This window comes from Crotalus tigris, unplaced genomic scaffold, assembly GCF_016545835.1.
Source record: "Crotalus tigris isolate CLP2741 ecotype Arizona unplaced genomic scaffold, ASM1654583v1 scf7180000017666.379230911805:20528666, whole genome shotgun sequence".
Lineage (NCBI taxonomy): Eukaryota > Metazoa > Chordata > Lepidosauria > Squamata > Viperidae > Crotalus > Crotalus tigris.
Window position 1 is genome coordinate 18947608 of NW_024096552.1, and position 288358 is coordinate 19235965.

At 35.9% G+C, this 288358-nt stretch overlaps 1 protein-coding gene across 7 annotated transcripts; it reads right to left on the reverse strand.

Annotated features, from left to right (window-relative positions):
- Positions 1-11316: 11316 nt before the first annotated feature.
- Positions 11317-240850, reverse strand: ARPP21 (cAMP regulated phosphoprotein 21). Of its 7 annotated transcripts, none has more exons than XM_039336911.1 (21): positions 240731-240777; positions 177089-177128; positions 104143-104309; positions 102473-102639; positions 102050-102091; positions 101320-101403; positions 97966-98116; positions 94886-94964; positions 91987-92046; positions 90722-90862; positions 77525-77633; positions 66628-66665; positions 65433-65486; positions 64259-64491; positions 59898-60110; positions 57019-57179; positions 56421-56513; positions 55218-55472; positions 43840-43966; positions 13974-14125; positions 11317-12096 (listed from the first exon to the last, which is right to left on the reverse strand). In XM_039336911.1, exons 4-21 carry the CDS (start codon positions 102605-102607, stop codon positions 11839-11841), a joined length of 2385 nt encoding a protein of 794 aa, XP_039192845.1. In that variant the 5' UTR covers positions 102608-102639; positions 104143-104309; positions 177089-177128; positions 240731-240777; the 3' UTR covers positions 11317-11838. The 7 variants fall into 7 exon arrangements, with proteins under 7 accessions (XP_039192845.1, XP_039192843.1, XP_039192844.1 ...); XM_039336909.1 differs by lacking the exons at positions 177089-177128; positions 240731-240777 and adding exons at positions 162815-163057; positions 163486-163826; XM_039336910.1 differs by lacking the exon at positions 177089-177128 and having other exon boundaries at positions 240731-240850.
- Positions 240851-288358: the final 47508 nt, after the last annotated feature.

Genomic DNA, 288358 nt, shown 5'->3' on the forward strand with positions numbered 1-288358 from the left:
TTAACCTCTTCCTAGTCATCTCTTTCCTTGTAACCTTTATCTAAGTTTAGGAAAAGAAGAGTAATGGAGTACTGAGATAGCAAAAAGTATTGTATTGAAACATCTGTGCTACTCTTCAAATGTTTTAGCAACAATTGATGCAATTATCATTTTTTTTAAAGGTTAAGCAGAACAGAGCAAGCACTCAGAAATGAAATGAGTATGGAGATTAAACTGTGCTGCTTTTTGTTTGAGTATCAAAATGACCACCAAAGCTTTATAAGTATTTACTTTATGATTCTACCAGCATGTTTGTTGTTTTATTTGATAGCTGTACACTGCTCAGTCATTTTTTGCAAGATGGGTGCAACCCATCTAACAGGATTGTTATTATGGCAAAAATAGGACGAAGGAGTGTTAGATATGTTCGCAGCCTTAATTTATTTATAAAACTAATAAAAGGGAATCAAAAATATAACAAAGTTATATAAATAAGTGAGTAAGTAAATAAATAAGTAGAGTGTTTGTCATCATCAAGCCTTATTCTGACTTGGAAAGAGAAAAAGAGGCCTGGATAAAAAAACAAGAAAAATATAGAACAGTGCAGTTACTTTTTTAATATATATTTTTTTAAAAAATAAGTGTTATTGTATAATTTAAAATGAATTGTAAACAAATTTCCTTAAAACTTATAGTTTTGATGATTAAATTGTAAGTTGTTCTTTAAATATATGTGTGTTGTGTGTATGATTGTTTAACTGAGGTTTAGAACTAGAATTAAGCTTCCTGTTTCAGATCTTAACTCATTTCAGTTTTTGATAATAATACTATTTTAATCTGAATTCATGGTTTCCAAATTTTCCATCTCAGAGAGGAACAACTTTTATTATGAGGAAGTAAAAAAAAAACAGACTCCGAGAAGCCCGCAGCCTACCTTCACTGTTGGGGATGGGACACTTTTCTGTCCTTTTACAACAATACTAATTCACAAAGCAAAGAACAACAGACAAGCCCAGGGCACATGGGCTTTCTAAAAAGAGCATTTCTATTTTAGCTAATCACTGACTAAAGGGAACCATTAAACATGCTGGATTCCTCTATCCCCTCCTTGTTCTTTTCATTTTGCATTTGCCTTTTAGCTTGTCTACCAAAAAGCAGACTCTATTTTTAAAATATTTATTCTATTTATTTATTAAGAAATGTATGTGTTCTCTCTCTCTCTCTCTCTCTCTCACACACACACACACACACACACACAAACACACATATGTGTATACATGTATATGTATACATAGTCTTCTAAATGCTGGTGAGGTTGTCAATAATAGTAATAACTGAGAACACAGCAATGAACAGCAAATGCCATCTCTGCAAAGAAGCTGAAGTTAACAATGTTTAGCTAATGCAAGAAGATTGCACAGACTGACCACAAACAATAGCATGATGAGTTAGCAACAATGCTGCATTGGAATATCTGCAAGAAATACCATTTGCCTGCAAGCAAACAAGAAGCATAAAATAAAGAGAGTCATAGAAAACAAAGAAGCTAAAGTGCTCTGGGACTTTAGAATTCAAACAGGCACCTACCAAATAGCACCTCAGACTTAACAATTGTGAATAAGAAAAACAAATAAGATAATGAGATGACTTGGGATCACCCACAGTTTTCACACAGATCCTTGCAGTGATCAGACTGTAAATCAGTGGTTTATGGCAAGTTTCAGAGCTCAGGGAGCCAGGAGAATTAGCTTTGCTCAAGTATGGTTTGGAGCCTTCAAAAGAGACCCTGGCTTAGCCATTACCCGGAAAAGTCTTGTAAATTGCTATTTGGATATTAAAATTTCTCAGAAGAACAAATTTAATTGCACTGGGTGATTTTCCTTCAATGCTTAGCAAAAGAAGTTTCATGTAAATTTAAGATGTTTTGAAAGAATTGCTAGTACAATATGCCATAACAAAAGTTAAGAACTACTGTACTAGATCATCTTTCTGCTTACAAATGACATAATTTTCAGGTCAAATAGTCTCTAATACTAAGTCAATAAGATGTGTGCCTAAACTCTTAATTACATTCAATGTAATTCAGTAATGTTCAAGTATATTTTGGTTTCTTATATTACTAAAAGTTGGTACTCAATTACCAATAGTAAATCAGCTTTATATTATACTCTCTTATAAAACTGTACACTCTAATACCTTAAGCACTAGAATTCCTATTATTGTTGAACAGTTCGATGCCACAGCAGAAATGAAAGTAGCATTACAGATGACAAATCTGTGTGGAAATTATACTGAATATCCTTCAGCCAAAAAGCATACATAAGAGTCATATGGGACTGGATCTTTAGACATAGATTTTGTGAACAGCAGCTTATTGTGTAGTGATAGATGTGCCTAGAACTTCTCTAGCATCAGAGCTGGCATATGTGCCACTGGAAGTGTGACAAGTGAGCAGGAAAGAGCTGGTGGGGGTGTTTATTAATAACATATTGAGCTGAATGTTTCTCTGTGTAAAAAAACAAAAACAAAACAATTTTCTACCACCTTAATAAGTTTAGTAGTCTGATCAGGCAACTCTTTAGCAGCATTTACCTGCAAAAGATCCTGTGCTGAAACAGTTGTGACAATCCTAGAAAATAAAATAAATATCATTGTTGTCTTTGGGCAGTCATAAAAACACTGATTTCCCAAAAGGCAAATTGCAAGGGTATAAGTAATGTCCTGGCTCATCTACATAATTATACTGCAGTAGTTCAACTTTGTGATCCAAATCAATCTTTTGAACCTTGTTTCTAGGATTCATTTCATTGAAGACAGATTCCTGAAGTTTAGAGACAGGGAACATGGCTAAGAAACTGAGTACACACCCAGAAACGCCCACTTCTAAATTTACCCTTTAAAAGAACAATAAAATTCTCATATCACAGAAACCACATTAATGATGCTGGACATTTAAACAGCAACTGATACTTCACTCCTATACTCAAAACTGAAAGAAAGTTGGCTATTGTATAGATGAATCAATTCTCCTGACTCCACTAGCCTTTCAAGGGAAAATAGGGAAACAATAATTTTGGATGTAGTTTAATTTTAATATCTGGTCCCGTACTGTTCTCTTGTATGTTTCAGAATTTTTATAGCTAATATTTAAAAGAAATATTTATTATTTGTAGCTCTTTATATGATTACTAATATTGTTAACAAATTTTGTTAATTTTTAAAATGAAAGATACCCTATAATTGCTTTTAATAACAAAATGAGTGAGAAATGCAATCAGTAAATAAATAAATGAAGCAATACATGAAAATGTTTGCATCATCATTTTAAATTTCTTCTTCTTCTTCTTCTTCTTCTTCTTCTTCTTCTTCTTCTTCTTCTTCTTCTTCTTCTTCTTCTTCTTCTTCTTCTTCTTCTTCTTCTTCTTCTTCTTCTTCTTCTTCTTCTTCTTCTTCTCCTCCTCCTCCTCCTCCTCCCTCCTAATTTGTTACTCCCATCCCCCTAAACAGCTTAGTGAGGTGGTTTAGACTGAAGTAGCATTTAACTCGGGGTTATCTCATATATCCAGGCTTATGTAAATTTAGATTTTAATTTAGTTTTTCAAGCTTTGGTCAATATACCTTGTATAATGATTAGGTAAAAATGCTGGTTACCAAAAGAAATTAGGGGAGTGAGTAAATACTGTGTTTTCTTTGCCCTTGCGAAGTGGATCAACTAATAAGAATGCAATACAATTCACTCATCCCCTTATTTAAAATCTCTTGGGATTTGGATTGTGGAAAGAGGATGGCCAAACTTTTGCAGGTTCTGTCTGTTTTATGGTGTACATGCATTAAAACAAAAATAATAATGTACATTTTGGTGACCTTAGGGCTTTTCTGATATCCTGAGAGAAAGAACCAGAACTGACAAAGTTTCTAAGTAGCCCTCAAGAGACTTATTTAATGCATTTCAGTTTGGATTATATATACACTATAGAGCAGTTAAGTTTGCTATTACACTGCATTCAGCTTTTATTACACTTTTATTGCTCTGGCATGGAGGGTATTGCACTAGTTTACAGATATAAAGGGGCCATTTCTACCTTTTATTTTTAGATTTTCTAAATTGTTTTTTAGTGTAGGTAAGTATAATTCAGTGCCAAGTTCTATATAAAATGAAGTTTGGGTATTAGAGGTCAAAAACCATTGACTTCATGGAAGAAAGAAAGAAAGAAAGAAAGAGAAAGAAAGAAAGAAAGAAAGAAAGAAAGAAAGAAAGAAAGAAAGAAAGAAAGAAAGAAAGAAAGAAAGAAAAAAGTTAGCTGGAACCAACCAAACAAGCAAATAAACAAACCACACATATACATACACTTCTGACAAAGGTCTGAGTAAGAAAACAGAGCATCTAATAATAATTTCCTTACTCGGGCATGTGAAGATAATAACAGTTATTACTGTTACTTCTTGCTAAACTGACTAAATTTTAGCAGGAATTGTGGCACCTTTTGTCCCACAAACAACTAAGGTTTGAAAATGAGGCATGAGGAAAACCTTACTTTTCAATTCAGGAAAAAATGACCAATTGATATGAAATGTATAATCAGTTTAGCTTATGAAGCTAGGGAGTTGTATACAATTTCTTCTCCAAAAGACATATTGACGTGGGACCCAACTCTTCTAATTATTGCAGAGTATCATATATACCGGCCCATGGGCCAGATGTGTCATGCCAAAACCGTACTGGTAATGGGGAAAAAGTCACGACATGTCGCGCGACATCATGTGACGTTGCGAGTTTGACATGCCTGATCTATACATTCCCAACTCACTGATATTATTACTACTATTCCATCTGAGGCACAAGAAATAGGATAACCTTTCTCTGAACACATTCCAGTGTCTGCTGACTTGGTCATAGTGGTACATATAGTCTGTTTTTCTATCAGTTTGGTGGCTTCTTACTTCAAAGGAGATGGAGAATTCATAGCACAGGGTTCACTAGTAGGTCCTGTCAGTGGCCACACTTTCTAATTCCCTTGGCTGGCTATCACAAGGTTTCTTGTGCTATAAGTTTTCTTTCACAACATCTTTGCAGTGCTTGAATGTCTTGAGTGCCTTGAGGTGCCTTGAGGTCTTCTCCAAGGCTCCATTATATTATAGAGCAACTGAAAAGGCATAGAGCAGTCATCCACTCTAATGTGTCCCACCCAATTCACTTGAGCTCTGATAATCAGGGACTCCACACAATCTAAAATCTCCAAGTTGGAGACATAGTCCTGCCAATAGTAATAGCTCTTATATTTATATTTCACTCCATAGCATTTTACAGCACTCTCTGAGCAGTTGCCAATGCTGGCATATTACCCTAGCAATCGGGGTCCTCATTTTACCGACCTCGGAAGGCTGAATCAATCCCGAGCCATCAGGATCAAACACAGACTGTGGGCAGAGTTAAACTGCAATACTGCATTCTAATCACTGTGTCAACAGAACTCAGTCTTGCCAATCAATGCCAAGGATGGAGCAGATATGTATTCAGTTGCGATGTCTTCATATAAATCCATATCTATATAGTAGAGAAGAGACAACTACAGCTCTGCAGATTTTGTGGAAATATGGATGTTGTGTTGATTGAGCATTCTAGTATGCAGTAACACTAGCATTTAGCTGGCCTTGTTAATCTTGGAGTCAATATTTTTGTCTGAAGAGTCATGCCTTGAAATGATGCTTCCCAAGTATTGAAGCTATTTACATTTGTCAACTGGCTGCTGTCAACAGCCTATTTATTTATTTATTTAAATTTCTATAGTCATCCATCTCAATCAATGACACTGGACAGCTTACTATTCCACAATGTGTTATTTTTGATTTCATGGGCTTGATATATGGCATGGCTAGTACAGTGGCAAACTCAAAAAACAGCCAAGAGGCTAGTTCCAAGAATAGTCATGGCCTGAGAAACAATGAGGCCATGGATCATGAACCAAGGAACAACCAATGAATTAAGTTTGGACTGAGATGATTTGTTGAAAAGCTGTAGATGAAGAGTTGCATATGGCAGAGTTTTAAGTGGACAACCATTGGATAGGGGCAGTCCCAGTCACTCACCAGAAGAAACATTAATCCAGTGGTATGGAGAACCATTATGCCTGAAAATATCTCCTGATGCAGTGGATGGCCAGGATGTCTAAATGTGTGATGCCTCCCCTGGAAACGTCCTCAGATACCTCTCCAGATTCAGTTCAGAGGAGGATGAACCAGTCCCAGGCATGTCAGAAGGGGAGTTGGTCAAAGGCTCTAACCAGCTGTCTGAGAGTGATTTGGCCAAAACACAGCTGCAGCAGGATAGCCCTGAGGCTTCAGGGGAAAGCATGCAGGTGCAGCTGGTTAATGATGATGATGAGGAATTGCCTTCTGCACTTGATCCGATAACATGCAGGGCAGAAAAAGACAGGAGCAGCAAAGGTCAGCCTGACTACTCATGAGGAGACAGACAGAAGCTGGATATTTAGCACAGCAGACAGTCAGAGATGATGCTGAGAACAATGTGTTCATTTCCTAACTGCCTGTTTCCTGGTCATAGTGATTCCTGCTTTGCTTTGGATTGACACCATACTTTGTCTTTGGACCATGCCTTGTTTCATGTGTGTGTGTGCACGCGCACACCTGTCTGTGTGTGAGAGTGGGACCGGGACCGCACAAAATATCTTGTCATGTCCTTAGCATTCCACAATGTCTGCTGGGTCTTCCTTCTTTACTGTTGGACTGCTGATCAGTTTCTTCTATTCTATCTGCCAGGCCCAGCCTTTACACACTGGGATAAAAACATCCCCTATCTCACCAAGAACTGAAAATTAATCAATTACCATCGATGGTTTGACCGTTTTGCTGAGATGATTTACTAAGGTGTGACCACTGCATGTGTTACAACTACATGGAGCTACAGGTGAGAACTAAGCACTAGGAGGGACCAAAGGAAAAAGTGTAGTCCTAAACAGGGCATGGCCGCCCTTTTCATCAGAGGTGCTATCTTTCCTGAACACTCTATATATCACTTCTTTTTTGTAAAAAAATATTTATTATCCTACCTTTGCTTTTATTATTTCAGCACTATTTCGGGAGACTTGTTTTTTTTCCTGCAATGTATAATCCTACAATTATAGCATCAAATGAAATAAGTAAAAGCACATATTGAATCTGTAGATTAGTATGCATGGATGTGTACTTGATGTCTGAAAAAGCAATATACTTCTATTGCTACCTGTTAAAATTGCTATAGCTCTGTGAGGTTAGTTTGGATTTCTTAGCAATGGGAAACTTCCTACAAATATGCTCTTTCAAGGGAAATTGCTTCCAATATCCATTATACAAAAATTAATTTATTATCATTTCTGATCAGCTTTACACTTACACTTGTAAAGGTGGGGTATTTAATATAAAATGTGCACTTACAATGTTAAATTAATTAAAAATCTTATTTCTCTAACTTAATTTCATTTAATCTTGTAACACAGTAAAGCTGCTTCAGCTGGGCTGTAATAGCAGCCAACCTTAGAATATTGTGGCCGAATACAGCATATTATTATCAATAGTCAATCTACCATTACTGAAATTTAAAGTTTGAATTGAGTACCAATTCAATTCAGCAAAGCAATCTCATTAAATTCAGATATTTGAAGTGAATTGCTGGATTCATTTGTATTTGTAAATCAATTCAGTATAGGTTCAGTATTTGCAATGTGCAGAAGTATCCATTTTGTCCAAATCAAGCTGGAGGCATCCAATTCAGTTGCATGAATAGATTTTCTAATTTAATTCAGAAATTGATTTCATTTCATTAAATAAATTTTGAATCAAATCTATATAAGGTTCCCCCCCAGTGTATTCACATTTCCGAAAAACTCATTTCCTCAAACTGTATTCACTTCCTGTTTTGAAATTATCTCACTAAGTTCCATTGTCTTACTTATGAGTTCCAGCCAAGTGTGATTATGTGAAAAGAACATAGGTTGAGAATTACAAACACATTCTTTCATCATTGCTCATTGTTAAGAGTTGAATATTCAGATTCAAAACCTGTTCATAAATTATAACTACATCTTGGATTTAACATAGCACATTTCCCATGAGAATGATTGACTTAATTATAGTAACAGAACAAGCCAAAAGAGATTTAGAAGAAGTGAATACAGTAGCAACTTTTCTATCATACATCTAATTGATAAATGACACTATGGTTCAAATAAAAATATTCTCAATAAGTATTAATGGATTTATATTCCATTTAAAAGGAAAAATATATTTTTGAAATAAAAAAAATATTTGAAATTGCCATCTATATCTGTTTATCTATATTATCTATCTAGCATCTATCCAGCATCTTTAAAAGACACATTTTTAAAGAGTCTTAATATGCTAGAATGTAAAGGTTTAGCTGAAAAATTTGTGGCCTCTGGTGAAAAGAAAAAAAATGAAGTAGTTATACTCTCACCCCTTCATAATAACTAACTCAAGGAACAGTAGAATCCTAAGAGTGCCCATGAATATAGCCTCTCCCTTCATTGCTCTCTGGGTTATCTCTTCAACCAGAATGCTATCATAATCTTCTCTATGTACTGGGGGCCTGCATGTGACACCAGTTCTGGTGATAGATGGTCTTTTCAGTTTGTAAACAAGCTCAGATGGTACCAAGTAGATCATGTCTTTTTTGAATTTGTATTGCTTTCATGCCTGACATAAATGACAACTCTACCTCCCCTATTTTCTACTACTGCTCTGTATAGTATGTAGCACAGTAAATCTCAATCACTGGAATCCCTGAACCATGTCTCTGTAATTGCAAGAAGATCCAAGTTATCCTTGTACATAACAGATGTTAGTTCATAAAGTTTGTTGCCTAAACTAATGTGCTTGGTATAGCACACTGTATATTATCAAAGGTAATATAATATAATCAGTGTATATACAAACATACAAGCAACATGTGCATATAAACAACAAAGTAATATCATAACAAAAGAAATTTATTTAAAATATTGTTTTAAAATTTAATTATAGTTATTTTAAAATATCATTTATTGAAATTACAGAAGGAGGCTCTTTGAGGCTCTTCATTCCTATATACATGAATATTTTCAATCTTTTTTTCTTATAATTGTAATGAAAATAAAATAATAAAATTTTATAAAATAAAATAAAATAATAAAAATTAAAAAAAAATATTTTCAATCTTGATAAATCTGGTTCATGCAAAAAAGCATAAAATCCAAAATGTTTTGGATTTTATGCTTTTACTTTCTACTTAGATTTCTAGATATAAATATCCTTTGGAGGAAAGTTAAATCTATTACTTTTCTATTCAAAAAACTTATTGAAGTCCAATTGGAGTCCAATTCTTTATTAACTAACCTAGTAGTTGTCAAAGTTGCAGCACTTATCTATGGAAATCATAGTCCAGTAATTGTAAGATTGCATAGAGAAGCTTCTGGCTCAAAAATGTAGAGAATTAATGGTTTGTTTTATTGCCAGAAGTTATTAAATTGAAATGTCAGTGTGAGTTAAAAAGCTTTTTCCAAAGTAATTTAACTTCTGATGCTTCATATTCACAGCATGGGATTTCAATGAAGCATTTATGACAAAAACTTTTATTTCTCTGCTTTCAAATAGAAAGATACAGTACTAACACTGAAACCAAAGGATTTTTTAAAAAAATAAATTAAAACAATTAGAACCAAGACAAAAGTTGAATCCAGTACTGGATCTAGAAAAAAAATATAGGGATTTGTAATTGACTAGATTTAATGTAAGTAAGTGAAACTTTTAAGAACAGGAATTTCATTAAAGAAAATATTTTGAGAAAAATAATGAAGCAGACAGATTTTGGAGCTATCAACCGATAAAAGAATTCAAGAAAAAAATATTTCAATTTGAGATGGAAAGAAGTATGTTTAAGCTCCAGAATAAATGAGCTATATTTTTATTATTATGCTCAACTATAATGAAAGCACATAAATTTGGAAATAAATTAAATATAATAAAGAAATAGCAGAGAAGTAAAATTAAGTTCCTAATCACAGATGAAAAATAACCAGCAATATTGAAATTAAAATTGAATAAATTTCTAGGTGATTTTTCTGCGCTATAAATAAGGCTTAAAAATAAGAATCCTGAAATCATTTACCCAATAAAACGTAACAAAGTCAAGTTCTTATTTATGGCAAGAGGCTTTTATTTCTTTGATTTGTAAAGAGAAAAATTCTTCAGTTCATCCAAAGTCATGTATATTTCTCTCTTTATAGACTATAGAAGATAAGAATTTCATCAGTATATTTGCAAAGAGGTTAAATGGTTCTCTAGGTAATCTAATTTATCCTGATCAAAGTTGATCTATATAGATTTGTTTCAATGATTACGTGAAAAGTAATACCAGAAATATCTCGAATTCCATTGATAATATTAATTGGAAAAATAAAAGGGGTATGGTTTTTCTTGATATAGCAAAAGCTATTGATGATTTGGCATGATCTTCTATAATTTTAATTATAAAGTAATATCCTATAGATTATAAGATTTAATTTCTAATTAAAAATGAAGTCTGTTAAGATTCTTTTCTTGAAATGGTTGGAAGCATCGTATTGGTTTTAATATCTTCAGATAAATAAAATAGTTCAAAAAGATTTAGAAAAACAAGATGGAGCATTCAGAGGACCTAACCATATGAAAAATATTTACAACAAATTTGGGTTTACTTCTGGTTGCCAGAAACTAAACAAATCAAAGATTGCAGTATTAAATGACTGCATTTTTAACAGGACAACTGATCATCATAGGCTCTCTTAAACAACACTGAATTTGGTGGGCTCAAGATACAAAACAGCAGAGTCCCCATACTCATATGGTTGCTCATCACTCTTCTCACTCCTCCTTCTGCTATTTCTCCTCCTCTTGAATACTCCTAGAAAAATACATCCCTTTCTGCTGCTTTACCAGCATCAGCACCAGCATCTCAATCTTCTCCTTTTTCTCTCTTTTATAGGCAACTTCGCTGAGCTGATGCTGGGGAGAGGGCTTAAAGAAAGCAAGGAAGAAAGCAGTGCAACAATTTCCTGGGTAGTTTGCTCTCTCACACCAATGTGTGGCAATGGGAGTACCAAAGAAAGATAAACAGCAGTTTTTTGGCAAATATCATACTCAGAGAAAAGTGGCAATAGATATTTTTGGAAGTGATGGTCACATGAAGTCCACACTTAAAAACATGCATAGATTCACTTAACAATGGTAACTGGTAAGCAAATGAAAAAAGTCTGGAGTGTTAAAAAAGAAAGAATGAAACAGATAGTAGAAAGTTGACCTTTTTTCATGAGGTCAAATAGCTTTATTGTGATATAACACCAGAATACAGTAGATATCCATTAAAAAAACCCTCTATAGTGTATATAAAGTATTCCTTCTATTCAGCGTTTTTTTTAAAAAATATCCCTTACAACTTTGGTACATCATAATTTTATTATATTTCTTTTAAATACTTTTTGCTTCACAAACTCAACACAAAATACAAAACTAATCTGAATTAGGGATATTATAATCTACACAGTGGTATTCAGTGGTAGGAAAAAACCTGCCCCAAGGAGTTCATGTCACTAGCTAAGCTGTAAAAGCAAATCCAGCAGACATGACCAAGATATGCACCATAAGAGCAAACAACTGATCTTTCGTTTGTTTTGTTTTACAAATATTTGTAGCAGCATAGCTTTTATACCACTCAACTGATTATTCTTGTTGCATTCCTCTTTTCATTTTTGAAGGCCATGAATTAGTTCCCTTTTTTAAAGAAAAAAATGCACAGTTACCCTTATGTATTTAAACTAAGGATTCACAGTTTCAATACTTGACCTGCCATCCAGTATGATTCATATTTGCACAGTTTGTCCTGCAGCTGGCAGAGATAACAGGAACATTATTAGAGAGACAATGTGGTGCAATCAATCGGAGATTGTTCTGTGGGGAAGGAGGTATGACGTTACAGTAAACGGGCATTCCAGTGGCTGTAAGTGTTCCTTGTCCTGATTGATTAGGGAGCACGATTGGCTGTTGATATGACTGTTGTGGCAGTCCTTGAGATCCCTGCGTCATTGGCACCTAAAAGACAGGGGAAAGGAATACATTAAGCTGCAAACTGAAATAGAAAAGCCTATATTCTCTCTTGTTTTATTTCATGAACAGGTCAGAGTATTGAAAATCATCTTGTATTTATCTTTGGTCCATTTTTCCCAACTTCAATTCTTAAATCATGCATTTAGAAAAGAAATACCAATACAATGAAAAGTGTGGCTGTGATATCACCTTCAATCTTCTACTCTTTCATCCTTAGAGTCAAGTACATATTATTTCAGCCATAACAGAAACCAGCAACAGTAACATTAAGGAATTAATTGGCTTCCATTAAATATTTTAATCTGAGATTCAAACAAATGAATAGAAGAATAAAAAGAAAACTTGAAGGATATTAATATACAATCCTCAATAAGGGTGTCTAAAATCTTGTGAAAACTTCTCTTTGTACATGCATAGAGTTCAGAAAAAGAATGTGGATTAATCTATTTTTTTATTTTGAAACCACAGTGGAGATGGAAAAGGAAAAATGACAAATTATAACAATAGTGTGGAATTAGAATATTTAGTTTGAATTAGCATCCAAGTGCAATTTTTTTATTTGTGTGCATCAAATTACTAAAAAAGTGAAATAAGCTATCCTGAGGGCAGTTTAAAAAAAAGACACATAAGGAATTATTCCACTGTAGATGAGTTCAAATCACCAGAACCATATAGATTACACTCCAAGATTCTCAAAGAACTGGCAGATGTGATCCCAGAACCACTGAACTATATATTTAAAAGATCCTGGAGCACTGGGGAACTACCAGAGTACTGGAAAAGAGTTGAGGTAGTTCCCATCTTCAAAAAAGGAAAAAAAATGGATCTAGGAAACTACAGACCTATCAGCCTGACCTCAGTACCTGGGAAGATTCTGGAAAAGATAATCAAGCAATGAATCAGTGAACACCTAGAGGCAAATAAAGTCATTACCAAAATCCAACATGGGTTTATCAAAAACAGATCATGCCAGACAAATCTTATTGTGTTCTTTGACCAGGTGACAAAATTAGTGGACCAGAGGAATGCTGTGGATATAATTTACTTGGACTTCAATAAGGCATTTGTTGGTTAGACAGCATCACCACCAGATGCGATTTGTAGGTGGTTGACCAGCTGCACTTAGCATGTGGTCCTTAATGGAATGGCATCTACATGGAGGGAATCTATTCTGGGCCCAATGCTCTTCAACATTTTCATCAGTGATTTGGATGAGGGGATAGATGTGGATCAAATCTGCAGACGACACCAAACTGGCAGGAATAGCCAACACTCCAGAAGAAAGGCTTAAGATACAGAAGGATCTTGACAGACTTGAACATTGGGTGCTATCTAACAAAATGAAATTTAATGGTGAAAAAAGTAAGGCGCTAAAGATGAACTAAAAGCTATAGCAGTCAAGACACCTGGCTAGAAATCTGGAGGTAATGAGTTCTAATCCTACCCTAAGCACAATGCCAACTGCATAACCTTGGGCCAGCTACTCTCTCTTAGCCTTAGGAAGGAGATAGTAACAAACTACTTTCAAAATCTTGCCAAAAAAACCTACAAGAACTTATCTAGGCAGTCTCCAGAAGTCAAGATTGATTGGAAGCCCCTCCCCCTCTTAAAAAATAAGAGGGACTGTAGTTTAAAAGCATCAATGTACTTCTCTGAAATGTATATGGGGTTCTCTGTAAGGAAGCATTTAAACTACAATTTCTTATCATCTTATTAAACTTCCACAATCCTTTTGGGATGCTACAGCTGTCTAATTTCAATTTGAAATCCTACCATGTATTACAGTCCTACTTCTTGTTGTTATTATTAGCAAAAGGAATATCTCATATCAAAATAAGACATTCTATAATACTGTTTGTTACCTGATAAGATGACATGGCAGGGTACTGGACCATCATGCCTTGCACCTGATTTCCCTGTTGATTATTTATTAGATTTTGGTTTGGGGGAGACTGTTGCATTCCTATGAGTCCATGGAATCCTTGCTGTTGATTGGTCAAGACAGATTGGTAACCTGAAACAAATAAGGTAATTTTTCAGCCAAATAAACTTTAGAAATGCTTTCATCTCTCTATCCCAAGTCCTACCATTGCTGTAGGATTAAAAAATAATATCATCTGCCAAAGAACGCCGATTATACTTCGCTGTTTACGTTATTATATATATATGTGTGTATATATATAATTGAAAATTAAAATGAATTTATTACAAATATAAAGAATGAACAAATTATAAATCGATAGAACCTAAGTACTGCTAAATGAAGACAAGCAGATGTAGTGACATTTCTGTTCTGCATGCAGATCTTTTGATTGATATGACTGTCAATCAGACTGTCTATCTGTGTGGAGAGACAATGATGGTACAATGATGGTACAATGTCAGAGATACATTTTTAATATAAATCATACAGTTAATGAGGCCAGATAGGCTGTGTTACATAAATCCCAATCTTCAGAAGAAAGTTATTAGCTCTCAGTGGAATGACATTTGTGATGATGGTGTTTGCTTTCTATTTCTTTGCACAATTGAGAGGATGTCTAGCTAATAATTGCTGAATCATGAAGGATGTTAAACAATGAACTACTCATGAATAGAAATTAAGGAGCCATGATACTTATATTTTCGCATTGAAATAAATCATTTTGTAGTTTTTACACAAAGAATCTCTGCTTTCCTGAATTTTTTTAAAAAATATGACATTAAATAGAAAGGATGCATGTTCCAAGAAAGGCATGTCCAATGTGAATACCTTAAGCATTTTTTGTTTTAGCTTACAGAATAAGATAACTGGAACATTAGGAGATTATCATGCCTAGAAAGTATTCTGACATTAAACAATATCATGGCACTGCATACTTTTTGGCATCAAAATGTATTGGGGTTACAATTTCTAAAATTACCAGTCAACACAGCTATAAGTTATTATACTCCAAAACATTTGGAGAGAATTGGATTGAGGAAAATTGCTAGACATGGGTCTGAAGAATCTTAATTTACAGAGTTTAACCAGTTGTGATTTTCAAACCCAGAGTACCAACATTCATATGGTCAGAAAAAAATATTCTAAAACTGATCCAATATCTTTTGCTCTTTCATTCTCTTCCTCCTATTCTTTATACTTCTGTCCAAACATTCATGAATATTGTACTGTCTTACCATCAGCCTCATATTCTTTAATCATGCCAAAAATTTCAGAAGTGTACTTGCCATTTCTATTCAGAAGAGATTTTATTCTTGTATCCATTATTTTATATTTATAATATTTCCATAAGAATTGCAAAGTTATTCACAATTTGTTTCTAAGATTGTGAGTTTTTTTAAATCCTATTTTTAAGACAATCCTCAATTGTTTTCAAGGAAATATTTTTAGTTTTATTCTACTAGAATAAAAATCATAGGAAATTTTCTGCAAATTCATAGTATTCATTAATACATTATCTCCTTCCTGAATTTTCAGTATAATTTTTCCCATTTTCCTTTCATTTCCTAGCTTTTCTTGCAAACTCAAAATTCTTTTGTTTCTGATAAATCAATTTAGTCTCAGTTTCGCAATTAATATATAAATTGTTGCTGTAAAAATTTGATTTGGCATACAATAGTTGAATTTGTTGGGTTTTTTGTTTTTGTTTTGTAAATCATCTTCTTTTAATTTTTTTTTTAATCTAAAATAGCCTGCACTTTTTCTTGGATTTCTTTTTCAATTCATGATTATATTGAATGAAATAATCTCTAATAAAGATTTGTGTCCCAAACAGTCCTTAAATCAATGTTTTTATCTCAATTATTATTTAAAAATTCAATTAATTTATCTTTGCAGTTCACCACCAAGTTTCTATTCATATTCTGTACTTTTCCACATTGGGCTAATGTTTCATAGCTTGACATACACAATCATTAGTTAATTCTAAAATTGTTACCAAGTTTTCCATAATAAAAAATGGGTTCCTTCCTAAAATGTATTCAAGAAGAATAAGGATCACAATGGAGGAAAATTGGGGGGGGGGAATGCATAATACTGTCAGATTTTCTTTTGTTTTTCCTATATGGCACCTGTGATTTTTCTCTTTTAAACCCTACACTTTTCATACAGATCTTAGAATAGTGAAATGGTACTAGGACAATTATACCATCATGAAAATTATAAAATAATTAAGAATAGCCAGGTTGCCTCACACTCTTCATGGATACAGGAAAAAGCAGTTTTATAATTGATTAGAACACTACCAATATCCTTCATAGGTCAGTAAATATTGTTGCTGTAAATGGTAAAACTCAGATCATTTTGAAGTTTATTTATGTATTTATTTAAGAAATTATATGGTTTCCTAACTCCAATAAATGTGACTCTGGGTGGTATACATCAATGTAAAACAAATATTCAAGTATAATTAAAAGAACATTATTGCTTCTGAATGTTCAGCCTTCAATGCCTTTGGGACTTACTTTTTCTAGGCAACCTGAATTTACTCTATTGCTACTCTCCTGAAAGAATGAAAAATTTAACTGAATTCTACACATGTACCAAATATTGGTAAAGGGGAAAGGAATTAAAAATGGCTTTCTCTTCATGCCTGTTCTCTTGCTTATTAGTTTCCAGACTACAGACCATATAATTCTCTGAAAGCCCCCTTTACTGTCCCAGAGAACATACATACATGGCTTATTTTCTAATAGCAGGATACATCACCTGTACCACCTTATTACTACAAATGCCAGAACTTTTTTTTATTGCACTTACATCACCTTCGATATTATATCTGCTATAAAACCACTTTTTTCAAGTCAGAGTAAATATCAGACACATTATTAAATGTCCAGAGGAAAAAGCTGTGCACCAAATTTCAGTATGCACCTCCAAGGGGAAAAAACAGAAGCATTAGATATCCAGTATAAATGGATGAGGCTGTCATCTTACTGCGGTAATTCTCTGAACTTTTATGATCCATATCACCATTCAGACAAGTCAGGCAATTTAAGCTTCCCAGAAGGAGAGTCATTCTATGAATTTGCCACTAGTGATTTGATTTTTTTTAATGGGCCTATGGCGCTTAAAAAACAAAGTGCAGTAGTTGTACACCTGCAACCCAGGAGTGTAATTAAAGTGGGCTTGGTACTGTAGCAATCTCAACTTGTTTAAAATGACAAATCTATTTTGAAGGTTTTATATTTCAGAATTAGAAAGGGCAAATATGAGTCTGCACCTTGCTCTGTTTTAAGATTAAGAAGATTCAACAGCCAAATTCCAAAATCCTTGTTCAGGTAGGTAAAAAGGAAAGAAAAAAAAATTCAATGCGGATGTTCAGAACATAAAATAGTAAACATAATTGAGCTTAAGGCAAAAATGCAGTCTGCTATGATTTATCTGAGTCTCATCCCACCATGAATTTCAGAAATGCTCTATGTACCAAAGTATTGTTTTGTCCCAGACTTCACTCATTTCTGTGAGGCTTTCTGCTTGTAAAAAAAATCTGGTAATCCCTGCATGCCAATTCATTTTGATGGGTTCAGTAACTTTTAAATATATTAATTCCAGTTTCTTTAATAGCAGGACTGTGATCCTGAGCATATTCCTAGTTCTCATTCCCTGGAAGAAGTCTTGAGGACCAGTTCGTTATACCTCAGGATTGACATAACATCTAATTAGTCAAATAGAGCCATCCAGTCTCTATGGTATATTCCCAGGTGTGCATTCATATGACAGTTCTTTTCCCATATTAGTTACACAGTAGATTCTATTACCTGCATCTAAAATTTCACCAAGGTGAAATACTGCATCAGTTACATTAAGTTGAATTTTGTTTTATATGTGTGATTTACAAATATATTGAAAGGCAAAATTCATGTCACAGACAAGTCTGGATTTTAAAACAAAATGTCTTTTCATTACTAGTAATTAATTTTTTGATAATTTAAATGCTCTGTATTAAAGTTACTAGAACCAGTTTGGAAATGTGGTTAAAAGCTCCAGGCAAGAAGCCAGGAAACTGTGAGTTAAAGATAGGTAAGTAATGTTAGGTCACTCATTCTTTCTCAACCCCAGGAACAAGGCAATGGAAAATTACTTCCTAAAATGCTTCTAAGAAAATTGCAGGGACTCAAAGAAGGCACACACAAAAATATTATAGCATAAGTAACAAATTAAAATAATATTCCACAAGCAAAATGATAACAACAACATAAGGAATGTACCGTAGTTACTGCTATTTCTACTCTGTATATTAAGACTGAGATTACCATGAAATGTATTTGTATGATTATTATCTTGACAGATATATTTCTTAATATTAACTGCAGCCCACAATGCGCATCATTCATCAATACAAAAGTAACACTAGAATAACTATTTGTTTTAAAAGTTATGTTCATACTCTAAAAAAGTGACAGGCATTACTTATCACTGTTATCAATGATAACATATATTGATGTTTCTCCATAACTATTATCAAAGAATAATAGTGTAATAAATAATAAAAGAAGTGTATTCATTGGCAGTATTCAACTTAAACATAATATGCTGAACTGGAGGACAGTCTGCTTTGCAGACTTACTTATAGAACCTCCTAATCTAAATTTCAGAAAAATGGTCTTCCGTTTTTTTGTGCCCACAGTGCATAGCTGTGCGAGACTGCACCTATGCTTTCCACGGCTAATTTCTTCTTGCTTGGGGGACCCTAGATGGGTCTGAGGTTGCCCTGGAAAGGTGACTGTGAAAGAGGGATGCCCCATCAATGACGAAGCGACAGCCTTCACTTTGATCTGGAGAAAGCCCTCCGAACCCGACAGGAGAAAGGCTAGCGTGAGATCAGCATTTAGCCCAAGCTGTTTGCAGCCGAAGTCCCAGAGTATGAACCTAAATATTGGTGAACAGCATTCTTGGAATTGGTGAGAGTACTAATCTTTCTTTTATCTACAATTTAAATCCCTGAAAAGATCCCCAAAGCAAAAAAACCTCCAGAAGTGAAGAGAGGGGACTATATCCCCATTCCCTTACTGATGGAAGCGGCAAATTAACATAAAAGATGGAAAGAGATATACTAAAATTTGATTTAAAATATTTCAGTCTGGAAAAATCTAGGAACTAAAAAACAATCAAGATTATATCCTAAAAAACTTCTAATGGAATGGAGGAAAGAATGGACAAAGAAGAGCAGAGAATAGATGAAATGAATGAAAGGTTAGTTCAGGCTAGCAAAGAATAGAAGTTACAGTTATTTCCCTGGAACATGAGAAGGCCGCTCATTATTTATGATTCCAAAATGTAGGTGAGATGAAAGGTGAAGATCTGCCCGTAATAATGTCAGATATACTAGCGGGGGCTCTGGGGTCCAGCAGAGAGGAGATGGCCAGTAAGATAAATGAGACTTACAGAATCCACACAAACTATGCAAGATGGCACAGTCTTCCCAGAGAAGTACATGTTAGATTTATTAAAAAATCAATTAGAGACGAAATTCTCTTCAGGTTCAGAGATGACTCATTGGAATACCGAGGCAAACAGCTCGGTAGAGTGAGAGACTTGAGAAGGCCCTACCAACAAATAACTTTTAAACTGACGAGGAAAAATATTAACTTTAGATGGTTGACCCCAGAAGGGGTTCTGGTTACATGGCAGGAGAAAAACTTTTGCTTAGACTCAATAGATAAAGCAGAGGAATTCTATAGGAAAAACTTTGGCAGTCAGGAAGATTTAGTTGAAAGAGAGGTAAGAGAGGAAGGAGAGATACTAGCTCAGGCCACTGAATCTAAAGGCAAATGAGTCCAGTTTAGAGAGGATATTGATAATGGGAAAAATGAAGGGAAACATGAGGAGAGTAGACCTAAAGAAATTAAAGAGGCTAGACCGACAAGATTGTTAGTGGAAAGAGGAAAGGATTTACAAATTCAAGAGTCTAGACCGACAATAGTAACCAGATCTAAACATAGATAAGGAGGGGAAAAAAGGTTTTGAATCCATATCCATCAATGTTAATGGCCTCAACTCTCCAACAAAAAGGAAAAAGTTTTTAAATAAGCTTAATAAGATGAACTGAGATATAATTATGCTACAAGAAGTTCATATAAAAAAACAACATCAATATTTATTAAACTGCCCTAAATTGGGAAACATGTTTGTGGCACTTTTGCAACACAAGAAAGGAGGAGTGTAGTATATATTAAATAGGAAATTTTGGCAAAGCAAATTTATAAATTTGAAGAGAGTAGAATTTTAATAATGGAAGTAATTTTGAATAAAATTAAAATTCTCCTGGTGGGAATTTATGCCCCGAATGAGGGGCAAAAACAATTCTATAAAAAACTTCATAACATTATTAATCAATTGGAATATGATAACATTTGTATAATAGGAGATTACAATGCAATTGTGGATAGAAACCTAGATTATAAATGTGGAAAGAGTAGAAAAAAACCAGAGGAACAATACCTGATACATTCCTAAAAATGGCAGATAAGCTCAATATTCAGGATACTTGGAGAGAGAGGAATTTAGGGAAAAAACAGTTTACATTCTACTCTGGTCCAGAATTGATATGGTGTGGATGTCAGCAGACTTAAATTTAGAGGTAAAGGAGATTGTAGTTGATACAAACTCCTGGGCTGACCATAATCCGATTAGAATTAGATGGAAAGGGCAAAAAAATATGAGGAGATGGACTCTGAAAAGAGCAATCCTAAAACATAAAAGAATTTAAGTTGAAATTGGAAGAAAAAATGGACCTGTTTTTTTAAGACAAATAAAAAGGAAGATACGAATTGCCAAAACCTATGGGATACAGCCAAAGCCTATATGAGAGGTGTTGCAATTTCTTACATGGCCAGGGAACACAAAATCAAAACACAATGACAAAGACACTTAGAAGAAGAACTAAGTAGAGTTGATGAAAACTTACAAAAGGAACCACAAAGACACAATTTGAAATAACAGCTAGACCTAATTAAACATAAGATGAATATTATTGGGAAGTAGAATTAGGACAGCAGATAAAATGACTAAACAAAATTTCTTCGAAAATGCCAATAAACCAGGGAGATGGCTGGCTTATAAAATTAAAAAACATAATAACAAGCAAAGGATTACTAAACTTTATAATGCAGAAGGTGATATGGTGTACCAGAATGAAGGAAAGAAATTAGTGGCATATAAGTTCTATAAGAACTTATACAAAGATGATGAATGGAGAAATAATTATGACATTGTACAGTATTTACAATCAGCTGACCTACCAAAAGTGCCAGAAGAATTTAAAACTCTGTTGAACAAAGAGATAACACCTTTAGAACGCTTGGAGGCAATCAAGAAACAAAAAAATAATAAAGCACCTGGGCCAGATGGTATACCTTTAGAAATGTATAAAATCGCACAAGAATCTTTAAGCCCAATGTTGTTGGAACTATTCAATGAGGTTCTAACAAAAGCTAAAATACCAGCCTCATGGGAAGAAGCTCTCCTCACTTTAATTCCTAAGGAAAATTCAGGCCTGGCGCATATTAAGAACTATAGACCCATTTCTTTATTAAATTCGGATTATAAGATTCTCATGGCTATAATGGCACAAAGACTTGAAAGATTTCTAGCAGATTTATACATTCTGATCAAAATGGCTTTTTATCCAAAAGATACATAAGAAATAATGTCAGGATTGTTTTGGACATATTGGAGTATTATGAAGTACATAATGAAAAGCAAATGGGTTTAATTTTTCTTGACACACAAAAAGCATTCGACAATGTAAAATGGGATTTTATGTTCAATCAATTATTGTATATGGATTTGGGGGAAAAATTTTTAAATATGTTCAGATCAGTTTATTCTAAACAGGCAGCAAAAGTAGTAATTAATGGAGAAATGACAGATAGCTTTCAAATCCCAAAAGGCAAGAGGCAAGGTTGTCTGTTATCACCACTGTTGTTTATATTATCTCTTGAGGTATTAATCAGAATAATTCAACAAGATGAACAGATTAAAGTTTAGAGATCAAGAAAAAAATGTTTAAAACACAAGCTTGTGCAGACAATTTAGTTTTTATAATCGAAGAACCATTACAATCAGGGACAAGATTGATGGAAATATTGAGTAAATATGGAGAAATAGCAGGTCTGAAGATAAATAAAGAAAAAAACTAAAATGCTCGTCAAAAACATGACTAAAATACAGAAAAATGAATTGGTTGAGAAAATAGGTATTCAAATTACAAACAAAATAAGGTATCTAGGGATACAATTAACTGCTAGATGCTTTACACTCAAAAGAGAAACTATGATAAGTTAATTGAACAGATTAAAAAGGATTTAGATACTTGGACCAACTTACAGCTCTCCTTTATGGGCAGAATTGCTGTAATCAAAATGAATGTGCTACCAAAATTTTTATTTTTGTTCCAATGTGTACCCATAAAATTGGGTAAGAAATTTTTTCAAAACTTTAACAAAATTATACTCAAATTCATCTGGTGAAGAAAAAGAGCAAGGATTAAATTAAAATTACTGCAGGTTTCAAAGGAAAGGGGGGGACTTGGCCTCCCTGACCTGGAAAAATATTATCAGGCCATAGTATTATTATGGGTAAGGGATTGAATATTATTAAAGAACAGGAGATTATTATGTCTGGAAGGTCATGACTTACAAATAGGATGGCATACTATGTAATGGGATCATAAATATAAGACACACAAATATTTCTGAAGGCATTATATCAGACAAGCTCTAATTGATGTATGGGTTAAAATCTGGCAACCAAATTATACTCAAATCCCTAGTTGGATCTCATCGTTAAAAATGTATGTATCCAAGTTGGATAAACCCAAAGTTTATCCAACTTGGAAAGATTATAACATATAAAAATGTTCTAGACGAGAGAGGGGAATTGAAACCCAGGAGAATTCTTCAAGACGAAGGGATAGAATTAGAATGGTGGGCATACCTTCAATTACAGGCAACTTATTGGAAAGATAAAAAAGAGGCATAAAATTAGAACCGATAGGGCTGGATAAAATATTATTTGGTACGGAGGATAACATGATTAAAAAACTATATCATTATTTGTTAGATCAGGCAATGTATGAGAAACAGGTAAAAGAGACCATGTTAACGTGGAGCAGGGATTTTGATCTCAACTTTGATCTGCACATCTGGCAAGAATTATAGGTAAGAAATAGGAAGCTCAATCTGGCCACCTCCTACAAAGAAAATATCTACAAAATGTTCCACAGATGGCATCTCCACCCACAAGATTAGCTAAAATGGGTCCAAATGTTTCTTCCAAATGCTGGAAATGTAAATTGGCAATAGGGACATACTACCATATGTGGTGGGAGTGCCCACAAGCCCGTGATTTTTGGAATAAGGTTAAAAAATGGCTGGAAGAAATATTAATGTTAGTGGTAGAATTAAAACCAGAACCAGTGGTAGAAATAAAACCATAATAAGGTTATGCCTCTTTTTACTAGGCATAACCACGAAGAAATATGACAAAGGGGTATTTTATTTGATGTTATACATTCTCACGGCTGCTTCATTGGTGTATGCTCAAAACTGGAGGAATAAAGGAATCCCAACAGAAGAAGAGATTCTATATAAAATGTTATCGTGTGCTGAAATGGATAGGCTCACAATGGAAATGAAGGATAAGACAGAATCAGACTACTTTGAAATCTGGGACAAATTTTATTACTGGTGTGACTTAAGGAGAACTGCTCGGGTTTCAAGTAAGTGTTAAGACAGAAATATATATAATTGTATATATAACTGTACTGTATAGAAGAATATGTTTGTATAGGGATCAAGAATTATGTATTAATTTTACGTATTAAGAGGAACAAATTGTTAGGAATATTTATTCTGGAACGTCATGTTATGTCCATCTTTGTTTTAACTGTATTAAAAAAACTTCTGATGGAATTATAACAATATATGACAAAAATAACTTTTTGGTTGAAAGAAAAATGGAAAAAAGAAATAACTGCTGATATCTAGTGGAGAATCAGAGTCGGAACACTAACAATAAGGACTCAGAAATTGGCAGAATGCCCAGAAACAAAGAAAAAATTGTTCCTTAGAATTGCAAAAAACCTTGAAGACAGCTGGGAACAAAGGAAGAGCCAGCTATAAGATTAAAAAATGTTTGAAAGAAAAAAAAGCACCTGGACTGTTGCTTAAACCTAAGAACTGTTTATGGAAAAGAAAAACTTTGGCTTTTTGGCTAATCTTTTAGAGCAGAATTTGCAGGAAGGATTTAAAGTGGCTTAGTATACTGAATCAGTAATTTTGACTGACTGATAAATTGACTTTTGAATTAAAACATTGATGAAAGATTATTTGAAGGGGGGAGACAACATAGATATCACATACATAATTAAAAAAGCCCCTTTATGGATTACTGCCTTGTCGTGGCGAAGGGGCTTGCATAACTCAACGAAGCTATGAGCTATACCATACAGGGCCACCCAAGATGGATAGGTAATAGCAAAGAGTTCTGACAAAATGTGATCCACTGGAGAAGGAAATGGCAAACCACCCCAGTATCTTTGCCATGAAAACCCCATGGACAGTACTAAAAGGCAAAAAGATATGACACTGGAAGATGAGCCCCTCAGGTTGGAAGGTGTCCAATATGTTACCGGGGAAGAGCAGAGGGCTAGTACTAGTAGCGCCAGAAAAAATGAAGCGACTGGGCTAAAGCCGAAAGGACGCTCAGCTGTGGATATATCTGGTGGTGAAAGGAAAGTCCGATGCTATAAAGATTTTTTCTCCATAGGAACCTGGAATGTAAGATCCATGAATCAAGGCAAGCTAGACGTAGTCAAAAAAGAGATGACAAGACTGAACATCGACATCTTAGGAATCCGCGAACTAAAATGGACAGGAATGGGTGAATTTAACTCAGATGACCATCAGATACACTACTGTGGGCAAGAATCCCTCAGAAGAAATGGAGTAGCCTTCATAGTCAATAAAAGAATAGGAAAAGCAATACTGGGATACAATCCCCAAAATGACAGAATGATCTCAATTCGAATCCAAGGCAAACCATTCAATATCACAATAGTCCAAATCTATGCCCCAACCACTAGTGCTGAAGAGGATGAAATTGACCGGTTCTATGAAGCCCAACAGCACCTTATAGAATTAACACCAAAAAATGATGTTCTTGTCATCATGGGGGATTGGAATGCTAAGGTAGGAAGCCAAAAGATAACCGGAATAACAGGCAAGTTTGGCCTTGGAGTACAAAATGAAGCAGGGCACAGGCTGATAGAATTTTGTCAAGAGAATACAATGGTCATAACAAACACTCTTTTCCAACAACCCAAGAGACAGCTCTACACATGGACATCACCAGACGGTCAACATAGAAATCAGATTGACTATGTGCTCTGCAGCCAAAGATGGAGAAGCTGTATACAGTCATTAAAAACAAGACCAGGAGCTGACTGTGGCTCAGATCATGAGCTTCTCGTTGCAAAATTTAGGCTTAAATTGAAAAAAGTAGGGAAAAGCACTAGGCCACTCAGGTATGAACTAAATCATATTCCTGATGAATATACAGTAGAGGTGACAAATAAATTTAAGGAATTAGATCTGATAGACAGAGTGCCTGAAGAACTATGGATGGAAGTTCACAACATTGTGCAAGAAGTAGCAACTAAAACCATCCCAAAGAAAAAGAAATGCAAAAAAGCAAAATGGCTGTCTGAGGAAGCTTTGAAAATAGCTGAGGAAAGAAGGGAAACGAAAGGCAAAGGAAAAAGAAAGATACACCCCATTGAATGCAGAATTCCAGAGAATAGCTAGAAGAGATAAGAATGCCTTCTTAAATGAACAGTGCAAAGAAATAGAAGAAAACAACAGAATAGGGAGGACCAGAGATCTCTTCAAGAAAATTGGAGATATATATATACACACACATACATATGTGTATTTATTTTATTTTGTCAAATGTGAACTTTTTTCTTTTTTCTTTATGTAATTGATAAATGAAAAATAAAAACTTTTTTTATAAAAAAAAAAAGAAAATTGGAGATATGAAGGGAATGTTTCATGCAAAGATGGGCATGATAAAGGACCAAAATGGCAGGGACCTAACAGAGGCAGAAGAGATTAAGAAGAGATGGCAAAACTACACAGAAGAACTATACAAGAATGAGCTTAACATCCCAGATAACCACAATTAGATGGTCATTGACCTCGAACCAGACATCCTAGAATGTGAAGTGAAATGGGCCTTAGAAAATCTGAGCAACAACAAAGCTAGTGGAGGTGACAGTATTCCAGCTGAGTTATTCAAAATCTTAAAAAAAGATGCAGTAAAAGTGCTACACTCAATTTGCCAGCAAATTTGGAAAACTCAACAGTGGCCACAGGATTGGAAAAGGTCAGTTTACATTCCAATTCCAAAGAAAGGCAATGCCAAAGAATGTTCAAACTACCGCACCATTGCACTCATTTCACATGCTAGTAAAGTTATGCTTAAAATCCTACAAGCTAGACTCCAGCAGTATGTAGATCGAGAACTACCAGAAGTACAGGCAGGATTTCGAAGAGGCAGAGGAACTAGAGATCAAATTGCCAACATACGCTGGATCATGGAGAAAGCTAGGGAGTTCCAGAAAAAACATCTACTTCTGCTTCATTGACTATGCAAAAGCCTTTGATCGTGTGGATCACAACAAATTGTGGCAAGTTCTTAAAGAGATGGGAGTACCAGACCATCTCATTTGTCTCTTGAGAAACCTATATGCGGGTCAAGAAGCAACAGTGAGAACTGGACACGGAACCACTGATTGATTCAAAATTGGAAAAGGAGTCCGGCAAGGCTGTATACTGTCGCCCTGCCTATTTAACTTATATGCAGAGCACATCATGAGAAAGGCAGGGCTAGATGAATCAAAAGTTGGAATTAAGATTGCCGGGAGAAATATCAACAACCTAAGATATGCAGATGCTACTACTCTAATGGCAGAAAGTGAAGAGGAACTAAAGAGCCTCTTGATGCGAGTGAAGAAGGAGAGTGCAAAAGTTGGCTTGAAACTCAACATTAAGAAAACCAAAATCATGTCATCCGGCCCTCTCAATTCCTGGCAAATAGATGGGGAAGAAATGGAGGTAGTGACAGATTTTATTTTTCTGGGCTCCAAGATCACCTCAGATGGGGACTGCAGCCAAGAAATTAAAAGACTCTTGCTCCTGGGGAGGAAAGCTATAGCAAATCTAGACAGCATACTAAAAAGCAGAGACATCACCCTGCCAACAAAAGTGCGTATAGTCCAGGCCATGGTTTTCCCAGTTGCAATGTATGGCTGTGAAAGTTGGACCATAAGAAAGGCTGAGCGCCAAAGAATTGAGGCCTTTGAACTATGGTGCTGGAGAAGACTCCTGCGAGTCCCTTGGACTGCAAGGGGTTCAAACCGGTCAGTCCTAGAAGAGATCAACCCCGACTGCTCTTTAGAAGGCCAGATCCTGAAGTTGAAACTCAAATACTTTGGCCACCTAATGAGAAGGAAGGACTCACTGGAGAAGGGCCAATGCTGGGAAAGACTGAGGGCAATAGAAGAAAGGGACGTCAGAGAATGAGATGGCTGGGTGGAGTCACTGAAGCAGTAGGTGTGAACTTAAATGGACTCCAGAAGATGGTAGAGGACAGGAAGACCTGGAGGAATGTTGTCCATGGGGTAGCGATGGGTCAGACATGACTTCGCAATTAACAACAACAAATAAAAAAAGAACAGGATGCCACAATCAACATTTTCTCCTGAAGGACTTAGCCTGGAAAATCAAGGGCCTCCAAAAACAATACTTCAAGGCAAGATAAATACTTTCCCAGACGAAATATATGTAATGTTAGTACAAATACAAATGACAATAGACTCAAACCACAACGTAATTCAAAACAACTTTGAGGATTTAAATAAGCATATTTCCAATCTAAATCTACAATTAAAAAATACCCAGTAAATAACAACAAAGGAACAAACAAATCAGACAGCAGATTACAAACTAGAAAAGTATGATCAAATTGATGAAATAACAAAGGAAAAGAATTACAATTTGACACAAACAGGAAAAAATCTACAAAGTTCGGATGCAACAAGAAAAATGGAATTATTAGGAGAATTTATCTTACTTACTTCATCTTTTGTATTCGCAACAACATTTGTAAAAATACAGAAACTGTTGGGTAAGCGGATTACATCAACTTGTAAAATTACTTGGCAAAAGAAGATCAGAGACAGATACAAGAGATTTGACTCGCCCTACCAGATGGACTATTACATGAATAAACATTTGTTTGAATATGGCTAAAAGAACAGAAAATCTTGAACATAAAGGGGCCTTACAACAAGAAGGATAATGAGATTTAAGTAATATAATATGTTTTATACTATATTAAATGTTAAAATTGTAGGTTGATGTAACTTTTATTAATATATAAGTAAAATATAAACTGATTAAAAAGGATGTTATATCTAGATACTATAAGACAGATAAAAAATATAGTATTTTTATAATGCATGACATAAAATATTGGGATGATGTACCTAAATGGGAAAATTTAGACAGTTAGATGACTAATATGAAGAAATTCTGACTGATAAGAATTGGATTGAATATAAGGGAATCTAAGCGAACAAAAATTATAAAAACAGGATGTATGCTGAATTAATGAGATGATGATGATGAGAATAATATAAACTGAACAAAATTTTATGTAGAGAGGTTATTATTATGTATATAAATATAAAAAATGCCTATACCTAATCATTTATATATTGAATATATTAAGAATTATATTTTGGCTAAGGTTGAAGAAGGAAAATACAGGCTTCCGGTTCCGGATCGTGGTGCTAGCAGATGTGCAGAGAGCGCCTCCTCTCCGCCATCCGGTTTTCCTTTGTTGAAAGACCCTGGAAAGGGTTGAAAGTCGCCCTGGAGGGGTGACCACTGCTGAGGAGGGCCCTCGCTTGAGCATGGAAGGGCGAGGAGGGCCCTCGCTTGAGCATGGAAGGGCAATAGCCCTTCCGCTTGAGCTGAGGCAGCTCCTTTGGATCGATGAAGAAAAGACCGGCCATTAACATGGCCGATCACTACTAAAAAGTGCCAAAAGCCAAAAGCACTACTAAGCACAATGAAGCACCATGGAAGATCTGGGTGAGACCCTTCCTTTCCTTTTTTCTACCCTAACTACCTTCCTGCAAAAGCCTCTGAAATTTCTTCCCCATTCTCAATGTAGCGGCGTTTATATACCTTGGGAATCTGAGCTTTGGAAAGTAAAGAAAAGAATAAGTAATTTTTATAACCATATAACTGGATCTTTATTCTTTGGATACTTTGGGGTCCTAAAAGTTCCTATTATAGAGATTTAGCATTTTATCTATCTATTAATTTTGAAAAGTACCCTTCTGCTTTTTTTTCTTAAGTGAATAAAAGCATAATTGTTGTTTGGGAAAAATTTTTATAATCTACTGGGGACATCTTGTGGTGAAACCTAGCACAGCAACTGAATTTTTCTGACTTTGAAACTTGTAGGCTCTATTGATTTGTCCTTCACATTATCAAAAAAGATAAGAATTGGAAACAGCTGGGTGGTGAAAACAACTTCTAGAAACTGTGGAGGCGGACATTGGCTGACTCTTTTTAAACATAGCCTCCACTAAAAGATTATCTTTAACTACTACTACAGAAATGGAGGAATTCTATCCACAACTTAACTATACTTGAAAAATTCTTGAAGCCACTGAGCTAATGAATTCCAGAGTGAAAACCAAAGATGCTATCCCCAAGCTACAAAGCAAACTTCAGACTCCAACTGATCAACTTCTAAATCAAAAAACAACAGAAGAGGAACAATCCATTATTAAAGAGGATTTTGTGCGACAATATGTACAACCTATTGAGAACTCTGATAATCAAATACTGACCTTAACCAAAATACCTGCAATTTTCAAAACAACAGGAATTGAACAACTACAATATAGTGAGAATTTTGACAATCTAGATAAGCAAACAACAATGACAACACTGGATATGACTGTTTATTTTACTCAGAACAAATTGGGAGAAGGAGGAGGAGGAGGAGGAGGAGGAGGAGGAGGAGGAGGAGGAGGAGGAGAAGAAGAAGAAGAGGAGGAGGAAGAAGAAGAAGAAGAGGAGGAGGAGGAGGAGGAGGAGGAGGAAGAAGAAGACCAGACTGAATGGATAACAAACATTTTAAACCAAACATGGAGACGTGATTTATTAGGGCAGCAACCTAATAACTACAAAAGGGCCAGTTCCTTTGAAAAATTGATAACTGGATGTTCTCCCTTGATTCAAACAACATGTGTGGGAATGAAGGGAGACAAATTGGAGGATTTAAAGGCACTGGTATGGAAGCCTGCTTGGCACAAAAAGAAAGCCAGAGTTAGATTTAAAAGTGGGTTTTAAAATCTCACCTAATGGGTTAAGGAGGTTTTTAGAGACACTGATTGATTTAATATTCAGTATTTAGATTTATAATGGAAATGAAAATTAACTCAGGAAGTTGCTTTTTCAAGAGTGGGCCAAGTACTGATTCTTTTAAGGCCAATTGAGCCACTCTATCACAAAAATATGTGTTCCCTCTTTGGAGTCGATATTTCTATTCTTCAGAATCAAACTGATAGTAAATACTGAATTGCAATAATTCAATGGTTTATAATTTTAACATTCCTTCTCCAAAGCCCAGCAACTGAAGAGACCAAATAAACATAATTCACTCTGGATCCAAGTAAAAATAATTCAGCCTGGATTATAAAACTGGAACATTTCCCCTTTTTCCTCATGCTGAAATTCCCCTGAGGTGGGAGGCAATAAACCCATTCTTTGCTGACAATTTTTCTTTAAATAACAAACATTTGAAGCATTAGCTAAGCTTCAGAAATCATTGAATTTTGATTAATTAATCTGACTTTGATTTGGACATTTGTCATGTCAGAATTAGCTCAACTTGATTTGAGATTCAGTCACATCTGAATCACGTCTATTACTATATAGTTCTATTCTGGAATTCTAAGAGAGTAAGAATAGGAGGAGATAAAGTGGAGTTTATCATACAACAAGTGTTATCTCAGCCACCCCCATTCCAGATGATAAACTATATCAGAAGTGACTTTAAAACACAGCTTGTTATAGAATCTAGAGACCTGTTTCTTTTTTTTTTAATTACATTTTATTATACACTTAGTGTAGCTTTTTGGGAATAGATGGCATGGAGCATTGATGTAATCATGTGTATTCATCACAGAACAATACAGTAAATTTAATAAAGTCAGTTTGGGAACTGAAGTGATTTTAAGTTGGCTAAATGAGTTCTCTCACAAGGAAATGAATTTATATTAACATTTTCTAGATGCATATTTAAAGGCTAGTTTTTCCATTTGTTCTTTCAACAGTCCACTGCTATAATACAGGAATTTATTAAAGAAAAGGAATCTCAAGCGGTTCCCCTGGAAAACTCTAGAGAAATAGAGATGAAGCAAATTTGGCAATACAAATAATCTTTAACTTACAATTATTCATTTAGTGCCCGTTTGAAGCTACAGCAGTACTGAAAAAAAGTGACTTATGACCATTTTTCACCTTCCAACTGTTGCAACATCTCCATGATAATATGATCAGAGTTCGGACACTTGGCAATTGGTTCATATTTATCATGGGTGCAGTATCCCTGAGTCATGTACAGTAAATTTAATAAAGTTAAATTTTGCGACCTTCTGACAAGCAAAGTTAATGGGGAAGCCAGATTCACTTTACAAATGTGTTACTAATTTAACAATTTCAGTAACTCACTTAACAACTGTGGCAAGAAAGGTTGTAAAATAGGAGAAACTCATTGAACAACTGTCTTGCTTAGCAACAGAAATTTTGGGGTCAATTGTGGTTGAGCCCTTTATCATATTCAAGGAAGAGAAAGAGAAGGAAGAAGGCATAGCATTTTCTAGAAACTTCCTATTGAAATTAACTCAGATGCTTACTATGACTGCTTTAAATTTTATTTACTTTTAAAAATTGTCTTCTGTTTTTCTACTCTGAAAGGATAGTCAAGGCAGTTTAACTTCAAACTCAAATAATTTCGCCATGGCAAAACTGCGCCCACCCTATTGCCGGCAATGGAAAAAAAAGTCATGATACATCGCAATATGTCACATGATGTTGCGAGTTTGACACCCCTACTTTAGAAGTTCAGTGTGACTGCTTTGAGATCCTTCTGAGATCTTCTCAACATGTGTGTGTCTTTGTATCACTTGTCAAGCAAAAAGTAATATATATGGGTTTTAAATACAAAATAAAAATATATTCTGCTACATAACATTTTATGATGCAAATTAACACATTAAAATAGGCTTCCACCCATTTTTACAGTCAAGTAATAAAAATAAAAATAACTAATTACTGCAATAAAACAAACTTAAGTATAGTAAACAATCTTAAAACAAAATGATAAAACAAGCCTTCTTCGCTTAATTTCATTTTATGATGTGTGAGAGTTTAATACTTAAATATCCCAAAAGACTTTCCACCATGAACGTGAGAAGATAGTATCTTGTCCTGGTAAGTGATCAAAATACTAACAGTGACAGCTGTGATTTACTGAGGCAATTCCAAGACATTCTAAAAGCATATTAGCTGTGCCTCTGCCTCCAAAGAGCACATTTCAGCAGTATAGGCCACTTCAATGACAAATTACCTACCAGAACCTAGTGAAAGCAATTGGACAGAAGATGCCCAAGGCCCCAAACTACTGTGATAATGTGGTTTTCATGATAATGCCTCACATATGGTGGTTTCCAGAAGACAGGCATAAAAATTTCTGCTGTGCTTTGAAGGCAGAAAAAGAAGGTAACATAATGATAGTGACAGTGTTAGCAGAGTCATATTTTCATATTTATAGTGGTTACATATGGCCTCTGGAATTAAGCCTGACCTCACAAAGAAGATCCTGTTCTTGGAGGGTTGGAAGAAGAGGAATAATGTTTTCACAAGGATTTAAATGCCAAGAATATCCTATTACATGTAAACCATTGTTCTAAGATAATATTTTCATGTTTGTTTATTTATCTCTACATAATTGTATAGTGACATGAATAAAGCAAATGTTAACTTTGTTTATGGTGTATTTGAACAAAATGAAATCAGAACTCAGCTAAATTCTATGCCTACAATTTTTGTCTATGGCATTTACTTATTTCTCTATGTGATCTCATTATCTCTGATTATACATTTTAAATAATAGAGTAATTACAATACTCCTAATTTATCAAAGGTAATTGGGACTGGCAACTCCATTGCTAAGCGATGCAAATGTCATGACTATGCCACCTACAATAATAATTCTGGCAGTCCACATTGCTTTTGTTACATTAATCTCACATGTTTATAGCATCCTGTGGTCATGTGATCACCATTTGTGACCTCTTGCTGGCTTTCCTACTGACCTTTTGTCAAAAGCTGGAGGTGCAGTTATAAATGTTAGTTATGTAACCACTGAATGCTGCAATATTATAATTGAGTATCATTATGTAACTGCAGTGACACTGCTGCAGCCACAACTATGAGGACCTCTTGATTTTTTTAAAAAATAAATTTAGTTCTTAATGCATTATTTTTGTCCCATTAAACTGGCAATTTTTAAAGCATTCTTATTTGCATTTGTTCACTAGTTTTAATCTCCTGTTTCTCTCACATTGTGAAATGTATTACTTGTCAAGTAAAGTTATAAAAAGTCTGAAGAAGTGCTTCACAATTATTAGGAGTCCAAGTGTAGTCCTTTTAAAAACATTTTTTTCAAGGCTTTTGTAAGAGCTTATGAAAACACATTCAATGAGTTAGTTGTGACTTTTAGGAATCTGTTTGGATTATAGTAGAAACAGCATAACAAATCTAAATTACACTATGCTGCGTAATTGTTGAAAATAGATGATCCAAACATTATAGTTTGGATTTTTACTGAATACCCAAGCAAAATCCAATACATGGTGCTAATACCTAAAGCTTTGGTTAAAATGGGTTCTTATGAAACATCCGTTCATTCAAAACAAACTAATGTTAATAGTTAATATGAAATGTTTTACACTTTGATTGTATAATACTGATTTTCCTTGCTACTAAAAGATCCTTGCTCAACTGAGAAAACAGAGAAATCTGTGGGATTATAAAGAACAAAATATATTGAAATAACAGATAAAACTAAAATACAGTATCTACACATTTTTAGGCATGACCCATGCAGGCCAATGTAATTAATTTTTACTGCCCAATTGTTGTGTAAGTGATCTATTTCCCCCTTCATTATATAATTCTTCTTCAATTTATATCACACTGTGTGTGTGTGTGTATCATCTATCTGCAGTACATATACAATATATATACTGTATACATGCATGCATCCCAGGATTGATACGTTTACAAAAAGTTAATTTCTTTCATATAAAAATATAACAGCTAGTGTAAACCTACAGCTTTGTGTTAAAAAAAGCCTATCATTAGCTAATGATTAGACTGGATTTGGCATTTTTGTCTATCTATCAAGTCCTTCTGAAAGACATGATATAAGCAGATGTTATTTAATAATACTAAAGTATTATCAAGGGATGTAAGCTACCCCAAGTAAAGCTGCTTGATTGATGGTAATTTAGTCAATGCTGATAGTGTTCAAGTAGCACTCCAGATATTTTGAGATTACATCAAGGTTCCTATTACTATTGGTACTATCTTTTCTTTATTTTGCCACAATCGTTTTATTTATATTTGCAAGTTTCTGTTGTGTGATTTTCTCTAGTTCTTTCTTTTTAATTCTGATTTCTCCAGGTAATGTCACATCAACTGCAGACTTTTTTGACTTTCATATAGACAGTTATTAAGTCTGAGGTATTAAGTGGCAGGTTCTTATCTGTTTGAATTCAAAAGTCTCAGAACACTTTAGCTTCTTCATTTTCTATTATTTTATCTATTTTGTGTTACCACCAGTTCTTACTTGGTATTTCTTACATATATTCAAATGTGCCACTGTTGCTATTTTGTTATACTATTGTTTGTAGTCAATATGGGTCACCTTCTTGCAGCATCTAAGGTGCTCCACTGCTTGTTCTGCTTCCTTTCAGAAGTGGCATTTGCTATCTGTTGCTGTCTTCTCAATGCTGGCATTTTACTGTTTGCATTTCTTAAGGCTTGATCTTGTGTAGACAGAATTATCCCCGCTATCTCTTTCTTCAATCTTTTTGCTCTTATCCATTGCCAGTTGCTGTTATTTACTTTGCCTGCTATTTGTTTGTATGTACTGGCCATGTAATACTTTATCTTGCCATGCCTATTTTCTTCCTTTGTTCTTGTAGTCAGTGATATTCAGTAAACCTTCCTGGTGGTACTAGCTTCAGTGCATCTTCACTATCCTTTAGATGTTCTTCCAATGTCCTTTTTTCTTCTTCAACTACTTGATATTCTTGTAACATTCCATGCCCACTTATTTTTCTTAGTAAGTAGAGCCTATCAACACACTGTGTGTATGAAGGGCATGATTCATTGTCATTATTTTCTGGTCTTTCTTATCCAGGTGTTTCATTGTTTGACTCCAGTCTGTTACTAGTTGTATATCTAATGACTGGAATTGCCCAGATGTTAGCTGTCTTGATATTTCCTTCACTGAGTTTCAGTGCTAAGATTTTTTTCAGTCTCATGATAAATTTACTTCTAATTTTCTTCTTCACTTCAGTGTATTTGATGTTCTCAGTTTGAAGGATGCCTAAGTATTAATGATGCTTGCTTTCATCCAGAGTGTGGATATTTCCATAGGGCAACTGGATCCCTTCAGTTTTCACTATTTTTCCCCAGTAACAATGGTATATTTGTTTAGCTCAAACTCCATTGCAACATGCTGGCTGCATATACAACAATTATTATTATTATTAAGGTTGGTTTCAGGATCAGCTACAGTAGATGTTTAGAATGAATTTTACATTTTTATCTACTTGTTGTAATTAAAATAATAGCCACTTATTTATGAATCTTTATACGATTTAGGATCTGAACATTTTAAAAATACTTTCAGCTAAGAGGCTTACTCTATAGCATCCCTTCAATCCTGAGTTAACAGCATTTTGTTATGGAGTCTTTTCATACTCAGAGCACTTACGAATGTGTATGAAACATTTAACTGCAAGTCCTGAAATTAATATTTATCTCTGATCATGTGGTAAATGAGATATCCTGGAAAGACAAAGTACATTTAAGGAGTTGCAAGCATACTTTCCTAAATTACTTTTGCATCTAAACATTGTACAGCTTAACATTTTATTTCCTTGGGTCTTCTAAAGTGCATAAATGGCTATTTATACTTAACACAATAGAAATACTAAAAATAATTTTAAAATCATCATAATTAGTGACAGCTTTTTACCATGATCACCATTATATGCATGCACATTTCATGTATAATGAAATTTCAAGGTCAAGTAGATCAGTGTTAGCTGATATAGGATTTAGCCAACTCTTTCTGGATAGAAAGTAAAGTGATTCCTGGTACAGCTGTTTCAGTTGTTGAATATCATAACCTACCACTAATTTGTATCGTGTGTATGTGTGTGTGTGGGCGAGGTAAACATAAATATATTCATACACATCTATGTACATCTGTGTATACACACACACACACACACACACACATGCATGCCTATTCTTCTCTTGTCTGCATTTCACAGAAAAATAAATTATAAATAAAAGTTGATGGAAACTTGGAACATTGCTTCCAATTCTGTTACCCTGATACAAAAAAGATGTTGAGACCTTGTAAAGACTGAAGAGAAGAACAACTGATGAGGGTTCTGGAGGCTAAACCATATTATGAATGATTGAGAGAATTAAGTATGTCTAATCTAACAAAGAGAAGGACTAGGGTGATATGATAGCAGTCTTCCAGTACTTGGGGGCTGTCACAAAGAAGAGGGGGTTAGATTCCTATAGGTAAAAATCCAACATTTAAAATATTATTCTATTGTTTTGCTTTTATTCTATTTTAGCCACTAAAAAAAAAATCAAATGTCATTTGCAATTTTTCCTAACATGTGATATTTGGTAAAATGTTGTAAACATAACATAAACCAATATAGATATATAACAAATATATCCAAACAAATATAAACTCTAACCTTAATATCTTATTATGCTGATTAATCTCTTGTATAATTATTATTTGTATTTGTTTAAATTTCATACAAGTTTGCTGCATGTAATTTAATATATATTACATAATTATAACATTATAGTATATCCCTAGTAAAAAGCCTGTAATTGTAATATATTTTATTTAGTTCAACCTTTCAAAATATTGTCTTGGTTGGACAAATTTTAAAGAATAGAATGAAGTATGCAAACAGATACTCTTCACGGCTGCCATCTGTTCTGTGATAAAGTCTATTTTGATTGCGCCATTTTGTTTCTGATAGAATCTCTGATTAATTTATGTTATATTTTTATAACTGTTCCTCCTGTCAGAGCTCCTTTTTCATCTATCTGGATTAGTGTGAACACTTTTGGGGACATATTTGGTATTTTTTTTCTTTGTCACTAAAGCAGTGACAAACCAAACCCAACCCCTAGTCCATGGACCAGTACTGGGCTGTAGCATGCCAGCAACCGGTCTGCACAAACAAGCAAAGCCCCATCCATGAGATGCAGGCAGCATACAAAACCACATATCCTCTGGTCTGTGGGAAAAACTGTCTCCATGGACCGGTCCCTAGTGCCCAAAAGGTTGGGGACTTCTGCACAAAAGAATCAAAGCAAATCTCTGCAGCTGGAATTTAATAGCACAGTTTTAGAAGGTAAAAATGAAAATTGTACTTCATTTTTACAATGATAAGTAAACATTTAAAATAAAGATTATTTGCTTAAATCACCATAATTAATCACATTTTCCAATTTTATTAAGGAACATTTGAAAGCTAGTCACTGTACAACAGTATAGAGTCAAATGTCTTTTCCATGGATGTTTTCAATCCTGACTTTGCATGATCAAACAGATACAGTGTTCTTAATCTGAAAAAAAGTGTTTGGTATTTGGGGGATATCTGCAAATATGTTTAAGATATGTGTTTGTTTTAGGTAATTGCAGTCTAGTCACATAGGAGCTATTGGATGTAATCAATTGTTCTCTGCTCTGAGGGAAAAAGCAGAGATGATTTTAAAAGAAGACAGATAAAAGTGTTTGATAACACAAGTATATTTGAATATGAATAACCTACATTAAATTTTAGGAACAGTGAATGTTAAGACTGATGTTATTTGTTCATAAATTCAAAAAATTCAAGTCACTTATTCCAATAAGGTAGAAATGCTGCACAGAAAATTATAGAATGATATCCCCAGTTTTGGACGCAATCCAAGCACTATGTGTGAGAACAAAGAGAGCTCAGTTGCTGCATTAGCATACTTCATTGTGGGATGAGACATCCCAGTACAGATATTGGAGATGACTTTTTCCCAAAGCCTTATCTAGTAATTAGATGAATTCTATAGTCAACATGTGGCTACAATTCACAGATGTGAATCTTAGTCATTTCTACTGATGTACTGATTCTAAATGGTGAGAAGTTTTAAGAGTCATCCCAGCATATGAAAAGATCTAGACTGGAGAAAGTGAGGCTAAATAATGGTCTTAACTTCCACTCTCAGAACTGGAAACTGAAGTACAACTGCAGAATTTAGTCTTTTATATCATGCATTATTATTTTTCTGTATTTTGTTCTGTACAAAAAATGTAATTCATTTCTTAAGTAAGTTGGCCCATAGCCCTTATTTCTAATAATATCAGTTAGGTTTAGCCTGATAATAGGTTTGTGGAAAAACTGATTTTAGATTTTGGCAAGGGTCTGTTCTATGAGTTTGTTTAGCTCCGGACATTTCATTACCAAACTATGTTAACATCTTCAGTGGGGTTTTTGGGTGAACTGCCTTGTGTCAATCATTCTTTAAGCATATGTCTATTTATGCATGCACATAGCCAAAGTTGAGACGAAGTTCTGCTCATGAGACACACTTTTTGATAGAATTGAAGGGAAATCTTGGAAAAAATTGGACATGGAAGAAAAATAAAGAATGGGGAAAACAAAATTGAAGTTTCGAACTGTTGGAAGAGAATGTATAACTCCTTCATGAAAATGTGTGAGATAACAGGTTAATCTCCAATAGAATGAATTAAAAAAATGATATATGTGCTGTTGTCCTATCTATTTTGCACATATGTGCAATGTCAAAAAACATGTACAAAAGAAGACAGAGAGGCTTGCATCATTCGGCCCTTCTTCCTCTCTCTGCAGAAACCACTTCATTGAAATAAAGGGAATTCTGGAATTGAAATACATGCAATACATGATACAATTCAAGGGGGAAAATAATAGAATCATAAATTTGGAAGGGACATAACAGATCATGAAATCCAACTCTTTGCACACTGCAGGATTCACTCTACCATCCCCGAAAGATAACTATCCAGTCTCCGTCTGAAAACCTCTGGTATAGAGGAAGAACTGACTCCTTATGACCACCTATTCTTTCCAAAGTCTAATATGCATCTATCTCCCTGAAGTTTCATCCCATTTGTTCTGGTCAAGCCCTCTGGAATAACTGGAATAAGTGGAAACCTTCTATAGTGAGGCAGTCCTTATGATATTTGAAGATAGCTATTATATTCCCTCTCAATTTTTTTCCCCTGAAAACTAAAAGTAACTGTCTTTTATCAGTTTCTCACAGGCCACGAGTTTCAATCCTTACAGCATCTTGATAGCCTTTCTCAGTATTTGCTCTAATTTATCAATGTATTTTTTTAAACTGGAGTGATTTAAAATAATTTCAAAAATCATAAATGTAGTGAAAATGTTAGAAACTAGCAAAGTTGCAGTTACAGATGGTATAACTGGAGCATCTTAAAATATGAATATGATTTGCTTATGTAATCACTGTGTGACTTGTTTAATGTATGAGTAAAGATAGCATCTGTCTCTGACAAATGGAATTTGTTTTTGTTATTGTTTCTGTCCAAAGGGAAAAGTAGCAAGACTGAATGCAAAAACTATATTTGTTGGTTAAGGGAATGAGGTTAGTACCATATATTCCGGCGTATAAGGCAACCCGGCATATAAGACGACTGTCTTTGGCACTGAGTCGCATACCTAGAAAGTCGTCTTATATGCCGGAAATTACTGTTATTTCTGGCGTATAAGACAACTCGGCGTATAAGATGACCCTCGACTTTGGCGCCAATTTTAAAGCTTGCGAAAGTCATCTTATACGCCAGAAAGTACGGTAGAATTTTGAAAGATTATGAAATGTACAATAACCAACTTAATGTAGTGCAGTTCAGTTTTATGTTGGGCAGGGACCAATAGTTGTTTCAGGAAGTTATTGATAAATGAATGAATGCCAAGAGAAAAAGTTGGTTGTATAATGTAAACAGAGAAAGTATGCGTGATAAGGTGCATATTGCAGAATGTCTTGTACAATTTAATTATTTCAATTATAGAAGTAAAAGCATGCATGCAAGAGAATAAATAGCATTCCTAGTGAATTGTTCAACAATGAGCAGAAAGGAAAGAAAAGATATATGACAATCCCTTGGTTGTTTTAGGCATTTATAATTAAATGTATAAAAATACCTGTGATGCCTTTAGAAACTAATTGATTAGGGACCTGATAGTTGTGCTTTTCAATGCAGATGTTATTGGCTGATTACATGATGCAATCAGAAGACTGGATCTGAAAATCAGTAAGGATTTTCCCCACTCCTTTTTAAAATGAACATCAGACCACTGGGTGAGATCATTCGACCCCATAGGATGAGATATCATCAGCGGGCTGATGATGCACACATCTCCATCCTTGGTGATCCCAAGCAATCCTCCTCTCTCAGTGCCTGGAGGCTGTATGGGGTCTGTATGGGAACCCAGGCAAGATGAAGTAGCTGTGCATGAAGGGACCTCTGGATCCTGTTGGTTATCAATCTTAACTCTGGATAGGTGCAGATCCAGTGCACAACTTGGGGTCCTCCTGGACTCATGACTCAAACATACATACATAAATGAAAAGCTTCCTATTCCTCTTGCAAAATGATTTATTGCTGTCAGACTGCAATCTAATTTCAGATGAGCTCATCTCTCTGCCTTGCAGCTATCTGAACACATTTTCAAACACATTAGAAACGCTATACAGAAATTTTTGTTTCTTCAACCAATTGCTGTAGAAGTCATTAAGAAGAATCCTGTCAAAAGCACGTTTCTTGTGCAAAAGAATCACAACAAAAATTACTTGTACCAGAACTTGCTTTGGTCTGGGTAAACAATATTCTTACAAGCTTTTAAACTAAACTAAAGCTTTGGAGGCATCTATGGCTAGACAAACTATTTATTTTTCTGTAATATATATTCAGCTGCCAACAATCAATACTTTTTTAGTTTGCTCATTTGCTATTTTACTGATTACTTCTTCTATACTTATGATTTTTGCTACAGTTTTCCAGTTATCACATACACCCCAATATATTTCTTTCTGGCATTTTTGTGATCCCACTCATCACAATATATTTTTAAAAAGGGGGGGGGACAGGTAACTGAGTGACAAAATAATAAATAAAATTCTGCAGGTGGAAGCAGAGGCTGATTTCTCTGGGCTCAGAAATAAAACATGATCAAGATCAGTTAAAGGAACTGAAGGTGATAAGTTAGATTTTTATTTTTTTAGGTAATGAGAAATTCCTTCTATATAGTACAAATGTTTCTCAATAGCCTCAAGATATGTGGATTTTAACTTCAAGAATTCTGCAGCCAGGTTGCTTCTGGTAGCTGAAGTCCATATATCTTAAAATTGCCAAGACTGAGAAACAACACTATTGCTAATGAAACTGAATAGATGTGTCTAGCTCAATTCAGACATTATCTTTATCTTAGAATAAGCAGACAATACTATTTTCTGTAATAGAAGAATTAAGCAATATAGCAGAGAATATTGATAGTAGACATTTTCCAAAGTTCAGGAATTTTATATACTAATCTGAAAATTGTCTTAGAAATTGGGAGAAAATTGATATAAGATGATCCTCAAATATATAAGCGACAGATGTACCATACTTCATCTCTGTTACAATATATCATAGTAAATGAAATGCCAAATATAGAAACAGGCAGGATTTTTACTCATAATTACTGCATAACCTTTTGAAATTATAATGATAAAGAATGAACTATATGTACCTTCTCAATAAAAATTCCATGACTGATGCACAATTTAACTAAGATTAGATATAGATTAAAAATAACATAGTAAAATATACTCTTAACAGTATTTGTATTTCCTGCTGAGGTTGAAAGATCTAATGTGAGGCAGAAATCAGAAGAATGTTCTTGAAAAAAGGAAAGAAAAGTGAGATTTTGTTTTGAGCAAATGAATATTTGCAGTTTTTGAGCATTCTGGAACATAAAAAGTGAGGGAAAATGGTATGTTACATGCTATTAATAATGGTCACTCAAAGCAATATAGTATACGGAAATAAGAGAAATGTGTGGATCATGATAAATTATTATCTTACAAATCAATTATAAACATTTGTTTGACCAGTTTAACATAGTATTTATACAACACGTACATGAACTCAGATAGGATGTTTTTAGTTCTTGTAGGCTTATAGCATATATTTCTACTTATCAAAGCTTCTTATTGATACAATATTAATTCACTTAAAATTAGAAGTTTAGAATTATACTATAATAGCTACTTAGCTATTGAAACTGTTGTTTGTTCTAGTGAGTGAAATATTTAAGAATTATGGAAACTGGAAAACTATATAACTAATTATTACTGCTGTGTTCCCAAGCTCAGTAATAATAAAATGCAACGGACATCTAACAATACAGTTAACATACATTCGTAGTTTGCTCCCTATGTCAATCATAGTTATTGGGAGAGATGTGACACAGTAAGAAAAGAGACCGGTTCACTGTGAGACCTGCTACTCACTCTCTTACAGTGTAACGGCCCCCCTTCCAGCTGAACATCACTGCAGGGACATACACTGAGAAACTAACTTAATTCAGAAACAGAGGTAGAAAGACAAGAGTAGTTATCCTCAAGGCATCTGCCACATTTCTAGTTTTCTTGGTACATGATTGAAATCTATGGGTGTTTTTTTAAATTAATGAGGTTTACAGAACCAAGTGCTTCTTAGTGAAATATTAACAAGTCGTCATAAACGCTTACAGTTTGTAGTGACATAAAAAGATGTAAATATCATTTTGATGTCATTTTGATATTGACTTAGATACTTATAAATAAAGCAATTTTGATTTAATACTAGTATAAATTGAAGAAATTATAAATGGAAAAAAATATTTTTGAAATTGAAAGATAAATAAAAAGCATTACTCCATGCATGGAAGGAGAAGAATACACTCAGAGCTATCATAATTAGATGAAGGATTTTTTTTACAGTATCTCACTTGTCTAAGATTTTTTACTACCATTTCCATTCTTCCTAACCACGCACACACAAATTTAAATATATATAAATAAAGATTCTGTAGTGGTATTTTAGGATCAACTTATGTCAGAGATTTGGTCAGCTAAGAAATGTAATTATGGAGTGATATTTTTATGCAGTATAAAGTAGAATTGCATGAGCGTATGTAAAATTCATCCAGATCCCTAACTGAAGAATCAAATTGTGTAGGTATATACCTGCTTGCTGTGTAGTCTGTGATGTCTGGGGACTTGGTTGTGCACCACACTGAACTGAGGCCATAGGTCGGTGCTGCTGGGTTGCTGAGGTAGGGTATTGACCAGAAGGATAATAATATACAGGCATCTGTGAAATAAGGACCATGTTTTTATAAGCTGTACAAAAAACCCCACTCATTAAGTATTCAAAATTATTTGTGAAATTGAGATCTTTTGCTTAGTAAATCTAATAAGGCAGTGGTACAGATAGAAGCAATAATAAATGGTAAGCAACAAATGCAAAAAAAAAAAAACCTTGAATTTTTTATGAACTGTAGAAAACATTCTATTAAGTAAAATACCATCAGTTTACAGACAGATAAAATCCTCAAACAGACAAAAATGTAGCTATACAGAACTGAAAAAGGACCTGCATAAAATATACCATTTGCTTTCTTAAAGCTTTCAATGGACTTTGGAACAATATCTTATTGAACCAACATTAGGATGCATAAATATCACAGGTAAAATTACAAGGGTAAAATGTTGTTGGGATGATCACCAATGGGAGAACTCAAATAACAAATGGTAAGCAGGAGAAATGCATTTCTGAAATAATGCTTAAAAAAAAGAACAAAAACATTATTTGGAAAGAATGATTTCAGATCAAGCAAAAGTCCTATAAGACTGCTAAGCAATGGAAGGAGAGATGGGAATCACAATAAAAGTTTTCGATAAAATGTTATTCAGTTTTTAAGCAATTTTTATTACTTCCCCATAGGAGTTTTCTTTACCAATTGTAATTTATGCGCTAGTTATTTATTAAATTCTTGTGCCACTTACCTCAGGTCTCTATGTAATATCAACCACATACTCAGTATGTGTTATAAGTTATAATTAAAGTTAGAAAGGTGCCTGAAACTCAAATTAACCTGTATTTAGAATGTAAGGGCACAAAGTCAGTGTTGTGTATTGAGTTCGTTGAGGCATACACCAGACCGATGTAATACAACTATTTTTTATTGCTGAAAACACAGAAGTGGCTCCGACAACCACTTGACATATATTTATACAGTGCTGCCACTAGGCGGCGACCAATTATTTTAAAGAACAATTTCCTGCTTAAATTGCAGTTTGCTCCGCGACAGTTGGAGACTCTTTTCAAACATACACAACAACGGATCATAACAACTATTAATGACTAACACAATACATTACACCCCTTCCCCCTGGATAAGTCAACACATTGCAACTTATGAACATAATCACTCAAATATGCAGGCAGGTTTTGTGTCTGTCCAGAGCGCTGCACTGTTGTTTGAGGTCCCCGATCTACCAGCCTCCTTGTTGGGCTGGGTAGACCAGGGTCTCTTGGCCTGATCGCTTCGGGAAGACTGGTACCTCGTTGATCGTTCTGGCTGGGTAAACCGGTACTGTCCTATCTATTACTGCCGGGTAGACTAGTGCCACTGTCTTCATTTGCGACTGCCTGATGGACTCAGGACAGAGTTCGTTGGTGACCCCAGTTCTGCAGGCATAGTCTCAAAAGTTTGGGGTGGCTCAGGCATGGCCCAGTCACCAGGCAACCCACTAATCTCTTCCCTGTCAGCAGCCAGGCTCTGTGGTTGAACCACATGACCATCATCCAAGCCCACTTTATAAGACAGTGGCCCTGGCACTTTGAAACCACAGCTGCCACCCAAAGTGCTCCCAGCCCTTAGTTTCTCACCCATACTTTCTCACCAAGCTGCAGACTTCTAGGGGGCTTGGGTTGCAATGTTTCCGCAGCAGCCCTATGAGGGTGGAGACGGTCCAGCTTGGTGGTCAGTCAATATTCCCATCTCAGTTCTGCTGGACTGTGGCCCATAGTGGTGCAAGTAGTAGTATGTTGGAAGAGTAGAAAATCTGCTAAGCAATGATGCCAGTCACCTGTCATTAATTTCTTCAGTGCTTCTTCGTTCTGCTTGACCATTTGAAGCAGGATGAAAGGGGGCTGAGGTAGTGTGTCGGGTCAAATTGGTCCTCAGGAAGGACTGGAACTCAGCTGCTGTGAATTGTTTCCCATTATTGGACACAATCACATCTGGGAGGCCGTGCATGACAAAGATTCTGTGTAGTTCCTGGATAGTCCTGGCAGTAGTCATAGATGGGACAGGTGCTACTTTTAGCTATTTAGAATAGCTGTCCACAACAATGAAGAACACCTGTCCTTGGAAGGATCCTGCAAAGTCTATGTGCGTGCGAGACCAAAGAGTTTGCATGGTCTCCCAGTGATGAACTGGTGCTTGAGGCATTTCAGGTCGGGTCTCCTGACAGACCTGGTAGCTCCTTACTTGAGCCTCTATGTCCTTATCCAGGCCAGGCCACCACAAGTAACTCTTAGCAAGTGCCTTCATCCTAACTATGCCTGGATGACCAGAGATTCTAAAACTCTGACTCTTAATGTGGATAGGACTATCACCCTGCTTCCCCATAGCATGGAGCCTTTATGAGCTGACAGCTCATCTTTTCTGCTAGTGAAACTATGAAATTCTGGACCTGGTCTGCTATCAGGGCACACCCTCAACACCCAGTTCAGAACACGACTGAGTGTTCTGTCAGTGGCAGTTTCAGCAGCCACATCTCCAGCATGAAGGGGAGTCTCAGGGAGATCCTGGATTGCCAGGATGCGAGCTGCAGATGCTGGGTCAGGATCTGTGTGAGGCAAAGGCAGTTGGCTGAGTGCATCATTGTGGCCCATATCCTTGCCTGGCTCATGGACTAGCCTGTAAGAATAGGCAGCCATGAATATTGACCATTGCAGCATCCTAGGAGAAAGAATCTGTGGGGCCTGCTTGTCTGCTGTGAAGAGTCCTAAAAGAGGCTTATGATCCATGAAAACGGTGAAGGAGCACCCATATAGGAAGTCATGGAATTTTTAATTCCAGCTACAATGGCTAAAGCCTTCTTGTCTACTGCGCTTAGTTCCTCTCTGCAGGTGATAACGTTCTGGAGTAAGCGATGGGTGCTTGGAGCCCATCTGCCATTAGATGGCTTAAAACAGCTCTTATGCCATATGGTGAAGCATCACATGTTACACTGACAGGCAATTTCTCATTGAAGTGATCTAGTACAGAGCTTGATGACAACAGTGATTTGACTGCTTTAAAAGCTTTTTCATTGGTGTTTGTCCATTCCCACGATGCCTTTTTATCCAGAAGCTGATGAAGCGGCTCTGCCTTGTGTGGCAGGAATGAATGGTAGAAATTAAATAGCCCTAAAAATGCCTTCAGCTCCCCTTTTGACTTAGGTCTGGGAGCATGTTGTATAGCTTTAAGCTTAGAGTCAGAGAAGTGGATTCCAGCAGCATCTATCCTGAATCCCAGGAACTCAGTAGAGTTCACAGCAATTTGGCATTTGTCTCTTTTTAACTTCAGCCCCGCTTCGCGGAACCATTGAAGAACTGCTCTGAGACATTCTGCTAAAACTGCTGCAGATTCCCCAGCAATCAAAACGTCATCAAAATAAGGGCACACACCTGGAATATTCTTAAGTGTGCATTCCATTACACTCTGGAGCAACCCTGGGGCAACACTTACCCAAACTGCAGGCAACGAACCTGAATGCCCCTCTGTGTGTGACTATTATCTGAGCCTCTGCAGTGGCATCATCCACAGGCAATTGCTGATATGCCTGTGCAAGTTCCAGTTTAGCAAATATACGACCTCCCTGCAGTGATACCAGGATGTGGCTTACCACTGGAACTGGGTAAGCATGTTGCTGCAAAGCTTTGTTAATTGTGCGTTTGTAATCAGCACAAATATGAATGTCCTCATTGGGCTTTACTGGGATTACTATGGGGGTTTCCCATACGCTGCTATCTACAGGTTGAAGCACTCCCTGCTGTACTAACTTGTCTAGCTTTGCATCTATTTTAGGCTTTAGTGCAAAAAGCAGTCTGCGAGGCTTGATCCTGATAGGAGTTACTGTTGGAACGAGGTTAAGGGAAGTGCTCCCTTGTATTGAGCTAAATTAGGGCTGAACACATCCGCAAATTCCTGGCACACAGCTGCTAGGTTAGTTGTTTGTGTGTGGTTGATGCTGGTTACACCGATGCCTAGGGCATCAAACCAGTCCAGCCCAATCAAACTAGTGCACTGGCCTTCAATGACCACGATGTTGAGGGGACTCTCGAACTCTTTGAAGCTGACTCTTATTGTGGCTTCGCCTTTCGCCACTACACGGCAATTTTGAAAGTCTGTCAGAACAAGGCTTGACGGTTTGAGTTGCGTTGTCTGCAGATGTAGCTAAATGTTTTGTGAGAGATTATGGACAGGGCTGACCCGGTGTCTAGTTCCATAGAGCAAGGGACCCCTTGCAGCCTGACTTTAAGTCTCAGCTTCTCTTTGGGAGGGCATTGGGCTCCTGTCCTTAATATGTTTCTCCTTCCGGAGCAGTAACCGACCTTGTTCTGTCCCGGGGCCCATTTACCTCTCCATGGGATGTCTTTGGGCAGTACTTCTCTCTGGTGACTTTTACAGAGTCTGATGATGTGCCCTTGCTTGCCACAAGCATGACACACTGCAGTGCAGAATTTGCACTCAGACCTCTTGTGCTGTTCACCGCAACTGGCACAGCTGGGGAATAGAACTGCCTTGTCAATGGGACGTTGCCATCTGATGGGTTGCTTCTGTAACTGGTCAATCTCATCACCCTTGTCTGGATCTTCCAGTATTTCTGCAGTTTCATGGTGCACACTGTCTGGCTGAGGGGAGTCTTCATTGCTCCACCAGCTGCCTCGTCTGCCATGACCTCCTTTAACGCATCCTGGAACGTCAGTGTTTCTTTTGTGAAAAGACTCTGCTGCAAATCTTGGTTCCTCAGGCCACACACGAGTCTGTCTTTGAGTCGATCCTCTAAGTCAGGAAACTCGCAGAGTCTTGATGCTTGTCTTAGTGTGGCCACGAATTCAGCTACTGACTCCCCTGACTGTTGCTGTCTTTGCTCAAATGCATGCTGCCAAGCAATAATGGACAGCCTGGGTTCAAAATGTTCCTTTAGTCTCCTCTTTAGATCAGTGTATGAGACTGATTCTAAGCTTGCTGGGGCAGGGTTGCTACCTTCAGCCCATCGTCTCTCACCTAGTTGGCCCGCAGGTAGTTCTCCACCCTGGAGACGTAGGAGCTCCATTATTCAGGGTGAGAAACATCAAATTCGTTCAGCTTGCCCACTTTGGCCATAGCTGATACAATGCCTTCTGCTGCTAGGAGCTGCTAGCTAAATCCTGGGGACAGATCCCTCAGGAAGACTGTGCCTCCAAGTGTGACTTTACTGGCAGGCAGGGTGGGGATGTGGTCCCTACCAGGGCTCTGGTGCCTGGTCTCACACCCTAATGACTTCTGGGTAAGTACTTCAGTCTCTTTCTCCTTAGCAGCATCCTACCTTCGTCGCCACTATTGTGTATTGAGTTTGTTGAGGCATAGACCAGACCTATGTAATACTATTCTTTATTGCTGAAAACATAGTAATGGCTCCGACAACCTCTTGATATCTATGTATACAGTGCCGCTGCTAGGCGGCAACCAATCGTTTTAAAGAACAATTTCCTGCTTAAATTGCAGGCAAGCAGTTTGCTCTGTGACAGTTGGAGACTCTTTTCAAACATACACAACGGTTCGTAACAACTATTACTGACTAACCCAATACATTACAGTCAGTTTTATATTATCAGGGACCATCATAATAATTAATGCCTTAATTACGTAATTTCATAGTTCAGGTGAACTGAAGTTTTCTATATTTTTTATATTTTAAAAGTAGATTCAAATTCAGAGACAAAAAAAGAATTTTACATGTTTCTATGTTCATCATTCTCTATAAACAAATTATCTGAAAAGAAAAAAAATTGTCAGGTTATATTTCATTATTACAATGTGTATTCTTAAAAAATCATAAATTGGTAGCCTACACAACCAATTTATATATCATAAAGAACAATATAAACTGAAATCAATTTATCTCGTAGAATTAAGATACTATTATCCACAGGGAAATTATTTTTTAAATTGACTGGAAAATAATGCATTTGTTGTATATTTATTTAATGGTTTATTAGTCTAGCCCAGGGGTAGGCAACCTCGGCTCTTTTATGACTCGTGGACTTCAACTCCCAGAATCCCTGAGTCAGCATAGCTGACTCAGGAATTCTGGGAGTTGAAGTCCACGAGTCATAAAAGAGCCGAGGTTGCCTACCCCTGGTCTAGCCATTGATCATTTTTAAGGATTCTGTTGCTGGATGAGAAATCCTATAATCTCAAATGATTAATGGTTAACTTTTGTAGTGACCAAACATTCATAATTTTCCCAAGAAATAACATTTAAAATAATCAAATGGTTTAAAGCAAAGTGATCAACAATGGAATTGAATCTTAGCAATAGAAATTCTATTAAGTTTTACAGATTCAATATTTAACTACTATTGAAGATTGTTTTGTAAATCCTGCCAAATGGACATTTTTGATGGATCTATCAGAAACCGAACATGTATTTAATATGGATAGTCAACATGAGATTCTATCTTCAATTGTTGCAGATGCTTTGAGTCCTAGTTCTTCAGAAGGCTATAGTTTTGGGCACCATGATGGATGCAGTTTATTAAATTATGTGCTCAAATGTGCTCAAATCTTAAATGTGCTTCTGTGTATACATTATATTGTACATATACTGTATATACAATATAGGAGCAGTCCGAATATAAACCGCATAAATTCATTTCAATTTTATTTTTAGTCAAAAGGCCCCAAAGCATAAATGAACAAATTAACAAACAAATGAGGTATTACCCATTTTGCAATTTGCTATATATGAATGAAATCAAAGGAAAAAATTTCACATTGTTATTATATTTTAATAATCATGATTACACTTACATTTCGCTCGGACTCTGACATGTTGGAATTATATTATTTAGAAGCATCTAGGACCCTGATCAAATTTTTTTGTATCTGCACTTTATATGCATAAAACCTGAGGGAATAAACAAGATGATTGGTAAAATTCAGCCAATCATCTGTTAGCTCAAGATCATGTTTCTTATGGTTTATTATATTTAGTAGGAAGAGATAATTAAGCTGTCTCCATGGGGTAAAAAATAGTTAGAAGCTGCCCTGATCACTAATAAGATTAGGAATGGGCAGCATGATCTCCCCTGGGCCTCCACCAAGGATATAATAACTTCTGTATCTTTCTGAAAAGAATACATTAGGCATAGTTAGAACAACTGTGTAATGGTTCACCTCATACCTGCAGAACCATTTCCATAAGATGGATCTGGAAGATTTAAGCTCAACCTCTTCGATATTCTGCAAGCTACAATTTTCTCCTTGTTTCAAGTTGCTGAGTGAGATTATTTAGACCTTTACTAAAGTATCCATTTTACCACTTCATCAGGTCTAAGTGAAAATGAAAATGCTGAATCATTGTGTCAGGCAATAAACTGGCCAATTTCCAACAACTGATGCTCATTCTTGACAATCTGCTGCATTAAGAGTACATGTCCCATAATCATTGTAAATGTCTGGAAATTAATAAATTCTATTAAAAAGAGCAGCATAATGCTGCTTTTATCCAAATTGATCCTGAATTTAAGATATTTCCCCAACAATAAGCAAACTAAATAAATAGTCTATGCTGATGGAGGTGCTGATTGTTTTTTTTTCTGCCTTGTGTAAAGTTTTACACACAGACAACATGCCAGCAAACAAAGGACAGAAGTTACACTCCAGAAAAGAGAACAAATACTCAATATTAATAATTCAATTAATAACTATTGACTATGAATTCTCTATAATATACGGAACTCAATTTATAATATTATTGATTTCTCCTTGGTATTTAAACATAAAACCATTTTGTTTCATGAACTTCCATTTTATACTTGTATATTCACATAAATTTCACACTGATACAGGAGGATTCTGAAATAAGTTCTGCAGGAGTCAATTGTCTTACTCCCAGGTGGTATGGTCAACCAATTGTTATACTAAGGATGGATCAATTTAGAAGATGTAGTAAAAATACAAGGAAACAATACAAGTCCCTCCAGTGGCTCTTATTTCCTAGTGAAAATGCTTAGAACTTCTAATCCTCTTCATTCAGTATGCTTGTCCCACTTCTCAAAATATTGCCCTCATATGTATGGAGTACTTGTTATGGGAACCTCTCAATACATGGAAGTGTTGCAATTAAGGAGCCTGATTTTCTATAATCCTCATTAGCATAGAGAGATTCCATGGAAGGAGAATCTTTCTGTTGAAAATATTCATCACCTGCTTATGCAAACAAGGAGTGTGAGTTAGTAGGTTCTAATTCTCTCTGAAACACAGGGAGCAATTTCTCTCCCTCTCAGGCCTGTTAGTAGCTATTTGCTTTCTACATATTCATTTTTTTTTTTTTTTTTGGCTAATGTAGCTTTAAGTTAATCTCAGTTGATGCAAGAGCATTTCACCTAATTGATGGATATTTATTTGAGGAAAAAATCTTTCTTTTCTATTTAATTATTTGGCATGATAAGTGTTTATTACTAAGTGAATCCTCTGATTATTTTCATTTCATTTCCATTTCTTCTCTTTCCTGGAGTCTTGGAAATTGTTACCTTCATTTTGTCAATTGTTTGGTTGTTCTAGAAATGATTTTCCTTATTAATCTTTATATCAAATTTATTTGGCTGTTAATTTCAATAATTAAGAATGAATGTATATTAATATTAATGAATATTAATATTAATATTAATTAATATTAATATTAATTAATATTAATATTAATATTCATTAATATTAATAAGAATAAACATATATTCTACATAAGTATATTCGCCTTTATTCATAATAAGAATAAACTTTGAAATTGATTTGTATATATGTTGTGTTCTCACTGGATTTTGATACAACATCCCATTTGGAATTTGCTTCTTAGCTATGTCTCATGTCCTGAGGATGAAAATTGCATTCTCAATATCTCTCTTCTTTTGGAGTGGAAGGAGATGTTGGTTATTATTATTAGAATCAACACGAATCAGAAGCTTTTGCTTCTTGGTTTCCTCAACAAATAAGTTCATCTTGGCTTGTTTTAAGCGAATCACAGTTAAATTTAACCATATTTCATTCATTTGGTGGTAATGATCAGCTGTGATTAAGCAACAGCAGAAACAAATATTTTTTATGGATATATATATATATATATATATATATATATATATATATATATATATAACAAATAAAATACGAACACCAGGAGAGTATAAATATAAAAATATACTTTACTAAAAGCTGCCAAGCTTTCGTTTGGAAACTCCAAACATCATCAGGGCTAAGGAGCCAGTAAACAATGATGACTTAAATGGGTTTTGCCGGCATCTGCACCCGGCTCATGGACCGCGTCACCGGTTCCAGCCGGTTAATTAGTGTTCCAGATGTTTATTTATTACTCTCCTTGCGCTTCCTTCTATGGTTCTTCCGGATCATTCCTTCCACTATCTCATTACTGACATTCATCTCCTCCACCACCCCTTTATCCTTATTTCCTTCCATAGTACTGACCCTCATCCCTTTTGTTTTCATTTTCCACCCTGGGGGTATCCGTTTCTCCTCTATCAGTGTTACAAGCTTCCCTGGGCTCACAGACGCTCCCCCCCACGCTTTTCTCAATTCCTGCTCCACACCCTTTCTTCTCACTCCTCCACTGTCATGAATAACTTTCATATAGGTGTTGCATATTTGGGGGTCTATGCCCTCCTCCTCCGTCCTGGCAATCTTCGTGTCGACAGTTCTCCACTGATCCATTTGTTTGCTGCGTGATCGGGTGCTTAGTCTGCTTCTCAGTTCATACTGATACACTGATAGAGGAGAAACAGATACCCCCAGGGTGGAAAATGAAAACAAAAAGGGGATGAGGGTCAGTACTATGGAAGGAAATAAGGATAAAGGGGTGGTGGAGGAGATGAATGTCAGTAATGAGATAGTGGAAGGAATGATCTGGAAGAACCATAGAAGGAAGCGCAAGGAGAGTAATAAAGAAACATCTGGAACACTAATTAACCGGCCGGAACTGGTGACGCGGTCCATGAGCCGGGTGCAGATGCCGGCAAAACCCATTTAAGTCATCATTGTTTACTGGCTCCTTAGCCCTGATGATGTTTGGAGTTTCCAAACGAAAGCTTGGCAGCTTTTAGTAAAGTATATTTTTATATTTATACTCTCCTGGTGTTCGTATTTTATTTGTACCATAGACATGCCCAGGAGTCGTATTTTTATGCAAATTTTCCTATATATATATATAGCATATAGCATTGAGAAAGAAACACTAACTTCCATAATGGATCCTTTCAGCCAATTTGTTTTTATTCATCTAATTTATTGATTACCTCAATACCAAAAATCTATAGATAATATACATGTATCACTTCATATTCAATCATACATTTATATGCATGGCAATATTGACCGCAAACCTTTTACTCAGTTTAAATATTCTGGTTGTTCCATTTTCGAAACCCATTCACATAGACCATCTATCAGCCACATATATGTTTTTGATAAAATTTATCTAGAAGCTTTTGCTTGTGGTCTACAATCAAAGTTCTTATTCTGTTCCAATGTTCAAGAGGCAGTCTCAGATATTTGCTGGCAGGCAATAGAGTCTAATCAGTTTTCAGGAAGATATAACACATTAGAGATTTGCCATGCCATATGTATTTCAAGTCAATTAAATATGATTCATGATGGTTACTAACACCAGAGGCAATGTGGCAAATTGGTCTCCACACATTAGAAAAAAGGAACCCCAGATGAATTATTCATTTTCCTCTGAAATAATAATAAACATTTGCAGATGTATCCTGAAGCACAGTGATATATTTTATGAACTAATTTTAATTGATGAATTATGCATGTACATCATTTGATCTCTCATCACTATATTTAGCAGTTGACTATGTGGATTCTGCATTAAGGTAGAAGATGGTTAATCAATTATCAGTGGATGCACACACACAAATCTATATGTGATGATAAAAGAATAGTTTTCGGTATATTCAAAGTAATGAAAATAATTGCTGGAATAAAAGAGAAATTGTAAGAGCCACCTGACACCAAACTAATACATCTGTTAGTAAAATGACAAACATACAAACCAAAAAAGGCAGAAGTCAGTCATAGCACAATGTTTACTGATAATTGCAGTTTTTCACATAGAAATCTCTACTGTCCCATTAGTTGAGCTCATGAAAATTTCATTGTTGATATGTTCATGCATTAGTGCTGTTGCATTTCTAAAATTGTTGCTTCCCTCTTTTATTCAAGCTTATATTGCTAAAATGTTATCAAATTGATGCCAAAAGAGAGAGCGAGACAACAGATGCTCACCTGAGCAGATGGTGGTGGTTGTACATAACCCTGTGGAGGTGCTGGGTGTACTTGAGGAGATACTGGTGGACCTGAACCTGTAAAACCTCCAGCGGGAAGTTGCTGGCTTGGGGCTGCAATGACATAACCCGTCTGTGGGGAAGTCTGTTGTATAAGAGGTGAAGGAAAGACAGGACCAGAAGGTGAATCAGAGCTGTCTCCTGATGACTGACGACTTAAACTCATCTGGTTAAACTGTGTTGTGATATCATCTCGCTGTAAGGATAAAGTCAGATGGGAATGATCAAAAGAGATCATTGCAGAGAATATTTGGAAAACAAATCAAATCAAATCAAAACCATTTTTAAAAAACCACAAGAAGCAGAAATTTAAACATACATACTCACAGAAACATTTCAATGAACAAATATAAAATAAACCAATTTTTAAATTAAGAAATCTAAACTTCAAGAAACTTAAATATTGAATTCTACATTAGCTTTGGTAACATGATTTTTTTTTTGTTATAAATGGAGCCCTAAAAATAATGTTTATACTATGATGCCTCATTGTTAAGGAAATCTTACTCAAACCAGTGAAAACAAGTTCTCAATCACCATGTATTCAAGAGACACAAAGAATTGTAACAGAGGTCCAAAATAAAAACAATTATACTTGACAAAGAGATTTGACATAAAATTATTTCCTTCAAATGATTTTTTATTTCTGCCAACTGCGGTTTTCTGGGCAGTATTTTTTGAAAATTGAAACTCCCCTACTTCTTTTCTAGAGGTGAGAGAAATGACTAGTCCAAAGTTATTCAGATCACTTTGTGCCTAAGAGAGAACTAGGACTCACAATCTCATATTTTCTAGCTTGATTACAACAAACCAACCCTTTTTAAACCTTTATGTATATTGACACACAGAAGTCAAGCAAATTGAATTCTTGAGATTAATTGGCAAAAATAAGAGCATTTACCCTGTTAGTGATTAAGCAGGGATGGAATATAAACACATATTGTTTGAAATTATTTGCCACTTTCAAAAATACATTTTGGGCAGACTCTATTGGTTTAACTGAGGAACTTTTCAAAGGTTGATGTGTAAGGCAAGAAATGTATGGCAATTATATTCTATTCTCTGGATAACAATGAAATCCAAAAAGAAGGTAGGCAGATAATGCAACACAACTATGAAAAAACCCCATAGAAATCTATAATACCATAGAAAATTGGTGTGTTAGAAGATGTTGTGGAGGATAGGAAATTGCTGGATACGGTACTGATTGAGAAGATGTCTGGAGAGATGAAATAGGCTAAGGAAATGGAACAGAAAATGAGGAGAGATTCAGTTGTTGCAATTAAAATAAGATACTTTTTTAATCTGTATCATACTCAGAACAATAATCTAAGGGGATCTAAATGGGATTTCTCTGGATTCAAGTTAAAACAATTAAATAGAGTTGCTGAAATCACTGTAAGCTAACATCCAATTAATACAATGTTGGCTATGTTATAACCAAAATAAATAATAATAATCTTTGTTCAGAGGAAATAACGAGGTAGATTTTAATGTTTTATGATCTTCTAAGTATCTACTATAACTAGATGTCAACTTAATTTTTCAATTGACAGCTCTTTCACGTGTAGTTTACAAGTTGTAACTTTACATTATTGGCAAACAACTAGTCATGTACATTTTCTATCATGTGTAATTTCAATATTATTCTAAAAAAATCTTCCAACTAAGGCACTGTTCAGGTTTTCTGTTTGGCCCTAGTGAATCATAAGACAGAAGCTTGTTCCATTTATCATTCATACTTGTGTGATAAGACTTGTCATTTGTTGCTGTGGTTGCTGGGCAAGTTGTTGGGATGAAGGTGGTTGTTGAGACTGCCCAACTATCTGGCTTCTAACATCCTGCTGACCAGTTGGAGGGTGATATATTGCAGGTGTCCCATCAGGATTTACAAATGGCTGACCTGGAAAAAAAATGTCTGTTTAATATACTTTTAAATACAACTTCATAAAATACAATAATTCCTAAATGACTTCACTGAACAGCATACTCAGTTCCCTTATGCATTCATAGACAGAAGAATATGAAGGGTCCTGGTGCTCTCTGAGCTTGCTTGTTTTCTTGCAGATGTTCTCTTATTAGGTAACATCATCAGGGCTAGTAAAGAGTGCTGTTTACTGTCAGTTTGTATTATAGTGGCTTACCCCTTCAATGTTGTTGGGGGTGGTCTTGGAGATTCTTTGATTGGGCTGTTTGCTGTTGGCTTCTTTGGAAGTTTTTTTATTCGGGTATTGTTTCCTTGATTGTTGGTCTGATGTTAACCTTGGAGTTAATCTATGCTGATCTGGGTGCTGATTGCTGGTAGACTGCTAATTAGCTGCTTGGGTCTTTTTGTTCCTTTTTGAGCTGGGTAATAGTCTCTTTTGCATAGTCTATAGATGTTGTTAATGTCTATATGTCTATTGATGGCTGATTAGTCAGAATGCCAGGCTTTTAGAAATTCCCTGGTATTTTTGGACTTTGTTGGTCTAAGATGGTCACATTTTCCCAATTGAAACTATGATTAAATCTGTCTATATGTTGTGAAATTAAAGAATTTTCATCATGTTTTCTGACTGCTAGTTGGTGTTCATGGATGTGTTCTGCCAGTCTTCTGCCTATTTGTCCTACATAATGGTTGTTGCAGTCCTTTCACTGTATGTTGTAGATGACTCCTGTTTTTTCATCTGATGTTGTTAGGTCTTTTTGGTCTGTGTAGGATGTTTTGAAAGGCTTTAGTTGGCTTATGTGCTATGCTGAATTCATGTGGTTGTAGTAGTCTGTTGGAACCACATGGAATAAGCATAGCACACAAACCAACTAAAGCCCTTCAAAACATCCTAAGCAGACCAAAAGATCCAACAAGACAGATTTAACTATAGTTTCAATTGGGAAAATGTGACCACCTTATGGGATATAAATTATCTATATCACCATTCTATACTCCTATGCCCTATTAAAAAGCCAAGTCTCTATGATCTTGTAAAATGATGAGAATGTAGAGGTGCTATTAATTACAGGGAGCAGCTTACTCCAAAGAGAGGGAGCTGCTATATAGAGGACTAATTGTGCTTATTCCTACTCTATAATATGTTAGGGGAGCAGGTGCAGAATATCCCCTCCTGGACAGATCAAATGAGACAGTTAGAATTCCTTTACCTATCCTATACCTAAGCTATAAGGAATTACTGAACTTTGAGTTATACTCAGATATTTGCAGGTATTTATCATAGTACCAACAATATTCTTACTACACTACCTCTTACATGTCTATATATGCTGTGTTACAAAAATGTCTCCTATGATGCTACATATGGATGAATTCATCAGTTCAGTTAGATGATTACTAATGAAATCCACAATATGTTTTCTCAGAAGCAATTTTTCTGCTGCAGTGCCAACAATTTCAGTTTTCCCATACTTTTTTGCTTCCATTTTGCTATTTAAGGTCATATTGTATAATTTCCAAAATAAATATTACTTTGGCAAATGTTTACTAATGTGATGGTAATTAGAGCTATGTTCTTTAATTAGATTAGATGAAATCTGGACCAACAGAATTCTGGGAGTTGTACTCCAAAGAATACAAAGTAATGGAAGGCTAAATTATAACATTCAATTTGAAAAATAATTAATTTTTAATCGTTCCTTCCAAGAATTACAATTATTATTACATATGGCCAATCTCGGTCCTTTGACATTTACTAGTTGTGGGAAAAAGTTGCTGTGTCAGTTCATCTCATTATTTTTATCATTTCAGAATTATGAAAAAAGCTACCTATATTCAGCCTACTCTTCTTCCTTCTAACACATAAATGGATAGTGGTAGTGGTTAGAAGGTAAGACAGTTACACATATGAAAATGTGGATGCAAGTTAACAGAAGACTGCCACTACAAGTAAGTATCAAAACACACAAATTATTTAAATAGTCTTGATGAATGTTTTTGCAATGTTTTATGTAACTGACACAACCAAATTATATTAGTTTTCTCTGATGGGACATCTTTCACTTTCCAGAGTGAAACTATGGCTCCCAGCATCCCTTACATGCAGATTAGGGTTACTTAATTATTGCTAATCAATGAACTGTTATTCACCTTTCTCTAAAAGATTTGGATGTTCAAATGGTTCAGTAGTGTTTTTGTAATGCATTTTTGGACATTTATACATAGACACCTACTATTGAAGTCTACAGCCATTTCTTTCCATAAGAAGTCTTTATTGTCTTCAAAATATTAAATAGTATATATTTCAGCAAGATTCGTTTAAAAAACCTCTATAAAAATGATTCTTCTTCTATATTAGTGACCAATCAACCACTATTATATTCAGTTATATTTTGTCAGACCTTTGACTGATATATACTTGCTATATTATCAGCCTAGTTAAACTATTTTTACTTGCTATTTCTTTTTAGTTTCTTTTTTTAAAAAATAAGTAATAATTAAAGATATATTTATTTTATAGGTTCATAGCATTGATAACTTTGATGTGTGCCATACAGAAATATCTGTAAGTATTTAAACAATGTGTTCATCACTTAAATACTGTATTAATTGTTAGCAGCAGGAATTGTTTTAAAGGGTCTATGACTTATTATAGCAACAGAAAAAAAAAGAGAGAAAGATAATCAGGTTGACCTGTATGTGGATTGAGTAGAATACTTCCTGGTGGAATCCCTGCAGCTTCAAGTGGAAGGATGATATAGCTGGTGTTGCTTGGTAATCCCTGGCCACCTATTCCATTCTCTGTGTAGGATATACTGTTTGAAGATGTAGCGGTAACCCCAGGGACAGGCTGATGTGTTCGGGACAGAGATCCTGAGGACCCAGCACTGCTGGAAGATTCCGAACCTATGAAACAAAATGTTCAATAAATGTTACAAGGATTCATTTTCAGGGCACTTTTGGAAAAAAACATCCCTACGACTTCCATATGATAGATACAATACACAAACTGTTATCCATTGTTCCCTTATCCTCAAATTTTATGAATGCTAAGAATAGGTTTATATAGGTACAAGCATTTTAGGATTTAATATTTATTAAAATAATCTGGAGAAGTTGCAGTTGTGTCAGTGGTGTCTATACTTTTTCCAAAAAGAGTAAAAAACAAAGAAGTAGAACAATGAGTAGATCACAGTCCACCTACAGAAGGTGAACAACTCAATAAATAGATATAAATCACAGCCAACTTTAAATCAGTCTCTTGGCTGAATAATGTTACATTTTATTTAATCAGTATATGCTTGAATACATTCCAATTTAACTTGTCTAATGATTTCCTTTGGGAGTGGAAATATATCCTGGATTGAAATCTATTTCAATCTGATATTGGAAGTTAATCAACTAAACTTTTAATGAACAATACATTGAAATAAAGATTTACTAGTTTGTTTGATGATTATGAAAACAAAACTCTTTTTATGACTAATTTGTTAATGCTTTTTAAATACATAACGCAAAAAAGAAATATGTGATAGTTTTCTTTCTAAGAACAAGTTTTAGTTTTTATTTTTCAGTTTATAAGATTTCAAATTTCTTTTAATATCAGCATTCATTTTCTAATTACCTTATTTAACGACCTTTCAAAGTTAAATAGTGTAAATAGCTTTGTGATCAATCCTTGCATTTATGACTGTCTTAGCATTGTATGGTCATCTGATCACCATGGATGTGCTTTGCTTGCAACAATCAGAGTTAATAGAGATGATAGAAGTAAAATTGCAACTTGCAGTCACACAATATTTCACTTAATGACCAATGGGGAAGTGAAGCTGTAAGCCTATCATGGTCATGTGATTTTATGCTCAGTGACTGTGGTGCTTACTGATGGAGGTTCTAATCCCAATAGTTTTGCTAAATAAGGACATCTGCAAGCACTTAATAACTTTTAGTAATAAGGAAATAGACTAAATATTTTATCTATTAATATAACAATTAATAACAACTAATTAAAAGCAAGATAGTAACTCAACCAAATTATTGATTATTTAATTAAATAATATATTTATTATTTGTTGTCGTTAATTGCAAAGTCGTGTCTGACCCATCGCGACCCCATGGACAACGTTCCTCTAAACATTTTAACTGTTTGTTGCTTTCCCAGATTACAAACTCCACATGTTCATATACCTATGTACATTAAATTGCTGGTGTGCTTTTTTACATTCACATTCCTTTCAGTTCAAAGGCTATACTTAAGGCTGTACTTAAAATGAACAAACATAAAGATTTAGCACTGAAATACTCATTATATTTCACTCTTTTTCTATTATATCTTGCAAATTCCATTGCATGCAAAGTAAAATTTATTTTATTACTTCTGTGCTGGGTTTGCTTGCTGATTTGATACTCATATCAGATTTTCTTTTCAGTTCATCAGGAACTATCCTGAGTGCTCATATTTGACTTCTGAATGCCATCCATTAAAAAAAATCAACTACACAAATATCTAGGACTGTGCAATAGTTTGTTTAGTTTGGAAGAGATACTTCAGAAATTGAGTGCCAATGCAGCATTTGTCTGTAATATATTAAAAGGAGCTCCCTTGTTTTCCAGAATCTATTTTATGTTTCAGAGTTTAAAAAAATAAAATCTCTAATATCAGCAGTATTAATAGAGGGGATACTCAAAGAAGTGAAAAATCTGCATGTTTTTTCACAATGCCAGCATTGTAATTTTAGTTGTGCTTTATGTTACATAGTTTTAACTGAACGCTTTGATGTTATAAATTACAAAATTGTAGCTTTAGTGATTTGTTAAATGAGTAATCTCCTTCTAGCCTTAGTATAGATTTACAGTTCTAATAAACCAGCTTGGTGTATCTGTGATAGTCCATAATGAATAAGCAGCAGATAGTATGTAACTGGCCAGAGATAAGCTATTTTTTTTCTTTGTCAGAATCATATTATGTGACCAACAGTTAAGAACAATAACAGAGGAAGCATTTATGTTTAGAACTGTTCCTCTGGGGCTTCTGGGGAGGAAAGATGAATCGAAGATGTCTTTGCAAAAACGAATCCAGCAATGGTGGCAAAGAGCAGGAAACGGGTCAATGTCTGGATGGGAAATTACATGGGCTCCGAATGGCTGTTCCCCACAGGGAGACAGCAAGGTCTTCTAGGGGTGGGAATGCTATATATATTTCTTTTCTTTTATTAAAGTCCTACTGTTTTCTTTTTTTCTTTCTTTCTTCCCATGCACTTTTTACATTTTATTTCTCTTTTCTTATTTTAAAATTTTAATTTGTAGTAGATTTTAGTATTACAATACAGATTCTTAATAAAAATTATAGAACAATTGTTCAGTTAATCCAATGAATAACTGCAGATCAAACATTTTGGAGTTCTGTTTTTTGTTGATTGCTTCATACAGACAAAAAAATAAAAATGAATATGTAGATTCTTTCAGAATAATGGTGGAGATCTTTTCAATTTCTTTTTCATTTAAGAACCAGAATGGGCAGACCATGGCATCATAACATCATGAACTGATAAAGGCCTCATTGTCACCAAGTTATATGTTACTTAAAAAAAAAAAAACTTTATTATGCTTTGATAAAACAATTAAAAGGTTTCTATACAACCTTTAAACAAGGTTTTTCTTCTTGTTTGAAATGTAGGGAAGATTTTTATCACTGCTTTGGCAACCTGTTGCAAAACATTAGTGATGTGCTCTTTAGAAGGTTGAGAATCCACAAAACTGTATAGTGATTAGGGGGCTACTGAGAGAGCACAAAGTACAGATACACAGTCAATTTAGTCTGATGAATGTTTGTATGATATTTGTACTACAAAATTATTTGTAGTATAAATTTGCAAAATAATTTGACTGATACCAAGCCCATCAATATTTAACAGGTTTCAGTATCTATATATGTTTTGTTATCATAACGATGATGTGGATATTTCTTTGCTAATCTCTTTCCTAAGCTTTTCCTTTTCTTTTGCTTATGGTCTCCTGTTCACTGTGGCTAAAGGTCTCCTTTATTCTTTTTTTCTACCATTAGTTATAGCACCTAAGACTTCTATACTGTTCCACAGTGCTTTACAGCACTCTCTGTTTTACAAATATCAGCAATAATCTGTCCCCAACAATCTGGGTTCTTACTTTACCGACCTCGGAAGGATGGAAAGCTAAGTCAATCTTGAGCCCATCAGGATCAAACTCCAGGCTGTGAGCAGTTTGCCTGAAATATTGCATTATAATTTCGCCACCAGGGCTCTGCTAACAGAAGCAGAAAACTTTCAGTTGTTTAAAGTGAATCACTAGAATTAATTCAGAAAAACCTGAGTAGTATAAGTCCTCAGCAGAGATTTTATACAGAGTCATAAAATTTGCTCACCAAGTTAAGCTGTAAAGCAGAATGAGCAATATTTTATTTCACCTCAGCAAGTTTTTTTTCTTTCTCCAAAGACATTTGTCTGAACAAAATGATTCAGACAGTTTGCCTATAAATATATAACATGGTTGCTATTCTGAATTATATGCTTTCTAATACTTTAAATCAAGCTTACTTTATTCATGTAATTTAAATTGGAAAAAAATGCTAGGAAAAATAAAGAAAAAGATTATTATATATAATCCAAAGGGCTGGTTTTTTTCAGCAGTAAAAATAGATGAATGTGGCAGATTTTATTAACACCCTATCTATTTATAGGAAAAATATTGAAAAATATCAAATTTGCTATCTTCATAACGCATGCAGAAGACACATAGTCATTGGATTCCCAACTTTCATTTAAACATTTGTGTTCTACTTAACTATTAATCCTATTAATCCTCATGTGGAGGAAGATACATGACATATGATCCATGACTAAAAAAACAATATACATTCCTCCTCTTATATTCCACTTCTCTGGATTTAAAATGTGAATTGAAATGGAAGATCTTCAGAAGCTTTTTTTTTCGGGACTGAATATTCATTATAGAAAGATTTGCATGCTAAATACTTATGCTCAGTAGAGAAATATACGCCAAACCTGATAAATACTAGCTACCTGTTTTAGACAGCTTGCCGGTACTCCTGTTACTTGATGAGCTATCTCCTCTTGTCAGAACAGTTATTCCGCCAAAACTTGCTGTCTTTGTTACAGCTGGCTTCAAATTGCGAGTGGAACTGTCTGAGTCTGTACTGCTCCATGGCCTTTGGTAATCAGTCCATTTCAATTCATTATCTGTGCTACTTTGCCGACTGCCAGATGTCTTCCCTGTACTATCTCTGTTACCCCTATAGCATCAAAGAACACAAAGACAATTCAAAACCAAACTTTCATTCTTCCTTACTTTAGGCTAAGGAAAATTTCAACAAGATCAACTGAAGCTGGTATGTAAATGCTTGAGGACGTACGTTACTTAGTTCAGACAGTGCAACAATAAAATCAGGATATTTAGCAAGTCATTTGTCTGTCAGAGGGACAGACACATCTATAGCTTTTATTTGTGCTACATTCAGTTTCTTAGTGTCAATCTCAGTGGTACAATTGCATTGTGTTTTTTTTAAGAATCATGAAAAATACAGCTACATTTAACATACTTGCTAGTTTGGCTGAGACAATTTGTAAAGAATAAGCAAAAAGGATCGGACTATGAAAAGTATGCTCAAGAGTATAATATTATATTAGAGAAAAATATATGTAAAGATGTATTTTACGTCTGAAAAATTGCTTGCCAAAATTATACATATAAGAAATAGAACACTTCTGATGGTACTATTTCAGTGTAGGCATTTTTCAAATGTGTGACCATCAACTTACAAAATACTTCACAATGGTTAGGAAATTCCAGGAATTAAAGTCAACAGATTTAGAAAATGCTCAGGTTGCTTTAGAAACACTGCTTTAGAGAGTTATAAATAAAAATATGCAAATATGTTATTGTGCATTTTTAATTAAATTCAAATAGAGTTAAAAAGGACTTGGAATAAAAGAAGTTTGAATCTTGGCAATAATAAAACATATCCACACCTACTCGTAGCCCACTCTATAAAAGTTTAAAATAGTTAAAAAATTAAATAGTTTTGTATTTCATCTTAAAATTTCATATATTCATATGTTTGCTTTGTTCTGCATTTTCTATTTTCAGAATGAATTTGATCTGTTTAAATGAAAACAAAATACAAGGTTTCACAACATAAAACTATAAATATGTATTTAAATTCAAACTGCATACCGGAAGAGCTGTCTTCTTTTGATAGTTTCATTGCATGTCCTATCATCCAAGATCCTGATAAAAATAAATAACAGAATAACAGAGTTGGAAGGGATCTTAGAGATCTTCTAGTCCAATCCCCTGCTCAAGCAGGAGACCCTACATTATTCTAGAGAAGTGGCTGTCCAGGCTCTTCTTAAAAGCCTCCACAATTTCTGAAGGTATATTGTTCTACTGGTTAATTGTTCTCACCGTTAGGACATTTCTCCTTAGTTCTAGGTTGCTTTCTTCCTTGATACGTTTCCATTGATTCTTTCTTGTCTTGCCTTCTGGTGCTTTGGAAAATAGGTTGACCCTCTCTTCTTTGTGCCAACCCTCAAATATTTGAACATTTCAACCATGTCAGACCTAGTCCTTCTTTTCACTAGACTTAGAGAAAACCCAATTCCTGCAACCGTTCTTCATATGTTTTAGTCTCCAGCTCCCCCTCAAATAATCTTTGTCACTCTTCTCTCCACCTTTTCCTAAATCTCTACATCTTTTTTATAATATGATGATCAAAACTGCATAAACTGTTCCAAATGTGTTCTTACCAAGGCATTATAAAGAGGTACTAATGTTTTAGTTGATCTTGATTCTATCCCTCTTTTAATGGAACCTACGATTGTGTTGGCTTTTCTGGTTGCTGCTGTAAACTGTTAGCTTATATTTAAGTGATTATCCACTAGGACTCCAAGATCTCTCTCACAGTTACTGCTATTGAGCCAGGTTTCACCTAATCTGTACCAAGAAAATTTGGTTCTTCTTGTCTAAGTGTAAAATCTTACTTTTCTCTACATTGAATTTCATTTTGTTGAATGAAAATGAAAACAAAATATTTTTTAAAATATTAACAATGGATACATACATTGATACTTCTGATACCATAGCCATCTTTTATTATTTTCTTACTTTTAAATAAGCTATTTTTTTTAATTAGAAACACTTGTTGATTAGAATTATGGAAATTTGTGAACTCCTATCCATTTTAATGGTATTTCTCTGCATTCACATTAATAGTCAGCCATTGTAATTAAAAAATCATAAGATATCATTTAGATTTCCCAGTAAAATGCTTGAGTGTTGCTTATATACTCTGTAAAATATATTTTTCTACTGTTAAAAATTAGAGATAAATATAGCTGCCAAATTTAATATAAAATATGTATATATTTACCTGTTATCCATAAAAAGATTTTCTTGAGAGCAAACTGACTGAAAAACAGAAAGAAAATGAATTGGTTTTAATTCTTGAGTTACTACTAACAGTTCCATCCCCCCCCCATCTCTGGAATGCATATTTACTTTCCATATTTAAGCACTAAGAACTTGCAGCCCATGCATGAGAGACAAGCAATACCGGAAATTTGTTTTAAAAAGAGCTGATCAGAACAAAGTTTGTGAATTAGCCTATATTGGAATTCTTTTATTTCAGAAGAGATCATATGAATATAAGCTACTTGTATATTATTTAGAAGCAAGGACACAGAGCTACTTATGCATTTTATCCAGTTCAAAATCAATACCATAAGTAAGTTGCAACTAACATGAGGTTTTTTTTAATTAAAGCCAAGCAGTGGATGGAAAAAGAAACAGAATAACTGCTGTATGTAGAATAGTAAAACTGTGAGAGAAATTGAATTGGGGAAAACATATAATTATACAACAATTATATTTACATATCTACATTACTATGTAAAACAAAAAAGGTATTTTTGTTCTATATAAAAATCATTTGATTAAAAAAAATTCCACTGGCAAGAATATTTCATTGTAGCAATGTCTATATAGGAAAATAAGTTTATGCTCATTGCTATATCACCAATTCTCATTCCCTTTGACTTTTAGTTTCATATTCATGAAGCCTGCAATAGATAATTTTTGGAATTGCAGTGAATCTGAACAAAAGAAGAGAGAGTGAGTGTAAGAGTGTTAGCAGAATGACATTAGCAGGGCATATCAAATTATAGTGCTATAAAAACTCATTTATGAAATGTTTTTGAATATTAGTAGCTTGTGTTGATAGTTGGGCTATTGCTCTGATCTCTGAGCTTGGTGATTTGGCTGCAAACATTTTGTCTCCATTTGGGGGGACATCTTCAGTGTGCTTTGAATTGTGCTCATCTGGCAGAGCACTGGGCTTTAAATATCTTTTTGTGTGATGTAAATTGTTGTGGGCGTTATTTGTCCGGATGTTTCTGAGTATAATCTTAAACACCAAAGACTATGGCCCAGCAACAACAACCACCAAATCAAACAGCCTGAAATCAGACCATAGCTCAGAAACATCTGGACAAATAACACCCACACCGATTTACATCACACAAAAAGATATTTAAAGGCCAGTGCTCTGACAGATAAGCATGATTCAAAGCACATTGAAGATGTCCTCCCCCTCCCGAATGGAGATGAAATGTTTCCAGCCAAATCGCCAAGTTCGGAGATCAAACCAACCGCTCAAATCCATTTAATTTGTACATTTCCATTTTTTGACAGGATGAAGAGAAAAGTATTCATGAAAGAGTGGTGATGAATCACATAACACATCCATTTTTATTTCTAGTGCTCTCTTGTGAAAAACATATGGTTTAGACATTCAAATAAACTCAAATAACATTGGGGAAGACACCTATGACACTTCATTCTAGCAGACCATTCATTTGTAACAAATTATCACAATGATTTCAACTCACAATGTAATAATACGTATGATGTTCCACAGAGAGAATATAACTTGCCTGTTCAAACATTCTGTTGTTATTTCTACTAATGGTACAAATTCTGCATCAGATTTCCCATGCAAGATGAACTACAGTAGCAGAACTAATAATATTTTTAGTTCAGAAGACTAAAATCAGTGTCTTACACCTAAGTACTTTAGAGCATGAGCAGAAAAATAAATATATTCAATCCTTGCTCTTATGAATAGTTATTTTAGTGTTAACTTGTTTAGAATAGCTAATTCTGTTGAATTATTTTTTATTTCTCTTCTAAAACAAAACACAACTTTTCTAATTATTCATCTTTTCAGTAAAAACTAATTCTATACCCTGATGGCAGTGTTTTTCAAGAAAACCTTTGCTTTTTCATTGTCAGTTGCGCTAATTTTTGTCTTATGAGCTAAATGCTAAATATAGAAATTAAATGATTTTATGAAATCTTCTAACATACTTCAGAAGGTGACCTGTGCATACAAAGGATGTTTCTAGGAGAAATAGCAGAGGAATATGGTTATTTATGTTGAAAGGACAGGTATAAAAAAACTAAGGATGATATCTTATTAATATATGTCTGTTTACCTCTTCAGTATCTTGAAGAATATCAATGTAACCATAATTACAGCCTTAAGGATACGTTAAATAACAGCTACATTCATCTTCCATTAATTAATTAATTTATTAAATTTGTTTGCCACCCATCTCACTGCAAGGCAATATTAATTTAGTGCTGATATGGATCTAAATGGCGCAGAAGACAGACATTTTTTAATATATTAAAGGAAAGAGAAAGGAAAAGAAAGGGCCAAAAAAGTTTTAGAGGAAGCAAATTAGTTACTATCATATTTAAATTCACTTTGCTTTTTTATATGCAGAGCTCCATTTGCTTAATTCTAATGCTATTGTAGTATAGTATTATTGTTATATTTTTTGCTTGCCATTCACAAATAGAAGGGGAATATCACATAGAAAGTTGAATATATTTATAAATGTATTTTTAAATACCCCACTAAAGAATTTCCACCTATTGAAAATGTTTTCTTCAAACATGATTTTTCCTTCCCACATTTTTTACATCCATAAATATTGGCATTTATGTATGTAATTTCATTTGATATTTTTTAAAACCAAAACAGAACTTATATAAAACAGGTAAGTAGTGTAAATGGAACATGGAACTTAAAAAGAAAGAGAATACACAAAACAATTATTTCAGGAGAACACAAGGAAATGGAATTATTTAAAAATAATATGTTCGCTTTGTATCTAAAATTCAGGCATGAACTTGACAGTTGGTCTTTATTAAAATCAGAAGAGACAATGATCAAGAAATAGGATAAAAGATGTATCTTATATTAAGACAGAGTTGTTTTACGACCTATACATATCAGCGGAATTAATTATACATGAAACTCACTAGTTTCAGTGGATACTAAGTGGAACTTTCTTAAGTTGTATATGATGAATTATATGTACATATGTATATGTATATAATTCTCTATTTCTGTTACCTTTGCCTTGAAACATCATTATTCCAGACTTATTCCACTTAAATGAACTTTCCTAGTGCTTTGATGGTATCATTCCACCATGAAGTAGAAGAATTAAAATTTATTTTTATATTAACTTGAGGATTGCCAGAATATCTATTTCCTACTTTAACTCAGACAGATTATAAAGCAGCTTGGAAATGAAGTCTAATTATTTTGAATAAATCTCATTACATTAAAGTTCACCCACCCACTCCAGTAGCAGACAAATGCTGATTATAAAATTGTTTTTGTATTGCAAGTAGATAAAAGTTTTAGGTCAGCTTGGGTTGACCAATTTACCCCCCCCCCAGCAAATAGCTTTGATTTTTTTTGTACAACCTTCTTTTTCACTATTGGACAAAAGCAAGTCTTCTCTTCAGAGTTGATTGTTGGCCAAAGTGTGTAATCAGTTCAGTGGCAATACCAAAGTATTGTCTTAAAAATTACTATGGGTAGAGTTGGTGCAGACAAATAAGCAATATATAAAGTGACCTGTCTGATTAGTCCATTTGCTCAACTAATTCTATATTGTCTGCGCCGACTGGCAATGGATCACTGGAGAGTGCTAGTTATCTCTCAATCTGACAATATTTGGACCTGGAATATTGTATATAGAGCATACATTTTACCAAGAATTGTCTATTTGCTAAACATGTACTTATTATTATGCTGTCCCAAAGTATGACTAATTATGAAACAAAATGCTTTATTTAAAATAGACTTGAAGCACATACAGACTAAACATAGACTTGAAGCTTATATATTGGGATGCTTACAAGATAAAAAAGTAGATATTGTGAATTTACTATGACAGTGCTCCAATAATTAACCATGAATGATTGTTGAACTAAGCATGACTTCTGCTGATTCCATGAACACATTATACACATTTTTGCCAGTACTACTAAAGTCTGGAGATTTTTGATGTTCCATTGTAGCCTGCAGTCATGGCAGTTCCTGCCATGATATCCATTTGCCAATTCATTCTTAGTTATTAGTAAAACAGTACATCAGTAAAATAATCCCTTTTTTCTGTACATAATTTGAGAACTGTATTGATTAAATAAAGTTAGATATTTCAAAAACTACACATTAATGTAAAGAACAGGTAGTTAATGACTATAAATAAATCCTTCAGGCATTCAAATTGTTTCATATGCATATAAACAGACAAGGTAGCAATAATAATACCATTAACCTTATCTAATACCTTTAATTACATATTATCCAGTATGTGCATATACACAATGAACATGCACTCTGTCTTTTTACTTGCCTTAATATAAACATGATTTAGTTGCCAATTAGCAGGACACAAAACTAAGGACAATATTATGAAACTTAGCATTTGTTATAATTGAGTTAATGTCATTTATTTATTGTCCAAGTTGAATCTGTGGATTGTTAAGTCTTTTATATGTGAACATGTATGTATGTTGAATCCAGTAGTACCTTTCTTGCAATAATTAATAAATCAGACTATTATTTAGTTATCACACAACTCCAGAATGACTTTGGACAGCTCAGTAAATAACAAAATAAGATAAAAATACAGTATAAGCAAACAAGATGGGGAATCTGGTTAAACCACGCAGAAAGATGTACAAAACATTTCCAGTGAGGATTTGGCTTTGGCTAGTCCAGAGAAAAAAAGGACTACGGGTGACATGATTGTTGTATTCCAATATTTGAGAGCTTGCCACAAAGAGGAGGGGGTCAACTTATTTACCCAAGCACCTGTAGTCAGGATAAGAAACAATGGATGAAAACTAATCAAGGAAAGAAGCAACCTGGAACTAAGGAGAAACTTCCGGAGGTTTTTAAGAAGAGTCTGGATAGTCACTTGTCTGAAATGGCATAAGTTCTCCTGCTTGAGCAGAGGGCTGGAATGTGGTAGTAGACCTCCAAAGTCCCTTCCAGCTCTATTCTGATTGGTTGATTCTGATTTATAATATACTAGACTTGCTAGCTTATGCCAGCTGGGCAGAAACCATAAAAATTTTTGAGAAGTATTTCAGTACAGTTCAAAAATAATTTAAAAGGAGCTTTTCATACCTCATATGAGGACAGCATTATCTGCTAATTATTAAAGTAGTCTGCCCTTTTTCAAGTTTAAGGTAAGGCTGCTTTAAGAGTCAGCCTGTTAACTTTAATGCAGTGGTTCTCAACCTTTTTAATGCCGCGACCCCCAACCGGTCGTAAGTCGAGGACTACTCAACCGGTTGTAAGTCAAGGACTACTCAACTGGTGCAGCACCGTTTGCAGAATGGGACTTTTGGCGGGCTCAGCAGGGCAGAGACAGCTGGGCAATTCCTATTGGCTTTTGAAAGAGAGTCTATTCAAGAGACTCTATTCTATTGGTTTTCAAAAGCCAATAGAATAAAAGGGAGTAGCACAGCTAAGGAAAAGGGGAAAAAATGGCGGACTGCATTGTTTGGTGACCCCCGTGAAATGGTCATTCGACCCCAGATGGGGTCCCGACCCACAGGTTGAGAACTACTGCTTTAATGAATCAAGTCAGTTATGTATTTTTTCTCTTTTCAATCCAATACAATATTGGAAGGAAATTATGAGAAAAAAAGGCTCAGGACTATATCTATCTATCCAGTCACCTATCAGCAGAATAAACTTTCAAAAAGCCAACAATAAAAGGGTGGATTTAAAAAAAATGGATCTAATTAAGGGCTGCAGAAAACACATGAACACACATAGGTTTCCTAATTTATCCCTGTAAGGGATCCATAATGTTTCTCATTGGTCTGTCATAAGACACTTTCCCTCTCCCTCTCCAGTCATGTAATCTAAAGCAAAATTGTTTCTCAGAAGTTAAAAATAATTCCAAAAACTGTGCTTTGCGTGCTTATCTCAAGTTGTTTAGGATTTGCACAAAAAGACTAAAAAGAGGGTCTGCTTGAATAAAGAGCAGAGAAGCTGCAAGCTTGCTCATGCAAGGTCCAAAGGGTTTCCCTGAAATCATAAGCTTAAAAAAACTGTTCTGAATCCAATAATAAAATTCTTTTTTATGCAAAGCTAAATAGAACCAGCTGTTTTTATGATTTCATGATTAAAAATGAGGAATGTATACTATTATTTTTCTGCATTTAGACAATCTTTTTCTTCTTAAAAATGAAAACTAAATAAAAAACTCAGCTGTTTTCTCCTTACTCAACAGTAAGCATTAGGTAGAATATATGTTTTTAAATAGATATGTAATGGTTTGCATCAACAATATTGAAATTCAGCTGGAATGAATAAATAGTTCAGAAGTATCTTAGAAGAAACTTGTGCCAGCAATTTTATCTAACAAAACTCAGAACTGAACACCACTGACATGATCAAGTATTGCTTTTTTATTTTCCTCCAACTTCTTTACTGTATATATTCTCTTATTTTAGCAATATGACAAGGCTCTTTAGCTACCTTGTTAATTGCTACAATTGCAAACACTCTTTAACTATAGAAAGTAAAACAGGTTACTGAACAATAACATCAGAAAGTCTTAAGAAATGATATCCAGGGCTATGTTTTTGCTACTAACATTAGAATGTGAAGAAGAGATACAAGACAAAAAGGGAAATTATTAATCAGCAATGTCTGTGATAAGCATTTTTATAGCTACTTTTCATTAAAATCAAACTTTTGAAAATTTTTAGAATTCTCATAACAAATTGCTGAATTGAGAATGGAATCACTATTCTTTTAAACTTTAGCAAATTATTCAGTATGAAAGATATTAATTTAGGCATTTATTAAAGGCTTATACTAAAAATAATCAAATGATTGCTCCATAGAATTTCTTCTGTATCTATTAAAATGAAATTTGATCTGGGACACTTGTATTAATGTTTCCTATATTTGGATGTACATCACTGAAAAGAATAGATCATCTGAGAAGCAGTTTAGAGTTTTAACTAAATTTTAATATGCAAAGTTATACAAAAATGACGGTGATAGGAGTCAGCTTTTTTGAAATATGTATTGTAACAGAAAATCTATTTGAATTAAATGGCCCTTTTTATCTGCTAAGATGAGGAAGGGTTGCAGGTTTAATTTACATCTCATGCCACAGACCAAACCTGAGGCTCCATTCTAGGGGCTGCTCCAGTATTGTTTCTCTGTCTTCTCCTTTGTTCCACTATTAAAATTGTGAGCAGAGAATATATGGCTTAGGGAAAAATATATGCATTATTTTATGAAAGGATTGGATAATAATTCCTCCCAATATCAGTTTTTTCTTACTTGCTATCCTACAATGTATTAGACTACCAATCCTATATTTCATAGCCTACATGGCCATTTGCTGTGATTTATGGAAGTGAACAGTTCTTCGGATGCCTGTGACACTGTAAATGCTGCTATTTATCATATGCAATGCATACAGATAAAGCTAAGCAGTGCAACTTAAAATCTAGGATTTTTTCCTACAATGGCAAGCCTTCTTCCATAGTATGAATGATTTTTCATATTTATTATGGGTAAAATGAGTTGAAGATATTTCCTAATTTTTTAAAAAAACAAAAACTATGTACCACTGTTGAATATTCTAGTTTTGCTGGAAAGGTTTTGTTTTTATTAACATCCTATTAGTGAATTACTATGTTTAAGAAATCTGCAAAATTTTGCCACTTTTTTCTCTGTATTGTTGGAAAAATGAGAATAAGTTTAGTTTTTTTTAAAAAAACAACAATCCACATCCTTTTTATACTTGCATAGGTTAATATACCTACTGTTGAGTCTGATAAACTCCACTTATGATGAAGATATTGCAGTATGTACTCAATACTTAAGCATTTTGAAAGCTGTAATTTTATATGTAGCCATAACTTACAAAAACCATTTGGCACCTTCAATGGAATGTTAATTTCATAGGCTTCTTACTTATTCATGTATTAATAGTGTGCTGTATTTTTAAATTTAAATTTTAAATTGAGTCAGTATTGGACCATTAAACAAATAAATCTAAATAAAAAAATAAACAAGCTTTTTTTTAAATCAGAGGTGTCAATTTGAAGATTATAGTTTTCAACTCCGTTTTGGTGATCCCTAATATCATTTTATGGCAGAATCAGCCTCAGCTGTGAAAGTCCACTGGGTGACCTTGGACCGGTCAATCTCTCTCAGCCCAACCCATCTTACAGGGTTGTTATTGTGTGGCAAATAGGAGAAGGAAGGAGTATTGTAAAAACAATAAAGTTGGGAATAAAATAAAATAGACTTCTATTTTGTCCTCTAAATCTTAGCATATTTAAAACAGGATGGATTCTCCTGTTTTTGGATCAAATCTAAGAAAAAAAATGGATCTTAAGCATCTTTGTGATATCATATCACCAGCCATGTTCACTGCATGATGGTTTTTAGACACACACCATGCATCAAAAATGACTTACTAAATCAACCAAAAAATTACAATTACAGGAAACATGAGGTAAAATTGTTTAATAAGGACTTATTAAACACAAATTTACATCATATTTCCTGTAATCATTTTTATTTCTAACATGCCTTTATTATTTTTACAGATAACTCAAGGCAGCAAATATACCCAAACTTCCTCCTCCTGTTTTCCCCACAAGAACTCTGTGAGGTGTTTGGGCTCAGAGTGACTATCCCAGGTCACCCAGCTGGTTTTCATGGCTAAGGTGGGACTAGAGTTACAATGTCCTTATGTATACATATGAGTTGAGCTGCTAAATACTGCACTTAAGTAACTGTCAGCTGTGAAAAATAAATGTTCACCTATACAAGCAATGCATAAGAATGAGCGTTGCCTCATTCCTAATTACTAAGTTAGGCAATGTAACATATCAGATGTCACACAAAATTATCATTATCTTTCTATTTATTTGGGAAGGGAGGGAGACATCTCTTTGCGAATCAATGAAGTTGCCTTATCCCCCAATATGTCTTTGGCTCCTCTAATTCAGTAGTGTCTATTTTAATTGGCAGCAGCTCCAAAAGACTAATAATTGCTTCCATTTTAACCTCCTAGAACTGCTTGCATTAGTTTGTATAATTTTAATATAATAATGAACTCTGTTCTTAAGTTGCTATATTATATGGAACTTCTATAAATTGAATCCTGTGTTTTAGTCTATCAATTGCCATTTCCAAGCGGTGAACTAAATAATAATAAGCATTGGCAACTATTTTTTTTTCAACTGACCTTTGAGAATTGATGATCTGGGAAGCAGAACTTTTGTTTTTACATTCAAAGTCCTCTTGACCAAGCAGGAGAAGAACTGATGATGATAATGACAATTTATTAAATTTATAGGCTGCCCAGATGCTAGTGATTTTAGGATTTGCTCAGTATTAGTGTATATGGAAATGACTTTACCTGAGTATATTAAGTTTGAATCTGTCAAATAATTGGCATTAACTTTTAGTGAAAAATATATATTTTGTTATGATAGGTGAAAAGCTCATGTATTGATTTGATCTAATTTCTATACTGCTTATCTCATCTGCATGAATCTAAATAAATAAAATAGTTAAAATTTTCCCCCTGCACTATTGAAAGAGTCGATATTGGACATATAGCCATCAATCAAATGAAGGAAAAGAAAATTAGAATCAAATAACAAAAAAGGCTGAAGCAGATTTATTGATGAGGAATATGCTTTTAACAATATTGTGCACAAGAGATTTCATCATGCTAAGACAACAATCCTTAAACTTTTACTATAAGCAAGAGAAAAAAAATCATAATGTTCAGAAAGCATTAAGAACTAAATGGGAAAGAAACAATCCAAAGAAAGTTTCATATTACCAACTAACCTTCATGTGCTGTGCTCCAGATTCTTCACCACTATTTCTCCCTCATAATGTTTCCCCCATATTGCTTCCATAGTGGATTGTGTTTCTCACAATCTCTGCTTCCTATATAATATTTTTGCTTTTCAGAAAAAGCAAACAACTTGGTCCAGGAAAACAATTATGTATTTAAAAACAAAATAATAGTAAAAAAAAAAAGGATCTGATGTTGAGTGATTCCAAAGTGCTAAAGATTGAATGAGAATATGCTCTTTAGCTTACCTTCCTGAGTAAGTTTATGAAAGCTTATACTAAAATCAAATCCTCTTGGAATTCTTTGTTTTTAATTGTGTTTTTATTATATTTAAAGTACTTTTTAGAGTAAAATAATCACTTTTTAGTTTATTTTCTGTTAATTAAAAAAACTCTTAAAAATACCCAATTCTAGAAACATTTATGTAAAGATATTTACAATACTAATATCTTTAATGCAGAATTATACAATAAGCAGCACAAGGGGGGGGTAGTTTCTGCCACATACATGCAAAAGCAAGCAAATAAGCTTCATTTGCAATAAAACATGGTGCTGGGGGAATCTCAAATATTTTTATCCAATGAAAAATCTTGTTTAAATGACTGCAAGATCAGTTTAATCTCACTGAATTACTAACCCATTTTTCTTATACTATTATTTATTCATATTGCTTTCAATCAAGTTGCATTACTGTAGAATTTGGCCAGTGTGCCTAAGCTCATAGAAGCAGATACCAAAATGTAGCTGACTAGTTATTCCATTCATCTGGAATAACTTTTGAATATTCCAAATCACCCCTCCACATGCAGCATTTCTTATGTCAAGCAAAATTGCCCATGCAAACTGCCATTGCTAAAACAAACATATTTATGGGTTGAAACTATTCCACTGGATGCCAAAAAAAAAAAAAAACTGTAGAAGGAGAGGAAAATACACAAGAACAGAAATGCAGTAGCAATAACAAAAAATGTCAAAAACATCAGTCAGCCCATTTCCAAAGTAACATAAAAAAAAACAACTCTTGAACTGAGAACCAACCTGATTGTCTTCTTTATCAATACTAGAATTATCTCGCCTCAAGATAAATCGCTTCTGGGATTCTTCACCTTTTTCATCTTTTAAATGTTCAGAAAACCTTTGCTCTGGTCTGCCAGCAAAGTAAAACATATCAATAAAAACCCATTTTGTTTTTCTTTGAATTTTTCAGAACTATTTTTTTAAAACTAGAAGCATTTAGAACACAGTTGTATTTGCTGATGTTCAGTACCAATGCAAGACACCTGCTCTATTATAGTAATATTTTTTGTTGTTATGTCGGTGGCAAATTGACTTTTACTGAAGTGTTTAGTCTTGGATGGCAATGATTGAAGTACAAAAAACCCTCAATTGATGTCGATTTGTATTTCCAGTCATCATGTCCTTCAAATGCAGCAGTTCAGTGAAGTTTATTTAGACTGATAAGCAACAGTAAAATTGATGGCAGTATTTTATATAATGCATCACGTATTACATTTAGTTGCTAATTAAAGGAGATGGGTTGACTGTTATTTTCTTTAAATAAATAATTATTCAACTGTTGAAGTATTGTGAAAAAACCCCAAAATTGACACATTGTATTAACAATTGATTTATATTCCCTCCAGATGGTAATTAAACAATCAGATATTATAGTTGATAGTTTCTATTTCAGAGGCTGAGATGAATTGTTCTGTTTTTTGACAACCTTTTTCACAAACAATGTGGAGAGAGAAATGTTTTTTACATAAGTGCAGGTTTAGACATTTTTTTTCTCCAAGACACTCTGCACAGTTTATTAATATCCCAGATTTTGCTTTTAACCAAAACTTCATTAAGCAGCAGGTTCTTTTACAAAGTATAAAATATGTCCTTAACATAATATGTGCTTTATTAATTCAGAAATGTTTATAAAATGCAAGGAAAAGTGTGCACGTAAGGCCCTTTCTCTACTTTGTATATGTGTCACTTCCACAAGCTTTCACAAGAAACAGGAAGAAATGAATATCTGAAGATCACATGGAACACTGTAATGCATTCCAAGCTGTGTGGAAATCAACATGAGCAATATGAAAAAAATAAAACAAAAAACAAGAACGTCCAAACCTTGGAAAAAGCTTTTTTAAAAGATCAAAATTTGAAAACTAAAATATTTACAGATTTTAACAAAAACTCTTCTTTTACATACATACAAATCAATCTTAATTTCAAATCATCACTTAACATAATATTTCTGTTATTTTTTATCTCAATTCTATTATTTGCTACTATTTTAGAATATAAACTTGTTGGTGAAGTTTAATAAGATATGTTGAATACTCTATTAACAATACTGTACCATTTAAAATATTTTTAACATTGCATTTATAAATAGAACAAAATAAGAATAAATTATTGTTTGCAAATCAGCTGGTGATTGTTTTAATACTTGTAGTTAATTAAACAATTTGATAATGCCACAACCAAATCTGATCAGTCTACCCAATTATTGCTATTAACAATTACATCATACTTGGTGTAATAAAAAGTGACAGAATTTTTGGCATTTGTTTTTCATCTTTGTTCATGTATTTAATTTATATTTCTTTGGTTTTGGTTTTGTTCAAAGTATAATTAACTGCATTTTTATTCCAATACAGATAACTAACTTCAAATACATTGTCTCTAGCACTTTAATGATAGGTGTGAATACACAGGTGTCATTCTCTAAAAAAAATCAAGGAAACATTTATTCATATGCCTATAGTACTTAGATCTGATTTCTAATCCCAAAAACAATTCAGTTCAGTATATTTATTTACACATTTCTTGTTGCTCTTATCATTACCCTTATATTACTTCTCTGAATAGAATTGCAGTGATTATGAAACAGGAACTTATGAAGATAAACTTAAACTTAAAATCAGTTCACTGATGACACTGTTAGGAGTTCACCATTACTATTATTTTCCCACACTCTTTACTAATAATAAATCAGGGCAGACGAGTTTCACCATTACAATTCTTTTTCATCACTTCTGGTAGCATTGAATTATGCAACCATAGTGCTGTATACTAGTCATCTGACTCTTTAGATAATTCTATAATTGAGCTTTTATTGTGCAAACTTTTGAAAAGGCACTTCTGAAAATGAGGGATGTACCCCTCCTTGAAGTATTAAAGCAGCTACATTCTTGGAAGACTTGCATAGCATTTCTCAGGCAGTTTGCATCAGAGCTTTCATGCACACATCCATTTTGATTTACCAAAAGTAACAGTGAAAAGTATTGTTTGTACATACAGAAAACTGAGAAAGTTTATCAACAAATCAGTGAACACCTACAGGCAAACAAAGTCACTACTAAAAGCCAACACGGGTTTGTCAAACACAGATCATGCCAGACAAATCTTATTGCATTCTTTGACCAAGTGACAAAATTAGTGGACCAGAAGAATGCTGTGGATATAATTTACTTGGACTTCAGTAAGGCATTTGACAAAGTACATCACAGCCTACTACTTATAAGATAGAAAAATGCATCACCACCAAATGGATCCGTAGCTGGCTGACCGGCCGTACTCAGCGTGTGGTCCTCAATGGAACCACATCTACATGGAGGGGAGTGTGTAGTAGGGTACCTGAGGGCTCTGTTCTGGGCCCAGTGCTCTTCAAATCTTCATCAATGATTTGGATGAGGAGATAGATGGGGAACTCATCAAATTTGTAGACGACACCAAGCTGGCAGGAATAGCCAACACTCCAGAAGACAGGCTTAAGATACAGGAGAACCTGGACAGACTTGAACACTGGGCGCTATCTAACAAAATGAAATTCAATGGTGGAAAAAATAAAGTTCTACATTTACGAAAGAAAAACCAAATGCACAGGTACAGTATAGAGGGTACCTTGCTCAATAGTAGTAACTGTGAGAGGGATCTCGGAGTCCTAGTGGACAATCACTTATATATGAGCCAGCAGTGTGCTGCAGCTGCCAAAAAGGCCAACACAGTGCTGGGCTGCATTAACAGAGAGATAGAGTCAAGATCACGCGAAGTATTAATACCACTCTACAATGCCTTGGTAAGGCCACACTTGGAATACTGCATCCAGTTTTGGTCACCACGATGTAAAAAAGATGTTGAGACACTAGAAAGAGTACAGAGAAGAGCAACAAAGATGATTAGGGGACTGGAGGCTAAAACATATAAGGAAAGGTTGTTGGAATTGGGTATCATGTCTAGTTTAATGAAGAGAAGAACGAGGGGGGACATGATAGCTGTGTTCCAATATCTCAGGGGCTGCCACAAAGAAGAGGGAGTCAAGCTCCCTGAAGGCAGGACAAGAAGCAATGGATGGAAACTAACCAAAGAGAGAAGCAACCTAGAACTAAGGAGAAACTTCCTGACAGTTAGAACAATTAACCAGTGGAACAAACCAGAAGTGGTGAATGCTCCAACACTGGAAGTTTTTAAGAAGAAACTAGACAGCCATTTGGTATACCAAAATGGTATAGGGTTACCTGCCTGAGCAGGGGGTTAGACTTGATGACCTCCAAGGTCCCTTCCAACTTTATTATTATTATTATTTAGCAGGCAAATGGGCCTTCCAAAAGATGTGATTACTCTAATGATTTGAAGAATAGTGTTTTGCCAATGGTAACCCTTTGCAAATATTTTTTTTTCATATATCATGACCTTTGAAAAAAAAAATCATTAGGAATGTGTTAAGATTCAAAGTTAAAAGGATTTTTAAAAATCCTCAAAACTCTTGGAAACATATGTCTCAGCCCAGGTTACTCAGAATCAAACCAGGAGTCCACCAATCAATATTAGTGAGTTTAATGGAGAGGCTGTATAATGAGTACGGGGGGGGGACCCAAATGAACCATAAGTTTTATTTCATAGGCATTTGAAACAACAAGACAGATTTCATATGACATGAATCATTAGTTGACCAAGCAACATTTAATTAAAATATGTTACCTGGTATAGGCAAGTCTCTGGATAAATTGTACTCAATTTGGAATTCTATTGCTAATATGCACAGAGAAAATTATCATTCTATTCCAAAACCATTGATCTATAGAAGCAGAAAATCACACCAAAGAATCAGCAGAGTTTAAAATCAGTATTGCAACACTCCACTTATAATTATATGAAAACACTCAACACTGTTGTGTAGATAATTTACGTTTGGATTGTTAAAACCAGTTTTTAATATTAAATGAAATATATATAAAAATCTGCAATAACCAATACCATAAATGCAAATTGTACTATATTGCATCAATTTTAAAATATCAGGTTTTAATACGAATTCTGCTTAGATGTAAATTATGTAATAAACACAATTTTAAAAATGCCACAATTTTCCAAAATTGAAGCAAAAGAGATATATGAGTTCCTGAGTGTAACAATGTATCCATATCTTTCACCTGGTAGAATAGGTTACCATTATAATCATACTATTAGACACACTGAAGGTAAAAAGGAAGGAAACAAAAATTTCATCATAGAGGGAAGCATTGTATAACACCATATACATATAGCATATTTCCCAGTGATTTTCTGCAGTAAAGTTCTGCAGTTTCAGATGTGCAAGTTGTCAACTTATTTTATTCGTCTTAAGACATCCCCACTTGCCTTTCTATGATGATGTTTAATACAGTTTACATATTAAGCTACAATAATAAAAATCATATAATGAATTTCTAACCCTCAAAGAATACTGTAGGTTTATTTACATGAACTACTTTAAAACAAAGTTACAGCAGTCTATGTTTTGCTAAAGTCTGAATAAAAGGAATTCATAAAAAGTGCATAAGAAAACAAAACAAAGAAGTGTCCTAACTCCCATAGGTTAATTCAATCATTCATGAAATGAGGAAAATTACATTAGTAGCCAAGTAATTAACTTCACTTTTTTAAAAAATAGAGTATTAAATTTAGAATTTTGGAGGACTGAAAAATTGTAAATTAGCTGTGTCAATCTCAAATTATATTATCAAAGTAATTTAACATGAATTATAGATTGTATCATCATACAACTGAGTTATTTCTATTTAAGGACAGGACCCTCAGAAAGCTTGAATTTTGTATCTTTGTTTGGAAAGAAAAAAAACCTCTATTAATAGGTTAGTTTATTTTAAGAGGAGTAAATATAGATGGGGTAAATATAGAAGTCCAGGTATATCACCGTTTGCTCCAACACTAAGTATTTATGAAGAAGAATGATCTGTAGCTTGCAAGATTTAATACACCAAAGATGAAATCTTCTGAAATTTTCTTCTTGGAAAGCTTAAATATGTCTTATTTTATTACATAAAATTCAGAACATTTGTTGGATATTATTTATACATTTAGAATAAAATGGGAAGAAAAAGTCCAAGAATGCATGTTTAAATATATGTAGAATTTAAACAGGTCAAATTTATTGTGAATATTACAGAGAAAACAGGCATAGGATGTTTCTTCCTTGGTAAATCACTCCACTTTAATTGCTACTGGAAATGTAATACTGAGTTACATTCAAATGCATCCCTTTTTTTTTAACACTTGGTGTCAGTTTCATAAAGCCCAATAGTTCTCGAGATGATTCACTATAGAATAAAACTAATTTTAAATACTGACTTCCCCATCAGTCTTTCTGATAAATGTTACTGAGCCCTATATTCCTACAAATTGAGTTTGCTATAAATACCTGCCGTGATACCTCATGCTTCTGAAAATAACATATAATTTCTTTTTTGGGAACAATGTTGGAGTGAGACAAATATAAAAAATAAGTCATTTTTTTAAACCATCCTAGTATGATGAAGAATTTAATTGAACCTGAAAATCATTTATGGATTATAATTTTCCACATGATTTTGTACTATGTCTGAAGTTTAGATTTCTCTTATCACAAGGCTTCAACATATTAGACTTTGCTTAACTCTTTATAATAAATTATAATATTATTATAACAACAGACTTTCTTAAATTAGATAAAAACTGCTATTGTTTTGTCCTGATTATCTTTATTATACTGGTTGCATTTGTTAATTATTACTGAGCTGCTTTTAATAATACTTGCAACTGATATAAGGTCATCTTTTATATAGTACTATTTTCAGGTTTCTTTGAAAATGGCTTACTTTTGCTTTCTTCTTTCTTTCTTTCTTCTCTTTTTTAGATTATGCTTTTAAATGTACTAAAATAAATTAAAAACAAAGCTTCCTATGCAATAAAGAAACTTGTATATTCCTAAACAATCCTAGTTATTGCTTCTCAACAATTATTGAATCTATTAAGCACACATAAGAAGAGAATGTGGTACATCATATTCTGAAGGAAGGCCATGCCATAAATAATATTTATCATTATATCCTTTTTCAGGGATTTTGACATTGATATGGGAAGTGATACATATACAACATATAACTCCAAAGAATAGATAGAGTTTTTCTTTGTTCCTAAATATACAAACACCAGATTCATGTTTTCAGGTATTATCCTGTAGGCTAAGTATACTTTTTCCAGCTTTCTGGTTCAAGCAAAACTTTGGGATGGAATAATTATTATTACTTCATACTGCAGAATTAGTGACATGCAATAAAATGCACATTCATTCGTTGGAAAAGAAATGGGACAATTCTGTTTGTTGACTTTCTTGCAGGAATTATAGGATTAAAGGAATAGCATGTTTATCCTTTAATAAAGCAAATTTATTAAACGACTAAAGTCCTCTGACTAAATGGATTTATTTCAATCTTGGTAGAGCTTGAGTAATAGTTCCTTCACATTGATAGTGGGATTTAATTAATGGAAACATATCTCCAACATTTGTCCTTAACCTTTACTATTTCAATCTTCTCATCCTTTTTTAAGAAGAAAAACAAGACTAATTGTTTTGTTTAAGGCATAATGTAGTTCTCAACTTATGATCACAATTGGAACAGGAACTAAACAATATGGTTAAATGAGTTAAATGAATTTTGATCACCTGCGGGGACATTGCAATGGTCATAAGTGCAAGGATTGGTTATCTACTACCAAGTCATGTTTTCAATGCCATCATTAACTTTGAACAATTTTTAAATACATGGTCATAAGCTGAGGACTACCTATTAACTACCATAGGAGAACAAGTCTGATGAACTAATTGAGGCATCAGTCTAGAAACCTAAATATCATGAGTTCTAGTCCCATCTTAGGCATGAAGCCAATTGGATGACCTTAGGCCAGTCACTCTCTTTCAGTCCTATCTATCTTCAGCCCAATCTATCATTGTGTACAATCTTTTAAATGTACAATCAATCAACTTGGTACATACAGTAAAAACAAAATGGGCTTAACTGCTAAATTCCTGGCAATACACTTAAAATGGTGATGTAGAAGTTATATTAGAAACTGAGGAAAATCTAATGTAACACAGAAATATTTTCTATGATATTGTTATTAGCTACCCATCACCACTCCATTAGTATTCTAAGAAGGTTTTCTGTAGTTATAGTAGCTTATATACCATTAATTCTAAAAGCTATGCTCTAAGTATATTGTATATTCCTTGGGGAAAGAATGAAAGAGCCATTAAAGGGGGAAGGAAGCCATTAAAGAAGAACTCGGAAAAGATATTACTCAGCCCAGAGACTGAGGTAAGCATGAGAAATCAGGTCAAAATTATCTTAGATTGATTTTGTTTATGGATGGAGAGAAACTTGGATAGGCTTTCAAGATTGTATCCAATAACAATAAAATACCATTCCCAGACTCTCTATGATGTCTGTTTCTTTATTAAGGTATTTTATGAGACATGCTGTAAAATTTTTAACTACATGAAAGTGTAATCTATAACAAAAAGGCAACATATTCAAAAACAGAATGAAGTAAAAAAACACCACCCAGATATTATAAGATAGCAGACTATTTAAAGGCAGATTAACAAAATTCAAGAAAAATGTTTATCGTGCAACCTGAAGTTCTGAATTGAAAAAATGGGTAATAAACATCATATACATTCTACATACTTTCTACAAATGTCAGTTGTACAAATATTTTTGATTTTCTATATTTGTATCCTAATTTGATGTAATTGATGCAGGATTTTCCATACACAGATTGTTAATACAATAAGGAAATATGCATTAAAAATACAAATATTTACATAGATGATATAAGGGCTTTAAGAAGTTAAATAAGATTAAAAAAATTAATATGCAAATGAAAGAAATTGTCCAATTTTACAATTCATTTTAGAAACTTTTCTACTTAAAATTAAAAGAAAGAAAATATTATGTAGAAAAAGAAATATGGAAAATCATCTCATCTTTTGTCTCTTAAAGGGCATTCAGATAATTAGACATCCATTTAATATACAATACCCATTCTCTTTTAAAATAAATTACAGAAAACACACAAAACATGCTTTTGGAATGCTTTCAAATTCCCTAAAATAAAATGGTAGGAAAATAAATGAAAAATAGTAGTTAAATAATACGTTGCAGCTGATACAACTGGGAAAAGGAAGAATTAGAATGGAACAATCTGCAACTTTCTGATTCATTTTCTGCCCATGATCTCCCATGGAGATTAATTGTGGATAATTTTTGGAATGCTTTTCTACACTGTGCCCAGTTGATTCTGGCACATTTTAAAACTTGATAAAAGTTTCAGTGAAATTTCTGTCTACACCAAATGTCATTCCATTCCATGTTGGTTTTAGGGGAGTAATTATAGAAGAGCAGATAAAGCTAGGGGGATGCAGTTAAGTGAGTCACCAACTTAGAATTGTTATATTCCCACAAATGTCCAACCCATCTGGAATTCTGTTAACCCTTATCTACTACCAATTTAGCATTGCAAGTTGATTAGATTCTTGTGTATTGGTTTGAGCAATAAATGTTCTTGACTGCAAATTAAGTTATGGTCCTGGTTCTTTAGGAACTGACAGTAATCCATTGATGGATTGAGAACATTGAACTCTTTATGTAATTCAACACTAACTTCTATTGGTATGTAATGACTAAATATGTCTCCCCATCAATTTAGAATTTCCGGTAATTTGCAAAATTTACTAATCATGTATGGAAACCTATAGGAGCAAAACATTTGGATTCTGTACTAGCAACATGAATATAAGCATTAGGAAGCTTTTGATTTGGGGAAAAGGGTAAGGAAAATACTTCAAAATATTTTTATGAGGCAAAAACATTTGCAATTAAAGAGAAAGAGCAAATTATTTCAGATTCTGTTGAAGTAATAATTACATATTTCTCATATTAGATTTAAGAAATATATATATACTTCCAGCCAGAATTCACTTTGCTAAAATAATACAAAGACTTTACATTCATTTCTTACCTTAAATAAATAAATAAAGTTGCATAACTTTAATTTTGTATATGTAGAAATTTTATCAGATAAGGAAATGAATGTAAAACAAATGTAAAAATATGTATTCATTTCCTTCCTATGAAGTAACAAAAATAGGTGTCATTGGCATGTTAATGGTAACCAGTTCAAAACCTCTAGGTGATCCTGAGGTGCATTCATTAGATGCTGCAAGTATAAGGGACTAGATGAAGCTAGTCATCTAGGGATATCACAAAATATCAGGCAAGAAGATAAAATAAAAGGAACATATACATTTAATGATGATAATAACACACACACACACACACACACACACACCACGACCAATACAGAACTGTTTGTTCAAAAGTATTGTAGAAATCAATATGTCCCAGTATTGCACGCGCATGCGCACGCGCGCTCACACACACACACACACATAATTTAAATTGTACCTTAACCCACAAATAGGATAGTATTATCAGAGTTAAAGAGCATAATGTCTGATTCTCATTAAGAAAATAAGTATTCCAATTCAGATTGCTTATGTAGATTTCTTCAATGAATTATTCTTTATATAAAATAAACAACTGTACATAGCAAATTAAAAAAGGTTACTGGAAGGCCCTGCAGTAGAAGAGTTTCTCCTTCAGCCTTAGGGTATTTAAACTTGAATCCATAGAACCATAGAGCTTTATAACAAAATGAATAAGATTTTGAAAGAAAGCAGAGAAATAAATACTGATTTTGTGAGAATTAAATGGAAAAGACATTGGTCTGGAAATCCAAACATGTGTTATGTTTGGGATAGTTAATTAAGTTAAATCATTTTCAGTACCAATATTTCCTTTTGTAGTGTTCCACTTACAAAGACAGAAATGGAGATTAATTGTTTTAATTTTATTTATACCAAAATCATAATTTGAATTTTGAGGCTAAAGTGATTAACAAAGACAGTAATGATTTTAATTAACACTTTATAATAGTCCATTACAATACTTCAGTTCTAGAATCCATGACCAGTTCAATTTCAAACTGATTAGTTTAGAGATTATATTACAGTAAAAAATTAATTATGTATAAATCATTATACATAATTCACTTTGCCTACATTTTGTGCTTGGCTGTATATGTAGGACTTAGGGCAGTGATGGCGAACCTTTTAGACACTGAGTGACCAAAAACTGCCCCACCCCTGCTCCACTCCTGCCCCACCCCCACCCACCCACAGGGCCACTCACCACCTCCACGACCCGCCGCAGTTCGCCCAAGCTGCCTAGTAGCACCATGGTGGCCATGCCCTCCACCCGTGCTTTACAGCATCATCCATTTCAACAGGGTGCAACGGCGGAATCTTGTCCCCGCTGCCATGTCCTTGGCTGCGCTGCTCCAGGTGAGCTGTACCTGGGGGCGACTCTCCTCCTGGGGGGCTGGTGTGGAGGGGGCCGTGGGGGAGGCAGGGTTGGGATGACGGTATGTGTGTCCACAGAGAGGGCTCCGAGTGCCACTTCTGGCACTCATGCCATAGGTTCGCCACCACTGACTTAGGGGAATGAGAAAGCATTATACAAACATTTCATAGAAAATCTTAGCTTATTGGACTTTATGTAATATTTTTATAAAAACAAGATATGAACTAATGAAGAACAGAAAACCATTTATGTAATCAGGAAATATAGAAGAGGGACCACAAAAGTTGTTATTGTTGCATTCATAAATAATAAAATAGAGTCCTTTTTTTCTTTTTGCCAAAATACCCATCAACAACTGTTGTTTTTTAATTCTCCTTAGAGTACATGTAATAAAATTTTGGAAAAGAAGATAATCTTTACAAACCTCTTTACCATTATTTAAGCTGTTGGATCAATATACTTGTTTCACAATCTATCCACAAGATATGAATTTTCCACTATGAACTAATTTTGTGTATTTGTGTTATAACAGAAATCCACACGGCACAAACTACTGGGAGTTCAGTTTGCTAGGTTGCTTATTACCATACATTGTCAGCAGTGAACCCCCACAGACATACAATTGAAATCTTTATGAAGCTAATTAAGAAATTGATTACACTGTGGATTTTAACACTGATAATGGCAAAAAGAAATTCTGGGTTATAATACATTTAAAAATATATTCACTCTTAGCTAGTAAGTCTAATATTTATGAATTTAAACATAGCATGCTAGATTGTAGGCATTGAACCAATTAGCAACTATTTAAATCAAGTGTGTCTTTTCTTGGAATCATGGACAAAGTGACATGTATTTTATGGCATGTACCACTAAAGTATCCTTACATGCAAAACTGCTTTGTTGATTTCACAGGATATTTTTATATTTTAAGAGGAGAAAAATGTACTTGATTGCTTGAGCAAAAAGAACTATTTTTAGATTAGAGTGACAGAAAGAAGAAAAAGTAACAAGTAGTAAGAGGAAAAAAGACTAATAAGAGAGGTAGAAGAAAGGGATTACTTGTCTTAACTTATACGACTTATGTAGCTAATTATTTAGCTTCAAAATTAATATATATAAGTAGTGTTTCCATTATTTGCTTTCATCCAGAATTTTTTTTAAGAAGCCAGGTACACTGAAATCACTCACAGAGAAGCTCTATGGACTGGTTTACATTTTTATCATTCAATAATTAATTGAACAACAAATTAATCTGCATAGATATGTTACCTTCAATAAACAGAACAGGACAATCTGTATCTACGAAAGTTTCCTATGCCCAAAAAAGTAACTGAAAAAACATCAAACTTGTAGACTGGCACGTAATCTGAAACTTCATAATTAGAAATCAAGCATTATTGTAAAGATGCGCAAATTATTTCTCCCTAAGGGATAAATTAGCTTGAGCCAAGTAGATCAAAAGCCGCATGGTAGAAATAGGTAGCTCAGTTTCCTATGGGCATGCTTAAAGGATCTACTCTTTTGCATGCATCTCTTTCCTATACTGTAGCTATCTCTGTTCACATACCTTATTTGCATCCACTCGAACATATTCCCCCCATACTAAGAAACATCACTCCACACTGCAATTAGGATTTATAAACATTCTGCTTCCTCCAATAGGAACCTTATTAAAAGCCTCATTGGCACAATTACATTATTTGAGATTAAAAAAAATAAATGCTGCTCCTGAGAAAGGGGGCCAATCTTCGATTTAAAACTGAGCAAAGAACCTTCCCAATGTTCTCTACAAGTGAAAAATTTTTGTTTTTTTTTTTAATTTTTTTTACATCATTTAATATTTGTCTAGTATCATCGGTATTTTAAGATATAAAAAGCAAGGAATACATTATTATTCAGGCTTGGCTTTTTTATGACACCAAACTCTTATATTACAATATATATGTTTTTGAAATAATCAGATGCCTTAAATTTATTTGCTATGCAAAATGAATTAATTCAGACATAGTTAAAAGCTTTTTTCCATATGGAAAAAAAAGAGTTTATATTGATAAAGCTTCTAGTCTTGAAAATGTCTATATGAAAAGAGAGGCGAGTTGGTTGGAAATGCCATATTGTTTTAAAGCATATTCATTAAATGTACCATTACCCATCATCGGCTGGACTATTATGGGTATAAATCATATCTATTCTTCCAAAAACACTGGAGTGCATTATATTTATTATCAAGTGATAATAAGAAAGCAGGAAAATAACTTTTCATTACAGAATAATTTTTTTATCCACTGAGTGATTTGCTTCGGGACATTGCTTGATTTTGGTGCTCTTCAGAATGAGATTGGGATTATCCAAGTGAGAATGAATGTGGAAAAAAATCACTCAATATATAAAAAAATAGAATAAAAGAACAAAGAAACACTTGGATATAATGAATGAAATGCAATCAAGATTTTTAGGAAAGAGGAATCAGAAAGCAAAGAGACGTAGCACTTACATTCGCATGTTGCTGGTCTTGTTGATAATTACAGATTTCCCAGTCTGATCCACATTGTGATCCATGCCAAAGTAGGCTGCCACTCTGTGCACCAGCATTCGCTGATACGATGACATCTGGGGGAACTTTTTATAATGATTACTGGAACAAAACGTCAAAGGGCTCAATATGATGCCGCCTCTGACATGATGGAATAATAGCAGTCCACTTTTTAAACATATGTAAAATCACACAGACTTTATGCTGAATTCTCTAATGCCAAGAATGGACATCTTAATGATTTTGCTACTTCTGTTCATTTATTTCAACTCATTTTCCAGTCATTCCAACAGTCTGTTAGTTTATGCCAACTTGGGATAATTTGGGCAAATAGGGATATTGTAAATTTAGTAACAAGAAGGGACCCAAATGAGTAACAGAAGTTTTGATTATAATTTGAACATATCTCAAAATTTGACCTTTGGAATTAATGGTAATGGCATACAAATGAAAAATTTGTTTTTGATATAATTTATTATGTCATACCTCAAAAGCACTTAAGGAAGTATAAAAGTTGTTGTCCTAATACCTCAACAGCTACTCTTGGCAGGTAGGTAGCCAGTTAGATAGGCAGGGGCATTGAGTCTGGATGCTTTAGTAATTACAGTGTAATTTCAAAGCCAAATAAAATTGCTTTCTCTATCTATTAGCAAAAGTACAGAGATCTGAAGGATCCTTTTGGCTTATGACATTTGAACTTACGCCAGAGAACCTAAAAGGTGCTTACATCCTGGTTCCAAAGTTCCAACAGTCATCACCCCAACATAGTCACATTTTTGGGCACTTACCAGCTGGTTGGCATTTACAATATTTTGTGGTCATTTGACTATGATTTATGATGTTTTTTGCCAAAAACTGTAATTTATTCCTGCTTTTCAGCAAAAATGCCCCATATTAAACAATGAGTTCACTTAACTACTGCAGCAATTGATTGTTGACTGTATGATAACAACTGCTGCATAAAAGACAAGTCACACAATAACCTTCTTTACAACTGTCACAATTTACGACAATAATGGGAAGGCTCAATTATTATTATAAAGATGAGGACCAGCTATAATTAAGCCAGTATATACCAATTAAGGAATATATAGCATTCCATTTACTGTACACTAATAAACAAATATTAATAATGGTATTCTCAGGAAAACAATAGAATTGCTTTAAGAATATATTTCTGACATGTTTCAAGCAAAACAAGAAACAAGTACTGAAAACAAACTTACCTCTCATCACTAATAAAATCAATGATTTCCTGCTCCATTTTTAATAATATCATTCTATCCCTGTTAATAAAAGGAAAATAAATATTTCAGAATTGAAACTGAGAACAGAAAAACGGGCAGCAATATTTGAAATATTTCTGACATTAGACGAAAAAAATTCAAAGTGATTTCTACTTATGAACAGTGCAAATATGTTTAAGTTTCTCTCCTAATGAAAGGATTCATTACATTTCCTATTCAAAGAAAGGAATTCAGGTATAGTATTCTTAGGATAGGTTGTAAATAAGAATGAAGATTTTTGTTGGTAACTAAATGAGGTATTTTACACAAATAGTAGTGCGCATTCTATTATTATCTTTGTATTTCAAAAAAATAAGAGTGTCTAACAAGGCACTAATTTTAATAATTATAATTTCTATCAATCTCTGATTTCAGTATAGCTATATCCTTTAGGTCAGGGCTTTTCAACAGTGGTACGGGTACCACCTGTGGTACATTGGCACCTAGCAGGTGGTACGCAACCATCTTAGAAAAGTGGTAGCAGGGGAGGAGAATGAGCTGAACCAGGGACAGCACTGTACAAGCCTGAGCAAGAGATGGCTGGAGCTGCAGGGGTGTCCGGGCTCAGCGGAAGCGCCAGGATCAGCATCAGGCTCCAGCTGGAGCTCAGTGCTGATCCTGGTGCTTCTGCTAAGCCCTGAAGAAGTACCAATCAGCTGGAAAGTAGCACTGATCCTGGTGCTTCTACTGAGCCCAGAAGAAGCGCTGATCAGCTGGAATGTTGTAGCATCTCCAGGGTCTTGTGATTTACATTCAAATGCTTGGCAACTGATTCATATTTATGATAGTCACAGTGTCCCAGGGTCATGTGAAGTGACCAAAATCTGCTGCAACCACCCAGCAGATGGGGGAAATAAAAAACAAACATCCCCACCCCACCCCTCTGCCAATCCTCAACAGAAATGCTCACAACAATGAAAACCTTGGACAGAAGGAAGAATGCGGCCGGGCAGGCAGGCAGGTGTCGTGCTCGGCTGTGGCTTGAGGGGCACTTTTTTTCAATGCCATTGTAACTTTGAACAGTCACTAAGCGAACTGTTGTAAGTCTTACAACAGTTCTTTATCTGTACTTTATCACTTTTTTCTTTTCTTTTCTTTTTTTTTGGTCATCAAGTTTTTGACACCTTGCTAGGTAATTGGTGGTACTCGGATGTTGCCATATCCTAAAAGTGGTACAATGGGTGAAAAGGTTGAAAAGCCCTGCTTTAGGTTATACTATTCAGAGGAGAGGATAATTATTGTTCTAAGACTGTTCTCTACAATTAAGTCTACCATCATTATGTTTAAACGTCAACAATCACAACACCCAAAATCTGCTTTTGGGAGATTAACAATAAAGACTGTTTCCAATTCACTTAATCATTCCATCCAAACTGACATTGTTCACTGAAAAACCAAAAATATTTTCTTTCAAGACAACTGTAGTATTCATGAACATTCTATATCAGGACAGACAATAAATGTCAGAATCTTCACTGTCATGAAAAGATAAAAATAAAAATGGAGAACTTTGTTCTGTGAAATGCTTTGAGGTTAGAGATCTGAAGTAAAAGTTCCTACTCAACTAGTCACTCTTTACCTGCTTAATGACATTATTATTCTCCTTATGAAGATTTACTTTCTCTGAGCATGCTTTTCTCCAAACTAGCTTTTCAAACAGACAAATGTCAGGGTGATCTGTAACCCTACCTGGTGGATGATAGGTAGTGGAACTTATCTGTAATCTTTTCCCTTATGTGATATATCTCTATTTCATTCTGTATTTATTTTTTAAATAATACTTTAAATATGAATGCCATTATGAGTCTTTAGATTTGGCACTGAATGAAAAATAGTATATGATTCCACGAGAGCTCTTCCACTAACAAAAAAACTAGACCATTTAAAAACATGATTCTCATATAGTGAAAAAAGTCTTGCAATGGAGAAATGACCCCCAAATCTGGAGATATTATTTCTATTTATCCTGAATTTTTCCAAAGCTTTATTGCCCACCAGAAGTTATAGGTTAAACCTAGATATTTCCTCTATGTTACTATTCATATTGTAACATAATTCCTGAATTAATGTTCAATTACATTACTATAAATTTTACTCTAACTTTCCCATGGAAAGTGATTTATTTATTTTGCACTTATTTCCACTGTACCCTTCATAATTACTTTGATTTTTAAGATATTCATATAACATGCAAAAACATGAGAGTTTCTCATGAAAAAAAAACTGGAAACCATCAAAATATTCTGTATTGCAAGATTTCAGATCTTCCTCGAAGCACTGGGCTGCAAAAATATAATCCAAAGAACAAAAGAGCCCTGATGAGAAGGAAGGTAAATGTTAAAACACATAAATTCTAGTACACAGCCTTATTTGACATGAAACACATATTTGACACTTACGCTGTAAAACTTGTGTTCTCCTGCTCTTTCTGTGTAAGATATAGGATGGCATCTCTTTTATGTCCGGCAGACAATTTTCAATATTTACATTTTCATAAGAGCTATTTTTTTCTGAGAATAACTCGCACAACTAGCTATATTTGACAAGTATTGCATATTTTTGAGCTATAAAAGTTTAGAAGTCTTTGTTTGTGTGTTCTCTTTTGTGCATGCATGCATGTAAATGGCCAAATTTTGATCAAGAATGGCTAAATTTTGATAAAAGTAGGTTACAAGCCTTACAGTATATACTAATGATGTAGGTTTTTTAACAATTTTTTTAACACAGGCATTATTTCCCATATCACGAATATCACATTTTCTAGAAAGCTATGTTCTATACCTCCAAATTTCTAAGAGACGAGCTATGGAAAAGAGGGAGAGAGAAACTTGGGACTTACCGGGGATTATTCTTTAATGTGTTAACCAGAAATTCATGCAAATCTATGCCTGTTGAATCTGTATATTCTTGGCTGCAGTCTGAAAAAACATATATTACTAATAGTTTCATTTTTAAAAAGTGAAAATTTACTTATGAGACTTATATACCGCTTTAAGTGCAAGCACTCTCTAAGCGGTGTACACCAGTAAGCAATGTATATATATATTTACATTGCCCCCAACAATCTGGGTCCTCAGTTTATCTACCTCGGAAGGATGGAAGGCTGAGTCAACCTTGAGCCGGTGAGATTTGAACCGCTGACCTGTTGAACACAGTCAGCTAAAGTGGCCTGCAGTACTGCACTCTAACTGCTGCGCCACCTCGGCTCATATCACATGGAATAAAGTTTCTTTCTCTCCAGTTGTCTTCTGAGGTGCCTAATTTATGAAACTTCTATCTTACATTAATAACATTCTAATAGAACAGGAGCTTAATTATAAGCACCAAGCACAACTAAATATTCATATACAGTATTATGCTTTTAAAAAACTGAAAATAAATAAGTAATGGGCATATACGGAATTTTGGAGATCTGCATTTGCTTGAGCAAATGTAAAAGGAATGGATGAGTCAAACAAAAAAGAAGACAGGATAACAAACAAAAACTAGCTTTGGATTTGTTTGCATATTACACTATTCCAAAACTGCTGGTATACACTATTGGATTACTAATGGCTGAAGGAAACCATGGAAGCTCTCTCCATGATTTGTTCATTGGACAGTCATTTCCCAAATCGCCTTTCCCCAGAACAACTGTGAAAGCAGGAATTAAGAAGCTAGCTATGTGGTATGATTCTGTCTCCATATTGTTAGAAAAAGAAAATAAACCTTTAGTTTGGCTACTTCAACAAACAAATCATGAAAAAGAATTCTGTGCTGTAAGTGGAACCAAACAGCTATGCAATAGTGAATGACTCACTTACCATTAAATTCTACTATCCTAGGTTTTTGTCAGGACCAATACTCTGTGTGTGTGTATATGTGTACACACTTGGCTATGTTTACCTGACTGGATCCAGGAAATAGTAGAATAGCTAAAAAATTTCTACAAAAATAGAATATCTAGAGAAATTAGTAGTTTTTACTTAGAGAAACACAGTGAATCCTGAATATACAGTATATTAAAATAAAATAGCAATGGCACTTAGACTTCACAGTAAACTGCTTCACAGTAAACTGCTTTACAGCCCTCTCTAAGCAGTTTACATAGTCAGCATATTGCCCATCAGAAGGGTGGAAAACTGAGTCAACCTTGAGTGGGTGAGAACTGAACTGCCGAATTGCTGGCAGCCGGCAGTCACCAGAAATAGCCTTCAGTACTGCATTATAACCACTGCCACCACAGTTTATATATGAAAGATAGGGTGTTTTGATTCTGCCAATCAACTAAATTGATTTTATTTTCCTGGAATTACCTATGAAATGTGTATTCTTTGAGTAAATCCATAAACAACTCAGAATTTAGAATGTAAGCATTATGTTTAAAAGTTACGTAGCTTGTATGTAGTTATGTATTCCATATCTAGTTAGATTGTCATGAAAAAAAAAGTTAGCATATCATAATAATATCCTAGAAGGCAATAAGGTGAACAAATGTGCAGTAAATGACAAAAATGCATATAGATTCTAATTAGTTATGTTATAAATTACTACTGTAGAGATTCAATGTATTTATTTAAATTGAACGGTCATCACGAGTGCTAGATTGAAATGAAAATTTCATTCAGAAGGCCTATGAATGACACATCATTTGTTAGGACCGAATATCTCAGATAATCTTATGTATTATTTATTTCTATGGAATTTTTCTATTGAAAGTTATTGAAGTAGAGCATGACTTTATGCCATCAATAACATGCAAATTGAAAATCATAATCTTTTAAAAAATGAAAGTGAAATAAAATATTAAGGACAATTTATAAAGACAACTAAAAGATCTGGGTCTTAACACATTTCTTTTTAACTGCAGCTATCACAACCCAACACATTTTAGCCGAAAGCATAGGAAGGTCTGAATGAAGGACACTCCAAAAATCTGGGATTTAAGTTTTTTTTCTTGGACATATAAAAAATCAGAGGATAAATTCACTGCAATTAGAAAATATTTTGGATAGTCACCTCTACATTATTTTTTATATTTTACATATGTGACATTTATAATAATTAATTACAATTATAAGTGTATTATATATGAAAAAAATCTAAAATCAAGAAATTAATTGTCAAGAAAGAATTGGCAATGCTTTTGTTAAATAAGTGACAATCCATGCACAACAAACTATTATTGCAACAGTATGTTCCTATGCTGGAACACATTCAACAATGGGTGAAAAAGTTTACAAGCACAGGGTATAGCTTTGTCTAAGCAGCAACTCAGTGTGTACTCTTCCTTCATTCTACACTATCCCTACCCTATTTCCATTTCTCCCTTTAATATAAACACTATTTATGGATTTCAGTATCAGGTTGAAAATATGTATATAGGATATAAAATACATTGATCTACAAATAATTCTTTCTCTTATACTATTGCTAATGCAGCTAAGCCATATGCATATTATTTTTATGAAAAAAATTACATATGTTTTCAGTTTTGATGCTGCAATACAGCAGCATCTCTATAGGGTGGGAAAGAGAAGGAAGATAATGCAAAAACTGTGGTCCACTATGGCTGATCTCAAAAAATGTTTGGGGGAGATGAATGTATTCCTTAGACCAGAACAAGTTCTTCCTCTTTATGTAAACTCTCTTTATATGGCTGTATATATTGTCAGAATTATTATGACTTTAAAAGTTTAAGGTATCCTTTCAGCACGTATTTCAGCCCAGTCCAGTTTTAAGAGTTGTAAAGACAGTTTGTTTTGTATATCACATTTTTTCTATAATAAATATATAAACTATACATATACCCACAAACAAGTACAGAATATAAAAAATAAAAACTAATTGAAACACAGACAAAAGCAAATACAAACATTCAAAATGTCTCCATGTGACTATAATAAATGACTGAATAATGACTTAAATACTTTTGTTCACCTTTTGATAATATTCTTATCTTGGTTTTTTCACTGTTTCTATCTTTTTCTTTGTTTTTATCCTTCTCTTTTTCTTTCTCAGAGTCATCTTTACTAGATTTATCCTCTTCTCGTAGGCTGGGGAAACTTGAAAGCTGTAGTTGTATTGATTCCTGTTGAAAAAAATACAATAATTTAGGGCCAGATTCAGGAAAACTGGTATGGCTTCCCAAATGCATAGGAAATTGCAAGCTTAGAAAAGCTGGAGCCAAACAGTATTTGATATACTTAATCTTAAGAAAAGATAATGTATTCTTAGGAATAATTTTTAGTTGGTTGGATAGTATCACTGAGTATCATAATTTAGTTCATATTATTGAGTATCAGAATTTAGTTCAAAAAAATTAACATATAATTCTTAATTTGCTTGCAGTATATGGATTCAATAAGAATCATTTTAAATTAAATGCCAAATAAAAGCATAAAGGTACTATTCTTAGGATGCTAATTATGATTTTTTTTAATATTACTATTACACTGAAATCAGCAGAATTCATCTCGGTGCAAATTGGTTGAAAAATTTAATGGAAACATAGACAGTATTAAGTTTCTCTAAAATACAGTGGGACATTTTAAATAAAGTGTATTTGTACTTAAATTAGGAATGTAACAATCAGAGCTTGACAATATTCAAATGTATGGTTAATTTCATTTTATATCAGGAGTTATTAATGTGAGTTTCTTGAAAAAAGCCTATTTTATATTAAAACTGATGCTACATAAATGAAAAAAAAATCCAAATTATGCCTACTTATTGATTAAAATATAACACGAATGTCTGCAGTGATCCTAAAGGTTTCTCAAGTATTTAGCCTGCTTTCAGTTACATGTGCTTTGGAGCAGTGTCACAGAAGCTCTGTGCTAATTTTATTTGTATTAGAAATGCTTGACGATTTACTTGAAGTTGTATTAATTTGAACCAAATGTGTTTTTTGTTAAGTAAATTAACTTATAAGATGGCATAAGTATTTTACAAATACTTACAAATTTAATCTATGCTCAGTTTTTTTCTTTTGAAAGTATTTTTATATTATGCATGTTTGCTACCTATGAAGACAATCTAATACGTGACTGTGGGCTAAAACTCACTGAAATGGGATTAATGGAACTTAATGGGAAAATTTTTAATTGACTTTGACATCTTCGGTTGTTTATGCTGAAGTCAAAATGATTCCTAAGTGCACTTGCTGTTTTACAAAAAAATGGGAGAAAAGACAGACTTTACAAACAGTTTAATACAAACATATAAGCATACTGCACTGTATATTTTCTATGTCATACATGTAACATAACATCGCTATATATTCATTGCATTGGAAATAAACACACAGGAAAGCTGCAGAGTCGTGGAAAAATCTGGTATTTGTTTCTTATATTTGTTTTTTATTGACTTTTTTCAATCGCAAAATTACAACGTTGATAAGTACATTCATACAAGTTAGATGTAGCGAACACAAAATTTTGAATTGCAGTAGTACACTAATAAATCAATATAACAACATTAGAGGCAACATTCCTTTTAAAATAAGGACAGTGTGAGATCAGGTAAACGTTTATGATCAAGTAATACAGGAAAACAAGGTTTTTCCTACACAGGAAAATCAAGGCAAATTTTCAAATATAATACAAACATCAGGTTTGTAGTACAATCCATACTCTATAGTTCTGGCAATGTACCATACATTCTCTGATAACTTAGATTCTGTGCTTTGTAAACAGTTAGGTAAACTAATGAGGAAAATTTCAACTTAACTTTAAAAATAATCCATTTTCATTGATGTAACTCTTCCAAGTTCCTTCAATTAATAATAAAATACTGGCCTAGCTTTTCTATGCAAAGTTCATCAGTCTTTAAACCAAGCAGTTAACTAATTAGTTAACTAATTAATATATGAAGTCAATTATCCTCAGTATGCAGGCTTTGGTAGTAGAATAAATTTAATCCTTGCATCCTTAATTATAGGGTGACATGTCATGGTGAGTCAAACAGTCATAGGGACCATAAGAAATGGCACTGGGGCAATATAAAAAAGATGCCTGCTTCCAAACTTGCTAATCCCTACAGAATTCTTTTTTTTTTTTTTTCATTTGTAGAGAGTACATCAGAAACTCATGCAACATTTAGTACAATCTGATATATTTATATATTTCTCCTTTCAGATTCCATTTGAAATGATAGAAAATACAAATAAAATGCAGAACAAAAGCCATACATTTATAATAATGCAAGTTGAGCCAAATATTAGAATTGTTTTTAAAGTAACTACCCACAATTTGATAAAAGAATCTATTGATTATTATACTGCATAAATGTCATCTTAGAGCAGCAAGAGAATGTATAAAATCCCCACAGCTTATTAAGATATGGGACAGTGAATTCTGGTCATTCAAAAAACAAACAGACAAAGAAAAAAAGACCTCTCCAGAGAAAAGTCCAGAGAAGAAGTGAATTTAAGTCATTTCAAGTTAATAGAGGAAACTTTTAAAAAGTACACTTAACTATGATTTGATTTTTGTGCTAAAAGTTTAGCATTCATTTCCTCTTTCCTCTCCCTCTCTAGGGCTGATCTCATTCTTCAATTAATATCTGAATCTTCAAGTAAGATTGTTGAGAAAAATAACTTTCTTTCAAGTAAGAAATAATTTATTTTGGTTTCTGTGTTTGTTAAATTTATTTTTTAAGCAAATAGAAATGTAAGCTTTTTGTAATAAGTACTAAAAATGGACAAATTCTGAAATATATTGTTTTTACTTAATTCATACAATACTACTACAGACTCATAAAATACATATTTTGCAATATTGGAAGATTGGCTCCAGAAATCAGAAAAATAAACCATCTGGAATACAATGCAGTTTTTTTTATAGATAACTTATTTATAGGGTCAAAAACTGAGCTGTAACTATAAACTAAAACATGGGAACCAATATGAAGATTTTGTATGACTTAGAAGCCAGAGTGATTCAATCCTATATCTGGTATATCCTTAAAAGAGATAGCCTTAGAGAAAATAACAATTGTAACTTTTTGAGGTTTTTTTTTAAAAAAATAATTAATCTGAATTCTTTTGAATTCCTTTCCATTTGTTGAAATTTTCAGGGGCTCTGGAAAAAAAGAGCAAATAACACCCTGTGATATACTGTTGATCTAATCATGTATATCAAAGAAATACACTAAAATCATTAAAAATAAAATATGTTCATGTGAAAAGCCAGTTTGATTCCCCCAAATTAAAATTTTCTTTTACAATTATACACTGTTATCATGCACAGGAAAAGGAAAGTTATTCATGCAGCTTAGAAAAGTTTTAGATACCTGATTGTCAGTGTCTGATTCAAAACGAGGAGACGATTCTTCACAAACAGCAAGGCTTCGTACCAGTTTCCCCTTTCCTCCTGACTGAAATAGAGAAGTAAAGTAATGTCTAAACAAATAATATAATAGCATGTACATACCTCTTTGTATTCGTACATGCATGCATAGCTGATAAATGAAAATTTTAGCAGTAAAAACTAAAAAAGAGATAAGCTGGTATGCAAAGAATAAACTGTTCAGTTGCCCTAAGAATAATGGATCAATAATTGAAATTAGGATATCTGAAAACTTTATCAGTACTTTTGAAAAAGTTGATTAAAATGCAATGCAAACTTTCATCAAAAAATTGGATCTTCAAAACCATGATACTTATCTGCAACAAATTGATATATTTAGGTGGCTTAAATGAAATATACCAGTCCTTAAAATAAGAAAGTATAGTTTAATTGTCTCCTTCCATCTTTAAAAACTAGACATCTGTAAACATGAAGACATGAAATTTGGCAAGAGAGGAAAAATAAATGTATTTTTTTCTTTAAATAGAAGAAACACACAAACCAATTCATTAAAAGACCAGCAAACTGAATTGAGGCAAAATTTTTAAAAAAATTAAATTAAAACAAAAGTTAAATTAAACAAAAATTATAAACTTTCATCACCAGCCGTGAGATGTAAATTTTCATCCCAAGTCAACTTATCACAGTTCTGAGCACCCAGATAAAAACTCTACCTTGGATCTCTTTTTCTGCTGGTTCTGGTTAACACTTCGTAACTGTGAAAAGCAAGTGACAACATATTCACATGTATTAGTAGAAAATATGCATAATAGAAATAATAGCACTTCATATGGTAGCTATTAAATAATTTGCCCTTATCTCAGTCATTGATGCTATTAATGCATAAAGGTTTCCATTTCTATGTGTTTGCAATTTTTTTTATAAGGGTCCAGATTAAAGAAAAGTTTCTGTGTGTAATTTTCATCCTACTTCTTTCTTGTTATGTATGTTAGTGAATATTAGCAAATCACCACATACTAATATTTGAAAATGAACAAAAAGAGTAACTAAAATTTTAATAGAATATAACATCTAATAAAATTAAAATGGGAAAAGGAAGACAGCTCTATTAGAAAATACATGCCAATTCTTATTACCTGGTCTGATTTGCCATATTCCTCTTTTTCATCTGCTTCTGAGCTTTCCGTTTTATTAAGAACACAGTTCTCTGACTGAGAGAGAGCCGAGTCTAACTCATTTCCAGCTTCTTCTAGTTTATCTTGCTCAGACATTCTCAGAAATTTAAAGAAAAATTTTTGATGACCTAAAATGTCAAGTCATAAACAGACAACAAACAGGTAGAAATGTATATCACTTTATTCCCATTTTATTGTATACTACAGCCCAACAGAATTCAGTACAATTCACACAGTAATGGACCGAAGAATTCTAGGTGAAGGCTAAAGAATTTAAAAATTAACAAGTAGCTTAGATTAACTGAAGTAATCATAATAAAGAATAGAAAAGTGAATAGAAAAGAGAAAAGCTATTTCTCTTCCCTCATCGTTCAATCAAGATATAAATTCTGCAACTTGCAAAATTTACACAAGTAGAAGAACAGTTTTACCAGGAAGATGTTGCTACAAAGTAAGGTAGCCTATACGGTATTCTGTTAAATAATTAATCTCTTTTGAAAAAGAAAAGGAACTGGCACACACCTACCATTCAATCATCCCTATGTGCACACATATGAAAGAGAGAGAGAGAGAGAGAGAGAGAGAGAGAGAGAGAGAGAGAGAGAGAGAGAGAGAGAGAGAGAGAGAGAGAAAGAGAGAACTCTGAAGAAATAATGACTCAATAAAAACATTAATTCTCCACTTGGCATTAAAAATCTCATAGTCTTCACTGATAGGCATTAAATTGACAGCTTCAAGATAGAATTCGAAAGCTCTTTCCAAACCCCATCTCATTCTCTCATACTGTTAAAATCTTCCCAGAAACTCTTGGCAGATGGCTCTCATGAAGATCTTAAAAGCAAGACTTTGCTCTCATTTCACAACAATCATTTGCACAGAATCTTAGCACAGCTTTTAAAATTAAAAATATTCATAAAATACCACTCTGGTACCTCCCTACTGATTGGTTGTCAAATATATCTCATGAATAATTTAGTACTTTTTGTTCTTCCCACCATGGTTTAAAGAAAAAAAATGATAAGAAGAAAAATATACTGGAGAAAGACAATATGTTCTTAACAAATTTTACTGTTTGCCCTACTCCCAATATAATGATAGTTATTTGATAGATATAAATTTAACTGTGTTTCTTTTATAGACATTAATTCATACTGAAGAGATGCCTCCAATCTTTGTTTTGGTTTATTTTAAAAGAAAATATATAGCATAGAGTGGTCAGAGATTCAGAAAATTGATCATGATTTTGTAAAACTGAGGGCTAAGAGGACTACCGGGTGTAAGAGCACTTTTCCTTTCAAGTTTTGCAATTCTCTTTATATGAACAGTAGGGCAAAATAGGAATGGTTGAAAATGTAAATTTCTAACAATCAACAAGTTGTCATTTTGTTAGCATATTTTTGGGGGGTGGGATAATAACCTCTCTCCACAATTAATAAGCATTTATATCTGGAAATTGATACACAGTTTCTTTCTTACAATTTTAAATATAACTAACATGAATTCTACTAATTGTAGAATCTGGTATGTGCTCTAGCAATTATATTCATGCAAAATCCAGCATAGATATTAACACAAGTACACATATAGACAAAATCTACTCCCATTAGGTAGATAACAAAGATATGATTTACCTTCAGTAATAACTCTTGATACTTTCCTCTCAGTTTCTGTTGCTCCTCACTGCTTAAATCCACACAAGTGATCAAAGACAATGCGAATCCCATGACCCCATTAACAGTTCAGGATGCCAATTTCCATGCTGTTCCTTTATAGAATTTGACAGATTACTGTCATCAACCTGGCAAGAAAGAAAAAAAAGGACAAAGAGTAAATACCAATAATAAGAGTTATAATCATAGTTAAAACTAAAAGATAAAATAAAGAGACCAGATTTCTAACCCTAATGACCGCTTCAAGCAAATCACTTTCACAGCTTGATCCAGCTCCACCTGTCTCAAAAACTGTGTGTTTCTTCTCTAATGAAGGCTAGAGCCGGCTGTTCAACTCATAACAGCTCCTACGCACGGAGCTAAAATTAACAATTGCAGATTATGTGCCAAAGATTACTCACTTCAATTTTAACCTTTTTAGTGAATTATAACACTTTGTACTAAAAAAAGTATTTTATGTTTGCTTCAATGGAAATCAATATTGTCCTTAAAGAAAAGAAGGAATGCTATCTGCTCTGCAAATGAAGCTACAAACTCAAATTGTTCTCAAAGAACAACAAACACTGATTCCAATAATACAAATTGCTGATTTAATAAGCTCAAAACACTGGAACAGTTTAAAGGAATTAATAGTTCTAAAAATGGAAATGAGAAAAAAAATATAAGGATGTAAAAGAAAAAAAAAGATTACTGCAGGAGAGACAGAAACATCTTAGATATTTGGCTAAAATATGTGAGGGATTTAGAAATAAATCAAAACATTATTAAAGTGCCAAAATACCATGATTATATTTTAGAGAACTTGATTTGGCAGTTGACTATTAACCCAGAGGTGGACAAGTCTTCTGACAAATATGAGAGCCTAAATTTAGCACCTGTAGCTCCTTAAACCAAACGTCTCTTTTCCCGGTATCATTTGGCATCTGCAGCAGCATAATCTCAGAAAAAGAAGCAGCTGCTTTAAGGAGTGGCAGACAAGTTCACTTCTGCTTGTACTCCAAACAGTGTCCCAAGAGTGCGTCTCCAAAAGTCTCTTCAGTTCTTGGATGAAAAGTGAAACATTTTCAAAGAAAAAAACAAGGAAGTCCAGTTGCCTTTGGGAAAAGCACTTTTGGGACAACCATGACCTGGATAATTAGGAATCTCCATTGATATTTATACCGTTTGTTATACTGAATCAGAATACTTGTATTAGCAACTCAAATTGCCATTCTAGCTTTGAAAAAATACATGGCAAGTATCTATATAAAGCAGTGTTTCTCAACCTTGACAATTTTAAGGCATGTGGACTTCAACTCCCAGAATTCTGTGGAATTCTGGGAGTTGAAGTCCACATGCCTTAAAATTGTCAAGGTTGAGAAACACTGATATAAAGCTACCATGCTACTTGTTGAGTCCTTGGCGAAAAACAGACACGAGAAGCAGTTGTAGTTCTCAGTTTTCTTTATTCTGTGTTCAGCTCACAAGTAGATGGCTTCAGCAGCTCCCAAAACCTCCCAGCTTCTTATATAGACATTTCCCGGGTCAATGCAATACTTTTCCCGCGCCAGCACCCGCGCATGCGCACGGCGCTGGCGACAGCCTGTCTGGTCCTGGGCAGCTTTGCACCTGCCCGGGACCGCCTGCAAACGCCCCGAGCCGTTTGCAAGGCTCGGGACATAACACCCCTTTCCCCCAGGCTAAAACTACTACCAACATATAATCATTATTTTATGCAGTGTTCTGCTTCTCAGTGCTCCTATCGTTACCTGGCTTTTGTTTAGCCAGCAATGTTATGTAATCCTCTAAGTATTTAGGAGACTTCCTTGCTCTCTGTGACCTTCTCAGCTCTGGGTTTCTGACAGGTGTTCCCTGACTGAGGGTGACAAGAGCCTGTTCCCCTTATCATGCCTTGGTGCCTTCCAAGGACTTTGCCCCAATGCCTGGCCTGCTTGCTCGCCCACCGGGCTCGTCAGGCCAGGACTTCTGTCACTTTGTGACCTGGTTGACCTGCCTAGCTGTAGGCCCTCGGGCCCCTTGAAGTGATAGCCACTGCTGGGCGTCTCTGTAGAACCTCCTAGGTCCGTCCAAGACCTGTCAGGAGGCTGTCCAATCCCTAAGCCCCGTTCTGTGTCCGGGCTCGTGTGGGTCTCTGTACCTTCCCAAAACTCAGTTACTCCCTGATTTGGGCTAGAGGTGTTGCGGTCGGGACTTGGTTCCTCGACCACCTCCCTGTAAGTTTGACCCACTGTAGGATTAGGGGTAAGGTCAGGCCAACTCTGGGGATTGTGTGCCAGCTCTCTTGCGGGGAATGATTTGTTGGGATGCTCCCAGGTATCCTCCGTGACTGGAGTGCTGTGTGATGTGCGTGGACAGTGAGTATGCCCCCGGGGTGATTCCCTGGCTGGAGTAGGCGTGAGTGCCTGTTGTGTGAGTAAGCTCCATGAATTCCTTTTCGGAGCACTTGCGGAAGCTTGAAATGGGCCATCAGTGGCTCCATCAGTGGAGATGGGCAGCAACTCGTGCCCTTCCCTTTGCTCCAAAGGGTCCCCCTCCCCCCTGGAAAAGACCCAGGAGTCTCATCTGAAAGGTCCCGCCTAGGGCGGAGTTGGTCGATGTGCCGACGCAGGACACGACTGTTGTCCAGGGCTACCTCGTAGGACAGAGGACCTGTGACCCTGGAATAGAAGCGGGGACCCATGTATGACCAGGCCCGTAATTGCGAGCCCAAACCGGGGCACCCACAAGTAGTTGTCGAGGTGCCCTAGGATGTGAGGTAGATGAAGGCAGTCTGTCCGGATGCAACCGGTCAAGTCTAGTAGTAAGTTGGCGCCCCCAACGAAGTTCAGCTGGACTTCTCCCTGTAGAAGTGGACGGTGTGGTGCGATAAGAAAGGAGAAAGTCAGCCAACCTGTGATGCCAGGCCCCGTAGGTGAGTCTTTTCAAGGCGTCCTTTGTGATGCGCACCATACGTTCAGCCATACCGTTGGTGGACGGGTGGAAGGGTGCAGACGTGGCATGACGAATCATGTTAGCCTGTAAGAAAGCTTGGAATTCGGAGGAAGTGAATTGAGGGCCGTTGTCAGACATAATGACATCTGGAAGCCCGTGTGCAGCAAAAATCCCCCTCAGTACCTGAATAGTCTTTGCAGTGGTGGTGGATGAGACAGGTACAACCTCAAGCCATTTTGAATGGCTGTCAACAAGGACCAAGAAGATCTGCCCCTGAAAGGGCCCAGCGTAGTCAATGTGTACCCTAGACCATGGGGACTGTGTTTCCTCCCATCTATGCACGGGAGCTTGGGGCATCTCTGGGCGAGATCGTTGGCACAGGTGGCATGCATGTGCCACAAGTGGCTGCACGCAAGAGCCTTCATACGAACAATGCCAGGATGACCCTCGTGGAGGGATTCTAAGACCCTAGTCCTCATTGAGGTGGGAATGACAACTCTGTTTCCCAAAGCAGACAACCCTGAGAAAGGGACAGTTCGTTCCTTTTGGACCAGAAACTCTGAAACTCAGGACTAGGGCAGTGCTCAGGCCACCCGGACAGGACCCAGGAGCGGACACGTGAAAGTGTGTGATCTGTACCTGTTTCAGCGGTAACATCCCTGGCACTAAGAGGGAGCTCGGGCAAGGCTTGGATCGATAGAATGTTGACAGCTGGCGCGGGGTCAGCTTCTACTACTGGCAGAGGCAATCTACTGAGGCCATCAGCATGGCCCATTTCTTTCCCAGGCTTGTGGAGTAAGGAAAAATCATATGCAGACAAAAAAATAGACCACCTAAGCATTCTGGGGGAAATGATCTGGGGAGTCTGCTTACGTGTGGTAAACAGTCCCAGCAGAGGCTTTTTGTCAGTGAAGACCGTGAAATGCCTGCCATATAGAAAATCATGGAATTTTTTAATTCCAGCAACAACAGCCAGAGCCTCCCTGTCTATCTGAGCGTAGTTGCGCTCAGCAGAAGACTAATGTTCTGGAGTAATATGCAACAGGAACCTGAGTTCCATCAGACCTGAGGTGACTCAGGACAGCTCCTACCCCATAAGGGGACGCATCACAAGCGATGCACACAGGAAGGGACTCGTTGAAATGTGCAAGTACACTGTTAGCAAGGCCTTGACTTTGTTAAAACAAGCCTCATGTGTTTGTGACCAGTGCCACACTGCTTGCTTGTCTAGTAGCCTGTGAAGAGGCTCAGCCACACTGGCTTTATGTGGAAGGAAGGAATTGTAGAAAGTCAGGAGGCCCAGGAAGGCCTGAAGTTCAGCCTTAGACTTTGGCCTAGGTGCTTCTAAAATAGCAGTTAGTTTGGATTCAGCAGGGTGAATCCCAGCAGCATCAATTTTGAACCCCAGAAATTCAGTAGAAGGCACCCCAATCTTGCATTGGTCTTTTTTGAGCTTGAGGCCTGACTTCCTGAATCTTAACAGAACAGCCCTTAGCCTTTCAGCTAGAATGTGTGTGGAGTCTCCTGCAATTAAGACATCATCAAAGTAGGGGCAAACCCCGGGTATGCCCCGTAGTGTGTTTTCCATTACGCTTTGGAAAATCCCAGGAGCGACATTCACTCCAAACTGTAGCCTTTTTACCTTAAAGGCTCCCCTGTGGGTCACAATAGTCTGAGCTATAGCAGCATCATCATCAACAGGCAGCTGTTGATACGCTTGAGCTAGGTCAAGCTTTGCAAAAACGCGCCCCCCCTTGAGGGACGCCAGAATATGATTGACCACAGGAACAGGATAGGCATGTTGCTGCAATGCCCTAATTAAGAGTGCATTTGTAATCAGCACAAATGCGAATGTCCCCATTTGCCTTTAGAGGCGTGACAATGGGGGTCTCCCAAGGACTGGAATCAACAGGTTCTAGGATTCCCTGTTGGATCAGTTTGTCTAACTCAGTGTCAATTTTACTCTTTAAAGCAAAAGGAGCCCTTCTTGCTTTAATTCTAATGGGAGTGACAGTGGGGTCTAGCTTTAAGGACACAGGGGGTCCTTTGAATGTGCCCAGCTGGGGGCTGAAAACATCTGCAAATTCTTTGCAGACTTCCTGTAGGTCGAGTGTTTGTAAGCTGTTGAGTCCTGGGACGTGTATCCCCAGGGCCTCAAACCAATCGAGTCCTATGAGACTCGTTCGTTCACCCCCTACTACTAATAAGTCTAGTGGACCTTCAAAATTCTTGTATTGCACATTAAGGGTGGCCTCCCCCTTAACACATACTCTTGAATTTTGAAAATCTGTTAACACAATGTCAGAAGGCCTTAACTTGGCCTGAGTTCCACTACCGGAACAAATCTTCCTAAATGTATGCAAGGAGATGATTGAAAGGGCAGACCCTGTGTCTAGTTCCATAGTTAATGGAACCCCTTGTAGCTTCACCTTGAGTGACAGCTTGTTCTTGATGGGCTTGTGTGTGCCTGTCCTGAAGATGCTTCTTCGCGAAGCGCAAAAACCTACCCTATTCTGGCTGGGGACCCTGGTACTTTTCAGGCGCAGTTCTTCCTGAGTTGTACCTTTCGTCGGCCCAGACACACAGCTGCAATATGTCCTTGTTTCCCGCATGCCCGGCAGATAGCGGAGCGGAACTTGCAGTCGGTTCTCCTGTGGCGACCTCCACAACCGATGCACTTGAGTGGAGCTGAAGAGCTTCCCTTCTGCTTTCCTTCCTTCGTGGGGTGGAGACGGTCGACTTCCTCGTCCGGATCCTCCTCGGAGTTTCCTTGGACGTCTTCCTGGTGCACAGATGCAACTTCTGGACTGTTTCTGATCGGCCGCATGTTCTTGACAGCGCCGCCTGCTGCTTCTTTTGCGGTGACCTCTCTTAAGGCATCTTGGAAGGACAGTTCTTCTTTGGCGAAAAGCCTCTGTTATAGATCTCGATGCTTTAAGCCGCATACGAATCGGTCCCTCAGTCGTTCTTCGAGGTCCTTGAACTCGCAGTGCTTGGCGGCCTTCCTCAATGCGGCGATGTATTCTTTGGCCGACTCTCCGCTTCGTTGATCCCTCTGCTCGAAGGTGTGGCGCCATGCGATGACGGACATCTTAGGCTGGAAATGCTCCTTCAGTAGCTTCTTTAGATCTGCGTAGCTAACAGACTCTACTGGAACAGGTGCTGCAAGGTTTTCTGCGATTTCGAAGGCGTCTTGACCGCAAACACAAAGCAGGGTGGCAGCCTTCAAGCTCTCTTCCCTCACTTGGTTTGCCTTGAAGTAGTTCTCCACCCTGGCTACGTAGGACTCCCACCACTCTGGATGTGAGACGTCGAACTCCGAAAGCCTTCCAACCTTTGCCATCTTCAGGAGACGGGTCTATCAGCCAGCCTACCCCCGAATGCGCACTGGATTGGCGAGTAGCTGCCGAGTCAACGCCGTTCCGCCGCTCAGAACTCACTTGGGTAAGCTTACACTTCTTCCTTTCCAGGTGATGTAAGGCGATCCCACCTTCGTCGCCAGTGTTGAGTCCTTGGCGAAAAACAGACACGAGAAGCAGTTGTAGTTCTCAGTTTTCTTTATTCTGTGTTCAGCTCACAAGTAGATGGCTTCAGCAGCTCCCAAAACCTCCCAGCTTCTTATATAGACATTTCCCGGGTCAATGCGATACTTTTCCCGCGCCAGCACCCGCGCATGCGCATGGCGCTGGCGACAGCCGGTCTGGTCCCGGGCAGCTTTGCACCTGCCCGGGACCGCCTGCAAACGCCCCGAGCCGTTTGCAAGGCTCGGGACATAACACTACTAATTGTAGCATGGTAGCTTTATAATTTTTTTCTCTTCCATTTAATCATTTCTAACCCTCAGAAACTACCATGGTAAAATTCTTTTCCAGAAGTGGTCTGCCACATTCTGACTAGGCCAACTCACAATCTCCCAGTTTCTATCCTGATACCTTAACTACTATAGCTAACTGACTCTTAGTTGCAACTTATATTGTGAATTGCAGCATCCACTGTAAGATGCCTCAGGCATATTCAATATATAATACATTCTATTTCTCCTTTTTTTTTAGATCTGGTGAGGTATAGCATATATCACAAGTCAGTCACTAGGGGATAATAGTGCTTCTCTCATTTCTACTTCTATTCTATTCTCAGTATTTCTTATGTAATAGCATTATTTCTTCATTAGTAAAAACTTATTAATAAAAACACAGTTATCCAAAAATATTCTTAAACAAATCGAATATAAACAATGGTAATAGTCAAAACACCTTAAGAAACCAATTATTACCAGACTAATTGAACGAGTTATGTATTCACCTAAAAACAATGCTAACTTTAAAAAAATGTAATAGTCATTATTTTATATCTTCTAATAGACAACATAATGGATAGAGAACAATCATTATAAAACATATATTAATGGTTTCTAAATTAATCCAATGACATTTGCTTACCATCAACTAATAATTCATGAATATCTGAATGTGTTGCTTGAAAACAGTGCAAAGATTATGATTTTTAAAAATCCTGGTTAAGCTGAAATAAATCTAATAGAATGAAGGTTGAATGCACATTGAACCATCTAATAAACATAAAATATAATTAAATTTATGTAGTAAACTTTTTACTTTCTTACACTAATTTGTTCAAAAGCAATAAAAATTAGGCATATTAAAATGAATAGAATCCAAATATATTTCTTTATGATCCAATTTTTGCTTCAGTTTCAATTTCCCACTAACCCTATTGCTAGAGCAGGAAAATGCTGCTAACAATTCTCTTCTGATTATACAGCAACAACTACCATTAAAAATGCATTGCAGTCATAACTATCCTATTTTATTGTAGGAAAGGAGTCCTATCAAGGTAATTCCATCAAGACAAGATTCGGGGATTCATTTTCTGAACTATTTCACAGAATAAATTCAAGAGTCATTCCAAGATGCTGAATTTACCACACTTCAAATTAATTCAGTTATATAAAACATGTTACCATTTAAAACTCCCTTTCATAAGATACAAACTTAAAGTACTTGAGCCTAAATGCCATTCTCCTAAAATCAACACATTTTCTTCTAGGAACTGTACTTAGCACCAGGATATTAAATTGATGTCAGTTTGCATTTGTATACACACACACACACAAATGTAAACCCAATCAAAATATGGCATTTCTGAATTAATGTAATTAATTTTATATTTATGAACTACCTATATCTAGTGTTTCATGTAATTTTTCTCTTGTGAACTGTTTTTCTGACTCTCAGTTATAGCTTCATTTTATACAAGTAACAATAACCCTTTCCTTTTTGTAAACATGCAATACTATTTCAATATGACTTTGAATCTATTACAAAGGTCAACATCCAAACTCAACTTTGTATATATGATTATAAATTATTTTATTGTTTTTGATAATACTAATATTATACCTAATTATTTATAGATACTATAGTTAAATATTGCTAGGCATTATCTTCAATTTCATTGCAGAACCTTCTTAAAATAAAGCCCATACTATGTAATGCAATAATAACAAACACTTAAAGTATATATAAATTATATGTAAATCGTAGGTTTTATAGCATTCCTGGCAGTGTGGATTTGATTTGAAATCAAGTTGATTTAAAACACAATTTACATCACTAGTAAAAAGGCTCAGTTTAAATCAACTCAATTTAAATCATAATTTTTAAAGCGCAACTGTCATTTCTGTCCGGCAGTGGCTCCTCCTCTGACCCGCTGTTGACTCACGGACAGTCCATTCACTTTAATGAGATGGTTGGTGATACAAGAGTGAGGGACATGGCAGGCAGCAAGTGAGTGGATGCCCACTAACAGGCACTGCCATAATGGATCTGAAATGACAGGTGCTTTTTAAATGTAAGGACTCAATCTTGCTGGTAATTAGAATCTTTAATATTATTATTTACAAACAAAATGAAGGTTTCCTATTTAGAATAATAATGTCAGGTTAATAAAACAGCGATATCAGAACTGATTTTAGTTAATAGGTTAATCACACATAGTTGGAGAACTACTCAAATTCTTTTATTTAATTAAAACAATAACATTATATATTACATATTCTTGTATTTGCTTAAACATCAATGTTTAGTAACTGAAGTGCATAAACAAAATATCCTTGAAAAAACAAACAAAAGAACTTAAACTGAATATATCAGTTGGGTTCACATAAAAAAACACGGCCTTCTGCAGCTCACTCATTTTCATCTTTGTTCTCTTGTTTGTTCATGATCTGGAAAAGAAAAACAACCTTTCTGCTTTATCAGGCCCCAGATGATTTCTCAATTTAGAGTGAGCAAGAGAATATTCTTTCAACGCCAGCACAAGAGGCCATTGCGGTTAAATGTGAAATCATTACTTCAACACTTTCTGAATCCAAGTGCTTAAGTGACTTTCACCAGTTCATTGTGCAACTTTCTTTAAAACCTCATCAGCAAACATATATTTCTTGAATGGTTCCCTCTCAGCTCTGAAGTTCATTGTAGTTGGCACTAGAGATGGATGGTTGCTAGATACCCATGTCATGGCTAACACCTCTTCTTCAACACTTAAGGTTTGACCCTGGTACCAGATATTGACAATGTTTGAGAGAAAATGAGATAGAGACAGTGCTTGTCCCATTTGCTTTTTTAAATCTTGTAATTTCTGTTTGTCATTGTGTAATTATTCTTAAGTGTTCGCTCAGTTCCTTCCAAATTTCAATAGCATCAGCTTTTAAAGCTTTTAAAGCTTCAGAAACGGGTTTCAGGATGCTCAGCATATGTTCAACATTTCTCTTAAATCCAATGTTGAGGATTTGGGCACTATCCTGGAGAGATAACTCTGAAACTGTAGAACAGACATGTCAAACACGCGACGTCACGTGATGTCGCGTGACATATTGGAACTTTTCCCCCATTGCCGGCAATGGGGTGGGCATGGTTTCCTCTTGACGCATCTGCCCTGCAGGCTGGCAGTTTGACACCCCTGCTGTAGAACAAAAGGATGGCAATTTAGAAAGTGGATAGTTTCCAGAATCTTTTATAATGGTGGTAGTTTCACCTAAACAAAAAAGTCAATGTTGTTATTTTATTATTTAAACCATGTGTGCTTGTTGTGAATTTCTCATTGTATTCACACACAGTACAGCCTAAAAAGGAATATTTGCATATTTCAACTCATTATTTCTTTCTTTTTTTTGACAACTGTATAAAAATGCAGTGCCATGCAGTAACAATAGCAGATATATATTATTGCTTTAGCATAACAGTACCTCATGGCAGTCTAAAAAATATGGTGAAATAAAAATAGTTTACCAACCTGAAGGTCCTGCCTCCTTAAACAAGGTCTTTTTATCACAGTACTTCTCATGATGTTGTTTCATTTGGGCCACCGGGCCTTGCATCTCTTTGTTGCATTGCTTGCATTTTGCACACATACCTGCTTTACCCGTAGGTAGAGGAACTTCATTAAAATATTCCCAAACTGGGTCTCTTTTACGGCCTGCTTCCATTTTGCTCCTCAAGGGAGGAATAAAGCACTTCAAGCTATGTGCAGAAAGATAAATTGCTTATAGGGTTTCACTTTCATTTTTACTGCTTGCCTTTCCTCCTCACACTTAGAGCCTGGTACAGATGCATTTCTCTTCAAATAATCAGTGTTTGTAGTGTACATAGATTTTCAAAATAATGGGATAAAGCAATACTCTATTAGTTCTAATAGGTAACTTTTCTTCACCTGGAAACTGACGTCATATGGGCTGTCTCTACTGTTCTTAAAACCATTAGATTACGATCAAGTCAAACAATTATTAAAGAATGTTTTTTTAAAATACTGTGGTTAAAAATTGGTATTGTTTTAAATACAATTTCAATAAATTCTCAAAGGGAATACTTCAACACCACTTTCTAAAACTACTTGGACAAAATTTACTGTTGCTGCTGTTTGGAACATGGCTCAAGATCCCAAAACAAACAAACTCACTTGGAATTCCAGCAACAAAGTTTTATTCAGAATAAAGCATTTGCAAAGGCTTGGTGGACTGAAACACACGCAGGAGTTCAGCCACACCTTAAAGAGCTGTTTGACACATTTTTGTATTCTACTTCCGACGCAGATTACCTTCTCCCCTATTGCACTTCAATGCCCCTTCCCTAATCATTTGATAAACTTTCTGGACCACCTAAAACCACTGTCCTTCCCATGTTCCAGGAAGCCCCTTTGTCCATATCCTATCTTTCACCATCTTTCTATTAGCACAGTTTGTCTCCTATAGTTATTTCAATATTTCCTCTGCTTGCAATTTCAGTTAGCTAGCAATGCTTTTCACATTTGTACTGTCAATACTTAGATAAGATATATTATTATTTCTGATTTTTAGTTGGCTTCTGCTTCAACCTTTAGACTCATTAGAAATTTCTGAATAATACTTTATGCCTTTCACTGCCAAGCTATACTAACATTTGCAAGAAAGTAGGTTTTTCCAGTAAATCTGCAACTATACTATTTTAATCTGTTAGATATGTTTTTCATGTAAAGAAAAGTGGCATTCTTTTTTAGGCATATGATCTGAAATTTTGACAGAATATATATCCGAAATAAAAGGTAATATTTTTGTAATGAATTTGATACAAAAATATCTTCGTTGTTTCCAGTAACTACTTTAGTGATGCATGTGACACTAGTAGTATTGATCAAGGCAAAATCTAAAATGACCCGTCATAAATTAGAAAAACAAGTGTTTTCTTGGAAAAAAACAACAACCAGCTAATCATTCTGATAAGCACACTGGATCTTTTCAACCAGAAATTCCTGGATGTAAGTATTCCTATTTTAAGCTTGAATTTATTAACTTGAAAAGCCATAATCATTTCAATGAATTAAAAGCTGTATTTAGTTCGGCAGTAGAATGTAATTAGATATTCTTAAACAATTGAAAAATTAAGGTCAGCCCATTCCAAAAAGATATATGGAGGATAAATCAAATAAAGTTATGAATCCTCAATGAAATAGTGTGAAAAATTATTATATTTCAAAATTCTAAATTTTTGAATTCTGATATGGAAAGAAAATCTACTTTTTCTTTTCCATGACTGGAATGAATATCCACTAGTTCTTAATCTGAAATTTCAAATTAATTAATGTGAATATTTCTGAACTATCAGTTGTCTTTCAGTACTAAAATGTGAAACATTGTTGAATGTCAATTGTTAAACACATATCAAGAATGTTAAACACACATTTGTCTCTTAACAAAGAAGTGTCTGATATTGAGACAAATCGCTGGTTCAAGTATTGGACAATCCTGAATGTTCTTCATATTTGCCCTATAGTTTCTGATGGGCTGTAAGATATAATTTAGGACATTCTGAATATAAAAATGTATATATTCAACAAGGGGCAAATAATTTCAGCTGACTGGATCAAGAATAAAACATCATTTTTTTAATCCTAGTTCCACCTTTTTTTCTCCTGTTATTTAACATTTTTTCCAGTTGTTTAGTAGAAGGCACATATATATTTCCAATTTTCATAAATTTTAATCTTCACACACCTCAGTTTTTGCACAAATACATTGATTCACTCTTGTTCTTTGTTCTCTTTTAGATGGACAAAACCTTCATGCAACTTAGCCTTCTTATTAATTCACTGATTTAATTGGAAAGATATCTGATTTACTTCTTGCCAGATACATGTGATTAGTTTTCTCAAGTTTAACTTCAGGAAAAAATTAGCATACTCTTTATGAAAATCGTCTACTGAATATATGGTTGACATTTCTGAGGTAAGTGAAAATCTCCTTCAGATATATATTTGTAGGTGATATACATCAAGTCTTAATTGACAGCACTGAAGACAACCTTTTATGTTTGCAGAGTCGAGGCATTAAATGGAGACACATTGTGTGAACAAGCTTCCTTTATTAATCCCTTCTCACAACCAACAAAAAGGAAAATGGCTCACAGGCCTTTTATAGTGTCCAAAACCTGCACAGTGTCAGCCAATAGAAATCTGGCTGTTCTCACACCTTGTGCATGCGCGCAAGGCTGGCAACAGCCAGTCTGTTCCCAGGCAGCTTTTGGTCTGCCTGGGACCATTTTCAACATTTCTGAGCTTGCTGAATGCTTCAGCAAGCTGAGGACATAACACCCCTCCCCCATGGGTGAAACAATAATACCTTATGATATAGCAGCACAGGTACATGTGTTCAATGGACTTGATGTTATTGTGAAGCACAACATGCCTGCACACAGGCAGAGCATTCTTACATTTATAATTATTCAAAGAAAAAAAAATACACCAAATAATATGCTGGATAGAACACCCCTTTACTGAGTGTTTGTTCTGCATCTTGTTTAAGGACTAGTAAGGTTCCCTTGACTTGACAGAAACCTCACATAGTCCTCAAGATGTTTGGGTGGGCCCTTGGCTGTGACCTTTTGATGGCCTATGAGTGTGCCTGGCCATCCAACTCGCCTGCTAGGCTAGGCAGACCAAGACTTTGATGCCCCAAAGACTCAGGTGACCCACGTAGCTGCTGACTGGCTGGATCTTCTGAATCTAAGCCAGGGTTCCTTGGGGGGGTGGAATTCCCCAAGTTCAGCGGAGGGGTGGAATTCCCCAAATCCACAATGGATTCCTCTTGGGAACACTGTCCCTCGAGCACAGAACCAGCAGCTGGAATGGCCTGAGTGGTGGAAGTGCCCCAGTACTCCATAACCCCCATGTATGTGCCGGAGGGCCAGAGTCAGGAGCCGCCTCCATGGCAAACCCCCTTTTTGGAGACTCACTGTTTGGAGCACTTGCTGAAGCCTGGTATGACCCCCATTCTGGAGCAATAATTGAATCCTGTGAATGTCCCTGTTCTGTCATGGGAACATATGCGTAGCGTGTGAAAACCTGCTGGAGCTGGGAGACTGTAGTCCAAAATGAAGATTATGGTCCTCCTCCTCCCCCCGAGAGCACAGCCAGGAGCGGAAGAGTTGCTGTGAAGCCTCCAGCACAGTTGGTCGATGTTTCATCGGATGACATGTCCATCGTCAAAGGCCACTTCGTATGGCAGCGGCCCAGACACCTTGCATACCACTGCTGTGACTCAGAGATGTCCAGGACCATAGTTCCTTGCCCAGACCGGATCGCCCACCTGTAGTCTCCTAGGTGCCCATGGCTATTACACCTGTGAAGCCACCTGGTCTGGGTGCAACCTGTCTAGTTTGGTGATGAGGCAGGGACCCCAGTGGAGTTCTGCTGGGCTCTTTCCTGTGGCTGTGAAAAGCGTAGTGTGGTGTGCAAGAAGGAAATCTGCTAACCTGTGATGCCAGCTGCCGTAAGTGAGTCTCTTTAGAGCATCTTTGGTAGTGCACACCATCCTCTCTGCCTGGCCGTTGGAAGATGGGTGGAAGGGAGCAGAAGTCATATGCCGGATCAAGTTGGCCTGAAGAAAAGCCTGGAACTGAAAAGAGGTAAATTGGGGGCCATTATCTGAAACCAGGACATTGGGAAGTCCATATGAGGCTAAGATCCCTCGCAACACCTGGATGGTCTTGGCAGTAGTAGTGAAGGAAACAGGAACAACCTCTAGTCACTTGGAATGGCTGTCAACGAGAAGGAAGAATTGCCCCTGAAAGGGCCCAGCATAATCTATATGTACCCTTGACCAAGGGGCTTGTGTTTCCTTCCACCTATATACTGGGGCCTGAGGCATTTCAGGCCTTGACTGTTAGTACACTTGGCACCTGTGCACCTGGGCCTCAATGGCTTTATTGAGCCCAGGCCACCAGAGATGGCTGCACGCAAGCACTTTCATCCGTACTATGCCTAGATGTCCCTCATGCAGAGAGAGCAAGATTCTAGACCTCAATGAGGCTGGGATGACTACCCTACTACCCCATAACAGGCACCTTCTGAAAGTGGAAAGCTCGTGCTTCCTTTGCCAGCTTTGAAACTCAGTATTTAGACATGTGTCAGGTCATCCTGACAACACCCATGTCAGCATGCATGTAAGCATGTGAGCAGTGGCAGTCTCTGCAACCATGTCCCTAGCATTGAGAGAAGATTCAGGCAACTCCTGAATGGAGAGAATGTTAGTAGCAGGAGCAGGATCTGCCTCTATCTCTTTTAGAGGTAATCTGCTGAGGCCATCTGCATGTCCCATTTCTTTTCCAGGTTTATGAATTAAAGTGTAGTCATATGCTGACAAAATAGACCATCTCAGCATACGTGGGGAAATAATGCGTGGTGTTTGTTTGTAGTAAACAAACCCAATAAAGGCTTATTGTCTGTGTAGACCGTGAAGTGGCGGCCATATAAGAAATCATGAAATTTCTTTATGCCAGCCACTATGGCCAAGGCTTCTCTGTCAATCTGAGCATAATTACACTCTGCAGATGACAGAGTCCTTGAATAATAGGTTACAGGGACTTGGGTCCCATCAGCCTTCAGGTGACTAAGTACTGCTCCCACCTCATAAGGGGATGCATCACATGCGATGCATACAGGCAATTGCTCATTAAAATGTGCTAATACAGCATTTGAAGAGAGCAAGGCCTTAACTTCATTGAAACTCTTGTCATGAACCTTAGTCCACTGCCATGGAGCTTGTTTATCTAAGAGCTGGTGTAATGGCTCTGCCACTACAGCCTTGTGGGGAAGAAATGCGTGATAGAAATTTAATAGTCCCAAGAAAGCTTGAAGCTCGCTTTTGGACTTGGGACTTGGGGCCTGCTGAATTGCTTGAAGCTTGGATTCAGCAGGATGGATGCCTTGAGCATTAATTCTGAATCCTAAGAATTCAGTGGATGTAACTCCAATTTTACACTTGTCTTGCTTCAGTTTCAGACCGCTTGGCGGAAACGAAGCAAGACAGCCCTTAGTCTCTCAGCTCTCCCCAGCAATGAGGATGTCATCAAAGTAGGGACAGACCCCAGGAATACCATGGAGCGTGAGCTCCATTACACTTTGGAAGATGCCAGGGGCTACATTAACTCCAAACTGTAATCATTTGACTTTAAAGGCTCCTCTGTACAATACAATCGTTTGAGCCTCAGCTGCTGCCTCATCAACAGGTAACTGTTGGTAGGCCTGTGCCAAATCAAGCTTTGTAAAGATCTTCCCCCCCCCCCTTGAGGGAGGCCAGAATGTGGCTTACCACAGGCACTGGATATACATGCTGTTGCAGTGCTTTGTTCAATGTACACTTATAGTCCACGCAAATCCGGACTTCTCCATTAGCCTTTAAAGGCATTACTATGGGGGTTTCCCATTGACTAGAGTCCACGGTTCTAGGATGCCTTGCTGGAGCAGCTTGTCCAGCTCTGCATCAATTTTGCTTTTGAGAGCAAAAGACACTCTTCTAGGCTTAATCCTAATAGGTCTGATAGTTGGGTCTAAGCATAAGGAAATGGGAGGCCCCTTGTAGGAGCCAAGCTCTGAGCTAAACACATCAGCAAACTCCTTGCAGACTTCTGCAAGGCCTGGCGTTTGCAGGCTGTGCAGCCCAGTCACTTGAATTCCAAGGGCCTCGAACCAATCGAGTCCAATGAAACTCGTGTGATCACCCCCAACTACCACCACATCTAGTAGGCCTTCAAAAGCCTTACGCTGCACTTTGAGCATAGCCTTCCCCTTCACACTGACCCTAGAATTCTGAAAGTTAGCGAGAATTAAGTTCGATGGCCTGAGTTTGACTCAAAGGCCACTACTGCTGCAAATCCTGAAATGTGAAATGATTGATAGAGCGGACCCTGTGTCCAACTCCATTGATAAGGAAACCCCTTGCAACTTCACGTCAATGAGAAGCTTTTTCTTAAGGGGCTTGTGTGTCCCTGTCTTCAGAATACTCTTGCGCGATGTGCAGAAACTCACCCTGTGTTGGCTGGGGACCCTGGTACTTCTCTGAAGCAATTCTTCCCAAAGTTGGACCTTCTGGCAACCCAAACAGACGGAGGCAATGTGGCCTTGCCTGCCACATGCCTGGCAAATGGCGGAGCAGAATCGGAAGTTAGCGCATTTGTGGCGTCCTCCACACCCAAAGCACTGAGGAGATGCTAAGGCCTTGTCTGGATGCTCCTTTGGCCTTCTCTCTGCTTGCTGGTGTAGTCTGTCCACCTCCTCTTCAGGATCCGGTTCTGAATCTTCTTGAGCGACCTCTTAATGGACGGTCACGGTGGCTGAAGGGTTTCTGGTGACCCCCAAAGCTTTCACAGCGCCTCCCGCTGCTTCTTCAGCTGCAACCTCTCTCAAGGCATCTTGGAATGAAACTTCTTCCTTGGCGAAGATCTTTTGTTGCAGCTCCCGGCTCCTTAGGCCACAAACAAAACGATCCCGCAGCCTCTCTTCCAGATCCTTGAATTCACAAGGCCTGGCCGCTTGTCTTAAGGCAGCAATAAAGTCCACGGCAGACTCATCCAGCCTCTGGTCTTTCTGCTCGAATGCGTGCCTCCAAGCGATTACAGAAAGTTTAGGCTGAAAATGTTCTTTAAGCATTTTCTTCAAGTCAGCATACGTTATTGACTCCAAAAGCACTGGGGCCACCAGATTCTCTGCTATGTCGAATGTTTCTTGCCCACAGACACACAGCAGGGTTGCCGCTTTAAGGCTGTCTTCCCTTATCTGATTGACCCTAAAGTAATTCTCCACCCGCACCACATATGAGTTCCAGCGCTCCGGGTGGGACACATCAAAATCAGATAACTGGCCAATCTTAGACATTTTAAGCCTTACAGTCCTGTTAATGTCTTCGCTGCAAGCCTTGTCTTGGGGGAAGGGGTCTGTTTGCCGAGCTCACTTCCAGCGAGTACTGGCAGGCTGAGTCACTATGCTGGACACTGACTTCCCAAGCTTCTGGACCTTCTAAGTTCTAAATTCTGTTGTAAATCTTCCTCTTGCCTGCAGCGATCCCACCTTTGTCGCCAGTTTTATGTTTGCAGGGTCGAGGCATTAAGCGGAGACACATTGTGTGAACAAGCTTCCTTTATTGATCTCTTCTTACAACCAACAAAAAGCAAAACGGCTCGCAGGCCTTTTATAGTGTCCAAAACCTGGACAGTGTCAGCCAACAGAAATCCAGCTGTTCTCGCGCCTTGCACATGCGCGCAAGGCTAGCGACAGCCAGTCTGGTCCCAGGCAGCTTTTGGTCTGCCCAGGACCATTTGCAACATTTCTGAGTCTGCTAATGCTTCAGCAGGCTCAGGACACAACGCAATCAATATGTGAAGACTAGTGTGTGATCTTTTTGAAACTCACATTTATTTGTGCTTGGTTTTTTACTGGTTATAGTTTTATTCTAATGACTAGCAGATTTGGGCATTTATGTATCAATGTACATTCCTAAAGCAGAAAAAAAATGTTTATATTTTATATTCAGGCAATCCTCAACTTACAATCATTTGTGTAGCAACTGTTCAATGTTACAAGAGTCCTGAAAAAAGTGACTAACAATCATTCCTTGCATTCATCTCCACAGTCACGTGATCAGAAGTTGGATACTTGGCAACCAGCATGTCTTGTGATAGTTGCAGCATCCCAAGATCATGCATTCATCATTGCAACTTTCTCCCTTGGCTTCCCACAAGTGAAGTAAAGAGGGAAGCCTGATTTGCTTAATGATTGCATGATTCATTTAGTAAGTTACTTAACAATCATGGCAAAAAAGGTTGTAAAATTGGGTGTCACTCACTGAACAACTATCTTGCTTAGCAAAGGAAATTCTGGTCTCAAATGCAGTCATAAGTCAAGAACTACCTGGACTCAAAATAGGAGCTGCTCATTAATTCTCTCTAAAAAAAAAAGACGTATTATCTCAATAAAGCAGAACCACTTGGCAATTATTATCTTTATTATACTGTTGTAATGCACTCTATATGCAACTACCTCTAAATTTTTAAAGGCTTTCACTAGTTAAATGGTGCAGTCATCGATTTGCTAACATAATAAAATTGCCTTTTTGGCAATCTTCTTTAGAGATCACAAATTTTTATACTGCTGTTTTGATAAATCATATAGCATATACTTGCTATGTCGCATCCTGGTATAAATTACAAAACCAGGCAGAGTTACTATATTAATGATGTACATATACACCAAGTTCCAATGCTTAAGAACATATGGAATAGTGCCTACTGAACTCCCATTTGCACAAATTAAAGGAGGTTGAAGCACTTCTGAGAAATAAGTATGAAATTGCTTTCCTTCAGGCTATATATTTTCTAGAAAATTTGAAGAAGTCTATTTTTTACAGCCAATTTGAATATCAATTAAATAATCTTGACTTTACTCATAATCTTAATGTTTTTATTGGATTTAGGAAATAAATCTATTTTTCTAAATAAATAAATTTGAAATCTGGAATAAGAATAGATTACCTCTATTAAAATAAAAAAAAGAATTATGAAATTTAGTTATGTTATGTCCTGAAAGTGGAAACAGTGAAGATAAATTACAATTCCTAAAGAATGCTAATTTGTGACCAAAATAAAAATAACTGACCAGCAGAGTTTTGGGGAGATGGAGGGTAGAAATTTTCTCCATAATATAGATAAAATCCCCTGCCTTTGTCCAGGATCCCAAAAACTGAGTGTTTCCTTGGAAGAGTTTCAGTTACTCAACTGAAATATTAAGTTTTAGCTTGAGAAAAGTAATTCCTAAAATATTCAGACATTGAAATTATGGAAACCAATGTCTACTAATGCACATCTTTCAAACTGACATAATATAATGGCAATCCCATGCAACAGCCAAATAGTCTAGTTCAGGGGTAGGCAACCCAAAATACTCAAAGAGCCACTTGGACCCGTTTCCCACTGAAAACAAAACACAGGGAGCCGCAAAACCCTTTGGATATCTAAAATGAAGATAAGACTGCATCTATCCATATATATGTGGATATATGCAGTCTTATCTTCATTTTAGATGTCAAAAGGATCTCTCTCTCTCTCTCCCTCTCCCCCTCCCTCTTTCTGCCCTTGGTCTGCTAGTCTTCTTCCCCCTGTGTGTGTGAGAGAGAGGGGGGGCACTTGCGCTTCCCCCCCCTTTCTCTCTTTCCTCTCCCTCTTTCTTCTCTCCCTTTCTTTCCTCTCCCTCCCTTTCTCTTTCCTCTTTCTTCTCCTTTTCTCTTTCCTCTTTCTCCCTCTTTCTATTTACTCTCTCCCCCTTTCCTCTCCCTCTCCCTTTCTTTCCTTCCTCTCTTTCTCCCTTTCTTTCCTTTTTCCCTTTCTCTCCTCTTTCCTTTCCTTTCTCCCTCTTTCCTCTTTCCTTTCTTTCCTCTCTCTCCCTTTTTTCCTTTCTCCCTCTTTCCCCCTTTCTATTTCTTTCCCCCTCTCTCTCCCTCCCCTTCTTTCATCTCCCTTTCTTTTCTTTCTCTCTCTTTCCTTTCCTTTCCCTTTCTTTTCTTCCTCTTTCCTCTCTTTCTCCCTTTCTATTTCTTTCCTCTCCTCCTCTCCCTTTCTTTTATCTTCCTTTCTCTTTCCTCTTTCCTCTCCCCTCCCTTTCTTTCCTCTCCCTTTCTTTTCTCTTTCTTCTTTTCCTTTCTCCCTTTCTTTCCTGTCTCCCTCTTTCTATTTCTTTCCTCTCCCTCACCTTCTTTCATCTCCCTTTCTCTTTTCTCTTTCTCCCTTCCTTTCCTCTCTTTCCTCTCTCTCCCCCTCCCCCTTTCTCTTTCCTTTCCCTTTCTCTTTTCTTTCTTTCTTTCCTCTTTCTCCCTCTTTCTATTTCTTTCCTCTCTCCCCCCTCTCCCTTTCTTTCATCTCCCTTTCTCTTTTCTCTTTCTCGCTTTCTTTCTTTCCTCTTTCCTTTCTTTCCTCTCTCCCCCTCCCTCTTTCTCTTTCCCCTCCCTTTCCTCTCTCCCTTTCCTCTACCTCCCTTTCTCTTTCCTCTTTCTTCTCCCTTTCTCTTTCCTCTCTTTCTCCCTTTTTCCTCTTTCCTCTCTCCCCCTTTCCTCTCCCTCTCCCTTTCTTTCTTTCCTTTCTCCCTTTCTATCCTTTCTTCCTTTCTCTCCTCTTTCCTTTTTCTTTCCTTTCCTCTTTCTCCCTTTCTCTCTTTCCTCTTTCCTTTCATCTCTCCCCCTCTCCCTTTCTCTCCTCTTTCCTTTCCTCTTTCTCCCTTTCCTCCCTTTCTCCCTCTTTCTATTTCTTTCCTCTCTCTCCCCCTCTCTCTTTCTTTCATCTCCCTTTCTTTCTTCCTCTTTTTCTCTTTCCTTTCTCCCTTTCCTCTTTCTCTTTCCTCTCTCCCCCTCTCACTTCCTCTTTTCTCTCTCCCCCTCTCCCTTCCTTTCATCTCCCTTTCTCTTTCTCCCTCTTTCTCTTTCTTTCCTTTCTCTCCCCTCCCTCTCTCTTTCCTCTCCCTTTCTCTTTCTTCCTCTTTTCTCTTTCTCTTTCTTTCCTCCCTCTTTCCTCTCTCTCTCCCTCTCTTTTTCTCTTCACCTCCCCCCCCCCTTTACTAACAGAACCGGTTCACCTACCAAAACGTTTAACTTCCTCCTTTAGAGATGGGCAATGTAGATTCACCACATTCTGACAAAGAGAAATGCCAGCACCTCTCATCAATTCTGCTGCAGGGACAGCAAACGCTGTATGTTAGCAATATCTGGAGAGCTACAGTTCATCCGCATCCTCCTGAAAAGCTGTCCCATCCATTGCAATGTCACGCTTTGAAAGGCCCCTCCCCCTCCCCCTCCTCCGCTTCAAGCCGACTGCACCCAGCAGGGAGCCTCAGTAGCCAGCGCGGAAGGGAGCAAGGGAGGAAAAGAGACAGACCATCTCCTCGCAGCTCACTTCCAATCCCGAAGTGGTGAATCCTGCTTGGGATTTGGGACTGAGAGGGGGGAAATCCTGGCTCCTAAGCTGCAAGGACTTCCAACCACAGAGCTTGCTTGGCTCTGTTCCCAGCCAGCGCCGCGCGTGCGCAAAACAACAGCAACAAAATACTGCGATCGAGACTTACCCGCCTGCCTGGCTCCCGGGCCTCGGTAGCAAACCATTTGAAGCAAGCAGCCTCGTTCGCAGAGAGGAGAGAGTGAGGGCGGATGAGCTGAGTTTGTGGCAGGGATAACAAGGGTTCGGGAGAAGTTAGCACGAAAGTTCCGTGTCTTTTGACTTAGCTTGCCTTGTCCCCCACTGGTTCTTTGCCCGAACAAGTCACCCTCTCTCTTTCTCTCTTTCCTCTGCCCCCCCTCCAGATGAAGAGAGAGAGAGAGAGAAAGAAAGGCAGACGGCGCCAAAGGGGCAGGGAGGGGACGGAGGCAGGAGGCGGTAAAAGTCGCTGAAAGGTGCCCGGGACCCCACGGACCAGCCCAGGGAGATGCATGGTGAGCTCGGCTGCCTAGGGAATGGCCTGGGGACGGCCCAGGAAGTGATGCCCCCCTGTTGCAGCCTGCCTGGCCCAGGGAGACATATGGCCGGGTGAGTGGCCCAGGGACGGCACAGGAAGCAATGTCCCCCTGCCACCCAGCCTGGCCTGGGGAGATACGGCCGCTGCCCCAGCCAGGACTGCCACCTGGCCCGGGCAGACACGTAGCCGGCTCGACGGCCCAGGAAGTGATGTTCCTGCCGCCCCAGCCGGGACTGAAGCCTGGGGGGGGGCAGCAGGAGGAAGGAGGGGGAGGGGGAGGGGGGAGGAGGAGGCTCCGGAGCCGCAGGAGATGGCTCAAAGAGCCGCATGCGGCTCTGGAGCCGCGGGTTGCCGACCCGTGGTCTAGTTAATATATTTTTCATGAACTGAAGATTCTGGACAATTCTCAAAGACCATTTTATGTACCTGTAACACATTAGTCCAGCTGAGAAATAATCGAGGTAGGAAACATCATCACCTAATCCAACCAGTTCTGTAAATAGCTACCACTAACAACCACTAAGCAAAAATGGGCAAATAAACCCTTTCTACCTGAGCATATACTGTATAGACAGCTGGAATCAAGCAGCACACAAGCCTGCTCTTTCAACAAAGTGTACCTTGTTCAAAACAGATTGAACCTCAATCACATAGCCTGGTTTACTATTGTTGTTGTCCAAAAGCATATCCATCTTATGCGTATTTAGTTTCAGCTTTCCTAATTCATTATCCAGTGCTCAAGGGAATGGACTGTTTCCCTAGAATTAAGTTGCAAGGAGAAATAAAACTGTGATAGTAGCTTTCTGATGGTACTTCATTCAAAGCTCTATGTGATCTCCTCCGTTCTCATGTAGATATTGAACAGTAACAGGCCAGATTAGGGTGTAATGGCCTAACTATGGAACAATCATCCAGTACAAACTTCAGAGAGAGCACAACAGATGAGACTTTAAAAATATTACTACACCGATTTATCATTTCACATGCAAATAAAACAAGAAGTGTTTTGGGATTCACGTGCTAATGAAATTATTAAATTTATTTTTTACTGAGAAATGGATTTTGCTATAGGATATCATTTCTCAAAATGTGTTACAATTCTGGAAGATAACTGCAGTCAACAATGCAACAGTTACTTTTATTACAGATTGACACAAATGTAGAAAGAAGTAATTAGTTAAATTTATTATTATGGTCAGCAATCAAATCAATATAATTTTAAGATAATTATAATAAAATACAATGAAGCAATATAAAAACTAAAATAATACAGACTTTAAATATATATTAAGACACAACTTAAATTTATTAAATTACTAGAATGATTAAAAACTACTAATATTAAAAATTAGAGTACTACAATATTGAAATTGATATAAATTATAAAGGTTAGTTTACATTGTAGAATCATAAAATGACAAGTTTAAAATTATGCCCTGAGGTTTCATAATATTCTAAACAGGGAAAACGAAATAGTTTTAATTGAACAGCAATGGCAATTGAAAAAAATTAGTTAATCTCCTGGAATGCCTGCTAAGAGGGAACAAGATCATTATCCGTTTGCTGTACCTGATTGTTAAAAGAGGTGTAATTAAACTTTATACCCAATTTAAATAAAATAAAATTTAAATTTAAATAAAAGAGGGCAACAAAAAGATGTTCTATTTTTTTTAACTTCCTTTAAAGTACTTGGGCATAAATGATTTTGCTTTAAGTATGCTGTAGAAGAGTGGTTCTCAACCTTTTTAATGCCGCGACTCCCAACCGGTTGTAAGTCGAGGATTACTCAACCGGTCGTAAGTCGAGGACTACTCAACTGTGCAGCACTGTTTGCAGAATGGGACTTTTGGTGGGTTCATCAGGGCAGAGATAGCCTGGACAATTCCTATTGGCTTTTGAAAGCCAATAGAATTAGACTCTATTCAAGAGAGTCTATTCTATTGGCTTTCAAAAGCCAATAGAATAAAAGGGAGTAGCACAGCTAAGGGGGAAAAAATGGCAGACTGCGTTGTTTGGCGACCCCCGTGAAATGGTCATTCGACCCCAAATGGGGTCCCGACCCACAGGTTGAGAACCACTGCTGTAGAATTTCCCTTCCAGAAGGGCTGAAGGGAAGACATCAAGATGAGGTAATGTAAAAATTATTGCCTCCATGGACTCTTTCTGTTAAAGTGCCCATCTTTTAGTAAATCAAGGTTGAGAGTCCATTGTTTAATTTCCAATATGCAACGTATTTAAGACTGCAACTCAAATCCTGATTCATGAAATTAGACCAGCCTTCCCCAATCCAGCTTCCAATTACTACAGGCTGGATACCATTGCACCTGCTAGTATCACTTTCTATAATTGTAATATTTTCATGGGAGAGGGAAAAATATATTCCATAGCAATTGATGTAATCCATGATGTAACAGATCCTTCCCACGTCACACTGTGTTACCTCATATGAATCAAATCCTGGTACTTCTAAAATCATATGTAATAGCATATGATTTTAGAATCTTATACATGAATCTTCACTTAAAACATGGGTCCCCAACCCCCAGTCCATGGACCAATACTGGGCCGTGGGATGCCAGTAACCAGTATACACAAAAAAGCAAAGCCCCATCCATGAGTTGCAGGCAGCACATAAAATCACGCACCTCCAGCCGAGGAAAAATCTTTCTCCACAGAACCAGTCTCTGGTGCCTAAAAGGTTGAGGACCTCTGACTTAAAATATTCAGCTAAATGTATTTAATTTCTTTTTTTTTGTTAATCTTGATATACTAAGCATACACAACACAAAAGCCATAGATTCATATAAAGTCTGCAATCTATTTACAAACTATACTGGTCTATAATATGAAAATTTCATATTAAAAATATCTCAACTCTGAACTATATGGAGTCCCTACCTTGCTTGTGTTTTACAAGACAGTGAACACTTCTGTATTCTGATGGTGGAAAGTGATCTAATTTGTATCAGTAATGATAAGGGGGACTTTTTTCAAGAAGAAAGCAGTATGAAAATTAATATTTATAAAACTATAAAATTAGATATTACTGTAATTTAAATAGAAAATTATTATTTCCATATATTGCTAGGCTGCATTAATAGAGGGATAGAATCAAGATCAGGCGAAGTATTAATACCACTTTACAATGCCTTGGTAAGGCCACACTTGGAATACTGCATCCAGTTTTGGTCACCGCGGTGTAAAAAAGATGTTGAGACGCTAGAAAGAGTACAGAGAAGAGCAAAAAAAGATGATTGGGGACTGGAGGCTAAAACATAATAAGGAATGGTTGCTGGAATTGGGTATGTCTAGTTTAATGAAGAGAAGGACAAGGGGGGACATGATAGCAGTGCTCCAATATCTCAGGGGCTGCCACAAAGAAGAGGGAGTCAAACTATTTTCCAAAGCTCCTGAAGGCAGGACAAGAAGCAACGGATGGAAACTAATCAAGGAGAGAAGCAACCTGGAACTAAGGAGAAACTTTCTGACAGTTAGAACAATTAACCAGTGGAACAACCTGCCTCCAGAAGCGGTGAATGCTCCAACACTGGAAGTTTTTAAGAAGGGTTACCTGCCTGAGCAGGGGCTTGGACTTGACGACCTCTAAAGTCCCTCCCAACTTTATTATTATTATATAAGAAATCTGTATCTAAAGGATTTGCATACCTACTTTCTCCCTACAAGAAGTTTTTTTCTTGCTCCCCACATCATCCAGAAATTATAGTAACTAATAATTAATTTGTAATAAAACATATTGCTGAAATGCAGCACTGGTGAAAGGCATTTAAAAGCGACTAGAACCTTTTGTGTTCAATATTATCACTTTGAAATTAAGAGAACCATTACTATCTGCCACACTGACTAGCATCATCAATGTTTTATTGGTTGATTGGCTTGTGCCTTCAGGTCAGCTTTGATTTCTAGTATTACATGGACAAGTCTATTCATTTTTCTTGGCAACGCTTGAAAGAAGTGATTTGTCACTGCCTTCTTTCTTTGGTTGAGAGAGAATAACTGTCCCAGAGCCACCCAGTTTATTTTCATGCAAAACCAGGACTAGAATTTATACTTTCTCTTTTTCAATTTACATTCAGAATCATGCCCTGCAATTAATTAATAGTGTGTTGGAAATCTTACAATATGAATAAAAATGTTGGCATAAGATCAAGTTCTTAATAGCAACCAAAAATACACCATCATTCTCACAATCCAGCAGTAAATGAATGCTACATATACTCAGAAACATATATACAAGGAAATTGTTTTGTAAAACCACTGCAAAAATCACTGCAAATCATTTTGTAAAACATCTCTTCATGCAAAACTATCAGTCTACTATATTTCATGCTCCTGTAAGATATAATTTCAAGCAAATTAACAATATAAAGTTTCAGTCACAATTACTCAGTATTATTTTGGCTAAGAAATCTTCTTAAACTATCTCAATATATAATAAATTAATAGGAATAGCATATAGACTTATATGCTAGAATTTGTCTTTGCTCGTAATGTGAAACCTCTTGAAACCAACAGCACAGCCATTATAAAGATTTCAAATCTTCACAAACAATATAGGTGCTAGTGAACAGAATACTATTGGTTTTTTAAACTAAGTTCTTTGAGAAAGAAGTTGGCAAATTTGACTAAGATTATTACATCTTTCTATTGACTGAAAGTAATATATGTAATTTCCTGACAGAAAACTAGAAAGAGTTTTTTGAGAAAAAAAAACTTGAAGAAGGAAAAGGTCGAGCATTTTAAAGCATTTAAGTATTCAAAATATTATATTCATACAATGTTGGATCATTTGCGATGCTACTAAGACATTTGATGAAAATTCTTCTGCTATTTCCCCGATTTCATGTGCCCACATTGAAAAATGTTGTAACTCAGCATGATGTGTTCTTTAAACCATATCCAGTTTTGTAAATTGATCCAGGCTCAAGAAAGAAAGAAAAAGGCCTGGACAGATGGTTTCTTTGCATCTTGATATAACAATTGGGGAGATGTTTTATATTATAAAAACAAACACATGGGTATTTCCTATTCAGGTAGTCTTCAACTTATGACCGCAATTGAGCCCAAAATTTCTGTTGCTAAGTTAGATCATTGTTACATGAGTTTTGCCCCATTTTACAATCTTTCTTGCCACTGTTGTTAAAGTGTAGTTATTAAGTTGGTAACACAGTTACAAGGGGAAAAAGTTCTATGCAATATGTTTCAACGTTTCTTTCTTAAGCCAGTTGTGTCTTAGACTCTTAGTGAGATTTCTTCTTTTTCCATTCCTGAAAGAAAAAACCCCACCTTCTTTTATTTGGCTACTGTACTCAGTTTGCTGGTGGCTACTGAGTTTACAATTCACATTTCTCATTTTCCCCCACACCAAGATTGCAGCTGCATTGGCAACCCTGCTGTGCTGATGCTGGAGACAAGGCTCAAATGAGAGGGGAAAGCAGCACAGGTGCCTGCCTGCAATTTTGATAAACAGCCTTGCTCATCCACATTCATCCTCAGCTATACATTAAGTATATAACAATGGTTTTGCTCTTAGCATCAGTTTGGCAGGTTTTATTTCATTCCATTTGGCATTTAAAAGAATTTCACAGTAGGGTACTTTTCTCTCCATTCTGTTTTCATCCTACCATATCAAATGTTCTCTCTTATTCTCCCTTAGGCACACAAGCAACATACAAGTTAAAGAAAGCTGATAAAACCCCACTCATGAAGACCTTCCAAGCTCCTCCTTAGGCTTGTTCTATTACAATAATAGTTTCATTGTTGCCTGAATTTATTTATTTATTTATGAGACTTATATACCGCTTTAAGTGCAAGCACTCTCTAAGCGGTGTACACCAGTAAGCAATGTATATATATATTTACATTCCCCCAACAATCTGGGTCCTCATTTTACCTACCTCGGAAGGATGGAAGGCTGAGTCAACCTTGAGCCGGTGAGATTTGAACCGCTGACCTGCTGAACACAGTCAGCTAAAGTGGCCTGCAGTACTGCACTCTAACTGCTGCGCCACCTCGGCTCATATAATGTCTTTATGAACAGTGTCTGGCAACTGAATGGGTTATTTTAAGGGATTAGTATATTTTTGTTGATCAGCATGGAGAAAAATGTACTGTATGCATCCAGCTGCTAGAATGTTTTCTTCCTGATTAAATTTAAGAAAGAGATAATCCTTGCTTAGCGACTAGTAACTCCATCACTAAGTTAAATAGAAATATTAGACAAGATACAGAAATTAAAGGGTTGGAGATAAAAGGTGAAACATATAAATCACAAGCATTTGCTGATGATCTAGTATTTATCCTAGAAGAACCTTTGGAGATGATCCCTAAAATTATGGGGAAAAATAGAACAGTATGGAGAAATGGCGGGATTAAAAATAAATAGAGAAAAAAACCAAGATAATAATTAAGAATCTTACAGATAAACAAACAAACAAAAAAAAAAAAAACAAATGTCAGAAAAAACAGAGATAGGGATAGTGAAAAAGTTTAAATATCTGGGTATACCTATCGGCCAAATGCTCAAAATAAAAGAAGATAACTATATAAAATTATTGAAACAAATAAACTGGACTTGGAAAGATGGAAGAATCTGCAAGTTATGGGAGAGAAATTATAAATTGACAACGTCAACCCCGTATAAAGAAAATTTATATAAAATGTTTTATAGATGGCACTTGCCACCAGCAAGATTAGAAAAAATGTTTAAAAATATGCCAGATAGATGCTGGAAATGTAAATATAACTCAGGCACTTATTATCATGTTTGGTGGACATGTGCAAAGTTAAGGTTTACTGAGAAAAGATACATATTTGGTTAGAAAAAGTGAAGGGAGAACATGTTGATTTTAAACCTGGACTTTTCTTATTAGGTATAATGCCAGAAAGGATAAACAAACAAAGGCTATATTTGATTTTACACTCACAACAGCAGCAAGAATAATTTTTGCACAATATTGGAAAAATGAAGGATTACCACCGGAGGAAGAATTGATCAGAAAAATATTGGAATGCGCAGAGATGGAAAGATTAACAAAGAAACAGAATATTACCAAACTTGGGATTTATTTTATCAATGGCTAGAGGAAAGAATGAAGAATTAGGAACTGAATATGTATTAGCATTTTTAAACCCAGACAGCACATTGGTTGAAAAATTAATATATGTATGTAACGGAAAATTAATAAAATCTTTATTAAAAAAAGAAACATCATGTGATCATGGCAGATGTTATTTCCCATTTGCTTGTTAAACGAGTCATCCCATGTTACGCAAGATATCACGCAATTGTGATTTGTGATTTTGCTGCCAGCTTCTCCCTTGACTGTGCTTGTTGAAGCCAGCTAAGAAGTCCGTGTATAGTAATCACATGACCTCAAGATACTGCTATGGTTGCTGATTACAAAACAACTCAATTTAAATCACATGACCATAAGCACACTGCAATGGTCGTAAATGCAATGAGTGGTTGCCAAGTGATTTTTTTTCAGTGCCATCATTACTTTGAATACTTGCTAAACAGGGCAGTCACTAAGTGAAGTCTGCCTGTACAATTTCCCTCAGAAAAATCAATTTTATGTAGTGTGTTTAGAATCAAATACTTTATATAAGTAAAAGTGATCTTTCTTTCATTTCAACCACATTTCCTTGTACAAGATTAAAAATGAAGGAGGTAAGAAGTAGACAAAATTATGTGTGCTTGCAATAAATAGGAATAGCACTTAGACTTACATAGCATTTTATATTTATAGCACTCTCTGAGCGGTTTGCAATACCCCCAAAATCTGGGTGCACCTTAGAAGAATGAAAAGCTGAATCAATCTTGAGCCATTCAGAATCAAACTCCAAGTTGTGGGCAGTCAACCTACAAACTACACTCTAACCACTAACCATCACAGGTCCTAAATGAAACAGTATTACCTGCTTTATACAAGGTACAAGTAGTCCCTGATGTATGACCACAATTGAGCCCAAAATTTTTGTTGCTAAGTGAGACATTTATTAAGTGAATTTTGCCCCATTTTATGACCTTTCTTGCCACAGTTGTTAAGTGAATCATTGCAGTTGTTAAGTTAGCAGCACGTTAACTGAATCTAGCTTCCCCACTGACTTTGTCAGAAGGTCACTGACTGCAACCATCATAAGTATGAGTCAGTTGCCAAGCATCTGAATTTTGATCATGTGACTATGGGGATGCTACAATGGTCATAATGGTGAAAAACAGTCATAAGTCCATTTTTCAGTGCCACTGTAAATTTGAACAATCACTAATTAAACTGTTGTAAATTGAGGCTATCTGAAAATAGTTTGATCAAGATTCATAATCAACTAGAATTACAGAACTGGATAATATTTTCATTTGAAATGTGAATGCGATAGACACCCATACTTTTATTATCATGATTAGATTAATTTGGCAGGAAAGTATAGTGAACCTATGATGCAACAGCAGCCTGGGTACACTAAACATGGACAAGTATATAATGGGGCTTTACCTCAGAATGGCAGAATACAAATTAATCCAACCTGCAAGGAACCCATTCCTAGTAAACAGGAAAATCTAGCCTTACATTTAGGGATGTATAGTCTTCCCCTTTTCTACAGAAGAGCTTTGCTCTTTTTCTCCTTTGAAATTTTCCCCCATATCCACCCCTTCGCTTTATCTGCCTTAAAATCCAGAACAAACACTCAGCTTCTTGCAAAAATCAAAGCACTAACCACCGTATCCTCAGCTGATCAGGAGGAAAATGTGTCTTCTCTGGATTTTAAGGCAGAAAAGTGAAGGGGGGGGGACAATTTCAAAGGGTGTCCTGGAGAAAAAGAGCAAAACTCTTCTGTTTGCCATCCAAAGCAGATGCTGAGGCCAACCCTGCTGGAAGCAGATCCATTTCTCAAGGGCATCGGGGAAGGAGAGCCTGGATTTCCTCACCCAGCTCCAGCTGGAGTAGGTTTCCCGGAGCTTAGAATTTTTTCCTGCAAAGCATCCTTCCTTTCCTCCCTTCTGCTGGGAGGAAAGCAGCTGAAAATGGGGCTGCCATTTTCAGAAGGGAGACACCGGCCAATGCAGGGCATCAAGAAAGTGTGTGCAAGAAAGTGCGGTGGCCAACTCGTCTGCCATGGAGGGCTGGTGGAGGGATAGCAGGGCTGGCGGAAGGAAGCGACAGGGCAGACTTGTGCAGATTTATCATAACCGGTTCACTGAACTCAACAAAAAATTAGGTATTAGTTCTGCTGAACTGGTGTAAACCAGCTGAAACCTACCACTGGTCACATGATCAAAATTCAAACAACTGACTCATATTAATGATGGTTGCAGTGTTCCAGGATCATGTGATCACCTTTTGTGATCTTATGATAAGCAGTCAATGGGGAAGCCAGATTCACTTAATAACTGTGTTACTAATTTAAAAACTGTAATGATTCATTTAACAACTGTGCCAAGGAAGATCATAAAATGGGGCAAACCTCATTTAACAACCCTCTTGTTTAGTAACTGAAATTTTGGGCTCATTTGTGTTTGTTAAGTCAAGGATTGCCTTTATCTAATTTGGGAGCCTTCCTCTTGTTTCCTAAGGTCATTCCCACATACCACTACATTTTTGGAGAAAGCACTGAGATGAAAAGGGGTTGATAGTACTGGAGGTGCTTAGTTGTCTTACAAACCAATTTAAATTTATGTGTGGAGTGGAGATCAGGAAAAATATGGATATTTCTAACATAGAAATTTACTTGAACAAAAATGTATAAGATATTATTGATGAGCTTCCACAACTGAAATCTCTTTTCATATATATTTATTTTATTTATTTTATGTTTGTTTAAAAGATCTGCATGGTCACCCATCTTAAAATACACAATTCTGGGCAGTTCAGAACATCAATAAAACCCAGAATTATATGTAATCATAAAAATATAAAACCATAAAACCAAAACAAAGTCCAGTATCTCAATGCTGCAAAATCAACTCCAGATATTCTCATTCTATCCCTAGTGCCTCAATAAAAGTCAGATGTTAATGAAAAGTTAAAAAAATGGAGCAATTATTAAATATATGTTTATCAAATATAACATCAACTAATGTGTTGATACAATACTGGAATGCTTTTGTGATGTATTTAATTGGAGAAGAAATGTTTACCTGAACACGTTTTTTCAAGAGATTGAGCAACTTCACTTTCTGTTTACTAAAATTATGAAATAGTAGCTATAGGGACACTGTAGTGACTACATTAACATGCTATTTCTACAAATAACTAAGTAAATCATATTAAGTTAACAATTTTTGCTTGTTAATATTTCATCTCTGCTTACTATATAATGTTGATAATGTGCAAATTTATATATCTATGACTGTAAACAAATGGAGATGTATCACAATTTTATTTAAATCAACATCATTCAATTACAAGTTGAAGGCACATTTGTTAATTCCATGATATCTTCAAACATTTTCATTCTGTCCACATTTTACATTTTTTTTTAATTTTTATTATCTTCATATTTAGAATGTCATTAATTTGTAATGTTGTTTTCAAAGATTCTTTCTTGTCAAGGCAATTACCTTAACCAATACCCGATGACTGGATAATGTCCAGTACATAAACATTCAATCTCTAAATGTATAATATAGGAGGTTAATTTGACCAATACAGGCTTTCATATACATACTGTATAGATGAGGTATGCAGCTGAAGATGCTAGATCTCATTTTATCAGTAAAGTCACAACTTCTGTTCATGAAGAGCTTGTCCATAATTTCTCCTGCTATGCCAGGAACTCATCTGTCTTAGCAGGAGAATGTTCAGAAGTTACTGGGTAGCTTCTGGGTATCAATCTGAGACCATATTGTATATCATCAATAATAAAGTCTTATTTTGCTGGTCTATTTTAAGATGTTTGTTCTTTTGTTGTATTTATAGAACACTCATCTCACAAATAAGTATCTCCAGGTGATGAACAACAAAGTGATGAAGAAGGAGGGGGGAGGAGGAGGAGATTGGCTGCAGAATCAATCAGTTGTTTAGACTGGGTTTGCATTTTTATATACCTATCTAGTTCTTTCCAAAGACCTGGAATAAGCAGATGTTGTCTGCTTGATGGTTTTAAAGTTATTGTCACTGGATGTAATTTGTTCCAAGTAAAATTCATTTTGAAATTGATTGATGGTGATTTTGTATATTTGCAATAGGCACCTTTTCTTCCAATAGTTCTGCAACTGCTGGTCCTGGTTACTCAGTCAACAGTCTGAGTCCTGTAGCCCATTTATCACTAGATGTCCAGGAATTCCAACACCTAGCACAATCCTTGTTGATCCATATCACAATTAATCTAATATGGCTTTCTGTAAATTACATCTCACCATGTTGTTTATGGGAGAAACACTAATTATCTGGGACTTCTGATGCAACCTTTCCAGTATGTTGAATCTCTGGCATAGCTCTCATCTTCCTCTAAGTACACAAGCTCCACAGCCACGTAAAGATAGTGCCTCACTGGAGGATTATTGTTATCATTATTATTAACTGTAAAATTATAAAAATCACAAAACGAATAAAATAAAATAAACATTAAGTGAAAAGCAGGTGTTAATTATACTGGAACCATTTTAATATTTTACCAGTCTCCTGGGGTCCTCGTGCTTAAGGATACAATGAAAAGGGATTAAGTCAGCCATACTTCGGGAGCAGAATGTTCCATGCATGGGGGGAGAGGCACAGCAGAAAAGACTCACTCGTTCCCTAAGACTCAATAACTGAAGCTAACCAACAGAACTTGCCACATACTCCCTCTGCAGGTATGCAGGGTATTGCACATTTTCTAACACTGCAAGAGACTTGTTCATCAAGTCTCTTAGACTGATTTATTTTAAGTGTGGTCTATACAATTATTTTATTGTAATTATATTGATGTTTTCACAGATTACATCTATGCAACTGTCATAGATGTAGGCTTTCTGAAATTAATTCATGCAGGAGAATAGATACAATTACTCACAATATATATTGTGAATAATTGACATAGGCTCTCAAAACATGAGACCAATCGAGGTCAGACAGCACACTAGCCACTTGTCTTTTTCTTTTCTTATCTGTTTTCTAAAATTTCAAAAGCACAAGAGCTGCCAAACCCTGGCAGGGCAAGCAGGCTACATTCATTTTACTGGGACAGAAGTTGTGTAGGAGTGGTGAAGATTGGGATGTATGTTGTTTGTATCACGATCAGTCATAGTATTTAAATATTAATATTTAAATACATAATTAATATTATTATTAATATTAATTAGAGAACCCTAATTGTCATAACAAAACACAAACCTTCTGCTGCTTTGCAACTGACCATTATATGATGCTGGCAATGGGGAAAAAGTTCTGATATGTTGTGCAACGTCACATGATGTCGCGAGTTTGACATGTCTGTTCTATGAGAATGCCTAGTTTCCTTGGTATATTCCATTGGCAATGAAATCCTCTTCTCTATAATAATTAATCCAAATGACAGGAAGCCATAGTAGCATATTAACTAACACAGGAGTCTTCAAACTTGGCCCTTTTATGACTTCAACAGCATGCTGACTTGAAGTACATAAGTCATAAAAGGGCCAAGTTTGAAGACTCCTGAACTAGTATAAGAATGTTATGCTTGTCGGCACTTCTGGTGGATTAGCGCTGGCGATGGCGGCTACTTTGTAGCCGTCCTCCTGAGAAAGCGTTAGAACGCAGAGAACAGAAGACATCAGCTGTTCCGCGGCTCAAAACCTCCTTCCCGGGCAAAGGGAGGGAGGGGAGTATCACCTGAATAGAGGTAGAGCCTCTGAGACCCCCAAGGAAGTTTTCTTTTGGGGGTGAAAAGAGTGCTCCCACGGAGTTCAGGTTGTCTCCACCTCTCAGCTGTCTTTGTCCCTTGGGGACAAAGCAAGACGCCGCTCCCACCTCCGCGCTTAAAGAAACCTGGTGAGTTATTTTAAAAGCGGACACAGCTGGATAAAGGATTTTATTTTATTTTTTGATCTTATTTGGACTTTAAGTTTAAAGATTGATTTTTACTTCCCTTTTTTCTTTTATCGAGAGGAAAAGTAAAATGGTGATTGGAAAGTTTTTTTTTCTTTTTTTTCTTGAAGGGAGCGGAACGGAACGGAATGGAATAGATTGTTTTTAAAGGTTTTTTTGAGCTGGATTTGTGTTTCAGGAAGATTATTTTCCCTCTCTGTCAAACTCTTTTTTGTTATTTTTTTAAGGGTTTTTTTTGTATTTTTTCTATTCTTTTTTAAGAAGGAGGAAAGAAGAAACAAAACTTTTCTTTTTGAAAATGGCTTCAAGACGGCAAGTAACATCTACAGTACCTAAGGTGGCTTCTTCTCCTGCGATTTTACCAGCACAACAACCTAAAGCTACACCACCTCCTTCCCCTCCTCTGCCATCAGTAACGGTAAAAGACATGCAAGATATAATGGGAAATGCTATATCTCAAATTAGAGGGGAAGTGAAAGAGCTTTTAGTGGAGAATAATAATATTTTGAGGCAAGATATAGTTGTGGCTCTAAAAGGACTTGCTTCTGTGGTTGAAAAGCTGGATTCTCGAGTGGAAGAAGTGGCAGATAAGGTGGAGGTTCTGGAGGATAAATTTGAAGGCATGGAAAAAAAGATGGAAATTTCACAAGATGATATTGTTATGTCTCAATATAGAGAAATGGAATTCGCTTTAAAAATCAGGGGGCTGAGAGAAGACATGCAACAAGACCTGAGAGAGATTGTAGCAAATGATTTTGCTGTGGTTCTGGATAGAGAAAAAGAGGCAATATCTAGGTATCTCAACCAACTTATTCTGTAATTGAACTGTTACAACTGATAAATCAGTATGGACAAGTTTCGGGTTTTAAAATTAATAACAATAAGACTAAAATATTGCTTAAAATACGACTAATTTGGATAAGGAGACTCTAGTTAGGTTGACAGATTTTGAGGCTGTTAATAAGATAAAATATCTGGGAGTTATCTTATCTGCTTCTAATGCAAAACTGTATAAAAATAATTATGAAAGGCTGTGGGTTAAAATACAAAAGGATTTGGGAAATTGGAAGAAGCTGCAATTGTCCCTATTGGGGACAATTGCAGCGATTAAAATGAATGTTTTACCAAAGTTTCTCTTTTTATTTCAAATGATACCTATCTTAAAGAATGAGGTTAATTTAAATGAATGGCAGAAAGGTATCAACAAATTTATTTGGGCAGGGAAAAAAACCAAGAGTAAAACTTAAAATTATACAACATATTTGTGAGAGAGGTGGACTCAAGGTACCGAATCTGAAATTGTATTATGATGCTGTGGTGTTAACATTAATTAGTGATTGGGTTAACTTAACAAATGTAGATGTACTCCTCCTGGAGGGATGGGATTTACTTTTTGGATGGCATGCCTATTTAATTTTTAATAAGAAGGTTGACAGGGTTTTTAAGTCTCATATTTTAAGAACTTCCTTACTTTGGGTTTGGAAGAAATATTATAGAAGTGATTCAAGAATCCCATTATCGGCTATTCCATGGCATGCGATAGAAGGGATAAGGAGAGGAGTTAAGATGGATAGTATTTCTTATATACAATTACTAAGATGGGATGGTAAAAATTGGCACTTAAAATCCATGGAAGACTTAATACAAGAAAATATTATTTTTTCATGGTTTCAGTATAGACAATTATTGGAAAGGTGGAAGATAGATTATAAGGTGGGTTTGCTTAGAGAGAATGAGAATTTGTTAAAACAAATAAAAGATCAAAGACGAACCCATATCAAAAGAATTTATGGGGTGTTAGTGGAACTGGATTCAGAAGCAGAACTAGTTAAAGATTGTATGGTTAAATGGGCACAAAACTTTAATGAATCAGTTCCATTAGATGCTTGGGAGATTATTTGGGTGAGGAATGTTAAATTTACACAAGCCCAAAACTTACGGGAAAACTTTTATAAAATGTTTTACAGATGGCATCTTGATTCACAAAAAATGTCTCGTATGTATTCAAACTTGCAGCCTAAATGTTGGAGATGTGGTTGCTTGGATGCTACTTATTATCATATTTGGTGATTATGCAAAAATATAAAAGCTTTTTGGATTAAGATATGGTGGAATATTCAAAGAATTTTTAAAAGAAGGATAAAATTTACTCCACAATTGTTTTTGTTGGGTATTGTTTCCGACTGTGACAGTAAAGAAACTATATTAATGTTAAATCTAATTACAGCGGCTAGGTTGTTAGTAGGGCAATGCTGGAAGAAGGAATCTTTGCCTACTTTGCAAGAATGGTTTCTTAAAGTTTCTTATTTAACGGAAATGGCAAAGATTTCGGCTTTTTTGAAAGATCAATCGCAAGAGAAGTACCTTTTGGTATGGAAAAGATGGATAAATTTTATACAATACAAGTATGATATAAAAAATATTATTTAGCTTTTGAATAATTTATATTTAAAGTTTAAGATATTTTTCAGATATTTTTTTTCTCTTTCTAATTTCTTTTTTTTCTTTTCTTTTTTCTTCTTCTTCTTGTTTCTTTTCTTTTTCTCTTTCTGTTTTTTAAGTATTGGTGTTAAAGTATTTTATGATTTGTTTAATTATTGTAACCAAATTTGTATATGGTTCATTTGTGTTTAAATTTTTTTCTTTTAAATTTTAATTAAGCCTGTATTCAGCTCTGGGAAGGTTGGGGGAGGGTTGGGGTGGGTTGGGAGGGTTTGGGGAAGGAAACTTTTTTTTGTAAAATTTTAAAAATTTTCAATAAAAAAAAAAGAATGTTATGCTTGTCAAAGGTATTAGTTGGAAATTTGCTGTATGTCCATTTTTCTTCCATTGTTAATTCTTCTTCCAAATAAAAGCACATCAGTCTGCATACTAAAACTTTCACACAAATGTATATATCTTGTGTGTGCATTGTGCTTGTATATTTTGTATGTACTTTTTCTAACGTGCTTATTTTTCTAAGAAAATTTCCCCAATGTAATGAGAAAACAGACTGAAATAGTTATGCAGAAATATCTATCATCCATAGTAAGAAACAGCCCATAATCCCAAATATCCTTCTTCCAATCCATTTTTTTTCTTTATATATAGTCAATTTACTAACCTGACATGCCCTACTACTAATTCTCCATTTCTACTGAAATAGATTATGTGTATATTAATCTACATGTTACATGGATATTCATATAAACCCTTGCAGGTTTAAGCAATGTCTTAAAAATTATGCAGATGTTTTGCACATTCATTAAATAGTATTTCAACACAATATCTCTATAAATTGTAAAAAAAATATAAATAATATTGATTTCCAAAATATTTTAAACCATCTTGTAATTGACAACATTTCTGAAGTAGTTTTAAAAATACAGTATAAGCAGAATACCAAAAAAGGAGATGGGATTAAAGTACAAAAAGTTATTAAATAGATTTTTAGAATTTTAATAGATTTTCCATCATAATTAAGTCTAAATATGCTAGCAAATCCTTTTTACCAATGGTGCTTTGAAAAACCAACAATTTACTAAAATAGGGTTATTTACCATATTTGTCAAAGGAACAAGATTTACCTACACCTGAAACAATACTGGTATTCTATACCAGAATTCTTCCAAGCACTGCTGCTATAGTAATAGCTATATTAGAACATCGACACACAAAAAGATCTTTCAATAAATAATAATAATCATAATCATAATAATAATTTGTTCTAGGAAATTAAGAAAATTACAGAGTCACAAGGCAGCTGATACTGAAAAGTTCTAGGTTGTGCATCAAGTACCAAACTATTAAGTACCAAAACAAAATTTTCACGTGAAAATGCATTGAGTATCAAATCTGATAAATTTCAAAGCAGTTATGAATCAAGGTACCACTGTAATTGGAACTCATTTTTTGCTCCAAATTCAAAGCAGTGAAATATGTACACTGTATAACTGTGAAGGGTATTAATTTTAGCATGATGCAATGCATTTCCACAGCAGTCTTGGGAGGGTTGATATAAAAAATCCCACATGAGCTGAAACTGTGGCCCTGTGGACAAGGGCCTATCAATTACAGCTCAGGTTCTATATGTACCTTCTGTAAGGACTCATGGACCCATCTCATCTGTTAAAACACCTGTCAATTGCTATTAGATCAGTTTGATGTAATGTCTTTGAATGTGGCTAAATTTTGTTATACTGTCTGCAAAATTTGACTGCAGTGACAATCCACATTAATTGTTAAAAATACCTTGCATTTTATTTTATTTTATTCTTGTTTTTTTATTTGCTTCTTATTTGTAATGCTGGTATTTGACCAAATACATAATCAAACACTACCCGAATAGACAAAATTCACACATATACACCTAAACCAGGTGAAGTAGATATTTTTAATACAGCAACTTCAGTAAGTGTCTGTAAGTGGCTCAAGTCTAAACTGAGTAGTATAATAATTAAAATACAATAATAAAGCAATAGTAAAACAGTAATGTAAGTGAAAAGGCTTTTAAAACTAGGGAAAATTAATAATTCTTCCTGATTCTTGACACTGAAAAGATCATAGAATAATTCCAGGTGACCTCAAGGAGACCTTGGTAGTCTCTTATGACTTTGAAAGAAACGACTATCCAAAGAAAAGCTTTCAATTTGCATATGAGTCAATAGGCAGATTTACTGGTAAATTCAATGAAGATACAATGTGTTAAAATATTAAATTCCCACTCATCTCAATAAAATCTGTCTGACAAAGCTGCCCAAAGTCACTTTATAAAGCAGATAGGCAGCAGAATTTAAATAAATAAATAAACAAACAAACAAACAAACAAATAAATAGATAGATAGATAGATAATCACTTTTTATCATTTTTGTAATAATCAAAACCATTCCTTTTTATCACCCTTTAGCTACGTAGTTTATTTTTCCTAAATTTTTCTAGATTTAATTATAAGTCAAAAGAGTAATTAGGAATTGGAGAGTTTTGAAACTGAATTAAATAAATACATTTGGTTACTTTCTTAGAGTCCTTTTTTCTGTCAATTGTCTGCTTTCTTTGTCCTTTTCAATAAACACTTTTGAGTGATCTATTTTAGAAAGTTGGAAAATAATTTATAAGATAAATAAAACCAAAACAGAGCAAAATCATACATCCTGTTTTTCTAGTACTTATTTGTATTTACTTGTTAGATTTGTGTCTTATCTTTTTTCTGGGAACTCAAGAAAGCCTTAGCTCTATACTTCTATACTGTCTAATAGCCGGGTAGGTACTTTGTGTTGCAAGAGGATCATTGGCCAAATATCATTCATAGCTGAGAGATTTGGATCTAAAATGCCTGTCCAAGATCTGATTCATATTTCAGAAGGAAAACATTTTGGGGTTAAGAAGAAACCAAACTATAACAGAAAAGAAGTATTAATTCGTTACTGTATGTATGTTGATGTTGTATGATAGAACTCTTTTTCTTTTCTTCTCTTTACAAATAGTTTCATGATGGAATTTAATCAGCCACTATTTCCTCTCATTCTAAAATACAAGAATTTCTAGAGCTACAAAAAATTACTTCATTTTGGCAATAAGGAAGCAATTAAACTGAATTTTCTCTTCCATTTACACTTTATCTGTAAATCAAATATTTATTATAAATGAATTGCTTCTGATGAGATTAGGCATAAAAGAAGTGCCAAATCCTTTTCAAAATAACCACTGGAGCCTAAAAAGGTATATATTAAAGAGTTCTAAGGAAAGGAAAACAGTATTTCTGTGTATGGGAAAGAGTGACTGGGGAGATGTCCTGGACAGATATTATTCAGGGAAATTAGAAAAGATGGGACAATTTCTTTTTGAAGCAGTCATGTATGCTCACTATTTCTATTTTTTCCCTTAAAACATGGCTTAGTCTGCAGGATCCAACTATCCTATTACAGAGATATATTCTCAGACTTCCAGGTTTATACAAAATCACAAAAGAACATATTGCTCAGTGTACATTTACTAAACAAATTCCATTTACCTCAGTAGAAATTTATTTCCAAAAATGGTAGTACACTGCAGTTGAAAATCATAATATCAAAAGGTATACTCTGATGTTCTGATTATTAAAAGTTCAAGCAAACAACTTTCCTTAAATATTAATAATTTTAAACACCCATTTTTAAGACAAAGATGTTGAAGGGAAAATAGAGATATCACATTTTTTTTCCTTTTTAATCTTTTGGAATAGTTTCAACTCCACCCACAGTTGAAGCAGAAATAAATCAGCTTTGCTCTCCACTGCTGCTAAAACAGGGCTCCAAAGATGCAAGCAAGTTCAGAAGACAACTAATTTCTTAATTTTATTTTCCCATTATGAAAGAAGATTAGAATAGTATTTAAGCAATATTATTGCCTGCAATGTCACTTACTTCTTGTTGTTGTCATTAAAGAGGTTTAAGGGCAATCTAAGAATAGGAAATCTCTATGCTTTCTTTTAACTGTCAGGACAAAAACATTTTTCTCTTTCTTTCTACGCAATAGTGAATGTAATTCCAGAAGCATAGAACTCTCATAATCTATGTTTAAAACTTGGAAATTGTCCTTAATCTTTGGCACCATTTCCATGCATTTTTATTACATTTGAAGAATGTGTCTTTAAACCTCCAAGATGTTTGTTTGTGATCCCTGCCCAATATAATCTCTTTTTTGCTTTGGTGCCAATTTTCATTTGCCAAGCTAAACATCATATTTATCTCCTACTCTTCAGTCTGGATCTACATTTGGTAGCTATCAGGCCCATTTGAGCTGACAAACCACATCTTTCATGCAAGTTAATAAATATCAGACGAATGCTTCTGAGACAATGAATTATGATTTAGTCATTTTTACTATTGTTTATGTAAAATTTAATCTGAGATCTCTAAGAAAAGTTAAATCTTTGTATCCTTTATCAATTTATATAAGTAATCCATTGGCTAATCATTCCTTTGCAAAATTTCATAACGAAATCATGTTATGGATATCTTAAATGGATATACCGTACAGATCTATATAGCTATAGATCAGTGAAATAAATATCTATTAGGGATTGATGGCTATCTTATGAATTAAAAATGATGTATCTTATTACCAGAGATAAATAACAATGGAAAAGAAGTATTCTCCTTCCATCCTGCTTGAGATTCCTACGTACAACTGAATGCCTACTGTGTAATACCTTTGGCCTGATTCAGAAGATTATCTTCTGTTTATAAAAATATAGTTTTGAAAAGAAAGGATATGACATCTTTTATCTAATTAAATCTAATTTTAAAAATATAATAGAGATGTTAGCTCGAGTATAGAATATTTGTTCAATAGCTTGAATCGAACAAGTATAGTTGATTATAGTTCTGTTTTCAATGTACTTCTGCCACCCATCATTTTTAAACAGCATTTTTATTTTGTTCGTTTATATTAATAACATAAAAACCCAATAAAGAGAATAAAGAAAATAAAGAAAAACCCAATATCACTAAACCTTATCACCATATCTTAAATTGAAACTAAAGATCTTTTGTCAAACAGCACACTGGAGTTTGAAACAAATGCATTTGAATTTTTGTATTCTACCTTGATAAACATAGTCTCCTTTTAAAATTTCTACATTTTGTAAAGTTACTATTTACTATTTTGTAAAGTTACTATTTACTATTTTAACTTTTTTATTATAATAAGCAATCATATGCCTGTTAACCAATAGAACAGTCTGGTCTAGTGGTTAAGGCATCAGGCTAGAAAGTGGAAGACCGTGAGTTCAAGTACCACCTTAGCCATGAAAGCCAGCTGGGTAACTTTGGGCCAGTCACTCTCTCTCAGCCCAACTCACTTCACAAGTTGTTATTGTAGGGAAAATAAGAGGAAGGTGTGTTGGATATGTTTTCTGCCTTGAGTTATTTGTAAAAATAAATAAGGTGGGATAGAAATAAATAAATAAATAAAAATCCCACTGAAGTAGCATATAAGCATAGATGGATGGCTAAATAGATGAGAGAGAGAGGCAAAAACAGAAAGAGAGATTTAGATTTAATCTGAATATAACTTTGCTTAGAACTGCAAATTATATGCCACTGTACCATGAAAATAAAGCATTTGCTTTCCTTGTAACACCTATAGAAATACAATTTCATTGGCTACTTTGAAGAATCAGGGAAATATTTTCCTTCACAAATTTTATTATGGTAGATATTATTCAGGGAAATTTAAAAAAATGGGACAATTTCTTTTTGAAGCAGTCATGTATGCTCTCTATTTCTATTTTTTCCCTTAAAACATGGCTTAATCTGCAGGATCCAACTATCCTATTACAGAGATATATTCTCAGACTTCCAGGTTTATACAAAATCACAAAAGAACATATTGCTCAGTGTACATTTACTAAACAAATTCCATTTATCTCAGTAGAAATTTATTTCCAAAAATGGTACTACGCTGCAGTTCAAAATCATAATTTCAAAAGGTATACTCTGATGTTCTGATTATTAAAAGTTCAAGCAAACAACTTTCCTTAAATATTAATAATTTTTAAGACAAAGATGTAGGAAAAAACAGTAATTGCTACATAAACATCTAATCTAAATATTAGCATACTACTGTTTCACAATTACTAATTTAAAAAACTGTATGTATTTGTTACAATAATTTATCAGAAAAACATTATTGATAATAATTTACTACAGTCATGAAAATGATGAAATCATTTTATTTTATCATATTTATGATATTTTGTTTTATAGCACAACAAACAAATAAATATATGTAACTTCTTCCCTTTGTTGCAAAATGAAAGTATGTTGTTATCAAAGCTTTGTTACTATCTTGGACTTCTTCATAAAAATGTCTTCTCAGAAATATTTGGTGTAGTTTATGTTTTTTTTACAATGTAATTGTAGAAAAATAATTACTGAATTATAAAGAACATTTTGGTGAATTTTACTTTATCTTCTCAGCACTCGAGCTATTTTATTCTGATGTATCTGGGGAAATTATCATTTGTATATATGAATTTGGGAAACGTGTCTGTTTTCAAATATGATATCCATTATTCATCTGTTTTGCAATTGGAGTGTTTTAGTTCTACTACATTCACTTTTGCCTAGGTATGTATTAAAAGGTAAAATGTTGCTGCCAAATAATTTAGCTGCAATAGAATTTCCAGCTATTTTCAGAAGCCATATGAATTTTAGAAAATAAAGATACAATGTGTGCTGTTCAGATTTTTCTTAATTTGAGTTATTTTTTATACCTTTTTTTCTTTTGAACTCTATAGCAGGATACCTGGAGACTGATCCTTAAGTTGGATCTCCGTAATCTCCTGACTCGTAGAGAAACACATATTTTTGAAAACATTAAGGAACTATAAGATAGCAAGAGAGTTATTTCTCTTCTTCCAGAAATTCAGAGCTAATAACCTCTTTGGAAATACTACCTTTAATATGGTCCATCTTCCTTTAAGTAAAAAAAGAAAATCAGTCCATCATTATTTCTTCAATTAACTCAAGCAAAAAGCTGTGAACATCCCCAAATAAAAGTTGGTGCTGCATTCTGCCACACTTAGAATATTCTAAATCATACAAGAAGACAAGAAACAGCTTCATAAATAATGGTTCATGCAGAGAGCTATCATATTTTATTTAAGAGCAAACAAATGGTTTGTAAGACATGAAAGCATGTAAGCCTTAGCAGGAACTAACAGATTCAGCAAACTGACAAGGAATGCTGCAGTGAATACTTGTCAACATCATAATATCAATTATGTGGTCAGACTCTTTCTTTCACATCTACTGACTGTATGAGTTGTTAATTTTATATAAAAAAATCTGCTTCAAATTGATTTTGGCTTATTAAGTAGTATGCTTACCAACCTTTTCTCTCAAAATTAATTTATGCTCTCCTTTTTCCTCCAAACTGCACATGCTGTTTGGATGCATCATTAGCTTATTCCTGGAGTAAATAAGTAGAAATCCAATCATACCCAGTCATTACAGTTTCCATGCCAATTAGGAACGATGTGTATTGTAATCTAAAATACCCAAGGCAGGCCAAGATGAGAAAATGTTGCAACCTTATTGCAATAGAAAGCATGATGCCCAAAAGAATAGTTTTTCACATTAGCAATCACACTTTTTTTTCATTTAATAAGCAATTGTCCTTTTATCTAAAGTTGATTAAAGGTCAACACTAAAGTATTAGAGTAAAAGAGATTTGGAGAGACAAAAATTTAGATTTATTTGATGCCTTGTTTCTGAAATCCTATAACATTCTATTCTGTGAAATTCCAAAATTAATGAGATTATAAATTTCTCTACACCACTTTTAAATAGATATTGAATCAACAGTAACAATTAACTTGGATTCTGTATCGATATTATGCAGAAAAGCAGGAAGATATTTCAAAGCTGAAAATATTTACAGCATAATTAAATGACTATGCTTTGGCAGGAAAAAAAACAGTAGGGAAATATATATGCCAATGTATGTCAGAAATAAAAAATGTCCATTGGTGTTTATGATAAGTTCTTCTAGAAGTAAAGTAAATGAGTATAGATATGGTCTTTATTTAGAAATATTAATTAGATATAGAATACTATTATGCCTACTTATGATTTCCAGCTTTCTGCTTTTATCCTTCTCTCTATCCCTAAATCAATTTTTATGTATTTCTACAGTTCTTCCTTTCCCAAGAAGATCAAAAGAAAGGATTCCAGAACAAAAATATAAATTGATTAAAAAAAATCACCCAAATTCTATAATAATACTGTTTTAAATAAATTTCATTTTCAGAAAGAAATCAGATCCAAGCAATTGTTTATGATCCTGGAGAAGAGGAAATGTCTTTTAATTGTTTTAAAAAGGACAGAATAGATGCCGGTTTCATTTCTGCTGGCAAAAAGAACCATAATTGCCACATCACCATGAACTGAACCTATAGATTGTAGCATGAGAAGAAGAACCCATCTTAATATGTGGGTTTGGTGGTACTGACAGGTAATATTTTAAATAATACAGCTCTAAGTCAACAGAACTTTAGTTCTAAGCTTTGGAAGGTAGTATCAGCATATAATGGTTACAGTATAAGGAAAGAAACTGGAAGTTTGTTATTTCAAGTTTTGCCTTAAACAGAAAGCCAGCTCAACCACCTTGGATTAGTCATTTTCCTTCAACCCTAGGAAGGAAGTAATGACAAAACATTTCTCAAAAACCTTGCCAAGAAAAGTGCAGGGGGTATCCAGGATTTGGACATGACTGAACAGAAGGGGGGGGGGAATCAGCACATACTACTAGACGAGTAGCTCCCAGCTAAGTAAAGTAGCATTTTTAGGACCAATATTATACAGCTCTATGTACTCATTTATTTAATAACTTACAAGTAGTCCCTGACTTATGATCACAATTGTGCCTGGAATTTTGGTCCTAAGACATGGAGGTTGTAAGTCGAGTTGCCACATGATTGGACTCAATTTTGCAACCACTTTTATATGGTCATTAAGTGATCATCATGGTTGTTAAGTGAATTACATAGTTGTAAGTCTGAGTACAGGTTATCCAACAGGCATTTTTTTTTTTTTTTTTTTTGCCAGAAAAGAGTAAAAAATATTGCAAAATGTGGTCAAGTAACTGTGGTGCTGATGCAGCAACTATAACTTTGAGGATGGGTTGTTAAGTAAATTCTCGAGTCCATTATAACTTTGAATGATCAAATGACTGGTCATAACTCAACGATTATGTGTGCCCAGCTGCCTTTTACAGGATATCTTGAATGACAATTTCACATGTTATATACTACAGTTATGCAGTCATTGCTATTCTGTCACCAGTCACTATGTGTGGTTGACTAGATCCAGATCCAGATATAGCTCACCATCAGTTGAACCCACATATAAGCTTTCTTACTACACTTCTAGAGACAAATTGGAATAATACTCCCAATTTAGGCACCTACGCTGCCTTATGCAAACTAGAACACCTTGGAATTCATGAACTTTGGAACTGCTTACCCATAGTGCCTCCAGTGAACAATAGGAGTGGGCTATGGAGAACATGGTACAATTAATGTCACACTGCAAAGCCCATGATAGATATACTTGCATCCAAATTTGGTGGTGGGATTTGCATTGTAATGCCATAGAACCTATATTTTATTTTTTGTCATTAAATTACCTGCTGGCGACTAGGTTTCTATATATGTTTGCTTTGTGTGTATGGAGATAAATATGACACGAAATTTCTGCAATGTTTGACTACTTAGCTGTTAAATGAGCTTTTCTTCAATTTGTGGGTACTAAACTGTATGTTCACCTGTTTCCTAAAAAAAATTATATTATTCTGCATCAAAAAATAATTTTTTAGCATTTGTTTTTCACCTTGCTACTATTAAATTCCATGCCAGTTCTGGAACTTTTCTTTCCTAACTACTGAAATCTCTAAATTACAATAAAAATCCTCATTTTACAAAGTTGCTATGTATTTCTCAAGAGTAAATGTTTGTCTTCTATAAGGTTTAATGCCACATTACAGCTTGTATTTATTTCTTCCTTGCAGACTGTGACATAATGTCCCTTCCAGCTTTACATGTTTATTTACATTATTGAAATAAATTTGTGTAAATTGATTCAGATATTAAAGTATTTTAATATTTTAAAAATCCAAGGCAATTAAACCAGTTATTTAATATAAATAATTTTCCTATAACTTTAATAAAATCTTATTAGAATTATTTTACAATACATTAACCTTTGCTGCATTGCTGTTAATTTTAGTAGAGTTATGTCTGCCCTACAAAAAAAACATATTAGTGATGTTTAAACTAGTAATATAAAATCTTATAAAAGTTAGATAATTCACTATGTATGCCACAACCATATATTATTTTTGTTTGCTCATTTGTTTCAACAGAGATATTGACAATAACTTCCAATTCTATATTATTTATTTATTTATTTATGAGATTTATATACCGCTTTAAGTGCAAGCACTCTCTAAGCGGTGTACACCAGTAAGCAATGTATATATATATTTACATTGCCCCCAACAATCTGGGTCCTCATTTTACCTACTCCAGAAGGATGGAAGTCTGAGTCAACCTTGAGCCGGTGAACCGCTGACCTGCTGAACACAGTCAGCTAAAGTGGCCTGCAGTAGTGTACTCTAACTGCTACGCCAGTACTGCACTCTAACTGCTGCGCCAGGAAACCTATGTTCAAAGAGATTATTTATTAGCTGAATTGATGGCCAATATGAAAGGCCTGGCCAATAGCCAGCAATCAGCTCCTTGAAGAAAATGTTGCAATCCCAGAAGCTTAGTAATCCCTGGGGGAAACTGTTGCTGTTGCAAAGTGCATATAAACTTGTTACAACGTAACATTCTGTTTGTGCTATAATTTACATGTAACAGCACTCTTCTGCTACAGAACACACACAATCTGTAGCATACACTCTGCTGAGAAAGAAGTTCCCTGGGGGATGGGCTCTGGCACAGATCCAAAAGCTGGGAAGACAAAACCTCTAGCTAGTCCCAGATTGGATCCTGCAATATTCCTCTGCCTCCAAATTCCTAAAGTTTAAATGACCAAGAATAAATTACAAAAAGTAGTTGCGCTTTATAGCATTTGCTATAATTATTGTATATAAATTATAATAACTACAGTAATACTGTTTTAGCAATACAGTTAAAACATTCATCATTTTATCTATCAGAAGAATTCGTGATTTCAGCATGCATACGTGTTGAACCATCAGATAGTTTACAACTATAACTGCAATTGAAACTGTTGGTCAGGATGGTCTGTAAAGTAAATCATATCCATCATGTGGATGGAAACGATTTTATTACCATCATTACTGTGGTCATTAAGAAAATCACCATAGTTGTTAAGTAAATTGTGCAGAAGTCAAGTTAATCTAGCTTACTCAAGGGACACTTTTTCCAGAAACTGACAAACAAGATCACAAATCACGATCTGCAGGCAGTCATAAATGCAAGCCAGTTGCTAAGCATCCAAACTGAGATCAAGTGACTGCAAGGGTGATGCGATGGTCATAAGTGCAAATACACAAAGCACCAAGTTGGTTATTGTAACATTGAATTGTTGTTAGATGAATGGTTTTAACTTGAGATTGCCTGTACAAAGAACTGCCAAATGATGGTACTTGCAAAGTCATAAACTTTGTTCTTTTAGCCCTAACGTGAATGAATAGTATACTTCACATGCTCTTCTATCAAATATATTCACATTTTTTCCTCCATGAATGAGTAAAAGAAATTATATGTGCCCTAGCATACTTTTATGATTACTTTTTAATTAGTTAAAAAGGAATAATTTTTGAATTAGCTTTAAAATTCTAAATAGCTGCTTAGAAGTATATAAAAATAAAATAAACCCAGCAAAAGCTGAATTTGCTGTACAACTATCATATTCGTATGTTATCATAAACTTGGGAGTCCTTGCTTTCCACTGTATAAAAGCCAAACAGTATATAGGTTGACCTTCAAAGTAAAAATCAACATTATGAATGTTAATATGCTTATTATAAGGTTACAATAATAGAATCTTGCAAGTCTGGATATATATCCTCCCCCCTGCCCTTTATGTTCATGAAAACTAAGGTCATGTTCTCAAATTATATTTCAGCAGCAGGCTCATATTTGTTTTATTTAACCACTGTCTTGATGGTGGATCTTACTCCCATTATTAGGGTTATTCCTTTTGCCTCATTACAGAAATGTAGATATTCTCCAAAATATAGATGAGTTGTTTGTGCTACCTAAACATTGTTTCTGCCTGCTTTGTGTATTACACATTGCTTTATTGTTCACTTTGATTTGAACTTGCTTATTGGAGAAGCACTATGATTGAGCTTTGGTGGCGCAGTGGTTAGAATGCAGCACTGACTCCCAGCTGCCTGCAGTTTGGCAGTTCGATTCTCACTGGCTCAAGGTTGATTCAGCCTTTCATCCTTCTGAGGTCAGTAAAATGAGGACCCAGATTGCTTAGGATAATGTGCTAACTCTGTAAACCGCTTAGAGAGGGTTGTAAAGCACTGTGAAGCAGTATATAAATCTAAATGCTATTGCTATTAATAAGTTTTCTAGTGAAATACATCTAAACCTAAAAGGAGGATAGGTGAATAAATAGGTATAGCGGAACAAAAATGTGGAAAATTATCTCTATCAAGTTACAAAACACCTGGCATACAATGAACTAAAGTTCATTAAATCTAGTTCACAAATTGAGCCCAAGCAGAGGTTATCATGTTACAAATTTTGAGCACTGCTGCACATAATCTGGCAACATGGTATGTCATAGCAGGGTTGATACTGAAAACAGATTGGTATAAAATTGTAGTGTGCACCCTGGATATTTATGCAGTAATGGTAAGTTGAACCCAGTAAATGTCTCTGTAATATAAGCAGTACAGAAGAATGTGCTATGTTTTTGAATGGCTCTGATATATGCAAAAATCTCCCATTTCTTCTAAAATTATCAGTTGGACAGGTATAGCAGTAAATATCTTTATTGGCACTAATAGTTTTCAATGGGATTTATGAAATGTCCCATTAAGGATATATAACCCCTTAAGTTAATATAACTTTTACATAAGCCAGGATATTGTTAAAAATGCTTTGTTTCTTGAACTTATTTTGTTAATAGTTTTTATTTTTAATTTTAACTGAATTAAGGATATATTGCTAGCATGTTTCATTGATGAAAAGGAAACTGAAAGACTTGTATATGCATGTATATGCAAATATATGTATACCTGTGGGGTTTGATTGTATTTGAAAGTACAGTCACACATGCAAGTTACACATAATGATTTAGTCATTTGCATCAAGGGATTACTGAGCTAGTGTAAAACTGTTTTTATTTATTTATTTTTTATTGTTTGGATTACTGCTATTTATTAATAGCACCCTATAATTGCAAAAAATGTCCCCTACTAGATTTGTGGTTTTTGTTTTTTTTAAAAAACTATTTTTAAAAAAATTTGTTCTAGATACATACAATTTTAATATGTATATAGTATACACCAGGTTATTATCTGTGTAAGTTACATCACCTGATTATTTGGCTTCTTTTAGTTTCTGGATTCTTCAGCCAGCAGAATTCAAGAACATTACATTTTACTATTTAATATATGTGAAAAAATGAACATTTTGATTCAATAAATTTGCATGAAACTTGAATGTCTTAACTATAAGCACCTGTAAAAATGACTAATTTTTCAGGCAATTTTGCTAAGAATTTTATGAACATAGGAAGTTGAAATATATTTAAGATCTCTATATAATATTTAATTGAAGCTAAAAAGGCAAGCACATATGAAGCTTCAATTAATTGGCATATAGTTAGTTACATCTCCAAGTATCCTTGTTGGGAAACCTCATTTAGATAACTAGCATCCTCAGTTTTTAAGCCTGAACATTTCTTATTGCCAAGTGATAATTTTTATCACTCCACATCATTAAGATTTCTTTTAGTTTAAGGCAGGGCTTTTCAACCAGTGGTACGGGTACCACCTGTGGTACATTGGCACCTAGCAGGTGGTATGCGACCATCCTAGAAAAGTGGTAGCGGGAATGAGCTGAACCAGTGGCAGCACTGTACAAGCCTGAGCCAGAGATGGCTAGAGCTGCAGGGGTGTCCGAGCTCAGCGGAAGCGCCAGGATCAGCGCCAGGCTCCAGATGGAGCTTGGTGCTGATCCTGGTGCTTCTGCTAAGCAATGAAGAAGTACCAATCAGCTGGAAAGCAGCACTGATCCTGGTGCTTCTGCTGAGCCCAGAAGAAGCACCTATCAGCTGGAATGTTGTAGCATCTCCAGGGTCTTGTGATTTACATTCAGATGCTTGGCAACTGATTCATATTTATGATGGTCACAGTGTCCCAGGGTCATGTGAAGTGACCAAAACCTGCTGCAGCCACCCAGCAGATGGGGGAATAAAAAAAAACACCCCCACCCCACCCCTGTTGCCAATCCTCAACAGAAATGCTCACAACAATGAAAACCTTGGACAGAAGGAAGAATGCGGTTGGGCAGGCAGGCAGGTATCTTGCTCGGCTGTGGCTTGAGGGGCACTTTTTTTCAATGCCATTGTAACTTTGAACAGTCACTAAGCGAACTGTTGTAAGTCAAGGACTACTTGTACTTTATCATTTTTTTCCTTTTTTTCTGTCATCAAGTTTTTGACTCTGGCTAGGCAACTGGTGGTACTCTGATGTTGCCATATCCTAAAAGTGATACAATGGGTGAAAAGGTTGAAAAGCCCTGTTTAAGGAATCTGCTTGAAAAGAAGAATTGTAAGTTTCACCAATATTCTATTGTAATTAAACCAATTTAATTAAACCAATTCCATAGCAGCCTATGTCTGCTATGGAAGGTTGAGTACCTTCTCAACATGATGTGCTTGATTGGCATGTGTGAAGTGAAATTGGTAGAATCACCTTCTAACCTTCCAGTCGTGTATTGGCATTGAATCTAAAAGCCATTTGTAATTGGTGAAATGCCATATACAGGATACAATATTAAGGAGTAGAAAATAATTCAACAAGAATTCAGACTGGAGAACAATCCATTCTCAAAGGCAATCCATTCAGAATTGGAAAATCAGTAGCCCTGTTTTGAAAACACCCCCAAATTTGATAGGGATGTCCAGCTCTTCAGACTGAATTACTTCAATATGGATTGTGATAAAATTGGTTTTCAATTCCTCTTTGTCTCAGTTCCAAAATATTAGATATTCAAATCATGACAGAATAATTATTAAGAATGGTAAAACAGTTATCTGCTTGTTTAACAATAACATTTTCAATCCATTACCTCTCTGGTTAGGAAAAAAAAAAGACCAATCTGAAACTGTACAGAATAAACCAAGTATAGTAAAAGCCTGATTTGGCATGAATTAGCTTCCTATATTATTAGGAAAACTTCTGAAATGTGGTAGTATTTTGTAAGCTTGCTTTTACATTGTCTTACTGCAAAAGCAACTGTACTATTCCTTTAGATTAATCTACTATCAGTGGAGTATTTTGCACATGTTATAAAAAAGTTGAACTTTGACATGAATCTATTGTGTATCTCTTTATTCTCTTGCCAATCAGGAAAAAAGAACATAGATTCAATATTTATCCTTTTGGGCTGCAAATAGTTCTTTTAAATTAGGGCAAGTATGACCGAGACTGGAAAAAGCTAACAGCACAGAAAAGCTTAAGTGGGTCTTTTGAGTTTTGAGAGATTTCTGGAAAGTTCATTAAAGTTTGTTCATTAGACTCCATACTCCAAAAGGATTTAACTCTCATTGTTGATAATACTCATGAATTTGTTTGTATTATAGCATTTCCTTGTGCTTTAAAAAGAAAAAAGGGAAAATAAAATTGTGAATCATGCAACAAAAGCAATCAGGTACATACAGCCTGTTGATAACTGAAAACATAGTAATGCTTTTTATCGTGTTAAAGATGCAGACATGATAATTTAATGTTATTGTTATTGTTCTAGTATAATATGTTACTGTGTTTTACTTACTAATGAGTAAACATTATGTTAGACCTGGGATAAATCAACTGAACCTGGATCCTACTAAATAACCTGGACAGTTATAATGGATCTAATACATGCCAACAAGGAAAACATTCACATCAATTTGTATTTGAACTATTACTGTTGGTATAAATGATTTCTTTATATTCCAGTTTTTAAGAAACAAATATAAACTATATATTCAAAACAAAAAATGTTATAAATATGCTGGAAAACACAAAAGATATGCTATCACTTTGGTCTACTGAAAAAAATATTGCACAAAATATTATCACTTTTTAATTTAGATTCACATAGAATAAAAAAGAAAGAAAGAAAGAAAGAAAACCAGAGTAAACAAATCTAAAGTCATTGTATAGATATGTTAATCAAACACGTATTAAGACAGCACTGTAAAAACAAGTGCACATAACAATGAAACAATATATTTAATTAGCACAAGTTAATTAAACCAAAAATTAACCCATCCACTTAACTGAGGAATTGTAGGGCTGTAAAAGAAGGGCTGTAGACCCTGTATCTATTTTATCACAATGTTCATACTTAGTTTAATTTTGCTTTTTAAAGTTAAAAAAAAAAATTGTTTGTACTCTCAAGAAAGATGAATTTTACTGGAAATACATTTAAGTGATTGCATTCTATCGATTGTACTTTACTGTATTCCAACCCCTTAACACCACAACTTTCAATTATGTATATACAAATCCAATATAATCTATCTATGACTTATTTTCCCGCATATAAAATACGGGCAACATTGTACTGTCAATGATTAATTAATTGATGCTAAAAAAATTAGAAGTAATTGAACAACTGAAAATTGCATCAAGTGAGAATCTATAAATTAAAAGATATAAATATAAGGCTTTCTATAGAAGTTATCATTTAGTATAGACATATTCCCCAAGTTGCTATATTTTAAAAAGTATACTCAGAATTTTAGTATAAAAATCTTCAACCAATAAGACCAGGCTTTTCTAGTTCTAGTTCATAACATTCTTTTCATATTTTTTTCCAAAAGGGTTTAAATTAAATTAAACCTATGTTTCATAAACATTAATAATTTATTGCAATCCAATAACTTAAGATATTTTCAGAAGTAAATAATATTTAAAACACACATTTTGTAGCAAAGGTTGGTTTTCTTTATTGTACCACTCATATCCTTATTTCTTGTGCTGCAAACATTCAAAGCATTTTAATTGGGCCCAATGAAAAATCCATTTTTAAAATTGAACCAGATCTGTTGCTACACACCGAATCTTAGTTTCCAGATGCATTATTATATTAATTTTATGTTTAATATTTTATAAAAATATTAAAATTATATATACACAAAGAAAAATAATATAGTGTTAGTAATGTGTCTCACTGAGTAAAATAATTACAAGGACTAATGACTTATAGGATTTTACATATTATTTGCACGTCTACTGTAAAAATGGTTTCATAGGTTGTATATTTACAGAAACACTTGGCTAGTATGAAATTCAGTTGTATCTGATCCAACATTATTTTCATATATTATATATTATATAGACCTTTATTTTAAGGACACTAGCTTCTTTGACATGTAAATATTGTATGATGTTAAAAAAAACAGAATATTCTTTCTGTACAAAATATTTCTAAGACTGTTTTTATATGCATATATTTTAAAATTTAAACTAAGCTTTTTCTGAGATAGTTGATGATCAATGGAAAATATATAATTTGTTACTTTTGGCTAGGTTAGAGTTCTCCAGTGAGAAAAACTGCTATACATTCCATCTGATGACTGAATTGATCACACTCAGATTTGTTTATTATTTTCATATATACACAATATAAACAGCAATGAATAAACAACAATATAAACAGATATGAATTTCAATGGTCAATTAACCACTAGATATATTCTGGGAAATATGACACACCCATTTTCTTGGATATTTGAACTTTGATGTCATTTGAGTTCCATTCATAATGTGCATATTTTATTTTTCATATCTAAAAATGTTTGTCCTGCGTTATATAAATATAACTTAATTTCAGTTGATACTGGGATCTTTCTTGAACTTTATAGGATTACATTTTTCCCCATGAATATAGGACCCATATGCAAAAAGAACCAATTCCTTATGTTATTCCTAATGTAATTCAAAATGGCAAATTCTTTTAAATTCTTTTTCTGCTACATGGCAAAATAATCATTTGAAAAGATAAATTGGGAAGAACAAATCCCACTGTCTGCTTCAAATAATGTATCTTTGATCATTTCATCAGGTTGTCTATATATGTGAATATATTCGGAGTTCAGAACAACTTTGTAACACACACAGTATCACACTTGTGCATACACAAAAGTAAAATAACACATTTCTGGGTGAAAGACTTCACTTTGAAGTATATGAATGGTACCCGAAATTTGCTTGAGTAATGAAATCTTATTTGGATCTTATGTTAAATTAAGTTAATGAAACACATGCATATAGAATTCAAGATACTGTTCCAAATTATTAAAATGTTAAGCATTTTGCAAAATGTATGCTTTATGCAACTCCTATAAAAAATTCATAGCTAAGGATTTTATATTCATACATAATGCATTTTAATAAATCTATAGACATGTTATTTTACCAATTAATATCACTAGTTGTCAACTGTTTATTTTCTGCAAATACCAAAATGATGATGAATTATGTGAACTTGTAAGACTACATAGATATAATATATAATTACATCATCCATGCATTTTATTTAAATATCAGATATTTCTTTCATACTTAAAACAATAATAATTCACAAATATTTATTTATTATTTAATGAAGTCATTTTACAACATTCTATTAGTTCACACTTAAGAAATAATACATTTTACAACTTAAATTGTTTTATAATATAAAACTGATTTATATCTTTTAGAAGACTCAAATCTTTTTCTATATTTTATATTTTCTCCAATTTTTAAACTTCTTTCGTTTAGTTCTTATGTACCTTCCTTTACTCCAAGCAAAGATTTACTTGAAAGACATATAAAACACCCAACCATTATTTTAACATTATAAATTGTATACTGTAGAAGCCATATGCAGAATTTAAATAATGATTCACTGTGTTCCATAGACAGCTTTTACCTTTTGTTTTTTTCAGTAGCCATAGCCAATCACCACTCTCCTCTTCCATTATGCTTCTTTATGGCAGATTGAGATGCTTCTTCATTAAGTAGCATTACAAAGAGAACACACCCGAAATCAGAAGCAGAGCATATTCTGACAGTGCTCAGGCTACAGTTCTCAAGGTAACAGGGCTCAGTTGGAAACAGCAAAGTCAATGAAAAATTAGTAATTTGCAAACCTAATTTGGTATACTACCTTGTCTGAAAAACAGTATGTATTTTTTTTTTAAAGGACAGAGTTTGAAAATAATTTAAACCAAACAAAATATAAAATTCCAGTATCATTCTTACAGTTTATCAGTGTTGTATTTTTAAGCAATGGATAAGCAATAGATAAGCTGTTCTAAATGGACACAAAAGCAATGTATTCACTCTCCAACTTTTTGAAAAATGGACAGAAATAACACTGATTGGTTTACATCAAATGAAAAGGTAAAAGCACACACTTTAAGGAAATAGTGCTTAGCTTACATCAGTTGGCATAGCTTGGTTGGATAAGTTGTCAATATAAAATTAGATATATGAGAGATGACAAAATGAACCCATGCTTTATTTATATATATAAACAAAGCATCTGACACAATTTGGACTCTCAGAATAAATGTATAGCATGACAGCAATGAAGGACTTCCAAGCAATGAACACCGCAGACAGCCTGCCAATTTCAAATACTTAAATGAGATGCAGAAAACTTCACTTCTATGACATCATAAGGATGCTAACCCAAATATGCTACTTCTTACCAAATCAAAACACAGCTGTTAGCAATAGGGTTATCTGACAAACAATATGTGTTGTTTTATTAGATTTCAATCAATCTTAAATAAACGCTTCACTGACTTTTTTGGCATTTTAACCATTTAGAAGCAGTAAGGAAAAAATGTAATATTAACCATAACAATAATCATGTTAGGAAATATTTGTAACCATTTTAATGTTAAATTAAAGGAACTATTTAAAATTATGGTAGTTATGGTAAAAAAAAGAGTTATCAAATTTAACTTTGAATGTTAAAGAAAAACATAACACTGCTATATACTGATATACTCTGAATCTTAACTGCAAGCAAATCAGGCTGAAAGTTACTTATTTTCCACATTTGCCCGTCTACCAGATAGCTTGCATGTTATTCCTAAATTATTTATCTTCTATTATTTACAATAGAATGACCACAGATGCACAAAGTACCTTACATGCAAGATAAAGATCTGGTGGCAATGAGCCTGGATATATGTGGCATGGAATCTTTCTCTCTCAGCTGGCAAACTTTTTATCAATGTTTCTTTGTTCTTTCTTTTTAAAAAAATCAGTTTCCAAACGCAGGTATATGAATTAAAAGTCATCTAAATGGTAGGCACATCTTTCAAAAATTTAACACCGAAGTCCTCTGAACATTCAAGGAACAGTAATGTACTGCTATTTCAAAGCTCTTAGGTTATATGAGATGCTAAAACAGGGCGTCAGTCAGACTTAGATTCAGTTCACAAGTCTCTTTTCCCTCCTCATGTGTCAGACCCACCCTGAGCTGACCAAATCGAAACACGCAGAGACATAGCAAATGGCTTCAAAGACAGGACAAGAAAGCATAGTGTTACAAATGGTACAGAAACATACGGTAACACGCGGCAGGCACGTAGATATAGGTTGTTGGGGGCGGGAAGTGTCTTGGTTTTACCTTGAATGAACACACTGGATATGCCCCCAGCGTCTTGATGAAATTTGAAGTTGCTTTAGATGCAGACGAGGGTGCTCTTACGATACGCTTGTTTTCCTGTAAAGCATGGTCTACTCCCGCCTCCTCTTTCCTCCTGGGTTGAAGAGCTGTTACTATCGGGCACTTGGCGCTTTCTTCGGGGCTGGTGTCTTACTGTGCGCTTCTTTGTACCCGTATGCACGCCTCACTTCTTTGGCTGCAGGGCTGTAATTCGGATCGTTATGAAGACTACAATATTCCCTCCCTGTGCCTTCTCTAGAGGTAGCGCTTACTGTCTCTTCCTAGATCCCGCCGAGCCGCCCGCTTCATCTGTCCCCTCTCCTAGTCTTTCTTAATCCTCTGCTTTGGCTTCTTCGACCCTTGCAAAGAGTCTTCCCTTTGCTTCTCCTTTCACCCGCTTTTCTCACCCTCTCCTTTGCCTCTATTTCTGTCCGCTTCCCACCCTCTGGCCCAACCCTTTGGCAGTACGTGGCTGGCTGGGTCTCACTTCCCTTCTAATGCCTTGTCTCCTCACTTCACTACTGTCTGCTTGCGAGCCCTGGCTCTGCCTCTTCTTCTTCCACCTCTCTCTCAGCCTCGCCTCTCCCCGCCCACATGGCAGCCCAGAGACAACATGCTCGTCGCTCTCCCACCTCGCCGGCTCCGCGCTCTTTGCTCTCAGCGGCTCTTGCGTGCCCGCTCATTCTGCCGGAGCAGCGCCAACAGCGAAGAGTAGTAAACTGACTCCGCCGTTATTGGGATGGACGGACGGACCGAAGGGTAACCTCCCTTTCTGTTAACTCCACAATTGGAAGTGCACGTGGCGAGGCTAGCTCCTGTTTGCCTGTCTGTTTCGCAAGTGTGTGTGGGTCTGTGTGTCTGTGGGTCTGTTTGGCGGCACGTAGTGTCACCCATCCGCCACCCCCCCTTTTGCGCCGCACACGCGCCCGCCCATCCTCAGTCTGAAGCTGAGACACAAAGCATATGAACAACACTAATCAGGAGATCCATTAATCTCTGCATTTCCTTCCGCTCGGTTGTGGCTTCGTCTTCTCTTCCCCCATCCCACAAATCTATAAGCCTTTTTTTCTACCAGAATATTAAAGTAGTAATGAAATTTTATTTCAAATGTATTATTTCTTCTTCCTCTTCTCTTACTTTTTTTGCCCAAATAAAATTACATTTTATTTGGTTTGATTCACCCGAATGTTGTGCAAGTGTGGTGGCGAGTCACCATCCGTTTTCATTGGGAGAGATTATATTTTCTAAATAATAGCTATTTTAAATGCAGAATTTTGCTTTAAAAGATAGCAGCCTCATATTAAAATACTTGAGTTCCATGGCATTGCTTGTGATTGAATCTGAGAGATGCAAGATCCTTGGTGTAATGTCTTTTAAATGATGAATAAATATCAAATAATATATGTAGAATATTTATTTGGAGGGAAATTCAGGAGTAGTACAATTTTATAGTGCATTTAGTTTTTAAGTTTGGTCTTGCAATTGATCTATTCAATCTTTTCATGTGCTAGCTTAGGAGAAAGTTGTATTACTGCTGTTTCTTTAAGTATACTGCAGTGCTCTAAATTTACAAAACCATCACTTTAGAAAAAAATATAATTGGTTATCATTTTTGCAAAGCACATGTACATCATTTATTTACTCAACTGAATGCTTTGGGTATGCTCATTCCGTAATCAGTCAGAGGAAGGGCTTTCACCTTCTTTTGCTAGGTAGATATTAATATGTAGCAAAATAATAGCTATGCTGTGCTATAATAGCCATATCTAGATAGCCATATCTAATTGCTAAGGATCATTTACAGCAAACCCAGCAATCCAGCTGCTGGAAGAACACGTGTTGTAGTAAATGTCCTGTCACATTTCACTACAGCAATCTGAAAGGAGATAGAATTAATAATTATGGTTGTTGGCATCCAGCGATTTAATCATCTGAATGATAAATAGAAAACAAGCATAAGATGCAAACACAGTTTTCTTTCCTTTTGCTGAGATTATTATATAAAAAAGTTTACTTCGATTAACAAAACATTGGAGCTTATTAAATAAACTGTGTTGGTGTGTGATTTATGGGATAGAGGATCATAGTTTCTCAGAGCTGAGATAGTCAACTACTTTATAAAGAGTTTTACAAAACAAAACAAAAGTACAATATCCCTGGGAAAGCCTTAGAAATCAACACCTGCATTTTAGGCATTTTTTTAAAGTGTGATACCTCTCCCCTCCTACCCCCAAATAGATTCTGCATTAGCAGAACACATGGTACACAGTTCTAGTGATTGGAGGCATTCAGCCAATAATACCAAAAGCTGCCAGCATTAATATACCTCCTGACAGAGTTTGTTCTTATTAGCATTTGGCTAAACAAAGAAGCAGCCATAAATAAGATTTGCTTATATTGAATTGTTCCCAATTATAATGCTGAGAAAAATAAATTTTATTAGATTGTTATTCTTATTTTTATTATAGAATATTCTTATTTTAACAGAGATTTCTACCATTTGTTTTCAGTGTCAATATAATAATTGCAGGGTACAAAATAATATTAAAGAGGCAGCAAGTGCAGAAAGTATATTTCTCTCACCAATGATTGCTATTATGAGCAATATGAAAAAGTTTCGTAGCAGAAGAAGTAGTTTGCACTTCCCTCAGATGCTGGTATTTTAATTCTGAAAATTAAAGGTATTTTAATTCTGAAAATTAAACTGAGGTGAGACAGTGCCTCTGCAGTAGATATAGATAGAAATTCTCAGATTTATTTCCTGATATTTCCACTTCAGTATGGAAAAAAGTCCTAACAGAGACTCTATTCAGACAGATAATTCTAGACTATAAGAACCAACGATCTAATTTCCTATATTCTTCAGCCATATGAAAGATAGAAGACTGATAAGATACCAATTCATATGATGTCTGAATCAAGATGTTTTGAGTTCATTCAAGCCTTTTTTAGAGTAATGAAGGCCTTTGTCAATTGTTTTATGTTCCAAAAGAAATTGAACAACAGTCAGAAAGTTCAGAAATAGAACTGCATAACATTTTACCCTTTTATTAGCAACCTGGCAAAGCTACAAGTTATATGGTAGGATTTATTCATTTTTTATTTACTCGAGAAACTGGTATTCCACCATTATCACTAGGCATACATACTGGTATTCCTGGGCTCGCAGCCATTCATTTAGTGACAAGTAGTTGAAAAAAAAAATGATCTAGAACCAATTGCAACATCCCCATAGCCATATATTCAGCATTTGGACCCTTGGCAATTGGCATGGATTTATGATGGTTCCAGAATGTTGAGGTCATGTGACCACCATTTGCAACCTCTCAAACAGCTTCCAACAAGCGAAGTCATTAGGAGAAAACCTATTTGCTTCACTTAAAAACTGCAGTGATTCACTTAACAACCATGGCAAAAAAAAGATTGTAAAAGTGGACACAATCATTTAACAATCATCTTATTTAATGACAGAATTTCCACTCCCAGTTGTGGTTGTAATTTGAAGACTGCCATACACAGACACAAACACATGCACAATTTTTCATAATCTAAATCATTCAAATTATTATTAATGTCTATATTTTCCTTCTTGAAGGAGTAAAAACAAGCCCATGAAAAAGATTTTGCCACATACTGGTTTGATTGAATTAGCAATACTTTTTCTTCTCTTTGGATGAAGAACGTTAAGCTCAGATCTTCAAGCAGTAAATATAGTTGAGCTTATATAAAACTTATAAAATTTCATTGGTAGAAATTCAGTATTATAGAATCACAAAAAGTTAATAATTAGACAAAACTGAAAATATTTAAGAAGCAAATTATGAATCTGGTAATATAAAGAAATTCAGAAATTAATAATCTATTAATTTATCTCAAAATTGCAAAATAAATACAAGAAATTTTTTAGGATTACAGTACTGTAATCAGATGATTAATGGAATACTATAGTCTCATACCGCCATCAGCAATTATCACTAACAATTAGTGATATATATATGCAATTTAGTTGGCTCAAGATATAATAGCCAATTTAGTTGGCTCAAGATTCTTCTTTAAAAAATAGACAAGATGTTACTACCTATTGGAAAACACCCAGAGACCCCAAAAATAGTCAGTTGAATTACTATATGCATTTTGTAATTATATAAAAATCACTTTGATTTCTGATGAAGTAAACTGCTGCTGATAAAAGTATCTGTCCCAATACATTTCTTAATATTTTTATTTATAAACCACCGAGAGTCATTCAGGTGATATGGAAAGTATAGAAATTTGATAAACAAATAATAAATAAATATTTAATTCTTCATCCATTCTCTTCTACTGCACAATAGCTAACAATATTGTTACAGCCAACAATAAACTACTCAGATCAGAATTTAATAAAATAACAAGCTCTACTGCAAATAAGCTGAAAAACTAATTCGTTTGCAGCTAAGGAAGGAAGCTCAAAAATATTAAATAATATCTCTCTGTATATCTTTAGATAGGCATATATAAGGCTTTTCTAGATATTACAGGAAAGTGCTAGCCACCAGAAAAAAGTGACAGAATAAATTGCATTGCCTCCTTTGTCTATTCTTTTTTAAAAAATGTTTTATTGATTTTTTACAATAACAATCCTTAGTGCCTGGTGTACAGCATGTTGTCTTGGTTCATAATTTTTTTGGAAAAAACTTACAATAGTTAATTAACAGTCAATAATAATTAATTTTTATACTTCCATAATTAGTATATTGATTAATAGTATATTTCTTTGATCTTCTCTTCTCCCAATAGCATTCCCCTTCAACCTTAAACAAATATAATTTTTGATATTTTCAATATTGGCTATTCTTAAAATGCAACAATAATGGGGCTGGTAAGCAATGGGGACATATCACTTTGGGTATTTTTGAATATACATCTAGCGTTTTTCTGTAAGTAATAAACTCATGTTCAAAAATAGCCCATAAGAACATCAAATTTTTGTTTAAAAAGTTTAGTGAAGAAACATAACACTAAGTTGTCAGTATAAAGTACACGCAAATGACTGGAAAAGCAATAGACAATGTTGGTCAAGCATTATGTTAGCAGGTTATGGAAACCAAGTGTCCAGTGTTTCTTGCAGCCAAAGCCAAAATACGGTAGGTATGGAGGACAATTCCAACAAGTGAAAGGAAGGGATGTGTCCATAGCAGTAAGTAATCTCTGATTGTGGCAGCAATTACACTGTTGGTAAAACATCAGTTTAGATCAAAGGCCAAAATTCTGTTGGTAAATAAAGGAAAATACTAAAATTATCTGGAACAGCCCTCAATTACATTGCCACAACTGTGGGTTGGACATGAGGCAGAAGTAATGTAATGAGTATATGGCGAAAGAAAAAAGCAGTTACCATGCCATATTCATGCTGCATTAAGGGAAATATAAATGTATGTTGATGGCTTATCCCTGCCTTCATATTCTGAGTACAAAATAATAAGAAATATTGTTACTAGCTTTATATATTATAGCTAATAAATGATGGATGACTGTGGGGAAAGCGTCAAGCCTACACTATAGGAATCAATTATAATTTGCATACATAGAGGGTATGGACTCAACTATGTCTTATTATATGATGGAAATACAGTCTGGTGATCTTTAGCATGTACTTAGATTACCTTGGCAAAAAAATATCATTTTCTTAAATATGAGGACTTCATATTAGTTGTCAAGGAAACAGCCCCATGCTTTAGAAGAAAACCATATTGAACCAATTCATCTAGTTCAATAATGTATTTGTTGACTAGAAGCAGCTATCCAGTGTTTATTTGTTTACTTTCCTACAAGTGGCAACGTAATCAACCCCAATATAAAAATATAACTCTCAACAGCCATCCAATCACTATTGGATTATGTGTCAAACATCCACTTATAGAGAAGGGTCTTAAATTTTGGAATGTGAGCAATGTTTTAGGACACATTGCAAGGTAATCATAGAATATTTCTCGCCATCTCAAATAAATTTAACAATGCTAGATTATTAAATACTTCTCTGTCTCCTGATAGTTATCCTGCTTTTTTGTAGCATGTAAATAGTAACTATTGAGTTTTCTTGTCATGCTCTGATATAAGAAACCAGAATATAGTTTTTTAAAAAGCATTTAGAAACTCAGAAAAATTACTAATTCATTAAAATAAGGTCAGTGTTTTAAAAAGGGAAAGGAATTGACTTTTGCTACTACTTTCTCTTTTTGGCAGACATAGTCATTGCTACACAAAAAACCTGGATTTCTTTATTCTTATTGTGTTTGTGAGTTAGTAATTATTTCTCATTTGAGAACATTATTTAATATATTTCATATTTTCAACAAATGGATTGAATAGGCTTGTTTAGATATTTTTCCTATTGTAAGTATCTCACAAATATATAATAATAATAACAACAACAACCCCCAATGAGGCACTACCTTGATGTTATTGTGGGGCTTGTGTACTCTGAGTAAGATGAAAGCTATGCCAGAGATTCAACCATACTGGACAGGTCTCTTCAGAGGAGTCAGACAAAGAGTGCCTCTCCCATAAATAATATAGTGAGACGTAAATTTCAGAAAACCATACTGGTTCGGATGTCATCCAGGTTAACAAAGTCCATGCTAGATGTTGGAGTTCCTGGATATCTGGTGAAAAATGGGCTAAAGGACTCAGGACTGCTGGCTGAGCAACCAGGCCAGCAGCTGCAGAACTACTGGAAGAAAAGGTGTTTACCCATCGTATAGTGATTAAAACAAAGAAATAATTATTGAATAGTTTGTGATTGAAATACATAGTGATTGAAAACAAAAAAATAATGATCTGTTATTACAGATCTAGTCCAACAAAAAGAGGATATCTGAAATGAATACACCAGATCTGGAAAGAACACCATCCAGAATCAGAAATAACAGAACAGAGACTAGCAGATCAATGCTAATTTATAATACAAAATAAAATATTCACAGAAACAGAATTAGACGAACTGCAATGGTTTACCCAGGGCAAAGAAATCAAAGCCTTGCCAGTAGTAACTCAGAATGTAGAGGCAAACCAGGGAGGGTTGGCACTAGAGGAATCCAGCAGAGATATACAACTGTTTTCATTTGGAAACCAGGCTCTTCTTCCTCAGGAAAAACAAAGCCCTCTAACTAAAGAAATAAAAAATTGAAACAAAGAGTAACTGAGCATCTAGAACAGCACAAAAACAACAGAACAAGGCTGCCTGCATTGAAGTTTGTTCCAAAGAAGCAGCTAGCACAAGCATTAAAAGATGGAAATACTGCATTATCGAGTATAAGCACCAATTCACTGCAAGAAACAAGCCAACTAATGTACAGCACAGCTGCAGTTATACCTGGGATGCAAAATCAACAAAGAAGAAAAAAACCAAACTGTGCACCACAAAAATGGAAGGTTAGACTAGAAGATGAGATCAGCAAGTTAAAAACAGATGCAAGCAAGCTAGAACAGCTGAAAAAAAAAGCTGAAGAACAAGAAGATTAAAGAATACCTAATAAAGAAATCCCACGTAGAAACAAGGAAGACCGAGGAAGCACTGGAAATAATAAAGCAGCAAATAACAGCTATAGCCAGGAAAATCAGCAGATACAAAGCTCGAATCGCAGAAGATTTTCAAATAGAAATAGAATGACTGTTGTAAAGGCAAGCAAGGGTAGTACCAATAGTAATAGGTGCCTTGGGTGCAATCCCAAAATAACTGGAGCACCACTTGAACACCATTGGCATTGACAAATTCGCCATCAGTCAATTGCAAAAGGCAGCCTTACTAGGAACAGCCTCCTTGCTGCCACAATATCTGTAATACCATCAAACAGCCAAATCTGCCTCTCCTAGGTCCTTGGTAGACAAAAAAGCCAAATCCAGTCTGACATCTAGCTGACTGTGCGATGATCAATAATAATAATAGAATTGGAGGGGACCTTGGAGGTCTTCTAGTCCAAACCCCTGCTCAGGCAGAAAACCTATACCAGGGGTAGGCAACCCAAAACACTCAAAGAGCCACTTGGACCCGTTTCCCACTAAAAACAAAACACCGTGAGCCACAAAACCCTTTTGATATCTAAAATGAAGATAACACTGTATATATCCTTTTTTACCTTTATTATAGGTTTGTGTGTGTGTGTGTGTGTGTGTATACACACACACACACACACACACATTAAAAATAAAAGTAAAAATATGACTCTTGGGACTATCCATACTATTAAAACAATGATCACCAAGAGAATGCTTTAAGAGAATAAAATTACATACACACAAAGGTAAAAAAAGGATATATGCAGTATTATCTTCATTTTAGATGTCAAAAGGGTCTCTCTCTCTCTCTCTCTCTCTCCCTCCCTCCCTCTCTATCTGCCCTTGGTCTGCCACTCCTCTTCCCCCCTCTCTATCTCTCTCCCCCCCTCCCCCCTCTCTCTTTCTTTCTCTCTCTTTCTCCCCCCCCTCCTATCTGCTGCTCACCTGGCAAGCTTCAAGCTGTTGTCCAACAAGCTCAGGGGTAAGCAACCTCGTCTCTTTTATGACTAATGGACTTCAACTCCCAGAATTCCTGAGTCAGCCTAGCTGGGCTAGCTAGCTCTCTCCTGCCCTTCCTGCTTCCTGCAGAGATGCAGCAAAGGGAGGAGCTCCGCCCAGTAAGCTTTTCAGCTCCTCGGAGAACACTGTGAGTGCACTCTCTTTTACACACACACACACACACACACACACACACACACACACACACAAACACAAACAGAGAGAGAGAGAGAGAGAGAGAGAGAAGCAGGGAAGCTCAATTGCCTCTCTCTGTTTCTGTCTCTCTCTCTGCAAAGGCAGAGGAGGCTGGGAGCCACAGGGGAAGGCTCAAAGAGCCGCATGCGGCTCCGGAGCCACAGGTTGCCGACCTGTGCCCTATACCATTTCAGACAAGTGGCTGTCCAGTCTCTTCTTAAAAACTTCCAGTGTTGGAGCATTCACAGCCTCCGGAGGCAGGTTGTTCCACTGATTAATTGTTCTAACTGTCAGGAAATTTCTCCTTAGTTTTAGGCTGCTTCTCTCTTTGGTTAGTTTCCATCCGTTGCTTCTTGTCCTGCTTTCAGGTGCTTTGGAGAATAGCTTGACTCCCTCTTCTCTATGGCAACCCCTGAGATAGTGGAACACTGCTATCATGTCCCCCCTCGTCCTTCTCTTCATTATGCCTGAAATTGATTTGGCAATTTTTCCCATGCAGTTCTAGATGGTTGTTGGACTGCCACAATCCTAATATTTTTGAAAAGTTATTTTTAGATGTTACTTAGGCCCAATAAAAATGTAGGCATTTTTAGGATGATTAACTATTGCCTCAATAACAAAATCACTATCTAAGTGAAACAGTTGTTAAATGAATTCTGCCCCCATTTTACACCACAGTTGTTAAGTGAATCAACACAGTTGTTAGATTAGTAACATGGCTGTTAAATGAATCTGGCTTCCTGTTTGACTTTGCTTGTCAAAAGGTCACAAAAGGTGATAACTTGTCCTTGGGACAGTGCAACCTTTGTAGATACATGCCAGTTGCCAAGAGCCTGAATTTTGATCACTTGACCCATGGGGATGCTACAATGCTTGTAAACGTGAAAAATGGTCATGGTCACTTTTTTCAGTGGTATTGTCACTACCTGTAATGTACTATTGAAACATCTTCACTGTTTACTCATTAAGGTATTATAAACTGTTACTGCTAAAATAGCATTAAGTACTCTCCAAACAACTGTAACAACTTGGTATAAAACCTATACTTAGGTTTTCTAAAACTATCAATTTATAAAATATTAGAGGAGTCAGACATGTATGAGAAATCATATAATGTGCGAGAGAAAATGTTTACAGCTAATAGTTTCCTACGTTATTGTTCTAATAAAGATGGTGTTACAGAGTGTGCAACTTTTAATCCTTTTTTCAGAAATCATCTAAGTAAAATCAAAGAAAATCATATAAAAGATTGCCTGAGTGTCACTCTTCTGTGAAAGAGAGTAGAGAAATCTGATCTTCAGTTACTTATTTAAAATACCACCCTAACTTATCTGACCCTCTCATTGCTTAGAAACCACACTTGCTTGCTGGTGCTTTTCTTTAAGAAGCATATTTCCCCAATGGATATTTTGAATGCACCTTTTTTAGGTATGAAAAAAATCTTGAAATAAATAGCAAAAAAATGAACATAACAAGAATGTTGAACTAAATGCTTTCCTGCTTGTTATGAAACATAATGAAAATATTCACTTATCTGGGAAGTGAGGGGAGGGGGGTTGAGGGTGGGTGGGTGGAAGTGTGGGTGGGCAAGGATAATATAGATAAGGTAATTTATAAGAAAGGTGCGGCCTGGGCAGAAGGAGAAGAAGGTGTAGGGAGGAAGTAGGACGGCAAGAGGAGAGGGGGAGGGGAAGAGAGTAGGAGGGGAGGAGAGGGGAGGGAAGTAGGGAAGGTTTTAGAGAGGGTGAACGCGGCCTGGGGGGAATGGGCAGGTGGTACCAATGGTTATGAAGTTATGAATTTATTTTATTTTAAAATTGTATTTTGTATGATGTATAAATGGAAAAAAATAAAAAAAATTGGGAAAAAAAGAAAATATTCACTTATCTTGTATATTCATTACTCATTAATAATCATATCATGTAACATTATGAATGTATGAATGGACTATATATTAGTAGTAATATTTCATCTCACAATATTGTGTACTCATTTTGCAGAATACTTTCAAAATTAAGTCATTCCTGTGGTTGACTGCAGACATCAAATATGCTCAAATGGCACATAAAGAAAAGGGGGGAAGTGCAACCATAACTAACCGTTGACACAGAGTATTCATTTTTCAGATTAAGACTGTATAATACTTATTTGTGTTCAGAAATGGAGTCACTTCTTTTAGGAAGAAAGGAATTATCTATTCTTTAGGTAGCCACTCAAAAAATTCAGTGCACCAGATAGCAATAGCCCCTAGACTTACATACTGCTTTACAGTGCTTTATAGCCTTCTCTAAGCAGTTTACAGAGTCAGCATATTTTCCCCAACAATCTGGGTCTTCATTTTACCGACCTCGAAAGGATGGAAGACTGAGTCAACCTTGAACTAGTGAGAATTGAACTGCTGGCAGTCAGCAGAATTAGTCTGCAATACTGTAGAGCGTTCCCACAATGAACCATTCCTAATCTCTGAATTGGATCTGTTCAAGATAAAATGACAGTGGAATAAAGGCACAATACTGTACTTCAAATGAGTAATATTGAGGTTCTGCTGTGGGCTCTCTAACTTTATTGCCAAGCAACCTTGTTTATCACTCAGTGCCCTCACAACAACACATTTCCTTTATCTTTAATTGCCTAAAAATTTCCTCCAGCTGTCGCCTCCTTCATCCAACTTTGTCTTTGCCATTTGACATATTTAAATTTTCCTTTTGTTTTGTAATCCACATTTTTTCACACCCTAAAATTATAGCCCTTTCAAGGCACAAGTCCTTCCATTCAAATAGCAGAACACTGTGCAATTTTAGCATCATATAATTTCCCCTGTAATTGCTAAATCATTTTCTTCCTCTTCCTCCCACTCTATTTAATAGGAAAAGAGAGAAAGAAAAACAGAACTGTAATGAAGGAAGGAAGATTAGAAGAATCACTGAAAGGGACAGGATATTTAATAAAGATGGACCTGCCTGCTTTTTGATAATGACACAGAATCACAGAATGGTAAAATAATCCCTGTTATATATACAAACTTTTCCATCTATTTTTCCCATTTGGTAAATATTAGATTCATTAGACTTACATATCATTGTACATTCATCTGTGCAAAACTATTTCATGTACATCAATAAAATTCTCAAAAATGCCAAAAAAAATAGCAATATGAAACCATCTGACATTTTTTAAAAAAAATTCACTAATAGTAATTTTTGGGATGGGGTAGAAATTGACAAGTAATAAATATTCTGTCTTCTACACCACAAATATTTTATCATAACAGAGTTTCACTTTAATGCTATCTTTTCATTTGTAACATTCTTTCAAATAAAATAACGTTACTGACTTCCAGCATTATTTACAGTACATGCTACCTTAATTATAAGGATCTGCATTTCACTGGTAACAGGCACACTCCCTCCCTCACCTTCTCTCAGCATTGGTTTTGATACAAGGCAAATGTATTTTCTGTTATGTAAAAGATCATGATGAATTAGCCCAGATAAATTCCTCTTTATAATGCACATTCAGACTGAGTTCCAAACATAGTTATAAATTAAAGAAAGGGAGAAATAAAACTAGGTGCATTTTTCTTGAAAAAAGTTGGAAATGTGTGACAACCAAATATAAACATAAATGAAGTATCTTTAAAACTATATATGCATATTTCATTGGAAACAAATATGCAGCAAATAGCTTTTTAAGAAAACTAGAATTTTTTTTCCTAGTTCAAATAAAATCTTTTTTATTTGTAGCACATACGGCAATATCAGAAATTTTCTCTTTTAATTTTGTCCTGACAATTTTCTTAGGGAAAGACTGTTAGATATTTAGATAGAGAGATTTTTTTTAAAAAAAGGAAACAAAACATTTGATAAATTGAGAGTAATCCTTGTGTTCACTGTTCCCATTGGGCATCATGTCTGCCCAGATTTTCACAGATATATACAAATACAGCATTAGTATTATAACCATACAGTTTTAGGGAGTCAGGAAAAGAGAGATTCTGCACAGAACATATTGCAGCAAACAATGTAAGATTGGATAGTAAATTGATGTAATAATTTTGAATACAATTTGGATCTGTATTGAATTATGGGTGCTTCAGAAAAAAAACTTGTTATAAAGTGATCAAATCTACTCATTTACATAAGTCAATTTTATATGAAAAGATATTCCCATCATAGAAAGGAGTACGTTGATTGTACCAATAGCTATTAAAGATGAGAAACCTCTAAAGGGAGGGAGGCAGAGGTGGAAATGCTATCTTATTATCCCAAACATGGTTGATTTTTTTCCATTAAAATGTGGTACTTGCTTTTTGGAATATCGTTCCCCAGAGATTAAATTGGTCCAGACTTTCTTGACCTTTCATAAGATCTTAAAAACACCTGAACATGATGCAACTTCAAAAACTGAATCACATTGTAGCATAAAATTTGCCGCAGAAGAAAGGCCAGCAATTATGTAGGAATTAACCAAGTAGCATAGGGGGAAAGGGATTACTGCAAGTAGCATCCAAAGCATTGATTTACATTTGCAGAAGTGCAAGATTCATCACTTTATATACAATATTGCACTGCCTTCAGGAATATTTTGCTATGTTGCATTATTATTTATTTATTTTGTTATGTTGCATTATTATTTTCATCAAGAAACATCACATTATCAAATATTTATCTTTCTCAAAGCATATCCCCAAAGGTGTATTCATTCTATTATAATTGAGCCCTATAAGAACATTTAATGAGAAACAATAACAACAGAAATACCTATTGGATAATAATAAAAGGTCTAAGAAACACCTATTCTAAAAAAAACCATAAGCTTTCAAGAAAGCCTATCTGCTATTCTATGAGTGCCTACTGATGCCATCAGTAAAGGAGAAAAAAAAAATCACCTCAGGGACTTCCAGTTTTGCATGGTAGCGCACGGTTGTGGGATTGCGAAGCTCCACTTCCCATGCTCTTTTCGTCCTGCCAGGAGACCCCAAATGGGTCTAAAGCTGCCCCAAAGAGGCAGCAAAGACAGAGGGATGCCCCAGCGATCCAGGAATGATGGCAGTCATCCTGTAGATCTGGGGATTCTCTCTAACCTGACAGGAGAAAGGCTGGCCCACCTCTGTAACCAGACTAAGCTATTTGCAGCTGAAGTCCACAAGTATTCACCAGAACATCGGTGAACAGCATGCTAAAACTGGTTGAAAATTTTGATCTTCTCTCTCCTATTTTATATCCTGAATTTTTGGAAAAGATACCCCAAGAAGCAAAAAAGCCTCTGAAAGTGAAAGGGGGGGAGCTTTGTCCCACCCTCCCATGGAAGGAAGCAGCGAATTATATTAAGGGGGGCAGAAATATACTGTTGCTGATATCTAGTGGTGGAAGAGAATATATAACTCTAGCTGCTTTGTTATAAGTATTGGCAGGATGCCCAAAATGATCCTCAATCTTTAAAAAGAGCTAAATAAAACATGCCACAATAAGCAAAGACTATAATTGTAAAAAAAACATAACTGACCTTCCTGGATGATAATCACCTATTGACCATGACTTTAAAGCTGTTTTCAGAGAAAGAAAAAAATGAGTTTTAGCTATCATGGAACCTCAGGAACTTGCAAAACAATGTGTCAAGAAAACCCAAATACTTTCCAGGAGGAAATGCTCACTATGTTGCAATTAATCCAAACAACAATGACTCTACACCACAATGAAATTAAAAACAACTTTGATGATATAAATGGATATATCTTTACATTAACGTCATAACACAAGAATTTTCAGAAAATGAAAGAATCTACCAATGGAAGGAATTGTGATTTAATGCATAGAGAGGAAAACATACAAGACGTGACTGAAGCACTGGAACCAGAAGAGATAGTCCACACCCCAGAATCACAAAACAAAGCCGAAGATAAGAAGAAAACCTGACAGAGATACTAAAAAACCTACAATGAGAGGCAAAAAAGATAAAAGAAATCAACATATTACCTGATTTGCCCCTCCCATCCTTAATAACATCTATAGGAAAATGGCAAGACTTTTTAATTAAGTAGAATAGATGGATAAGAAAAGCCATTTGGCGAAAGAAAAAGTCTAAAATCAGATTCAAGGGATCAGAAGGTTGAACCTATCGGAAACAATTTTTAAAGATTAAGCATTTGTTTGAATATGATTAATATACAATATGGACTACTCAACCAGTAACTATTGAATGGAATAGAGTTAAAAGATTTTTTTTTATGATATAAGAAATATAACTGTCTTTTTAAAGATTAAGTGTTTGAATGTGGTTAAAATATAACATGGATTATTTAATTAGTAAATATCAAATGGAATAGAGTTAAAAATGAAAAATGGGGGATATAAATGCATTTTAGTTTGAGAGAGATATATTTTTCTTTTTCTTCTTTCTTATTCTGAGTAGTATTGTATGTTTTTAATGATATGAGAAATGTAATTGTTGGAGGATAATTGTGAGGGAAACAGCTTAGATATTTAACCATAAATCAATTTTGTGAAAATCTTAACAGATAAAAATGATTCAAATTTTGTAGGGAAAAAGTCTAAATGACAACGTTGAAAACAGGACATATAATGCAACTAAGAAGACTAACTAGAAAAGAAATTCTATATTGATGCTATTATTAATTGGACAAATGTTAGAAAAATGTTTATATTAAGACCTGTACTAACTTAATGTTTGCAAAAGAGAACAATATAGGAAGAAGAGAAAATCAAGGAAAGCCGTACAATATGATAGAAATTGACTATTATTGATTGTTGTGAAATGTGAATCCAGACAACATGCTGTTTACTAAGCACTAAGGTTGTTAGTTTTAAAAAAAATCAATATGTGTGTGTGTGTGTGTGTGTGTGTATAAAATCACCTCTGTTGTGGGCATAAATAGGCCCATTGCAAGGCCTAAAGGCTTTCTTAAACCTCCTATCCCTTCAAGTAATTTTTCAGTCAAGTTTAACACAAAACCTTTTAGTTAAAATAAACAGATTGGATAAATGTGTCTATGGCCTTAGGACCCCATTTCATGATGCCATGCACAAAACACATGTTTCAATTGTATTAAGTTAAAAGAAAACCAATGCATGTAAGTACAAGAATAGACATTTCTTATTTTTTAATTATTTATTTATCCTGCACAATTTAGTTTAAATTAATTTCTATGCTTTCCTGAAAGCAATACTTTGTGCATGGTAGAAATCAGCTAACAAATATAAGTTTTCATTTACCATTTCATTAGTTATGGGCTAGAAAAACCTAAATGTGAGTAGATCTCACTGCAAACATTCAAAGGAAAATGAAAGAGTTTAGAAAAATATGAATTTGGGGTAAATTGATTTACTAACAGATTTGACCTTAAAGGCTTTTCATCCTAAGGGAGAATAACAGCTTTCTCTTTCCTCTGTTCAACCACTGGATAACGCTTGGTCAATCACTGCCTTTGAAACCAAATTGATTATTGTGATGTGAAAAATAGAGGGGAGGAAGCTTTTGCTCCTGAAGTAAAGGAAAATGTAATGAAAGTTTTTAAAGAAAAAAAAAGAGAAATAAATCACTGTCATATGCCATAATATATTAACAAGTAAAGTACTTATGATCCTTTATTTTGAATATACAATGAAGTGATTGTGTTTAAGGAATAAATACATTCAGTAGCCACTTTATCTGATAAAGATCCCTGCTTGGAACTTGGATAATAGAACTCCCTAAAAAGACTGGAGCCCGCAACTAATATTCACAACTCCATATAACTTATACGGCACAGAGTGGGATATGGATATAGTTATAGATAAGGAGAAAAGTATGTATAGATTATCATTAGCATTTATTCTGGAAATTTAAAGAATCAGACTGATTCAGTGGAATACGGCTAATAGATTCATAGGTCTGTGGCTATTCTCTCAATTTAAAAGTAGATTCATACCTCTGTGATCCCACATTCTTGGCTAAGTTCATTTGCTTAGTCAGTTTATTACAAATTGCACACACACACACATGCACACACGCGCACACACACACACACATATATAGGTATAGGTATGTGTATGTGTATGTATATGTATGTATGTATGTATGTATATATGTATATGTGTACACACACACACACACACACACACACATATACCCCAAAATCCCAAAACTTCAAATCTTGGACTGGAGACCAATCAGTTTCTCCATTGGAGGGAACTTTCTGCTCAATACCCTTCTCAACAAATGACTTTCAGCTATCTTACTAGTTCTTTAAAAGGAATGTTGACAAAATGTTTTTCCTCTCTTTTCTGTTGTGCAAGGAAGGGCCTGGCATGTAAAGTTCTAGGCTGTTTGAGCTTTCACATTTCTTTCCTTTCCTTTTCATATGAAGTAGAAGATGGATGGGTTTATTTACTACTGTGGTGTGCAAATTATATAGTGTGGTATGGAAATGCCCTTAATAATTCCATTAATTCCATTCCTGCATTCTGAAAATTATGCATTGTATATCCTAAAAAGTAAACCAACCTTATTGCCCTCTTTGAAGTGACCAAATTAGTGGATCAAGGAAATGCTGTAGATATAATATTCCTAGACTTAAGTAAGCCATTTGTCAAAGTAGACAACTACTTCTTGGTAAGATAGAAAAATAAGAGATAGAAAGCATCACTATCAGATGGATTCATAATTGGCTGACAAACCACACTCATCATATAGTCCTCAATCTACATGGAGGGAAGCTTGCAGCAGATACCTTAAAGTTGTCTCCTGGACCTAGTACTCTTCAATATCTTCATAAATAATCTAGATGAAGGAATAGAAGCAGAGCTCATTAAATTTGCAGACCACACTAAGCTGGGGAGAATTGCTAACAGTTTGGAAGATAGATCAAGATTCATATTTTGACAGTCTAGAGAAATGGGGCTTATCCAATAAGATGCAATTCAGTGGTAGGAAAAGTAAGGTCCTGCCTTAGGCAGGAAAAACCAAAAATGCACAGGTAAAGAGTAAATGGTATGTGGCTCAACAGTAGTAACTGAGAGAAAGAGATCTAGGTGTCTTAGAGTATCACTTAGATATGAATCAACAGTGTGCTGCAGCTGCCAAAAAAACCTCCAACAACGATGCAGTCCTAGGCTACATCAACAGAGAAACAGCATGAAGATCACAGCAAGTGATAGAACCACTCTATACTGCACCAGTGAGGCTACATTTGGGATACTGCATTCAGTTCTTGTCACTACAATACAAAAAAGAGACCCTTGAAATAGTACAGAGAAAACCAACAAAGATGATGAATCTGGAGACTAAACCTTAAAGGAACTAGGTATGGTTAGCCTAATGAAGGGAAGGATTAGGGGTGATGTGACAGTTGTCGTCTAGTACTTGAAGGACAATCACAGAGCTGATTCAATAGATTTGTTCTTAAAGCACTGAGGACAGGGCAAGAAACAATGAGTGAAACCTCATTGAAGAGAGATCATACCTAGAACTAAAGAGAAATTTCCTGACAATGAGAGCAATTAACCAATGGAACAGCTAGCCTCCCAGAGTTGTGGGTAGTCCATAACTGGAGTTTAAAAAAAGAAAAAAAAAAGGACATTCATTTGACTGAAATAGTACTCCTTCCATGGGCTGGGATTGGAGTAGAAGAGCTCCAAGGTCTATCCCAGCCCTATGATTCTATGATTGAAATCTTCCAGTTTATTTACTAATGTCACTATTTAGCAAAGCACAGAGATGAATAATAACAAGAAGATCTTGTTATTAAGAAGATCTCAGGAATCAGAAATTTTTATTCAGTCATAGATCAAGGGTATCTAAAGAAAGATGCTTAAGTACATATGATATGCCAACATAAAGCCCATATCTATGAATTTTCCATTCTTGTGATGGAGGAAAAGAGAGAAAGTATTATTTTTCTTTCTGGAAGAAATAAGATGAAGGAGAAAGCTTATCATTTTCAGAATCAGGAGAAAACAGAGCAGAGACATGGATCATGTTCACATTTTTCTCTTCTATGACAAATGCTTTGGGTATATTTATTTTCTCTTTGTGCCCATGATGTTATCTTCATTGTATCCTTGGCTGTGAAAAGCCTTAATTTGGTGACAACTTTATAGATATTAAAAATAATACTCCCCCAGTCTTTCTGATACCATCTAGAAATAGCCTTGAAGTTTATAAACTATAATAATAACAACAACAACAAAACAACAACAACAACAACAACAACAACAACAATAATAATAATAATAATAATAATAATAATAATAATAATAATAATAATAAAATTGGAAGGGAGCTTGGAGGTCTTCTAGTCCAACCCCCTGCTCAGGCAGGAAACCGTATACCATTTTGGACAAATGGCTATCCAGTTTCTTCTTAAAAACTTCCAGTGTTGGAGCATTCACTGCCTCTAGAGGCAGGTTGTTCCACTGGTTAATTGTTCTAACTGTCAGGAAGTTTCTCCTTAGTTCTAGGTTGCTTCTCTCCTTGATTAGTTTCCACCCATTGCTTCTTGTCCTGCCTTCAGGCGCTTTGGAAAATAGCTTGACTCCCTCTTCTTTGTGGCAGCCCCTGAGATATTGGAACACTGCTATCATGTCCCCCCTCATCCTTCTACCTATTTAATTTTCGGTAATACCTACTAAATTATATTTTATTTCTCTATTAAAGTTTTTAGTACTTCCTATTTGCTCCCTGTACCTTGTGCATTTCTAAAGAGACACAAAGATTACAAAAGCTCCAGTTCCTATAATAGTTCAGAAATAGCCCTTTTGACTCCATCTGTTTTGATCAAAAAGTTATAAATGTAAAAAAAATAATAGTTGAATTTATATAACAGCAAGAGATGCTCATGCTATTTTGATAACTGGACATTTCCAGTTGCTGTCAAATGTGGAAAACTGATTTTTATCTATGTCATTTCCTACTTCCTCCTCACTAAATGATTAAGGACTCAAAGACAATCACCCTGATCTTCAGTTCTATTTCAAGGGGCAGACTCCAGTGGAAGCTCTGCCTCACATCTATATTATGAGTGGTTGCCCTTCCTAATTAGGATGCTCTATTAAAATACAGATACTCAAGTTAAATATGATAGAGCTGCCACTTTATTGCAGATGTTCCAATCTATTAAAAGTGATAGATTCTATTCTAGTTGTTTAATATTTGGTTAAATTCAGTGGTAACTCTTTAACTGAAAATGAATTCCACACTTCTAAGCTTAGTGAGAAGCATTTAGCAGTATTGTGGTTTGCTGATGAAACAGCTGTTCTTTTACTTAAATATGTTGACCTCAGAAGAAGTCTGTAGGAGAATGGGCTAGCAATCAAACTCTGTATGAATAAAATTATGGTTTTCTCTGTCTACTCATCACAAACACAATTCACAAATTGGAAATAATAAAATAAATTGAAACTTTCAGATACTTTGCTGTAATTTTTCAAGCCTGCAGAGCCTTGTAGGAATAAATTAGAATCCTTCCTGCCAAAGCCAACAATAATATTTGGGCTTTTTTCACTTCAAAGAGGTGCAATGCAAACTGTTGCCATGAAGCTTTTCAAAGGAGCAGCTATTCTCAAAGGTTGTATGGTGCACAGATATGCACTTAACATGCTTCAAAAACATTGCTCAAACTAGATTCTCACGAACATGCTTCTGAGATCCGTGCTACATTTCAATTGCTTTAATCTTCCTGTAAATAGCCATGCATTTGCCAAGTCTCTTACTATCCCAAAGGCAACTGGACTTTTTTTGTGTTTCTTTTGAAGATGTTTCACTTCTCATCCAAGAATTTTTTTAGCTCTGACTAGATACTGGGAAGTGGCAGCATAAATCCTTCCACCCCTCCACCATCTAGCTAGAGCTGAAGAAACTTCTTGGATTAGAAGCGAAACATCTTTAAAACACACATACGCACAATGAAGTCCAGTTGCCTCCTGAAAAAAAGCACCTTTGGAACAACCATACTTCGATGACTGAGAACCTCCATAGACAAGTCTCTTATTGGTTTAGTTCCAGATTTTTTAATAGCTTATTGGCCCTTGATGACTTTTTGATCAAAGGGAAATAAAAAATATCTCAACTGACACGTTATTGCAGCCTTCTGTGCTGCCTCTAGATTTAGACTGAACTAAAGCTGAAATCTGTCAAAGCACCTTTGACATTTGCATGGCAGAACAGATAAGGGTGCTACAATCTATTTTCAGTACTGGATTCCAAACTGTAAATTTTTTATACCTGTAAACTATTTATTCATCAGTGATTGTCTTTTTAGAGCATTTTCCTAGGTTCATTTTAACATTTTATCCTCAACTACTAAATACGAGATGCAGTAGGTCTCTATGCATTCGCTGAGAGATGTATTTTTCCATTATCCTCTCTACATTAATTTACAAGCAAGCACGCCTTTACCACTTACTGACAGAATCCATAGTCTAGTTAGGAAAAAGAGGTCCATTCTACATGTCATAGTAGGAAAAGTTTTATCTGTAGTAATTTCTCTAAGAAGGCATAAGACGTTCTATTTTTGATGAAATTATGAAGTTTTTTCCCATTTTATTTTACTGCACTCCTATTTTACTCAATTTCTATTTGATCTTAACTACAGTAATATTTTATTGTATTTTATTTATTTTTTTCTCTTTTTTAAGTCTTATTTTTAAGTTTTATATGAAAATTGTCTTTCTTGTGTTTGGCCATTGTTTCTGAGGTTTTTATTTTTAACTTTGGTGGTCATTAATCACAATTAAACTTGAATTTCTATATAAGTGTGCCGTATACCAAATAGGAAGTTTTGATCCAAGAATACAACATTCTATCCACTTAATAAGGTATAATGCTCGTGGAGTATATATTTTAGCAAAATGAAAGTGTCTATGAAGACACCTTCTTGGGATACTAGAGTGAAATGAGACAACAACAGGAATACACACACACACACACACACACACACTTGCAAGAACATCTCACATCTCATGCTAAACTGTTCTTTGATGGGAAAAAAAGCTTAATCTAGATGAGAAAAGATCAATCATGATATTTAAAAAGGTTTCCAGATGAATGACAAATCATTAATTGGATCTGCTAAGTAAATAAATTGACCAATGCAAGGCCTCAAAAGTAAAATAATGGAATGTCAAACTGAGCTTTTTAAATCATTGAACCAAATTGAAATATCAAAAAATAAAGAGCATTTTGTTTTTTTCTGCACATCCAAAAAATTGTTCTGTTTGTGTAAAGAATAACATGGTTTTATTATTTGATGACAGATTTTTCTATCCATAACTAATAATTTAAATTCCATTAGGTTCTCTCCTTTGTCTCAATACAACAATGAGGACAGAATGCCAACAAGAGAAAGGAGATTTGCAGACAATGTAAAATTGATGGACACAAAATTGTGTTTGGAGCAATGTGCTCCTAGATTTCAGGGAACAGTTCATTCTCTGGCAGAAGAGATATGCAGAGGAATATGAGGTTTGTTCCATTCTCAGAATGGTACCTCCTTGTTGTCAGGGAGAACGAGAGTCTTCAGAAAGGAAAATATCATTTCATGAATAAAGAAGATGTTCTAATGAGAGAGATCATTGAGCCATTTTCTTTCACAGCCAGAATATACTTCTGATGTGTAAAAGGTGTGGGCAATGTAATAATTAGAAAAGCAAGATATATATTTGTAGTGATTATGTACATTGGATGATGAGTTGCAGATTGCTAGAACAAAGGTCATACTATCCAGATGAGCTTCAGGATAATTCTGGAAAATGCCCTAATCATTATACACAACGATATAAATGTCATTAGGAAATGTAGTTGGGTAGTATTAGAAACTAAATTTAAGCTGCTAGCTAGCAGACTGACACTTATAAATCTCAGGATAATAGAAAGAAATGAGTCACAATGTAAGTAAAATAGGTAAATATGCTATTGTGCTTATAATTGCTATACAAAGATTGGAAGCTGTTATTTTGTATATTTTTTCTATTTTTCTTTCTTGCACTTTCAGGTTTCTCTTTTATTTCTTTTTTCTTCCTTACTTTATATTAGTTTGCATTAGTTTTTACCTTTGTTTTTAAAACTTTTAATAAAAATATAAAAAAGAAAGAAAAACATGTTCTCTATTTCATACTCAAGTATTGTTCCATACTTCCAAGGCAGACCTTGGAAAGTTCAATATGTAAAAGATATGGTGGCGACAGCAGAGGAATTTACCTTTGTAGTGAGAGACAAACTAAATCTGCACCTCAAAGATGTTCTCTATTTGCACTGAAATGGAAATAGGCTATGAAGAGTTGCATTCCCCCACAGAATGATAAACCATATTTTAACTAATCACAGGAGAAAAAAAATAAAGGATGGCAGGCAACATCTAGTTTGGGGCAATGTATACTATAGCGGGGACAACAATAGAATTGGGTGAATGGTGGAAGTGATAGTTATGACATGAAAAGTTGCTAAATGGCAACACCATTTGAAAAAGTGTTTCTATGACACTGGTAAAATTCTCTGGGCAAAGATGGAGAATTATAACTTTAATGTGAAAGAAAATAGAGACTTAGAATCAATGAGTTACTATCATTCCTAAATACAAGTACAGGGAATAGTACATTAGGAGGATGTTGCTCTTATATTAAAGAGTATAAACCCTAATATTGGAAACACTAGAAGACTAGATTACTCCACAAAATCACAAAGGAGGGCACTATTGGGCCACGAATGTAAATTAGATCCAGAAATGTAAATTAGATGTCTATCTAATCAAAAGGCTGAGGGTGAGCTTGAGGAAGAAACCAGAGACACAATCAAAAAGTACATGTTATAATGGTGGTGAGGAGCTGGGAAGACTTCAGATACAGTAAATTTAATCAGCCTTCTATAGAGACTATTATTCAGCAGTTTGATGTTGCTGTACTGTCCTATTGCCTGCCTTTTACAAACTGCAGAAGAAATATTTCAAATTTATTTAAATGATATTTTGAGCATCATGTGCAGAATCTCTATGTTTTTGTTAGAATAGTGCTTCTATGTGTGCTGCAAGCTCTACCCCTTTTGGGGCACATGTGTGACATTTCTGTGTACATTAAAAAAAGAGACAGAACTTGCCTCACAATGTGATTATATTTATTGCTGTATTCTGACCGCCTGTTTGCCCCAACTCATGCATTGAAAGAATTTATCTAATCTTTTCTAATATTTTATTGCATTTTTCAAAATAAAGTAAGTAAGCAACTTCAGATTTCTTGATATTTTAATGTGTATTATATTTTTATACATTATGAATTTATACATTCATATGAATAAAGTCTTCAACTTTTATTGAATCAAATCTCAAATATCAAATTGGTTTCCTTCAAATGTTCTTCTTTTTGAATTCTGAAATTGAATCATATTTTGATTGATTCACACATCTCCGGAGTTTCTCCTCATCGATTTGACCCATTTTTTTTTTCTATTTCTTAAAATAGATTTCAATTGCATTCAGTTTTCAGTTCAGTTTTCTATTGCTTCTGTGTGCTATATTGCAATAATTTATTATTTCAGTGGTGCATTTCACTGTTCAATCTACTATTCACTATTCTTTGTGCTATGCAAATTCTTTGTTGTGTGTGTTACTACATTTGAATTTTTTTACTTTCACAAATATACTACTGCAATGAGATAATGTGCAAAAGCAGTCACAGTTTATGATGTGCAGTCTGAATTTTAATACATTATTATTTATCAGTATGAAAACCATTTTAAATAGTGGTACATATAGCAAAGTAGATAGGCAAACCTATATTTGCATATAGAGCAATATTGTGAAATCTCAATTTATGGATTTTAACAGTACAGATCTTGCATACCCTGTACTCAGTTTCTCTGGTAATATATGTCATTTGCATAATGATCCATTATGCAAACTACAACATTTGCATCAATTTACTTTATGATGTCACCAGGAAAATGACATAAAATGACACAATTTGCATAATTTACATTATTCAAGTGATGTAAATCCCCTTGATGACATATTTAATGGACAGCTGCAATAATGGATACCTCCTCTTCCCACAGGACAATTAATTTCTCCTCTATGCTTAACAAAGAATCATCATCACCAAGACAAGATAATCAGACACAGAGATTCTAGCCCAAACAGCCACATCAAAGTCATTATGATTCCCTACTTTTGATCCTTGTGATTAGGATCTTGAACCATTAAACCATTCAGCTCATAGGAGTGCTGTAATTTTCCCATGAAGAATTAGCAACCAAGGTAGTAAATCATTATTGTGTACAGTGTTGCAGTATGAAGGGTAATGCTTGCCTCCATTATCATAATGTACCTCTTGTCATTACTGTGGTTAGCTGTGGATGGCTCTAATGTAGGAATTGCAGTTTCATTCCAGTTTTAAGGCTGCTGCTAGTGAGAAGCAGCCCACTGCTGCTGGAAATGACAGAATAGCATGCAGCTTACCTTTTGCCTTTCTGCTGTCATTTACAGGATGAAGAAAGAATGATGCTAGTGTAATTTATCATTACATATATATGTAATGATATGGGATATATATGTCCTTCCATCAACAGCAGTTTTTTTTCCTCTGGAAAAAGATCTGTAGTGTCCATGTTTTTCCCTTAGCAAATTACCTACATTTCAAGATGTTGCAATGAAAATGTCTCCTTCCTGTGTGCAAGTACCTGACCAATGTAGCCTTGAACTAACCAATAGATGAAACACAATGAAGTTGGGGCTGAACAATTTAAATGTCCAATTTTATCACTATTTGCCATTATTCATCATGCTTGGCTACAATTGATGATCTCAAACCAATTTTCCTTTATTATATAAATGATATTTGTGAGCCTGCAGGACTTTTGGAGGAAATGTGTATTCAACACAATATTCTTTCCAGGTCTAATTAAGACCTTATTTCATTTGAGATTTATTCAAAAGCTGTAACACTGGCAATTTTGGTTGGTGGCCCCATCAGCTGCTTCATATACATTCAGCTATGTCATTGTGTAATGCAATTTAATTTCACGTTGGTATTATGATGTTGTTATATTTATTATCCAGTCTCTGACTGAGTATGAATGCATAGCAATGTAGCTATTTCATCGTTGTTGTTTTAATTATACTAAAATCATTATAGACAGCATAGATGTGACTGAGAACAGAAAATTATTGAATAAAGTAGGACAAAAGTTGTCAAGGTACATTTTATTGCCATTATCTCCTTCCATACTGAGAACTGAACCCCATAAGACTACCAGCCATAGATAGATAGATGTTCATTGTGCACTAAACAAACATTGGGAGATGCAGGATTCAAATTTTGCTTTAGAAATGAACTTGCTATGTATTTTTTGCCATGAGACCTTTTATTATTTTTCCAATATGAGATAGTAATTTTATCTGACTTGTGGTTTGATCTAATATTAATTAAAATATAGTATTTAAAGTTCTAAAACTATTGGATATGCCACTCTGAAAAGTTATTACAAGAGCAATTTTGGGTATCTTCTAAAATTGCAAGTTACTCTCATTTATAGTCATTCTTATAAAAATGTGAAGTGTATTAGACAAAACAGATTGCAGTGTCTCTTCCTGCACAGTTTCTAGGAATATATCTTCTAATTGGGGATTATATTCTTTTGTGATTCTTGGTCTTGTTGGTGTCAAATATGTCTCTTAATACTCGATTGGCAGTTCCTAATTGTTCATTAAATGCTTGCTCTAAAACTTTTAGAATAACTATTAATAGTTCAAAATGGATAGACATTTCAAAATAAGTTATTGCGATTACAACTCATAGCTATAACCAAGATGTGTTTGTTTGCCATCCTTAATAATCTATTTCCACATGTAATCTGAACCACTCTCCCTTCCTTCTTTCCTTCCTTTCTTTCTTCCTTTTTGCCTCCCTTCCTCCCTTCGCTTCCCTTCCCTTTCTTCTTCCCTCCGTCCCTCTTGTTATTTACTGTGTTTATATCGAAACCACTAATAACTATCACACATTTTTAGAAATTGTTCTACAATATCTCTGCTCGGTGTTGTGTTTTCCGATAACTTGTAAAATATTAAGCATAATAGTCCTCAATTTACAACCAGTCATTTAACAACCGTTCACAGTCACAATGATGACAGAATGAGTGCTTTATCATCTGGAAACACCTCCGGCTAAGTTAAAACATCATTCTGCCCCCCCAGGTCACATGACCACATTTTTTTGGTTCTTGGCAATCTGTTTTCATTTATGTCCAGTTCCCAGGTGCCACATTCATATGATTGCCATTTTCAGTTTTCTTTGCCAGCTTCCCCAGAAAGACAAACGTAGAGAGGATTTTGGCTTTGAGATCTGCTCCCCCAGTGTTCTGAGGGATTAACCTTCCTCTCCTTGCAAGGAAGTAAAATCTTTCCAAATGATGGAGAAAAAGATCTCAAATTTGGAGAAAATGATGATGAAAACCAGCATTCTGTGCCTTTCAGATCAGTAGCATTTACTAGCACTTTCCCTTACTCTCCAAAGGGGAAATGCTAATAAATGGCAGCATTATGAAATGCTCAGGAGGCTGGCATTCACTAGCCTTTTCTCCTTTCCTTCAGAAGGTTCAAAAATAGAAATCCCTTACTATGCTGGAGAACAGACCTCAAATCTGGCAAAAATGCTAGCAAACACTAGCACCTTTGTGACCATTCTCCCTGGTGGAACGGGAGAGTGCCCACAGTTGGCCACACTTGGAATACTGCATCCAGTTTTGGTCACCACGATGTAAAAAAGATGTTGAGACTCTAGAAAGAGTACAGAGAAGAGCAACAAAGATGATTAGGGGACTGGAGGCTAAAACATATAAGGAACGGTTGCGAGAATTGGGTATGTCTAGTTTAACGAAGAGACGGACAAGGGGGGACATGATAGCAGTATTCCAATATCTCAGGGGCTGCCATAAAGAAGAGGGAATTAAGCTATTTTCCAAAGCACCTGAAGGCAGGACAAGAAGCAACGGGTGGAAACTCATCAAGGAGAGAAGCAACCTAGAACTAAGGAGAAACTTCCTGACAGTGAGAACAATTAATCAGTGGAACAGCTTGCCTCTAGAAGCAGTAAATGCTCCAACACTGGAAGTTTTTAAGAAGAGACTGGACAGCCATTTGTCCGAAATGGTGTAGGGTTTCCTGCCCGAGCTGGGGGTTTGGACTAGATGACCTCCAAGGTCCCTTCCAACTTTACTACTATTACTTTACTATTTCCAAGGTATGGTGAGAGGTGTGGGTCTTTTCCCTGTCCTATCATGCCTGGGAGGACTAGATGTTCGTCCCAGTGGTCCATTTAACGACTGCAACTAGAAAAACAAGGATTGCACTCATTGAGCAAAGCAGTCACATGTTATTTTGCTTAACAATTGCTTTGTCCAATGACCAAGATTCTAGATTGTTTCCTGTATCCCTGTATCCTTGGGATTTTTTGATAACATATAATTCACATAATATTCTACTTTGAGTTTGCTTTCTGAGATCAGCCAAAGACTGCAAGATACCATTACTTGTTCAGATTGCTGAATGGATTATTTTGGCTATTTTGCAATAATTCCCCACCACCAACTTTTAGATTTCCACATCAAAGCATTCTAGACCATCTGGGGTGGAAAGGAACTTCTGATGCTCATTAAGTAGATACTGTCCTACATAATAAGAAAAAGTATTTTAAAAATGATAGAGTGATTATGAAAAACTTAATTTATAACACCTGATTTTAGTCATTAATTTATAACCACATGTTAAATTATATTAACAAGTAATGATATCAAGATTTTTATCTACTTATAATTGTTTTTTCTTATTATGCTAGAAGTTCATCATTAGGTTTACCATAAGCCTCTTTGGATAGGATCTGTGTATTTCTTGAGACTTAAAATATTTGTCCAGATGTTTACAATTTTGCTTGAATTATTGCTTGATCATATTTTGTTCTGCATTTGTTGCCAATTAATTAAAAATAATCATTTCATTAAATCCCATGGACCTCTAGATCAAGATTCTTACCTGTTGTTTATTCTCATCCAGAAGGTTGCTAAAATCTGAAAATATATTGGTTGCAAACAATTTACCATATCTCAATAAAGAAATATAAATATAAAAGACAGTCACAGGCAAAGTATATGGATTTATTTATTTATTTATTTATTAGGTTTAGATTGTGCCTTTCACTGAGGAGCTCAAACCTTTATACATTTATTTATAAAATTTATATGCCACTCATCTTGCTGTTCAAGGTGAGGGGTGTTATGTCCTGGGCCTGCAGATGCAGGCTGCAACGATTGGCCTGGGCAGACCATGTGGGTGCCCGGGACCAGGAAGGCTGTTTCCAGCCTTGCGCACATGCGCAAGGCAGGAAAAAGCCCTTGCAGTGATTGGCCAGCAAGGTACTTTGGAGGGGGACAATAAAAGGGAACCACACCATTTTGTAAGCAGTTCTGTTGCTGTTTGGAATAAAGGAGGACTTGTTTGAACCCGTGCTTCCTCTCAATGCCTCTTCCTCAAAACAGAACAAGGGGTATAGTGCGTTCTCCTTCTGTTTTGCCTCACAATCATTCTCTAAGATTTCTATAGGAGAACATAGCACATAGAACATAGAATAATAAGATTGGAAGGGATTGTCAAATTCCCTCTTCTTTTGAACAAGAAACCTTATACCATTCTGAACAAATGGTTGTCTAATCTTTTATTGGAAACCTCCAGTGATAGAGGACCACAATTTCTGGAGTCAAGCCATTCCATTGATTAATTGTTCTCACTGTCAGGAATTAATGTCTGATTAGGAAGTAGTGAGGCTCCCAGAATGAAATTATTTGAATTTCAGGCAGGTTAAATTACATAGGCTGGCAGAAACCCCACTTATCTTCCCCAAATTGGCATCAATATCTTAATTATATTCAAAACTTCTAATATTCTGGTTTAAATCTTCATTACACAACACAAATAAGTAAACAAGTATAGTCAGTGCCAACACCTTCTTATTTTAAACACATAGTAAAGCTACCATGTGAAATTGGAAAAGGTGGTGGCAGATATGTATCTATATCCATTCCAAGGCATTTTTTAAAATTTGCATATGAAGAACAGTATATTCTTAGTTTAAGGCATCTATATTTATTCTGTCCAAATTGTGGTTCTTTCTGTTTAATAAACAGTTTTCAAAGCTTTGCCAGATAAGCTCAGTGACTGCACGGATTCTATGCTTCCAAGACTTAAGAGTGACTCTGAGCTGTGCTGGCAGTGGAAAAAACCTGCAACTTTCCAAATATTATTGAACCACAACTCTCAGGAGCCCCAGCCATCATAGTGACCAATTTCTGGAATACCACAAATCTCCACTATTGTCCTGTGTACTACTTCAATAGTGGTGCAATTTTATGGAGAGTTAGCAAAGCAATCATACACAGGGATGATTGTCTACTGAAAGTTGCTGCTAATTTCCATAATATTTGAAGAGAATACCACATAATCTTGATAATTCATACTCACCTTTCTTTTCACTTTGGAGTGAAAGAGGGCAATATGTCAAGAGATAGATAAAAGTGCACAAAGACAGAGGTTTTATCAAATGAATAAATTTAACATCAAAAAAATATCTTAGACCACATGCTACATGCATGCTCACTATTTTGAAAATCCTAAAATGAAAATGACAATTTCAAGACCAAAAATTAAGAATGAATTTTTAAAATGCATTTCCCATTTTGCTTTTTCTGTCATGTTCTCATAATTGCTTGCTTTTTGCAATATGCTAACTTTTTTTCCTTTTCCAGATGTTCCTCCTCATAAACCATTTCTCTAAAGATATAAGACTGCTCTTTCTTTTGGTAGCTTTGTTTTTTTCCCCTTTTTTTGTAGTTGCCTTTTGTAGTGTCAATATATACTCTGCACTTTGCATTAAAAGCAGCTCAACAATATAAATATGATTTTTCCTTGCTTGCTTTCTTAAGAAAATAAAAATTACATTTATAATGAACTAAAAAAACAGATGTCCAGAATATGACAACCTACAATTACCATCAATGCATGTACCTTTTAATATAGGATACAAAAAAGTTGATATACAGGATGTAATTAATTTTGGGATGCCAGACTGTGGAAGAATAGATACTAACATAGATTTTTTCTGCTATATCAGGAATGTGCAGCCCACAGAGCACAAACTCTCTTATCCAATATAGCTTGAGTGCAGAGATAATATGTGGTGTATTTCTATCCTATTTTAAAATAAAAGGAAAAAATCTCAGCCCCATTTGCTTGCTATAACATTTTATCACATTCATGCTCACCGAGACCTTTTATTATGAAATTTCCCTGTGTCCTCTGCCTGTCCCTCTCCAAGTTATCTATGGTAAAGGATGAAAAACAGAGCTAATGTACAGTCATCCTTCTATGTCATTTATAAGCACCACTCAACTATTACCTACAATTATTCATTCAAGTCTGGGAGGAGTAGCTGGATCATTTTAGGTTCTCTAGGGTTTTTCCATGAACATACAAGAGTTGAACGGCATACTCCGTTTCAATTTCAATCACTTGGGTCAGCTTTCAATAATGGCAGTTATCATGAGCATCACACTTCTTCTGGCCAGGAAATGGAAACAGTGGGAATGTTTAACATGCATGAAATGGAGGATTCCATTCTACCCACCCACCATAGGAAAAAAAAAGTATGAGGAAGCAAAACTTTCCAATAAATAGTAATAAAACCTTCCAATGAGATGAAAAGAAGTTTTCTTAATGAAGACGAACCAACGTCCAAATTAAGATGAAAAGTGCCTTGGAGTTCTCTTGAAAGATAGAAGACTTATAACGTAGAAGAGTCTGGCAATCCTTGGAGTGAAAAAAAAAAGTATGGGAACCACCAATTACATACAGTGAAGACACGAGGGTTTGCTAAATATAGTCTTTCAGCATGTCTTTAACACCCTGTGTCATTTGCAAAGCTCCCAGATGGCACAATAATTAAGGAGTTCTGACTTGATGCAATTCAATGGAGTTGGAAGTTTATAGCAGGCATTACATTATATAAAAAAACTATAGATTTGCTTCCATTTCCTGAGCTACTAGCCTTTGCAATTGTACACTGCATTGTACAATTGAACTGTATAAGAAGGAAATATTATTCAACTTTCATACTGAACATCAGATTGGCTATCCTTTTAGATAATGGGGAAATGGTTAAATGAGATTAACTGACTAAAATTCTTTTGCATCAATGACTACAAAATTTGCTAAGTATCTAACTTTCCTGCCTGTTTCAGTTAGATACATTATAACCTCTCTGTCTCTCTCTGTCTCTCTCTCTGTCTCTCTCTCTGTCTCTCTCTGTCTCTGTCTCTCTCTCTCTCTCTGTCTCTCTCTCTCTCTCTCTCTCTCTCTCTCTCTCTCTCTGTGTGTGTGTGTGTGTGTGTGTGTGTGTGTGTGTGTGTGTGCATGCATTAAGCAGTATGGAATTTTAATTATGTTATTTCATACTCCATAACATGGAGTATGTTGCCTGGACTATATCCTGGATAAGATGAATTGGAGAACTTCCAGCAGTAAAGTATAGCTGTGAAGCAAGTTGGCTGGACTTTACACAGTCCTCAAGTAGCCAATATAAACTCATTCAAATTTGATGTTATAGTTGGATATGCAATTCTAATCATTAGGCAAAGTGAGTAAAGCAGCACACTGAAAAGTACTTAATTCTTACTGTACTCTTTTGGGATGGGAATGTGACACCAGGTCTTTAAGTGAAATCAACAACACCAATGAACAATCATTTTGGAACCTGATATGGGTTTCAGATCAATGGTTAGGGCTTATGCCATCTTCCTGACAAAAATTTTCTCTGTGGTAGAAAGTGCTTTTTGCAGCAAACAGGACCTTTGGAGACAAAAAGCACAAAAAATTTTTGGCAGGAAATGGATTGCAGCCTAATCCAAATACATTCAAACTGAGGGTTCTTTGTAATTGTTGAGTGTAAAAGCAGTTTAAGCATGTGTTGTTTGTCCATCGATTTCGATGAAGACCTTGACATCTTGTGGGTTATGGGCCATCAACGATGTGTCCGTAGGTGGCTAATAAGACTGATGTTAGCATGGAATGTTCTGCCACATACTGAACAAAGAAATGTAGACACTGTTACTTCTGCATTTACAGCTCTGGCTTTGCAGAGTGCTCGTTTCTCTTGTGCCAAGATTGTCCTTCTGTGTTCATATGACTGGCAACTCTGGTACACCAAGGTCACCATGTCGGTTGATCATGCGCCAGAAGTTCCCAAGAGATGGTGTTAATATCCAGGGACTTCAGAGAGGCTTTCAACGTGTCTTTGTATCGCTTCTTTTGTCCCCCGTGTGATTGCTTTCCTTGAGACAGCTCACCATAGAAGAGCTGTTTAGGGATGCGATGATCTGACATCCTTACAACATGGCCTGCCCAGCGCATCTGGGCTTTCATCAATAGAGTGTAAACTGATGATAGGCCTGCTCTGGAGAGGACATCTGTGTCTGGTATCTTATCCTGCCACCGGATCCTCAGAATTCTACAAAGGCAAGTCATGTGAAAGTAGTTCAGTTGCCTAACGTGCCTCCTGTACACTGTCTAGGTCTCACTAGCATACAACAGGATAGTTAGCACTGCTGCCTGGTAAACTTTAAGCTTGGTAGCAAGACTTATTCCACGGCAGTCCCACACGTTAGTCCGCAATCTGCCAAATGCAGAACTTGCCTTGGCAATTCTACAGTTGACCTCGATGTTAATTGTCACTGCACAGGAGAGGGTACTACCAAGATATGTAAATTGGTCCACTGCTTGCAGCTTTTGTCCCTTTACTGTGATGGTAGGCTCTTGATTTTGGGCTTTTGGAACTGGCTGGTACATCACTCCAGTTTTCTTCGTGTTGATGAAGAGGCCAAAGTTGTCACAAGCGGCTGCAAATTTGTCCATGCTGGTTTGCGTTTCCTGCTCCGATCCTGCATTAAGGGCACAGTCATCAGCAAAGAGGAGATCTCGTAGCACAGTCTCCTTTACCTTGGTGACAGCCTGAAGTCTTTGCAGGTTGAACAGTTTCCCATTGGTTCTGTACCTCAGATTAACTCCCACTGAGCTGTTCTGAAAGGCGTCTGACAGCATGGCTGAGAACATCATGCTGAACAGGGTTGGTGCCAGCATGCAACCTTGCTTAACGCCATTAGTAACAGGGAAGGCCTCTGAGGCTCCACCGTTACTCAGAACATAAGCCGCCATGCCATCATGGAACTGTTGTACCATCAGAATAAACCTGTAAGGGCACCCAAACTTCGACATAATGCGCCATAATCCTTCACGACTAACTGTGTCAAAACCTTGGTGAGATCCACGAAGGTGGTGTATAGTTCACGATTCTGCTCCTGACATTTCTCCTGGAGCTGTTGAGCTGCAAATATCATGTCCACTGTGCCACACTCTTTGCGGAAACCACACTGTGTCTCAGGTAGTATACCCTGTTCCAGATGGTCACTCAGGCAATTTAGCAACACTCGTGCAAAGATCTTGCCTGCAACGGAGAGAAGTGATATTCCTCTATAATTATCACAGACTTGTCGATTTCCCTTCCTCTTGTAGAGGTGCACGATGGACGCGTCTTTCAGTTCCGGAGGAATGGAACCTTGTTTCCAGAAAGATCAAAACAACTGGGTAAGTTTTTCAACAGCACAGCACCACCAGCCTTATAGACTTCCACTGGGATTGCGTCAGATCCTGGCGCCTTACCACTGGAACATTGACTGATGGCCTGTGAGATTTCAGACTCTGATGGTAGGGCATCCAGGCTATAGTTGATATCTACCTGGGGTATCCTGTCAATCGCCTCATTATTGATGGTGGATGGGCGGTTCAGCACAGAGTGGAAATGCTTGGCCCAACGCTATAAAATCAGGGTCTTCTCAGTGATAAGAGTTGCACCACTTGAATCCAGTAAAGGAGAGCTTCCTAAGGGCTGAGGTCCATACAGGGATCTAAGGGCTTCATAGAATCGTTTGGCATCATTTCTATCAGCAATCTTCTGGATTTCATCTGGTTTGGCACTCAGCCAGGAGTCCTGCATCTTGCAGAGCTTGCTCTGTACAATCCTGTAAGTGTTTATAAAAGCATTTTTCTTTGCAGTTGATGACGGGTCGTTCTGATGAGCGCGGTAGAGATGGTGTTTTTGGCAAGCAAGGTTTAAGCATAAAATGCAGTTAAATGCATTTAAAAAATGATTTTATTCTATCTTGTCCATATAGAGAAATTATGAGATAGGCTACACTTATTATAGCACTTTTACCTCATTAGATAATGGTATTTCTATATAGAAATCCTTGTTTTACTGGAGGAATTTATTTATTTATTCATTTATCATTTATTCTGCAATTTATCTTCCACCCACTTCATAGACTGTAAATATTTTTATTATTGTTTATTATCTTTAAGGACCTTGTATTCTCCACAATTTTTTTTCTTATTTTTCAGAATGCATTCAGGAAAGTTAATGAGACTTGTGACAACATGATGGAATAAACCTTATCAATTTGTCTTGCTTAACCAATCAAATAAAACACTTCATTTAGAGTTTCCATTTGCCTCATAAAGCTAATAATGCATTTCATCTGCATATTCACCACCATTAACTTCTATTAGACACTTTGCTGGAAAGAGTATGTTCACATTTTCCATATTAGTGACAAATTAGTATTCTCCTTTAAATATGATAGTTGCAAATTATAATATAATATTATAATATTGTAAATACAGTAAATATCTACAGATAAGAAAAATGAGGCAAAACGAGAGCAGGCAGTATCTGTCTGGTATTATGTAACATTAAAATCTGTTTCCTGAGTATTTTAATTTTGACTTTCTCTACAGTTTCCAGTCTTCTGAGTTATGAGGGCAATTCGGAAATAAACCTCCATTTGGTTATCAATGTCAGACACTCGCAGATACAGAACTTTTATTATACATGTTAGAAAACTACAGTATTACATTACTTTTTAACATAACTGCCATTCAAATTGAGGCACTTGTCATAATGTCTTACAATGTTTTTGAAATTCCTTAGTAGTAGTTGCTTGGCGCTAAATCTGGGCTATAGGAGGAGTGATCAAAAACATCCCAACAGATTTATTTTCGAATTGCCCTCTTATGTTTTTCAGACTGTTTGTATTACAGCAAAGAGGATTTTCTTTTAATAATATTTTATTTTGACAGCCTTTCCTTTTTAAGCATGTAAGTAAATAATACATAAATATTTTGCCAGAGAAATGAGGAGAGCTGTAATATTACTGATTAAGAATTTTGCAAACTTTCCCAATAATATTATGGAATTTTTCAGTGGCAATTGCTTTGACTTTCACTCATTCATTATTTTTGTGCTATTCATAAAAAATTATAGTCACTCATGCTCTGGTTATTTCATGATTGGACTATTGCAATGCCTTCCATATGGGATTGCCCTTGAAGACCATTCAGAAGCTATAGTTGGTACAAAATATAGTGTTCTAACCTCATTTTCCAGGGTCTTGATGTGGGTATATGTACTGCTGTCTTCTTGATCATGTAACCAACTATTTCCAATATTACAGTGGTTGTAGTGTAAACTGGTTCATCGGTTTGACATGGGAATAGTAGGGATGGTCATGAGAGTTCTGTTGGCATCTTCTAGCATACTATCTGATGGTACTTCCCCAATGAGTCTTGATAATCAATTTTGATGGTTGACTTATCTAGTTTATCCATGTCTCATATCAGATTTGTGCTTTGCAGTGTCAGTGACATTCCAGTTTCATGTATTGGTTGATATACAGTTGTAATTCTGGGTATTCTTGGGAATAAAGGTTATGTATGTATGTATGTATGTATGTATGTATGTATGCATGTATATACACAAACATACAATCCATTGCTGCAAATCTATTGCGGATTTTTCCTTCTCATAGTATACAATTCTTTTAGTCAGATTTCATGCCTGCAATTCTTTTCTTCTTTACAGATTTCAAATCTAAAAGTAGTCAAGAAGAATATAAACATCTTTAACACAGAGCAATAGATTCAAAATATTATTAATAATCTTGTTGATTTCAGCATAATAGGGGGCAAAAACAAGTTCAACCCCCATGAGTAAATGATTATCTCCTGAGCTGCATCTTTCACAGCAAGGTGATTTCAATAAACTCTCATTAAACATATTCTTAAATGTCCATAAATATTCTAAAAAGTTACTGTAGTAATAATATTATTTTAAGATCACTGGAAACTAAATTCTTGCTATTTATATTCACTATTCACTGTTTATAAGGACAAAATAGTCAAGCTTATCATCAGGAGATCATGCAAAACAATTTTATCAACTTCCTATAAAAGAAGAATATCTGTTTTAGGGCTCACAGGTAAATTCTTCTATATAATATCCTGTGTGTAATTTTAGAAGGAGCAATAGTGTTAAATCCTCAGCGAAAGGCAATAACTTCATGAGTCATTTGGTAGTTCTCAGGAGCCTCTTTATTGATGTTCCATAGCCCTGTTACAACGCTGAGGCATGCAAGCCTCTCTCTTTCTCTTAAAGACAATCCTCCGGCCAAACGGCAACATTTGGCACGCTTTGCACTTCACGCATGCGCGCGAGTGCTGGCGCCAGCCAGTCTGTTCCCGGGCAGCTTGCAACTGCCCGGGACTGTTGCAACGTCCTGAGCCAGCTCAGGACACAACAAATAGCATCAGAATCAAATAGCTCAAATAACACAAACTTAGGTTGAAGAAAATGCCAAGAATAATTCTGAGATCAGTGCCTTTCTAAATATTTTTTTGGGTGAAGTGTTGAAAAATATCTTTCTCAACCAAGGCCACAGTAATGGATACCATCAAATTACCATTTTAAAATAACAATTAATATAATTTAACCTAGTCTCCATTTGTTGATTTTTTTTATATCGCAATACACAGGTATTCCCCCCCCCTTCCAATATCTCCAGGTACCCACCATGCAGCAATATTTCACCTTTTAGAAGAGGGATGCAGAAAGAGGGATGCAGTATAATGCATGTTGATTTAAATTATTACCCCACTACACCAGTTCTTTGAGCTGCTATTTTCTCTGCCTGTTCTGACTGTTGAACACAATTGCTAGAGCTGAATTATTAAAGAGATTCTAAAAACAGCTCAATGAAAGTCTGTCAGCAAATTCAAGTCAATTGAACAACACCAGGTCATCCAGAAAGAAGCCTTTCTAAGTTTTAAATCTTTTTTTGCTTTTTGTCCAAATGTTTAATTCCTATATTTATTATTTTTACAAATAACTCAAGGTGGCAAACATATCCAGCACACTTTCCTCATCCTAATTTCTCCACAACAATTCTGTGAGGTGAGTTGGGCTGAGAGAGTAATGAGCCCAATTTGGATAAAAGATATACTTAAACTTTTGTTTGATGAAAATACACATCTCCTCCTCCATAGTGAATGAGGTATAGATTTAAAATGGTTGGATTTCTCACAATATGCAGATAATTTTATCAGCATAAGGGATTGTGTAAAATACAAGCTATGTTTAAAAAAAAGTCTCTGAAAACAATTCAGTTTTATTTGAGTGCCAGATTCCTGTCAACTACTCTTTTTTCTGAATATGCAGAGTGTGGTTACTCACCAATTTTTGGGAAAGGCAAAACAATCATTTGGGAATACAGATGAGCGGGGAGCTTCTACCATGGGTGACTGGAAAAATGGTAAAATGCTATACCTCTGAACTTATTAAAAACAGAAAAAACTAACCAGAGAAAGAAAACTAGCTACTTAGGAAAAGAAAAATCATAATTTAAAAAATGCTGCATATATAGATACACAGGGAAAGACTGTAAACATCGTGCTCTTTCAGCAGTGCTGGTAAAAGAAGAATAGAGTGTGTAGTAAGCATTGATGGAGTTGAAGGATTAGTCTGAACAAATCAAAGCACTCTGTCCGAAATGGACTGCAGTGCCCAAAGTGACATAGCATGGAAGAATAAAAGTGATGTAGAAACACATGCCCTGAAGTCACTTTGACTGTGAGTGAAAGATGAGAGCACAACAACCTAGATTTTTTTCCATTTCTTACCCATTCTAGTGATATGGCAACAGGGTAATGCAGCAAATAAGCGCTCAATGAAGATTATTTCTATAGCTATTAGATATTAACAGTGCAATTTCTACATATTTTTTTCTGGTAATACAGCTAGTCCTCGACTTCCAACCACAACTGAGGCCCAAATTTTTGTTATTAAGCGAGACATTTGTTAAGTGAGTTTTGCCCCATTTTATGACTTTTCTTGCCATAATTGTTAAGTGAATTACTGCAGCTGTTAAATTAGTAACTTGGTTGTTAAGTGAATCTGGCTTCCCTATTGACTCCTGGACACTGCAACCATTATAAGTAATAGTCAGCTACCAAGCGTCTGAATTTTGATCACGTGACCGATGCTGAAATGGTCATAAGTGTGAAAAACAGTCACAAGTCACTTTTTTCAGTGCTGTTGTAACTTCGAGTGGTCACTAAATGAAATGTTGTAAGTCAAGAACACCTGTATTATGACCAGGAAAATGAGAATAGCAGAGATTTATTTTTTTTATCCTGCCTTTATTATTTTTATAAATAACTCAAGGCAGCTACCATATCTAATACTCCTTCCCTTTCCTATTTTCACCACCACAACAACCCTGTGATTTGAGTTGGACTGTGACCGGCCATAACAGTCCCCCCAAATTGCTAAATTATAATTGTTAATATCATGTAAAGGAAAATGGTTAGCTAAAGTATGGAACAGCAATTACATTATGAATCTTTAATATAAATGTAAATCAAATCTAATTATTTTTCTGCAGGCCCTCTTAATGATCTATTGAAGTCCATCCCTGGCATATCACTCACAGGTTAAATGTGACGCATACGGTGGCTACCAAAATTGGACTGTAAAACCAGGATGGTGACTACTTAGTTGCAAGACAGAATTTCCTGCCTCTTGTTAATGTCTGGTGGTCATTCAGCGGGACATATACATTCTTCTCTATCCACAAAAGACAAATATCAAGCCTTTGTTTTTCCTATTGGGCTGTATTCCTGTTGAGTAATGTTGCAAGCTGCACGATGGGTGAGCTGAGGATACGAATGGAGCCAAATAGAGATATCTATTCTTTCTCCTATAGCCACCTTTTTATTATTATTTTTAGTTATTATTAATTTTATTATTATCAAAATATAAAATACAAAAAAAGGAAAATTGTGGGAAAATGGAAGGAAGAAAAAGGGAAGAGAAAGTAGTGTAGGTGAATGGGGAAAAAGAAAAAAAAGCACTGACTTCTGACTCTTTTTAGCACAGTAGAATAAAATACTAACATTACAGACAACTTTTTACTTTTATATACTTAATATGTACTAGCCATTTCTATAACAACAAACTTATCTAATCAGCAAAATCCAAAGTCAGTTTCATTTTTTTCCATCTCAAGCACAAAATCCAGGAGCCGTTTCAAGTGGAAATAAAGTTGGATGTGTTCTTTTCTTTGATTAGAGCTGTTACTTTAGCTATTTCTGCTAATTCTATGAGTTTTTCCAGCCATTCATCCATTGTGGGAGTAAAGTATCTTTCCATTTTTGTTTTGCATAAAATATTCTTGCTGCTATCAACATAACTAACAGCAAAGTTCCAGGTTTTTTTAAAGTCTTCTTCTTGTTGTTGTGCCATATCCGTTATCGGATGTTGGCGATCATGTTGGTGATCCTGTTTTTATCAACAGCCACACAAAAAAGTGCTGCTGAGTTTTGTCCAAACCAATCTGTTCGATTTTGAAGCCACGATGTTCTTCTTCTGTCTGGACTTCGTTTGCCTTCAATCTTTCCCTGGAGGATTAAATGGAGTATGCCGTATTTTTTTAGGTGTCGCATCACATGTCCGAAATATTCTAATTTTCATTTTTTAATTGTTTTGATTTCCCTTCGCTTTTCCACAAAAGTCTCTATTTTAATTTTTATATTTATTTCCTTGCTCTTTTTTATTATTAATTCTGACACCATTTTCTTTTTCTTTTCTGGGCTATTGCCAGCATGAATTAGACAAGTAACTTGAACTAAAATAAATGGATTTGAACTGGCCTGTTTCTATAGATTACTGGTTTCCAGTGATTAGATTCCTATTGTGAATTGAAAACTATTGAAAATCTCTGAAAATATGAATAACATAAAACCAAGCTAGTATTCTGTGTGGTACTTCCTGAAAGAAAGAGAGATGAGATGAAAGAGCAAACATCAACATCATCAGTGCTGCTGCAAGATTAACAGTAGTCTATGGGATTTTTTTGCCTGCATCTCTCCAATTACATGATTCAAGCTATTCCAACAAGCTGAATGTCAGGCAAACCATGTAGACTAGACAGAAAACACAACCAGATAAATAAATTCTTCTTCTCTGTATATCTACATTAACAGCATCTTGCAAGTTTGGAAAAAACCCATCTTTTTATAGTCTGAGAAACTACAGTGGGTCTCTTCAAAGCCTTGTCCCTTTTTCTATCCAGTTGCAGGCAATGCTGGCTCTTAGCTAACCATCCCTAGGCAGCATCTCCAACATCCAACATTACTCTGAAGCAGAGAAAGGCACGGGCCTCTCCTTCATTTGCACAAAAAACAAGCTCCATTTGCCTATTTCTCACCAGATGTTTCTTCCATTGCAACTTGCCAATAAAAAATTACTATTAGTAAAATTATGGTATTTTTTTCAAAATATAATAGTAAGAGAATGATCTAGAGGTAAGATCCAGAGCTTGGACACAGCCTGATAAAAGATCTCTTTGTATTCCAAAAATACAAAGCTCTAGATGTGTATTTTATCAGAAATGTTGATCAGGGATTTCTGATCAAGAAAATGCAGCATGATAATACCTCTTGCTGAATACAGTGCAATTGATTTAAGTAAGCAATTATTTTTATTATTCTTTCAATAGAAATTTAAGATCATGTCTCTATTAATAGCTACTACCAGTCTCATTTCCATGTTCATGATATTCACTACTAGAATTTCCAGACAAAGTAGGCCATAAATAAAATCAAATAAATATTTACAATTAATAAATGGAAGATTTATGAACTACCTGTAGTAAGGTTAGCCATGATTAAAAATTTGGCCAAATGTAGCAAGGCATTGGTTGTATTTTAAAATTATAACCTTATATGTATAGTAATCTTAGACCAGTGGATCTCAACCTTTTTAATGCCGCGACCCCCCAACCGGTCGTAAGTCGAGGACTACTCAACCAGTTGTAAGTAGAGGACTACTCAACTGGTGCAGCACTATTTGCAGAATGGGACTTTTGGCGGGCTCAGCAGGGCAGAGACAGCCTGGACAATTCCTATTGGCTTTTGAAAGCTAACAGAATTAGACTCTATTCAAGAGAGTCTATTCCAGTGGTTCTCAACCTTTCTAATGCCGCGACCCCATAATACAGTTCCCCATGTTGTGGTGACAACCAACCACTTATACATCACCGGGTGCCAGGGGCGTGGCCAAAGAAAAGGGGAAAAAAATGGCGGACAGCCTTGTTTGGCGACCCCGGTGAAATGGTCGTTCGACCCCAAATGGGGTCCCGACCCACAGGTTGAGAACCACTGTCTTAGACTAATACATATTTTGTCTATATTTTAGTAGACCTGTATAGGATTGAATTCCTATATGGCTTTAATTTGCCCCCTTGTTGTTGTTGTTGTTGTTAATTGCAAAGTCGTGTCCGACATATCGCAACCCCATGGACCACGTTCCTCCAGGTCTTCCTGTCCTCTACCATCTTCTGGAGTCCATTTAAGTTCACACCTACTGCTTCAGTGACTCCATCCAGCCATCTCATTCTCTTTCGTCCCGTTCTTCTATTGCCCTCAATTTTTCCCAGCATTAGGCCCTTCTCCAGTGAGTCCTTCCTTCTCATTAGGTGGCCAAAGTATTTGAGTTTCAACTTCAGGATCTGGCCTTCTAAAGAGCAGTCAGGGTTGATCTCTTCTAGGACTGACCAGTTTGAACGCCTTGCAGTCCAAGGGACTCGCAGGAGTCTTCTCCAGCACCATAGTTCAAAGGCCTCAATTCTTTGGTGCTCAGCCTTTCTTATGGTCCAACTTTAACAGCCATACATTGCAACTGGGAAAACCATGGCCTGGACTATACGCACTTTTGTTGGCAGGGTGATGTCTCTGCTTTTTAGTATGCTGTCTAGATTTGCGATAGCTATCCTCCCCAGGAGCAAGCGTCTTTTAATTTCTTGGCTGCAGTCCCCAACTGAGGTGATCTTTGAGCCCAGAAAAATAAAATCTGTCACTACCTCCATTTCTTCCCCATCTATTTGCCAGGAATTGAGAGGGCCGGATGCCATGATTTTGGTTTCTTAATGTTGAGTTTCAAGCCAACTTTTGCACTCTCCTTCTTCACCCGCATCAAGAGGCTCTTTAGTTCCTCTTCACTTTCTGCCATTAGAGTGGTATCATCTGCATATCTTAGGTTGTTGATATTTCTCCCGTCAATCTTAATTCCAACTTCTGATTCATCTAGTCCTGCCTTTCTCATGATGTGCTCTGCATATAAGTTAAATAGGCAGAGCGACAGTATACAGCCTTGCCAGACTCCTTTTCCAATTTTGCACCAATCAGTGGTTCCGTGTCCAGTTCTCACTGTTGCTTCTTGACCCGCATATAAGTTTTTCAAGAGACAAATGAGATGGTCTGGTACTCTCATCTCTTTAAGAACTTGCCACAATTTGTTGTGATCCACACAATCAAAGGCTTTTGCATAGTCAATGAAGCAGAAGTAGATGTTTTTCTGGAACTCCTTAGCTTTCTCCATGATCCAGCGTATGTTGGCAATTTGATCTCTAGTTCCTCTGCCTCTTCGAAATCCTGCCTGTAATTCTGGTAGTTCTCGATCCACATACTGCTGGAGTCTAGCTTGTAGGATTTTAAGTATAACTTTACTAGCATGTGAAATGAGAGCAATTGTGCGATAGTTTGAACATTCTTTGGCATTGCCTTTCTTTGGAATTGGAATGTAAACTGACCTTTTCCAATCCTGTGGCCACTGCTGAGTTTTCCAAATTTGCTGGCAAAGTGAGTGTAGCACTTTTACTGCATCGTCTTTTAAGATTTTGAATAGCTCAACTGGAATACTGTCACCTCCACTAGCTTTGTTGTTGCTCAGATTTTCTAAGGCCCATTTCACTTCACATTCTAGGATGTCTGGTTCGAGGTCAGTGACCATCTCATTGTGGTTATCTGGGACGCTAAGCTCATTCTTGTATAGTTCTTCTGTGTAGTTTTGCCATCTCTTCTTAATCTCTTCTGCCTCTATTAGGTCCCTGCCATTTTGGTCCTTTATCATGCCCATCTTTGCATGAAACGTTCCCTTCATATCTCCTATTTTCTTGAAGAGATCTCTGGTCCTCCTTATTCTGTTGTTTTCTTCTATTTCTTTGCACTGTTCATTTAAGAAAGCATTCTTATCTCTTCTAGCTACTCTCTGGAATTCTGCATTCAATTGAGTGTATCTTTCTCTTTCTCCTTTGCCTTTCGCTTCCCTTCTTTCCTCAGCTATTTGCAAAGCCATTTTGCTTTCTTACATTTCTTTTTCTTTGGGATGGTTTTAGTTGCTACCACTTGTACAATGTTGCGAGCTTCCATCCATAGTTCTTCAGGCACTCTGTCTATCAGATCTAATTCCTTATATCTATTTGTCACCTCTACTGTATATTCATCAAGAATATGATTTAGTTCATACCTGAGTGGCCTAGTGCTTTTCCCTACTTTTTTCAATTTAAGCCTAAATTTTGAAACGAGAAGCTCATGATCTGTGCCACAGTCAGCTCCTGGTCTTGTTTTTACTGACTGTATAGAGCTTCTCCATCTTTGGCTGCAGAGCACATAGTCAATCTGATTTCTATGTTGTCCGTCTGGTGATGTCCATGTGTAGTGCCGTCTCTTGGGTTGTTGTAAAAGAGTGTTTGTTATGACCATCGTATTCTCTTGACAAAATTCTATCAGCCTGTGCCCTGCTTCATTTTGTACTCCAAGGCCAAACTTGCCTGTTATTCCGGTTATCTTTTGGCTTCCTACCTTAGCATTCCAATCCCCCAAGTTGATAAGGACATCATTTTTTGGTGTTAATTCTATAAGGCGCTGTAGGGCTTCATAGAACCGATCAATTTCATCCTCTTCAGCACTAGTGGTTGGGGCATAGATTTGGACTATTGTGATATTGAATGGTTTGCCTTGGATTCGAATTGAGATCATTCTGTCATTTTGGGGATTGTATCCCATTATTGCTTTTCCTCTTCTTTTATTGACTATGAAGGCTACTCCATTTCTTCTGAGGGATTCTTGCCCACAGTAGTATACCTGATGGTCATCTGAGTTAAATTCACCCATTCCTGTCCATTTTAGTTCACTGATTCCTAAGATGTCGATGTTCAGTCTTGTCATCTCTTTTTTTACTACGTCTAGCTTGCCTTGATTCATGGATCTTACATTCCAGGTTCCTATGGAGAAAAAATCTTTACAGCATCGGGCTTTCCCTTCATCACCAGATATATCCACAGCTGAGCATCCTTTCGGCTTTGGCCCAGTCACTTCATTCTTTCTGGTGCTACTAGTCCTAGCCCTCTGCTCTTCCCCAGTAGCATATTGGACACCTTCCGACCTGAGGGGCTCATCTTCCAGCGTCATATCTTTTTGCCTTTTAGTACTGTCCATGGGGTTTTTCATGGCAAAGATACTGGAGTGGTTTGCCATTTCCTTCTCCAGTGGATCACATTTTGTCAGAACTCTCTGGTATGACCTGTCCGTCTTGGGTGGCCCTGCACGGCATAGCTTATAGCTTCATTGAGTTACGCAAGCCCCTTTGTCACGACAAGGCAGTAATCCATAAAGGGGAATTTGCCTCCTACGATGCACCAAAGATAGGCACGGAAGCGCGGAACAGAATGAACTAGCAATCTAGGCTGTTCAGGCCTGCACTGTGTCTAGCATATGGCATACATATGCCATATCCTAAATAAATAAATAAATCCTGTGTGGCTTTTTTCAGATAAAAAATCATGCTGAGAGATTTTATGTATTGTTTTTACTTTAAGCATTACATGGCAAGGTATCTCTGACATACTGCATTGTAAAAACTCTGTAGTTCCTTTGAGATTCTTTTCCCTGTAATTCAAGAGCTGATTGGCTCTTTCCATGTCTTATTATAAGATCAAATCAATCAGCATGGGCCATTTACAAATTATGTAGAAGGTTAGCAAGTTTTTGATTGTAGGATTGTTCAGGGGTTGCACTGCTGAGACTTCTAATAGGAAATAATCCCATATATTTGGTAATAGACACTGAACATATAAATAAAAAATGGACTTGCTTCTTCTATTTTTTAAAGCCCAGTTTTTGTTCAGAATTGATGCCTAACCTGCTGTTACAGCACCTATGGTGACATAGACTTGCAACCATCATATTAAATGGAAGATATATACAACTGAGAGGAGCCATTTCATTAACTATGGCAAAATGGTTACAGATAATACCCATCATATTCACCAATTTCTAGGCTTCTCTAGCATTTCTGTAGGCTTGATTCCTGACCTTGTTTTCTCTTCTGTGTCCAATAAAATAAAAAAGGAAAAGGTCTTTCCCGTATGCAATCAGGCTTTTAAATGCTTCCATTAGTAAAAACTGAGATTTTTAAAAGGCTATTGGTCATACATGAGATATTTTTAGAATTGCTGTTGGGAAAGGCAGAATTATCCTCCCTTCTTTATATGCTATGACCACCTCCTCAAATAAAGACCTTTGTGCTACAATCACTTTTTAAAAAACAAAAACACCATTCATGCAAGCAGAAGTTTTTCAGATTTTCAATTTCTAAGTGGGCTATTTATTTAGCAGGACTGTATGAAAGGAGAATACAAACACTGCTGATTCTTCACTGAAATTCCTCACAGGAAATTTCCGTCAGGTTTTAACCATTAAAATAAACTAGCAACTTAAAATAGTTGTTTAAAGATCTTTAATATTTAAAACGTTTTTAAAAGTGCCATTGGGGGAATTTTCTAAGCAGATAGTTCATAAATAGTGTTGACTTACAACAATTTGTTTAGTGACCATTACAATGGTACAAGTTACAATGGCACTGAAAAAAGTGACTTATGATTTTTTTTTCACATTTATGACCATTGCCACATTCCCATGGTCACATGTTCAAAATTCAGATGCTTGGCAACTGACTCATATCTATGACAATTGCAGTGTCCTGGGGTCATGTGATCACCTTTTGTGACTTCTGACAAACAAAGTCAATGGGGTAGGCAGATTCACTTAACAACTTTGTTCCTAACTTAACAACTGTGGCAAAAAAAGGTTATAAAATGGGGCAAAACTCACTTAACAATTGTCTTGCTTAGCAACAGAAATTTTGGGAAAATTATTGTTGTAAGTTGAGGACCACCTGTAAATCTATGGACACAGGAAGGACGTGTAAAAGAATTATGTCTATGTGTAACAGAAAACCAGAAAAGAATCCATGGGCAGAAAAATTTTGACACTGCAGTTCCAATTAATTCACTCTTTTTATTGAAATAGGCACTCTTTTAGAACAGTTTTTATAAGCTTATAGACAAATCCATTTTCTTGAAGAAAATTAATTAAACTGTTCTTCTAAGAAGAAAAAAAGTTGTTGGGTTTTAGATTTCTAAGAAGGCTTAGGCAAAGGAAATTATGTTCGGAAATTGCCTCGGCCAGTGAACAAGGTCATCAGATTTGGTCTGCAACAAACCAGGTAACTATGAAGTAGCAATATAGATTTTTTGTGACTTTTTGCTGCTTTTTGCTACCTTGTCACCATCTGGATTTAAACAACCTAGACTGGGTAGCCCTAACAATATGTCCACATGAGGTAAGAATTTCTAGAGAATTTACCTATCCAAAAAAGTGATTGCAGATGATTTGCAATCAATTTTACTGAGGGCTTGAAGGCAAGTTTCAGTTACTTCCTTAACACTGTTTTTAATGTCTTTAATATTGTGCTGAAAATGCAAAGAGAAGAAAGTCTCAATTTTCATGCTGTCAGGTGAGAGATAATACAAGAGCTTTTAAGTATGTGGCTTCTGAACAATTTTTTGTTAATATGAAAACAACAATCTTAAACTTCAGCAGGTGTATGTTTAAGTATCTAGAAAATATATGATATTCACATTCCTCGTTGTCCTTTATTCCCAAGTGAAATATAATTGTTTTATATATTCAAACATATGTAATATCTCAAAAGCAGTATTAAATGGAACCTAGAATCACTAAGATGATATGTCATAGGCACTTAGTAGTCATGATAAAGTGAAAACATGCCCCATATGAGGCTAAATCAGCTTCCTTATCTGTAATTCTCATTTGATTTAAAGTCTTTGGTTGAGTTATATAACAAGAAAAAGGGATATGAGTACATAAGTTGCATACCACCTCTTGTCCAAGCCACTATTTTTGTTTCATTCTTTAAAGATTATCCTAGAAATTGTGTAGCTATAATCTAACTTTGATATTATTCCAGGTTCTTCTACTCCAGGATGGAGTGCAGTATGTTTATAAGCCAACACTAAAGAAAGACCTACAATTTCTGCCACAGATGTCTTTTGTGAAACTCCACGTTAATAAATAATTTGGTAGTTCAAAGAACCAGATGATAAAAAGGCACTCTATGATTGAAAAGTGAAAGGTTTGTTTTAATGATATACGAAAATACCATGGCAGAAGATGAAGAATGATACAGGAATACTGCTTTAAATATTGTTAAATCAGAATTATCTTAGCAATCAGGCTATTCTGAAAAAAAGGGAAGGAAAGCAGGGAGAGAGGAGAGAGAAGAAAGGAGGATTACCATTTATTTATATTCTTCCCATGCTAGATAACCAGAGAGTAATGTTTGAATTTTTACAGTTCAAAAGTTAAAATTTTAACAAGATGAGATGAACTACTAACTAGTGTCAGATGGTGTCCCACTGGATCAAATGGCCAGTTGAAACAGGGCAGATCCTTGTCCCTAAATGTATCTCAGAATAATTTGCTGCAGACAGGTTGGCACAGAAGTCAGAAAACATCATATACGATGAGCAGCTAAAATGAGCAGGGGTTGTATATTTGATGGGCTAAACTTAAGTTAATTTAGAATTGCGATCCGTGTCAACAAAGAATGGTTGTGTTTGTTAGAGCAAGCAGACGTGGACAAGCTTTAAAATACAGATATATTTTATCTGCTGAAGAAAGAACCAGGAATTAAGACACCAGTATTTTAATGTAAATAAATCATAGTTTGTTCTTATTGTCAGGAGGAATAAGGGGATTATATAACACCTTTAAATACAACTCTAAGTGATCAATAGAAAATAATATGATGTCATATGAATTCATAGAATCCATTCCAAAGTTTCACAAAATAGAATTTTAAAAAGCCAATAAATAAATAACTGAATAAACTCCAAAGTATATAAGCTTAAGATGATAAGATATAAAAATAATTGTTGCTAAAACTGCTTGCTCCATAAAGGCCAGGATACATTGTCTGAAAATATGCAACAGAAAAGGATGAACTTTTTTTCAAATACAATCACAAAGTCATAATTCTGTTTTCTATATACTTGGAAAAGAACAACAGAAAAATTAAGGATGTAGTAGAAAAAACAAAAACACATGTTATATGTACTGGTGAAGTATTTAATTTCTGGTGATCAATCAAATCTCTTAAGGGTAACTCAAATTATGAACAAGAAAGGCTAATAAAAATTGGCTCATAGATATTTGAACTTGCTGTTAGAAAAATGCATGCAATTATTAAAGAAAATTATTACAAATGCTAAATATGCTAGTTTAAAATCTTGAATAAAATAATCCACATCATAGCTAATAGGTAATACAATGTAGCAATTTAACAAAACCACTTGTTGGCTGCGGGGACAAAGGACAGTCAAGGCATTAAGAGTTTTGCAATTGTTCTTGAGCACCTTATAGACTTAAAGCCAATAGGAGAACATAGTGGTTTTTTAGAGTATTATTCATGAAATGCATAAAAGTATTACAATAGAATGATGAATCTGTGATTGACTTACAGTTTTACCAGCTAATTCTCAATGCTATGATAGAAACACATTTAGTAGCATATAAATTTAATTAATCAAAACTCAAGTCACTTTTTTTCTTGCTTTAATCACCAACTCTATTTAATAATTATACATGCAATAAAGCCACGAAGTGAAGGAGTCTTTTGATTTGTTGTTAATATTTATCAATGGAAGTTATTTAAAATGCTGATTGATTTAATAGTAGATATTCAGTTAATTTTACACATTTGGATAACTTATTCTTTCACCAACTGGTGCATCCTTTCCCTTCTGAAAACTTGGTTTTTGACAACTGAAACTATCAAAATGCATAATCAGATAAACTTTTTGATCTGAAAAGCTGGAGAAATGTTACAGCAGAAGAATTTGGATGGCAGCTTCACAGCCAATTGCTTTCTCTTAGAGGAAATACAAAATGATTATTTTTTTACAAGCACTTTTGAAATTGTCATGAACGTATATGATGCTGGTGGTTGTGAAATTAAAGCAAAGTATTCTCATAATCCATTCAAAATGTTCTGAGTATGGAAATAAAGTGGATTTAAATCCATTTGGTAAAACATTAATACGTTTTCTTGACTTTTGTAAAATATTAGAAAACAAAGAATAGAACTTCAGTAATATAAAGCCCTTGTTAAAGATAACCACAAGTGGTGTAGATTTCAAATGAATTCACATGGTACTGATCTGCATTTCCCAAAAATAATTTTTTTCAGTTAAAGCAGCATTACACTTGGAATACTGCATCCAGTTTTGGTCATCATAGTGTAAAAAAGATATTGAGACTCTAGAAAGGGCAACAAAGAGAAGAGCAACAAAGATGATTAGGGGATGGAATTGGCTATGTCTAATTTAATGAAGAGAAGGATGAGGGGGTGACATGATAGCAGTGTTCCAATATCTCAGGGTCTGCCACAAAGAAGAGAGGGAGACAAACTATTCTCCAAAGTACCTAAGGGCAGGACAAGGAGCAATGGAAGCAACCTAGAACTAAAGAGAAATTTCCTGACAGTTAGAACAATTAATCAGAGGAACAACCTGCCTCCAGAAGTTGTGAACACTCCAACACTAGAAGTTTTTAAGAAGAGACTGGACAACCATTTGTCTGAAGTGGTGGTGAACCTATGACATGGGTGCCAGAGGTGGCACTCGGAGCCCTCTCTGTGGGCATACGTGCCGTTGCCCCAGTCTTGCCACCCCCGTGACCCCCTCCTGTCCAGTAGCCCCCTTGAAGGAGAGTTGCCCCTGAGCGTGGCCCACATGGAGCAGCGCAGCCAAGGACATGGCAGCCAGGCAGTGTAGACCAGACTCTGCCATCACACCCCATAATGCAGTTGATGATGCAGGGCATAGGCAGAGGGTGTGGCCGCCATAGCGCTGCTGGGCTGCCTGGGTGATCTGCGGCGGGCTCTGGAGGCAGTGAATGGTCCTGTGGGCAGGCAGAGTGGGGGATGGGGTAGATCTGTGGTGGGGCAGGGGGGTGGAGCTTGGGCGGGGCCAGTTTTTGGGCACTCGGTCTCTAAAAGGTTCGTCATCACTGGTATTTAGGTTCCCTGCCTGAGCAGGGGGTTGGATTGGAGACTTCCAAGGTCCCTCCCAACAACAACAACAACAACAATAATAATAATGTAACAACTGGAGAAATAGAAATATAAAAGGTAATTTAAAAAAAATTTGATTCTTAAATCCTTGATATGATAGCTCTACATGTCTGAAGAAAAGCTCTATTTGGAGTGTAGTCTAAATAATATTCCATGTAGGATTTGTAGAATGAAGCATAGGGCATAGGGCTTCTGCTAAAAATTAATTAACCTGCCAAGCAAATAATAGTAGGAGAAATTGTGATCTGAATAATATAAGTACAACAGCTTTGCCTACTTGTAACTGTTAAATAATAAAATCATTAAAACACCACCATGGTGGTGCAGTGGTTAGAATGAAGTATTGCAGGCTAATTTTGCTGACTGCCAGCAGTTTGATTCTCACTGGCTTAAGGTTGACACAGCCTTCCATCATTTTGAGATTGGTAAAATGAGGACCCAGATTGTTGGGGGCAATATGTAAACAGCTTAGAGAGTGTAAAGCACTGTGAAGAGGTATGTAAGTCTAAGTGCTATTGCTATCAATAGCTCTTCCCACCCAGCCAGCACACATTACAGGGAGATTTGCTGAGGTGAACTTTTTTCATTTCAAAATGGATATGTTTCTGACATTTCCTAATAATAAAGGCCCAACTAGATTAGCAATATTAGAATTCTGATTTTGCTAATTGTAAAAGAATAGTAACACCGCATAAAGGCAAAAAATGAAACAACTTTTTTTAAAAAAGAAAGTTTTTCTTTGTATTTTTTTTAAAACAAGTTTTATTGATTTTTTAAGTTTAACATCAAAGTGCTTAAGAAACAACGTGGTGGTAGGGGAATCAATCATCCAAAAGCAAAATCATATATATATATAACTCAGGTTAATTCATCAAAAGTTCCCTCTCTATTTCCCCCGTATAATATAACATATTCAAATTAATACATTTCTAAATAGAATTCAATCAATCAAAGCAGTCATCAATAACATTTCATCTATAAAGATCCAAATCCTGTTTTTCAGCTTTACTAATTTACTATTACCATATTCCAATTTAGCGTTAAATAAACACATTATTAACACTTCGGATATCCCTCATTTCCCTTTTTTCCTAACATAATAGTTATATCTGAGATGCATATATTATTCCAACAGTAACATTCTTGTAATTTCCAGATATATTCTATTTCTTAATCTAATAAGTCATTTATTAATACCATTTCTTCTCTTGTCACAAATCTCACTTGTTCTTCTTCCATTACGAAATAGTTATCCTACCTAAGTAAAAGTATTATTCCAAAAAATACATTTTTACTCTATTTTAAATATATACTGCTCAAAAAAATAAAGGGAACACAAACGTGTAGGATCCTATATGTTTGTGTTCCCTTAATTTTTTTGAGCAGTATATATTCTATCAATAAATCTATATCTATAAGAAATCTTTTTAACCCAACATTGGTAGGGCAAATTCTGTATATAAACAGGGAGCAAATCCATCACAGAATGACACTCAGGAGGTTACTTAATTGGATAATGAAACTTCTGCAAGTAAACAATCAAGCTCAGAAAGCACAAAGGAATTAATAAACTATTGTTTCAGCATCACACACACGTGCACACACACGTGCGTGTGCACACACACACACAGAGTTCATATTTGTTCCAATTTTTTAAAAAAATTGTTCAATAATGGGATTATCGTAATTTATTTTGCTTTAAAGTCTGAAGTGGCAGGCTAGTTGCTCTTTCTTAGATGCATATTTTAGTTATGTATATATATTCATAATATTTTAATAATATCAGAATCTGCTTGAAATTTACAAGTCCTACCAGCATGCACTCAGAATCTGATTTCTATATGCCTATATATTAGGTTCAGTTTTTGATAAAAATAAATTGAGAAGGTAAATTAACATAAGAAGAAAGGTATCAATCAAACAGCTCTAAACCAAACATAAAACAAAGTAGAACAAATGCTTCTCAAGGTGAAAACAACCTGACACACATAGAACTAAAAACAGATTTGAACAATTACCTAGAGAGCAAAGATACAAAAGAGAGTGAGCGAGCTTGATAACATACAGAAGGATAAGAAGGATAAAGAAAAAAGTAAGACTGAGAGTAAATTAATAACTCTCTAACCTCTCTGCCTTAAGGAGAAAATATCTTATTTGGGTAGTTAGCAGACCTTGGGTCCAGAATGTAAATGCTCTGAAAATTTCATTTTTATTTATTTGTATTCCACCATTATTCTTTTTACAAATAATTTCTTATTTTCCCCAGAACAACAGTCCTGTGAGGTGGGTTGAGCTGAGATAGAGTGACTGATCCAAAGTCATCCAGCAGGCTTTCATGGCTAAGGAGGGTCTCCTGTTTTCTAGCTTGGTGCCTTAATCACTAGACCAAACTGGTTCTTAAAGGAAGAATTGAGTCTTGAAAAATGTAAAATTATAAAACAAGAGAATGTATGTCAGAAACATTTTATACTTAGATTAATGTAAAAAGGTACTGTATCTTAAATTTTAAATAAAGGAATAAGTATCATAAAGTCAAAAGGCAACTGACTAATATACTAAACAACTATAAATGTGATAACTTGGCAGTTTGTATCTTAACTTCAAATAATGAATCACCATATTTCTATAACTTTTGGATTTTTTTCTCAGAATATACTACTGTACCATCTCATTAGTGGAGAAAATATAAATTGAAGAAATGAAAGATACAGCCAGAAGAAGTTGTCAAAAAAAAATCAAGACTATATTTCTTTCTTTGCTACTTCTCCAAATAACATAAAAATAGCAAATTTTAAGAAAAAAAAATGAAATTGGTGAAAACCAGTTGGATCCAAAGAACTGATTTTTTTTAACCACGAAAAAGAATGCAAAAATGATTACTTTCATGTTTTAGAAGTTGGAAAAAATCTATGTTCTACAATTGTTCAGACAGTTAAACCACTCCAGATAAGTTTCCCTCTGGTGCTGACCATCTTCAGAAGAGGAGGTGGTGTGACTGAAAGAGGAAATTGGGCAAACGTGGAGGACTAACAACTAGGCTGAAAGCTAAACAATATAGAGCAACGGTCCCCAACCTATGGGCTGTGGCCACAGGAATAGCTGGTGAGCCTCCCTCATGGTAATGCCGCTGCGCAGAGTCTAGCAGCTCCATTTGTGCATGTGCAGGGGCGCTAGCACTGCCACCAGCATCACACAGATGTTACTGGCCTGTTTGCGCATACATGGTGTGAGCGCGACACCAGTGATGCCATGGGTGCATGCAGGCATTTGTGCATGCATGTGGCCCATTTGTGCATATATTCATGGGGTTGCACGCATACACATTTCTCTGCTCCTCCCTTTCCTTCCAGGCCGCCAAGCTGGAAAGGTTGGGGAGATCTGATATAGAGTGTCACTTCCATCTATTTTGTTTGCTAATGCTCGCTCCTTAGATCCAAAACTAGATTACATGAGGCTAGATTTAACAAACTGGGAGATGTTATCATTACAACAGAAACTTGGTTAAAGCACTCTGTCCCAGATAGTTTGCTTACTGTCCAAATTGCTCTACAGAGGATGCTATTTCTTCTGTTCTCCATCTGAGCTTGGCGCACTTAGAGGAAAGAAATACCCATGGACGAATGCTGTTTATTGAGTTTAGTTCAGTATTTAATACAATCATTTCTCAACATCTAATAGACAAACTGGGTCTTTTAGGCTTTAATACTCCTTTGTGCAACTGGATTCTTGATTTCCTTATTGACAAGCCCAGTATGTATAAGTTGGGACTAATATTTCTAACACCATTTTTTTGAGCACAGGTTCTCCTCAGGATTGCATCCTAAGTCCATTGTTGTTCACCCTGTTGACCCATGACTATTGTGCAAGGTTTACCACCAACTACATTGTAAAGTATGCAAATAATACAACAGTAGTGGGCCTTATTCAAGATGACAATGAGGGTGCTTTCTAAAGGAGGTAGATGGTTGATGTACTGGTGTAATAAAAACAGCCTAGTTTTAAATGTTGGAAAAACTAAAGAAATCTTGTTGATTTCAAAAAAGGCAGGCATAGCCACATTCCTAATGATTCACCTCTGGAGATGGTTAGCAGCATCAAATTTCGGGCTGTGCAGCTAGCAAATAGGCTGGCTTGGTTGCTCAACAGTGAGATATTGATGAAGCGGGCACAGCAGTGCCTGCATTTTCTGCATTGCATGAGAAAAGTACATCTTCTTTCCCCTCTCCTTACCATTTTCTATAGAGGGACAACTGAGAGCATCCTGTCATATTGCATTACAGTCAGATTTGGAAGCATTATTGCTTCAGACAGGAAGGCTGTACAGAGAGTGGTGAGGATGGCAGAAAAGATTATTGGCACTCCCTTCTATCCAGGGCATAGCAAATAAGCGTTGCTTGAGCAGGGTCTGCAGCATTGTCTGGGACACTACACATCCTCTTCACAACCTGTTTTCCTTGTTTCTCTCTGGGTATCCAAAGCAGAACATCTAGATTCAGTCACAGTTTTGTTCCATACAGTATCAACCATGTGAACCCTCAAGCTTCCTCTTTCCACTATGTATTCAAGATGAACAGTGATCAATATTTATATGTATTTATATGTAAGGGTGTAGGTATATAGATATATATGTATATTGTTGTTGTTGTTGTTAATTGCGAAGTCGTGTCCGACCCATCACGATCCCATGGACAGCGTTCCTCCAGGCCTTCCTTCTTCTCTACCATCTTCTGGAGTCCATTTAAGCTCATGCCTACTGCTTCAGTGACTCCATCCAGCCACCTCATTCTCTGTCGTCCCCTTCTTCTATTGCCCTCAATCTTTCCCAGCATTAGGCCCTTCTCTAGTGAGTCCTTCCTTCTCATTAGGTGGCCAAAGTATTTGAGTTTCAACTTCAAGATCTGGCCTTCTAAAGAGCAGTCGGGGTTGATCTCTTCTAGGACTGACCGGTTTGAACACCTTGCAGTCCAAGGGACTCACAGGAGTCTTCTCCAGCGCCATAGTTCAAAGGCCTCAATTCTTTTGCGCTCAGCCTTTCTTATGGTCCAACTTTCACAGCCATACATTGCAACTGGGGAAACCATGGCCTGGACTATACGCACTTTTGTTGGCAGGGTGATGTCTCTGCTTTTTAGTATGCTGTCTAGATTTGCCATAGCTTTCCTCCCCAGGAGCAAGCGTCTTTTAATTTCTTGGCTGCAGTCCCCAACTGAGGTGATCTTTGAGCCCAGAAAAATAAAATCTGTCACTACCTCCATTTCTTCCCCATCTATTTGCCAGGAATTGAGAGGGCCGGATGCCATGATTTTGGTTTTCTTAATGTTGAGTTTCAACCCAACTTTTGCACTCTCCTTCTTCACCCGCATCAAGAGACTCTTTAGTTCCTCTTCACTTTCTGCCATTAGAGTGGTATCATCTGCATATCTTAGGTTGTTGATATTTCTCTCGGCAATCTTAATTCATCTAGCCCTGCCTTTCTCATGATGTTCTCTGCATATAAGTTAAATAGGCAGGGCGACAGTATACAGCCTTGCCAGACTCCTTTTCCAATTTTGAACCAATCAGTGGTTCTGTGTCCAGTTCTCACTGTTGCTTCTTGACCCGCATATAGGTTTTTCAAGAGACAAATAAGATGGTCTGGTACTCCCATCTCTTTAAGAACTTGCCACAATTTGTTGTGATCCACACAATCAAAGGCTTTTGCATAGTCAATGAAGCAGAAGTAGATGTTTTTCTGGCTCATGATCTGAGCCACAGTCAGTTCCTGGTCTTGTTTTTACTGACTGTATAGCGCTTCTCCATCTTTGGCTGCAGACCACATAGTCAATCTGATTTCTATGTTGACCGTCTGGTGATGTCCATGTGTAGAGCCGTCTCTTGGGTTGTTGGAAAAGAGTGTTTTTTTATGATCATTGTATTCTCTTGACAAAATTCTATCAGCCTGTGCCCTGCTTCATTTTGTACTCCAAGGCCAAACTTGCCTGTTATTCCGGTTATCTTTTGGCTTCCTACATTAGCATTCCAATCCCCCATGATGATAAGGACATCATTTTTGGGTGTTAATTCTATAAGGTGCTGTAGGGCTTCATAGAACCGATCAATTTCATCCTCTTCAGCACCAGTGGTTGGGGCATAGATTTGGACTATTGTGATATTGAATGGTTTGCCTTGGATTCGAATTGAGATCATTCTGTCATTTTGGGGATTGTATCCAGTATTGCTTTTCCTATTCTTTTATTGACTATGAAGGCTACTCCATTTCTTCTGAGGGATTTTTGCCCACAGTAGTATACCTGATGGTCATCTGAGTTAAATTCACCCATTCCTGTCCATTTTAGTTCGCTGATTCCTAAGATATCGATGTTCAGTCTTGTCATCTCTTTTTTGACTACGTCTAGCTTGTCTTGATTCATGGATCTTACATTCCAGATTCCTATGGAGAAAAAATCTTTGCAGCATTGGATTTTCCTTTCACCACCAGATATATCCACAGCTTTGGCCCAGTCGCTCCATTCTTTCTGGTGCTACTAGCCCTCCGCTCTTCCCCAGTAGCATATTGGACACCTTCCGACCTGAGGGGCTCATCTTCCAGCGTCATATCTTTTTGCCTTTTAGTACTGTCCATGGGGTTTTTCATGGCAAAGATACTGGAATGGTTTGCCATTTCTTTCTCCAGTAGATCACATTTTGTCAGAACTCTCTGCTATGACCTGTCCGTCTTGGGTGGCCCTGCACGGCATAGCTTATAGCTTCATTGAGTTACGCAAGCCCCTTTGCCACGACAAGGCAGTAATCCATAAAGGGGATATATGTATATACAGCATGTTTATTTGTGTGTTATATATGTATACACTTTTGAGAACAGGCAACAGAATTTCATTTTTAATGTGTGCCAGTGTGCCCACAGTAAAAAATGACAATAAAGGTTATCTTATCTGTTAAAGGGAAATAACCTACCTGGTTGTTCTTAACAACTCATTTATTAGAAAAGAAATATCTTAAAATTAAGAAGGAGAAACCTTTTTTTTTTTAGTATAAGCAGAGTAATATCTGCCATCACTTAAGAAAGCTTGTAAAACACTAGAAAGCCCAATGTGTAAACCTTAATGGGAGACAAGGATAGTAGTATCAAATGACAATAGGAAGGTTAGTAGGTCCAGCCTTAAGTTACAATATGAACTACTATTATATCCCAATGACCTTGAACTGAGATGCTAGGTCTCTTGTTCCCTTTCAAAAAATTCAAAGATATCTGGACAATTAGAAGTGAATAATTCTAAAAGTCTTGGCTATAAACAGAGTTCTCATATTGGTATTACAAAGGCCAAATAAAGTACTATTCCTCAGTGTCCAGAGATAAAGCTGGCAGCTAAATCATATGTCTTCAGGTCTCTTACATAAAGCAAGATAAATCAATATTTGATATTAAGAAAGAGAGGTTTTGAGAAATATGATTAAAGATTTTAATTTAGAAATGTCTCAGAATCCCACTGCCTGTTAGTATAAATACAAAGGAACTATAGAGAATGACTATGAAAGACCCCAGCAAATTATCACCACAACTTAGGATATTAGTTCCTACAAGATATTTTCACATAAACTATATTTCATCTGAATCTGAGCTCTCCCAAAGTAAATAATACCTATAGACATAATTACAAAAAACAGGATGAGATGGATTTTTGGCATAATTAGGATACAGGAATGTGTCTATTTAGGAATTAAATAAGACTCATTACTGATCATTGAAACATCCTTTTGGACTTGAAAAGAAAATTAAAGTATATATGATTATTTAATCAGAATACTAACAGAAGGTTGGAGGAACACATTTTACAATGATATTTTACATCCTCTACCACTGCTTTGGCTATTATTTTCCACATCGTCTCTAGTTTGCCCTTCAGCCTGTTCATCTGGATTTGGAAGTACTATAAGATCTTAGCCCTGTTATTCTCCACAACGTTCTGTGGAATCTCCCATCTGAACTTGGGAGGACCTAGTCTACACATTGTATAGATGTTACTGAATACAATACCAGCCACTTGGTTGTATGTCTTCTGTCCCTGCCTGCACAGTATACCCTGCCACTATGTATTGGACCATGTCCTGGGCCTTTCCCAATAGCCTGAGCTCAGATGCTGTCTAGTGTGGTAGACTCCTGCTTTTATGGATATGATACTTAGTGCCTGTTCATGTTTTACTATGAATAGTGCTTCAGTGCTGTCTTTTAGTCATTCTTTGTGGCCACTAGTAGGATTTTCTAATGTCTGCCACCTTAGCTATCTAGCAATGATGCATCACATGCAATGACTTGCCTTACCATGGCACTTCCTTTGCTTCCTACTGATCTTCCTCCCATGTCTGCTACTATCTAAAGCATTCTCTCTCAGCAGATTGTCTTTAGATGTCATCTTACTGTATTCCTCGATGCCTCAGGTTTTATTCAGGACAGAAGTTTTGAAATGCATTTGCCTTCTTTCCAGCTGGTGCACAGTCACTGGGTTTTGGACTTCAGGTAGAAACGCCCATACATTGGAAGGAGTTTCTGCTTCTTTTGGGATGATCTGGCAGGGCATACATATCGGTAGTATGGATCTTATTCTTCCCATTGAGCTGAATCTTCAAGCACTGGTTCTTATCCTTTGATAGTATGGTCAGATAGTATCTGACCATATTTTTCTAGTTGGAATGACAACCCAATATCCTCCCTGTAGATTACTGTTGTTACAGGTGTTATGTTTACTTTATATGCAGCTCTATCACTATTCTCTATTGTTACCTGTGTCACGTTACTACTCTATGATTCATCTCAATTGTTTGTGTGATGTATAGACAGTTTTGTCACATGCCTAAGAGAAAAAGCTGCAAGCTGTGATTATGGCTCTCTGAGAGATGAACTTATTTGTGATAAAATAGTTCTGGGTATCGCTAGTGAAAGCAGATGCCATCGCCTTTTGAGGGAACATAATTTAAGCTTACAAGCAGCAATTGAGATTTGTCGTACCACAGAACTTACTGACAAATGGATGAGAGCTTTGGAGCAAGGTAAACAGATTGACAGTGTCAATGCAGCCTCCAAACAATGGCTAAGAATGAAGAATCACCAGCACATGCATTAGCACAAAATTCATTTACACAACTCACCTGGGAGCAACCCAGTATCATGCAAGCATTGTGGCAGTGTGCATGCATGAGAGAAAAAGCAATGTCCTGCATATGGTGAAATCTGCAGGGCATATGGGAGACCAAATTATTTTGCAGGAGTGTGTCTCTCAAGTAAAGTGAGGAAGCTGCACATAACTGAGCAAATGTCAGATCCTGAGGATGCATACTTTCTTACCACTGATATGGTTTACATAAAGGAATGCAGTGGTGCTGTAAATTCTAAGAGCAAAAAATAATTCGCAAATCTCAGGTTAAACAATATAATCCAACCCTGCCAGCTGGGCTCAGGTGCAATATGTGATGTCATGAGTTTAAAGGACAAAATGAAACTGGCATCTGAGATACCCCTTTACCCTAGCTGCACCAAACTGAAATTATATTTAGGGGAACTAATGGAATCACTGGGACTTTTCCAAACAGAATGCAGCATACGTAGAGGTATTCACAAGCTTGAATGTGAGATTGTGGAAGCTGATCAGAAACCACTATTGTCTGGATGTGAGCATCTGGGTTTGATGTAGGTTACCATTTCAGCCAAACTGCACAATGCTGAGATTCACCCCTCAAAATCCTTGGCAAGGCCACTGAAAAAACAGCAAATCCTCCAAGTCTACAATGAGTGTTTGAGGGTTCCATAGTATCTGTTCCAGGACAGGTTCACTTAGAACTTGATCCCATTTCACCAGTACAATGTGCCTCATGCAATGTGCTGCTCGTCAAAGTGCAACTGGACAAGTTTGAAGCTGAAGGACATATTACTTCAGTATCTGAGCCTACCAATTGGATAAGCAACCTGGTTGTTATTAGGAAACATGAAAAGATAAGAATCTGCATTGATCCTAAATTTCTAAATATGGCCCTGAAGCGCACACATTATCTAATGCCAACACTTGACGATGTTTTGCACAAACTACTCAAAGCATGGGTTTTCATGCTTGTTGATGTCAGAGATGCCTTTTTACAGTGCAAATTGAATGACAAGAGTAGCTACATGACCACATTCTGGACCCCTTGGGGTAGAAAGAGATAGCTCAAACTACCCTTTGGAGTTTCTGTAGCACCAGAGGTGTATCAATGAAAGCAGCATGAACTTTTGAGTGGGCTCAGTAGAATTGAGCCAATAACTGATGACATCCTCATAGTTGGCTGTGGTGATACAGATGAAGAAGCTGAGCAGGATCATGATGAGAAGCTAATAGCACTATTAGACCATTATAGGCAGGTGATGCTGAGGCTCAATGCAAAGAAATTGCAGTTCAAGGTGCAAGAAGTCCATTTCCATGGACATATTCTGTCCTCACAAAGCTTAAAAGCTGACCCAGATAAGATTAGAGCCATTGTGAACATGCCACCACCTGCCAACATACCAAATCAATGCAGAGATTTATTGGTTTTGCACATACTTAGCAAAATTCCTGCTGCACCTGTCTGAGGTGTGTCAGCCATTGAGACATCTGCTGGACAAAGATGTGGTTTGGCATTGGCTTTCCAAGCTTGATGAAGAAGTAAAGGAGATAAAACACTTGGTCACCATTGCCCCAGCATTGAAATACTATGATGTCACAAAGTCTGTTACAGTTCAAAGTGACTCAAACAAAAATGGCCTAGGATGTTGCCTATTGCAAGAGGTTCAGTCAGTTGCATGTGGGTTCAGGACTTTTTCATTTGCTGAGCTAAATTACACTCAAATCAAAAAGGAATGTTTAAGTATTGTATTTGCCTGCCAGCAGTTCCATCATTATCTTTGTGGCCGGAATACAATCACAGCTGAAACTGATCACAAGCCACTAAAAGCCATATTCAAGAAGCCCCTTTTGTGTGCTCCCAAGCATTTGCAGAGCATTACAACCTCAAGGTGGTGCACAAACCAGGACATGAAATGTATATCAGTGATACACTGAACAGGGCCACATCAGATCAGGGGACACCTGGAGGAAAGCATGAGCATCATACAGTTTGTTTGTTGCAACAGGAACAAACCTCTTTGCTGAAGTCAATGAAGCAGACTATCATAATGTCACAAATCAGCGGCTAAATCAGCTCAAGCAGTGCACAGATGCAGCTTTACAGGTACTAAAGGCTATCATTCTGAGTGGGTGGCCAGATGAGAAGGAGGCAGTTTCTCCAATTGTGAAGGAACATTGGTTCTTCAGAGATGAGATCAGCATACAAAATGAGATGTTATTGCGCATACACTTAAGCCATATTGGGGGTAAGGCATGCTACAGACAAGTTCAGGATACTCATTACTGGCTTAACATGTAAGGTGAAATCAAAGACTTTGTTAGCAATTGTCCCACTTGCAATAAATATGCACATTTGCAACAAAAAGAAACCATGATGTCACATGAGATATCCTCATGTCCTTGGCAGATCGTTAGTATAGATTTGTTCAACTATGCAGGAAAAGAGTACCTGATATTAGTTGATCATTATTCAGACTTTTGGGAAATTGACTTCTTCCTGATTTGCCTGCTGAAACTACCATTAAGAGATGCAAGTCTCAGTTTGCACATCATAGCCAACCAGATAAAATGATCTCTGATAATGGCCCTCAGTTTGCAAGTGTACAATTTAGGAAATTTGCTGCTGAGTGGGAGTCTGAGCATGTGATCTCCTCACCATGTCACCCATAAGCTAATGGCAAAGCTGAATCAGCTGTGAAGATTGTTAAGAATTTATGCACAAAGTGATGGTAAAGACCCATGGAAGGCCATTCTACATTGGAAAAATACTCCAACTGAGGACATGGACAGTAGTCCGGCACAGAAACTGGTGTCAAGGAGACTAAATTCCTCTTTACCAGCAGCAAACATATTGCTTGAGCCCTTTGTGATACAGGTGTCCCAGAAAAGTTATGGCTTAAGAGACAAGTATTCAAGGCAAGATAAGACAAATCAGCCAGGGATTTGCCAGAATTGATTATTGAGAAATGAGTCCATATGAAACTGCTGCCTGGAGAGTGAGTCACTGGAAAATGAACAACATGTTCCTATCTAGTGGATGTTGATGGAACCCTGTTTCATCACAATTGTGTGGATCTGCATGTGGCTGAGCAGCCTGACTCGCAGGCTGGCTCTCCATATCCAGTGAAGAGGCCAGACTCACTATTACTGGGTCATACTTACCCACTGACAATAGGGAATGCACAGCATTGATGCCATAGACCAATGCTAATGATAGTCCTGAGTGAATTAGTATACCTGACAGCAGTCAAACGCAGAACATCCCAGTAAATGGTGAGAAGAGCCCAGCAACTTCAGCAAGGTCGAAGAAACTCTTAGTACAAAGAGAGACAGTCTTCACCCATAGTGGCAGACATTCACAACCATGCAACAGACTTAATCTGTAGGAAGTGTTGTTGCTAGTTCTCATCCAAAATTTCACAATGTTGTTTGGTTAACATGAAAAGAGGAAGATGTTATGGGTGTTATGTTTATTTTATATGCAGCTCTATCATTCATCTCTATTGTATTTGTTTCCTTTGTCACATTGCTACTTTATGATTCATCTCTATTGTTCCTGTGATGCATTTCCTGTACCTGTTGTATTCTCTCTCTTTCTGTAACAAGATGACTTTTGCACAGTAATGGTTTGTATTGTATTTAATTATTCCACATGAAACAAGTGTCAGGTAGATCAGTGGGTCAGTCTCATCCACTTTTAAGATATACTGTTTGATGTTGCTCCCCCCCCCCCAAAAAACAGAGTTGGACGGGACAGTGGAGGCCTTCCAGTCCAAACCCCGCACAGGCAGAACACCCTATACCATTATGGATAAATCTCTTCTTAAAAACCTGCAACTTCTGAAGGCAAGCCATTCCAGTGGTTAATTGTTCTCACTGCAGAGGAAATTTCTCCTTCGTTCTAGATTGGTTCTCTCTTTGATTAATTTCACTGATTGCTTCTTGTTCTGCCTTCTGGTACTTTAGTAAATAGGTTTACCCTCTCTTCTTTGTGGCAGCCCCTCAAATATTGGTACACTGCTATCATATCACTCCTGGTCCTTCTTTTCATTAGACTAGGCATACCAAATCCCTGTAACAGTTCTTCATATGCTTTAGCCTCCAGCTCTCTAATCATCTTTGTTGCTCTTCTCTACCTCAAACTGAGTCAACATCTTATTGAGGGGACCAAAACTAGATGCAATATTCCAAGTGTGGTCCTACCAAGGCATTATAAAGTGGTACTAACATTTCACTTCATACATGTAATGGCTGTAGCTTCTGATAATTCCACTCTTGAAGTTGTATCCATAGTCAGTCTTTGTGCTTTTTGCTTGTGGAGGGTCAAACAGAACAGGAATGGAGACAGTGCATCACTTTGGTATATGCCCCACTTGATGGTCATTCATGTAAGCTATCTGGAGTTGACTTCCAGTGTTATATTCCATGGTCCATTGATTAATTGAAGAAGGTTCTTAGTGTCCTGTTGTCTTATATAGCACCAGTTACTCAAGATCCATGTAGGTGGCAAGGAGTCATAGGCTTTCTGTAAACAATATAGTCTGTACATAAAATTGCTCTGTCTAGACATTGACTCTTGGGCAGTTGCTCTATCAGTAAGTAATACAGTATTTTGAACCTCTAGTGCTTTACTTAATCATCTTCTGAGCTGTACTCATGTACTGGACCATATGATCTTGTAGCTTGATGGAACTTTCTATGTTGTGGGGATATAGGTTATTAGTTGATTGTATCCTTGTGGAGGTCTTTCATGATTAGCACTGCCCTTCCTTATGTTAGCCAGTCTGGATAGGATACTGCTGCTAGAGAAAGATTCATCTGTGCTATTAGGCATCAATGCACTACTGTTTCTTTAGCCAGTAGGTGTGGATCTTGTCTGAGCCAGATGATATCCAGCTCTTCATGTTTTTGACCATGTTTTTGGATGTCTGTTAATTTGATGGTGACCACTTTGCACTAGCGTTATGTTTCTTCTCTTTCTCTCATATGTTCTTTCCGTATGTTCTGTTTCTGCTGCTAGTGGTTCTGCTGTTACTGTGTTGTTGCACTGCAGTTGGGAGTACATTTTGGATGGTTCTTTGGAGAACAAAAAATCTTCTATTTTCTTGACTGCTGCTTCTTTAGTATATCTCCTTAGTTTTGGAGCCAGTGCTTTGAGCCTTTGATAAATAGTATCCAAGGCTTCAGATGGAGCAAAGTCCTTGTATATTTTTTTCAGTAGTCAAGTCTTATCCTTAATCTTCATGTCCTTCTGTTTTTCCACCAGCTGATTATACATTCTCTGAATTGCCTTGATCTTAGCTTTTAACCTCATTTTCTAGGGGTAGGGAATATGTTCTTCTTCTTGATCTTTTGTAACTTTTATTGTTTTATTAATGTATAAAATAAAAATAAAATAGAAAATTAAGGGAAGAAAAAAGAAAAGGCGAAAGAAAATATGAGATACAAGGGAAGAAAGAAAAAGGTACTGACTCCTTTTAGCACAGTACAAGATAATAACATTATAACCTCAACTTTTTACTTTATACATTAGTATAAACTAGCAGATAGATTTTATAGAAAGTTTGGGTGGATGTAATTTATTTTGTTTTACTAGGATATGACTCCATCTATGAAGTTAAAGGTAGGCCCAAGTGTGCCTTTTTTATTTTAACAGCAATAGAACTGAAGGTATTATGTTCTTGCATCCCGATTATCTTATAATAATGTATAGATCTGTGATGGCGAACCTTTTAGAGCCCCAGTGCCCAAACTGCAACCCAAAACCCAAAAACGGGTGAGTGTGGCCCATTGGCTGGGTGTGGCCCATTGGATGGGCGTGGCTCCGATGGTAACGGCAGACGGGGTGGGACTAAAAAGTTCAATCAATCAATTCCAAATTTGCAAGATCCTTTTTTCCCCCGTGAAAAATTGAAATTGACTGATTGATTGAACCTTTTTTTTTGTACATGGCTGAAGGTCTAGGACTGGGGCAACGGCGCGTGTGCCCACAGAGAGGGCTCTGAGTGCCACCTCTGGCACCCGTGCCATAGGTTCACCACCACTGGGATACATGGTTTAAATCCAGGCTCCATTTTTAAGGTTTTTTTCAGTATTAATATATATATTTCCCCCTATTCCACCCCCGCCCTCACTTCCCATCTCCATAACTACAGATATACATTTATTGGAAGGCACTGAAAACTGATATGGAGAAAATTTTCAGACTTTGTCCTTATCATCTTTGGGCACTTTTAAGACCTGAATTAGCTGTTCAGAATAGGCTGTTGCAGCCCCTCAGGGCAATTATTATTAAACTATTTTCCCACCTGGTGCTCTCAAAATAGTAATTTTTTTAAAGAAAAATAAAGCTAGAAGATACTTTTACTCTGTTAATTTATTAAGTGTTCACGAACAAATCTGAATCAATCTGCAGAGTCATGTACAGTTTTTGCAAACAGAAGTGCTAACACATTATATTATATTTAATTCTCATTCCAATTATCATAGCACTTCATTTTCTTTAATGTAGAGAATAAAGAAGAAAGTATTCAGCAAGGGATAAAATCCCAAGAAATATTAGAGGACTTAATTAAAAGTTAATCTGAATATAAAACAATGAAAAAAAAATAAAAAGGAAATTAGCTGCATTACAGTGGAGGGAACCATATTCACTGTAAGAGATAAGAAAAAGGACCCATTTCCAGGAATTAGTTGCAGATAGAATAGGTAGTTACAGATCTCTGATTGAAATGAAAAAGTTTTCAGAAGTGTGGGGTCTATATATCAGTAAGATCTTTAGAACAACTTTTAAAATTCAGTGAATTACCCGTGAGGGTTCTTTGTGGAATCAATGAAATTCTGAGTTACCAGCTTCTGTGGGAAAAAAGATTTTAAAGCCACTTCCTTCATTGGCCCCAGACAGAATCTCTGCAGAGGTGTACAAAGCTATGCCAGTTGACATGTACTTTTGCTATCTAATAAATTTACTTATGTTAGTGGAATAGGAACGTAAGCAAATGACCAGAATTAGGATGTAACAATATTTATGTATAAAAGAGGTGACAAACAAAATTCAAAGAATGATTAACCAATCAATTTTCAGAATATTATAAGAAGAAAGGTAAGCAAAGAAAATGCTAGCTTAGTAACATCAAATGTGATTCAAAGATGAACATCCAATAACTGAAAGAAGCTGTGTTTGACAGGGTAGCACGGAGAGTACCTGCTTATAAAATTGTCAAGAATTGGGCAGGTTAAAATAACAACAGCTTCAGAATATTGCTGCTAAAGTTAATGTCAGAACACCAGTAAATTAATGAAAGACTGGTTAGAGACTGAATAGATTATTTATAGTTTACAAATACATTTTAGGATGCCAATGGCCAAGCTTGGTCTGACCCATCCTAAAATCTATTTGTGCACTATTAATAATCTAATTAATCTATATTCAGTCTTCCAGTTGCTCTACTGGTATAATATACAAAATAGATATTGATACAGATATGCATGCTGTATACTGCATTTAATCCAGAAATTATATTCTGATATATTTACCAGACTAAGTATAGGTTTATTCAAACTCCATTTAGAAGTAACAACAAAATTAAAAGCTAAAACAATTCTGCATCCTTTGGATTTCGGTAATTGTTTAATCTTTATATATATATTTGATGGTGGTCCATCTCTAAGTTCTCAGAAAGTATCAGTACTATTATACACTGATGTTCTTCTTTCAATAACAAAATTTATCTGAAAAGAATATCTAAAAAATTAACACATTTAGATTATTTTGCCAAAACCAAAGTATTTTTTTTTAGATAGAAATGGCTCAAAATGTTTAAATGGATTGCTTGGAAGCCACGTTTGAACAGTATAAGCAAATTAAATATTGTGATTAGACACATTGTTCAGGTATTCCTGTCTTAGAAGTCATATGTAGAACATATTAAAGTAGTAATAACTAAGACAATGAGGACAATTATGAAGTATTATCAAATAGAAGAAAGCACAATAATACTACCATTATAATTGCTTGATAGAAAAATTACCCTCGAAATGCTGGAGAAGAGGGTGCATTCCTGCAAAAAAAAATCTTAATAAACCTTCCATGTAAGTTGTTCAACTTATTAAAGAACTTTAGTGGGATTGTTTTAGAGGACCAAAGGTTATCTCAGATGAATTTGCAAATATCTTGCTAAAATAAATAGGTCTGTTAATCCAGTAAAGTTGTAAGGCTGAAAATATGTTTTATATGAATTGTTGAATAAATATTCATGTCCAATACCAATGATTGTTTTGGAATCTAAGGAGACAGTATATGGTGATATATAACTTGACACTAGGATATCTAAAAACCTTATAGATGGCTAGGTTCTTGCTTTGATATGTCAGACTGAAACTAGAGCATAAAAAAGCTATGCAAGTTATTGATATAATTTTCTTACGACTGGTTGGCATACAATTGGATAAATAGTAAACAAACAAATAATAAGCAAGTTCCTATTGAACAAAGACTCTGCCTGTGTGATCATTCTCAGACTGAGGATTTAGCATATAATCTCTATGCTGCCTATTATATTTATCAGACTGTGAGAAATATATTCAAGTGGATAATCTCTCAGTTCAGTTGAAAAAAACATTTGATTCTCTTATGTCATTTTAATGAAGTTGTATCATAGAGTGTAGCTTTATTTGCACTTGGCACATAGCATATTTGTCTATGTATTTGCAAAAACTGTCTATATCATGTAGAAAGAGTAGAAGGTGTGGACTCAGGAGTTAAATTAAGATCTCCTTCTACTTTAATTTTATCTTCATACTGTTTCTAGTTCATTTAGATAATATTAATAAATGTGTGTAATAGCCAGTGGTGATACACATTATTATTATTTGCTTATAACAAAGATGAAAGAAATACACTTAACAAACCCTAAAGCAGTGGTTCTCAACCTGTGGGTCGGGACCCCATTTGGGGTCGAATGACCATTTCATGGGGGTCGCCAAACCATGCTGTCCACCATTTTCTTCCCTTTTCCCTAGCTGTCCTACTCCCTCTTATTGGTGGCCACACCCACTTGGGGGTCACCACAACATGGGGAACTGTATTATGGGGTCACGGCATTACAAAGGTTGAGAACCACTGCCCTAAAGTATCATAATTATACTATTACTTGAATAATTTTATTACTTCAATAGTAATAGTAAATATTAAAAATCAAAGTAAACCATCTTTAAAGAATGATATATAGAACCACAGAACTATGAAGTATCACAACGTTTTTTTAGCCCAGTGTTTCTCAACCTCACAGCTTTAAACTGTGTGAACTTTCAGAATTTCTCAGAGTCCACACATCTTAAAATTGATAAGGTTGAGTAAAACTGCTCTCGTTCAACCGTCTGCAATGTATAGGAAATGTAATTAAGTCATCCTTAAGAGATGACTGTCCAGATTCTTCCTGAGAACTTTCAAAGATGGAGAACTCACAATGTCCATATGTAGAATATTCCACTATTGTACAGATCTTACATCAGCAAGATTTTCTTTATATTTATTGAAATCTAAGTCATTGCAAATTGCAAAATTATTTTTGTTCCTAAGTTTTGTGACAATGGTAAATGGTTCCTGATATCTTTCCAATAGTATTTCCTTTATGTTTCTGAACAGTAATATCATGTCTCTCCCCAGTCATTTATCAGATTGAACATCTCAGTTTCCTCTATCATCTGAATTTCTTGTAGGATCTTTGTTGCAACTGTTCTAACCTGTCAATATTCTAACCTGTAAATTTGATGCCCTCAGCCAAAAATAGAAGTGATTTCACCAGTGTGGAACAGAGTGGAATAGGACTGCACATATTTTTGTTATAACACTTCTTCCAATGCAGCTCAGAATGGAGTTAGCTCTTCTAGCAATTATGTCAATGCAAGTTATGCTGGCACAGGGTCAGATTCTTGACAATTCACAACACTCAAATACTCCAGTGTAGTGCCTACAAATAATATATTAATTTTACAGTCATTTTATTAAAATTTTAATCCTTTTATTTATTTACTTTAAGGAATACTTTGGATCACAGGCAGCATGTTAACTTGCCTGAGAAACAGCAACAAGATATTCTTCTCATTTGATGAGCCGCTAAGCAAAATCAAAACCTGTAATACATAGATCTGAAGACTGAAACTACTTTTCGTGCCTTAGAAAGTTTAATTTGGCTAGAACAGTCTGAGGAATTTTACAATTTGGTTATAATGAAAAAACCTTACAATGTTTATTACTGTTCTTCTCATTTATGTATGTGTTTTTGTATATTTATGTACATGAAAAATAAGGCAGATACAGTTCAATAGCAGCCATAGTTTTACAATTTGCAGCCAGACATTGCAGTTTAGTATTAAGAATTTGTTCTTCAAAGTGAAAGGTCAAAATCTATATATTGCTCAAATATTAAAGAAATCTTCAGATGACAAACAGGAAATGTGTAAGTAGTGCGGTGAAGGAATTGAAATAGTTCAGATTTTATTTTCATGAATAAAAGACTTGCTACATGGGAAGAACACCATAATAGAGCTAGACAAAATGTTAAACTGTAGAGATGGGAAAAGTACTGTACATATTGTCAAGATTGTGATTTTTGTAATTGTAGCCTATAGTTGTGAAAGTTGGATTGTCAGCAAAATTGTATAAAGAATATTGATGATTTTGAATTGTAGTCCTGGTGGAATTTGTTAACCAACTGTAAGACCTCTTACATAATTTAGGAAAGTGAAGGCAAAAATGATTGGAAATGACCCATATGCTTGGAAAAAAATCAAAGGCAATTTAAAAAGGTGGGAAAGATGCTGCCCCTGTTGATACAGGCATGAGCTTATATGAAGTCAAAGATGCAGTAATGTACAGATAATACTCGGACAACTATATCCATCAATTGGAAACAGTTGGATGTTAATGGAATGATTGAACAATATCACTTATGTTTACATAAATTTTCACAAGAGCCACCTAAATTCACAATTCAATATGAGTGCGGGCCTTTATTTTCTCTATGAATGCATATAGTTTTATTTTTCCTATTCATAATCTTTTATTTGCTGAACAAAATATTTTCTGATAAGATGATTTATGAATCATTTTATTCTAGTCATCCCTATATTGCTATGCCAACACATTTTCATGTCCCCCATGGGTCTAGATAAATAATGTTACACTGTAGGTAACCTTAATTGCAAACGATATTGGAATTAGCTTGACTACAGCAATTATGTGATCATTATATGTACTGGACTCCAAAGACTAAGCATATAATAAGCTTGGAAATATAAAATGAAACTTGCAAAAATATATCCCAGATAAAAGAAATAACATTTCAGAGGTCTGAAAAACTAAATAGAATTGACCGACTAATCCTAAAATCCACTATGATACAACCCAACTTAATTCTAAGATCACACACATGAAGAGCTGGGGATAGAAGAAAGCTCTAAGAGTTTGAATAATACTTGTTCTTTCTCATGGGCCTTTTTATTGTAATTATTTTTTCATATAGCTATGAACTCTTAAATATATGAGAGTATATCTTTATATTTCAAGAGTATATTTTTATGTAGTTTTAAACTGTGATTTTAATTTAGCCAGTTCAAAGCGAATTAAGCCTTTGCTTTATGTATCTTTATAGTCAATAAAAAAAGAATTAATTCAAATGATTAAGGGTTATCAATAGGGAGGAACTGTTCCTGGTAACAGCAAAAGGAAATAAATAAGTTAATTATCTTTCTTTTTGAAACTCTTGTAGTCTGTTAAAATGGTGCCTCCGGTGTCTCCAAGAGTTTTGTGCAATATTTTACCTGTTCCTGGCCCTGTACTCTTCCGGACTCTCTTTGGAATCTATTGAAGCCAGCTTAGGAGTCATAGGCCCAAGTGTTGATACCACCACTAAGAAACTTTGGCCTTTACTTTCCACATTGTCTCCACTCCCTTCTTCATGTCCTCGTGCTTCTTCAGTTTTTTCATACATTCATAAATGATGTTGCTATCATTTGACACTGCTATATTTATCACTATCACTGTCTTCTGGTCTTTGTTTTCTATTGTGATATCTGGTTGATTGGTCATTACCTAACTGTCTGGAAATGGAAGTGGAAGTACCACAGAATCTTTAGCTTCTTATTCTCCATGACCTTCTGAGGGATTTCCTGTCTAGACTTCTAGCGCATGTTCTGTACATACTGTCGGCTACTTCATTATGCTGTTCAGCATATGCTTTTCCTGCTTGCCTATCTTACATCCTGTGACTATGTGTTGGACTGTCTCTCAGACCTCTCTGCATAGTCTGCACCTTGGATTGTCTAGGGTGATAGACCTCTGCTTCTAAGCATCTGGTGCTTACTGCCTATTCTTAAACTGCTATGATCAGTGCCTTATTGTTGTCTTTTAGTCCAGTCTTTCTATGACCTCTGAATGTCTGCCACTTCATCTATCTGTCAGTGGTGCATCTCATGCATGGTCTTTTCTTGCCATGACACTTCCTCTACTTGATCTTTCTCTCACATCTGATGCTGCCTCAGGTATCCTCATGGATGCTCCTGATTTTGTCCAGAACCCAGTGATTAGTCCTTTCAGAGAGGATGCATACTTATTCATCACTCAAAAACAGAAAATGCTTCATTCTCCCCAAAGAGACACAGATTTTTTTCCTTTTTTTATGTGTGTAATGCCTAATGGCATAAACTTATGTTTACATAAAAATAATTACTAAATATACATACCATAATTGAAAGAATTATGACCAAATACAGATAGTCCTTATTGGAACCAGAAACTCTATTGTTAAGCAACATGGTTGTAAGTAAAAAAACAAAAAATCCTATGTGACCATGCAGCTTAGCAATCAACAGCACTTCTAACAGTCCTGGCTGCCATTGATAAATTAGGATTGCATGGTTTATTAAGCAAGGATCTCATGTGACATGATTTCTGACTTCCTGGTAGCTGACCACTAACTTTGCTTCTGGGAAGCCAGCAGGAAAGGTTGCAAATTGATACCAAGAGGGAATCATAGGTTTGAATGGTTGCTGAATCAGTGGTCACTAAATGAAGACCACTTGTAATGAATTTCCTGGGCTTTTCAATTTCTAGATACTAACAGCTGAGTCATTTTGCCATCCTATAGTTTATCTTCAACTAAACTTAAATAGCTCTGGGTAGGAAATGTTTCAGATAATGTTGTCCTCTGTATTGTAGAGTACATGGCCACTTCATATATGTCTGATAACTCAGAATGGGAAAAGATAGAAATCAATTAAATCTACAATAAAAAAGATTTTACAGTGCTGGATGGATTTGCCTTAAGAAATAATTTAATGGCGATTAGGAATTGAGAAGGCCTCCATTTTCTGACTTTCAGCTATTGTATTGCTTCTACATTTGAATAAATTTCAATTTTATATTTAATTTTGGTTACAAAACAAAAATATTTTATATTTTTAATAAAATTTTATAAAAATATTGGACAATTAATTAAATAAATAAATTAAATGTCAGAATGTTGTATGTTGACTATTTTAAAAGAAATTCCCCCAAAAACTATTTTACTGCATCATAGCCAAACATGGCATCAAGGATCCTTATGAATTTAATCAATAGCTGCTGTAGCAAAAGAATCAGCAGTAACATTTTCTTTGTTTATTGTCATATTAAAAGTCTAATGTGTTTACATAAATAAGGAGATGTGGAGGTAGCTGGTTTAGAAATGCAGTTACTTTTTCTTATGAAAAGCTGCCAAATAATTACTAGTTAAATACTCAGGAAATTTTGAAATGATGATAAGAGGGCAAGTTATGGATGTAATATACTATACAATACAACAAATTATATGACTAAAAGATCAATTTCCTCAGAATGTAATGATAAATAAATGCTAGTCATGAAAACATACAGTTGTGACATTAAAATTCAATAAAATATGTACCGTAACATTGATTTTGTTTTTATATGCTCTTTGGCTTTGGATTTAAGCAATTGATTCACTGAATATTAAATGCTAGAATTGTGTCTAAAAATCTTCATCAGAAATGTTAAATAACATAATAAAAAGGGTAGTATGTGTGTCTTTTCCAAACCATTGTCTTATTTTCTTTAAATGTCCAAAATGAGCTTGTATTAAAAAATAATCTTAAAATCACATTTCACTTTCTCAGTTTCTCACATCCATTCTGAAACTTTGCTTTTCCTCATAGCAAAACCATTAAGAGGTTCTCAGAATTTTTTTTAAACTGATCAGCTTTTGTGAGAATGGATCTAGAAATCAAAACACAATCATAATTTGCATTTTAATATATGCAGATCAAAACATTTTTATCCCATAATAAATCAACTGCTGATATTGTAGGAAATTTTCAACAAACTACTATAAAGTGTTTGTGAATCACAAATTACAAACTGAGATGATTTTTCTAAATTTTATTTTATGGTGGCTTACATGGAATTCTTCATTTTATTCCCTGAAGGAGAAAACTGTGTGTGTGTGTGTGGGGGGGGGGTGGAGATAGGCCTGTTAGACAGTAGCTTCAAATCATCAAATCAATTTCTATGGCTGAGGATATGACCCATATGTTCCCCCCCCCTCACAATACTTGTGCATTACTTAGGAGGAAGTTGGCAATAAACTTTGAATCCATCTTTTCAGACAGGTGGGCAGACACCAAGTAAAAAGCCATACCAAGTGCCTCTCAAAAATCTTAATATACTCTGACTTTACAGCCTTTGCTAAATGTGAAGTACGCTAAGCAAAAGTTAGAGCTACAAGAATCAATGGAAGATTGAAATTGAGGCATGCCAATGAAGGAATATATTACATTGTTTTAGACAATTTCTGCAAGAGGCAACTGTTCAGTCAAATTAAGATAAAAGACAAAGCATTTCAAGAACTGTTCTAATAATTGATTCACTTACTCTGATGATTCATTAGAGAATGGATAATGCAAGAATAATAAATAAATCTGAATATCTGATAGGAGAGGCCCTTTCAAAACCTGGACATAAACTGAGATTGGTGATCCAAGATGATATGATTGATTAAGCCCCTATATTTTAAAACATGGCCAACAGAAAATGCACAGTTGAGTTGATAGAAGGCTCTTGCAAGAATAAAATGAACTATCTTGTTAAACAAATCCACTATCACAAAAATGAATATGAAACCCTGTACATGCAGAAGATCAGTAATAAAATCCATTGAAACAAAATCTCAAGGTCCCAGGGAGAGGTTGAAATAAATCAGTTGACATTCTCAATGAAAAACCTGAGAAGCTGGAACAGAATTTCTTGACATCTGTCTTATCTTTGCCACCAGAATTCAGTGCAAAGTGTTAAACTCACCTTTGCCATGACAAAGTTAGAATATGTCTTCTCTTAAAGGAAGAGTACAGTTATTCAGTAATGCACATACACATCTGAAATGGCATTAAAAATACCATAGCAGACATACTTGTTTCTTTATTATTCTAATAACCCGCAATCTCTAGTTAAGAAATAGCTTAATTTCACATTATGACAACTATCAAAACAGCACTCTAATAATGCTAAATACATAATATTTTGATGCCATTATTTCCCTAGGAATTGACACTGTTGAAGGAAAAGTCTTCATCAGGGTCCAGTCCAAGCTGGGAATAAACAACATGGCGACTGCTTTAGATAGAAGGTTGTAGTTTATTGAAGAAGAGAGCTAGACAGAAAGATGGCTCTGGAAGAAAAGAGAGAGCACGTGTAATAGGGAATGGGTTTTATACCTTCTTGAGCTTTTGTTTGGAGTTGTTCCTGTGGTATGAACTTTGACCTTTGAGTGTGCCTTTCTGGTATTCTGATGGTGGTGGGTTAATCATATTAGGTCCCGAAGTTCATATCCTGCTTCCCTGGGGCTGTGGCTGATGACTGTTAGATTTTTGATGTGACAGATTGTTGATTCTAGAGATCGTTCTTCCTAATCCCAGTTTCCTGATTCCAATCTTCTGACAAGATTATCACATCTACATTTTTGCAAATCTGGTTTCTGTCTGGGACAGAGAGACTTGGGGGGTTGGTTTCTGCCTTTAAAATCCTTTGGGGAAATATATTCTGCCTTTTTAATATTTCCCCAAATATTTCTTTCTCTGGATTCTTCCCACAACACATTAACCAGTTTCATTTCATTTCATCTTTGTGCTACCACATCTGGCCTTTAAATATCCAGGAGGTATCTCAATGCTGCCATCTAGAGGTCAGTCAAATATTTCCACCCCCACTACAGTAGTTCCATTTCCCATTTCATTTTTTTATAAATCCAAAAACTTTCTGTCATACATGTCAAGGCATCTAAAATATTTAGTAATGTTAAAACAAAATAAATCATGTTCACATATATACCATCTAATTCAGAATATATGTACTAATTAAATTCCCTAGGGCATATGTGCATGCCTTTATGAGATGGTATCATGAGAGAGAGGGGGGGAGAGGTGGTTGGGAGGGAGGAAGAGGGGGAGAGAGGAAGGGGGAGGGAGGAAGGAGAGAGGGAAGGAGGGGAGGGGGGAGAGAGAGAGAGGTGGTTCGGAGGGAGGGAGAGAGGGAGAGAAGAAGGAGGAGGGAGGGAAGGAGAGAGGGAGGGGAGAGGAGGAGGAGGAGGAGGAGGAGAAAGAGAGAGAGAGAGAACATCTACAATTCAATTCCAGTCTTGATTAAATTAATAGGGACTCAAAACCAGTTTTAAAAGATCAGTAGCGAAAATTTAGCATTTAGATGGCTACATCTATTAGTTTTATTTTTCCCCACATTCATATTATTTTAAAAGTTCATTTTATGAAGTCATTTCTGAATTTTCAAGCGCCCACTGCAATGGATTGAGAACTTCAAGAAAACCATTTTTAAGGACAGGTTTAACAGAAATATAGAAGAATTCCTCCTCCATATAGATTAGTCAGCCAATCTGAATTTTTAATAAAGTTTACATTTTCTTGAAGTAATGAATAAGGGTTTGTTAAAGCTCCAATAAAGTCATAACTGTAATGGGGAAAAATGTTGTTCCATAAAAGGAGACAGTCCTTTGAATGTGCAGTGTAAAAGGCAGTCTAACAGACAATGAGATCAAAGCCATAAAAAGCAATGCTGCTTTTCAAAGAATAGATCAAATTCAGCAAACTACCAAATAACAATCCATACTGACATCCTGGCATTGCATTTTTTTTCCTTCAACCTTTTCATAAATTAGCTTTGTCTGATATCAGTCTCTAGTTCTCTGTCAATAATCATATCCTTTTACCTTCCTTGAAAACAGCAATGCTCCCACTCACAAACTCTTCCTGGCTTCCTTGAAACAGTTTCTTGTTTCTCTCTTGAATGCCTCTTAGCAAGTAGCATGAATGGCAATGTTTCCTTCAGCAATCTGGGCAGAAATGTAAGAGGTGGGGCATTGCAATGAAGTCACAAATGCCTTTTTGATATAAAGGGAAGGCCCGGGCCGTGGAAGCAGGATCAGACTGCCAGATTCTAGGCGCTGTGTTGATCTAGCACCTGTTGTCAGTTGTAAACTTTTGACAATCAGCTGTTCATCTCATATTACCCAATGAAATATCCAAATGAATATGAATATGTATTATGTATATACAGTATGTGGCTGCTCTATTCTACCAAGCACAACAATCAGAATAGCCTGCAGCTTTATTAATATAAACACATCCTATTTGATCTCCTTTTTTTGTTTTCTATTTACTAAGAGAATTATGTATCTGATAAAGCATGGATACAGTTTGGATTTTAAGAGTTAAAACTTGTTTTTTCCCAAATAGGAAGTTAACAAATATTGTTGGGTGGTTCTTTTCATTAGGACAATTAGATCATGCCAAGGGTTTAATTAAAATCCCTGGTGCAACATAGTACATATTTGCATATAAGAGAATGCAATTTGTATATATGAAATTTATTAGAACATATCTAAAACCATAACCATGTATAGTCGTGACATCAGGCATTTTTTTCATCACCCTTACTTCCTTTTTCTTATATTTTACATGATCTTAGATAATTTTGGAGTCCTTGGAATATGAAAGCTTCAGTGAGCTTAAAGGAGAATGAATACAACACACATAGACATATACATTTTCCTATTCTTTAAAAATTCAATATAGGGCTTAGAATTTATATAGAAAATCCCCCCAAAATGGTTTCTTCTTAGATCACAATGACCAATTGCTGAACCAGAAATAACAACAGCAACTTTACAATAGCAATAACAGTTGCATTTAGATTTATATACTGCTTCATAGTGCTTTACAGTCCATTCTAAGTGGTTTAGAGTCAGGGTATTGCCCTCAACAATCTGGGTCCTCATTTTACTGACCTCAGAAGATGGAAGGTTGAAGAGCTTCCGGTGGGAGGCGACGGCGATGGCGGCTAGCTTTTAGCCGTCCAGCTGGGGAAGTGTTAGAGCCGCGGAGCGCAGCGCGCATCAGCTGGCCCGCGGCTCGGAAATCCCTTCCCGGGCAAAGGGAAGGGATAGAGAACGCAAGAGTAGAGGTAGAACCCCTGAACCCCCTCTGGATTTATTTCTAGAGGGGGTGAAAGGAGTGTTCCCTCGGAGCTCTTGCTGATCTCCGCCTCCCAGCTGTTTTTGCTTCCTTGGAAGCAAAAGAAACCGCCGCTTCTATCTCCGTGTTTACAGCATTTTGGTGAGTAATTTTTAAACGGACGGAGCAGTTTAAAGGACTTTTTCTTATATTTTAGGTGTTTATTTTTTTATCTTTTGATTTTTACTATTTTTCCTCCTTTTCTTTGTTATACTAGTGAAAGGACTTAAGATGGCGTTTTGAAAGTGTCGGAGTTTTTTTTTCCTTTCTCTTTTGTTTTACTTTCCCTTTTTAAGGATTGTTTTTTGCTTTTGCTTTTGCTTTTGGCTTAGAAAATTTTTTTTTTTGAATTGTTTGCTCTTTTATTACTTATTCTTGGGATTTATTCTGGACTTTTAATGATTATAGTTTGTCTCTTTTTAAAAATTCTTTTTTTCTTTTTTTCCTCCTCCCTTTTTGGCTGGAGGGGAAAGGGAAGTGACAATTGTGCTTTTTAAAATGGCTTCAAAGAGGCAGCAGCCTTCCTCAGTACCCAAGGTTATTTCTTCTCCTATAACTTCCACTGCACAGCTACAACAACAATCTAAACATGCACCACCGGCTCAGCCACCACCCTCCCCTCCTCTACCTGGACTTTCAGTGCAAGAGGTTAGAGGCATAATGGGAGAGATTGTAGTTCAAATGAGAGAGGAAATGACTCAATTTGTTTCACAGATTAAATCAGAAATTAAATCTGATCTCAAAGAAGAGATAACGGGGATAAAGTCTAAATTGCAAGAAAATAATAATGAATTACGACAAGATATACTGGCAGCTGTTTCAGGTTTGGCTACTGTGGTGGTTAAGCTCGATGCAAGGCTTGAGGAAGTGGAAGACAAAGTTGACTCTTTAGATGACAAAATTCAAGACGTGGAAAGGAAGGTGGACTCCTCACAAGAAGATATTTTGATGTTTCAATACAGACAAATGGAGTATGCTCTGAGGATTAGAGGCCTCAAGGAAGATATGAATCAAGATTTGATGGAGGTGGTTCTTAGTGATCTGGCGCTGGCTTTTGGATATGGATAAAGGAGAATTACAGAGAGAAGTAGAAAAAATTTATAGACTCAACTCCTGGATTGCTAAGCAGAAGAATTTGCCCAGAGATGTGGTGATTTACTTTACAAAGAAGTCCCTGCGGAATGAGATTATACAAGCTTTTTACAACAAAAGATTTCAGATTGCCGCCCAAGATGTCATCATTCTAAAGGAAATCCCATCTAAAATTTTAAGAAGTAGGAAAGACTTTGCTTTTTTAACCAATGAGCTTAAAGCTAGATCGATGCCATTCAGATGGGAAATTCCGATGGGTATCGTTTTGAGCCATGCTGGGACACGTTACAGATTGAACACAGTTGACAAAGCTAGAGATTTCTATACTTCGGTCCTGAGTGCAGGCTCAACTTCATCTGGTCGGAAATCTTTGAGTGCTAAGGAACCTGAGCAGCAATCTGAGGCATTAGATTTGGTTTCCGCAGGGATGATAGAAGTGGCAAAGCAACGCCAAACGGAGGCTAAAGAGCAGAGGATGACTCGTGCAGCTTATAAGCGTAAAGAGAAAGAGCAACGTAAAAAAGAGCCCAAAGAGAATTCTCCTGGAAGTGCATCACCGCCGGTGGGAGGAGCAAGACCCAAGAGTTATGCAACACACGCAGCTCTGTCAGAGTTTGATGGTGTCTTCTCCAGGCTGCGTGCCAAGGGAGATGGCAAAGTTTTTGACCTGGAATGTTAATGGATTGAATTCTCCTCAGAAACGGAAAAAAATCTTTTATTATTTGAAACAACATACCAATGATGTTATTTGTTTACAGGAAACTCATATTCTACTTAAAGATCAGAAATATTTAGTTAATGCTCGTTTGGGATCTCATTTTATATCTCCTGCACCTGGGAAGAAAGGGGGAGTTGTTATATATGTCAAACAAAACCTGCCAGCTTGTCTGGTAGAATCAGATCCCCAGGGGAGATATGTGATGATTGAACTTGGTATTTATGGTAAGAAAGTACTTATAGTTGGACTTTATGCTCCAAATCAACAACAGGAACAATTTTATAAACAGTTACACCAAAAAATAACTTTGCTTGATTATAGATCGGTGGTATTAATGGGTGATTGGAATGGTGTCTTAGATACACAAAGGGATAAGAAAGGTTCCTCTCCTTTTCTTAAACAAGCAAGGCTACCTAAAGCCTTTTTTGATATGAAAGAAGACTGGGAATTAAGGGACTATTGGCGGGAACGTAATCAAGAGGAGAGAGACTTTACTTTTTTTTCTGACAGACACCAATCTTTTTCAAGAATTGACTTTTTCTTGATTACCACGGATTTGTATAATAAAGTAAAGAATGTAAAGATTTTTCCTAGATTACTGACGGATCATAGTCCAGTTTGGATGGAGTTGATTCAAGAGAAAGAGGAAAGAAGATCCTGGAGAGTTAATGAAAATTTGTTTAGACAAGAGAAGAATGTTCAAAAACTAAAGGAGTGTTTAAAGGACTATTTTGCTTTGAATATGTATAAGGGGACTTCAATGTCAATGGTATGGGATGCAGGTAAAGCATTTATGCGCGGTGTTTTGATAAAAATGAATAATTTTTATAAGCGAAATCAGACTCAGAAACGTAGAGAACTTGAAGATGAAATTAAACTAAAAGAAAGGGCTTTGATTCTAAATCCTTCTGATGAAAGTACTAAAGAATCTGTAAAGTTATTAAGGTCACAATTTAATATGTTGATAGCAGATCAAGCTGCAACCAATTTATTATTTATGAAACAAAATACATTTTGTAATGCTAATAAGCCGGGGAGATGGTTGGCTTATCAATTAAGAAAGAAACAGAGACTGAGAATAATAGAGAAAATAAATTATAAGGGTAAACTAGTTTCTCAGAAGGAATTAATTAAAAAATCTTTTTTGGATTATTATCAAAACCTATACAAATCTACTAATGTACAACTGTTAGATATAAATAAATATTTAGCTGAGGCAAGTTTTCCTAAACTGACTGAGGATCAGAAATATGAAATTAATGGTTTAATTACTAAGGAGGAAATCGCCTCAGCAATTCAACAATTGAAATTAGGGAAAGCACCGGGTACGGATGGGTTAACAGCTGTTTATTATAAAGCTTTAATGGAGGAGATGATTCAACCATTAAATGATCTTTTTAATGGTATCTTACAGGGTTTAGAGATTCCTCCTTCATGGCGTAGTGCTTTTATATCATTGATTCCAAAGGAGGATCAAGATCTTACTTTACCAAAAAACTATAGGCCTATATCTCTTTTAAACGTGGATTATAAGATATTTGTAAAAATTTTGGTAAATAGGCTTATGAGGGTGGTGCATCATCTTGTGCATAAAGATCAATCAGGGTTTATAACAGGAAGGTATATGAAAAACAATGTTAGACAAATTATTAACTTATTAGAATACTTAGATAAGAACAACCAAGTTCCTGCAGGGCTCATATTTTTAGATGCTGAAAAAGCATTTGACCAACTGAATTGGCATTTTATGCTAAGAGTAATGGAAGAAATGAATTTTGGTGAAAACATATTACAAGCCCTTAAGGTAATATATCAAAAACAAACAGCACAACTTATTGTTAATGGAGGTTTGTCGGAGGTTTTCACAATAGAGAAAGGTACTAGACAGGGGTGTCCTTTATCGCCATTGTTGTTTGTTTTAACATTGGAAATATTATTGATTAAAATTCGAGAGTCTCAGGAAATTAAAGGAATATATGTTAATAAAAAAGAATATAAGTTGAGAGCTTTTGCGGATGACTTGGTTGTTACTTTGTCGCAACCTGATTATTCTGTAGTAAACTTATTACAGTTGATTCACCATTATGGTTTGGTCTCGGGTTTTAAGATTAATGTAAATAAGACTAAAATTTTACCTAAAAATTTGTCGAGTCAGGAGAAGCAGATTTTGGTTAACTCGACGGGTTTTGAGATTGTTAATAAGGTAAAATATTTGGGGGTGATGCTGTCTGTTTCTAATGCAAAACTATTTAAAAATAATTATGAAAGGTTGTGGGTCGGGGTACAGAAAGACTTGAAGAATTGGGAAAAGCTGCAATTATCCCTCATGGGAAGAATTGCAGTGATAAAAATGAATATTCTACCCAAGTTTCTTTTTTTGTTTCAAATGTTACCAATTTTGAAAAATGAGATTAATTTAAATGAGTGGCAGAAGGGTCTCAATAAATTTATTTGGGCAGGGAAAAAACCAAGGGTTAAGTTCAAAATTATGCAAGACTTCCGTGAGAGGGGCGGACTCAAGGTACCAAATTTGAAATTATATTATGATGCGGTGGTTTTAACATTAATTAGTGACTGGGTAAATTTGACAAACTCTGAGATACTTTATCTAGAGGGATGGGATTTACTTTATGGGTGGCATGCCTATTTAATATTTAATAAAAAAATAGATTGGGCTTTTAAATCTCATATTTTAAGAATTTCTTTACTTAGGATTTGGAGAAAATATTATAAAAGTGATTTTAAAGTACCATTATGGGCTATACCTTGGCATGCGATAGAAGGAATAAAAAGAGGGGTTAAAATGGATATGGTGTCTTACAGACAGTTACTTAAATTAAAATCAAAACTGGCAATTTAAAATCACGGGAAGAATTAGCACAAGAAAATTTTACTTATTCTTGGTTCAATATAGGCAACTACTAGATAGATGGAAGATGGATTGTAAGGTGGGTTTTCTTAGAGAAGATGAAAATCTTATTAAGCAACTGAAGGATCAAAGACAAACCCACATTAAGAGAATTTATGGGGTTTTAGTTGAATTGGACTCAGAAACGGAACTAATTAAAGATTGTATGATTAGATGGGCGCAGAACTTTGGTGAGCCAGTTTCATTGGACACCTGGGAAATTATTTGGGTGAGAAATGTCAAATTTACTCAAGCACAGAATTTAAGGGAGAATTTTTATAAAATGTTTTATAGATGGCACCTTGATCCACAAAAAATGTCTTATATGTACCCTGACGTGCAACCTAAATGCTGGAGATGTGGTTATAAGGAGGCTTCCTATTATCATATTTGGTGGTCATGCAGAGAGATAAAAGCATTTTGGATCAAAATATGGTGGAATATCCAGAGAATTTTTAGAAGGAGGGTAAAATTTACTCCGCAATTATTTTTGTTAGGTATTGTTACAGATTGTGATACAAAGGAGGTTGTATTGATGTTAAATTTGATCACAGCCGCGAGGCTGTTAGTTGGACAATATTGGAAGAAGGAATCTTTGCCTACATTGCAGGAATGGTTTTTTAAAGTAGCTTATCTGGCGGAAATGGCAAAGATTTCGGCTTTCTTAAAGCAACAAACGCAAGAGAAGTTTTTTGCTATCTGGGACAAATGGATAAAATTTATACAATTTAGATTGGGTATACAAAAATATCATATAGCTTTTTCATAAGTTTTATTTTTATATATATTATAGATATCTTTTTTGTATATATAAATATAAAGTTTTTAATTTAATTTTTATTTTTTTTTATTGCTTAAGCCTATATTCTGCTCTGGGAAGCTCAGGGGGGGGGAAGGGAGGGTTTTTGGGAGGGGTGTGGGGTGGGGTTTTTTTTTTTATATGTATTGTTTAATTTTCTTTTTCTTCTGTATATGTTGTTTTTTGTTTTGTATTGTTCTTGTTTTTCTTGTAAAATTTATAAAACTTTTAATAAAAAAAAAAAAAAAAAAAGAAGATGGAAGGTTGAGTCAACCTTGAGTCCAGTGATCCTCAAATTGCCAAACTGCTGTCAGCTGGCAGGCAGCAGAAGTAGCCTGCAATACGCGCCACCATGGCTCTTAAAAGAACTATCTTTGGGATACATTATAAAAATAATTTATTGGCATTATTTTTATGATTATCATTATTCTGTTGTGTGGCATGAACATTGAGAGCTTGGGCACCGGAGATAAATTCCTTGTGTGTCTAATCACACTTGGCCAAATAAAGTGTCCAGTTCAATTCAATTGACTACATTTTCCTCCCATCTCATGAACAGGAAGAAAGCTCATTGCACCTTGATTTAGAAATTATTCAGTAATAGTTTTAATAAAACAGCAATCACAAAAATATTTATTTTCTGAGAGGTCTCTCCCCAACTCGGCTCTACCTCTATATATGCTCAGAGAGGTATAATAGCTTTACTTGTCCATTTTTTAAAATTAGTATGGAATATATTGCCTTCTGTATGTTGCTTAATTACAGTTTTTAGTAAATGCAACTTAGGGTTCTCAAGGAATTTTTAGTTCAACAGATTCTGGAACAATTTATGTAAAATGAAAGAGATTTTTGGCTTGAACATTGGAGAAGTCTTATTTAGTAATTATTCATGTTCTATGAAATTTAGGACTTCAGAATACAGAATATTAGTTTTGAATGTTCAGCTTCAACAACTTCCAATCACTCAATGTGATACTTCAAAGATGCCCATTGCCTGACCACAGAATCTCTTTAGATTTCTGATATATCTGCTTCTCCCCATGTGAGAAATAGTTTTTTCTATTTCTAAAGTGGCAAAACTACATAGCACACCATATAAACTTCACACACTATTGATTGAAGTGATATCTTGCTACGATATTTTCACCAAATTCATATGAAATCATTAGAATCCAAGATTTGGGATGGATTTTAGATGGGTGGAATTGTTCATAGAGATGATTCAAATGTATTGAAATTGCCATTCACTCAAAGCAATGACAAAATCTTCAAGCAAAGTAAGTTTGTGATATGATCAGAAGAGGGTGAAGGATTAGATAATGCAGTTTCAGTACCAGATAAAAATAATAACAGTTCTTTGTGGTCACACACACCTCCCCCATTTCTATACTTGCTCTATGTAGTCTTCATCTTTTAATGTTTTTTTATATATTGAATTACTGAAATTTTGTATTATATAGATTGCTGGAATCATATGAAATATGTTTATTTGAACAGGTAGAAGGTAAATAAATGGATATGTTTAAGCAGAGACTAAACATTCTTCTGTTAAGAGAGGCTTTAATTTTGATTTTTTTCACTGAAGTGATGGTTGGACAGATTGGCCCACAAATACATTACAGGCTCACAAAGGTTGCATTCTTCTTCACTATAGTATCATTTTTGCTTTGATAAGTCTTGATTAACATTAATGTATCTGACATCTCCAATCTTCTTATACGAGTGGATACTTTTGGACCTTTGAGAATAAGTTGAGAACAATCTCGCAAAATAGCTGCTGTGTTAATAGCCCCATTACCAAATTGGTTCTTATGGAGACAAAAGCATTGTCCACAATGTGTCATAATTGTTACTTGCCAGTCCTTCATTTATCTCCTTTCCGCTAACAGAATGCTCCTTAATACCCCTCCTTTTCTTCAGCTTCCCCCCCCCCATAACAAACACCCATTTTTTTGGTCTAACTAATTTGGAACACAGAGGCATTTTTGGAAATAAAAAATGCTGGAATTAGGCTGAGTTTTTGTTTTTCAGTGTGGCACCTTCCCATTTATAGAACTTTATTTTTAACTAGACAACCAGTCCCTTGTTGAATCATTGTTTCAGAGAAATATTTCCTTACCTAAACAGAGAAACAGAATGACCTCAGTGGGCAAAAAAAGCAGTAGGAGCATGAAAGACTACTGACTTCCTGCCAGCTTTCTTACTGGGTTTCCTTGTGGAAAGCTGGCAAGATGCATCAAAAACCTTCCTTCCTTCCTTCCTTCCTTGTGGAAAGCTGGCAAGATGCATCAAAATCCTTCCTTCCTTCCTTCCTTCCTTCCTTCCTTCCTTCCTTCCTTCCTTCCTTCCTTCCTTCCTTCCTTCCTTCCAATTCAGCCTTCCAATCTTCCGAGGTCAGTAAAATGAGAACCCAGAATGTTGTGGGCAATATGGTGGCTCTGTAAACTGCTTAGAGAGGCTGTAAAGCATTGTGAAGTGGTATATAAGTCTAAGTGCTATTGCTATTGCTAAAACTGCCATAAAAGAAATCAGAAATAATTTCTTTATATTTTCTTCTCTTTTCTCTATACTTTTCTTTCTTTTTCCTACATTTGTTTTTCTTTTTTCTTAACTCTAACTATTAGCTCTTATTTTTATCTTTTTAAAATTTTTAATAGTCATTTTTTAAAAAGTAGAAATCAGGAGGGTAAGCCCCTCTGGCTTGTTCAGACCCAGCAGTAGCCCATATTATATCATGAGAATTGATATTCTCTTTTTCTCATCACCCACATTTCCCAGGTGGAATCTGCTTAAAAATTAATTTCTGTTGCATTTCTTTAGGTTTCTTATCCCAGAAATTCTTGAAACTAAAATTACATTTTTAAAAGCTGATATCCTACCTAGCTATAACAGAAATGTTTGGAAGCTTTCATACAAAATGTTTAGAATCCAGCTATTTTAGGAGATGTCAAATGGAAGCATATAAATCTCGCATCATAATTCAGCAATAATCAAATAATTGTGAGTGTGGGTGTACAGTTAAACCATCCAAGTGTTGTGCTCCTAAAAAGTTATTTATAACTAAAATATCTTCAGATTAGTGCTAGAAAAAATGCAATCATAAGCAACCACTGAGCAAAGTTTATTCTTGCCGCACAAAAAAATTCTTGCTTTGGGTATCTTCAATTGTTTTCAGAGGTGAAAAGTATAGTTTGCAAATTTCAGCTTTATGCCTATTCTTCTTATAGCTTTTCTAGCTTATCTCCTTGGGAATTAACCTAACATCAGCCTAAAAAAGCTCTTTTAAGTACATTTCCCCCCACTACCAGAAATGTTGTGAACTATCTTAGGATGCCTGAAGTAAAGAATAGAACCCAAGGGAAGCTTTTATTTTCTACAACAAAGTTAAATGACCAAACATAAAAATAATGAAGGTAAAAACAAAAAAACTTGGGTTTCTTGTGAAGCAGAAAGAAACAGGCTGTTTAATTATGGATATATGGGGATTGAAAAGAAAATAGTCATAATGTTTAGTGTTAACAATTAAATTCTTAAAAAATAGATTGAAATGATTTTTTTTCATCATGGCAATAAAACCAGAGCATTACAGGGAAGTGTAAATTGTAAGATGGTTGCTAGAGGCATTCAGGAAGTTGAGTGCCAGTCCTCTTCCCAGCTTAGAGACGGTTATGCTACTAGAACATGGTAGACAAAATATTGGAGTAGAATTGCAAAGTTCTCTGTGGATCTATTATTAGGAAATAAAATAATTCAACATACTTGGTGTCATTTTTATCTGGGACACCGGAAAGTCAATTAAACCTTGATACTATAATTTTAAGATATGGGTCGCGATTTTCGCAGCCTTTCAGTCTCACGGAAGCTGACTTTACCAATAGATAAAGTGGATAGGACCTCTGAGGAAGTGCATCTTGGAAGAAGTATGGAACAATTATTGCTGATATAGGGCTAGGTCTAATTTGTACTTTTCCAGTTGGACTTTGCTTTAGGGACTTCTATTTCACCTGGATTGCACTGGAGGCTGGCTTGGAGGGATTCCTGGTCCTGTTATCTGGAATGAGAATACAACTTGGGACAGTGTAGGGCTACTTCAATGTCAATCCATCAGGAGCCGCCTTCTACAAAAGAATTTGGAAATGTTGCCAGGTTTAAACCTGGAGTGGTGGAGAAGTTGGCTGTTTTCTGGGAAGAGTCATGTCTGGATTTCATATCTGGTTTTGAAAAGGAATCCTTGCCACTGGTAAGCATGGGAGATGAGTGCTGTCTGAAAGCAACTAGGTAGATAATCTGGTTGGACATCTACTTAATATGGTATCTGAGAACTCATTTAAATCTGAAATCTGCTCATTTGGGTTTCCTGTTTCTGATGGCTAGCAAGTTTAGAGCAACCTAAGAGTTCGGATCTCCTTAACAAGGCACATTAGGAAAGTTTGTATTCCTAGCCAGTTTATATTCATGTTAAAATAAAATGAGCACCAAGGTAATTAAAACTATAAAAGTTTAATTTAAAAACGCCAAGCTTTCGCCGTCACCTGCCGGCATCATCAGGGCTTAAAACGCCAGAGAGTGGGAGAGTCTCTTATAATCAAGCCAGAGTCTGCGCCCCGCTCCTTGATCTCGTTATCGGACCTAATTGGATAGATTGTACTCCGGTGATCCGTTTCTTCCTGCACCCCTTATCTACGTGTATGTCCTCATTTGCCTTCTTTTCCTTGGATTCTAGGGTAGGTGGGGCAACCTCCCTATCTCCCTGGTTGCCCCCCTCCTTTGATCCATTCTCTCCCTCAGGTTTGTGTGGTGGTTTGCATTTCCCTTTCCTCTTTTTCCAATCCACATCCATGCAGCTATTCTCTCTACAAGTGCTTTCCCTTTCTTCCCTAGGTCATGGGCTGTAAGTTTTGTTTCTTTATGATCTCTATAAAGTCTACAAGAAATCCAATGGCTCCCTAGGACACACCATCTACCAGAAGAAAACTCACACAAACTGCTATCTGCATGCTCTCTCACACCACCACCCAGCACAGATCAACTCCATAGCCAAGACACTCATCTCCAGAACAAAACGCTTAGCTGACGAACAACACCTAACAACACACTCTCACCAATGTACTAACATCCAAGGATTCCAAAGAAATAAGATTACAAACCTAATCCAAAAAGAAACCCCCACTAAAATCCAAGACAGAGAACAAGAAAACGGCAAAGCCCTCCTCCCATACATAAAAAGCACCACAGACAGAATCAGTAAGATCCTCCATAAACACAACATCAAAACAGCATTCTGCACAAACAGAAAAATATCCACCATCCTAAGAAACCCCAAAAATAAAATTGAGTTAGAAAATCAAGGAGTATATGAAATCCCATGCACTGCTTGTCCCAACACATACATCGGACAAACCAACAGAAGAATAAGTGCACGCATTGAAGAACATAAGAACTCAGTCAAAAAAGAGGAACCAACATCTTCCCTGGTCCAACACCTTAAAGCCACAGGACATGAAATTGACTTTAAAAATACCAGAACTATTGCCAAAAGTGAACATTTTAATAACAGAATAATCAGAGAAGCCATCGAGATAGAAAAACGCCCACACAGCATGAACAAGCAAGATGATACCTCCCGCCTACCAGCCATTTGGAAACCCGCCCTTATTGACAAACGACTCCCTAACACAAAAAATGACACCAGACCCACAGTCACAAAAACCACACAGGATGTCACCACCACACATCCACACAAAAAGCAAACCCAAAGCTACGCCGATGATGAGGCACGACCACAAACCAGAAGCCAGGCCACAGCTGCATCATTAGCCACTTTAAACCCCTCCAATCCATACGTGAAGCAAACTGACACCCTCCATGAAGATGAGGCACGACCACGAACGCGAAGCCAATAAATAGCAAGGCAGCCCACCATCTTAACCCCCCCTGCAACTCAGACTAACCTGAGCACAACCAATCAGAGCACAGCCAACCAGAGCACAGCCAACCCCCCAGCCAATCAGAGCACAGCCAACCCCCCCAGCCAATCAGAGCACAGCCAAGCCGCTAACCAATCAGAACACACCTCCACCCTATCAGAACACAGCCAAGCTCCCACCCAATCAGTTCATACCCCCACTGGCAGTTAAAAGGAAGAAACAGCTAAGACCACACATTGTTCCTCGAAGCACGAAGCTGAAAACACCAGCCTGAAGATGACGAATGGGACTTCGTCGAAACATCGCCAAGACACTTTGGTTGTTTGAGAAAACCCGAACAACCAAAGACCTACATACAAACACCTGCGAAAACCTCAGAAAACATACAGTTTTGGCTGTTAAGCATCTAAAACACTTTTAGATAAACCATAGAAAATAATAAATCCATATTCTACCAACATAAAGAGTTGACTCCCACAATATATTCCCTACTTTATCAGCCTTTTCAAGAAAGGTCAGTTGGTTCAAGTAAAAACCTGAAAGAATTACAACAGAAGTATACTTTGAACCTATTTCACCAATATAAAAGAGGTGATATGTTTAATATTACAATTCTAGGGCCATTTCTAAGTTTTGATGCTATTTTATTAAGCCTTGATTATTAGGTAATAATGCACCACATCAAAGAACATGTAATCCTGATTAATTTTATTATCTTTTTTTGAAGCTTATCAAAAGTTCATCTTAGTAAGAGTGAGTGGTATCTAGGCTGTAGACTGTAGGAAGCTGGATATTCACTACACGGCAGCAAACACTTAAGGTGATCTGTATCTCTTCGCTGCTTTTAATTCGCTGCCTGAATTTTAGCCAAAGATGGCAGCCCAAATGAAATAGCCACCAGGAAAAAGGTTTTGAGGAGTTACTGTTTTTCATTGGAACAAACTCTCAGTCTGATCTGGAAGAAATACTTCAAAAAGAGTAGCTTAAGTCATTTCACTTCAAAGATGCTGATAATTTTACAAAAGCTGGCTCTAATTTTATTTTTTAAAATTTTATGCAGCACTTGAGATTTCTAATGCTCTTCTGTTTCTGATGACATGCTTATTTTTAAAAATAAATTTATTTTGTTTTTAAGACAACAGAAAAATAACAAAAGTAAAAGGAATAAAATATGAAAATACACACATTATTTAAAAAGTGCTTAGAAATAAGTGAAAAAATACTGCATAAAAAGATACAGAGTATATAATATGTTGTTAGAATAATAAACAGTCTATAGATAATTCATTTATAGGTAGCAAGTGTTAATCAGATCTTCAATCCATTGAATCAATAAGCCATACAATTATATTGCCAATATTGCAATATCCATCTATATTGTTCAATTGACAAATTCCAAATAGTAGGTATATAATTGAAGAGAAAATTACCCTCTGAAAATGTTAGCTTTTGTCACACAGTAACAGGACAGGAAGATCTGGAGGAACATTGTTCATGGGATCATGATGGGTCAGACACAACTTCGCAATTAACAACAACATTTATATAGTCCTCTTTCTCCCAGAACTTACCAAGTATAGGTCATTGTAAAAACATGTATTTTATCTTACTTTTTAAAAAATATATTTTATTGATTTTTTAACATAATCACCTTAATATTTGGTAAACAGCGTGTTGTCTGGATTTATATTTAAAAAACAATCAATAACAGTAAATTTCTATAATTCTATAGTTCACATAATGGCTTTGCTTGATTTCCTCTTCTTCCAATAATATTCTCTTTTGCCAACTTTGAATTAATACAATTCTTATTATTTTGATAAATAACAATTAAATATAGACATTTTTCTAATATTTCTACAAATAATAACCACATCAATATAACTGATCATCTTGATTGCCTCATTATAGATCCTGTTTACAAAATTCTTATTTAAATTTGTTTTCCCCACAATGTTCAAAACATTCTTACGGGTTAAGATTTTCTCAAAGTTAATTACACTTAACTATTTAACTTTTTTTCCTCATACAGGCCATCCCAACACTTTTACATTTATCATGTCCTAAAATAGAGAGAGAGAGAGAGAGAGAGAGAGAGAGAGAAGAAGAGGAGGAGGAGGAGGAAGAGGAGGAGGTAGAAGGTAGAAGAAGAAGAAGAAGAAGAAGAAGAAGAAGAAGAAGAAGAAGAAGAAGAAGAAGAAGAAGAAGAAGAAGAAGAAGAAGAAGAAGAGGAAGAAGAAGAAGAAGAAATAAGAAGATAGTATACTACTTAAAATACATGTCTCTCTTAGGCTAATGTACATTTATATCCAGAATTTTTCTCTTCTATTTAAACATAACATAACAGTTAATCTTTAACTGTTCCATTTAATAAATCCAATTATTTAAACTTTTAGATCTATTCAAAATATTTTTATCCATTGAAGTTTTCTCAAAATCAATTACACTTAAATATCTAAAATATTTCCTTTATATAAATCATCCCAACATTTTTATATTTCTCATGTAAAAAACAAAACAAAAAAGAAAGAAAAAAATACTATGTTACTTGAGGGGCTCATCCCTCTTAAACTAAAATACATTTATATCCACAATCTTTCTATTTCTTTAACCATATTCAAACAGATGTTTAATTTTTAAATATTCCTTCTGATAAATCCCATCATCTAATTTCTTAATTCTTACTTTAGCTTTTTTCCCCCAAACATCTTTCCTGATCAATATGCTCCACTGAATCAAAGATTCTTCCCATGGTCTTGCAGATGTTGTTGTGGGTACAAATGGCAAATCAAATAAGATGTTTTTATGGGAAAGTTTTGCCCCTTCATATTCATTGAAAATATTTTCCTTTCTTCCTCTTTTGATTTCTCTTATAATTTTTTATCTCTCAAGTTCTTGTAGTTCTTCTGACAGCTCTGTAATCCCTTTTGTCGAATCTTTTTTCTTGTCCCCAGACTTATTTTGTTATCTTAGAGCAGCAGTTCTCAACCTGTGGGTCGGGACCTCATTTGGGGTCGAACGACCATTTCATGGGGGTCGCCAAACAATGTAGTCCACCATTCCCCCCCCTTTTCCTTAGCTGTGCTACTCCCTTTTATTCTATTGGCTTTTGAAAGCCAATAGAATAGACTCTCTTGAATAGAGTCTAATTTTATTGGCTTTCAAAAACCAATAGGAATTGTCCAGGCTGTCTCTGCCCTGCTGAGCCCACCAAAAGTCCCATTCTGCAAACGGTGCTGCAAGTTATCTGCAGCAAAGGTGAGCTGTCTGGAAGCTTCTATCCCTCCCTGCTGAGCAACTACTAAAAATGTAAGTAAAAGAGGGCCAGGGGTGGGAGGTGGGAGGCCGGCAGGTGCAGGGAGGGTTGCTGGTGCGCGTGGGGCATGGTGGGTGCCTTACCTTCTTTGGGCTGGGCCAGCTGGTGGCCCAGCCAGTAGTCAGCCTGCTCTGTCTCTGCCGCTTGCCAGGTACACCTCACCATGCATGCGTGGTGCTCCAGGGCAGGGAAAGTCCTTGACTTATGACCGGTTGGGTAGTCCTCAACTGACGACTGGTTGGGGGTCACAGCATTAAAAAGATTGAGAACCACTGTCTTAGAGCAGTGTTTCCCAATCTTGACAATTTTAAGGCATGTGGACTTCAACTCCCAGAATTCCACAGCCAGTGTTGCTGGCTGTGGAATTCTGGGAGTTGAAGTCCTCATGCCTTAAAATTGTCAAGTTTGGGAAACACTGTCTTAGAGTATAAGTTATCTTTTCCATGTCCAATGTTTCCTGTATTTTTTTCCACCTGGGTTAAGTCATACTTCCTTCTATTATTAGGCTCCATCTTTAAATCTCCTTCCTCTGGTTTATGTTCAGCTGTCTGTTTTATCTGCTCACTCTCTATTTTTATTTACTGAGAGTTTTTTGTTGTAAAATTAAATCAGAGATGTATTCATTTATATTTTTAAAGTTATTTTTTAATTTCCTCATGGTTGAGATCATTGTTGTTTGAATTAATTGCAACATAGCATACATCTTCTCCTGGAAAGTATTTGTTTTTTCTTGGTATATTCTTTCTACAGATTTCTGGTTTTCCATGATAGCCAAAAATCAGGGTTTTCCTTTCTCTGTAAACAGCTTTAGAGTCACAGTTAACTAAGTATTTATAATCCAGAAAGGTCAATTTCCCCCCAAAGTTTATAATTGTTTCTTTGTAGGTAGCCCAAAATGTTTTCTTTTTTTGTCACAGCTGTTCTCTGTTATTAAGCTATTGAAGGTCACAGAAACAAGTTATCTTTTCCTGGGTTTTGCCAGTTCCTGTATTAGAGCAAGTACTATTGTATATTTTCATCCACCACTAGATGTCAGCACCAGTTCATTTTTCAGTTTTCAAAATAAACAATTGCTTTCTTCTGTTTTCATGATTTAAAAAGAAAATCCTAAAAATTCCACCATTTTTAAACTTATCCAGATTTAGGTCTTCTATTAATTTCATTTCAGCATATTTTTGTCCCCCATAAAAAGTTTAATTCACCACTTCTGTCTGTAGGAAGATCCCCTTCCTTCTCATTTTCGGAGGCTTTTTGCTTCTTGGGTTCCTCCCCCCCAGGAAATCAATTATCAAGTAGAAGAGAGAAAATTGATGTTCTTACTCAGTTCCAAGCACGTTGTTTACAGTCAGCTTAAAATAGTGCTTTTGGGCTTCAGCTGCTTGCAGCATGGGCTAGACTCTGAAGTTAAGCTAGCCTTTCTCCTGCTGGTTTCTGGAAGGCTTTTCCTGGACCGATCAGATCAACCACCATCTCTCTGCAGTCAGTGGGACTTCCCTTCTTCTTCTTCACCTCTCCAGGGTGACTTTAGGCCCACTTAGGGTCATCTAACAGACAGAAATTGGCCATAGGGTGTGGAGCTTCATGATCCCTCAGCTGCTGTGCTACTGTGCAAAACCAGAAGCCTCTAAAAATATGTATTTTAAAGAAGTATTACCTGTACTACAGATGCCACAAAATGCTTTTCCTTTTTTACATAATACAGTTATACTGGAGTCCAATAAATTCTAAATATCAGTTTTGTTGTATAAGTCATAGTTTGAGGTCCAGTGACATTCTAGGCATCTCTAATTCTTTATGCTGTTCAGATCTTAACTTCTGGTATCAAATTGATTTGTTGATAACAAATACCTGTAGAAATTAATAGTAGGTTTTTTTAATTTTTTTAAAAAAATCAGTTGTATAAGTATCTCAAATATCTGAGAAGATGAAAACACTTGTCATTAAAGCAAGAAAGACAACGCCAAAGAATGTTCAAACTATCGCACCATTGCACTCATTTCACATGCTAGTAAAGTTATGCGTAAAATCCTACAAGCTAGACTCCAGCAGTATGTGGATCGAGAACTACCAGAAGTGCAGGCAGGATTTCAAAGAGGCAGAGGAACTAGAGATCAAATTGCCAACATACGCTGGATCATGGAGAAAGCTAGAGAGTTCCAGAAAAACATCTACTTCTGCTTCATTGACTATGCAAAAGCTTTTGATTGGGTGGATCACAACAAATTGTGGCAAGTTCTTAAAGAGATGGGAGTACCAGACCATCTCATTTGTCTCTTGAGAAACTTATATGCGGGTCAAGAAGCAACAGTGAGAACTGGACACGGAACCACTGATTGGTGCAAAATTGGAAAAGGAGTTCGGCAAGGCTGTATACTGTCGCCCTGCCTATTTAACTTATATGCAGAGCACATCATGAGAAAGGCAGGACTAGATGAATCAAAAGTTGGAATTAAGATTGCCGGGAGAAATATCAACAACCTAAGATATGCAGATGATACTACTCTAATGGCAGAAAGTGGAACTAAAGAGCCTCTTGATGCGGGTGAAGAAGGAGTGTGCAAAAGTTGGTTTGAAACTCAACATTAAGTAAACCAAAATCATGGCATCCGGCCCTCTCAATTCCTGGCAAATAGATGGGGAAGAAATGGAGGTAGTGACAGATTTTATTTTTCTGGGCTCAGAGATTACCTCAGATTGTAATCTTTGGCAGCCAAGAAATTAAAAGACGCTTGCTCCTGGGGAGGAAAGCTATGGCAAATCTAGAGAGCATACTAAAAAGCAGAGACATCACCCTGCCAACAAAAGTGCGTATAGTCCAGGCCATGGTTTTCCCAGTTGCAATGTATGGCTGTGAAAATTGGACCATAAGAAAGGCTGAGCGCAAGAGAATTGAGGCCTTTGAACTATGGTGCTGGAGAAGACTCCTGTGAGTCCCTTGGACTGCAAGGTGTTCAAACTAGTCAGTCCTAGAAGAGATCAACCCCGACTGCTCTTTAGAAGGCCAGATTCTGAAGTTGAAACTCAAATACTTTGGCCACCTAATGAGAAGGAAGGACTCACTGGAGAAGGGCCTAATGCTGGGAAAGACTGAGGGCAATAGAAGAAGGGGACGACAGAGAATGAGATGGCTGGATGGAGTCACTGAAGCAGTAGGCATGAGCTTAAATGGACTCCAGAAGATGGTAGAGAACAGGAAGGCCTGGAGGAACGTTGTCCATGGGGTTGCGATGGGTCAGACAGGACTTCGCAGTTAACAACAACAACAACAACAACAAAACTGTAAATATTTCCATTGAGGTACATTTTTGATTCAGCATATAAAAATTAAAAATTCATCCTCATCAATTATCAGTTGATTCAAAGTCAATATCTGCACTTTCATCCAATTTTTCCATATCACCATCTTTTTCTAAAATTTTAATCTTGTATTTCCCCATAAAATCAATTTAGCATGGGAAAAGCATAATTTTTAAAGATATTATATTCCATAGTTTTCTAACTGATAGAATCGTTTCCAGATATATTACAATGTGTATATGGATCTTGATACTGTCTATCCAACCAAAGGTGCTACATATGTGTACTGTACTCCAAAATTGCTGGATCTATAAATGTTTTATACTACTCAGTAGGAAATCCATCCAATCTTGGGTTTACCATTTGCCATTTTAAAATTTATTTTTTAATGTCTTGCTCAGATAGCAGAGAAAATTATAATTGTTTTTGCAAAGCTCAATGTCCTCTGTACCCTTGTTGTTGTTGTTGTTGTTGTTGTTAATTGCGAAGTCGTGTCCGACCCATCACGACCCCATGGACAACATTCCTCCACGTCTTCCTGTCCTCTACCATCTTCTGGAGTCCATTTAAGTTCACACCTACTGTTTCAGTGACTCTATCCAGCCATCTCATTCTCTGTCGTCCCCTTCTTCTATTGCCCTCAATCTTTCCCAGCATTAGGCCCTTCTCCAGTGAATCCTTCCTTTTCATTAGGTGGCCAAAGTATTTGAGTTTCAACTTCAGGATCTGGCCTTCTAAAGAGCAGTCGGGGTTAATCTCTTCTAGGACTGACCGGTTTGAACGCCTTGCAGTCCAAGGGACTCACAGGAGTCTTCTCCAGCACCATAGTTCAAAGGCCTCAATTCTTTTGCGCTCAGTCTTTCTTATGGTCCAACTTTCACAGCCATACATTGCACCTGGGAAAACCATGGCCTGGATTATACAACTTTTGTTGGCAGGGTGATGTCTCTACTTTTTAGTATGCTGTCTAGATTTGCCATAGCTTTCCTCCCCAGGAGCAAGCGTCTTTTAATTTCTTGGCTGCAGTCCCCATCTGAGATGATCTTGGAGCCCAGAAAAATAAAATCTGTCACTACCTCCATTTCTTCTCCATCTATTTGCCAAGAATTGAGAGGGCCGGATGCCATGATTTTGGTTTTCTTAATGTTGAGTTTCAAGCCAACTTTTGCACTTTCCTTCTTCACCCACATCAAGATGCTCTTTAGTTCCTCTTCACTTTCTGCCATTAGAGTGGTATCATCTGCATATCTTAGGTTGTTGATGTTTCTCCCGGCAATCTTAATTCCAATTTTTGATTCATCTAGCCCTGCCTTTCTCATGATGTGCTCTGCATATAAGTTAAATAGGCAGGGTGACAGTATACAGCCTTGCCGGACTTCTTTTCCAATTTTGAACCAATCAGTGGTTCCGTGTCCAGTTCTCACTGTTGCTTCTTGACCCGCATATAGATTTCTCAAGAGACAAATGAGATGGCCTGGTACTCCCATCTCTTTAAGAACTTGCCACAATTTGTTGTGATCCACACAATCAAAGGCTTTTGCATAGTCAATGAAGCAGAAGTAGATATTTTTCTGGAACTCCCTAGCTTTCTCCGTGATCCAGCGTATGTTGGCAATTTGATCTCTAGTTCCTCTGCCTCTTCGAAATCCTGCCTGCACTTCTGGTAGTTCTCGATCCACATACTGCTGGAGTCTAGCTTGTAGGATTTTAAGCATAACTTTACTAGCATGTGAAATGAGTGCAATGGTGCGATAGTTTGAACATTCTTTGGCATTGCCTTTCTTTGGAATTGGAATGTAAACTGACCTTTTCCAATCCTGTGGCCACTGCTGAGTTTTCCAAATTTGCTGGCAAATTGAGTGTAGCACTTTTACTGCATCGTCTTTTAAGATTTTGAATAGCTGAGCTGGAATACTGTCACCTCCACTAGCTTTGTTGTTGCTCAGATTTTCTAAGGCCCATTTCACTTCACATTCTAGGATGTCTGATTCGAGGTCAGTGACCATCTCATTGTGGTTATCTGGGATGTTAAGCTCATTCTTGTATAGTTCTTCTGTGTAGTTTTGCCATCTCTTCTTAATCTCTTCTGCCTCTGTTAGGTCTCTGCCATTTTGGTCCTTTATCATGCCCATCTTTGCATGAAACATTCCCTTCATATCTCCAATTTTCTTGAAGAGATCTCTGGTCCTCCCTATTCTGTTGTTTTCTTCTATTTCTTTGCACTGTTCATTTAAGAAGGCATTCTTATCTCTTCTAGCTACTCTCTGGAATTCTGCATTCAATTGGGTGTATCTTTCTCTTTCTCCTTTGCCTTTCGCTTCCCTTCTTTCCTCAGCTATTTGCAAAGATTCCTCAGACAGCCATTTTGCTTTCTTGCATTTCTTTTTCTTTGGGATGGTTTTAGTTGCTACCTCTTGTACAATGTTGTGAACTTCCATCCATAGTTCTTCAGGCACTCTGTCTATCAGATCTAATTCCTTAAATCTATTTGTCACCTCTACTGTATATTCATCAGGAATATGATTTAGTTCATACCTGAGTGGCCTAGTGCTTTTCCCTACTTTTTTCAATTTAAGCCTAAATTTTGAAACGAGAAGCTCATGATCTGAGCCCACAGTCAGCTCCTGGACTTGTTTTTACTGACTGTATAGAGCTTCTCCATCTTTAGCTGCAGAGCACATAGTCAATCTGATTTCTATGTTGTCCGTCTGGTGATGTCCATGTGTAGTGCCGTCTCTTGGGTTGTTGGAAAAGAGTGTTTGTTATGACCATCGTATTCTCTTGACAAAATTCTATCAGCCTGTGCCCTGCTTCATTTTGTACTCCAAGGCCAAACTTGCCTGTTATTCCAGTTATCTTTTGGCTTCCTACCTTAGCATTCCAATCCCCCAAGTTGATAAGGACATCATTTTTTGGTGTTAATTCTATAAGGTGCTGTAGGGCTTCATAGAACCGATCAATTTTATCCTCTTCAACACCAGTGGTAGGGGCATAGATTTGGACTATTGTGATATTGAAAGGTTTGCCTTGGATTCGAATTGAGATCATTCTGTCATTTTGGGGATTGTATCCCAGTATTGCTTTTCCTATTCTTTTATTGACTATGAAGGCTACTCCATTTCTTCTGAGGGATTCTTGCCCACAGTAGTATACCTGATGGTCATCTGAGTTAAATTCACCCATTCCTGTCCATTTTAGTTCGCTGATTCCTAAGATGTCGACGTTCAGTCTTGTCGTCTCTTTTTTGACTACGTCTAGCTTGCCTTGAATCATGGATCTTACATTCCAGGTTCCTATAGAGAAAAAATCTTTACAGCATCGGACTTTCCTTTCACCACCAGATATATCCACAGCTGAGCGTCTTTTCGGCTTTGGCCCAGTCGCTTCATTCTTTCTGGCGCTACTAGTACTAGCCTTCTGCTCTTCCCCAGTAGCATATTGGACACCTTCCAACCTGGGGGGCTCATCTTCCAGCATCATATCTTTTTGCCTTTTAGTACTGTCCATGGGGTTTTCATGGCAAAGATACTGGAGTGGTTTGTCATTTCCTTCTTATCTCCCTTATCTCCCACTAATTTCCCTTCGCCACTAGTAGTTCAGATTCTTATAGAGCAGTGGTTCTCAACCTATTTAATGCCGCGACCCCAACCGGTCATAAGTCGAGGATTACCCAACCAGTCGTAAGTCGAGGACTACCCAATCGGTCGTAAGTCGAGGACTTTCCCTGCCCTGGAGCGCCGTGCATGCGTGGTGCCGCCCCTGCGCCGGCCGAGGTGTAGCTGGCAAGAGGCAGAGATGGTGCAGGCTGACCACCGGTTGGGCCACCAGCTGGCCCAGCCCAAGGGAGGTAAGGCATCCACTGGGCCCCATGCGTGCCAGCAATCCTCCCTGCGCCCGCCAGCCTCCCACCTCCCACCCCTGGCCCTCTTTTACTTACATTTTTATTAGTTGCTTAGCAGGGAGGGGTGGAAACTTCCAGACAGCTCACCTTCACTGCAGACAACTTGCAGCACCGTTTGCAGAATGGGACTTTTGGCGGGCTCAGCAGGGCAGCCCGGACAGCCTGGACAATTCCTATTGGCTTTTGAAAGCCAATAGAATTAGACTCTATTCAAGAGAGTCTATTCTATTGGCTTTCAAAAGCCAATAGAATAAAAGGGAGTAGCACAGCTAAAGAAAAGGGGGGGAAAATGGCGGATTGCTTTTTTTGACGACCCCCGTGAAATGGTCGTTCGACCCCAAATGGGGTCCCGACCCACAGGTTGAGAACCGCTGTTATAGAGAGCTCAAGCTTACAATAAATCTTTATATCCATTTGAACTGTCTGGTCCACTGATTGTCTTGGCACTTGATATAATTCCAGGATAAACCAGATTTTTCTTTCACTTGTTTTTGCAATACTTGTGTGTGGCACAGATATGGTCTCCAAATAAATTGGAATATGTTTCCTCCAAAATACAGCTGTAATATAGTTAGTGGGAATCTTGCTGTAGCCTCTTAATGCCATATCTCTTTCTTTTGAATGGTTAATGATTTCTCTTTCCTTATCACATTCTGATTCCTTACTCTTTTTGCTGCTTCAGATTTAGGGATTGCAAATAAACTTGCTTTTTCTACTTGCTATTATTGGAACATTCTTTAAATATAACATAGTTCTAATTGGTTGGTAGTAGCCTATGGGTTAACTTCTATTTATCCTTCTGTGACATACAAAGATTTAGTACTCTTTTGAATTATGCATGTAGCTTGTCTGAGTTCTTCAGTCTTCACTAGGATATCTATTTGTTTCTCTCGTAGCATCTAAAAAAAAAGCATTAAGCAGATTGTGTTCAAATATACCCAAGCAAGAATCCCTTTGGTTGCTAGGGTGACTAGTTGGGCATTGGTCCAAGAAAGTCAAAGATGAAGTGAAGAGCCCCATATCTATCACTCCAGGCTCTGGTGAAGGATTCTGGCTAGCGTTCAATTTTTTTTTTTTTTTAGTTTGGAATAATGATTTTATACTTTTTTCTTTAAATACATGTGTAGGACAGATATCAAAGTTTACCAGAAATGCTCTCATTTTTTTTGCAACTGCTTATTTTTAAATATTAGAAGAATCCTTTTTTGCCTTCCCAATCACTGTATTTCCTTAAGATCATTTGATCATTTTTTGTAAAAAAATTTATTTTCAACTTTACAATACATAACAATCTTACAAATACTTCAGATAAAAAATAAAACAAATTGATACACACCACATTCGGTCTTGCCCGCCCATTTCCCCCCAAACCGCATCCCAACTCAAACCAGCTTACTTTTTCCCCTCTTTTTCTTCACTCACCCCCTCTCCTCCTTCACCTCAACCTTCCTACTTACTTCTCACCTTCTTCTCCTCCCTCTTGATGCGGTCCAGGAGAAATGCCCGAGCAGTTCCTCTCTCAAAATTAAAACATTAATATTATATACAATAAGACTATTTCTACTTTATCTGAACTACTTAAACTTCAACCCATCCACCCCACCCCCCTCCCCCTGACTTCCCAGAGCAAAATACAGGATTATGCAAACATATTAAACATAATCTATTTAAATTTACTAATTATACAATGAACAAAATCATAAAAACCCTTAACTCTCTTCAAACTTTAACATCATAAGTTTATAAACAAAATCATTACTCATAGAATAAGTGAAACTTTGTAGTTCCATATTTCTTCTGAACATATTATATCCATCTTCTCCCTACGTTAAAATATCTCTCTTGTGAATGGTCCTTTAAATAAGCAGAAATTTTAGCCATTTCTACTAAATTAGAAACTTTAAATACCCATTCTTCTAAAGAAGGCACAGTATCCTTCTTCCAATATTGACCCACCAGTAATCTTGCTGCTGTTATTAAATTCAACATTAAGATAGTTTCTTTAACATTAAAGTCCACGAAAATTCCCAAAAGAAACAGTTGGGGAGTAAACTTAATCTTCCTTTTAAAAACCTTTTGAATGTTCCACCAAATCATAATCCAGAAGGCTTTAATAACTTTACAAGTCCACCAAACATGGAAATAGGTTGCATCCAAGCAACCACATCTCCAACATTTAGGTTGCAGGTTTGGATACATACAGGACAACTTTTTAGGATCCAAATGCCATCTATAAAACATTTTGTAAAAATTTTCCCTCAAATTCTGGGCCTGCGTAAATTTAACATTTCTAGTCCAAGTGAAGATGAGTATTCTACCAAAGTTTCTTTTTTTTGTTTCAGATGATACCCATTTTAAAGAAGGATGCTCATTTGGATGAGTGGCAGAAGGGTATTAATAAATTTATTTGGGGCGGGAAGAAATCAAGGGTAAAGTTTAAGATTTTACAAGATGCTCGAGAAAGAGGTGGACTTAAAGCACCAAATTTGAAATTATATTATGATGCGGCCACTTTAACTTTAGTAAGTGACTGGCTCAATTTAACAAATAGAAATATTCTTGTTCTTGAAGGGTGGGCTTTATTATATGGTTGGCATGCATATTTAATTTTTGATAAGAAAGTAGATTTGGTCTTTAAGTCACATATTTTAAGATATGCTTTACTTCGAGTTTGGAAAAAATATTATTATAAGTTAAATTATAAAATACCTATTTGGGAGATCCCTGGACAAGCAATCCAGGGGGTTTCCAAGGGGGTGAATTTTGACAACATTTCATATAAAGAGTTACTTACTTGGTTGGGTACTGATTGGCAATTAAAGTCTTGTGATGTGTTAAGGCAAGAAAACATTTTACAATCGTGGTTTCAATATTTGCAAATTGTGCAGAGATGGACTTTGGATAAGAAAGTGGGAATTACTTTAGTAGATGAAAATTTGGTAATTCAGATCAAGGATCAGAAATGTGCCCATATTAAAAGAATTTATAATGAGTTAATAAAATTGGATTCAAAAACAGAGTTAGTTAAAGATTGTATGATTAAATGGGCCCAGAATATTCAAGAACCGATCGCGTTGGACTTATGGGAGGTATTTTGGACAAGATCATTTGAGTGTATTCTATAAAATATGCATTTCTTAAGGAATATACAATAAATCTTTGGATGACCATCTTTCTCCTATTAAACAATGAAAAATAATATTTAATACATTCTTTATGTTGAAGTCTACAGGTGGTGTTCAAAACTTATTTGTTAGCAGTTTGTGGTTTGAGATATTTATCTTTTGGAAGAGCATTCAAATCTTTACTGTGGGCTTACTCAAACTATTAAAACATTTTCAGCTTGTTCTCTTACCTGTTGATTATTGTTATCCGCTCAGATATTGCTATCCTTGTTTCAGTAGTCAACAGACATTGTCTAGCAACAATGTCATTAAACAGTGGGTTATTTTGTCTCTTTTGGGGTATTTCATCCAGTTCTGCAGTTTGCTTGTTCAGGAACACAGACCCAGGAGGACAGGTTTTCTGCACTATGAGTCATTGTCCCCAAAATATTCTTGATTCAGAGAGAAGCAAAGAGAATACAAATCATCATGTGAGTCAGGGATTACTCTTGTTCTTTTGCTGAAAGCAACTTATTGATCTTCAGTTTTTTAGATGCTTCAATATGCTTTGGGTTTTCTAGATATTCCTCTCTTTTTTTCTTATGCTACAAAGTTATTACAGGCTATTATTATTACTCCATTGCTTTAAAGAAATATTCATCTTTTCATCTATTAAAAAATAAAATAAAAGCTAGCTGTTCATATTCTACAAGTAATCTGATTAAATAAATAAATATAGTATAGCATTTCACCAATCTGGTGATTCGGGTCCTTGTATGCCAATGATGCAACCATCATTTGTACTTCACCTATCAGTCTGAGGAGAGGTCTAAAATCGATTATCTCCTACTGCATAGATAAATTTTTATTTTAGTAGCATTGTTATTACGTCGTTTCTGTTCTATGACATGATTTTTTTTAAAAAAATATCTTCCATTCTATTGGCTGAGTAAGGTGTAACTGAGAAACTATGTGGACAATATTTTTGTCTGATCAAGAATCATATCAAGAAAAATTGCGTTCTGGCAGACAGCCTAGAATACATATCTACGTCTGGTAGTAATCAGTCAGATGCGATCATAGCCAGCCCTAAGAGAAGCTCCAGCAGAAAAGTAAAATGCATTAGCTAAAGATGACATTTACCTTTTTTATATTCTTGCCTCTTAATTAAAGTGCCATTAAAGTATTTTGAGGTTGTTCTGCAATTGCCAGTTCAGGAAGATTGTTCTCCAGCTTAACTCTATATTACCAACAGACACTATTTTTTTTGTTCTATATAAGAACTAGAAAAGACAACAGATAGCTCTCGAACTATAAGCTAAGTGAGATTCAAGATCCAGTTTAGTTTTTCTGGTAAAATTAACATGTTGATGTCCTTGCTATGATCCATCGTGGAGTGAAGATATTGTTTATTGTTATTAAAATCATTTATAGGAATCTAGACTATCCTTTTCCCAATTTGGTGTACTTGAATTAGGGTTAATGGGTTTTGTAGTCTATCTGGAGGATTATAAGATGAAAAAGACTTATTAAGACTATATTGTAGGTAAAACTAAATTACAAGATAGCCTGTTTATAGTGTAACAGTACCTCCTGGCCCTATTATACTGTATTTCTCAGGTTTTTTTAAAAGCTGATAATCCACCGCCTGGGTAATCTTGATAGCAATGTCTGCTTTAACATTGGCCCTTAGTTACTGAACATTTCCATTATAGGTTTCTCTGCGGACATTTTTGTTTTTGTTTTTTAACGTTCAGCATCTTTTTCACGTGGGATTAAAAATAGATGGAAGTTTAATTTAAAATGGATGATATGAGAAGAGAACAAATGCTGAACACAAGGCAAATGCATAGCCTAACAGTTTATAATGCTACTTGTCTTCTATTTCTAATTATTTATGCTTAGATTTAAGCAGGAATACAGGCTCACTAGGCAGATCAATTTAAAATATTGTTGCTTCTTTCCTTGGAGTCAAGAGTCAGCTCTTCAATCTATCTTTTGAAGCTGGGTACTATGGCTGCATCATGTTGGAAAATATATTTATTTTTTTATTTCCTTCTGTACTTTCTATAAAATTAAAAGAAGCTGGAAGAACATTGAAAGCTTATTTGGAATCCTTTGACCCTTATCAGTTAATACTAGGATGCTTAGAACAGAGAAGAAAATAAAATATTGTTTTTTGTTTTTAATTTTAATAAGAATGAATTTAATTCACATTTGGCAAGTAATGCAGACACCAATACAGCCTACACTTACCTTTGGGAGATTGCCATTCTGTAAACATTAGGAGGTGGTTTTGTCCAGGCAGAAAATATGTGCCTGTATGAGCATTAAGGAAGATTTCAAACAAAAAGATATGGGTTAGGGGAAAGTATTTATACAAATTGTTATAATAGGAAAAAATCCCCACAAAATGGAACCTTGATAACATTTAAATGTATTTATGTATGTATGTATGTATGACTGTATGTACTGTATGCATGCATATATAAACAGATATAGGAAAAAAAAACCAAAGGAAGTTCTGCTTGAGAAATGTAAATGTTACAAAAATCAAATGGGTATATTTGTCCATTTCTTGGTTCTTGTCCACATAAAAATTTTGAAATTTTTACATTTTGAAAATGGTTTGTCATGTTGAATTGGAACTGTGATTGAAGGGGAAAAAAAGTCTAAAGCTATCTCTTTGGATCCAGTTTAGGCACAGGAGACTTCGTAAAAGTCTTAGCTGTTTTGTTCTATTGCAGCAGTCTCCAATCTTTTCAGTTTGGTGGGTCAGCGGGGGGGGGGGGAAGGGGGAGAGAATGGGGATGGTTCTGTGTGAATGGCAAGCAACTCCATTTGTACCACCTCTTGTGCAGGTGGAGGTGCACACATGTACTCATCTATTACTTGCACAGACTAGTTCCAAATGGGCCATGTTGTGAAGAGATAGGTTGGTTATTAGTGAGCAAATTGCTGTAACAACAGGTAGAGCTTATCAAGAACTCTTTAAACTCTGACAGTTAACTATCTCTATTCCTTTTTAGGAAACAGGAGCCTAGCATTCTTTTTGTCTTCATGAGGGGCATATTGTTTACCTTAGGTTTTAGTCTATGAACTACAAGACACTTAAAGGTGAACACACTAGCCTTTGCTGGGCTTGATTTAAGAATTGTTATCTCTGGCCCAGATAGTGAGATGCTCTCCACATTTTATAGCCTTAATTATAGTGAAATAACTTCATTCACTATTGGCAAAGAAAATGCATACTTAGACATTCTTTTCTATTTGTCAAAGCATTTTATCACTGTTTGACCATCATGGGGGATTTATACAGCACTCAAGGTCTTCATGTTTCCATCTTGCACAATTTATTGAGCTGTACAAACTTTATACTTAAAGCTCCAGTTAGAAATATCTTCTTTCTGAGATGCATGTAAACTTTTTCAACACTTGTCTTTCTAAATATATTTCTCACTTGACATTCCAGTTCCAATAATACATCACTTATGCAAGCCTGGTATTTGTATTTTGAATAACTCTGAACAGATAAAGCACTGGTCGAGAGACGAGAAATTCTCCAAACATCTGTCAACCAGTCTAGCTGCTGGAGCCGAAAACAAATTCAGCCAATAGCTATGACATTCCTACAGTTTGCAGAATTAGAGAACAGTTAATGTATTCTGTCATCAACTGACAATTAGAAGGAAGAAGTAAAAAACAAATAGCTGGACTTGAGGACACAGTGCATACTTTTTATATTTATAAAACAGGAAATAGCATTTAAAATAAAAATTCTACTAACTTTTTGTTTGTGTGAAAGTGTGATATATTTTAAACAGGAAAGAATTATACATGAAAAATAAATATACAGTATGTTAAAGGGATAGATAGAATGCAAGAGAGGAAGTCTTTCCTATTTATTTATTACATTTGTTTGCCACCCATCTCACCATGAGGCAACTCTGGGTGGCTTACAACTTTAAAGAGGTAAAACTATATATATATATATATATATATATATATATATATATATATATAGCAATAAAAATACAAATTGTGATAGAGCAGAATGCGCAGGTGAGATCTGGGATCTGCTATTGGTCCATCAACCACCTCCAGCATGCTATACTCCTCCTTTGTGGCCTCAGACCAACTGGTAGAGCCAGGTCTTTATGGAAGGTCAGGAGGGTGGGGGCAGATCTCATTCAAGCAAGATACTCCAAAGAGTTTTATCATTTCTTCTGATAAAAATAGGAAGCCTCTGAGAATTATATAAGATGCTATCTAAAAAGGCCCTGTCTGAGATCTGCCTCTGCCCCAGTCTTAACTATGTAACCCAGGCTGATGTCACATCTTTAAAAGATTGAATAGTCACAATTTTTTTCTGTCCCTGCAGTGAATAAGAAATAACTAATTAAACAGAAATATCTGACATGCACATTTAGCAAAATATAAACGTACTTTTCAGAAGTATAATTATACAGATAACCTGAAAATAAACCTTCTATATCCAATAGGGTTATAAGATCCTGCCACTTTAATATCTGGTTTTTTTTTTTAGCTTAATATAATCCTACAGATCTCTCCTTGGAATTGTTGGTTATGATATTTTGAATATTGAAATCCACCTATTTGGAGAATAACTAGGCTGCATTAGAGAAGGCTGTATTACATGCTTGTGCTTACTCATAATCTACTTCATATGAACTCCTGTCAGCCCCAAATAAACTAATGCTATTTCTCCCCCCCTCACAAATATACTTCTTCATTATTTTCAAATAATTCCTAATCATAGAAGCATCGTATCAAATTTCTCTATTCTTCCCTGTTTGTATTTAAGAGATATTTGAACATCTACTGTGTGAAGAAGTGATTCATTCCTGAATAACGAAGCAAATTTATTTTATTTATTAAATTGGTGCAGGTGGGACAGGCCAACCACACTGGATGTGATGGTTCCTCAGATAAACTTCTACGGTAATAGTGAGAACAATTAACCAGTGGAAGTTGTGGGTGCTTCATCACTGGAGGTTTTTAAGAAGAGACTGGACAGTCACTTGTCTGAAATGGAATAGGGTCTCCTGCTTGAGGAGGGGGCTGAACTAGAAGACTTCCAAGGTCTATTCCATCTCTATTCTGATTTATCGATAATGTGAACCCTTGCTATGAAGGGCTTTGAAGGGGATAACTAACATCTTGAACTGGACCAGGAACCAAACTGGCTGTCAGTCAGCTGGTGTAACAGTGGTGTAACATGAGCCACCTCAGATGCTCCAAGAACATGTTGCTGCATTCTGAACTAGCTGTAGCTTCAGAACATTCTTTTTTATATACATATATTATTGATTTTTTTTAACCTTAATATTTGGTAAACAGTGTGTTGTCTGGGTTTACATTTAAAAAACATTCACTAATAGTTGGTTTCTATAATCTATAATCCACATAATAGCTTTACTTGATTTCCTCTTTTTTCCATAATGTTCTCTTTTGCCAGCCTTAAGTTAATACAATTCTTGTTGTTTTGGTATATAACAACTGAGTATAATTTTTTTTCTAATATTTCTACAGATAATAATCACATTAATATAATATTTCTTTTCTATCTAGTCATTCTGGTTGCCTTATCATAGATCCTATTTACATTTGTTTTTACGACAATGTTCAAGATATTCTTACTGGTTAAGATTTTCTCAAAGTTAATTACATTTAAATATTTAAGTCTTTTTTTCTCATGTAAACCATCCCAATACCTTTACCTTTCTTAAGGAATAAATAAAACTAAAAAAAGAAAAAAAAAGAATAAGAGTAAAAAAAAATAAAACAGTAGTATGCTACTTAAAATCCATGTTTCTTATAAATAATACATATTTATTTCCAAAATTTTTCCATTCTTTTTTGCCATAATTAAAATATATTTAATCTTTAAATATTACATTTAATAAATCTACTCATCTCGTCTATTAACTTTTATTCAAAACATTTTTAATCCATTCTAATTTTCTTAAAATCAATCACATTTAAATATCTAAAACATTTCCTTTATATAAGTTTTTCCAACTCTTTTATATTACTCATATTGAGAAATAAAATAAGAAGAGAGAAGAAAAAGAGAGCACTACGTTACTTGAGGGGCTTCTCCCTCTTAAAATAAAATTCATATCCAAAATCTTTCTATTTCTTTAGCCATATTTAAATAGGTGTTTCTTTTTTAAATATTTTCTCTGATAGGTCCCATCATCTATTTTCTTAATTTTCACTTTAGCCTTTTTCTTTTGCCCAGTATCTTTCTTAATCAATATTTCTGCTGAATCAAAGAATCTTTCCATATTCTTGTAAGTGTTACTGTAAATATAAAAGGTAAGTCAAGTACAATATCTTTGTAAGAGGCATTTGCCCTTTCATGTTTGTTGAAAATCTTTTTCTTTCTTTTTCTCTCTGTTTCTCTTATCATTTTTGTCTCTTCGGTTCTAGTGGTTTTCCTGACATCTCTGCAGTCCATTTTATCCAATCTTTTTTCTTATCCTCAAATTTATTTTGTAGTGTTAAAGTATAAGTTGTCTTTTCAAAATTCAATATTTCTTGTGAATTTTTTTCCACTTGGGTTAAATCATACTTCTTTGTTTTATTAGATTCCATCTTTAAGCCTCTATCCTCGAATTTGTGTTCAGTTATTTGTTTTATCTGCTTCTTCTCTATTTCTGGGATTTTTTTTAATTGTAAAGTTAAATTGGAGATGAATTGGTTTATATTTTCAAAGTTATTTTGGATTTTTTGTTGTTTTAAATAATTATTGTTTGAATTAGTTGAAAGGTATTTATTTTTTCTTGATAAGTTCTTTCTATAAATCTCTGATTTTCCATGATGGCCAAGAATCAAAGTTTTCTTTTCTCTGCAAATAGCTTTGGAATCACAGTTAAGTAGATATTTATAATCCAGAAAGTTCAAAAAATGTTTTTTTTTTTCTGAAATTTATAAATCTCTGTCTGCAGCCCAGATTGTTTTCTTTTTTGTCACAACTATTCTCTATTGTTAGAGCTTTGAAAGTCACAAGCACAGATTTTGCCAAGTCCTGTATGAAAACCATAGCTGTCATAGTCTTCATCCACCACTAGATGTCAGCACCAGTTTATTTTTCAAATTTTCAAAATAAACAGTTGCCTTTAAAATGAGAATCTTAATCATTCAGCAATTTCAAACTTATCCAAGTTTAGGTTTTATAGTAATTTCATTTCATTTCAATATGTTTTGGTTTAATTCATAAAAGATTTAATTCGCCACTTCGGTTAATAAAAGGGTGGGGCAAAGATCCCGCTCCTTCACTTTCGGAGGTTTTTTGCTTCTTGGGATTTTTTTTTTTCAGGAAAGTTGCTAAGTAGGATAGAGAAAATAGATGTTCTTACCCAGGTTCAAATGCACTGCTTACAATCAGCTTAAAGTAGTACTTTTAACTTCAGTTGCTTGCAGCTTGGGCTAGACTCTGAAGTTAGGCTAGCCTTTCTCCTATTGATTTCTGGAAGGCTTCTCCTTGACTGATCAGGTCAACAGACATCTCTCTGTGGTCCATGGGACTTCTTCCTTTGCCACCTCTTCGGGATGACTTCTGGCCCATTTATGGTCCCCTAACAGGAAGAAAATCAGCCGAAGGGCATGGAGCCCTGACATCCCTCAACTGCTGCACTACTGCGCAAGACCGGAAGTCACTTCTGAACACTCTTGAATGGTAGTCCCATGTAGAGCACTTTGCAATAGTCCAAATGTGAGGGAGCAGTCCTTGAGTGACTGAGTGCAGGGACTCCTGATCCAGGAAAAAGTGCAACTGGTGCACAACATGAAGTTGTTCAAAGGCTCTCCTAGCACAACTTCCTCTTGCTCCTTGAGCAGGAGTCACAAGTCCAGGTGAATTCCCAAGCTGTGTGCCATTTTGTCTGGACAACGCAATCCCCATCCAGAACTAAAGATCTTGAAGTTCCAGATCCTGAAGCTCCACACACTCAAGGTCACTCAATCTTACTAAAGACTGTTGTTCCCCATCCAGATCCCCAGACTCTCCAGGCACTATGAGGCAGCAACAGCATCATTTGGAAGCTGTTGAATATCATCAGTTAGTGCTGATACTACATACTATGGTGGTGAATGATGTCACCCAGTGGCTGGGTGAAAAATTGAAAAGGAGTGGAAGGAGTACTGAGCCCTGGAACACTCCCCAAAGGAATGGCCATGGGCTGGAGCTCTCACTCCCTATCAACATTAATTGGGACTGACCTTAGAAAAAGGAACCAACCAGCATGAGACTGAGCTACCCAGCCCCAGCCCTGCAGCTGCCCTCCCCCCAAAATATCATGGTCAATGGCATTGAAGACTACTGAGAAATTGAGAGCAAGGATGGATGAACTATCCCTATCTTGCTTTTTCCAGATATCATTAACAAGTGCAATCAATTCTATTTCTGTACAATAACTGGGCATGATATACGACTGAAAGGGATCCAGATAATCAAAATCTGGTTACTATGGATAATAAGCTATGAAGCTAAAGAATCAATAATATAATTCAAATGTAACCTAATCAGATCACCTCTTTGGATTACATCTCTGGACAAATAGCTGAATTGATTTGATGTATCTAACCAAATCAGCTACATCTTAATAGTGTCAAAAACTCCTTGGAGCTTTATGCATGGTTACATATACTTTTATTGAAGTAATGATTTGCTTTCAAATTCAGATCAAAGTCATTTCCTTGACTCAAATTATAATTTCAAATTGGATTTTGGCCAATCGGCAATTCCTCTTACATAGCATATTCCCTTGCTAATCCAAATCACTTTCTAATTGTTTTAAATACAGAAGGGAAAGAGAAAGAAAATAGAAATAACTTTCCCTTTCATTCCAGCAGATAAAAACACTTTTAATAGCTTAATGCTTTCTCTAAATAAAACATAATTTCTTCTCTCTGTAACTCATCTTAGCTAAGGAAAACAAATCAAAATACTACATCAGTTGATCTTTGTCAGCAAAAGTACAGTAAGGCAACCAGATGTAACTATTTTCTTCTTTAAACTTTGATTAAACAAGCCAATCTTATAGATCTTTCTTGATTTTTTAAAGATAGTTCTTGATCCTTTAGAACAACAACAAAAAAAAAAAAAACACAAACTAAACGGTCTCAGAAATAGTTTGCTGTCCATCTTGGTTTCAAAGTGAAAATTCTTCAAAACTTTAACAGATTTCTCTTGTTTTCATAAATAACATTTATTCTTTTTTTGTCATTCTAAAAACTCTGATTAATTTTAGCAGAGTTCTTTTGTATATCTAGTAAAAAATATATCCAAATCAATTTTCCTGATTTCATATCTGTTCATCTTCTTTAGGGAATAAATCATTTGTATTGCATTTGTCACCCTTCAAATTAATTATATAAGCATTCATTGAAGCTTATTCTTTTTTACAAGTATATAAGAATATGTTCTGTCAATTTCATCAAGCATCTGATCTATTCTGTTCAAAAGCTTAGGTGAAAGATATTCAACAATTTGCATTAAGAATTTCTTTTTTTCCTTTTTCTTTGGCGCTAGTATCTAGTCTTCAAAGTCTCCTTCCATATACTAACCACCCTTTTGCTTCAAAGTCCAACAAAAAAACATATAAAATTAAATGTGCATCATCATCTTTTAAGAAGGAAATTTACCCAATTAATACAGTAGAACCTGGCCACTCTCAAGGGTCATAATCTCTTCAATATGCCAGTAATAAGAAAATAATAAAAAGTGATTAGGATATAAGGCTCGAAGGAGCATAGCATCCATAAAGGTTGCTTTGCAAGTTGGACCTTGGTATAAATTCTGATAGATGGTATAGGTTCTCCTGTTTTAGCAGGGGACTGGACTAGAAGACCTCCAAGGTCCCTTCTAGCTTTATTCTATTCTAAGTCAATTATAAAAATGAGCATTTCTGTAGTCTACTGACAAGGAATGATTGCCTGGAGTTGCATGGATAATTTTAATAATTTCTCCTTTTTTTCCAGAGAGATTATGCTGACTTGGATCCATCATCCCATGGCAATTTTGTTTGCAAACAAAAAGCCAGCAAATCATCTATTTGCCAGGGCACTTACCAGAAGTCTTTGTCTCTGAAAGGGAAGGGAACTCTTTATTTTGCAGGAAGACCATAAAATAAAAGCAGGCCAATGAGAAGCTAAACCAACTGCTAAAAATCCCAACAATTCTGAAAACTATTGTTCAATTTGAATGATCCCTTTTTAATGTTTAGTGTGTTCAAAATTCAGTGCTCTCTTTTGAATATTTGATTTGACAAATCTTCATTGTAATTACTTTTTGTTGTGTCCTGGGCCTGATGAGGCAACTCAGCAGGCCCAGAAATGTTGCAAACGGTCCCGGGCAACCTAAAAGCTGTCCGGGACCAGACTGGGTGGCGCCAGACTTATGTGCATGTGCAAGGCATGAAGAAAGAGGGTTCCCTATTGGCTGGACTGCCTGGGGGTTGGAAGACTATAAAAGGCCTGCGTGCCTGTTTGCAGAGTTGAGTGAAGTTAAGGAACAAATAAAGAAGTTTGGTTACAACATATGTCATGTTTCAATGCCTCGAACCCTGAAACACAAAAGTGGTGACAAAGGTGGGATTGCTGCAAGGAAAAAGGCAATAAGAAGAGGATAAGCCTCATCTGAAAAGCCTGAAGCCTGGGAATCGGCATCCAGCTCTGCACTCACCTGCCAGTACAGCATTGCTGGAGGTGAGCTTGGCAAATGGGCTCTTCCCCTCAACGAAGGCTTGCAGCGAGGCATTCGAAGCAGAAGATGTCAAAGATTGGACGTCTCTCAGAGTTTGACATCTCTCACCTGGAGTGCTAGAACTCCTACATGACCCAGGTAGAAAATTACATAAGGGTTAACCAGGTGCGGGAAGACAGCCTGAAAGCGGCAACCCTGCTGTGCATCTGTGGTCAGGACACTTTCAATGTGGCCAAAAACCTAGTAGCCCCTGCACCGCTGGAGTCTGTCAGCTACACAGACTTAAAAAACATGCTGAAGGATCACTTCCACCCCAAACTTTCTGTGATTGCATGGAGGCAGAGGGACCAGAAGCTGGGCGAGTCCACTGCTGAGTTCATTGCTACCTTTTTTAGCAAAAAATCTTTGCTAAAGCTGAAGTCATCTTCCAAGATGTCTTACATGAAGTTGCAGCTGAAGAAGCAGCAGGCGGCGCTGTGAAGGCCTTGCAGCTCACCAGAAATGCTCCAGCCGTCATGACCATCCATCAAGAGGTTGCTCAGGAAGTTCAAGACCTGGATCCTGAAGAGGAGGTGGACAGACTTCACCAGCCGGTGGTAAGAAGACCACGAGAGAAACCAGACAAGGCCCCTGCAGCCCTTCAGTGTCTCGGTTGCAAAGGACGCCACAAGCGCATGGACTGCCGATTCCGTTCCGCCATTTGGCGGGCATGTGGTAAGCAAGGCCGCATTGCCACCATTTGTTTGGGTTGCCACCTCAGGAAGAATTCCTTCAGAAAGGTACCAGGATCCCCAGCCAACACAGAGTGGGTTTCTGTGCGTCACATAGAAGCATCTTGCGAACAGGGACACACAAGCCCCTTAAAAAGAAACTTTGTATTGATGTACAGTTACAAGGGATCCCCTTATCGATGGAGCTGGACACCGGGTCCGCTCTATCAATCATTTCACACAATACCTTTTAAAAGATTTGCTGCAGTAGTGGCCTTCGAGGCTTTCTTGAGACTTCTTAACTTCTATCATGCTTTCCTTCCCCATAAGGCTGCAGTGGCTGAGCCGTTACACTGGCTCTTAGACAAGCAAGCTCCATGGCAGTGATCTAAGATCCATGACAGGAGTTTTAAGGAGGTCAAGGCCTTGCTCTCATCAAATGTGGTATTAGCCCATTTTAATGAGCAACTGCCTGTATACATCACTTGTGATGCATCCCCTTATGGGGTGGGTGCAGTACTCAGTCACCTAAAGGCTGATGGGACACAAGTCCCTGTGGTTTATTACTCAAGGACTCTGTCATCTGCAGAGCAGAATTACGCTCAGATTGACAGAGAAGCCTTGGCCATAGTGGCTGGCATAAAGAAATTCCATGATTTCTTATATGGTCTATACAGACCATAAGCCTTTGCTGGGGTTGTTTACAATGACCAAACAAACCCCTCACATCATTTCCCCACGTATGCTGAGGTGGTCCATTTTCCTGTCAGCATATGACTACACGCTCAATCACAAACCTGGAAAAGAAATGGACCATGCAGATGGCTTCAGTAGGCTATCTCTCACTAAAATAGAGGCAGATCCTGCCCCTGCCATTAATATTCTCTCTATTCAGGAACTACCTAAATCTCCCCTCAATGCTAAGGACATGGTTGCAGAAACTGCCACTGATCACACACTTACACGCTAGTGTCCAGATGCTACATTTCAAAGCTTCTGGCAAAGGAGGCACGAACTGTCTACCTTTAATGGGTGCCTTTTATGGAGGAGTAGAGTAGTTATTCCAGTCTCCCTGAGGTCTAGAGTCTTGTTCTCTCTGCATCAGGGACATCCAGGCATTGTGCGCATGAAAGCGCTTGCACGCAGCCATCTTTGGTGGCCTAGGCTTGATAAAGCTATTGAGGCCAAGGTGCATGGGTGCCAGGTGTGCGAACAATCACGGCCTGAAATGCCTCAGGCCCCTGTACACAGATGGGAGGAGACACAAACCCCTTGGTCAAGGGTATATTTAGATTATGCTGGGCCCTTTCAGAGGCAATTCTTCCTTATCCTGGTGGATAGCCATTCCAAGTGGCTAGAGGTTGTACCTGTCTCCTCTACTACTGCTGCTAGGACCATCCAGGTGTTAAGAGGAATTTTCACGACCCATGGACTTCCTGATGTTCTCGTTTCTGACAACGGTCCTCAATTTACTTCTTGTGAGTTCCAGGCTTTCCTTCAGGCCAACTTGATATGGCACGCCACATCAGCTCCCTTCCACCCTTCCACTAACGGGCAAGCTGAAAGAATGGTGTGCACCACCAAAAACACGCTCAAAAGACTCACGCATGGCAACTGGCATCACAGGTTAGCAGATTTTCTTCTTGCACACCGCACCACACCATGCACTGCTACCAGGAAGAGCCCAGATGAACTACGCTGGGGTTGCCGCCTCATCACAAAGTTAGATAGACTGCACCCAGACCGGGTGGCTTAACAGGTGTCACAGCTGCGGGCTTCTAGGAGACTTAGGTGGGCGAGCAGGTCTGGGCAAGGAATTATGGTCCTGGATATCTCTGGGTCCCTGCTGTCATCTGTAAGATCTCAGGACCGCTTTCATACGAAGTGACCTTGGGAGACAGTGTTGTTTTCGGCGTCACATTGATCAACTGCACTGGCGGTTGTCTTCTGTTGATTCTGCCCCTGCCTCTGCTCTCAGGGGGAGGGGCCCCAGGAACTTGGTCACACTTCAGGTCAACATCCTGAGAACCAGCCTCACTATTCCTAGGCATGGCTGCAAATTGCTAGAAATTCTCCAGGGGAGAAGCAAAGGCATCCTCACGATTCAGCTATTATGCCAAACAGGGAGTCCTGCGCATCAGCAAGTGCTCCAAAGAGGAAGTCATCCGGGGGGTGGCCAGTGCATCTGCAAGAGCGCCAAACAGGAATTCTCCTGATAGGGGGCTTTCCATAGAGGCGGCTCCTGACTCTGGCACCTTGGCCACTTACAAGGTGGACTGGCATTATTGGGGCACACCTGCAACGCAGGTCACGTCTGAGACTGGTCATGGGCCCGAGGGACTAAGTTCCCAGGAGCAATCCATGATATTTGGGAAGTCCTCCGCTCCACCAGTGGGTTGGGGGATTTCCTCTTCTGCAAGGGGATCTGGAGAAAGCCTAGACAACTTAGCTAGCTCACCTCAACAGGGGTCACCTGCAATTTATGAGCATCAAAGTCCTGGTCTAGCGAGCTCACCAGACAGGCCAGTAGGCCAGGCACCCTTAAGTACAAGTCGTGGTCTGCCTAGCTTGGCAGGTGAGCTGACAGGCCAGGCACCCTCCCTGACCTTGCATAGGTCGCAATGGGCTAAGGCCCCTCCTAAGCATCTGGAAGAATATGTGAGGTTTCTGTCATCACAAAGGAACCTTGCTTATCTAGGACAAGGTAATGGGACCTACGCTTGGTAAAAGATAGGCACACTAAGTCTAAAATTAAAGAGGGGGTTGTTCAGATAACTTTATTATTTTATAAAAATGTTGTGCCTGTATGTGAGCAGGAAAATTCTTTTCTTTTCTTTTTTAGGAACAATTGTAATTGTGTGTTCCATCTAGGGGGGAGGGGTGTTGTGTCCTGGGCCTGATGAGGCAACTCAGCAGGCCCAGAAATGTTGCAAACTGTCCCAGGCAACCTAAAAGCTGCACGGGACCAGACTGGCTGATGTCGGAATTATGCTCATGCACAAGGCGTGAAGAAAGAGAATTCTCTATTGGCTGGACTACCTGGGGGTTGGAAGACTATAAAAGGCCTGCGTGCCTGTTTGCAGAGTTGAGTGAAGTTAAGGAGCAAATAAAGAAGTTTGGTTACAACATGTGTCATGCTGCAATGCCTTGAACCCCGAAACACAAAACTTTTCATCTATACTTATAACCTATTTAAAGACTTAAATGTGCAATAATTTTTAAAATCATTGATGCAATAATGCAGGAACTCTGCTGAATAGGCAACAGAATATCTTGCTAGATATACAACCTAAAGAATCTACCATCAAAAGAAAAATGTAAGGGTCAAAATACTCCCCCCATGAAATCAGTCTTATCTCAGTTAAGTGTCCTATAAGGTCAGTCCAGTTCAGAAAGTGGGAATTATGTTCTTACTGATTTCTGCAGGAATGTATTATATTTGTACTTGTGAGGTGACTAACTGAGTTGCTGGATGTCACCTCTGGGTAGAACTGATACTTATTCTTCTGTTTCTCATGTCACTTCACCATCAATTCTATCTACTTATTATGTTTTACATAGTTTAAATTCTATTTTATTTCCTTTGACAAAATAAAATTCTTAGAGTTGTTTTCTTTACAATTTTAAAGTTATAAATTATTTTCCTTGAATATTGATTGCTCAAGAAATGTTTTTTCCATATATCAAGTCAAAATCCAATCATGTCATGTTCATAGTTAAAATTTATCCAGGAATTGCATTTCAGTTCTGGTGAATAATATGTGGTTAACATTATGTGCACATTTTCTTAGGAAATGGCTCATCATTTGTAAGTCTGGAATTGTTAATTTATTTCACCAACAACAACAAAAGAAAATCTATGATAGATATTATGATTCCTGTTTAGCTGATTTTACCTCAGAAATGTTGAGGTTAAAAAAAAAGTAAATACAAATCCTTGTGAAATTCCTTAGTGAGGATATTCATATTCTCTGGGATACTTGCTGTCTTCACGAGATTACCAAGAAGTGAAACCTGTTCCTAGAATAATGTACTTGCAACTTTCTAACCTTAGTTAATATATTAAAATGTCCATCCCAAATTGATAGATTCTTTCACCTCCTTCCCCCACCTAAGTCAGCATCTTATTCATTAACTTTTCTCTCAAGTTCATCTATTACATGTCTCTCTTCTTTGTAGTTTTCATTCTTGGGTAGTTTTGGCCTTGGTAATTAATGGAATCACAGACAAAAGAAGATAATTTGAAAGGCAATAGTGCCTGTTGTCTCTGTTCTAAGGTCTCAGTGGGAAATGGTTTCAGTAATTATTCCTGGCCTCTCATTTGTCTGTTGTGTCAGCAACCACTATGAGGTAAAAATACACAGGATTTATATTGTTATGCCAACTCTTTACTGTGCAGAAAGTAGTTTGCAGACTAGTTACATGTTGTTTTCACTCTATCACTTCTCTACCAAGAGCCTAACTTCTTTCACTAAAAATACATTCATAATGACATGGATAGAAAATCTACACACATGTTTGAACAATATCTGTGCAAATAAGGGATAAACAATAAATTCAATAATAAGAAAAAATAGAAGCTTAGTTTATTTATTGCTTGCAAAAGTTCCTGTTTCAATCTGATATCTTCTAGTTATGGCTAGAAAAATGTTTGCATGAACTCACCTGTTCATGGCCAGATGATCTGATATAGTATAAAACAGTTTCCTTTATCCCAATGTTCCTACCTTCAGGCTCATATGATTTAAGTACAAGCAACATATTAATGTAATATTAATAATTTTTGTTCTAACTTTCACATCTTGACCCGATGATATAGCTAAAAGCATTCAAATTATGGAAATGGCAGAAAATTGCAAAGCTAGTAAATAAAGACTAGAGTTGGTTACAAGAGGCTAAAAAACCTACACATTTGATATGAGATTGATCAAATGAAGTGATAGGAAGCCCAAATAAGCCATATTCATACTGAATTAGGTCTTACTGCCATCTGCCTAAAATTATAGGGGAAAACAATTTAACTCCTATTGATTTAAGTAGTATTGATGTCTAATTAAACTGATCTGTAATCCAATGCTTATCTTCTCAAAAACAAAATCTTTGAGTTTATTGGACTTCTTCTTAAATTAATATCCTCTAGTTTTCAACCTTGATATGTGTCCAAATAATGGAATAACAATATGGAATTTGGGGAGAATGGGCCAAAAATAATAGGGAAATACCAGACTCTAACAAACATAAGATAAAGAAAAGTGAATGTGACCTGACTCCTCCATTCAGGTAGAGTCAATAACCTTTTTATAATTTAGTAAGCACCTTGTTAGTTTAATAATATCTGCTCTGGATCAGTGATTTAGACCTATTTGCAATAGAAATCTTTCTCAATATGCTTATCTGGCGGTTAAAGAAGTAACTTCAATTTCTTTTTGAGGACACCTGCAGAGCTTCATCAAGGCAAGCAAACTGCATACATAAAAATGGAAATACAATGGAAGAACAGCATATCACATCGCTGCTTCTCTTTCAAACTGAATGATGCAGAGCAGCAGGAGACATGAGGGAAATAACAGCCGTCAATATTTAACTATGCTAAAAATCTAAAATTTAATGAATATTTAGTAGCACAGCCCATCTTTGATTCACAAAGCTTTAATGCAGCTTTGACTCTTAGCATCTGTTACTAGTGCTGATTAATCAAATCTCAGTTGTATGTTACTTATGATGGAAATAGGAATGAGGAAAGAGAAAAAACTCTATACAGAAGCTAAATAAATTGTTATTTATATATGCAAAACAGTTCAATTATTTAGTGCAATTAAAATTATATCTTGGAAATCACTTGAAAAGAAGATAGCAATCTTTATCAAAATCAAACTAAGCTATAAGGATAAACAAAGTAACTAGATAAACAATAAATAAATTGTAGGGTAATAACAGCTACACAATAGAAAAATAAGTATCAGCTGTTTTTAGCCAATATCACTATTGCTAGGGAAAAAAAGCTAGAAAAAATTATATATACATCTCACATTATGAATCAAAGAGCACTAGAAGTACATCTGTTTGTTTATACTCACTTTGAAAATTAGTCTTTAGGCCCAGATCAGAATGACGATAACAAGATCATAGGGTAAAGAAGCATGAAGCAAAATGAACCAATAGCAACAAGTTTGATCTGGAGCTTGCATGAACATATGAATCATGTGGTCATGATTGTGTGTAATCACTGGCAATCACTTCGCAACTAACAACAACAAATTAAATCCTTCTCAAGGACCTTGAATAGGCAGATGTGAGAGTGCTATAAATATTGCTGTAGGATGTAAGTTGTTCTAAGTAAAGCTACCTATAGCAATTGACTGATGGTGAATTTGTCAATGTTATCGTGTTCAAGTGGTGGTCCAGTTGTTTTGTGATTTCACCCAAGGCACTAATGATTATTGGTACTACTTTTGCTTGCTTTTGCCACAGTTGTTCTATTTCTATTTGCAGGTCTTTTTATTTTGTTATCTTATCTAGTTCTTTCTCTTCTATTCTGCTATCACCAGGTACTGCCACATCTACTATCCAGATATTTTTGTCTGTATTTATATACACACACACACACAATTATTATTATTGATTTAATATTCAATTCTATTCATAGTCTGGGACTGGTAAAAGCTTAACAGTTCAAATTCTAACCAATGACGTAAGAGCCATTAAGGTAACATCTGAGTATATAGGCAGTTCTGATTAAGGTGGTTTTTTGCAAGGTCAGAATATTCAGGTCGGATAAGTTCCATGTAGCTAGGCAACCCTTTGGGTATTGCTCCAAGAGCTTCTATTACTATTGGTACAACTATTGATTTTTTTTCCCCCACAATCGCTCAGCTTCAATTTGCAGATCATGGTATTTCATTATTTTATCTATTTGTTTCTGTTCAATTTGTCCATCACCTGGTATTGCAATATCAATGAACCAGACTTTTTTCTTTTCCACAATAGTGATGTCAGGCATGTTGTGGGCCAGATGTCTGTCTGTTTGGATTTAAAAGTCCCACAAGATGTTGACCTGATCATTTTCAAGAACTTTGTCAATTTAGTATTCCCAGTCATTTTTGCTGCATTTGAACCCAAATTTCTGGCAAAGCTTCCAATGTATGATTTTGACAACTCGATTGTGAAATTGTAGATAATCAGTTTGTGAGATTTTTCTGATTTTTCTGATAAGGTAATCCACTGTTTCAATGTATGTATGTATGTATATATGTATGTATGTATGTCTTGAGTGTTTGTTTTTTGATGCACCCTGTCAAATATGGGAGGAAGAAATCTTTTTGGCTAGCTGATGAGAGCTAATTAGCTCAAAATAGCTATCCCAGTCCCCCTTTAATTCTTTGTTAGCAATCCCTGTGTGTGTGTGTGTGTGTGTGTGTGTGTGTGTGTGTGTGTGTGTAAAGATTTTAATTTACAAATACAGGATTTTTATAATAGAGGAGATATAATAAAAAAATAAATGTATTATTTCTTATGGCTGATTGATGGTAATTTCAGGTTTAATAATACACCGACTGAGTAGTGATCTGTATTTAAGATGGCATTTATCCTGAACATGAGTGTAATTTGGAGGATGGGACATAATTCCACAGAAGAGACATGGCCCCTAGAAACCCCCATTTCTAAGCCAATGGGTGTTATCAGACTCTATGAGCACCAGTTGACAGAGCAAATTTTTTTTTTACACTGATTTTTTTCAAGTGCATATCTGTTGTGTTCCAAACACAACCGAGAACAGCTAAAATCACATTTCTATTGTTTTTTTTATTTTTACTTGTTTCATGGAGTGAAGTATTTTGTGGAGAAGGATACCAATGCAGCCAGTTCCCCCTATCTTGGGTAATTGACAGTTTATACCCGTAATCCTACCAAATATGTTTTTAATATTTGATATAAGCCGGGGTCCCCAACCCCTGGTCCATAGACCAGTCCTAGGCCATGGCTTACCAGCAATCGGTCTGCACAAATAAGCAAAGCCCCATCCGCAGGATGCAGGCAGCCCACAAAACCATGCACCCTCCAGTCCGTGAAAAACCTCTCTCCATGGAACCGGTCCTTGCCCAAAAGATTGGGGATCTTTGACATAAGCGGTTCCTTCTGTAACAGAATAGTTGGTGAGCAGAATACTGCAAATTGTCTCATTACCCTTACAGCCTTTCTCACCTTAGTACCCTTAAAATTTTGTGGACTGCAATTCCCAAAATTTCTAACTGGTACAACATTCTAGACACTAGTTCTAACAGCTAGAGGGCATCATGTACTGTACATAAAGTATTTACTGTATTTTTCTGTTTACACTTATAGGCTACAAGGCTTAGTATTTCTTAATTCCAAAATGAACCAGGAAAAAACAACAACGTAAAAAGCCATAGTTTCAATTTCTTATTATGTAGATAGGTTTCATGAGCAGACAGAATTAATACTAAGCCACAGCTGTGGGGACTGAAATTACAGATCAGTCTATATTAGGAAAACTTTGAAAATCTGCCAAACAAGAAAATTATATGATTGAACAATAGCTTTTTTAGAAGCCAAGTTAAATATGTCAGATTTGTTTGGAGAAATTGTGTGTGTTTATTGTTGGTTGTATGCTTCTATCATTATGTTTGTTGGATTATTTCTCTTATAAATTTACAATAAAGGAAGATAACATAAGAAAGATAATAACAAGTGAATATATCATATAGCAAAATCTATGTTGAGGAAAAGGGATATTTTTCTATGTATAGAAAAACACATATATTGGAAAGATAAAATGTCCATTGTTTTAGTTTTAGCTAAACAGAAGAGACATCTGTTAACTACAAGTAAGTTTACCATAATTTTAGATAATGAAGCATCTGTTTCAGGGGTAAGGATTGTACAGAAGGAAAGATATTCATGCCGATAGACCAGAAATTATGTAACAAACCAATGTATTCCTTTTCACTGATAATGATTGGCTAAATTCTTATAAAAAGAAAGAATGAAAGGTGCTCTGCATGGCTGCCCATCAAAAGCTAATAACTTTGGACTGAATCATAGCTCCTATGATTCTCCACTGATCATCTGGTGATTTCTATTAAATTCCCAGCTTGGGGACATAAACAGAGAAAAAGAAGGGTCTCATCCTTCTGCTGTATTTATGCTGATACAATCTAGTAATAGAATTCCAAATATATATTAATCTTGAGGTTGAGAATGAAATGTAATTCCTTCTATAAAATCATTTTTCCTTCCATTGCTCAAACCCCAAGCAATTCTTATTGAAACTCGGAAGCCTTTACAATTTCTCTTGAGAACACCTGAAAAGTAATTTCTATTTATTATTTGTTATTGTTATATTTTTGGTGCTTCTTTAGCATTATAATTTAACTTTCTATACACAATGGAAATGATTGAAAGTTTGCCAGGATTCTGGCAAAGGAATATTTTATGTCCTATTAAATACAATGGAATTTTATTTTGAGAAAGAATAAATCTATTGAAGACTCTATTAGTAAGAAATCGTTTTCATAAATAAATTCAAATTTTAACAGACTTTAAACAAATTTTGAAAAAAATGAAAAAGGAAGGCTAATAACAAAAGACTTTAATAATAAAGGAAGTCTTAACATCCAGATTTGATTTATTAAGCTGGAATTGTTTTCCAGAACCTGTGATCACTTCAAATGGAGTCTAATGGTAATCAACAAATGATTTGAAAGATAGAAATATATGGATACACACACACACACACACACACACACACACACACACACACACACCAAAATCATCCTTAAGTTGCTGATGGCTCTTTCATA

Bases quoted from the DNA above. Each gene is read 5' to 3' on its own strand.
- ARPP21 (XM_039336910.1), bottom strand. From the start codon at position 102,607: ATGTCTGAGCAAGATAAACTAGAAGAAGCTGGAAATGAGTTAGACTCG. The intron at 92,047-94,885 runs GTAAGTCCCAAG...TTTTATTAACAG, and splicing joins ACATTAAAGAATAATCCCCG to GGATAGAATGATATTATTAA. The intron at 77,634-90,721 runs GTAAGTGCTACG...CTTTGCTGGCAG, and splicing joins AAGACCAGCAACATGCGAAT to ACCAGAGCAAAGGTTTTCTG.